This window comes from Sarcophilus harrisii, chromosome 3, assembly GCF_902635505.1.
Source record: "Sarcophilus harrisii chromosome 3, mSarHar1.11, whole genome shotgun sequence".
In the NCBI taxonomy this organism is placed as follows: domain Eukaryota; kingdom Metazoa; phylum Chordata; class Mammalia; order Dasyuromorphia; family Dasyuridae; genus Sarcophilus; species Sarcophilus harrisii.
Genome location: NC_045428.1, coordinates 74,713,641 through 74,923,128, shown reverse-complemented (window position 1 = coordinate 74,923,128; position 209,488 = coordinate 74,713,641). Strand labels below are relative to the sequence as shown.

Here is a 209,488-nt window from a genome sequence, read left to right as displayed (position 1 = left end):
CCTGAAACTCCATCATTACTCTCCTGCTGCCTGACAAGCACTACTTTGGAAGTTCAGAAAGTTCACTGTTCTCATGTTACTATACTCTGTCTCTGTAGCTGTCACTGCAGAAGCCTAGAATTTGACAGTAATTCATCATGATCAGCAAGCTTTTATTTAGCACTTATTCTGTGCCAGACTCTGAACTGGGTTCTGGGAATGGAAAAAAAATATAAAAACAGTCCTTAAGTAGTTTACATTCTAATGAGGGGAAAAACATACAAACAACTATGTATTTACATTATAAATATAGGGTAACTGGAAGTCATCTCCGAGGGAAGGAAAGAGAACTAGAGGAGGAAGGGGAACTGGAAAAGGCAGAAGTTAGTCTGGATAGAAACTGGGGGAAGAGGGAGAGTACTCTAAAAAAGAGTAATAGCCAGAATAAAAATATGGCATCAGGTGATGGAGGGCCTCCTATGAGGAATAGTAATAAGGCTAATGTTATTGAATTAAAGGAAGGGAATGTGGTGTGTAACAAGTGTAGAAAGGGAGGAAGGGACCAGTTGGTGAAGGTCTTTAGAAATAAAAACAAGGTTTTTACACTTGATCCTAGATTTAAGAGGGAACCACTGGAGTTTATTGAATGGGAGTCATACCTGCATTTTAGGAAAATCATTTTGTCAGTCGAGGATAGAGTAGAATGGGGAGAGACTTGCAGTGAAGAGGTCAAGCAAGCTGTTGCAATAGCTTAGGTGTGAGATGATTTGGGTCTCCCACCAGGATGGTAGGTAGGTGAATGGGTAGGACACTTATAAAAGAGATTTTGCAAAGACAGAAATGACAAGAGTCCCCCGACCAAAGCTGTTAACTAGTAAGTTCTTAAGTCCAGGGCTTCACACATACATTAACATAGTGTTTCTTCATTTTACAGCACTAGAGAATTAGTGAAAGCCCAGGAGAGGAAAAAAATAGATGGGAAAATTACTTGAAAATTCATATAATTTTAATAATTTATATCACATTTCACCTCCACCAAATACAAAGCACTTTAGAAAACTTTCAAAATAATCTTTGAACGATCTATTATTCTATTGAACTATCTACATTATTATGTAGCTGGGCTAGCTCATACTACATCCAGGGTCAATCAGTCCGTCAACAAGCTTTTATTAAACACCTACTGTTAACCAGGCTCTGTGCATACAATAGTGTCATATAGTAATATAAACTTACATTTATATAATATTTCACATGTTATTGTTTTTCTTAAACAATCCTGGTAAGGAGATTATGTATATATGATGATCTCCATTTTACAGATGAAGAAACTGAGCCTGAGAGATATGTCACATAGCTAGTAAGTAATAAAGCCAGGCTTCAAACTCAGGTTTTCTGAGATTCTTTCATCTTTAGTATATGGGAAAACATATATTAATATGTTTTTAGTATATATAAATTTTAGTGTATATATATATATGTATATATATTTTTTTAAACATATACTAAATGGGGGCCATTCAGCATCTGGACTAAGCTAAGTTCTCTAGCTTCCAATGAACTATCCATCTTTTAATAATGTACTTTTCTTTTCTTATATGGATGAAGGACTGATTTTAAATTCTTTCCAGCTGTCAGGTGCCTATTTCAATTTTGATATAATATATCAAATATAATAAATAATAAATGTAATAATTTGAAATAATAATAGATGGGGTTAATAGGAAGGTCATATACATGCAAACAGTCCAATTGATGGTTACTTGATTTGTACATGAATGATCTTATATAATCTTGATTCTTGCCTCTTATCAGACAGTCAAAATGATTCTGCCATTGTCTAGATAATGCAAAGGGGAAAAAATACTGCCACTCATTCTTCCTCTCTGAAATCTCTTTATTTTGGAGGACATCTTTAAATGAAAGGTTATGCTCTTGCAATTTTCATCTCCCTAAATATTTGGTCATCACGTGAATGTGATGAAACAATCAGAATCGACCTCATGGATGGAAAATCTGGGAAAAAAGGCCAGGAATAGCAAGAGCAGCACTGGGAGTCAGTTCATCCGCATATACTTTGCAACCTGGAAATTACACCTGGCTGCCGGCAACCTTTTGTGCTTCTTTGTTGTACAGTATTTTCTAGCAGTGGGCTTTCAAGAGTACCTTTATTTCACTGATGACTAAATTAGTGTTGGGTTTAATGAGAGAGATCTGTCCTTTTATTTGTGTCTTTTTTTCTTCTTCCTACTTAAAAAAATAGATCAGCATCACAAAAGCTTTGTACATTTCTAGTTTGCTTTTGATGGTGTGATCATTTGCTTCCATCTATCTCCATGGTAATATGCTTTCCTCCACTTCCCTCCCCCCTAACCCCAATTTTTCCAAGCCTCTGGTACTTATAATGCTATGGAGATACACAGGGGCTACATTCTCAATAATGCAGAGAAACAAATTGGTCTCTGTAAATAGGACCCAGTCTTCAAAGCACTCAGGTTTTCTTCTAATTCTGGTCCATTTGTCTTAGTTTTAAAATGGTGGCACATTTTAGATAAGACATTTGGAAGCAAAAATATAAATCTCATCATAAATTTCTCTCAGTTTACAATATTCGTGTGCAAATAGAGACCACGGTCATGAATGTTAGCACGGGAAAGGACTTGAGGATTCATCTAGTTTACCCCCCCCATTTTAAGGATGTGGAAATTGAAACCCACAGAAGGGAAGCATCTTGCTTTGTACTTATATTTCCTCTTTATAGTTATATAACAACAAACATAATTTGGGGGAGCATATAGAGTACTGAGCCCCTAGTCAGAAAGAATCATCTTCCTAAGTTCAAATTTGACTTCAAACACGGATTAGTTGTATGTCCCTAGACAAATCACTTAAACCAGCTTGCCTCAATTGCTTCATCTGTAAAATGAGCTGGAAAAGGAAATGGCAAAGAAAATTCCAAATGTGGGTGTGAAGAGTCAAATACATGTCTGAAATCACTGAATAACAACAAACAAAAATAATTATCAATTGATAAAGATTACAAAGTGCTTTATAAACTATAAAGCAAACCATATATGTCAAACTTTTTCTCTGTGTTCAATGAGTCATTAATCTAGCTCATATAATTTGAAAGTATTCTAGAAATTATTTTTGAAAAGAAATTTAAACAATTCAATACTTTCCAAATCATGTTCCTCTTTTTGAAATAGACTCAAGTGAGTCAAGGTTCCTTAATGAAAAATAGTTCCTACATCTGTTTACAGAGAACAAAATTGTTCCCACATACCCCATCCCCATCATAATTTTATTACCAGAACTAAAAGACTGATAGTTAAAATGAAAATTAAAACTCTTCTTTAAATTTACCCTGCTGTGGGTAAGGCTTAGAACGCAGAATAGCTACTCCATTTTCAATTTCAAAGTAGCTGACATCCTGATCAGAGTGCAAAACAAGTTAAATGGAAGATTCAGGGTTTCCATATAGAATATGCTCTTTTCAGCATTTTCCTCCTCATATTTTACTTACTGTTTTGCATAAGTTATTAGGATGAAGATAATATTAATTTCTAAGTACTTTTCTACAAAGTACTCAGAACACTTCACATAACTAAAAACCATTACATTGAATTCCCAATCCCTATATTTATGCCCACCTGCATTTTTGATTTCCTTCACAAGCTAATTGTACAATATTTCAGAGTCTGATTCTTTTTGTACAGCAAAATAACGGTTTGGTCATGTATACTTATTGTGTATCTAATTTATATTTTAATGTATTTAACATCTACTGGTCATCCTGCCATCTAGGGGAGGGGGTGGGGGGTAAGAGGTGAAAAATTGGAACAAGAGGTTTGGCAATTGTTAACGCTGTATAGTTATCCATGCATATAACCTGTAAATAAAAGGCTATTAAATAAAAAAAATAAAAATAAAAGAATTTTGAAGCAAAAAAAAAAAAAAGAACACTTCACAAATATTTTTCAACGTTTATTTTCATTAAGGTACACACTTGGCCTTAAAAAAACTTTTGCAGCTTCCCAAACAAAACATAGAGACTCTATTGCTTCCAATCTTCTTTGAATAAATAAGCCCCAAATACTTAAATCTCTAAGGATAATATCAGGCAAATTGATTAACTAATTCTTATTCAAAGCACAACATATAGAGATATTTTCTTGACATATTGAGACAAATAGATGATGTAGCCATTACTAGGCGGCCCCAAATGGAACCAGTTACTGTATTCCAGCCAACATCACCTTTGTTATTAAACAAAGAGTATACTGGAAGCACTATAGAAAATCTCACAAACTCCACTCATTTGCTTCTGATCAACAATATTCTTTCAGAACTATCCAGACTAAGATTGTTTAAATTTTTCACTCATTTTATATTTTAATTAATAAATATATTTTCTCTTCGTCCAATCTCTCCACCCTTTGTTTAAAAAAAGAAAAGCAAAACCTTTGTAAGAAATGTGCATAGTCAAGCAAAATACATTCCAATACTGGCCATATGAGAAAATGTATATCTCATTCTGCATATTTACTTCATCAGCTTGCTGTCAAGAGGTGGTTAATGTTCTTTATCATTTTCCCATTGAAATCATTGTACTTTGTGTCATTGATCTAAGGATCATTATCATTTAATGGTCTACAAATAAAGTAGTAGCATCTTTGGTAAAAGACCTACTCAAGTAATAATAGCACTGGGAAAAAAATTCAGATGTTAACTCTCCATTCCACATTCTTTCTCTTTCTGAAGTTACTCTGGTAAGGAGCCTGAATCCTCTGGGACCAACCCTGAGAGATTGAGAAAAGGAGGCAAAGAAAAAAAGAGATGACAAATGAAAAGGTCTTTTCTGGCTGTATTAAAAATAGATGGCAATAGATCTTTTAAAAAGTTGCCAAAATGATATTTGATCTTAGTTTCCCAATCCAAACACAAATGGTATTTACCATTTGGCACATTTACCTGAAGGCACAATGATGCTGAAATTGTTTGGGAGAGATGACACTCTGTTTTTGTTATAGGGATTTCCAAAAACAGTATTGACCTTGGCAATTGACTTTCATACTTAATAACTTTATTGTTCACAAGTTCTTCCTCTAGATTTCTAAAGGTGCTGTGTTTGCACAAGCAGAACCTACAGTAAGACCAAGGGTTCAGCATTGAGAAATAACAGGAAATATGAGATTTTTCTGCTGATTAGGGGAACAAGAGTTTAGGTCTTGTTGCTGTCTATTGAACTGGATGTGTTGGGTAATAGTTAGGAAATTTCCTTTCAAATCTCAGTGAGATGTGACTGTTCAAGGTTGTGAATGATCTAACAGCAAAGAGATAATAGCCTATGGTAGGCTATTATCAGGACTATAGAATCATGTTAACTGAATGACCTCAGAATATGTCCTTGAGGCAGAAATAATCAGATAGTAATCTGACCTGAACATTCTCCCCATCTGTTCCTCTTGGGAAAATGACCAGATGTTCTCAGAAGGTTTAGAAATAGTCCTTTTAAGGCTAAAACATCATCCTTTATGGTCCTGAGATTACCTTTAATTCTTTTTCAAGCAATCCAACAAACATTTATTAAGTACCTACTGCATGGAATAGAATGATCCTTGGAATTAACCAAATAAAAATCAAACTGGGAGAACATGATGAATATTTCTACATTGCAGTCTATAAGAGCTTTACTGAAAGTTGGGTTATAGAATGGAATTCAGGGAAGCAACCAGCTATTCATCCCATATCCTGATCTTTATTCTTTTTAAAAATTAAAAAAAATCATGTTTTTCAATTGCATGTTTAAAAAAATTTTTTAATATCAATATTTTAAAAACTAACATTTTTTTAAAATTGTAAATTCTAACTTCTCACTCTCCTTGCTTTTCCTTCCCTTTTCTTGAGGCAGGAAGCAATTTAATATAAGTTATATTTGTGATGTGATTTAGGAGAGCAATTCCTAGTCCCAAAAGATGTATTTAGGTTCAGCACCATATGATGTGATTGTAGGCACTAAATGTTGGAATTTGGTCATGTGAAGAATTCAAAATGGTCATTCCCTTTAACAAAAGGTAGGTTTATTTAAAAGAGGCAAAATGAAGAGACACAATAGACAGCCAGAATGGTAAATATGAAATAGAGTTGAGAGAGCATATAGTTAGCAAGGAAAGGATTGTTTCACAATTAACAATAGAAAACACAAGTTCTCTAGTGGAACAAAAGAAAAAAATGCTCCTTGAGGCAGGAGTATAGCATTAACTGCCAGGCTAAATCCTAAAAGAAATTTAGCACCCTAAAAGAGTTTGTTAACTATAAAGGAAAAAGACACCATAAAGCATAGTGGGAGATAAGAAAAGAGACACTACATGGGTGGTATGAGGGAAAAGACACCATGAGGCAGAGTGTCATGGGAGACTGGCTTAAAGGGGTTCAACAAAGATGGAAGGAATCATGGACAGATTTATAGGGGAAATTTAACCTGAAAAGCTTGACATAACTCAGATTTCTGATAGAATATAGCAAGGTGGGGCTACCTGTGACCTCCACAGAAGGTGGGACTATGAGACCAAACTGATCACCTTTCCTTCCTTGTCTCAGGGAACAATTCCATCAATACTTCAATCTTTCTTTGCCAGTTGCATCTCATGTACAATCATGCAAAATATGTTTCTATATTGGTCATGTTGTGGAAAAAATACAGACCAAAAAAAAACATGAAAAAAGGAAGTTAAAAATATTATGGAGTCTGCATTCAGATTCCATCAGTTCTTTTTCAGAGATGGAGAACATTTTTCAACATGAATCCTTTGAAATTATCTTCCATCACTGTATGATAGAATAATTAAATCATTCACAGTTGATTATCACACAATATTGCTGCTATTGTATATAGTGTTCTTTTGGTTCTTCTCACTTTGCGTCAGTTCATGTATATCTTTTCAGGTTTTTCTAAAATCATCTTTCTTGTCATTTTTTTTTATAATACAGTATTTTTATAGCATAGTATTTTATCAAAATTATATGTCACTACAGTTCAGCCATTCCCCAAAGGAATTTCAATTTTTTTGCCACCATAAAAAAAGCAACTATAGATATTTTTGTACAAAACTGGAAACTAAGTGGATGTCCATCAGTTGGAGAATGGCTGAACCAGTTATGGTATATGAATGTTATAGAATGTTACTGTTCAATAATAAATGATCAGCAGGATGATTTCAGAGAGATGAGGTGATTCAGACCAGTTCTGATGAAGAAAGCCATCTGCACCCAGACAGAGGACACTGGGAACTGAATGTGGACCAAACATAGCATTTTCATTCTTTTTGTTGTTATTTGCTTGCATTTTGTTTTCTTTCTCATTTTCTTTCCTTTTTGATCTGATTTTTCTTGTGCAACATGATATTTGTGAAAATATGTATAGAGGAATTGCACATGTTTAACATATTATTGGATCATTTGCCACCTGGGAGAGGGGGTGGTAAGAAGGGAGGGGAAAAAAATTAGAACACAGGGTTTTGTAGGAGTGAGTGTCAAAAATTATCCACATATATATTTTGAAAATAAAAAGCTTTAATTAAAAATATTTTTGTACAAATATGTCCTTTTCCATTTTTTTTTTCTTTTTTGGGATATAGATCTGGTACTGGGTTTTGCTGGGCCAGAGGTTGTGCATAGTTTTATCACCTTTTGGCTACAGTTCTAAATTGCCTTCCAGAATGGTTGATTCAGTTCACAACTCTATCAACAAGGCATTTATGTCTCAATTTTCCTACATTTCCTCCAACAGTTATCATTTTCCTTTTCTGCCCTATGAGGTAAAAAAATCTGATTGGTCACTATTGGATCACATACCATCTGATTGGTGTGAGGTGATATCTCAGATTTGTTTTAATTTGCAAATTAATGATGATTTAGACTTGTTTATTCTTAAAGCAAATCTGATTTGTCAAATTTTCAGATTTGGGTTATTATTGGGGTGGAATCTGGTTTCTCTTTCAATGTTAGGTTAGAGGCAGGGATGTTTAGAACAACCCTGGATCCTCTTAGTCTAAAAAGTCTTTATTAAACAGTTTGGCTCTATTCTAAACTGGTTTTGGATATCCATTCTGGTGTGATCTTTCTGGACACTCTCATTTCTTTCCCCAGACGGATGTGAATACCTCTTTGAGGTCAAGGACTACTTAATTTTTGTTTTTGCATCCCTAGCATCTAATATTGTGTTTTACACATAGTAAATATTTATTGAATAAAAGTTTCCTAAATTGATTGAACTCTTTAGAATGACCCCAGCAAACCAACGTTCTTTGGATTCATTGAACAGAGAAGATTCTATAGCCAAATTAAGTTTCTGTGCTAGAGTTATTGAGTTTTTCCTATTTAGACTCATAAGCCAAGTCTAAATTATACTGCAGCTGGCTCTTGAAGGATGACTCATAGGTTCTCAATGGAACAGTGAATAAAAGAACAGTTTCATTGTCCAAGGACAAGAAGAATCATCATTTCATGGAATATTTGTTCATCTCACTTCATTGTTAGCATAAACAAAAAGTTTATCATGAAGAAAGTTGCATCTTATCTGTATCTTCAGAAGCTGAAGAACTAGAAAAAGTCTAGGGAGAACTTGAGAATTCTTCAAACCAAAGCAACATATATCTAGATGCTATGTGACTTTACTGGGAAGATTAGAACAAGGAAAGATGATTAAAAAAAGAAATCTTTTAACTAGTATGGTTAAAATCCTTTACCAACTGATTCTGACCTACTTTTCTGGATTGGTTTCATATTACTTTCTTATAAATTTCCAGCCAAATTTACTTACTTGTTGTTGAATAGTACATTTCTTCTCTAGCCCTTGTACTGTTCTACAACCTTTCCTCCATATTTGGAATGTTCTCCTCTCTCAAATCAGACTCATGGAATAACTCACACCCTTCAAGATTCAGCTTGAATGCCATCTCCTTCATGAAGTCTTTGGGATCATCTACTTCTTAATTCATCTAGTTCTCTCTCCCCTTTACAATATGTATTTTGTAATATGTATCTTTATAATTCAGTTTCCCCAAAAGTAAGTTCTTTGAGGGTAAGGGCTATTTCATTTATTTTATCTTATAGAGCTTAGCACAGTTCCTTGCATATAGAAATCAAGCAACAAATTCTTATTGAATTGAATTAAATAAATGAAGGAGATCAAATTGCTTGTGGATTATTAATGCAATTGGCTCTTATATACCTTATATATATAATTGATATCAATTTTCCCTTTAGCTAAGAGTTGAGAGGTTGAAACTTTATGTTGTTTCTTCCTAATAGTAGAAGCCACTAACAAGAAAGTTTCACTCTTGGAGATGGGGAAGCAGAATTGTAACAGTTGTCAAATCTGAGATACATGTCTGTTGCTGGCATTTTATTATACTTTTATCTAGAGTTTTTATTGAAAAGACAAAGAGAAAAAGAGTAGAAAGGAAAGACCTATTCACAAAGGGGCATAAGCACTTAGTTAAATGAGTTATTCTCTTGGGTAAAAGAATTTGAGGAGGCTGTATTGCAGTATTACTAGGTGGGAGCATTGGGGTGATTGATAGCATCCCTGTCCATGGTGCTGACTTTATAGACTAACACACATACTACCACACACATGCTATTATACTTAAATCCACCCACACAGAAACACACATATATGATGAAAACTTTCTTCAAAAAGACAGTTATAATTTACTGGACATAGCAAGTACTAAATATTATCCCAAAGATGAAACTATATTTATGATGACTGGATGTGTATGTATATCACACACACATATCATTCATTTTACGTTGTTTTGAAAAATTCTGAATCCCAAATTTTCTCCCTCCTTTCTTACCACCACTAATGAGGAAACAAGCAATATGATATCAATTATTCATGTGAAATCATGAAAGCACATTTCCATATTGGCCACATTACATATTCCACATTCCATATCACACACACACACAAAATCAAGAAACCAAAGTGAGAAAACTATGCTTCAATTTGCACTTAGAGTTTATTGTTTGTTTTTTCCTGGAGATGAATAGTATTTTTCATCATGAGACCTTTGGAATTGTCTTAAATCATTTTATTGATCAGAGTAGCTAAGTCTTTCCCGATTGATCATCATTACAATATTGCTGCTACTATGTACAATGATCTTCTAGTTTTGTTCACTTTACTTGGCATCAGTTTATATAGATCTTCTTATGGTTTTTAGAAACTATCTTCCTCATCATTTCTTATAGCACAATACTGCTCCAACAGAATCATGAGCTACAACTTGTTGTATTACTCAACTGATAGGCATCGCCTTGATTTCCAATTCTTTGCAATTACAAATAAAGAGAGTTGTGGTAAATATTTTTGTAGATAAAGATTCTCTTGATCTCTTTGGGGGTATAGACCTAGTAATAGTGTTACTGGATTAAAGGATCACAATTTTATCACCCTTTAGTCATAATTCCAAATTATTCTCCTAAATGGTTGGACCAGTTCACAACTCCATTAACAATTCATCATTTCTGATATATGTGATGTATGTGATTTCTGATATATGTGATATATGAGATCTCAGAGTTATTTTAATTTGTCTTTTTCTAATCAATAGTAATTTAGAGCATTTTTTCGTATGACTCTAGATATGGTTTTTAATTTTTAGTATATTTGAGAAAAGACCTTTATCAGAGAAACTTGCTATAAATCAGAGTAGATAAAATATATATATTGTACAGATCACAGTAACAATCGGATGAACTAGCTGTTTTACCAAGTTACATGAATCTTGGAGAGGAATCATTAGTGGATAGTAAATTCAGTCCAAAATAGATGGATATATAATCTCATTATTTATTGATGCACTTTGGATCTTAAGGGCAAACTAGTGATGTTGTGGGTAAGGTGGACATTAATAAAGCAAACGAATAAAAATCTTGCATCTTTAAAGAATCTGTAGGCTCTGAATTAGAGGAAGGAATAAAGAAATTGTGAAAGTAGAGACGTTTAGGAAAGTAGACCCCCAAGGCTAAGCACCCAGGAAAGAATGAGGAAATTATCCTCTTCCTCTTTCTCTTCTTATGTAGTATGGTCTTTTGACCTTGTTCCTGGAACTCAGGCTTCTATTCTCTTCCATCTGGGTTCTTGCAATAACTCCCACAAAAAATGTGGCTGAAGTCTTTAATAATATTTCATGCTGTTTATTATGCTGCAGTATGAGTTCTAGTTAAACAAACCTAGTTCTGGTACTATCTTTATCATAATCAGGTGATGTTCCCAGATGTACCATGTAAAGAAATAATATACAGGACAGATTTTGTTTGGCCTAAAAGAATTAATTCTTTCCCATAATGTCCCCTAGTATTTCCTACTTTTTCCCCTATGTGATTAAGATCATAGCACTATTGATAGGGCTATATCTTACATGCTCAGTTATTATAGTTCCTTGCATGTTATCTTGCATAGTACCTTCCATGTTATTATCATCATCATAATAGTGAAAATGTATTATTCTTTATATATAAATATTACATTATTGGGATACTATTAGAAAGCATCAACAAATCAGCAAATATTTCTTGAGTACCTAAAATCGTCAATACTGCCTATGTGAGAGATAAAGTAGTATTAGACATGGTGTTATGTAAGCTCCTTGAGGGCAGGCAGTGACTTGTTTCATTTTTGACTTTATCCACTAGAATTGGCACACTATCTTGTATATAGAAATGCAAAACAAATGTTTGTTGAATTGAATTAAATCCCACTAGGGATCGGATTTCAATTCTTTCAGTATACAAGTATCATGCTATAAGTATAGCATGAAAAAGATAAAAGTGTTGTTACCTGAAGCATATACAAGTGAAGGATAACCCAATCTTTACCTTGCCCTCTTTCTGTAAAAGAGAAATTTCTCTAGATGAATATCAAGAATAAAAATGTTTTGGAACCTGCTGGACTGCCACAAAATAAACAATTTATAAATGATAGAGTAATAAATAATTTCCTTATAATTATTTAGTCATTCAGTCATTTATGACTTTTTGTGACCCCATGAACCATAGTATTTCTATCTTTCCTTTTATCCTGAAGTCATGAAGAACATGTTTGTGGCTTCCAAATCATTGTGTATCCATGTCATCTCTCCTGTCCCCTTCTCCTTGCCAATATCCTATGAAAAGTAGCCAATATATTTTTCAAAAATAACCAGCCAGCAAGTTCCTCTTTTTAACTTAAAAAAATATTTTATTGATGCTTTTTATACTATCATTATCATTCTCAGCTTCTTCCTTCCACCCTACAAGAGAACACTTCCTTGTAACAAACATGAATAGGCAGGCAAAATAAGTCAATATATTGGCCATGTCTGAAAATGCATGTCTCATTCCTCACCTGAAGTCCACCACTTCTTTTTGTCTAGGTAGGAATAAGATGATTTCACCCTTAAGTCACAATTAGCAATGAATAGATTAATCAGCAACTTTCCTCATTCTAAACATTTTGAAAATATTAACAGCAGTCCTATTTCTAGCATCTTACTACAAATTGTAGAGGTTAGCATTTGGAGAAACTCATTTCTAGAAAAATTAATATTAAAGGTTAGGATTCTAGTCTTTAGTATATAAATATTATGAAAGAACTTGGCTGAAATTAAGTAACAAATGACAAGAGGTAGATACAATTGAATCCAACCACTTAATCTCTTTATATCTACTAGATTTGGTTGTGTTATCTGGAGACCAAATTAGATTTCCTCTTGTTTGTTACTTTTATTGCATGGCAAAACAACTGCCAACTCTTTTTCCATTCCTCAGAATAATCTGTGAGCCATATTTTCATTTGGCTGCTATTACATTTTTATTTATGACAACAAATAAAATTTTATTTTTGTTTTTATTTATTTATGACAATAATGTTAATAAGATAGTATTTCAGTTTCTTTTGTAGCCTGTGCCTTCAGTGGTTCTTAGACAAGCCAAGAAAACAAATATTTAAATCAATGTCTGCAGATCGTCTAACTAGTCTGGCACAGTTAAAAGAACACTGCTCCTGAACTCAAAGGACCTGGGTGGAAATCTTGACACTTATGTTTACTTTTTGTGTCACTTTAAGTAAAGTTTTGGCTCTAGTTTTCTTATCCATAAAATGGTAGTATGGAGATGGGTTTTGACTAGTTGGCTTCTCAGATACTTTCCAGTTCTAAATCTATGATTCTTGGTCTTGAATTTTTATTTCAATATCCTTAGCTTTTAATAAATAAATATGAAATCTACCTAAAATGCTTTTCATACATAAGATTTTTTAAATTAATAGGTAAGTCAAATGACACTAAAACATTGCTTTTCCTTGGTATTTTAAAGTATCCTTTTAGTTCATACCTGATGGGTTTTTTTTTAAAAAAACTAAACTGCTAAGCATTCCACTCTACTACAGAGAGCACAACTCTGGGTGGGCTGGCCACAGTGTTCGAATGCCAAAGATACACTTGCCAAAAAAAATTGCTTTATGGAGAACTCTTACATGGCAAGCACTCACAAGATGGTCAGAAAAAGCAATACAAGTACACTCTCCAGGTCTCTCTTAAGAACTTTAGAATTGATAATATGACCTTATTGATATATGTCTCATTTATAATAAGGCACTGGCACAGGACTACCCAGAATGGGCATGCCCTCATCAGAGAAGGTGCTATTCTCTATAAGCAAAGCAGAATTGAATTTTCTCAGAAGAAACACGAGATGAGCAAAGGTAGAGAATCCATCCCAAATGTTCATAGGGACTATTTGTGTTTGACTTATGACAGAGCCTTCCAAGCTTGTTTTGGTCTGATCAGCCACAGTCAGACACACTGTGACTCGATTGTAACATAGTGAGGTTATTTTAGTCCTCTTTGAGAACAAAGGACACCAATCAATCAACTTGATAGCCATAATGTGTATTTACCCATATTATTTCATTATATTTTCACAACTTTACAAGATGGCTGTAGCATCATCTCCATGTTACATATGAGAAAACTAAGTCACAGAGAGATGAAATGATTTGCTCTTAGTCACACAATTGGTAAATATCAGAAGCACAGGATTTGAAACCCAAATTGTCCTCACCCCAAGCTCAGTTCTCCACCCACTATTCCACATTGCCTCTCAGACACAAACATAATCTGGATCTTAGATTTGACTTTATTACTGGGGTGAATTATTTGCCTTCTCTCTGTGCCCTGAACCTCCTTCCCAACAATACATGTTCTGTGTTTACATGCAAAAGATATGGCTTTTTCTCTCAAATTGGCTGTTAACAGAAAGTGCTGATTGCCCTCTTGTGGCCTACTTGTGGTAGTAAAGAACACTTTGAAAAAGAAAACTTGCAAATAAATTTTCAAACACTTGGAAGATCTCATTTGCTTACAGAAAAATTCCATGTACACTTCAACTACATGGCAGAAATTGTTATTCCATGCTTATGAATAATGTTGCTAACAATTGTGAATTCATATAGAAAAATTCTAGACCATTTTAAGGTGTTTCGTTTTGTTTTTACTAAGAAAATAATGTAGAATCTGTTGTAGATAAAGAAGTCATTTAAAATCCTTATATTCAAGTAGTTTTCAGTGGTCTTAAAATTATAACGATAAAGGTTATGATGGTATCAAAATAATGTTATGGCATAATTTCTTTTTCACCTTCCCTACTTTTTGGCAAATAATAAAACTGTGGAAAGAAGGGAGACAATAATATCTAGTATTTAGATAGCTTTTTAAGGTTTGCACAGCACTTTAGAAACAGTATGACAGTTGATACTCACAAGAACTAGTGAAATAAGTGTTATTGTTTTCCCCATTTTGCAGATGAGGAAACTGAGGCAGAAAAAGGTTAAATGATTTGTCCAGTGTCACATAGCTAGTAAGCATCTAAGGTCGAATTTGAACTCAATTCTGCCTGATTCTAGGTTACACACCATCTTGCTAATGTAGAGGAAGGCATATAGATAAAGAGGAAAATTGCCTAAGCAACTTCTCACATTCTCTCAGTTCTACAGAGAACTGAAAGTCAATGACACTGGAAGAAATGTGTTAAAAACCAAAGCAACTTAATTTATACTAGTTCCCTCGGGAAATTTTTGTATTTTCATTAAATATATCTACAATTTGGCATTTGTAAGCAAAATAATTTAAACATTTCAGTCTCATCATTTCTTTATAGCATAATCTTGTTCTCATGCCATATCTCCTATACTATTCTAGAATCCAGAAAAGGGCCATAGACTTATGAACTTGAAGCTTCAGGTCAATCTCCCCTTTTCCCCCATCTTATAAAGGAAAAAACTGAGACCCTTGGAGGCTAAGTATAATTTAGTCATCAGAAATCAATTAATTTATGGATATCAGGTAACACAAGCACGTAGTTTGAATTCCTCTTGTTGGCGTTTGAAGTCCTTTACACCCTTCCAACCTCTTTCCAGACTGACTCTAAATCATTCCTCCCACTACCACTCCTCATTCTCTTGGATCCATCCAAACTAGTCCACTTCTTGTTCTCCATACAAAAATTCTCTTTCCCATCTTCTTCCAAAGTGTAGTTAGTCTGTAAGGTTATAAAGGACTTAATTAAAATACCAAGCAGAGGATTTATAACTACATTAGTACCTCTATAATCAGACACTCTCAAAAAGCCATAATTTGATAGAATTCTGCTGATTAAATTCTTCTCCTTTAATCAAAAATCCATTTTGTAATACTTATGTTCTATCTAGGTTGTTATGGTCTGAATGTCATAGTCAGAGAGACTACATTCTCTAAAAAATTGAAAATCATTCTTATCTAAGAGGTGATGTAAAGGTACACGGTGACTGCAAGGAAGTTACAACATGTTACAAGCCAGGGATTATGAAGAAGAACTTGAGTAAAATATATCAAAGGATTATATGATTGAAAAAAAAAAAGATAGGTCACAGAGTTAGGACAGATAGTAAGGAATGGACATTGTATATGTCAGTGGTATCCTGAAGGGGCAACCAAAGAAGGTTTCAGTGTGTTTGGTGTGGAATTTATGGATTGTAGACAAAAACTGTGTTTGATGTTGTGATTTTTTGGAGGGAACATCCAAATTGATGAGATCCCTGATAAATTTGAATGCATTTTGTATTAACTTATTTGCTTAAAAGTTGTTTTCTCTAAATAAAAGTTTTTTGAAAGCAGACTGCTTCAATTTTGTATGCCCAGTGTAGCATAGGGTCAAACAAAGAAATGATTTGAAAGAATGAATTAGTCCTGATAGTAATCTGGGATGAAATATATGGGGAAAATAGAGAGATTGTACTTATCAATATTACTTAAACTAACTGTGGTCAATCATTTATTGACTAATAAAGAAAATACTAAATTGAATTTGATGTGAAGTGAATATTTTTCGCTTTATCAATTCCTCATTTATCCAGGTCCTTGTATTTTATATTTTATCCATTCATTCAATATTTCTTATATATTGACTAAGTGTAAAATGCTAGGATAATAAAAGAATCTTTCAAAAAATAATTTATTTTATTTGTTTAAAATCCAGTAGGAAACATGATTGATATGGGAAATTGATCTGAAAATTTTAAAGTGCTGAACATATGCATAATTTCTCAAGTGTTTTTTTTTGTAATGTGCACAAAACATTCATTTATTGTTGTTCAGGGTTATCTTACTTTGTGTCATGAACTATTGCTCATATATCAAACTCCCAGCAGAATAAACTCAAACTAATCTAGACAAGCACTGAGCCACTATCACTGCCTGAAATCAATTAAATCAATCTTCTTCACTGTTAACCTTCCCATGAACTATCCAGGATTTCCAAAGTGGGCAAGAGAGAATGTTTGGTACAAAGGTCAGTTTAGTGAAATGATAAACTCTAGGTTGTCAAATAAACATTGTTCATATAGAACTTTAGTTATAATATAGGAGACTATATGGAACAGTCTTTGTGTGATTGAGGCAAAAAGACCAGACCAAAAAATGTTCTATAGCTGATCTATAACAAGACAATTTTTGTTTTTTAAGTGATATTTGAAAGATGTCACAGGTGCTTTTAATGACATCCACAGACTGAGAAAACACATTTTGAAGTCTTGAGTGCCATTATAAAAAAACAATAAAAGACTCCAAAGAAATTCCTACCATCAGCTATTGTTGCACCCAATTCTCCTATATATTTTGATTTCTGGGAGGAAAGTCATCTATTTTTTTAAGTAGTACATTAATAGTAGCTTAATTCACAACAAGTCACCATAGAGTGACTGGAAAATATTGATGGAGCTTTTGGGAATTCTCATTGCTTCATGACTGAATAGGATAGCAGTTACCAAAAGCTCCAGAGTCCCATAGTTCCCAATCCCAGAAATCCATGTTTATGATGACCTTAAATCCAAAGAATTGTTCAGATCAAGGACCCAATGAATCTAGGTTTAATCCATGCTTCCAAAATGTGGCCCTTGGGTCCAATGAGATCTAACTTCAAATGTTTTATCGATTTAAAAAAATCAATTAGCACATGTGAACCAATAATTCAGTTGGAACTAGCCATCTGAAATTTCTAGGTAATATTTGAGCCTGTCTCAAATGATGAAAAAACTTCTCTTTAAAAAATTCTTGGGGCAGATAGATGGCACAGGGCATAGAGCACTGGCTTTGGAATCAGGAAGACCTGAGTTCAAATCTAGATTAACATATTTAGCACTTCCTAGCTATATGACCCCACACAAGTTATTTACCCCCAATTTCCTCACAAAGAAAAAAAAAGAAATTTAAAAATTCTCTTAGGAAATTGCAGCTGAAGATCATTGATGGTGATATAAACTTAGACTTAGATTTTAGATGTACTTACACTTGATATGTTCTACAAAGTGGAATGTTTGATATAATACAAAGAACCTTAACCTTGGAATCAGGAGATATAGATTTGTATTTGGTCTCCTATTTACTTGGCTATGTGTTCTGGGCAAATCAACAAATGGATCCTGTCCTTAGTTTGGGGTTTATTATCTAGAAAATAGGAATTATATAATTTGTACTATGAATTTTCCAAAATTATTATGGGAAAAGCAGCTTTTCAATGTTAAAATGTTACAGAATTGTTTTTGTTGTTCAGTTGTTTTTTTTCATCATGTCTGCCTTTTTGTGACCCCATTTGGGGTTTTCCTGGAAAGACACTGGAATGGTTTGCCATTTCCTTCTCTAACTCATTTTATAGATGAGGAAACAGGCAATTTGGACAGATCTGCATTAAATTATCATCCTTTTTAGTAGTCCAGTTTTAGCCCCATTGCTGAATTTCTGTATTCTGTGCATGTAGTTCAATTACTATAAACAAAATTAAAATGTCTTAAGAGAAAAGTCTGTTTCTGTGGTCAGTACCACACAAAAATCTTACAAGCTCAGTATTCTAGCTCTGTCTGAGGTAATTGGGGTAAAATGGTTTGCCCAGGGTAAAAAGTTCTTGTCAGAGGTTACATTTGAACTCAGATCCTGCTAACTCTAAAGCTGGTACACTATTCATATGCCATCTAGTTGCGTCTATTGGTTTTTCTCTAAAAGTCAAGTCACTTAAGCACATATATGCCTAACAACAAACGCAATCAAGTGGATCACAGGAGTTTAACTAGATCAGAATTCAAATTTCACCTATCTCTTTAAAAAAATTACTCCTTATTTGAGTTATTGTTGGAGCCAGAGTTGCTGAGAGAGAGCTAACATAAATGATATATGGCCACAGAAATAAAAAAGCCCATTATCCACTCTCAGTGTGGCTAGAAATCCATGAACTTTAGAAATGCTCTGGTATTGCTGGAGCCTTGAATTTAATTATGAAGAAGTGAGCAGTAACTTGGAATTAAAATACTCTTATTTCTTCATTTACAAACTCAGCTTCCCAGAGAACAAAGGACAAAAACCTCAGCACAGGTAGAAGGAAGAACAAAGACTACTTTGATGATAGACATACAACTATCCATTATATTCACCAGCTCTGTTAGGGATTTCTGCAGGTCTGTCCTTAACTATACCAGGAAAGTTCAGAAGTCAAGGTCGCAAGTCAACATTCCCAAAGACATGGAGGGTAGCATTTAACTTAATGCTTAAGCTTAACAAAATACTGTTTCAGGAGTAGATGTGGAAACAGGAAAGGAAGCTGAGTTTCAGAGAGATTAAGTGATAGCTATTGCAAAGCTAGGTAGAATACAAGCCCAGGTTATATAACTCAAAGTCAATGGATATTTCCCCTATCTCATTAATGAAAATTTCTTTCCTTCTTTCTCTCTTTCTCTCTCCTTCTCTCCAGAATGAAATTAATGAAAAAGATAGAAGCTCTTTTGATTATAGCTGGTTCCCTCTAAATTACAGAGGATTTTCAAACAGGGACTAAATAACCACTTGTAGATATTGTAAATGAAATTCTTATGTAGATTGGCCTAGATTACCTCTAACAGCTCTTCAAACTTCAAAGCTCTTAATTTTCTGATGCGACTCTATTATTATTATTATTATCATTTTGTAATTTATTTTTTCCAATTACATATAAAGTTTTTGACTCCTTTAGTATTATTATTAAGAATCCATTAATGCTTAAACAATATTAACTTTTAAGAACAATAATCCAAAACTTAATGATAGCTCACTATTCAGAAAGGGCTGTGTTCAAGTTCCAAATGTTTTACATTTTGCCTGTGTGACCTTGAGCAAGTAATTTCATTTCTGAGAACTCTAGGAGTCAATGATTCATAGTACTTCTCAGGAAATAATTTTTAAAAGCACATAGATAACAATAAATGATATAAATGTATAATTTTCTAAGTCAATATGTGGCTTGTATGAATCTTTATGTATAGTTTAGTAATCCATTTCTACTTCAGCTTTACATTACTGCTCTAGTCAATCTAATTTGCAGAGAAAATATAGACCTGAATTGACAGAGTTTCCTCATCTGGGAGATCCTTACATCAAACATGAATGAATAAATTAATTACATGATGAGTCTCTTTCCTCTAATATTTCTGTGCCTATGTCTTTTGAATGTTGTTGAAATCAAAAACCATTCAGTCAATAGATATTTCCCATGTTCAGTATGGGGATGGATACTGTTTTTTTTTTTTTAAAGATCTTTACTAACCATTAAAAAATTACTGGTAATGTCAACAAATAGTTTTCATGGGTGCTAAATAGTTTTCATGGGGCACATCAAACTATCACAAGTAAAGTTGTAGGCAAAGCGGAGCAGGAAAAAAAATTGTGTAGGGTGTGTGTGTGTGTGTGTATAAACATCCCTACCAGGGAGGTCTGAATTTGTTGTATATTGTCATTTAAAACAAGCATTTCTACAAATAATCAATTTGTCTTCATGGATTTTGGGGAAAACTTTAAAATTTTTAAAAAATTAAACTGTATAGTCAGTCCATTTAAGAAACAAGGCATCCTATAGGGTAAAACTGGAGGATTACTAATTAACCCAAATAACGCTTACAGTGAATTGACCATTCAATTAGTGGTTCATTTGCACAAAATTGGGTTTGAATGTTTCCTATTTTCTTGAGATTATTTTTCCTAGTGGAAAATTATTTTAGAGCACATTGATTATTATAATCACTAATCCTAAAATACTAAGGTGGCAAATGGATGACAAGTGAAAAACATATTATTTGCAGATGAACAAAAGCTCAGAGAAGAAAATTATTTTCTCAGGACCATCCAGAACAATCTAGTGCAGAGGAGCCCTCTCTGTAAGCTTCATTCCATAGGCTCAGAACTGGAAAAGTCTAACCTAAAGCAAGAAATTCTTCAATAATATTCTTCCCCTGAGAATGAGAAGAGCAAAAGGAGAAATTTAGCACTCAGTCTCATAAATCATTGAGCATGTGATAGAAATACCAGTCTTTGAACTGGAAGAGCAAGCCAGTTTTGATTTCTTCCTGTATGCTTTTCATTGGACCTATACCACTATGAATCAATCAATCAATCAAGGCTAATTTCTACTAAAATGCCATCTCCTTCACTAGATCTCTCTGCTCTCCTCAAGTGTTAAGGGCCCCTAATGTCACTTTGTATATATTTTGTATTTATCTGTGGACCCATTGTTTTTCTTTCATACAGTGTAAACTTCTTGAGACCAGGAATTGTTTTTGGTTCTGTCTTTGTGTTCCCATCATCTAGCAGAGTGATAGGGCATAATTATTCCTTAATAAAAATATTTTTTTCAAAAAATGAATGAATGAATGACAATTACTCCCTTCTCCACATGAAGGAGCATATTACTTCTAAAGTGACCTGTTCTATTTGCTACAGAATTTTGATTGCAGGACAGATTTTTTTGTGCTTTGCCAACATCTGTTACTTTTCCCCAAATTCTCCTTATTTTTTCAGTAGCAATATTGAACAAGTCTAAACCCTTTGCATTATATTTGAACAAAGTTGAATGAAAAAGTACCACATTGTTGTGAATTATTAAAACTACTAATAGTTTCTAGACTTCTCCCTGATTTCCCTCCTCTGCATACTTCATTTTGTCAGTATTAAAGACAATACCAGATGTGATCTGATTCATGTAGAATTGTTCAGTCTTTTTTTAGTCTTGTTTGATTCCACATGACCCTATGTTGGGTTTTCTTGGCATAGATTCTGGAGTAATTTGCTATTTCCTTCTCCAGTTCATTTTTTACAGATGAGGAAACTGAGGCAAACAGCATTAAGTGACTTGCCCAGAGGCACAGGGGTAGTGTCTGAGGCCAGATTTGAACTCATAAAGATGAGTCTTTCTGACTCTAGGGCCATCATTCTATCCACTCTACCCTGTAGCTGCCCCTATAGAGAATACAGTGGGATTACTACTTTCTTTGATCATAACATTCAATATTTCAAAACTTTGAATACAGAAGTCACATGGCTTTTAATGGATAATTGCATTTGGGGATGGGTAGGATGGGAATAAGAATTTATTGAGCACATAATATGTGCCAGTCATTGTGCTGAGTGCTTTGTAAATATTATCTCATTTGATATTAACTTGGAGTCAGGAAGAACTGGATGCACATCTTGCCTCAGATATCCATTAGCTATATGACCCTGGGTAAGTCATTTGAATTTTTGTGCCTCAGTTTCCTTATGCATAAAATGTAATGATTTCATTCATCTATGAAAGCATTGCTTAATAGCTTCCAAGATCCCTTTCAGCTCTAAATCTATGATTCTATGACCCATAATCATGTTGATATGGTATTTCTTCCAATGGCACAGATTATGTGTCATTACCACAATTTCAACCTGTGAGTCTTACTCATGTCCTTTCATAAATCTATTATGGAGGATCCACCCAATGTGTTGAAACTCTTCTTGAAAATCTTTAAACATCCTTTGGATGCCAGAAGAGTCCTGCAGATGTCAGATAATGGGGAGAGAAAATCTGTTTTGTTGGGTTTCATTATTGTACAAAAGATACACTCTCCCCAAGTCATTGTTCATTAAACCCTTTGAGACTATCTCATATAATAGTCTCAAAAATGCACTGTATTATCAGTTTAATTTTATATCATCAATCTATTTGAGAGGGAATAGTAGATAAAGGTCCAACCTTGGTCTCCAGGAAGATTTGAGTTCAAATTTGCCTGATCATGGACAGGACATTTCATTTTTCAGTGTCCTAGGAAAATCTCTAAGATTATGAGCCATAGACAATTGCCAATTTGCATCCTTAGAGGGAGTTTTTGTCCCTGGAATTCTCCACATTAATCTTAGGTTGGGACCACTCTTTCTTCCTTCCTCATCTACTTGCCTTACTTTACTTAAAGGTTTGCTTCTCTTGTCCAATCCCATATTTCCCTGAATGATGGGGAGTGGAAGAGGGGAAGTGCTGCCCATAGTGACTAAGGTCTGGATTTGAGATCCCTAATCCAGTTCATTCTACATTGCATAATAGTTCCTCAAAACAGTCAATCCTGAATTGTTAGAGACAGTCTGGAATGGGCTAAGTCAGTGCTTTCATTCCTGAGCAGATTTAGCCAAGTTTTCAAAGATAAGTCTCTTAGGAATGAATGGAGTTCACATTTTTAAAATATAAGCTTCTATGGTAAGACATTTGGTTCAGAGATTCTGGGGGACTGGATGAAAATTAAATAATCTTTGCCATCTCAGCCAACATAGAAAAACACGCTTTCAGACAATCCTTGTCCTAGCTAAGCCTTTAAAATGGAACAGGCAGAAACATGAGACCTTATAATTGCAGGGAACACACAGGAAGTATTTTATTAATCTCCAGATTGAGATAGGCAGAGAGTATACATATTTTAGAAATAGTCCATCACTCTCCTCACAGAGCCCACTCTGGTGTTCGTGGCGCCCCAGTCTAAGTATCTCCTGTATTCCCCCGGCCGCAGTAAGTATTGCCTTCCTCTATAATTGGGCAGCTCATAGAGGATCCAGCAGCCCTCCAGGACATTGAAGGAATGCATCTCCTGAAAGTGGAATCGATCTTGGAGAGAAGAGCAATCATCAGTGAGTTCCACCATCTGGCCTCGATAGTCTTCTCTCTCATAGATGCGAAGACGATGTGAGCGGGTCTGTTGAACCAGAGCAAAAGATAGAAAATCATAAAAGATTTGCCTGTTTTGGCAAATAATCAATAATAACCACTCTAAGGGATTGATAAAGGTCTATTCCTTGCATAGCACCATGCTAGATGCTGGAAATATCAATAAAGTGAAAACTGGTATCTGCTCAAATAGGGCTAATTTGGCTAGAAAAAGTTTAGGAAGAGGAGAAATATAAAGTGAGGCTTGAAAATACTGTCCAGAGCCAGATAGTAAAGGGCTTTCTAGGGGCAAATGTTAGGTATACCATTGGTGTGGTAGTTCCTAAGCTCTTGAACAAGGGAGTAACACAGTAAAACCTGGGTTTCAGGAAGATGATGTTCACAATCATTTGGAAGATGGGAAAGGAATATAAATACGGAGAAAGAGATTGGAAGCCTAGAGTTCAATTATAAGGATCAAACACAAACACCCAACTCTTCTTTATCTATCTCAGGTTTAAGGCAGCCAAATTCAAGAGTCATTCAGTATGTGCAAATAATCACATAGTTTTAGAATCTCTTATGTCTATAGTGATCTCTTTATGTGACCCTGGTCACATTTTATCTCTCTGGGCCTCAGTTTACTCACCTGTAAAATGAGAGTTAAACTAGATGATTTCTAAGATCATGTTTCCAACCATAAATCCTATGATCCTAAGATTTTTATTGTATGAGATTGAAATCATCATATTTTATATAGCCTCGTATACTCTAGAGAAGAATCACTCTAATCTCTCTCTTCTTTGATATTCTTTTCAATTATAGGAAACTGAAGGAGAGCAGGGCAAGTTTTTTCCCCATTCCCAGGCCATGAATTATTAATGGCATCAGAAAGATAGGTTGCTCCATTCAATCTCCTTTCTGCTACTTTAAGTCCTATATTCTGTTGCCCCAAAGCAAGTCATCTTGCAACAGTTCCCATTTCATTTCTTGCTCCAGTGCACAATCCTACAAATCTCTTCTAAAGGTTGAGCAAAAATAGAAGCTCAGCCCTCAGGCTAGAGCTGAGGAAGTGTACTGGACTCAAACGGAGTAAAGAGGAGTCCCTGGGGGATGGGGCAGAGGGCTATTTGTTTTTCAAATTTTCCTAAATATTCCTATAACTTTTGGTTTCAGAGTATTATCTCCTTTACACTCCTTAGCCCCAACAGTCGTCTGGTGGTCTCACCACCCTTTTTCCCTATCAAAACTTCTTCTCAGGAAGAGATCTGCTAAGCAGTGGTTCTCAAAGTATGGTCTAGAGAATCCTGGAGATCTCCGAAACCCTTTTAGAGGGTCTACAAATTCAAAAATAGTTTTTATTTCCAATATGATAAATGTATATAAAAATAACCCAGATAAACAAAAACACTTTGGAGAGATCCTCAATAATTTTTAATAGGATAAAGATACTGAAAACAAAAGTTTGAGAACCACTATGCTAATGGATTCACACTGAGGTGTAAATGACTGATAAAGCCCACCTGTCGATCCTTCTAGGGGAATGTACATCTTAATAAATGCCTTTAACAAATGTATATAACTTCCAAAAGATGAAGTTCAAAGGAATGAATCTCCAATTGTTGATTTTCATATGTCAGTAGGCTGACAGATAAAGCACTTGGGGAATAGGGACAACTTCACCACTACAACTGCATCACATAAACAGCTGACTGATGACTTTGTGCTCTTATTTTAGATTCTGGAAGCCACTGATTTTAACATGATTATTTATTCTTTTTCAGGGGGATCATCTGGCCCAGAATACACTATATATATTTATCAGTCAGAGGTTCATTAATTTTAAATAACATCTTCTTGATGGAGATTCTAGGTTCACAATTAAATACTTGTTGAGATTAATACTGGAATTTTGTTGATAAAGATTACTTGATCTACCATTGACTTAATCTTTCCATCTGATGAAATAAAGATAAAATTGAACTCACATGAGGGATGATTCTGCAGGACCTGATGGAATCATTGAAACCCATCCACTCCTGGTAGTCACGATACTCGCCCCTCCGCAGGTAGTACTGGCAGCCTGAATAATTGGGGTGCTCATAGAGCATCCAGTTGCCACTGTCAACCCTCACAGAGTTGCAGCGACTGAAGTAGGACTGGAGGTTGGAGTGGTCACTGCTGCACTCATAGTAACGGCCCTGGAAGTTTCGGTCCTCGTAAAAGGTGATCTGAAATGGAAGAAAGAAGGTTCGATGGCCTGATCTTGTCCCAGCCACAGGGAATTCATTTCCCCCAAAGTCGCTCTAAGAAAGTCCCCGCTTGGCTTACCTTTCCCATGGTTGATCAATGGAGGATGGTACTGAGAGTTCAGTGTTATGGGCTACAGCTGCGGCAGCTCCCATATATATAGCAGGTCTGCTGCTGCATTGACAAAAATAACACAAAAGGGGCCCAGTGGGCCTAGGGAGGGGATTGTCACTTTTTTTCTTTACATATCACGATCATGAGGGTTCATTGTATGTTTTGCTCTCGTTCTCTCTAGAGCCTTCGAATTGCTGCTCGTGGCTAATGCTGTGGATGGCTTCTAATGAAGACTTTAAAATTGATTTGGGGGCACAAGCATTGAATACAACCCAGTTAAATATTGTCAGTGAATATATTTAATCTTCAAATTCAAATTTGAAATGACAGTGTGATTAAATTGGGACAGTGCTGAACTTGGAGTCAGGAAGACCTGGCTTCAATCAATCAGTATCAATGAGCATTTTTTACATGAATTGATGAAAAGCAAAGGGAGCAGAACCAGGAAAGCCCTCCACTCAATACGAAAATGTAGATGGAAAAGACAGCAATCACAAAACAATGAAAAATCAGTGTTGCAAAGAATAAACAAGGCTCTAAAGAAGAGCTATTAGAAGGTGCTACCATCTGCTCCTTCACAGAATGAGGGAGGTCCACAGGTGCTACATATTGCACATGTTTTTGGACTTTTTCCAATATGTTCAATGATTATGCTGATTTTTTTCCTTTATCTTATCTTTTTGTCTTTAAAGAATACTATTTGTTATATTGGATGGTTCTCTAGGAGAGGGAAGAGGAAGGATACTGGGGAAAACTATTATGACATGAAAAAATCAATAAAAATATACTTTAAAATTTGAAGTTACAAAATTTTAAAGAATAAGGTTGGTCCCCAAGAAGATATATGAGAATATATCTCCTCTCCATTCCTTCACAGAAGTGTTTTTTCCTTGAGTCCTTGGTCCTTGTGTCCAAAGGGGCCCTTGGATGTAGAACATTGCACATAAGGTGTATTTTTGATGTATTGATTAGTTTTTAATGATTTTTTTCTCTTCTAATAAAAAAACACTTCTTTATTTTAAAGGATGTCTCTCTAGGAGGGGAAAAGTGAAGGGCTAGGGGTACAAGGGAAAAACTAGACTTTTCAAAAAAAAAGGTTATCACTAGAAATCTGTTTAAAAAATTTTTTTAAAGCATTACTATGTCCTAGGTTTGGGGAATATTGGCAGCCTGAAAAACTGGGATGCTCATAGTTCCACAACAACCAGTGCCAGAACAAAAATGGATCTCTTATTGTCCTTACATTCCATTAGGGAAGTACAATGTGCTCATAAAGAAGTACATACAAGATAGATGCAAAACCTAGACACAATAGGCACTAATTTTTGGGGTTATCACGAAAGGCCTCTTGAAGGCATTTGAATTGAATCTTGCTCTAAGAAGCACAAGTAAAGGAGGCATGTGGTTTGGATTATGCAAAGGTATGGTGGTAAGAGATGAAATATGGGCCGCTTTTCAGCTTTTGGGATAAGAACTTACTGTTTGATAAAAATTGCTGGGAAAATTGGAAACTAATATGGCAGAAACTAGGCATTGATCCATACTTAACGCCGTACACCAAGATAAGGTCAAAATGGGTTCATGACCTAGGCATAAAGAATGAAATCATTAATAAATTAGAGGAACATAGGATAGTTTACCTCTCAGACCTGTGGAAGGGGAAGGTCTTTATGACCAAAGCAGAACTAGAGATCATTACTGATCACAAAATAGAAAATTTCGATTATACCAAACTGAAAAGTTTTGTACAAACAAAACTAATGCAGACAAGATTAGAAGGAAGCAATAAACTGGGAAAATATTTTATAGTCAAAGGTTCTGATAAAGGCCTCATTTCCAAAATATATAGAGAATTAACTCTAATTTATAAAAAATCAAGCCATTCTCCAATTGAAAATGGTCAAAGGATATGAACAGACAATTCTCAGATGAAGAAATTGAAACAATTTCTAGTCATATGAAAAGATGCTCCAAGTCATTATTAATCAGAGAAATGCAAATTAAGACAACTCTAAGATACTACTACACACCTGTCAGATTGGCTAAGATGACAGGAAAAATAATGATGATTGTTGGAGGGGATGCGGAAAACTGGGACATTGATGCATTGTTGGTGGAGTTGTGAACGAATCCAACCATTTTGGAGAGTAGTTTGAACTATGCTCAAAAGTTATCAAGCTGTGCATACCCTTTGATCCAGCAGTGTTACTACTGGATTATATCCCAAAGAGATTATAAAGAAGGAAAGGGACCTGTATGTGCACGAATGTTTGTGGCAGCCCTTTTGTAGTGGCTAAAACTGGAAACTGAATGGATGTCCATCAGTTGGAGAATGGTTGAATAAATTGTGGTATATGAAAATTATGGAATATTACTGTTCTGTAAGAAATGGCCAACAGGATAATTTCAGAAAGGCCTGGAGAGACTTACATGAACTGATGCTGAGTGAAATGAGCAGGACCAGGAGATCATTATATACTTCAACAACAATACTATATGATGACCAGTTCTGATGGACCAGGCCATCCCCAAGCAATGAGATCAACCAAATCATTTCCAATGGAGCAGTAATGAACTGAACCAGCTATGCCCAGAAAAAGAACTCTGGGAGATGACTAAAACCATTACATTGAATTCTAATCCCTATATTTATGCACACCTGCATTTTTGATTTCCTTCACAAGCTAATTGTACAATATTTCAGAGTCTGATTCTTTTTTTACAGCAAAATAACGTTTTGGTCATGTATACTTATTGTGTATCTAATTTATATTTTAATATATTTAACATCTACTGGTCATCCTGCCATCTAGGGGAGGGGGTGGGGGGGTAAGAGTTGAAAAATTGGAACAAGAGGTTTGGCAGTTGTTAATGCTGTAAAGTTACCCATGTATATATCCTGTAAATAAAAGGCTATTAAATAAAAAAAAAAAAAAAAAAGAAAGAAATATGGGCCGCTTTGATTAGATTGTAGAGTTTATAAAGGAGAATAATATATAATCAATCTGAAAAGTTAGAATGGAGAATATTTGTAAAGGGTTTCAAGTACCAAAGAGGAATGTATATTTTAACTTAAAGACAATGGGGAGATATTAACACTTTTTGAGTAGAGAAATAATGTGGTCAAATATGCACTTTGGGAAAGCCAATTTCTTAGCTATGTGAAGGATAGGTTAGAGAGGGAAGAATTGAATGCCAGGAAAGCAATCAGGAGGCATCTAAATAACCCAGAAGAGAAATGATGACAAGTTGAACTAAAGTGATTATGAATAAAAACTAGATAAGAGACATGTTGAGAAGTAATCAACACACCTGGCAACTAATTGGAGGTAGATAGGAAAAATTCAAACTAAAGATTTGAAAATTTGAGACTTGGTTCTTGGATAGGAACTTTGCTAACTGGAAGAATGGAGGTTCCTTGAACAAAAACAGGAAAAGTCAGGAGCAGATGTAGGTTTAGAGGATATGTTAATGAGTTCTCTTTTGGACATGTTGAATTTAAAAATGTATCAAACATCCAGGTGAAGAGGCTCAATGAGCAATTGGAAATTCAGGACTAGAACTCATGAGAGATGGTAATCATCTTCATAGAGGCGATCTTTGAATTCATAGAAACTAATGAGATAATGAGAACATAAAAAACAGAGAAATGAAGTCCCAGGATAGAGTATTGTGGTCACTAAAACACAGGGGACAACTCTCATATTATAATTGTGTGAAAGATCCCAACAAAGGTTAGTCAGATGAGTAGGAAGAGCATTGTCAGAGAAATATCACAAAAATAGGAATAATAGTGAGTGTCCAACAGCAGAGGGTGGTCAACAATGCTAATTTCTGCTGAAGTCATTATTAAATAGAATAATTTCTATCAAATGGTGGGAATTGGAGCTAAATTGCAAGGGTTCAAATCGAGCCTCCTAACATTGACTAATTGTGTAACCCTGATTCTCTAGCAACTTTCTGGGTCTTTCCTAATATGTTACGATAGGTGAACTCATGTGGAATTCACCACACCACTTAAATCAAAGAACCTTTGTGTAATGTCAAATTCAGTTCTTCTTTTCTTTTTTAATTTCTTAATAGTATTTGATTCCCCTCATTACATGTAAAAACAATTTTAAACATTCATTTTTTAAAAATTGAGTTCTGAATTGTCTCCCTTCCTCCTTCTCCTCCTTTTCCCCAAGATAGTAAACAATTTGATATAGATTATATATGTTCAATTATGTAAAACACTTTTATATGAGTCATTGTGAAAGAAGAAACAGATCAAAAGAAAAATATCCATAAAAAATAAAGTGAAAATAGTATGCTTGATCTGCATTTAGACTCCATTAATTCTTTTTCTGGACATGGATGGCATTTTCCATCATGAGTTTTTGGAATTGTCTTAGATAATCGAACAGCTGAAAAGAACTAAACTGTTCATAGTATTGCTGTTACTATGTACAATATTCTTTTTTGCTCACTTCACTTTGCATCAGTTCATGTAAGTCAGCTTTTTTTAAAAATCTGCAAACTCATCTTTTCTTATAGACAATAATGTCCCATTACATTCATATACAGCATTTTGTTTAGTCACTTCTCAGTTTATGGGCATATCCTCATTTTCTAATTCTTTGTTAGCACACATTTAAAAAAATAAGCTCTCCTTTTCTTGAAGGATCAAAGCTTCTTAAATTGTGGGTCATGGCCCCATATGGAATTCTGTAGCTGAATGTAAGGGTACAAAATTACAATTCATTATTAGTAAATGTTTGATTAGTGTACCGATTTTATATTCTTCTATACTTGAGATTTTGTAAAAAAAAAAAAATTTAAGGAAAAAGATGTTGTGAGTAGAAAAAGTTTGAGAAGCTCTTGATTACCCATAAATGTAATGGAGGGCTGATTGGTAAATTTTTACAGTAAGCATTTACACTTTAGAAATCCACAAACACCATTAAACCAGGTCTGAATTTGTTTTTTGTTTGTTTGTCTGGATTTAAGAAAGTGATGGAGAAAAATGTTAATAACGCAGATTAAACATAAAAGTGTGCAATATTGTTAATCACTTATTTGCACCCCTAATTATAGCTACCTCTTTTAGAAGGACCCTGAGAACAGAATGAACTACAGTATGAAGGACATAATTTAGAGAGAATTTGCTGGAAGAAATTGTATGGAGAACATTAGGAACATTCAGTTGAACTAATTTCCTATTAGCCTAGGACAGTATATCTATTCATATGCTAAGCAGATTACCTTTGCATTCAGACTGCCTATATCTTTGCTTCACAAAAATTCTACCTAGCCCCTCAAATATCCACAAACTTCATCTGTTAATGTCCCCCTTTCCCTGACACATCACATTGGAACTAAAAATTTTTTCCAATAGTAAAGTCTGAGTTTCTTCATACACATTCTGTGAAAATCATGAAATATTGGACTAGAAAGTCATGACAGTATATTTGCTATTAAACCCAATTTCTGATTTTCATTACTTACTCTTTGTCTTATATCTATCTGTAGGCAAATCGGTCAATGTATTTGTCGTCTGTAGACTAGATTATATTTCCAGATGTGTTATCATCCTCTAAACCTGTGGTTTCAGTGTTTAACAATCATAAATGGAATGCACAGTAGTTTAGAGTTTGCAAAAGATTTTACTTTTATGATCTTATTTTATCCTTACTACAACCCTGTGAGACATATACAGAAGGTATTTTTATCCCATTTTACAAATGAGGGAATTAAGGCCTAAAGAGGTTAGGTAACTTCTCTGGTCACATAACTTGTAAGTATGAGAGAGAAGAGTAGAATTCAGATCTTTCTTGAAAATAAGACAAATTCTCTTTGTACCATTCCATTCAGCCTCTTCTTTTCATTTTACCTTCCCCTTCTCTCCAGAGCAATAAGGTATGTTCAAAAATCCTTAGATCTGCAGAAATGCTCCCTTTGTTGTAGTACTAACAAATTGTCATTTTGGAATTATGCCCCCTAAGTCACTAAATTGATCTAGTGATATCACAAACAAGCCTAGACTCCAAAGAGATTTAAGAAAGTGGAAAATGTACCCCCAAAACATTCATAATAACTTTTTTTTGATGGAAGAACTGGAAACTAAGGGAATGCTTATCAATTGGGAAGTGGTTGAACAAATTATGGTATGTAAATATAAGAGAATGTTATTGTCATTAAAAACAAAAGGAATCACTTTAGAAAAACTTCAAAAACTCGTATGAATTTATGCAATGAAATGAGTAGGACCAACAGAACAAATCATGTAATAATACCAATGTAAAGAAAAACATCTTTGAGACATTTAAGAACTCTGATTAATGAAATGAACAACCATAATTTCAGATAAAGCATGATAAAGCATGCTTCTTACTAAGAAGTGATGGACGCGATATAGAATAGTCGGTGGAGAAATTTATTTTACTTGATTATGCATATTTGTTACAAGGGTCTTGTTTTTCTTTTCCTTTCTTAATTGGGGGAAAGTGTAAGGAAAGCCTCTCAAAATTATAGAGAAGCAAGCAGAGGGGAGGACAGAAGGAATCAGAAACAAAAATGGAAAGTTTTAAAGATTATATATTGAATTTATTACATACTTTAAAAATAAGGGCAAGCTCCACATAGTAGAAATTCATAGTTTTTTGTATAATTTGCTTGCATTCTTTAATGTATGTGAAAATATTAATTTTTGAGTGTTAAGTTTAGAAAAGAAACAAAAAGATAAATTTTATTAGTGGTGGAAAGGGTTGCAAAGACTGGATTTGGGTGAATGTGGGGGCAGTATGGAGTAAGAGTAATACCATGTTTAGTTTTGTCCAGTGATATATTGGAATTAGCTTATACTACCTTATGGTAGCCAATTGTTAAATTTTTAACGTGAGCATTGGCTCACTATAAATCTGGGCTTAATTTATTGTGTTGTGGATTGTTTAGACTTAAGTAAATGATGGAGAAAATATTAATAAAATAGAATAAACTTAAAGGTGAGTCTTGCTTACATTTTTTTTCAGTGAGTAGTTTGTTAATTTTTAACAGCATACTTCTGGTTTTATTTTAAACATATGTGGGTGGTTTGTCTGATACAACTCTTCCATCTTTCCTCTTCATCATTAATGCATGGCTTTCAACCCTTGTTTCCATGTACACACACACACACACACACACACAAAACAAAACCCATACACACACTACAACAGGTGGTAGAAACAACAACAGGGAGTCCTAAATAAAATCCATTTCTCGTTAAGTCCTTCCTATGGAGATAACTATCAAAATAGCAAGAAAAAGAAGTTAATAAATAGGTAGGGTCAGGAAAAAGAGAGGCATTTGTAATCATGGAGTTGGGGAAGGGGGTTTCTCAGCTGATACTTTTTTATTATAGCTTTTTCTTTACAAATATATAGCATAGGTAATTTTTTAGCATTGACAGTTGCAAATCCTTTTGTTCCAACTTTTTCCCTCCTTCCTCCCACTCCTTCCCCCAGATGGCAGGTTGACCAATACATGCTAAATATGTTAAAGTGTAAGTTAAATACAATATATGTATACATGTCTATACAGTTATTTTGCTGCACAAGAAGAATCGGACTTTGAAATAGTGTACTATTAGTCTGTGAAGGAAATCAAAAATGCAGGCCGACAAAAATAGAGGGATTGGGAATTCTATGTAGTGGTTCATAGTCATCTCCCAGAGTTCTTTCCCTGGGTGTTATCAGCTGATACTTTTTAGGGTAGTGTTGAATTTATAAGATCCAAGAGCAGGAAAACTCTGATACTGGTGATCTGGTTTGGTCATTTGTCTCTACTTTAATAGAGTAAGTTATTATTGAATTCGATGTGCTGTGGATCTAAGCCCATGATTAAAGTGGAAGCATTAAACAAGGTCCCAGAGTAGTCCTGGGTTGCTTACAGGAAGGAACAGGACAAGATGATGCTGAACAAGAATGAAAATCAGGGCCAGTCTGCTGTGTGTGAGACTGAGATAGGAAGAGGATAGCATAATCAGCAGCAACAGACAAAGCTGGATCTGGTACACAAAAAGAATTCACAGATGTCAGAGCAGGGTTCAGTGAAGCTTACAATCAAGTTGTATTGGGTTTTGCTTGTTCAGTGGTTTCTAGACCCACACTAGCTATTACTTATGCTTATTTGTATTTTCTAGTACCTCCTGGAGATCCTTTGTACCAAAACAGTCTAAGTCTGCTTTGTTGCTAAAAAATCTATAGGACTGTATGAACTAAGGAATGCTTCTGCAGCATTGGACTACACACCTCTTGTTAATTTTTTAGCTTATCTCATTAGAACCTGCTTATTTAAGTTTGGGTTTGCAAAGTGAATCCTGTATGTGTGCTCCTGGAAGAAGAGAGATACTGAAGAAAGGGATTTATTTGTCTGTTTGTCAATAAGGAGTAGAAGGGAACTGAGGAATTGCTTTGAACTAATCTGGTAACAAAAAAAGTCACCTATGATAAAAACAAACAAAAAACCCTGTACTCCATATTTGCTCTAATTCATTCTTGTCTAAAGACATAGCTCTGAGGAGCTCCCATGGTTATTTTTTTCTGACAAAGAAGAATCCTCACACTTTTTATATACCTTTTATACCTTCCTTCTCTCCATCTCACCTTTCTGCTTTCTATCCCTTCCCTAGGATAGCTTGCTTTCCTTAAAAAGCTTCTATTTAGCAAATCGCAGAATTTTTTTTCTCTCTCAATGACTAATCCAGTAATTTCTTCAAGTCTAGCCATCAATTCCTGAGGATTGTTTTTGGCCATTAACAATAACTAGTATTTACAACCCCTTTTTAAGATCTGCTGAGAACTTTACAAGTATTATCTCATTTTATCCTCACAATAATCCAGAGAGAAAATAGGCACAATTTTTATATTTTACAGAATAGGAAACTGAGGCAAACAGATTTTTAAGTGATTTTTTCAGAGAAAATCACATAGCTAATCGTTTGCACAGTTACTAGAATATAATATGTACTTAATACATTGTATTAATTAATAATAAGTTTCTAAGGCCAGATATGAACTCAAGTCTTCCAGACTCCAAATCTACTATTCTGTTCACTCTATCTCACAGCATCTTCTAGGTGTAAAAGTCTCAGTTTTGAAAATGTAAAGCTCGGAAGAGAAGTGGGATCCGACTAAATTCACAGAGGAAATCCACAACATAATCTTGAAGTCGAGGGATCATTTTATATAGTTTCTTGATAAATGCAACAACAAAGATAACTCTAATTATTAATGCCTAATAGGTATTAAACAAAAAGATATGCTTGATAAAGGTGTTTCTCATTGTTAGTGAGGTTTTGGTTTTGAGTCATTTCCTTTCTGCCCAACTCTTCATGATCCCTTTCAAGCTTTTCTTGCCATTGCCTTCTCTAAATCATTTTATAAATGATGAACTCAGGCTAAGTAGGATTGTGACTTGTTCAGGGTCACACAGTTAGTAAGTGTCTGAGGCTGAATTTGAACTCAGTTCCTCATTTGCTTTGTGAGCCAGTAACAATGCTATCATTGGATCTCCTGATTTGGGACATTTTCACTGACTGTTTCCATGTCTAGAAGGCTCTCTTTTTTCATCTCTATCTCCTGATTTCTCTGACCTCTTTCAAGTCCCAGATAAATTCTTACCTTCCAGGAAGCCTCTTCCTTTGGTTGATTGTTTTCAATTTATCCTCTATATAGTTTGTGCATAGTTGTATGTGCATTTTCTTATTCATTAGACCGTGAACTTATTGAAACTCAGGGACTATCTTTTGCCTTTCTTTGTATTCTCAGTCCTTAACACAGAGGCTGACTCACAGTAGTTGCTTAATAAGTAGTTATGGTCTGACTGACTAAATATAGAAAAGCAGGACAAGATAAAAACTCATTTGTTAGAGCCCAAGCTCCCAAGGACAGAATTCAAGGTTTCTGTGGTGAGAATAGGGGTGTGATGGTCTAAATGGAGGCAGAAAGGTATGGAGATCTCTCAGAAGCCTTATTCCACATAAGATTGGGTGAAAACTCACCTATCTGCCTAAAAAACTAAACTTGTGCCTGCATAACAGCCTCTAGTCATTTTTATAAACAACTGTGGTCAGCTTAAAAGTACCCAACCATTCTACTCTTAAGACAGCAGAATGAGTCAGATCAGTGTTTAGTCAATCTTGACTTACAGGGTATTATTAAATTGGCCAACATAAAACCATGGGACTATAGATTTTAGGCTGGGAGACACATCGGGCGTTATCTGGTATAATCCCCCTTTTTAATAGTTGAGAAAATGAGGAGCAGCTAGGTGGTGCAGTGGACAGAGCACCAGCCCTGAAGTCAGGAGGACCTGAGTTCAAATTTGATCTCAAACACTTAACACTTCCTAGCTGTGTGACCCTGGGCAAATCACTTAACCAACTGCCTCAGCAGAAAGAAAGAAAGAAAGAAAGAAAGAAAGAAAGAAAGAAAGAAAGAAAGAAAGAAAGAAAGAAAGAAAGGAAGGAAGGAAGGAAGGAAGGAAGGAAGGAAGGAAGGAAGGAAGGAAGGAAGGAAGGAAGGAAGAAAGAAAGGAGGGAAGAGAGGGAGGCAGGGGGGAAGGAAGGAAGGAAGGAAAAGAAAGGAAGAGAGGAAGGAAGGAAGGAAGGAAGGAAGGAAGGAAGGAAGGAAGGAAGGAAGGAAGGAAGGAAGAGAGGAAGGAAGAAGAAAGGAAGGAAGAAAGACAACTCTGTCTCTGTGATCAAGTTGTGGATGCTGAGGAGGCAAAACATACTAATGGAACAGTTAAGTAATGGTACAGTGTCTGCTGCCATCTGTGACAGTCCAGCTGTGGTGCATCACATGGAAAGGGAAGCTAGACTATTGCCTGAAAGAGGAGCAGGGCAGGCTTTAGCTGAGCAATAGTGGAGCAGTATGCTGGACTCCAGCTTCCTGCCTTTGAGCTTGGACTTTCAGATCTCCTCTTTGTGGGTGTTTATCTGGGACTTGTGGTCTAGTTTTCATGCAAGGTATTTTCGGGTATTGCTAATTTTCTTTTCTTTTTCTTTTCTATTATATATTTTTTATTTACAAAACATATGCATGGGTAATTTTTTCAACAATGACCCTTACAAAACCTTCTGTTCCAAATTTTTCCCTCCTTCCCTTCCCCCCCCTCCCCTAGATGGCAGATAGTTCAATACATGTTAAATATGTTAAAGTATATGTTAAATCTAATATATGTATACATATTTATACAGTTTTCTGGCTGCACAAGAAAAATCGGATCTAGAAAGAAAAAAAAACCTGAGAAGGAAAACAAAAATGTGCTGCTAATTTTCTAGAGATTACACTCTCGGATTACTTCTCTCTTGCCCCTGTGAATATTGATTGATCTGGGGCTATTTTGCATCATGGCTCTATGTACAGACAAAGATTTGCTTCTGTAGCCCTGGTGTTGTCCACAAGTTCCCTACACCTTTCCCTTACTCACACCATCACCTGCTGACCACTAAGAAAAGCAGCCAGATTTCTAACGTGAAGATGAAGTGCCTCTCTAAGGCACACAGCTGATAAACTAAAAACTGAAAGTTTCTGACTCCATGTTGTCTAAATAGGAGGAGGAGAAAAGGAAAAAAGAGGAGGAGGAGGAGGAGGAGGAGGAAGAGGAGAGACAGAGACAGAAAGAGACAGAGAGACAGAGAGAGACTCAGAGAGAGACAGAGAGAGACAAAGAGAGAGAGAAATAGAGATAGAGATGGAGACACACAGAGACAGAGAGAGACAGAGAGAGAGAAGAGAAACAGAGGCACAGAGGGAGACAGACACAGAGAGAGGCAGAGCCAGAGAGACAGAGAGAAAAAGAGAAAGAGACAGAGAATCAGAAAGAGACACAGACAGAGTGACAGAAACAGAGAAATACAGAGACAAATACAAAGATAGAGATGGAGAGAAACAAAGAGACAGAGAGACAGAGACAGAAATTATATATGTATTTACCTGCAAAATTGTACTTTTTAGATTTTAATAAATTATTGATTATTTTGGGATAATAGCTGTTAGTAGCACCGGGTTTAAAATAAAAAGACAGGTTCAAATCCACTTACTATCTGCATGACCTCTTTGAACCCCATTTTCTTCATCTGTAAAACGAGGGGATTGAACTAGAGATGATTTCTAAGTCCCCTCCACTTCTAAATCCACCACCTATAATCCTCTGAATGGGCCAAGAATCACTAGCTGGTGGATTTTGGAGGGAGGGAAAGAGGGAGAAGCAAAAAGGAGTAAGAGAAGACTTTGATTGGCAATATAAAGTGACAGGTGAGAGAGGGTAGAAGGGGAGGAGGGGCATAGGTTGTCCAACCAATAACCAGTGGTGCAGAATAGGATGCCTGATGGGCCCGTTGCAAGGGAAGTGGCTGTTACAAAGTGATTTATATCTGATATAGTAGTTATGGATCCTTCAGGGTTGAAGCTCCTCTGTACCTCATTCTGTGACCTATTATGCGACTACTTTGAGAAGTTATTTTCATCCTAACTGAAGCTGTTTAAGCAACTGTTACTTCACCTTTCTTTTTGAAGTAGAGTAAAAATTTACCAGATTAAAAAACTGAATGGGAAGATATAGTTTTATTACCTTATTATTTTTATAGTTTAATAATAAGATTAATAATAAGATTGTAGGAATATCTGATTCCATTTTGTTTTCTGCCTCCATTTTGTGGGCAAGCTGTTTTGAGTCATTTATTTTTCTACAAGTTGTTTTTTGATAATAAAATAAGTGCTTGTGTGATATGATATAGTAAATAACGTGTGTGCTCTTAAACACTGAAAAGCATATGTGAATCCTCTAATAACAGAAATCACCAATGAAAAATATATAAACAACTTTATCAGCAATTTATGTAGTAAACTATCAATCAAATTATATGACAAAGAATTTAGGAACACCCATAGTTAAAAGTATAAAAAAACTAACCTGAGGTTCCATCCTGTCCTTAGCCTGATTAGGGAAGGTTTCCTCCCATTTGAGACTTGAATAGCCTGCATTTACTAGGGAACAGTGCTGACTGACTCATTGATGGAGAATTGCTGATGATTGTATCAGGAGATGGCTGGGCAGAGAATGAACCTTGTGAGTCTCCTATAAAAGAAGCTTATTGGAACCTCCAAAACTCTGTTTTAATTAATGAAGTTTGATTGAATGCATGGAGAAGCTTAATTAGCTGTTCTCTTACACTAAAAGCTTTTGTAATGATGAATCTCCTATGTCTATAATTCAAAATGGAGTCACTACCTTTCTAGCTCATCAGAGTTAGTTTGTATTCAAGCTTTGCCTTTGCTAACCAACTTTTTAATGCTCCCCATGCAACTTTCTACTGCTATTAAGTGTACAACAGTTTTTGACTTGAAAAAAATTGATAGATAAACTTTCATCACGTGGGAGATCTCTGCATTAGTAAAATCCCAGATCTGGAAAAACACAGAAAAAAAAATGAAAGGGGGATATGGGCAATAGTTTAATCAGACCATGGAACTGAAAGTAACTTGGAAGGTACATGTGTGTATGGGTACATATGTATGTGTCACAAATATGGCTCCTTTATTTATATAATAACAAAGTAAGAACCTTTTGGAAGAAAGGGACAGATTCTTCTCTTCAGCACCAGGAGAAGCTTGATCCATCATAGACTTTTTGGAATTGTGAGGTTTTGTCCATTTTTTTCTGGTCAAAGAATTATCACATGATGTAAACAGTGGAGTGGGACTTTGATCAAGCCCAGAAAAACAAAAACAAAACCAAAAAAGAATTAAAAAGGAGAAAGGGAGCCGGAAGAAGAAGGACCATGGAAACTTTGACCTTACATCTTTAGGGCATCTCCCAACAGCTGGAAAGGATGAAGAAGCTGTCAAGGATGTTCTCAACAGTAAGCAATGGCAAAGGAAGAGACTGAGATGTGTTTTTTCCCCCCCTATAGCAAAAAATCACAGGGAGAAGAACTGACGACACTGGAGAGAGTAGACAGAAATAAAGACTATGTTTTATCATTGAAGTTCACCCATATGTTTGGAACTTTGATAAAAAAAAATAGATTTTGGGGGAAGATAATGTGGAGGAATGTCTCCTCCCTCTTCCCTTTCCTTATTTTGACTGGCTATAACTGGTATCCATTTCTAGGATTGTTCCCTTCCTCTGCCAGATTTTTTTTTCTGACCCAGTTTTTCTTCTCATCAACATCTGTAGTCCATCCAGATGTGTATTTCTTTATGCCCACTGATTTATGATAGGTCAACTCTCATAGTTTTAGCCAAACAAAAGGAAATTAATTAGAAAGTTTTCCAGTACCAGGTTTGGTATCAACCCTTGGTCCATTGTTAAAGATATTTTTTAAATGGGATCATATTTTACAAGCCTTTTATACTGTATTTTTGTTATTTTGGTTTTTTTTAATATTTTTGAAAAGTAGAATTGGAATAAAATAAAATTAGTGGAATCTACTTCATTTTACAAAAATCAGTACTCTTTTAGGGAATATAAGGAGTCAGGAACTCTTTCCTTAGACTTCTGCCAAAGGATCAAATATGCCCAACTGAATCAATGAGATATTCTTGCTAAATATCTTTTCCCTACTATAGCTAAGTAACTCTTTTGTGTTAACTGTTGTGATTTGAGTCTCATTTCATTCCACTTCAAACTTGAAGCCTTAGCCCATCCTGATTCAGCCCCTGATTCCATCAGAAGAGTCAAATAAAAAACAGGAACCAGTTAATGCCAGGAACACACAGAAAATATTTTATTAATTTCCAGATTGAGAAACGACGAGGGTAAACATATTTTAGTACAAATCCATGACTCTCCTCAAAGAGCCCACTTTGGCATTCATGGCCCCCCAGTCTTGGAATCTTCTGTATTCTCCGGGTCTCAGCAGATATTGTCTTCCTCTGTAATTAGGCATTTCATAAAGAATCCAGCAACCCTCTAACACATTGAGAGAGTAAACCTCATGGAAATGGAGGCGATCTTGGAGGGAAGAACAGTCTTCACTGAGTTCCGCCATCTGGCCCCTGTAGTCTTCCCTCTCATAGATTCGGATTCTGTGGGACCCAGTCTGCTGGTCCCATCAAAAGAAAAGGTGGAAAAATAAAAAGTGAGAGTTTGTCCACATTTAATTCATAGTCATAGATTAAGTTTGTTAATTTCACCCTTTCAAAAGACCATTTATTATATTTCTCTGTACAAAGTAGAATTTATAAAATAATCATTCCATTGATAGAGAGTTGAAGAAATACAGAAATAGTAACATTCTTCACATGATACAATCTGCCATCAGAAGAACCAAGAGTGTACTCAATTGCCTAAAAAGGTCAGAAAGCTTCTGAGGATGACATGATTACTTGATTACTATGTAGTCTTCAAGCTATTAGTCTCATGGTTGAAAGGACTATTGCCTTTTTAATTTATTAGTTTACAAATATTTTTGATTTTTGGCTTAGTTTGGTAGGAAAACCAAGTAAAAGTAAGTTTAATCTATTAAGGCCATCTCCAAAATGAATGATTCAACATTGATTTGAAACTTAAATCTTAGAAAATATTTAGAATATTTGCATTTATCAAGAGAATAGGATTCTATGGTATTCTGACAGTGTATATCTAAGTCCCTGTCATTCCAATTCAATACTTTGTCATCTTTTATTGGGACATCTCAAACTTAAAATACAGATCTTCTTGAGTTTAAATATATATATTTCCAAGAACGCCAAGGTAAAAAATGCAACATATTTTAATGTACACATTGCCTGAAGGAAAGAGGGTGGACTAGCTTAAGGAAAAACCACTTATATTTGATTTCTCTCTTCCAATTTTCTGTTGTTGACTACCTTCTTTAGCACTTTTTTTTTCTTTCATGTGAATTGCCTCTTGAGTACTTTTAAAATTCCTTGAGAATAAGAATCATGTCATATATTTTGTAACTATTATGGCATCTATTGTGTATAGAGAACATACCATGTTTGTGATCAATACTTGTTAATATATTAGCTGTTTATCACTCTCTTTATTGGTAAACCTTTATTAAATTTGAATAAAATAACTTCTTTTTAAACTTCATCCGAACTCTGCCACATATTCTGAATATTTGCTTGTCAAATCCCCATACACTTTTTACATGGTTTGAAAATTTCAATTGGAAGTCCACTGGCCTTTTCTTGGTATTATAGTGTCCTAGATTTAGAAATGAAAGGGATCTTTGGGTCCACTGAATCTCATTTACAAATGAAAACACTGAGGACTGTGAAGGTAAAATGAATTGCTCAAAATTTAAATTTTGCCCCAAAATGGCAAGTCTATGATTTGAACCTTTTGAGTCCAAATCTATACACTCACATGAGGGATGATGCGGCAGGACCTGATGGAGTCATTGAAACCCATCCACTCCTGGTAGTCAGGATACTCTCCCCTCCTCAGGTAGTACTGGCAGCCTGAATAATTGGGCTGCTCATAGATCATCCAGTTGCCACTGTCAACCCTCACAGAGTTGCAGCGACTGAAGTAGGACTGGAGGTTGGAGTGGTCACTGCTGCACTCATAGTAACGGCCCTGGAAGCCACGGTCTTCGTAGAAGGTGATCTGAAACAGAAGAAAAAGGATCATGGGCCGGATTCCTCACAAATTACACGTGGGCCAATTCCCCAAAGACATTCTGTGGGATCTTCAAGCTTTGCTCACCTTTCCCATGTCTGTGTGATGGCTGATGCTGAATCCCGTGCTAGGGGCAACAGCAGCGACAGCCCCTATATATATAGCAGGTTTGCTGCTGCGTCGGCAAGAACAATACAAAAGAGGCCCAGCGTGGCTAGTAAGGGGATTTTCACGTTCTCTTTTTCCTGTTCTGTATCATCATCTGTAGGGGTTCATTGTATGTTTTGCTCTCATTCTCTCTCGTACATTCGAGTTGTTGTCCTTGGTCAATACAGGGATTCCTATTGAGGTCTTTTAAAGAATTATAATTTGGGACATTGTCTACTTGATAATAGAGGTAGAGCTTCAGCTGTTTCATATAGTCTGTGCTTTTGGAAAATGGCCTTGTGTCAATCACATTATATAGGATAGGAAGAATGGAAAATGTGCAATTAGAAGAGGAATATAAAAAGTTATATAACATGGGAAATGTGTGTTAACCAGGGGAAATTATTCAATTACCTCTGTGTATTAATATTTAATAGTGAATTCCAACAAGAGAAAATGTTAGATTTTGTGAGGGATTTAGGTTAACTATTAAAAAGAGATTCCTGATACAAAAGTATATAAAATATTGCAATGTACTACTAAGGAAATCTGCAGAATTTCCTCCTTTAAAAAGGGTAAGAGAGGCAACTAGGTATCGCAGAAGACAGAGCACTACCCTGTGGGAACAGGAGAATCTGCATTTGAACCCATTCTCATGTCTTTGACACTTATTAGCTATGTGACTCTGGGAAAGTCATTTAACTCTAATTGTCTAGCCAAAAAAAAAAAAGGAAGGAAATTAGGAAGGAAGGAAGGAAGGAAGGAAGGCAGGAAGGAAGGAAGGCAGGAAAGAAGGAAGGAAGGAAAGAAGGAAGGAAGAAAGGAAGGAAGGAAGGAAGGAAGGAAGGAAGGAAGGAAGGAAGGAAGGAAGGAAGACAAAGAAAAAAGGCTAAAGAGTAGAACAAACACCTATGTATCTGCTTGATAATTGGATCATGTTAGTAAGAATCTTATTAAGAATGAGATGGACTTTCCAACGTTCTTTCATCTTTCAACAATCCTAGGATTAAAAAGGAAGATGATTTTAAATCAATGCAGAAATTTTTTTTCTATTTCTATTTCCCCAGAGTGAGCAATAATTTAAGCAGGCCAAGTCAATAACAATGCAGATTTTATTCATTTAACTTTACCATATTTGCCTTAAACTGGTCACCCTTCATATCTGCTATATACTTCCTACTTATGTCAACCTCAGAGAAATCCTCTTACTTCAAAACTCAACTTTAGCATCCATCTTCTACATGAAACCTTCCCTGATTCCTTCAATTACTGTCTTCCTTCTTAAACTACCTTGTATTTATTCTCTCTATATTTATTCTATATATGCTTAGATATGTAGTCATCTGCCTGGTAAAATATAAGTAAGAATAGGGATTGTTTCAGTCTTTATATTTGTTATCTTCAATGCTTACTATTGTGCCCAATATGTAATGGGTGCTTAATCAATACTTATTAATTCATTGATTGACTGACTGAATATAATTTCAATATCATTCCTTGTGCCTGGAACATATTCCCTGTTCATCTCAGTTTCACAGAATCTATATGCTTTTTAATATTGTTATAGAATAGATATATAAAATATAGTTATATATATGTAAATATAATATATCTATATATATAAATTATATAGTTCTGTTAGTTTTGTTTTTTTTTCACTCTGTATCACTTCATACAAGTCTTCCTATGTAATAATAAATAGCTAGGATTTACATAACATCTTATTATTTGCTTTACCAATATTGTCTCATTTTATCACTAGGATGTAGGTGTTATTATAATCCTCATTTTGTAGATTAGGAGACTGAGGCAAATAGGTTAAAAGATTTGTCCAGGGCCACACAAACCAGTAAATGTCTGAAGACAGATTTGATCTTTAATACTAAAGTCCTTGACTCTACATTCAATGCTTTATCCAGTGGGCCAACTAGCAATCTATGTTTCTTTGAATTTCTTACATTCTTTTTTATAAAGCAAAACTATTCTGTTACACTCAGACATTATAATTTGTTAGCCATTCTTCAACCATTAGGCCTCCATTTGGTTTCTACTTTCTTTGATATTGTGAAATAGTGCTACAGTGAATATTTTATTATAAAAATACAAATCTTTAATTCTATCTTACATGAGAGCCATATGGTATGAATACAGCATCTGAACAGTTTGGGATGCATTTTAATCTGACATATGGGGTTTCTAAGTTGATCAAATTATAAAATCAAGATACTTTTATGTAGTGAGCCCAATAAGAAGAATATTCTTGGTTGAATTATATATTTATCACAGTGTTTATGCCTGTAACCCTCAAGGACTTTAAATGAACGTGAAATAAAACTGGGGTTGGCCAATACCAAGAAAGGAAAGAAGCAATAATTAGAAGTTGAGTATCCAATTATACCACAGATTTATTAGGCTGGAATGAAGATTAAGGGACAGAGAACCAGCCTGGAAATCAGTAGATTTGTGTTCTAGAACTGTCTGTATTATCAACAAACTCTATGAATTAGCTTGTGCTTTCCTCGTGTGCAAAATAAAGAACTGAGATCAAAACCTAAGAAACACTTTAGTTCTAAAACATTCTTCTCAACTTGTAAGGTCATTAATACACTGGAGACTGGGGGAGGAAGAAAAGGATAGAGCATTTAATAAACACCTACCATGTACTAAGACTTTAAAAAACATTTCATTTGATCCTTGTATCAACTCTGGTAGGTAGATATTATTATTCTCATTTTTACATTTGAAGAAACTGAGTCAAAGAGATTAAGTGACTTGTCCAGGACCTACATACCTACTAGAAAATGGATTTTACACAGGATTTCCTAACTTCAGGCCCAGTTTCTTTGCCATTTAGTCGTTTTCAGAATATAGATCAATTGGAATCCATGGAAGTTTTTCAGTGTTTTTGTATCTAGTTTTTTATCTTATTAATATACAAGAAACAATTCAATGAGTGTTCATTAAACACCTACTATTTGCAATGCTTATTTCCTTTGTTTCTGTCCATGACAAATAACTATGACAAAAAATGTTCCAGTATATAATGTCCTTAGATATTCCATAGATAGGAGATCACTGATTGTGTATGCTAAGAAAGTATATGGTATAAATATTGTAATGGCTGAATCAATAGTCAGTAGGCTCCTTGGAATAAAATTCAACAATGGATTAAAGACAAATATGGAGGGGAGGGGGAAAAGAAGAACAATGAATAATAGCTAGAGAAAAGGAATAAGAAACATGTGTGTCTAAGTCAGAGGCAGAGTGAGCAGAATTTCTCAGTGGATGTGTACTGGAAAGGTCCCAGGAATTTCTAAGTAGGGATTGGAAGAGGAAAGTGTTTCATGTAGCTAAAATGGTCAGCTACTAAAAGTTTGGGAATCAATTTACCCTGAATCTGAGGATAAATCCTGTAGAGTTGCAAAGATAAGACTTTGCTTCCTTAAGGATCTTAAAAGCTGGTTGACAAGCCTTAGACTATTATTTTGTTGGTGGAATTTAGGAAGAAAAATTAAGCTCCCCAGTGAGTATAGAAACAGAAAAACCAGGCAACTGAACAGAGGAATCTGGTACTGAGAAATCTCTAAGCCATTTAAAAAAGTTTGTTTTCTCAATATTATTTTCCTAATAAATGTAAAGATAGTTTTCAATATTCATTTTTTTCTTCCTGGAATTTAGATTTTGTTTTTTTTGTAAGAGCTTTTTATTTTCAAAATACATACAAAGATAGTTTTCAACATTCACCTTTACAAAACCTTGTGTTCCAACTTTTTCTCCCTCCCTTCCTCCCTCCCCCCTCTCCTACACAGCAAGTAATCTAATATAGGTTAAACATGTGCAATTTTTCTAAACATATTTCCACATTTATCATGCTGCGCAAGAAAAATCAAATTAAAAAGGGGGAAATGAGAAAGAAAAAAGCAAGCAAACAACAACAAAAAGGGTGAAAAGGCTATGTTTTGAACCACATTCATTTCCTACACTCCTCTCTCTGGATGTATAGGACTCTCTTCATCACAAGATCATTGGAACTGGTCTGAATCATTTCATTGTTGAAGACAATTCCATCAGAATTGATCATCATATAATCATATAGTTGTTGTCAGGTATAATGATCTCCTGGTGCTGCTCATTTCACTCAGCATCAGTTCATGTAAGTCTTTCCAGGTCTCTCTGAAATCATCCTGTTGGTTGTTTCTTACAGAACAATAATATTCCATAACATTCATATACCATAACTTATTCAGCCATTCTCCACCTGATGGGGCCATCCACTTAGTTTCCAGTTCTTTGTGACTATAAAAAAACATTTTTGCAGGTGTGGGTCCTTTTCCCTTTTTATGATCTCTTTGGGATATAAGCCCAGTAGAAACACTACTGACTCAAAGAATATGAACAGTTTGATAGCCCTTTGGGCATAGTTCCAAATTGCTCTTCAGAGTGGTTGGATCAGTTCACAACTTCACCAACAATGCAGTAGTGTCCTAGTTTTCACACATCCCCACTAGGATTTATCATTATATTTTCCTGTCATATTAGCCAATCTGAGAGATGTATAGTGGCACCTCAGAGTTGCCTTAATTCGCATTTCTTTAATCAATAGTGATTTAGAACATTTTTTTTCATATTACTAGAAATGATTTTAATTTCCTCATCTGAAAATTATCTATTCATATCCTTTGACCATTTATTAATTAAGGAATGCCTTTCAACCTTCATTTTTATGTTTTCTCCCTCCTTCCCTTACTTCCCCTCTCCCAAAGACTGCAAACAGTTTGATATAGATTATATATGTGCAGTCCTTTTAAACATATTCTCATATTTGTCATGTTTGTGAGAGAAATCCAAAAGGCAAAAAAAAAAAAAAACCACAAGAAAGAAGAAGCAAACAAGCAAAAAAAGTGAAACTATTTTGCTTTGATCCACATTCAGTCTCCATAGTTCTCTCTCTGGTTACAGGTGGCATTTCCCATCACAAACCTATTGGAATTAGCTTGGATCATTGTATTGCTGAGAAGAGCTAAGTCTATCATAGTTGATCATCACACAACCTTGCTGTTACTGTGTACAAAGTTTTCCTGATTCTGCTCACTTTACTGAGTATCAGTTCATGTATTTCCAGGCTTTTCTGAAATCAGCCTATTCATCATTTCTTATAGAACAATAATATTCCATCACTGTTATAATATATAACAGCCATTCCCCAATTGCTGGGAATCCACTCAATTTCCAGTTCCTTGACACTACAAAAAAGTGTTTAAGCCATTCTTAAGTTGAACAAAATTAGACTTTGTGTTTACATTATGTACCTGAGTCATAGTCAAAGTGGTATTTTGGAGTCAACAGTAGTCAGATAGTAAGGATTTATTAAATGCTCACTGTGTGCCAAGATATAGTCTAAGCACTGGGGATACACAGAAAAGGAAAAGCCGGTATCTGACCTCAAAAAGTTTACATTCTAATGGGGGAAAGACAAAATACCTATGTGCATACCACATATATAATAAGTATGTTTATGTGTAGAAAGAGGAGAGAGAGAAACAGGGACAGGAGAGAGACAGAGAAAGAGACAAAGACAGACAGAAAGAGAGAGAGAGAGAGAGAGAGAGAGAGAGAGAGAGAGAGAGAGAGAGAGAGAGAGACAGAGAGAGACAGAGACAGAGAGAGAGAGACAGAGACAGAGACAGAGACAGAGAGAGACAGAGAGACAGAGAGAGAGAGACAGAGAGAGAGAGAGACAGAGAGATAGAGAGAGACAGAGAGACAGAGAGAGAGAGAGAGAGAGAGAGAGAGAGAGAGACAGAGAGAGACAGAGAGATAGAGAGAGACAGAGAGACAGAGAGAAAGAGAGAGAGAGAGAGAGAGAGAGATTGACAGAGAGAGAGAGAGAGAGAGAGAGACAGAGAGACAGAGAGACAGAGACAGAGATAGAGACAGAGAGACAGACAAGAGTATGGATTATCCCCAAAGTTTTGGCACAGTTTTGAGTTACTAAAGCTTAGGGAAAGGCACTAATAGCTAGAAGGATTGGGAAAGTCCCCTCAAAGGTAGGATATGAGGATTTGAATGGAGAAGGGTAAGAATTCTATTCAAAAGTAAGGAACAAATGGAGTCAAGTCATTGCTCTCCCATTTTTGTGTCCCCTTGATTCACTAGATAATTCTATGCTGTGACTAGTAAGCTTTTATAGATTACACCCGGTAAACAAGAATTTATTTGAATTGAAATAAATATCAAATAATAAAGAAATATAATTTACAGATGACAGATCACGAGCTGTTCTAACAAAATAGTAAGAATATCTGGCTTTTCTTTATTCAGCCTTTCTTCCAGAGAAATCCTTTTTTTTTTTTTTTTTTTTTTGCCTAATTTTCAGACTGTTAAGTGTGGCACATTCCTTTAGGACCAATTCAAAGATGACCCAGAAGTTAATCATATATTTGACTGATTGGTTCAGTATTCTCTTAGGTCAGTTTTTCCTCCTTCTGTATAGTTTTAAAAAACTGAAATATGTTCAAGTAACATGGTTGCGGACTAATAAAACCAAGGGAAATATTGAAGTTCAGTTCTATTACTTCTGTTACTGCTTGCTATAAAAATGGTTTTGGAGGCCATATTGCCCCACTACTCTGTTCAGGCACTTTTTGTTGGTGGGAATAAATTGCAGAACACAGCCACAAAGAGTATACAGTGAATTATCAATGATATTCACATGTCTGCTCTTTTTGTCTTATTCTTCTGTCTAGTGAATGGTGATATTTAGTTGTGGGAAAGTGTCACAGCCAATTTGACAATTTATTAATCATACAATAACAATAAATCTCTAATTAAAAAAAAAGTTTGGTGTAGAATCTATCTAATCAGATCTCTTATGGATCCAGCTCCAATATGCTTAGAAAAACTCTACATCTTCACCTCATTATTTTTGGGCTTGGATATATCACTAATTTACCACCTTCAAATATTTCTTTTCCTCTCCTCAGTTAAAAGTTAAAAAAAAAATCTGAGTTAAAAGAGCATTTTGCTCACATGACTGCAGTGACTGAAATTTGATTTCCCATCAACCCGGAGTAAACTTAGATCCCTCTATGAGTCATTTCTAGACTAGCTTGAGAAAGAAGGGCTGTCACTCATGTAGTCAGTCAAAAAGCATTCATTTTCATAATCCTACCCCAGAAAATTTGGACTTTGCCCCTGAGATCCTGGGATAAGTAAATTTTTGTCTTATCTCACCTGGAAGCAGACCTCCATGCCATTTCCCAGTCATTTCTATCCTGGTTTCTCCACATTCAGTCACTATATTGGTAAATAAATGTTTATTAAGTGCCTACTGTTCTGGGATACAAAGTAAAGCAAAAAATACAAAAAAGCTCTCTTATGGGGCGACAATATTTAGATAACTAGGTTCAAATTAGTTAAATATGAGATAAATAGAAAATAATTGACTGAGGAAAGGGACTGAAATTAAAATGAATGAAAGGTTTCCTGAAAAAGATGTGATTTTTGCTGAGACTTGAAGGAAGAGAGAGAGAGAGAGAGAGAGAGAGAGAGATATGAAAAAGGAGAACACTTACAGACAGCAAAAATGCCCAGTTTTGTTGAATGGATATTTAGAAAGTAAATGGTAAAAGGATTCAGCCCAGAAAGGGGACCATCTCTAGTGACAGAAGTGTTAGCATAAGTAGTAACTTGAGATTAAGCCATACAGATGAATTAATTTGTCTTCATATATGTTCATTGCTAGTAAAATCAGTGCTCTGGAGAAGGAACTGGCTAAGCACTCCAATATTTTTGCCAAGAAAACCCCATTTGGGGTCATAAAGAGTCAGACAGGACTGAAATTTATTGAACAACAAAATCAACACTCAAATTCCCATTTGTTCTAGTGAGATTTGTTTCAGCTTCAAGTCAGAGCAGGTAAAATAAGTTAGGAGATCTTGTTTTCTTGAAGGAAACTGAACAAGCTTGATAGCCATTGATCATCTCTTTTCTCTTTCTTTATATAAGAATATTAACCAGTTTACACAGATAAAAAATCTGTCTGGTTTTTAAAGATCTTTCAAATACAGTTGAATGAACCTTCCAGCTATACTTTTCCAATGTATAAAAATTCACAGCATAAGGAAATGTGTCCTAATTTACAATCCAAATTATTCTTGGTTGCAGCTTAAGCACACTTGCTCTTCTGTAGGCTTCAGGGAACATGGATAATTGCCAGCTGTCATCTTTTGTCGACATTCTTTACACATTCAAATAATGTTGCTAAATCAACCGGAAACTTTTGGCCTGTGAGTAAAATAGTATCATTTCCTTTAAGCTCTTTTAATAACTTTTATATCTTTAAATATTTTTTACGATTCTTCTATTGATGTTTTCTCTCATACTACATTGAAAACGATAAAGGTTTCAAAGTTTATGTCTATGACATTTTACTGAAAGTCTGATTGGTTTGGGCTTTTGGTCTTTGGGTAGCTAATTTCTTCAAGTAGAAGAAAGATCTAAAAATAGAGAATAAGATGAGTTTAGAATCTCTTGCTCCTTCATGAAAAAAAGTCGTAACTCTGTTATAGAGATTCAGGGTGGTTGTATGACAAAACTCAGTCATGGTAAAATGCTATTGCAATCAGTTAGTCAACCAGCATTTATTAAGTATCTACTTATGTGCCAGGCATTATGATAAGCTCTGGGGACACAAAGAAAGACAATAGCACCTGACCTCAATGAATTAATAGTTTTATAGTGAAGATAAATTCTACTTGCACCATAAACCACATCTTTGGAGGTTTAACTCCATCATCTCTTCAGAGTCTTGCTATCCTGATTGGTGAGTTTATTTGGCTCACTATTTTTTTTTTGATAGATCTATTTTTCTTTTTTATTTAAATTATAGCTTTTTATTTTCAAAATACATACAAAGATAGTTTTCATCATTTACCCTTGCAAAACCTTATGTTCCAAATTTGTCTCCCTCCCTTCCCTCTACTCTCTCCCATAGACAGCAATATATATATATATATATATATATATATTAAACATGTGCAATTCTTCTATACATATTTCCACATTTATCATGCTGCACAACAAAAATCAGATCAAAAAAGAAAAAATGAGGAAGAAACAAGAATGAGTCATATTCATTCCCCATAATTTCTCTCTAGATGCAGATGACTCTCTCCATCACAAGTCTATTAGAATTGGCCTGAGTCACCTCATTATAGAAAAGAGCCACATCCATCACAGTTGATCATCACATAATCTTGTTGCTGTGCACAATGATCTCCTGGGTTCTGCTCGCTTCATTTAGCATCAGTTCCCTCTCTGAAATCATCTTGCTGATCATTTCTTATAGAGCAATAATATTCTATTACACTCAAACACCATAGCTTATTCAGCCATTCCCCAAATGATGGGCATCCACTCAGTGTCCAATTCTTTGTCTGGATACTATTTCAAACAGGTCCTAGTAATACTTTACTGTATTCTCTACTCTTGAGCCATCTCACCAGCCAACTTAATACCCACTGTATACTTTTAGCTAGTTAGCAGGATGATTCAGTAAATAGAGGACAGGTCACAGAAGCAAGAAAATCTGAATTTAAATTTGACTTCATTCACTTACGAGCTACCTGTGTAAGCTTGGGAAAGTCATTTAACCTAAAGTTCCTCATTTGTAATAGGGTTGTTTTAAAACACTTAGCATAGTATTTGACACATAATAGGTGCTATAGAAATATTTATTCCTTTTTCCCATTTCCCCATTTTTATGTCCTGGATTCAATCAACTCTCTCCTTGTTCATGATGTATCAAACTATACTTCTATAACTGTCCAATTTACCATCTTTGTAAGGAAACATCCCTCCCTCCCTGATCGCCACTCTCCCATGTAGTTTCCCCCACTGGAATATAAGCTCGTTGAAGGTAAGCACTTGATATTTCTTTTTGTAGCACAGAATAATTAAAAATGGATATTTAAAAGATAATTTTTATTCATTCATTTCTTTGTGACTTTTAAAAATGCTCCAGATGTATAAGGCTATAAATCCCATAGGATCTTGATACTCCATAAACTTTTCTACATTAGATAGAGGGAAGAATGAATAAATTGAACAGGAAATATTTCCAAGATCAAATAGATAAAGTAGTTCTTCAACCCAAATATTATATTGCTTTAAAAAAGATTATAATTTTCTTCCATAGTGGAGATGATAATATATTAGAATTTGAAAAATGTGTGGTAGTAAATTTAAAATAAAGTGACCTGAATTTTCACATAACTTTTTGAGTTAAACAAAATAAGATCATGATTGACTATTTAGGCAGACAGTGATTGAATTTCTAAGCTATCAACTCTACTTTCATCTCAACCTGCTCCCTCCTTCAGTGGAAACATTCAGAATTGTAAAGAGAGATTTGGAATTTTAAGTTTCTCCATTTATTTAGAGTTTACCCTGACCTATAAACCCAAACACACTGACTGCTTGCTGGATATTTCCCACAACTGTGGACTATCATTTGAATCCAACAGAAGGTGGAGATAAAGGAGGAAAGGAAAGATAAGAAGCAAAAAAATAGGAATAAGGTCAGGAATGAAAGAAAAGGAAAAGGTGATGGAGTGATGATCTTAGAAAAGTGGTAACAAATTCTCATTTCTCAATCCCTACTCTACTCAAGAAGAAAGTTTCTTGATGGTAACTCACTATTTGTATGCTCTAGCGGACAGAGAGCTAGCTATGAAGTTGGGAAGAAGTGGGTTTGCATCCTGCCTCAGATATTTACTTGCTGTGTGACTCTTAATGTGTCTCAGTTTCCTCATCAGTGAATTGAAGGAGTTGGACTCAATAACTCCTAAGGTCTCTTCCAGCTCTAAATCTATAATCCTGTCATCTGCTTTAGCTTTCCCCTAATAATGGGATAATTTTTAAATGGGGGAGGGGAGAAATAAGATGGCTAGAAGGAGCATATATGTGTCTGAAGATTATTTAGGGAAATATATTAAAACATTTTTATTCTCAAAATATGAAATGAAGAAAAAGCCAGAACAGAAGAAATCAGCAAAATAAATATTATGGTAACAATATTATTTTTTAAAAGCTTTCTGTTAGGAAGAACTAAGAATTTTAATTTCATAGTACTTAATAAATGCAATGTTTCAATATTTTCAATCATGCCCTGGAGCTAAAAGGTAACTTAGAGTTATTTAGTCCAACTCCCTCATTTTAAAAAATTTATAAAAATAAGTTTTATCAATTTTTTTGTCTGTCATCATAGCTATTTGTGGATATGGCATTTCCTCCTCCAAATTGAATTTTCCCTGAAAAAAATGAAGAAAAATTATTAAGTAAAACCAGCTGGTAAAATGACCATTGGTATTGTATGCAACATCTTGCCTATATGATATCCCACATATCTGCCTAGAAAAGATCTGCTCCTTGAAGAAGACACCCAAGTGTTCTAAAAAGATATTTTGTGCACTTATTTAGCTTGTATTTCTGAGTGATTGTGATGAACTGTTTTTTTCAACAATGTCAGCTGATCCCTGGTGAAAAATATTCACCTTTATCCCTGAAGTCTCCCTAAAATTTCAATAAAGCCTTCCTCTGATTTCCACCAATTCTGACCCCCAAATACCTCACATATACTATGGATTCCTTTTAGATAATACATTCATATTAGTTTTTTCTTTTTAGAATATAAGCTTTTTCACAAATAGAGATTTCTTAATTTTTCATACCTATATCTCTAGTATTTAGTACAGTATGAAACTATATCATAATAAAAACAAAGTGATTGATTTATTCTTTGGCTTTCCAGAATCTTACTTGTGAACAAGAAAAATCTAATCTAAAATCAGTTACTTTTTTAAACAAAGCACTAAAGAATAGAGAAAGATTCCTTCCATATGTCTTCAATTTTAGGTCTTACCCTTCAATCTTCCATATTAAGGAATTTCTATATTTGTGATATGTCAGTATATCATAAAGGGGATTGTAGATTTTTCATTAACTTTTCTCATTATATAGCCTATTTATACTGTCATCAAGTGAGAGAAATTATAGTAGATTAGATAGAAGCTTTAACTTGGAGTCAAAAAGACTGGGATTCAAAAACTGCCTCTAATGGTTCACAATTCAATTCAACAAGCATTTATTAAAAGCCTACTGTGTGCCAGGTAGGTGCACAAGGCAAAAATAATAGCAAACCTTGACCTCAAGAAATTTATAATTAATTTTGAAGCTTTTTTTGAAGAATTTATTTACTAACTGCCCATGCATGAGAGAACAATTGAACCTTTCTACACTTCCAGTAAGTCTTAAACATATCTCCTACAAGAAGCTTTTCTGGATCTTTCTGGTTGTTAAAGCTCACTTGTCACCTTCTCCATTTACCATGTTTATATTTACCTATTTACTGTCTTTTATGAAGTCCTTAATTACAAGGATTCTATTTCATTTTTTAAAAAATGCTTAGCCAAGTATCTCAAATGCCACAAATGCTTATCAAATTGGGTTAAGTCTTTGGGCATTTACTAAATTAGAGATGGGTTACAATCTGCAATGTTAGAAGGAGGTCTCCATACCTAGAAAATATTAGATTTTTGATGTAGTTTGTATTATACTATGTTTCAAAGTGAGAGGTGCCATGGTGGAGAGGATAGAGAGCCAGTCTCAAAGCCAGGACAAGCTGAGCTCAAGTCCTATCTCTGACATATATGTTTTCTATATAATCCTGGGTAAATTATTTAAACTCTGTTTTCTTGTCAAGACAAGAAATTGCATCTAGATGCTAAAGTGAAAAGAATGCTGGCCTGGATCAGGAGGATTCATCTTTCTGAATTAAAATCTGACTTCAGATATTCTATGTCACACTATAGCTGTGTGACCTTGGGTAAATTACTTAATCCTGTTTGCCTCAGTTTCCTCATATGTAAAATTATCTGGAGAAGAAAATGGAAAATTACTAAAGTATCTTTGCCAGGAAAACCTCAAATGGGTTCATGAAGAATCACTATGACTTGAAATGGCTCAACAACAGCAACATAAATAGTAGAAAAGAGCTGACCTACATTGATTGGTTTCCCCTTTGAGTATTCCTCACATAAATGAAATCATAGATTCAAACCCTATTCTCTCTCTTTTTTTTTTATTTAATAGCCTTTTATTTACAGGATATATACATGGGTAACTTTACAGTATTAACAATTGCCAAACCTCTTGTTCCAATTTTTCACCTCTTACCCCCCCCTCCCCTAGATGGCAGGATGACCAGTAGATGTTAAATATATTAAAATATAAATTAGATTCACAATAAGTATACATGACCAAAACGTTATTTTGCTGTACAAAAAGAATCAGACTCTGAAATATTGTACAATTAGCTTGTGAAGGAAATCAAAAATGCAGGTGTGCATAAATATAGGGATTGGGAATTCAATGTAATGGTTTTTAGTCATCTCCCAGAGTTCTTTTTCTGGGCATAGCTAGTTCAGTTCATTACTGCTCCATTAGAAATGATTTGCAAACCCTATTCTCAATACTTACAAGTACACTAGACTTGGTCAAGAAAAGCCGAGTTCAAATTCTGCCCTGGACACTTCCTAGCCATGTGACTATGCAAATCTCTTATTCTCTATTTGACCCAGTTCGGTCTTCTGTGAAATGGGAATAAAAATAGTACCAACCTCAAAGGACTCCTGTTAGGGTAAAATGTTTGTAAAGCATTTTGTAAATTCTAAAGTGCTAGCCATTATTTTTATTATTATTCATGTTATTTTAAAAAATAAAATAATCTCTAAAAATTCTCACTACATTGAACTTCTTTTCTTGTTCTGCATCCTGTAACCAAATTTAAAGGATTTTATTAAAATGTGGGCACCTAATATCCCAAACACTTTTAACATCAAAACTAAATTTCCTAGCATATGTTTCAAGGTTAGCCATCTGCTTCTCATCTAACTATCAGCATCTAATTCATTAGCATATTTCAATAAACTATACCTACTTCTTATCTTTTACTCAAAGTCCCTTGATTACAGCCTTCTGCTTTGGCCCGAGATTCGATCTCCTCTTTCTCTTTCTAAACTTTACCCAAGCTTGATGAACCCTCCAAAAGGCAAGTTACCTCCATTCACCCCATAGCTTTTTAGTGCTAAAACATTTACAATTCTATTTTTTTCACAAATGATGTAAAATAAACACCAGAGACATTATATGCCAATAATACAAACTAAATACTTTATTAGGTTCCAAAATGAGAAGATGGTAGCATAGACATATTTTAGTAAAAATCTATAACCCTCCTTAAAGAGCCTGCCTTGGCATTCATGGCTCCCCAGTCCAGGTATCTCCTGTACTCTCCAGGTCTCAACAGGAACTGTCTTCCTCTATAGTTGGGCATCTCATACAGGACCCAGCAGCCTTCTAGCACATTGAAGGAGTGGATTTCATTCAATCGGAAACGGTCATGGATACAAGAGCAGTCATCGGTGAGCTCTGACATCAGACCTTTGTATTCTTCTTTCTCATACAGCCTCATTCTATGGGAGCCAGTCTGCTTGGGCAACAAAGCAGGGAAGGAAACAAAACCCCAACAAATTGAGTCCTTTTTAGAATTCAGTTCATTGATAGTTTAGCATGTTAATATATATTAATGGATGAATAGATAAAAGTTAAAATAGAAATTCCAAAATCAGTCTGTGTATTTCTGATATTCCTTCTTTCTTTTTTTGGCCTGGCAATTGGGGATAAGTGACTTGCTCAGAGTCACAGAGGTAGCAAGTGGTAAGCATCTGAGGCCAGATTTCAACTCAAGTTCTCCTGATTCAAAAGTGAATGTTCTATTCACTATACATTTAGCTTCCTCTTTAATATTTCTTTGATCAATAAATGCTACATCATTAAATATTTCTTCTTATGATTTTCTTTTATTTGTTGTATAAGATAAAGAAGCTTGATAGCGGTCACATTATAACGCAGGAGCAGATAAGAATATATCCTTCTTGAAATTGTGGTTGAAGGTTATCATTTTTAACTTCAACCAATTGACACAGTAGATAAAGTACTGGGCCTGAAGTTAAGAAGACCTAAATTCAAATTTAACCTCAGACACTTACTAGCTGTGAGATGCTGGACAAGTCACTCAACCCATCTTTGCCTCAGCTTATTCAACTGTAAAATGGAAATAATAATAGCACCTATCTCTTGGATTGCTTGTAAAGATCAAATGAGATAACATTTGTATCTGGTACTCAGCAGGCTACTATACAGATATTTATTCCCTCGCCCCGACTTCCAAAATGATCCATAGAGTAATTTGTCTACTTTTTACTTTCTCAATTCCTTTACCTATTTATTTTCTCAATTTCTCACAGTTATTCTATATGTTATTTTTTGTTTTTTTTGCTTTTCATTTCTGAAAAATTCCTAAAAAACTTTTGAAATTATTTCTGGACTACAAAATAATGTTAGCAGATATAACAAAAACAGTTGATTTGGGGGCATTTTTGCTGTATTTATCAGTTTGGGGACCAAAATTTGAAACTCACTAAACATTTATCTTCTTTAAAAAAAAAAAAAAAAAACCTTTCTAGCCCCACAATTTTTAGCTCATGGAAAATATTTCATAACTATCACTGGAGGCAGAACTCACTTGAGGTATCAGACAACAGGACCGAATCATATCATTAAAGCCCATCCATTGCTGGTAATCAGGATATTCTCCCCTTCTCAGATAATATTGATGTCCTGAGTAGTTAGGATGCTCATAAATCATCCAGCAGCCACTGTCCACACGGATGGAGTTACAGCGACTGAAGTAGGCCTGCAGATTGGGGTAATCGCTGGTACATTCATAGCAGCGGCCCTGGAAGCCTCTGTCCTCAAAGAAAGTGATCTGCAAAGGAAGACAAACTCAGTGGTGTTTGTTGTTTCCTCCCATTCTGCCCCTTCAACAGTGGCAACTTTCTCTTTGGGACCCTTCTCTTGCCCCCAACAATACTTTACTCACCTTTCCCATGTTTGGTTGGCGAATGATGCAGTGTCCTAATGACAGCGACAACGGCCGCTCCTATATATAGAGCATTTCTACTGCTGCATTGGCAAGAACAACAAAAAAGGGGCCCAGTTTGGTGTGTAAGGGGATTTTGTGGTCTGCTTTTTTATTCTGCCTTTAGTGGAGAGGGTGCTATGTTTAGCTTTCTCTCTGGTGCATTCTAGTTCTGTTCTATACTTGCTATTAGGGGAGGAACATAATCATTGGGACAAAGACAATTCATTGTTAACTGATTTTATTTGGGTCCTTCTTTGTTCTGAATAATGCAGGTCTGCCCCATAAGACAGCAAATTCCCATTTCTTGTTTTTCCTTGATACTTTGACACAATATATGCAATGTGTCTTCTGGAAATTTTCTCAGGAAAGCAGATATAGTTTGAGTGTTGGAGACCTGAATTAAAATCCTGACTTCTAGCTGTGTAACCCAGTGCAAGTCACGTCATCTGTCTCTGCCTCATTTTCCCATTCTGTAAAATGTAGATATCAAGAGCACCTATTTTCTAGGATTGCTGTGAGGATTGAATGAGATAACATTTGTAAAGCATTTTGTTCTATATAAGTGCTAACAATGATTATTATTATTAGATTAGATCAAAAGAAAAATAAACTTTGTTTTAAATCTAGGTGAAAACATCAAAGAGCTTCTCTGAGAGGCTCCTTATATACTCCAGAGCAATGGGCTCTATTCTCAGAGTTGTTCTGAGTACCAGCTCCCAGTTCTAGTGGACAGAATGTTGGTTTTGGAATCAGAGAACTTGTTTAAATTCGGGTCTGCCACTTAATACTATCTCTGTGACACTGGGCAAAACACTCAAGTCAGCAAGATCTGAGTTCAAATTTGACTATGACAGTTAATAGCTATATAATTCACTGACAAGTCACTTAACTTCTTTCTGCCTCAGTTTTCTCATCTGTAAAAAGAAGATAATAATAAAATCAAAGTTAGTTAATAACAAACTTGTAATGTTCTTCTCCAAATTATAATGTTCTCTGGGAGCAGGTTTCTTGGGGGATTTCTGGAGGCAGCCTTAGTTTCAGTTCAGTGTAATAATCTTTTTTTAATAGCCTTTTATTTACAGGTTATATGTATGGGTAACTTTACAGCATTGACAATTGCCAAACCTTTTGTTCCAATTTTTACCCTCCTTCCCCCGACCCCCTCCCCTAGAGAGCAGGATGACCAGTAGATGTTAAATATATTAAAATATAAATTAGATACTCAGTGTAATAATCACCTCAAATGCAGCCTCAGTGTAATAATCACCTCAAATGCAGCCAGGAGTTAAAGTCCAAATCCTTTATTTTCTCTTACAAAATCTTATCTCCTTCACTTGGGTCTCTGCTAGTTTTCTAGAAGCCTTCTGGATCTTGGTTTCAGTGTTCTCCACAGGATAGCCTGCCACCACTTCTCTGTCTTCCTTCGTTCTGCCCATTTGCCTTCTCTGGCTTGTGAATCTCCCGGAGTCAATCCTGATTGTGGCTCCTAGCTTATATATGCTCTCTTAAAGGTGTGAATCTTGTGGAATTATAGTAAGTGCTAAGTACATCTAGAGAACTGTTAAACACTCTGCTAAACAAGCATTGTCTCTATCAATTCCACTGACAGCACCTTGTAAGAATTCTAACACAAACTGTCTTTGTCCCAATACTCGTGTTCTTTCCCCAATAGCAAATCTAAAAAATGCTATTATTATCACCATCATCATCATTATCTGTTTTCTTTGGGACTCAGTTTCTTCAATTGCAAAATTACCTCTGAAATTCTTTCCAGTCTAAATCTGAGTCTATGAGTTCAGTATTAGAGTGAAATCCAGTTTTGAAGTCCTAGGAACCCCCCAAAAATCAGCTAATAAACTTCTATGGTGGCAGGTGTTACAGGAAGAGGGTTACAAATAATATGAAACCACTGGAGAAATTTCTTAGACCTAGGCTACTAGTCCTATCCTAATTTTTTTCTTTCACAAAGGCCAAGGTTTGAGCTGACTGATCTTTTGGTATCATGGTAACCACACTTTCTTCTAGTTTCTTTCTGCTGAGACCCCCATAGAGAGGAATAAAAATAATAATAGCTAGAATTTGCATTTCACTTTTAGCTTTACAAAGTAAAAGTATAAAATAAGGTATAAAAAAGGTATAAAAAAAGTAACAGGTATAAAATACCTGTTATCTCATATGAACCTACAATATCACTGAGGTGCTGTTATTACTCCCATTTTACAGATGAGAATACTAAAACCAAAAGAAATTAAGTAACTTGTTTAGGGTCACATTGCTAAATGGAATTTGAAACTCAGGTATTCCTTACTCAAGGTCTTGTGCTCCTTCTATTTCCCTACCTACCTACTACAGATTTCTTGCTTCTCTGTTACTCTTCTTTTTATTTATTTATTTTGCTAAGGCAGTTGGGGGTAAGTGAATTGTCCAGGGTCACACAGTTAGGAAATGTTAAGTGTCTGAGACTAGATTTGAACTCAAGTCCTCCTGACTTCACGGCTGGTGCTTTATCCACTGCATATCTAGGGCACCTAGATGCCCTAAAATGTATTCTCAATATAGAAATATAGGAATAGTAATAGGAAAATTAAGAAATGGATGGGATTGGGAAGAAAGATGAGTCCTACTTTTTAAATAGTTTTTTATTTTATTTTCCAATTATATACAAAGTAGTTTTCAATATTCACCTTTGTAAAACCTTGTGTTCCAGATTTTTTTCCCTTTCTATCTTCCCCTTCTCATTACAGCAAGCAATTCAATATAAGTTAAACATGTGCAATTCTTCTAAATTATTTCCATATTCATCATGTGCACAAGAAAAATCAGATCAAAAGGGAAAAAACACAAGTAAGAAAAAAAACCAAGTAAATAAATAAACAATAACAACAACAAAAAAGCGGATGTACTTTCCTTTCATCCATGTTCAAACTCCACAGTTCTTCTGGATATAGACAAGACTTTCCATCACAAATCTGTTGGAATTGCTTTGAATCACCTCATTGTTGAAAAGAACCAAGTCCATCACAGTGATCATCACATAATCTTGTGGTTATAATGTTTTATGAGTTCTCTTTTAGAATGACTGTAGGACATCTAATAGACAGGCAATTGGTGACGTGGGACAGGAGCTTGCAAGAGAATCTAGGGCTGGAAATATAGATCTGGTATTCATCTCTATAGATATTTTCTCTCTGAGGAATGACTCATTATGCCAAGCTTAGTTATGGAGCTCAATAGCAAGGAATTGGAAATTAAGTGAATGCCCATTAGTTGGGAAATGGCTGAATAAGTTAGTATATATGAATGTAATGGAATATTACTATTCTATCAGAAATGATGAGCAGACTGATTTCAGAAAAGCCTGGAAAGACATGTGATGTGATGCTGAGTGAAAGTGAGCAGAAGTAGGAGAATATTGTACACAGTAACAGTAAGATTGTGTGATGATCAACTATGATAGATGACTTTTCTCCACAATACAGTGATCCAAGACAATTCCAATAAAGTTGAATTGAAAAATGCCATCTGCATCCAGAAAGAGAACTATGGAGACTGAATGCGAATTGAAGCACACTATTTTTACTTGTTTTTTCTCATGGTTTTTCCCTTTTGGTCTGATTTTTCTTTCACAATATGACTAATATGGAAATATGTTTAAAATGATTGTATGTCTAAAACCTATTGTTTGCTGTATTGGGGAGAAAGGAGGTAAAGGAAAGAGGGAGAAAAAATATGGAATTCAAAAATCTTATAAAAATGAAGGTTAAAACATCTTTACATGATAATGTAAAAGATACTCATATGAACCTACAATATCACTGAGGAACTGTTATTACTCCCATTTTACAGATGAGAATACTAAAATCGAAAGAAATTAAGTAACTTGTTTAGGGTCACATTGCTAAATGGAATTTGAAACTCGGGTATTCCTTACTCAAGGTCTTGTGCTTCTTCTATTTCCTTTTGGCTTCCTTAGTTACTTTACATGTAACTGGAAAAATAAAACACGTTTAAATGGAAAAAAGAGATATGAATTCCAAGATGATAGTGATATCTGCTGTGAATTCCTGGAAATCCAGAAGAGTGACTGAATCAGAAGCAGATATTGTAGCTTAAACTCACAAATAATAGACTTCAAGTCTAGGTGACAAAAAGGAAGGGCTAAAGTTTGGGGAACCTTGATGAAGTTCCTTGTATTCTGCCTCTTGATTACATTCTTCCCTTTCAATTTGGATGCTTGTATTAGATGCTCAGGATTCTACCCTGCTTTGATATCAAGCACTTTTGATCTGTCTGCACTCCAGAGAAACTGTAGCTCTTCACTGGACCAACTTTTGGCTTTGCTCCTTTGGTTGGTGATTCAGATTTTACCCTTCAATCTGCAAGTAGAGATCTTCCTCTGGTTCTCCTGCCCCATCCCCCAGACTCCAAAGACAGTAAAAGTTGACTCTGGTTAGGGAGATATGACAGTAATAAGTATGGAAAGGAGATACACCTAGCTCAAACTCTTATTTCCACAGTGAGAACAACAGCAGGTTGAAGAGTCAGATTTTGAAGGTCTCATTTTAATTTTATTTTTTCCATCCAGGATGAGACCTTCCAAAAGACCTTTCAGATAGGAAAAGAGAGGGAGCAACAAAAAAAAAAAATGTGAGACATAATTTATTGTAATAAATTTGAAGGATATAAATTAAAGAGCTTTGTAAACTGTAAATTATTTCTTCCTGTGTATATCTTCCTCCTTCCTCTCATCACTCTCAGTCCTCCTATTTATGTTTCCCTGTTTACTCCATAGTAAATCTTTTTGTAGCTGAGAAAGTTGTATAATTTTTTTCTCTGAGGCAATTGTAGTTAAATGACTTGCCCAGAGTCACACTGTTAGGAAGTATTAAGTGGCTGAGCTAGATTTGAATTCAGGTCTTCCTGACTTCAGGGCTAGTGCTCTACCTACTGCATCACCTATTTGCCCCAGTTGTGTATTTCTTTGAGAAGTAACTGGTAAGGAGGTTAGGAAGACAAGGAACTTTCCCCTTGAATATGAATCAGATATTAGGAAACTCAAGAAAAGAAATGAGAGCATTACAGACCTACGGGAGTGAAGCTGAAACAAATTCTGTGGCTTTCTGATGCAAAAGAAAAGTAGTGGTAATGAGAAAGACAATGGTGTCACTTTCCTGCTAAGGTTCTGACTTTCTTCAGGGTACCATCTTTGTTATTCACATTCCAAGAGTCTTTAGAGCTTAGAATATTTTGTCTTGGCAGATTTTTTTGAAGCAAATGGGAATATTTATTTTATTTTATATTTTTTTGTTTTTGTATTTTTCTCAGTAGTATTTAATTTTTCCAAATACACATAAAGATAATTTTCAACATTAATTTTTGTAAGACTTTGTGTTCCAAAGTTTTCTCTCTTCTTTCCTTACCTCCCCCTTCCTCAAGACAGCAAGCAATTTGATATTGATTAAACATGTGCAATCCTTTTAAACATATTTCCTTATTTGTCATGTTGTGTAATAAAAATCAGCCCAAATAGGGGGAAAACATGAAAAAGAAAAAAACAAAAACAAAAAAAGATGAAAATACTGTACTTTGTATTCGGTCTCTGTAGTTCTCTCTCTGGATGTAGAAAGCATTTTCCATTCTAAATCTATTTGAATTGACTTGAATATTGCATTGTTGAGAAGAACCAAGTCTGCTATAGTTGATCATTACATCTTGTTACTGTGTACAAGGTTCTCCTTGTTCTGTTCACTTTACTCAGCATCAGTTTATGTAAGACTTCTAGACTTTTCTGAAATCAGCCTGCTCATAATTTCTTATAGAACAATAAAATTCCATTACATTCACATACCAAAATTTATTCAGCCATTTCCCAATTGATAAGCATCCACTCAATTTCCAGTTCCTTTTGACAGATTTTTTGAGGTCATTACCTTGTTCTGTGTGTGTCTTGAGCTTTCTTGTCACTACAGCAACTCTTCGTGCTTGGATTCTTTTTTGTTTTCTAATTCTTCCAGGTTACTTAATGACTTTAGATTTTGTGTTAATTGGGAGGCTCTGCCCACTTCTGGGAAAGATGTCTGGACTGAACTTCAGTCACTTTCATAGCTCAGTCTGGAAGCCTGCAAATTTTCAGTGTTTCCAAAATGGAGAACAAAGTCTGTTCACAAATCTCCTTATCTGAACTTTGCAAATTACGGACACAGTTTTGGGATTGTTAGCTTATATGTATACGAATTTCAGTAGAATGCTATTGGACTCAGTCACTGTTATTTAACTGTTGGCTTTTGTCCTGTTTTTTCCTATATATATATGCTGGACTAAACATTAAAACGGGGTCACTGCTCTGTCCTTGGGCTCAGAGTCCCATAATTAAGTTTCTAGAATTTGTTTTGTGCTTTGTATCCAGCTAGCCACCATTCCATTCCCAAACGCCCCCCCCCCAAAAAAAAACTTTAGAAAAAAAGATTATTAAAACATTACAACTATTCTTCTCTGTCTTGAGCTGGTGACCCAGAACTGTGTAATGTGTGAAGGAGTTACTAGATGGCACTCAAACATTTCTGCCTCCAGCATGGAACTAATGCTGAACTAGGAGACCTCTAATGTCTAATGTCCTGATGCTTTATTTTGATTCCTTTTCTTTTCTGTCCCCGGGCACTGGAAGGCTTTTGTTCTAACTCCTGCTAAGCTATCATTGGATTGTCCTCCTCTAGTCAGCCTCTACCCTAATGTCTGTAGACCTCTGTCTTCTCGAGCTGCAATAGACTGGAAAATGAATTACTGTGACTTTTTCTTGGCTTTCCTAATCAGATTTTGGTCTGGTACATTATCTGGAAGAAGTATTTGGGAGAGAGGGACAAAAGTGCTAACCCTCCCTCCAGTGTTTTGTTCTTCTCCCCTCCCTGAGCGGTTTTAATGGAAGAAAAGAGCTCCTCTAGGAGACCTAAAGAGATGGAATTAAGAATACAAGAAGAGACATTGGTTTTGGCAAGAAATAAGACCAGTTCATCAGAAATTTTAGCAATAAAGAAAATGGGAAATTATTTTGAGGGATTTTGAAATGTGAAGTAAGAGAAAAGAGAGAATTTGTGATGGATGACCTTCATTTTTTTTTTCCAGTAAAGTAGTAGCTAATGTCCTTGATTGAGAAAGGAAAATGATGTGATATAGAAGTCTGAGGAAAAAGAAGAATTGGAATAGCTGTTATGGAGAGTACAATAGAGAATCAATCAGGAAAGAAATAATAATAATTATGTAGCAGTGAGGGGATTCAACTACAATTAGACAAAATTAATTTGTAGTGAGGCAGTCAGCATAATTATATGATTTTATTTTGTTCTGAGTTTAAGAAATAAAAATGCCTTTCTATAATTTAAAAGAATGGGAAAAAATGATAATTGTACATGATTATGTACAACTTGCTATTCCTTTTAAATATATAATAAAGTTATCATGTAACAATTCTATACATAGTTCTATGTAGCAATTTTTCTCTGGATGGAGATAGTATCTTTCTTCATAGGTTTTTGTAGTTAATTTGGGTTTTTCTAATGGTCAAAATGATTTAGTCACTCAAAGTTGTTCTTAAAATCATTGTTGTTATTGCATACAATATTCTCTTGGTTCTGCTCATTTCAGTCTTCATTATTTTATGCAAATTTATCCATGTTTTTTCTAATATCATCAAATTCATCATTTCTTATAACACAATAGTATTTCAACACAATCATATGCCACAACTCATTCAGCTATACCCCAATTGACAGGCATCCTGAAATTTCCAGTTCTTTGCCATAATAAAGAGAACTGCTATAAATATTTTAGAGCATATATGTTCTTTTCCTTTTCATCTTGGGAAATGGACCTAGTACTGGTTGGTATTTCTGGGTCAAAAGATGTGGGCAGTTTCATAACTCTTTGAGCATAATTCCTGATTGCTCTCCAAAATGGTTGGAACAGTTTATAGTTCTACTAATAGTGAATTAGTGTCACAATTTCTTCCACATTCCCTCCAACATTTGTCACTTTCCCCTTCAATCAGTTTAGCCAGTCTGGTAAATGTCAAAAAATATTTCCAGATTGTTTTAATTTGCTTTCCTCTAATCAATATTGTTTTAGAACATAGAGAAAGATTTTAAAAAACAGAAAAATACAATAATATGGCCTTAGTAACTAAACTTAAATTAAACATTTCTTTAATCAGATATGTTTTTGATATTATGACAGTTCTGGGAACATTATCTCCTAATATCATTCCTTCTACTCAAATACTCATTCCTATCATGTGTGCATATTTTTAATGCTTAACCAAATGTTATTCTTACAAATGAATAATTAATAAGATTGGGAAAAAGACAGGAATCATTTAGTGCTGGAAACACAAACTAAATATTTTATTAGATTTTAAAATGAAAAAAACTGAGAGTAACCATATCTCAGTAAAAATCCATGACCCGTCTAAAAGAACCAACTTTAGCATTCATGGCTCCCCAGTCCAAGTATCTCCTGTACTCCCCAGGTCTCAGAAGGTATTGTCTTCCTCTATAGTTGGGCATCTCATACAGGATCCAGGAGCCCTCTAACACATTGAGAGAGCGTACTTCATTCATATGGAAGCGGTCTTGAATAGACTGACAATCATCCATGAGCTCAATCATTTGGCCTTTGAAGTCATCTCTATCATAGAATCTCAACCTATAGGAGCCAGAGTGCTATAAAAATAGAAACAAGAAATCAATGATGAAACAGAAAGTAATCAAAAATTTCCTACCTCAAATTTTCTTGATTCCAATTTTATTACCAGGACAAACATTTGTGGAAAATTAAATTGTCTCCCCCACTTGCTGAATCTAGAGTCAGGAAGACCTGAGTTCAAATTTGGGCTCAGACACTAGCTGTGTGACTTTGGGCAAGTCATTTAACCCTGATTGCTTCAGTTTCCTCATCTGTAAAATGACCTGGACAAGGAAATGGTAAACCACTCCAGTATCTTTGCCAAGAAAACCTCAATGAAGTCACAAAGAGTAAGACAAGACTGAAAAAGGACTGAACAACAACAATCTTCCATTTGCTTAATGATCCTTAGGCATGGCTAGAAATAGAGTCCAGTAAGCCAATGCATCTCTTATCAATTTGTCTATTATGAAATAGGTTTCTTAAAGTAAGATTTACCACATCATTTTTATCTTCAGTATTAGAGGAAATTGTTATAAATGAGTTACCATAAGTAAAGTGTTTTACAAATCTTAAAGTGCTACATAAATATTAGATGAGGCAAAGTGTGAACTGGAAAGCTAAGCATGATATATTTTCATTTTAAGATGAATCATCTTTAAACTATTTCCCCTAAGTCCAGATTTTATAAATTTTTCCAATCCTGGGATTCTTAAACCTTTATAGTCACAAGGCTTTTTATATATTCCCTTTTCTCTCCATCTTCACAGCCTTGTCCAGACCCAAACCACCTTGAAGGCAGGCTGTTTTATTGATTCCATTTCTAGAATTCTGTGATTTCAACTGGAAAAAGCCTTAGAAATCTTCTCATTCAAAGTGTTCAATTTACAGATGAGAAAATTGAGGCCAAGAGAGAGGAATAATTTGTACAAGGTCATATTAATAGTAAATGAAAGAGTTACAATTTGAATTTAGCTCCTTTGATTTCAAATCCATCTACTACACCAATTTGCTATCTCTGTACAAGCTCTATCACCTGCATCTTATCCTACCCTCAATAGCAAGAGATATTCTTTAAGCATTATTTTTATTATATTACATTATCTTTCCAGCAAAATATTCAATGACTCCCAGATACTTTCCCTAGAATCACAGAATATATCAAACGGAGTTCTGACCATGCCCTCAAAGTGCACTGTACCAGCTTACCTCCTCTTCCTCCCCATTTTTTCCTTCATTCTATCACCACTAAATATTAGTGGTTTTAAGTATTAAATTTTCTGGAATGACTGATTGAATAGTGGGAAAACACAAAATATCTGAATACAATCAGAATTTCTAAATTATATTTATGAAAATTTAAGGTATGGATTTAATTTCAACATGAACCCAGAGCAGCTATTCTTTGATAAAACTTGTAAGGCTAATTTTATAATCCTTCTGATTCCATGTTAGTCATTAACTCAAAAAACTTTGTACCCCTCTAATTTCTTTATTGCTTTTAAAATATTGACCCTGGTATTCTATAACTAAAAGTCCACAGAATAAAGAAAAAAACAATAAATGGAGAGATTTTATCAGTCATCAGACTCCTGAGAGAAACACTTTGTTCTCTGAGTCTAGGCTGCCATCATTCACTCGCTAGATAAATTTGATTTGAGAAAAGAACTAATTAAGGCATTTGACTTTCCCACAAGCCTTCAAATGGAATGATGCTTACTTGAGGGATGATTCGGCAGGACCTGATGGAATCATTGAATCCCATCCACTGTTGGTAGTCTGGATACTCTCCCCTTCGTAGATAATACTGGTGGCCCAAAAAATTGGGGCGCTCATAAACCATCCAGCAGCCGCTTTCTACCCGGATGGAGTTGCAACGGTTGAAGTAGGCCTGCAAATTGGGGTAGTCGGTGCTGCATTCATAGGATCGGCCCTGAAAGCCGCGGTCCTCATAGAAGATGATCTGTAAAATGAAATATTGAGGAGAGTTGAGAAAACCATCCTCTTGTATAAATACACTGGTTGAGCATTGCTTTCCTGCAGTCTTACCTTTCCCATTTTGGAGAGAGATTGAGTCGTTCACACAACGCTGTTTGCCGCTGTGGTGGAAGCTACTGTATATATAGCAACCCTTCCTGCTGCCTCCGCAGGAATAACACAGACGGAGCCCATTTTGGTGAGTAAGGGGATTTTCCGTGTTCTTTTCTTTTCTGTGATCGTGGTCAGGGGGAATCATTGAATGTTTCCCTTTCACTCTTTCTGGCGAGTTCGAATTGTCCTAATTCGCTAACACTGTTGTTGCTTTTGAAGTGAGGGGTTTCCGCTCAGAATAATTAAATTTTGGAGAAGAGAAAGAATGAGATAGTTCTGCCCCATGACTTCCCTCTATGGAATATTCTGTACAACTAAATTTCCAACTGTGACTGAGCTAAACAGATTATTCACCCTGGAGTATGGAGCTTTTAATCATAATTTTTAAATGATCACAGTATAATATCCTGTAGGAGAGAGATTGAATAAGATCTCTGATTTGAAAAGTATGAGATTCTTTAATTCATATAATTGCTATTATAATTACTATGACAATTGTTTGCTATCAGAACTCAATTAGACAAATTTGCCAAGTTGATAAAATTTATCTTTACTCTCTTTCTACCATGTTTTTTGCCCCCATCTCTCACTTCCTTCTTCTCACTGCCTTCTACCAAGTTCCATACTATGCTTTGTTGATTCAAAGCCATTTTGATATTCTGCTCACATCTTACCTCAACTAAAGAAACCTGCATTACATAACTCTTTCTCTTTCTTTCTTCCTTGCATGCACCACAATAAAATTTCCAATTGGATGATGCTTTTAGCTAGATATTAAAACTTAAGACACTAAAAGGCAGTGTGGTGTAATGGAAAGACCACCAGATTTATAAAAGGATGTGGCTTTGAGAACTAGCTCTGTTCCTTACTGTTTATATGAACTTGGACCAGTCCTCTCTGGGCCTCAGTTTCTCCATCTATAATATGATTCCGCTGGATGAGGTGGTACCTAAAGTCATATTCAGTATTAAATCAATAATTCTATGATTTAACTGTATGACCCTTGGCAAGTAACACATGAAGTTCAGTTTCTGCATCTGAAAAATGAGTAAAATAAAACTTGTGTTGCTACTTTACAGAGTCATTACAACCAATTATATAAATGGGTAATGATGACAATGATGCTGAAGATGCTGAAGATAATTAAAATATTTTAACAACCCTCACTACAGTGAGAGTGATTGAAAAGTAAGTATAAAGAAAATAAATGCAAAATTATTAAATATAAGAGAAAGAGGGAATATACCAGCAATTATGAGAATCAGAAAAGAATTCATGTAGACAGTGGTTCATGAGCTTCATGTTGGAGGAAGAAAGGAATTCTATTAGGCAGAATGTGCTCCAGATGTAAACAGCAGGTGTCACTGTGGACAGAAGAGTTTGTCTGAGGACTTTATTTCTTCTGGAAAAAGAAGGAAGAGATTGTCAGATTATTTCTATGGCTATCTTCTTCTTCAAAGTAAGTTTTGGGCAGAGATTTCTCTTTGACCACTGCTTCTTTTTCATTTCATCCCTTCCACTTCTCTGTTCACTTCTAGGTGGTGATGACCATTCCAGAATCAATGTGATTCAGATTGCTACAAACAAAAAGATTAACCCCCTATTTAAACCCAGAAGTAAATTTTGGCCCACAACCTAAATTGATTCTTCATTTTAAAGCTTATTAGATTATTAGTAAAAATTGTAGAAACACAGAACCCTCAAAGCTGGGACTTCTAGATGCTGGTAAAGATATAATCTCTCATCTATTAAATTCTGTGTATTCAAATAGTCATTGACTCCCTTGACCCTCCATCCATGCTTTCTATGCATTACACATATTAAGAAGGTAATTAAGGTTTGATCTTAACTTTTTCCTAAGCAAAAAAAAATGTAAAACTCTATCCAAACTACACGTAAATCATTTAAGAGGACAGAGAACACTTAAGACCATATGTAACAAAGCAGAGGAAGACAGAAAGTGAATTCGCAACTCTCCAGCAGTGAATTGGAGTTGGCACAGTCAGTAAATTTTCAGACAATTTTTTAAGATTAGTGAAAGAGGGAGCAAGTAAAACTTCTGTTACTCAACTCTTAAAGTTGATTTCCATTTATAGAAACCTTCCATTTTTGCATTCTGTGATCATTCCCACATTTATCTTCATTCACTGGTTGCCCAGGTGGTATATAATCCTACCCATTCTGGTCCAAAGTGCATGTGAGTGGCCATCTCTTCCTGAATTGGTAAGAATGTTCCATCTGAGAAATTGAACTACATTTCTCAGGGTGCTAATGCAGCTAAATCCTCAGAGATTTGTTGCCCAAAGGCTCTATACAGACATGGGGAAGATTGGATGCAAAGGTATGGAGATAAGAAATGAAGTTTCATGTGAGGAATGAAGAGAAAGCCATTTGGGATGTATCAAAGAGATCTAGAAGAAAAGTAATGTGTAATAATCCTGGAAAGATATACTGGGGCCAGATTGTATAAGGCTTTAAAAGGCAAACAGAGGAATTTATATTTTATCTTAGAGGAAACAGAAAGAAATTTACTGAAAAGGGGTGAGTTCTGTACTTTTGAAAATCATTTGGCAGCAGTGTGGAAAATAGATTTTATGGGGGAAAACCTTTGAGAAAGGGAGACCAGTTTGGAAGTTACTGAGTTTTCCAGGCAAGAAAGAATCAGGAACTGAATTAATATGATAACTGGGTGAGCACAGAGAAGAGTTTAGATTGCTAGAAACCCACACTTAAAATAGGTAAAAATAGAGAACACTGATCAAAACTAGCCTTTCCTGGTCAAGTAATCTTCAAGCCCAAAAATTTGTCAAGGGTCAGAGGAGTCCAAGGGAATTAGTAAAGGGTACTTTATCTCAAAGGCAACTGAGATTATCTTAGGTTTAGAAAAAAATCATCCAATCCTGAGGTGATAATAGGAGCCTTTGATTCAACAGGAAAGGATATCCTCTCAAAGTTATGATCAAAGCATCTGGAAGACATTATAAGTTGACAATTAAGGACCAGGGTGTATCTTTGGGGCATCCATATCTTTGGAGGAAAAAAATGAGATTTGATAGCTGATTAGATATGTGTGGTAAGAGAGAATGAAAAATCAAGGATAACGCTGATCAGATGAAGAAATTGAAAATATTTCTAGCCATATGAAAAGATGCTCCAAGTCATTATTAATCAGAGAAATGCAAATTAAGGCAACTCTGAGATACCACTACACACCTGTCAGACTAGCTAGAATGATAGGGAAAGATAATGAGGAGTGTTGGAGGGGATGTGGGAAAACAGGGACACTAATACATTGTTGGTGGAATTGTGAACACATCCAGCCATTCTGGAGAGCAATTTGGAACTATGCTCAAAAAGTTATCAAACCGTGCATACCCTTTGATCCAGTAGTGTTTCTACTGGGCTTATATCCCAAAGAGATCTTAAAGAAGGGAAAGGGATCTGTATATGCAAGAATGTTTGTGGCAGCCCTTTTTGTAGTGGCTAGAAACTGGAAACTGAGTGCATGCCCATCAATTGGAGAATGGCTGAATAAATTGTTGTATATGAATATTATGGAATATTATTGTTCGGTAAGAAATGATCAACAGGATGATTTCAGAAAGGCCTGGAGAGACTTACGTGAACTGATGCTGAGTGAAATGAGCAGGACCAGGAGATCATTATATACTTCAACAACAATAGTATATGATGATCAATTCTGATGGATGTGGCCATCTCCAGCAACGAGATGAACCAAATCAGTTTCAATAGAGCAGTAATGAATTGAACCAGCTACACCCAGCGAAAAAACTCTGGGAGATGACTATGAACCACTACATAGAATTCCCAATCTCTATATTTTTGTCCGCCTGCATTTTTGATTTCCTTCACACGCTAATTGTACACTATTTCAAAGTCTGATTCTTTTTGTACAGCAAAATAACTGTTTAGATATGTATGTTTATATTGTATTTAATTTATACTTTAACATATTTAACATGTATTGGCCAACCTGCCATCTGGGGGAGGGGATAGGGAAAGGAAGGGAAAAATTGGAACAAAAGGTTTGACAAGTGTCAATGCTGTAAAATTACCCATGCATATAATTTGTAAATAAAAAATGATAATAAATAATAATAATAATTTTTAAAAAGGATAATGATGAAATTAAAAATCAGGGAAAGTGGGAGAATGTTGGTTCTTTTGATAGAAATTGGAAGATGGTTAGATTTGTGGAAGAAAGAAAGTTTTGTGAGTTCTATTTTGGACTTGTTAAGTTTGATATATGATGTTTTCTTCCTGTCCCACTCACCTCCTAGAGTTATTAGGAGGATCAAATGAGATATTTATTTGTAAGTACAGTGTGCAACACAATAGTAGGAACAGATAAATGTTTGTTTCTTTTCTTCCTTTCCTTTTTGTATTTGACTTCTTTCCCATCCTAGGATATATACCAAGGAGTGGGATCATCACATGAAGGTGTGTATAAAGAACTTAGTGAATTTAAGAAAAAAAAAAAGTTCTATATGAAGACCAGTGGGTTACTTAATCTCTCTGAGTCTTTTCTCCCATTTGTAAAATGGTTACATTATTTCTTTCGCCTTTTACCTCATGGAATTATGGAAAAATCACTTTATTAACTTGTAGAGTTATATGAATGGTCAAGTGAGACTTGGGCACATGATTAGGCAATACAAGTGAGGTATACAATAATCAGGATTCCTCAGCATATTCCTTGTGCATATGTTCACAACATCCAACTGTTTTGTTGTTTTTTGTTGTTTAGTTGTGTCCAACTCTTCATGTCCCCATGGACAATAGAATTCATAGGGTTTTTCCCGGCAGAGATACTATAGTGTGTGCCATTTCCTTCTCCAGTACATTAAGGCAACAGGAGTTAACTGACTTGCCTCCAGGATTAAACAGCTAGAATATGTCTGAGGCTGGATTTAAATGTAGATTATCCTGATTTGCAGCCCAGTGCTCTACCTACTGAACCACTTAGCTGCCTCGATCAATACCCAACATTTAAATATGCCATTAAGGAGTTATAACATCTAGCCCTGAAGTCAGATGATGCTGTGTCCTTGAGGACAAACACTCTGAACTTTTTCCTTTTCCTAAAAATGTGCTTGTATGAGTGCTAGTGCTAGTAGAACTTTTATACCGGAGGCTAGAAGATACTAATGTTCTTTTTATCAGAAAGATGATCATAGGGTCCTGTAGTTTTACATACATGCTATCTAACTACTTTTCTCTTTGAATTTCTGCACCAAGAAAAGAACGGAAAGAGTAGCTCTGAAATAGATGGAAGCTAAAATTGGTGGGTAATGTTTCTTTCCCAACTGATAAGCATCTACTTTTTTACCAATGTTCACAAAAAAATGCTGCTATGAATAATTTGGTAAATGTATAATTTAAAAAACCTTTTAATTAAAGTGTGAATAAGAGCAAAGAATGGGAGAAGTTGAAAACAATAAAATAATTAGTGAAATATAATTTATCTGGTTATCATTCATTGTTTTTTAAAAAATAGATTTAAATGACATTTTCTGTTTTTCATAACATCATAGTTATCTCAAATATATTTCCCCTGCCCTCCTCCCAGAGAGCCATACCATATGACAAATAGTACAGGGCAACAATCACAGGAATTGTACTATTAAGTGATTCTGTGGCCAGAGTTGTCTTGATACTCAGATAACCTGAAGCTCAAAGTTATGCCCATTTTCAGGAAGGATTTTTTTAAACTCTTAGTTAAGAAGTACAATCTAAATTAAGAATAAGTATTTTGGGTTATATAAATTATCTTATTTTTATTGATAGTTCCTGTTTTTGTCTCACCTTCATTTTTGAATGTATTGTCATTTCCTGTAGGAAGCCGTTCTTTATAACAAAAGTTTAAAACAAAATGAAAAAGGCAGTTCAGCAAAATTAAGGCATAAACTATGTCTAACACAGACTCATGGTTCCTTGCTTCTACAAAAAAGGGAATTCTTATCCTAAGCCAAGCTAGGTCATTATAATTGCACAGAATTCACTTTCTTTTATTATTTTTTCTCTTTACATTGTTTTATTTTCTTTCTGTTTACCTTGTTGCAGCACTTATGTACATTCTTTTTCTGGTTCTACTTTCTCCAAGCTGCATCAGTTCATCTAACTCTTCCTGTTTCTCTGATTCTTCATATTTGCCATTATAATGTAGTAATATATCATTCCTTTTCATATGTTGCCATCTGTGTAGCCATTTCCCAATTGATAGGCATCTACTTTGTTTCCAATGCTCACAAAATAAGTACTGCTATGAATAATTTGGTGTATGTATTATTAAAGAAGCATTTTAATTAAAGTTTGAATAAGATCTTTGGGAATAAGAACAAAGAATGGGAGAAGTTAAAAATAGTAAAATAATTAGTGAAACATAATTTATCTGGTTATCATTAATTTCTTTTTTAAAAATAAATTTTAATGACATTTTCTATTTTTTTTATCGCCATAGTTATCTCAAATATCTTTCCCCTCCCCTCCTTCTAGAGAGCCATACCATGCGACGAATAGTAACTTTTAGAGAGAAAAAAAAATTGGCAGAACTGATTGCTATATTGAAAAAAAAAACTGAAAAAAAGTGCAAATGTATAACATTTATGGACCTTCCATAAAGGAAGGGGTTGAGGTTATCTTCTCATAGCTCTTCATTTGAATCCAGCTTAATATTTATAATTTTGTGATATTTATTTTTGATGTTTTGATATAATGTTTTTTTCCATTTATATTGCTGTAGTAGGTGGCACAGTAGATAGCACACTGGACCTGTTATCAGAAAGAATTGAATTCAAATCTTGCCTCAAATACTTACTAGTTGTGTGACCAGGACAAGTTACTTAGCCTTGTTTATCTTAGTTTATTCATCGGTAAAATGAACTAGAGAAGGAAATGACAAATGACTCCAGTATTTTTGGCAGGAAATCCTGAAATGGGATCATAAGAGTCAAACACAACTGAAACAACAACAACAAAGTTACTATATATTCTTTTCTTGCTTCTGCTTGCTTTATGTTGCACTATTTCATATCAATCTTCTCGTGCTTCTCTGAATTAATCACACATTTCTTCCTTTCTTTCAGCAAGGCAATTGGGATTAAGTGATTTGCCCAGCATCATACAGCTAATAAGTGTCATGTCTGAGACCGCATTTGAACTCAGGATCTCCTGAATCCAAGACTGGTATTCTATCTACTGTGCCCACCTTGCTGCCCCCACACATTATTTCTTACAGGACAGTAATATTCCATTATATTTGTATACTACAATCTATTTAACTATTCTCCATTTGATAGGCATCTACTTTATTTCTGATTCTTAACTATCACAAAAAGTGATCCTAGAACTAAGTTGGAATATAGAGGGACTTTTTTCTTATCTATCTCTTCCTTGAGGTATAAGCCAATAATGGAGTTCAAAGAGTATGTATCTTTGAGTCACTTTATTTGTATAATTCAAAATTACTTTCCAAAATTGTTGTGCTGTTTCACAGCTCCACCAACAATGTATTAGTGTATCTATCTTTCTACTCCAAAATTGATTGTTGCCATTTGGGGGTCATTTTTGCTGATTTTCAGTGTGTAAGGTAAAACTGCAATGTTGTGTGTGTTTAATGTGTGTTACATTTTTCTTATTATTAGTGATTAGGAACATCATTATTTCTAAATATTTCTGTGTTTTTAAGTATTACACAGTAATAATAATGATAATAGCATCTACATAGTGATATAAGGTTTGCAAAGCAAAGTATATGTTATCTAATTTGGTCCTGAGACAACTCTGTGAAGTAGGTGTTATTGTTATGTCATTTCTACAAATAATGAAACTGAGGTTAAGAGAGGGTAAGTGACTTTTCCAGGATCACATTGCTAGGAACTATTTGAGGGATATTTTGAACCTGCATCTTCCTGACTCTAAGTTCTCTTGATTTAGAGTTCTATCTTATAAAACATGACTATAGAAAAGAAAGCGATTCTTTCTGAGAGTTAATTATATTTATACTTAAAACCTGAAGGTTTGAACTTTGAGTCCACAACTCACTCAAGGTCAATATATCCTAATTAAATAAATTCAAATACAATGAACATTTGCTGAGGTCCTATTATATTCAAGGGACTAGGCTGGATATCTCTTGACTTCACTCTTCCCTTCCTTTCATTTCTCTAAGCAGTTGATTTTACAAATCAGCTAACCCTAAGTGAGGTCTCATCTCACACTAGTAAACTCCATGAAACTCTGCTTCTTGTTTGGCTGCTCTTAAACCTGTCAGTTTACACATGATTAGGAGTATAAAAGACGTTGCCGAAGACCCATATGATCAGAAAAAGTAGTGGGGAAGCTATGTAGTGAGAATGAATTACAACAGAGAGACATCTCAAATTTCGTATTAATACCTAGCCCTGTGAGATGTTGGGAGAATAACAGGAAGGACTCTAATGCTTTGGATAGATTATATGTGCAGGATTTGTAGGAAATTTTCACCTAAGAGTTACCTAAAATGAGAAGGTATAGACAGATTGATGTTTACATGAATGGAGGGAGTAACTGCACAAATGAAATCACAGATTTACTCAAGGACAATGGGATTTAAATAATTTAGATGCCTAACAAAACTTCTGGGTTACAAAAACAAATATTCATGTAATTCCTTTAGACACTTTGAGAAAGCATTAATCATATGAACAAAACAAAAAAAGGTGAGCTAAGTGCCAGACATGCAAGGTAATTATTTTATTCACTCTGAAATAAATTTAGAGACATTGCATCTCAACAAAAATCCACAACTCTTCTAAATGAGCCCACTCTGGCATTCATGCTTCCCCAGTCTTGGAAGGTCCGGTACTCTCCTGGTCTCAGTAGGTACTGTTTCCCCCGGTAGTTGGACATTTCATAGAGAATCCAGCAGCCCTCTAGCACGTTAAGGGAGTAGATTTCACTGCGATGGAATCGATCCTGGATGCAATGGCAATCATCGGTGAGCTCAGCTATTAGGCCTTTGTAGTTGTCTCTCTCATACAGCCTTATCCTGTGAGAACTAGTTAGCTGGTTTGATACACACAAGAGAAGGGAAAAATAAATTATTAAACATCTTTCAGTTAGAACCATTTTATGCACTTCCTGGCCTTCCCAAATGGATACTGGCTTAATATACAATAAAATCGAGTCCATATTTGGACTTTATATGTCTACATAGCAAGAATCCAATGATCTTACCGAACAATATTACGTGTATTCAAGTTCAATGATAAAAAATCCCTGAAAATATATATATATATATATATATATCATAAAAGCATGACATAACTTAATTGGCCTATAGGCTAGGTGACTAGTTTAAGAACATCAACATTATATAAAGGTCTTCTCTCTATTTCTACAATCCTTTAAGCTCTCTGAGAGATAGTAAGTCACTAATCTCTGTTCTTCATCATCTGCAAAATGAGAGGGTTAGATTTGGTAGATTCTCAGTTACATTTTAGCTTTAAATCTATGATTCTAGAATGATTTCGCATTTGTCTTTGCATTACGTTACATTATCTTTGCCTTGCATATAGCCAGTACTAAATGAATGCTTTTGGGGGTTGAGTTAGATTCTTTCTCATATGGCTTGACTCAGAGGTTGATGTTTGTCTTTCGTTCTTGAAAAGGACCATGATATCAAGGAGGTGATGCTATGACATGCAAGTGAAATGACATTAAATGATAATAGACTGTGCAAGGTGATCTGCCTCACTTTCCTCTCCAGAGTCATCTAGGTCCAGTGGCAAGATATAGATCAGGATGACTGGAGATGGCTCAGATGCAATGGGAGATATTGGCCTTTTTAAGCTAGGACTGCAACAGCTGTGGCTAAGGCCACATCCATTCAGTGATTAAGGCTAGGTAGCAGTTAAGGTAAAAAAAATCTCTTTTTTCCCATAGATAGATAGATAGATCTAGGAGGGGAAGACCCTCAGGGTTTATATATGTGTACATTTTTGTATATGTACACATACACACATATATGTGTATATAAATATATACATATATATCTTCCACATGATTATTGGATTTTGCTATATAAATATACTTCGACAGGATTACTGAAATATGGAATCTCTTTTTTTTGTCAGTTAAGCCTTTGGAAGTCCTCCAGTAAAGGCTAGAAAACTACTTATTAGGAATGAGATAGTAGGAATTATTTTCATATATAAATGGTGTTATTTGGCCAATAGATCCCTTCTAGTTCTGAAATTCTGTGATTCTGTGAATTGAATTCCTTCAAAAAAATGTATTTATTTATTTATTTATTTATTTATTTATTTTGCTTCAGGGTTCCCTACCGAATTATTTTGGTCCCTGAAGTCAGGTCTGGCATAAACATAATTGATAAGTGCTTTCATATATCAGAACATGCTGACCTTGGAATTTGGTCTAATTTGTCAAATTTCTACTGGTTGCTTTACATTTTTGATTACTCAAGCAAATAGCCTATTACATATATTTATCTGTACCAACTGTATCTTTTTCTTTACAAATCAAATTGAGGTAGTACGTACTTGAGGGATACTGCGGCAAGATCTGATGGAGTCATTGAAGCCCATCCACTCTCGATAGTTAGGATAATCGCCCCTTCTCAGGTAGTACTGACAGCCTGAATAATTGGGGTATTCATAGATCATCCAGCTTCCACTGTCGACCCTCACAGAGTTGCAGCGGCTGAAGTAAGATTGAAGATTGGGGTGGTCACTGCTGCACTCATAGTAACGGCCCTGGAAGTTTGGATCCTCGTAGAAGATGATCTGCACCAAGAAAATGTCATTCAATAAAAAGAATCAATCAAATCAAAGAACACCTTTCAACAAAGCAAGTTAACCAACCCATATTCTTCACTCACCTTTCCCATGTTTGATGCCCTGGAGATGCACAAGTCAGTGCAGTAATTGGTTGTGATGGGTCCTCCTATATATATACCCCACAGGGCTTTTGTTAGGTTTGCAGTAGCAGCACAAAAGCCGCTGAATGTGGCCAGTAAGGGGATTTCTTCCCTTTTTTCCCCTCACCCTATATTATCAGTGCCATTCATTGTATGCATTGCTGCCATTCTCTCTGGTGCATTCGAGGCTTATATCATTGCAGACATAAGTGTTTTGGAGGTCATTGGAGGTAGGTGGTATAGAAATGACAGGTTTAGAAAAGGGAATGGGACAAAGGAAATATTGTAGCTCTTATTGTAGTACTTAAGTAAAGAAATGGTGGGAATCAAAATTATTTACTCTAAAAACCCTAAATTATTTTTAATTGTTAATTTTTGAGAGTTTATCAGTCAAGAGGAATTTCTCCTATTTACTCTACAAAGTAGTCAGTTCTTGGTGACCTACCAATGGAAGAAGAGAAAGAAAAGAAGGAAAGAGGCCTACTATGTACCAGGCATAGTGCTTAGTGCTTTACACTAAGCCATTATTATTATCTTCATTTCATAGTTGAGGAAACTGAGGCAGACAGAGGTTAAGTGACTTGCCTTGGATTATATAACTAGTATGTGTTGGAGATAGGATTTGGATGCAGGTCTTCCTTATTCTAGGTTTATCTCTCTAACTGCTATATCATCAAATTGCCGCTTCTGAAGAAATCTATTCCCTAGGATACTTTCTGTGGTAGCAGCAATATCTACTAGGGACCTTACTATGGAAACTAGACTAATTTTTTTTTCTCTTATAAGACAAGGAAGTTAAATACCCAAGATTCAATCCAGGGGACTAAGGCTTGAATTATTGCTATGACTTCATAGTTACTTAAGGATAGAAGAAAGGCCCATCAAACTTAGTAGAGGTCCCACTGCCTCATCATATTCTGATGCATCTTAGATGCATGTATGGAGAAAAGGGAGTTTGCATTCACCTGAATCAGTACTTTATTTGATTATTGATTGTTGTTCATTGATTAGTATGCATTATCATTTTTAAAGCTTTTTATTTTTCAAAATACATGCAAAGATGGTTTTCAACATAAACCCTTGGAAAACCAAGTGTTCCAAATTTTTCTCTCTCCCTCCCCCTTCTCCTAGACAGCAAATAATCCAATGTAGGTTAAACATGTGTAATTCTTCTAAACATATTTTCACATTTATCATGCTAGTATGCTTTATCCTTAAAGAAGTCTCTTTTTATTAACTATTAAATGGCTTGTAATTGTCTCATTTTTTCCCCTCCAGTCTCAAACCTGAACGACCTAGCCTACAACTACCTTCCTAATTCACTCTTTAATCTTCCTCAAACCTACCCAGCTTTTAAGGCCCAACCCAAATTCCTTCTCTTTTATGGTTTCTTCTGTTATTCCAATTTTGCATGAAATGATTATGTTAGTCATAGTCTATATGGCATCATTTAGTGCTTAATTATCAATTGTATTGTATTGTTTGCTATCCTTTCATATGTGTTTTTCTTGTGTCCTCAAATGGATTTTAAGCTACTTGAAGGCATCGGTTACATCAGACTTATTTTGTATTTTCCCATTCTACCTGGCAAAGAGCTGAATATATAACAATTTTTCAATAAGAATTATTGGCTGATTAAATAGAAACTTGGATAATAGCAAAGAGATAAAAAATGGAGAGAGCACATGGAAAAATAAAAGGAAATCCAGGGTGTGAAGGAAGAGTGAAATTTGATCTTAAAGACATCCATCTCATCTAATCTAATTCTGATTTTTCAGATGAGAAACTGGATTTCAGTAGGGAGGAATGACTTGCTCAAGTTCATAGAGTAAAAAGTAATAGAACCATGATCTAGTTCCATCACTAAAATTGCAAATTCAGTTGTTCTTGTCATTGGATTATTCCCATTGGAGATTATTTTGGAAGATTAATTTTTTTTAAAAGGCTAAGTGAAGCAGTGTACAGGGAGCTACATTCAAGGAAAGTGGACTCAATTCCATCTCTGACAAATAAAGATTATGTGACTCTGGGCAAGAAATTTAATCTCTATGCACCAAAAAACTCCCTAGAAATTCCATCAACATCGCGATAGGATTTAAAATGTGTGTGTGTGTGTGTGTGTGTGTGTGTGTGTGTGTGTGTTCTTCAATTAGAAGTATTTTCATACTTAGAGCTTTAAGTAATTATTGTGGATATCTGCTTCTTTGGTATTGACAAGTGAACATTCTATGATTTCTGTTTTGTCACCAGTTTTTCATAAAACATTATTCTATAATATTGTAAATGGTGTGAATACAAATAAGAAATCTACCTGAGTATAATGACAATACAATGAAAACGTTGTCTGTTTATGTATACATATATTGTATTTAACATATACTTTAACATATTTAACATGTATTGGTCAACCTGCCATCTGGGGGAGGGGATGGAGGGAAGGAAGGGAAAATTGGAACAAAAGGTTTTGCAATTGTCAATGCTGAAAGATTACCCATGCATATATCTTGTAAATAAAAAGATATAATAAAAAAGAAAGAAAGAAAAAGTTGTTTGTTCCTGGTTTCCTAGGTGGGGGCAGTAAAGTAAGTCAAAATTCTGTTAAGAGTGACTGGGTCCCTCACATCACAGGTGAATCAATGAAAAAAGGAACACCACTGCAGAATTTCCAGTAAAGTTTTCTTTAAGAGGAAGATTTCTTTAAGTTAAGAATGTTTAAAACCTACTATCACAAACTGTTCCTCTACACTGTTCCAAAGTCCTAGTACTGTCCTCATTGTCAGCAAATCTCCCAAATGTTGGGCTGGTCTTGTGATTTTCATCATCTTTGGTTAATCATTTACAATAGTCCTGCTGAAGCAGCAGGAACCCATGATAGTTTGGAGGGCAGTGTGTAGGATTGAACTCTGGTAACTCCTACAATCTATATTTATGCTTTACTCATATCATTCTGACTTGTTCTCAGAGCCTCCTTGTCTAATGTGTGGATCTTATTTAACTAGAATGAAGAACACTTCTGTCTTATTCTATTTTGTATTTTCTGCCCTTGTTCATAATAATTCTTAACTAGATTTTTGATCTTTTCTGTCTTTTTAGTCTTTTCTGACTCGTTGGGGGTTTTCTTGGCAAAGATGCTGGAATAGTTTGCCATTTCCTTCTCCAACTCATTTTACAGATGAGGAAACTGAGACAAACAGGATTAAGTTAATTAGCCAGAATAAATGTTCTAGGTCACATTTGTACTCAAGAAGATAAGTCTTCCTACTTCAGGCCCAGCAATCTATCCATTGTGCCAGCTAACTGCCGTCTAATAAATACTAGATGATTGATTGATTGCAAGCTAGTATACAACTGTAGTTTCATTCATGTAGTTGTTAGATTGAATGTTTTGATTAACAATTAAAGTAATTTCTGGTTCTTGATTCATCTACTCATGATAGATTTTCCAAGGCAAAGTCATTAATATTTACTAGTTATATTAACAGTCAATATTTAGCCTTGAATCAGAAACATTTTCCATAAGATAACAATTCTTCCACAATCTAGATTTAGAACTGGAAATTACCTTTGACATTTTCCAGGTGAGGAAATGATTATCCAGAGAGATGAACTGACATAGGTAATAAATAGTAGAGCTGGGATTTAAATCCAGGTCTTTGACAACACATTCAGCATTCTTTGTACGTTGATCTCTAATACAGTTTTCTTGTTGCACCTTTAAACATTACTATATGTAATTAAAAGGATGAAATTGGATAGGATTAAAAAAAGGATAAATTTTTTTTTACTTTATGCTATGTTCAGCTTGATAAGATAAAATACAACTTCTCCCTTTTTAGTTTTAAATAATATTTTATTATGAGTTAAAGGAGTGTGTAGAAATATATAATAAGGCTACATTAACTAAAATTATTTATTTTATTTTTAGTGGAAAAAATCTATTCTCTCTCTTTCCCACCTTTCCTTCATTAGAATGAAAAAATTTAAAACACTGGTAGAATCCAAGCAAAACAAATTCCCATGTTGGCCCTGCCCAAAAGATGTATGTATCTAAGGACTGAGTCAATATGGCAGAATAGCAGGCATGAAGTAGAACCACATTCTCCACCACAAATCTTCTATAAAGAGCTAGCAATGGAACTAGATGTACAAATTACTGACTGAGAAATCCAAGAAAAATCAGAAGCAGTCATTTTTCTGGTTCAGGTCAGCATAGGGAGACAGAATACAGTAGGTTGGGACACTAACCATGTCTAACTAGGTGCATATCACAAAGTGTATTCCAAAGTAGGAACCAAAAAAGAACCAAGACTATGAGCCAGGGCAAGAAGAAGTTCCATATCCACATGGATCAGCTCAACCTTGTGCAAGCTGAAGGAAGAGATGCCAACTGGTTGTTCAATTACTCATTTCCCAGTTCCAGATTACAGATCACCGTGGACTGAGAGGGAAATTTATACCTTGGCTGGTGTTTTAGGATGAGGAGTGGTTTTAGGATCTGTACTGAAGAGGGATAAAGTTCATGAGTAAGCAGCAGCTGTGTGGCTAGAAACCTAGAAATTAATTGGGGTTTCAGTTCTATCCCCTAACACAGTCTGAAATCTTCATGGGGAATAATTTAGGACAGAAATCCTGGACTAAAAGGGAGCCCACAATTATAAATCTGCAGAATTTTCTAATTGGTAGCAGTTTTCTGGAACTACAAGAGGCAAACCAAAAGATATGTTGTTCAGACCCAAACCCAAGTCAGGATTCTGCAGAGCACAGTCCAGGAAAGCAATAATCAGACTGTGCTGTGGATCAGATTACTTTGGGAACACTGAAAATTTATAGTTCTCCAATCTGCCCTGCCCTTAAGATCCTGAAAAATATAACACTCAGCAAGCCTGTCCCCTCACGCCTGCCAAAAAAGAAGTAGAAGAACCAAAGAGGTTCATTTATGGCATTTCTTCCAAAATTACACAAGCTTTGAACATTATTGAAAGTCCAAGTCAGGAAGTAGATAGGAAGTATGGTCAAACAAGAAAAGAACTTGATCATACAGAGCTGGTGATGGAGACACTCAAGACACAAACTTGAAGAGAATGACTTTTAAACTTCTACCAATCAAGCTTCAATGAAAAATAAATGGTGGCTTGGACACAAGTTCAACTAGAATTCTTGGAAGAGGTAAAGCAAAAGTATGAGCAAATTTAAAATATTTTTAGAATTAAATGAGAATATAAGAGGGAAAAAATGAGAAATAACAGCAATGGAAGATGACTGGATAGAGAATTAATAGCTTAGAACAAGAGGAACAAAACTTGGCCTAAGAAATAAATTCCCTAAAGATAATAACAGAACAAATAAAAATTACTGACTTCATAAGACATCAAGAAACTTATGCAATATAATTCTTCTCCTTGTCCTCTTGTAAATCTTCCAAAGGAAGCTCATCTAATGTGTAATGTACCTTCTGTACCTTCTGATAGATCTCTTGATAATATATGAATACAACTGAAATATGTGGGCTGTTCAAGGATTATTCAACATACGGTCGATCTGCTTTCTGTTTCATTTTTACAGTCTTCTTTCATTTTATGGTTGAGTTTATCTCATTGATATACATAGCATTTATTGTTAATTATGTGTTTTACTCTATTTTATTTTGTACATTTTCCTCAACTAAATTCCTGCCCCCTTTCTATAAAGAAAAGAATAATGAGAGAGGAAGGTGTACCCTACTCCAGCCCACCATGTTTTTCTCTATTGTCTTTTGGGTGACCCACAACTTTATTCATAGACTGTGGTATTCCATGATTCAAAGAGAGTAAAACGGTATTACCAAAAGTAATAGCATTACTGGAAAAATTTATACCAAGAATTCAGGCCTTTGATTCGGGGAGAAACATAGAGTCATTAAGAGTAGCATACCTTACTTATTGTGAATCTAAATTTTACTTTAATATATTTAACATCTACTGATCATCCTGCCATCTAGGGGAGAGGGTAGGGGGAAGGAGGGGAAAAATTGGAACAAAAGGTTTGGCAATTGTCAATGGTGTAAAATTACCCATACATATAACTTGTAAATAAAAAGCTATTTTAAAAAGAGTAGCATACTTAATAGGTATATACTACAAATAAGTCATTTATAGAAGAAAGTTTCTATAAATACCAAAATATTTTTTTAATTTGGTAGTTTACATTTCCTCACAGTTACATGTAAAAAAAATTGACATTCCTTTTTAAAATTTTGAGTTCCAGATTCTCTCCCTCTTCTCTCTCTACAATGAAGATGCAAGTAATTGAATATAGGTTATATATGTGTAGTCATGCAAAACATTTCCAATATTCATGCTGTAAAAAAACATATACCAAAAAACCCCTCAAGAAAAATAAAGAATTTTATTCTTTATTTGTTATTAAAGAAAATATTTATAAGATAAATATTTATTATTAAATAAAGGAGAAAAACCATGCTTTAATATGTATTGGATATGTGTAGCATTTTTCTCATAAGTCCCTCACAGTTATCTTAGATCATTATATTGCTGACAACAATTATGTCATTCACAACTGATTATCTTGCTATTTCTTTGTATACAGTACATGTCACTTTGCAGCAGTTCATGCAAGTCTTTCCTGGTTCTTCTGAGAGCATCCTGCTCATGATTTCTTATAGCACAATAGTATTCCATCACAATCACATATCACAATTTATACAGCCATTCCCAGTAGATAGGCATCCCCATAATTTCTAATTCTTTGCCTCCAAAAAACGAGCTACTGTAAATATTTTTGTACATTTGGTCTTTTTTCTTTTTGTTTTTTAAATCTCTTTTGGGATATACATCTAGTAGAATTTACCAAAATATTTATTAATACTTTTTATGGTAGCAAAGAACTGGAAATAAAAGAGATTCTTATTGATTTGGATAACTAAACAAATTGTGTTATATGAGTATAATGGGATGTTATTATGCTCTAAGAAATAATGAATATGATGAATACAAAGAAGCATGGAAAGAAATATATTAACAGAGTGAAGTAGAATCAAGAAAACAAAATATACAATGTCTAAAACAACTTACATTGAAGGAACGGTATCCATAAAAATTGAAAGTGAATGTTACATAAGTACAAAGAGAAGAGATGAAAATCCAATCCATCCAATCCAATAAACATATATTAAGCAACTACTATTGCTTGTATTAAGCACTGTGTTAAGGATATAATAAATAAAAAGACAGTCTTTGCCCTCAATGAGCTTACAATCTTGAGTGGGAGACAACATACAAAAAAGCAGGAAAATGAGGTATGGTGGAAAGAAAGAACACCAAGTTAAAAGAAAATGTTACTAAAATTTATTTTTTCAGAAAAGTCTAGTGTACAATTTAATAAAATGGAATCTAACCTTTGCTCATAAAGGGCCCAGAGGTGTGCAAAATGGAAAGACATTAAATGTTCATTGTGGACATCTACAAGTAGATTATCAAGTTCTGGAGTAATCTAAAGCTGACTGATTATGATATTGAATAAAGTTTATTGTGACATTTTACTAACCTGGATTTGATGTTAAAGTCATTGTTGTTTTTTTAATGCTTCCATATTTCATGAAACTTTGAATCTCATGGGATTCTGATAATTCATTAGTATGAGTTTCTAGTTATGATTAGTTATATAGCTGTTTTTATTGTTTTAGTAAAGTATATGTTTCCTTAATATTTTCATTTGTATGAAGTACAGCTGGTGTAGTGTCTAGAATCCTGGGGTTGGAGATAGGAAATTAGCATTTTAGTTATATTTTATAAAAATACTAGTTTTGTGGTCATGAGCAAGTCACAACTTCTCAGTGTCTCACTCTCCTCTTCTATAAAATGAAGATAATAATATTTTTACTATCTACCTCCCAGGTAGCACTTTGCAAATCTTGAAGTGCTATGGAAATGTAAATTGTTATATTTATCTTCTCTTCTTCTATTAAAGTCTATTTTTTTCCTGAAGATGCAGATTTTATCTTCTCCTTCCTCCCTTGTCCCTTCTTTTGCTTGTGGCTTAGGACCACATTTTGTATATTGTGAATGCCCAATCAACACTATTGCCTACTATGTATATTATACAATAAAACAAGGTCTACAATAAATGCCTTTCCCAACTATGTTATCTGCAGCCTGTTTAAGGCTGCATACCAGTGAAGTTTCCATTTATCCATACTTATGTAGTCCACAAAAGTCCTATTCCAATGGCTTGTTGTGACATTGAGAAGACCATAAATTTTTATGTCTATGCTAATGAATTGAGAGCTCTAGGAGACTCTGTGAAGCTGGTGATGCTTCATGTATGATACTGCAGAGCTTGTGCCTGAAGATTAAGAATAATACTACCTGAATTCATTACCAAAAGAATTGCCTTTTAAGTGCTAATTTTCCCCCTTGGAGATGCATGAAATAATGCTATTAACAAAAGGACAAAAGTCAAGTAGTGCCAGAAATACAATCTACACATTTATTTTTTTATATCAGTGATAAGAAGAGACAACTTGATTTAGTATATATCTATGACTCTTCTCAGAGAGCCCACTTTGGCATTCATGGCTCCCCAGTCTAAGTATCTCCTGTACTCTCCAGGTCTCAACAGAAACTGTCTTCCTCTATAGTTGGGCATCTCATAGAGGATCCAGCAGCCATCCAAGACATTAAGAGAGTATATTTCATTCAGATGGAAGCGATCATGGACACAAGAACAGTCATCAGTGAGCTCCATCATTTGACCTTTGTAGTCTTCTCTCTCGTACAACCTCATCCTGTGGGAGCCAGTCTGTTGAAGGGAGAAACAGTAAGAGAAGATGAGAAATAAATTGAAAAGTGTAGTCTGGATTCAGAAAGGAGGCCAATAATTAGCTTGTGCTTGCCTGCACACTCTCTAAACACATTATCTTTCTTGCTCTCTTAGCTTCCCTTCCCATTGTAATGTTTTGCCTGAAGCTAGCATTAAAGATGGCAGTGAAGAGAATACAGGACCTGGAATTAGGGAAACTGACTTCAAATTTGGCCTCAGACTAGTAGCTCTGTGATCCTGGGCAAATCACTAAACTCTGGTTTGCCTCAATTTCCTCATTTGTAAAATGACCTGGAGAAGGAAATGGCAAACCTCTCCAGTATCTTTGCAAGGAAATGGGGTCATGAAGAGTCAGACATGACTGAACAATAGCAATCAAAGATAAGTCTGATTAGGAACCATGATCAATCAGAAGACCTCTGTCTTAAAAGCTTTTGATAAAACAAAAACAAAAACAACCTCCCCCCAAAACACAAAAAACAACCCATGAAATACCTGGGCTAAATGCTTCTTTTTTTGCAATATTGAATGCTGTAACTACATATGCTGAGGATTACAACTCATAGTTCCTTTGATTCAATTTAATATTTATTAAGTCCTTTCTATGTAATAGGCAATGAAGTGTAACAGATAGCAAGCAAGCCTCAAAGCCAGGAAATTCATGTGATTTAGGGCTAGTCATTTAATTTCTCAGTGTTTCCGGAAACTCTCTCTTGCAGAAATAATACCAGCTTCTATTTAAAAAGGACATTCCTCTTGGAAACTCCCTGCATCACAGAAATCACCAATCTTGTCGCTATCCATTACAAGGCATCTGCTAGATTTTTTACATCCTGGGTTTTTTTTACATTAAAATTCATGGTATTTATCTTTCCTATCCAAATGAATTATTTATATTTTTCTCTGGTCAACTTTCACCTATTTATATTAGCCCATTTTCTGACTTGAATTTTAATTTATTTCTCCAGTCTGTTAATATTTTCCATATAATCAGCAAATATAATGAGCATAGGCTTATTCTCATCAAAAAAAATTTTTTTTAAGTAACACTAGGGTGAGGCTCAAAGCCTGTGGAACTCCAAATAAAAATAGATTTTTCTCCAGGATGACACAATTCTTAATAACTATATCTTTAAAATAAACTCTTTACAGACTTAAACTATATTCTCCCATGTCCTTATCAAGCACATCACAGAGGAATAAACCACTAAAGTCCAGACAACTTGCATTTCTACTACTTCATCTGAAATCCTGGTTTTATTTCTCTATCACAAATGGAAATTAGATGAGTCTAGCATAATGTTTTTCACCAAACCATGATGAATTTCACCTGTCACTCAGCTGCCTTCTAGAGGCCTCTAAGTTTAACACCAGATTTTGTCATTGTGTGAGCTTCTAATGTTTTCTAGCCACTTCTTCATCAGTCTCTTCATCAGCAAAATGAGGAGGCCTCTGAGATGTCCCTTCCAGCTCTAGCATGATGTGAAGCTCATATGGGGTGCTAAAAGGCTCTGTTAGCAGCACCCAAACTTCCACAGGCATTCTGAGCTAGAGAGACTTTGAGTAGAGACCTGACAATCTATCAGTATCAGGGTTAGACTAGTCAAGGTCAGGAAGGTTGAATTCCAGATAACTTCCTTTTTTATCATAGTAGTAACATGAAACTATCTAAGACATGATGGAGTATAATATGCAATTATGGGGGAAGCACCCACACCACTGAAACCATATAATTTTTTGAGTATTTGAAATAAGAAGTATCATAATAGAATATTTATACATTTAGTTTAAAAAATATCAGTGTTTAGCTAGCTATTCATAGTTCTCTTTTTCAAACACTCAAGGACCTCAAACAATTCATTTAATCTCTATAAGACTCAGTTTTCCTCTTTGTCAAATGAGGAGGGGACAGATTCAATGCTCTCCAAAGCTTGTCAACTCTAAATCAATAATCCCAAATATTCCCACCCCAGTTATAGCCCCCTATTTTTCAAAGTTGGAATAAAATATATTTAAACATGAATCCTTGACTATTGATATTAATTTATCACCCAACATGAAATGAAACTCACATAAGGGATTATTCGGCAGGACCTGATAGAGTCATTGATGCCCATCCATTCCTGGTAGTCTGGATACTCTCCTCTTCTCAGGTAATACTGGTGCCCAGAATAATTGGTGCGCTCATAAATCATCCAGCAGCCACTATCCACGCGGATGGAGTTGCAACGGCTGAAGTAGGACTGCAGGTTAGCATGGTCACTGCTACATTCATAGCAGTGACCCTGGAAACCTCGGTCCTCAAAGAAGATGATCTACAAATGAACATCAAGGAGGTTATTGAACATTCTCTTGGGAATCGTAGTCTTCATTTAAGAACAACAACTTTATGACATCCTCCCGCTTTGCTCACCTTTCCCATGTTTGGATGGCTAGGATGCAGAGCTCTGTGTAACAGCAGTGACCGCTTGTATATATAGAGCGGGTCTGTTGCTGCATCGGCAAGAACAACACAAAAGAGCCCCAGTGTGGATAGGGAGGGGATTTTCATGTTTTCTTTTTTTTTTTTTTTTTTCCTTCTAGTATCAGGACAGGGGCTTCATTGGACAATTCCCTCTTGCTTTCTCTGGTACTTTCGAGTTGTCCTTGCTCTCCCAGTGAAAGCTATTGAAATCAGCAGAGCCATTATGGTGTTGGGCACAATAGACCAGCTTCTCATCCTATGCAGCCATATAGAAACCCATGTTTTCATGAGTGGATTGACTTCATTTTGAATTCTGTCCCTATAGAAACTGCTGAGGCTGAGCTATGTCTGCATTGAGGCTGAGTCAGGAGCAAAAGCACGTGAATGGACATATTCCTAAATGACTTGGAGGGTTGACAGATGATAGGGAATCCCAGTGAGTTAACTCCTGGATTTGGAAATTGTGATTCCTATGCTAAAGTTGTGTGTTCTGGAGAGCCCAGAAAGTGTCGCCTGAGAATATTAGGAAATATGTAACATGAATTAGTAAGGCCACAAAGAGAGACAAAATGCAAGGAGGAGAATGAATTGTGTAGTTTAAATTTTGAGTAGGATTCTTTGTTCTTTTGGAAGGGAGCTTGATGTAGTAGATAGAAGACAGGAGGAATTGGGTTCAAATTCTGCCAGGCAACTCTCTAAAATCACAAATTATAATACAATCTGTTTTGATAGAAGGAGTGGCCACCCCCCCCCTCACTACAATGAAATCATGGGTCTAAATCTCTTATTCCCCAAACTTATATTTTCAGATATCTAGAGGTTCCAAAGACCAGAGAGCATCGAGTCTAATCCCACTTATTATATACATTAAGAAACTGAGGCATTGAGAGATTATGACATAATCAGCATTAAATATAAGTAAGTCAGGATATATCTTTCTGAATACATGTCTAGTAATCCATTCTACCTTTTCAATATCACCTTTTAAAAATAATTTATCATTTTATCCAAAATCCTAACTGAAATTCTAGATTTAATTTGTCTATATAGGCAATGGAAATTCATTTGTTTGTTTAACAAGGATTTATTAAACACCCATAATATATTGGGCATTGTGCTAGAGTCCAATGGTTCTCAAAGTATGGTCTAGAGAATCCTGGGGATCTCTGAAACCCTTTTAGAAGGTCTACAAATTCAAAAATAGTTTTTATTTCCAATATGGTAAATGTCTATAAATATAATCCAGATAAACAAAAACGCTTTGGAGAGATCCTCAATAATTTTTAATAGGATAAAGATACTGAAAACAAAAGTTCGAGAACCACTGTAGCTAGACACTAGAGATATAAACCCCAAAATAAAATAAATAGTCCCTGACTTCAAGGAACTGGCACATTTTACTGAAAACAACATGTACATAATTAAGCAAATGCAAAATAAATATAAAATGATTTGGGGAGGAGGAGAAAGGTTATTAGCTATAGCATTAGCTATAATATATTAGTATACTAACTATGCAGACATAGTTCAGCCTCAGCAGTTTCTATAGCTATAGCTATATATCATGAGGGAAAGGGTAAGTTTAAACTTTGCATAATAACTCTTTGGTAAGCAGCTGTGTGGCCCAGAGGATGGAACTCTGGGTAAGTATCAGGAAAATCTGAGTTCAAATTTGGCTTCAAATATGTATTAGCTGTATATATCCAAATAATACTATTGGTATAACTTCTGTATGCCTTAATTTCTTTATCTATAAAATAAGGGCTAATAATAATGTCTACTTTCCAGTTGTGAGAATTGTTGTGAGAATCAAATGAGTTAATATTTGTAAAGTGTTTTGCAAACCTTAACATGATATATATATATATAAATGCTAGTTGTTATGACTATTAATATTTGATCTATTTTGACAGCTATCCTTCATAATTCAATTCTCTTCTTGCTATCCAGTCATAAACCAATAGTTTTTTTACAAAAATGCAAGATTTTAAAAATTGAATTATCTAAGTAGATCTGCTCTAAAATGTTCTTTTTTCTAATATACCTGGCTCATCATAGGAACTTAATAAATGCTTATTGATTGGACAAACTCAGTCAGTCTCACTTCCTTTCAGATGCCATTACTTGCCAATGTAAAATATACATTGCCATAAAACATCATTATTCATGTAAAGTTATTCTTGTTTTATAAGATAAAACAAGGAAAAAATTCTCATCAATATATTAATTAAAATGTGTTATATATGTAACCTCTTACAATGATTAAACTTTCACTTACAGCACTCAGCTAATTATATTCATGTTAGGAATTTAACAATCCAACAATTTAAACCTTCTAAGTACTGAGGATATAAAGATGAATTAAGAAAAATCTCAGCCCTCAAGGATCTTAAAATCTAATAGAATTATAATCTGAGATGTTATGTTGTTATAGATTAGGCCTGACTCAGGTTTATCTGGTGATTTAGATTTGAAATAAGGAGAGACCATCTAGTGATTATGGGCCACCTAGAAATTAAAAAAAAAAGATTTACTTAGCCATGATATGAAAAGGATAATCAGCAAGGATATAGCATTGATTTATTTGAATATAGCTTTTTTGTCTCTTTTTTAGTCATATTCGAGTGTTACTCAAGCTTGAAGATGAGGATTATTATTGCTTTTTCATGCACTGGCTTTTGCAATTACACTAATAAGCTATGTGAACAGTTCAAATCTTACACCTTTGAATCAATTATTGTAAGTTTTTAAAAATTAATTAATTATTATTATTATTTGCTAAGGCAATTGGGGTTAAGTGACTTGCCCAGGGTCACACAGCTAGGAAGTGTTAAATGTCTGAGATCAGATTTGAACTCAGGTCCTCCTGACTTCAGGGCTGGTGCTCTATCCACTGCCCTACCTAGCTACCCTTACTGTGTTTTTTTTTGTTTTTTTGTTTTTTTGCACATGGAACTACAAACCTATTGTGTACATCTTTCTTTTCCTTTTAAATATATAATAAAGTTATAAAGTAACTTTCTTTTTTTCATCCCTCTCACTACCCTAGACTTACCATTAGACACAAACACACATTTTACATATATATATATATATATATATATATATATATATATGTAAATCCATACTAAATATACTTCTATTTAGCAATTCTTTTTCTGGCTGCAGATGGCATGTACTTTCATAGATCCTTTATAGTGAATTTGGATAGTTATAACTGTCAAAATGACTTGCTTCAGAAGAACTGAAATTTCTTCTTAAAATAATATTATTGTTACTATATACAATGTTCTATTGGTTCTGCTTATTTTGCTCTTCATGATTCTGTGCAAATCTATTCATATTTTTCTAAGATCACTGAGCTCATTATTTCTTGTAACACAGAAGTATTCCATTATGATTATATACCACAACTTCCATTATATACCAATGGAATTATATGCCATTCCTTAATTAATGGGCATCCCTGCAATTTCCAATTCTTTGCCACTACAAAGAAAACTACTATAAATATTTTAGAATATTTTCTTTTTTTCCCAATCATTTTGAAAAACAAACCTAATAGTAGTATTGCTGGGTCAAAAGGTATGAGCAGTTTTATAATTCTGGGCATAATTCCAAATTATTCTCCAAAATGGTTGGACCAATTCAAGTTTCACCAGCAGTGAATTATTTCCCAAATTTTCCACATCCTCTCCAATATTTGCCACTTTTTCCTTCTATCATTTTATCCAATAGGTATAAAATGATATCTCAAGATAGGTATTAAAAAATAGTTATAAAATTATCTTGAGGTGATTTTAATTTGCATTTCTCTAATCAATAATGATTTATAACATTTTTTACAATTGCTTTGAAATAAATTGTTTTGATTTCCTCATCAGAAAACTGCCTCTTTATAATCTTTGACCATTTATAAATTAAAAAATGATTCATATTCTTGTAGATTCGACAGTTATTTATATATTTGGAACATGAGACCTTTATCTGAGAAACTGTCTATAAAATTTTTCTCTAATTTTCTGCTTTCCTCCTAATTTTGATTGCATTAGTTTTATTGCACAAACCCTTTTTAATTTAATTTTTAAAATTATCCACTTTACCCCTTATAATGCTCCCTATATCTTGTTTCTTCATAAATTATTCACCTATTAATTATTCTAATAAATAAGTTCCATGTTCTTCATATTTTCTTATATTTCTCTTTATAGCTAAGTCATATATCCATCTTGATAAATAATATACTATAAATCTTAATAATAGCTTCAGTACTTTTTTATCTATTTCCCTCCCTCCCCCAATAAACACATTTTATTTTCTATTACTTCTGCCCTATTGGGGAAAAAAAGAAAAAAAACTCTTATAACCAATATGCATGGCCAAGTAAAACAAATTTATGCATTGATCATTTTGGGGAAAATGTATATCTTCTGAATTTTACATCCATTATTTCTTTAAGGAAGTAGGTAGCTTGATTTACCATTGGTTCTTGGAAATCATGATGGATTATTGCATAGGTAAGAGTTCAGAAGTCCTTTAAAGCTATTGTTTCAAAACCTTTTAGAAAAAAATATAATACTAGCCTAGACTATATGTTAAATATAGCTTCTACCACATATGTTCAAAATAATTATGAATGAATAATTATAGGCAGAATAGGATAAGAATAATGAAGAGTTTCAGGCAAAATACTATAAGAAAACTATGGGAGAGAATGATTATTTTTATTTTTAATATTTTTAATATGCTACTGAAGTTTTTCAAGTAGCAAGAAACTGGTGGTCATTCAAGACTAACAGCTGGTGACCTGGATTCATCTCCAGTTTAATTCTTTAGGCATAGCTTTGTAGATGGCAATAAAGAATGCTATTTATCAATTGCAAATGAAGATCCATAAAAAATGACATATTTTTTATAGAATTTAAAATCTTTTAAAATAAAAACAAAAAAGTAAACAAAAATAAATTTAAATAAATTTAAAAATAAAAAATTTAAATCTTTTAGAAAAGCCTCTTTAAAGAATATAATTAAATTTGTAGGGGTAAAAAGTTATTTTAATACTGGGGAACTACTTGATGGAAGGACTCCCTTCATCAATTAAACCAGAATTCACTCTATAGATATGACATGATGTATGAGTCCTAGGCAAAACTGAGAAGCATAGAATTTAGATAACCGACTTCTCCATTGCTTAGCTTAAAAATAACAAAATGAGATATCCTTTGAAAATAAGACATTTTTATCTTTGATTCTATTATCAGTTCATGAGTCATCTTTCTCAGTTTTGCTTCATGACATCCATGTCTCATTCCAAGTCACTGACAAAAAAATGATAATCAGCATAGGGGTAAGCACAGATCCCAAGGATACATCTTTGCAAGTTGATTCTTTGGCCATTTGGCTAGTTTGGTATACCAGCTACATATCTGTTCTCATTTGCTTTCTGAACAAACCTAAAATTGTTCTTTTCTTAATACTAGAACTTTTCCCTTATAAAATGTTCTTGAAAAAACCCAACACTCAAATATGTTGGATATGTACTTTATTATAAACACTCATTAAGTAAATATATCTACATTAAAACACACTAAAAGCAATAAAGGGTTTGTTCTCTTCCTTTTGAAGTTGTAAATTTTACTTAGGAAAATTAAGTATCTTAACATTCAGAGGTTAGCATTTGAAGAATGTGCCAAGGAATTGAAATGTACTGAAACACAAAGCAAAGGGACAGAAGTAAAACCAGCAAGTAATTAGAAGGAAAGCTATTCAAATGTACTTCCTAGCCCCAGAATATCTGCATAGAGCAAACTAGGTCTATGTCTTGCTAACAGTTCTTGGGAAAACACTCATCAGGACCAGATTCACACCTATTTGAATAACCTGAGTCAGAAGAAGAACACTTTTCTAAAAACCAACAAAACAGCAGAAAATACAAGAGTACAGCAAAGGGACAGGGTCAGTGTTACTTGGAGCTGGTATTTATGGGAAGAGGTGAGCACAAGGTTTTGTCTTCTCATATGGTGCTTTTTGATTGTGTCTTGGGTTGTCAATTCTCTCATTGCCTTGATTCCAAGTTTCAACTTCCTTAGAGACCTGCAGAACATAAGGAAGCTTGTCTAGTAAAAAAGCACCAATTTGAGTGGTCAAGATGATTGTTTTAAATTTGCCTCTAGGTTATATGAACATAAGACATCAAACAGAAGATGGAAGGGCATCAAATGTAGAAAAAACATAGAATCGCCCCAACTTGGATTCTTTGTCTAGAAGGGATATTGAGGGTGCCATTTCTTATGACTACCTTTCAGTTCAATTCAACAAATTGGCAGAGGTGGGGAAGTGAATAGAAAATAAGACTTGGAGTCAGGTATATTAGAGTTCAAATCATGCATCTGATATAGGCTGACTGGACCACTTTACAAGTCACTTAACTTCTTTTGATCTCAGTTTTCTCATCTGTAAAATAGGGATAATAGCAACTACTTCATAGGGTTATTGTGCATTTCCAGTGATATAATAAATATATAAAGAACTTTGCAAACCTTAAAGGATAAAAACTAGAAACTGACATAAAAAACTCTCTTTGCCATTGCAGATCAACACCTTCTTGTCAACTTACTTTCTTAGAGAGTTGTCGGTACTGAGATGTTTGTGTGATTTGCCCAGTGCCTCAGTCAGTAGAGATCAGAGGCAAAATTTGAACTTTTCCTACTCCAAGGCTGGATGTCTAACCAGTAAGATCAATTTATAAGTACTAGACAAATATTACAAATTATTATTATTATTAATTATTATTATTATTATTATTATTATTGCTGAGGCAATTGGAGTTAAGTGACTTGTCCAGAGTCAAACAGGTAGTAAGTGTTAAGTGTCTGAGGCCAGATTTGAACTCAAGTCCTCTTGACTTCAGGGCTGGTACTCTATCCCCTGTGCCACATAGTTGCCCCCAATATTACAAGTTATTGCTAACAAATTTAGGTCAAGCCATTTCTAGAGACCTGTATGTGGGAGTAAGGTAATGCAGTTGTGGAAAAATACCTTCAAAAAGACGAAATACAGAAATGTAATGGGGAGATATAGGGACCTGATATGATTTCATTGGTATAGGGAACTCTCAAATAGGGAAACTCCTTCTATGATGCAGATACTTATGCATCTTCTTTTCTATTCTTTTTTTAAAAAATTACAGCTTTTTATTTTCAAAATATAGACATGGATAATTTTCAATACACATCTCTATAAAACCCTATGTTCTAATTTTACCTCTTTTTTTCCCCACCCCTCCCCAAGTCAGTAAGTGATCCAATATATGTTAAGCATATGTAATTCCTCTTTCTATATTTCCACAAATATCATTCTGCACAAGACAAATCAGATTAAAAAGAAAAAAAAAAGAGAAAGAAAACAAAATCCAAGCAAATAACAACAAAAAGAGTGAAAATACTAAGTTGTGGTCCACATTCAGTTCCCACTGTTCTCTCTCTGAGTGTAGATAGCTTTCTTTATCAGTTCATTGGAACCATGAACCTTCTTTTCAATGTATGGTCTGAGAAAGATGCCCAACTCTTTTCAACAAGGAGATGATTCCAGCCAATTCCAATAGACTTGTGATGGAGAGAGCCATTTGCATTGAGAGGAGTATGGGGAGTGAATATGGATCACAGCACAGTATTTTCATCTTTTTTGTTGTTGTTTGCTTGCTTTTTTCTCATTTTTTTCCTTTCTGATCTTTCCTCATGTAGCATGATAAATGTGGAAATATGTATAGAAGAATTATACATGTTTAACCTATATTGGATTACTTGCCATCTAGGAGAGTGAGGGGGGAGGGGGAAAGGAGGAAGAAAAATTTGGAACACTAGCTTTTGTTTTTTTTTTTTTTCTTCCAGAAGAGAAATTTAATCTAACACTAGCTTTTGTAAGAATACATATTAAAAACTATTTTTGCATATATTTTGAAAATAAAAGCTATTGTTTTAAAAAAAGAAAGATGCCCAAGACACTGCAATATTGAGACCTGTCCACAGTAATACATCTGATAGTGAGTATCAAAGAAATTGAATCTAAATCTTTCTGATTTTAAGGTCATGAATTTATCTCTTTTCTGTTCCACACTGACTCTTAGAAATACTTAAAAACTATGGGAATAAGTCTGCTTTTCTTCAACCATTTAGCAACAGCTTAATAACAGTTTCCAATAAATAATAATAGTTTAATAGCTTCCATTTTGGGTTTCTAGACTTACTTTTATTTTTGGCTGTTTTTCTGAGTTTTTTGCTGATTTTGGCTCCATTGCCTTTGTTGTTATTGAGCTATTGATAGCATATCTATGGGCTATTCGCCTTTGTAACTTGATACCTAGGGACACACATAATGACATAATTAATACTTCTAAATCTGTACATTGTACATTAATACATCAAAAACTTGTGACTATATTGATGGGGGTGTTGCCTCCATTGACAAAGAAATATTTCCACATCTAAGGAAACAGTTCCATGAATGATGTACTCATTACTTGGTTGCCAGTCCTTAAAACCTAAGCTGGTCCTATGTTATTAGGCTCAAAATCTTTCTAATTTAGTAGCATCTTTCAGTTGTCTCTTCTGGTGTAGGCTTAGATAATCCAGCCTCATTTCCATGGCACGAGGAGGCATGAGTTCAGAGCTCTTTTGAAAGGCCTATATAGTACCTAACACTATCAGAAAGGGGCTACCTCACTCATCAAGATTGTCTTATTTCCATTTTCAGTAGCTCTGATAAATAATTTTTCTCTGGTATAGGTAATGGGAGAGACAGGTAATATTTGTGAATATGACACCCATAAATCAACTAGGGCTAGTTAATGAAAACCTAATTGCCTACAAACTTTTACTCTAATTAATAAAACTATTATTACCCTATTTTTCTTTTTAAGTAAAGCAAAATAAGGACCTAAATGATAAAAAGAATATCCCCATATTTATCAAAATATTTATACCAATACTTTTTGTGGTAGCAAAGAATGATGTCCATTGATTAGGGAATTCTAATCCTATTGGAATACATGAATATAATGGTATATTACTGTGTAATTACTGTGTAAGAAATGACAAACGTAATGAATTCAGAGAAAAATGAGAAAACCTATATGAACTAATACAAAATTAGGAAATATGCATAATTAATATAACAATGTAGATGGAAAGGACAAAATAGTTAAAACTAAATTATATGAAATGTCAATGCTTGGGCATTGAGATATGAGAAGGCATTTCTTCCTGTAATATCAGATTTTTAAAAATATGTTACTTTCCTTTAATTCTTTTTTTTATTCTAAATGAATGAATTTTTAGAAGGGAGAAATATTATGAAATTTAGATGGTATAAAAACAAAAGGTGGTCAATAAATCCCTTCCTGGCTGCAACTCCACGAAAGATGCCCCTGATAGGTTATACTCATGGCTACTAATCTTATCACCATGCCCAACTAAACCTTGATTAACTCCTTTGGCCTCCTCTCTTCTCTGTCTGAAGAACTGGAGGGTGAACTATCAAACTTTTCTCACTATTTTTTATAAAGAGTAGAAACTGGGCTTTTCAGTTCACTGTACTCTGTATCTACTGTTCTCCCTGTTTTTAACTTCAGAGGACAAAATGCCCCTGCACTAAATACCTCCTATTTCCCCATTTATCCATTGTTTTTCCAACTCCTTTTGTGTGTTGTATCCCTGTATTAAATTGAAAGCTCCCTCAGAGCAGAGACCATCTTTTTATCAATTGTATCTCTAGCACTTAGGAGAGTGCCTGACTCATTATAGGTACTTAATAAATGTTTAATGAATATCAATAAAATCAAATAAACATCAAATAAAATGTTAGAAAATCAATAAAATTGATTTTTAAATTGAGAGTGAGTTGAAAATAAATAAGCTTACTTTGTTTCTGAGCATATTCTACTGCCTTGGAAGCTGTTAGCATGGCAAAAGGATGTGATGAAAGATGAATATTTTGAGCTCTAGGAACCTGGAAGAAAAACAGTACAACTTTAAAATGATGCATGTATTTGTGTCTTGAAGAGAAGTTGCTCATTTGCTTTGACTTATTTAATCAATCAACTAACTAGTATTTTTATTAAGAGTCCACCATGTGGGGCAGCTAGCTGGTACAGTGGATAGAGAGCACCAGCCCTGAAGTCAGGAGGACCTGAGTTCAAATTTGACCTCAGACACTTCCTAGCTGTGTGATTCTGGGCAAGTCACTTAATCCCAATTGCCTCAACAACAACAACAAAAAAGAGTTCACCATGTGCCAGACACTAGGGATACAATCACAAAGAATGAAACAATTTTTGTTTGTATTTCAATCACTCTCTTAGTTATTAGATATAACTAATGTTCCATTTTATATACTACATTTTATATTTCAACTTAAACTTCATTCCTATTCAGATAAATTGTATTCCTCCTCAAGTCTATTTTAATATGGTTGTCTCTCCCCCTCCCCCACTTTTTAAGGCTACTAGAATCTCTTCTTTATGCTTAATAGACTCCCCTATCTGCATCTTTGAATGGTCAATCCTTCCTAACAAAAGCTTGTTTTTTCAGTGAGCATGCCATATTCCTTACAACTTCTCCATTGGATTTCTATCCTGGAACTTCCTGACTTGCATCCTCAGGAAGAGTTGCCATATTCTTTCCAACCCATTGCTACTTAGGGAAAATTCCCTTATTACAGGGGTGGGGAACATGGAGCATGTAAAGCTCATGAAATCATCTGCCAAGGCAACCACAGGCAATGATAAGCTGAAAGCTAGGTATAATAACTTCCCACTGTTTGGGTTCTATAAGTTGATAGTTTGCTATGGTCTTAGAATAATGTTATAAATATCCAAATGGCCCTTGGAAGAAAAAAGGCTCCCATACCTGCTTTATTGCCTCTAAAGTTGATCTGATTCATTTATTTCCAGTTCTTCTGGGTGTTACCTTTCAACCTCCAGGAGAGTTTCCCAATTTACAGACTTATCCATAAGACTAATAATGTTACATTTCCTTTCAACTTCCTTCAATAACTCCCCATTGTCTAACAAATATAGTTCATATTCAAGAGACTCCACATTCTGACACTGAACTATTTATTCTACCCCCAAATGCAGCTTGCGTTTTTTCCACATCAGTTTTTTGCTTATGGTTTTTTTTCTTCATGACTATAAAGACCTCTTCTCTGTCCACACTTAAAATTGGAATTTCTGTCCAATTTTAGAGCTCAAACTCAAAGGGCATCTTCCCTGATCCCTAAGTGATTAAATCTGTGTGGAAAGGTCAAGAACTTATAGATTAAGCACATATTGATCAGGAACTGTTACTTAATGTAGATCAGGTCTATAGGCCCCAGTCAGATAAAGCCTGTTCTGCATTCCATTGTCCAAAGAGGAGATTACACCGAAGAAGCCGTATATCACTTTGTCTACTGCATTCCACTGACCATATAGGGGAATAAAGGTTTATGTGACCAGTCACAACATATAGAGGGTGGGATTTTGGAAGCTCTTTGTCTAAAATGTATAAAAGCTGTGAACATTTTCAAGGGAGTGGCTCTCTCCCGTTATGAATTTGGCTCACAGACCAGGATGGGTTCCACTTCTCGAGATTCTAATAAATAATTCTGCTTTCTATGAGTGATCTTTGTAGTAGTCACTTTGGGTAGGTCTTTTTGTCCCAAACAGATCTTTCTAGGAACTATTCACCTCTCTAACAGCCTTGTGTATCATTTGGAATTACATTTATTTATGTGCAGCATCCCCTTTTAGGCTGTAATTTCAATCTGGGGATTGAACAATATTTTATATTGTTCAATATAAGTAGTATTGAACTTATACTGGGGAGTAATAATATCTTATATAAGTATTGCATTTTATTTAGAGCACTCTGCACCAAACTGGATAAATGTTTTCAGATTGAATTCCTAAGTCTGTGATTTCACTGCCGTTTGGTATTCCCCTCATTTGAAGACTGTCTTCTGCTAAATTGCTAGGACCAAAACTAATTATCTGGGAGCCATCCTTTAAGGGCTGAGCCTCTAGATGAATGTAGGCTAGAGGTCAAATACATAGTCTGTCAAAGTCTTTACTCAAAGCCTTTCCAGTGTGGAAAGCTTTTCCAGCACTTGCATTTTGTTGTTATAATCTTAGACAACTCAGGGCTGCATCTTTGTCACAAACAAACATAAGGACAAAACTTTTGTAGAAAGCTGCATTTTTAAAAATTGCTTTATAATTTTTCATTATCATTTATATCACCTCTTTATATATGCTTTATTCCACTTTAGCCTATGATAGTTTTAGCAGGATCTTGCCTCATCCTACCAGTGAGAAGGAGGTTAATTACCAAAATGAAAATGATTAATAGCTGAAAAAGTTAAAGTATATTTTTGACAGACAATTTTTCTGCTTTCTCAATGTTCAGTCTCTATATTCACAGCATGGATCCTCTCACTCCAAATCTAGATTTCTTTCTACTGAACCATCCAAGGACAATAGGGAGAAAAACATTAATTTAAATTCCTAATCAAGTGCTTGCTCAGCTCTGTTCTTGGCAACATAGGCAAACAACTAATCTTATACCTCCTATGTATATAGTAATTCATCTTATAATGCCTTGTGCAGAAGTCTACATAATAAGCCTTAAAGGTCAGAGACTTTCTTGGGAAGAATTAGAAGTTGTCATGAATTTTAATCCATAGGCAGACTTATTTGCCCCCATATCTGGGCAAGAATTGATCAGTTAACTTTCATTTGTAATGATGGATGACATTTTGTTATTTCTTCCATATCCTATCCTATTACAAATGATGGTTTCCACAGCCTCGTATCACAAGATTGTAGATTCTGAGCTAAAGTAATTTAGGAAGTCTTCTAGTCCATATCTTGCTTCCCCCCCCCCCCATTTTGCAGATGAGAAAATTAATGCTCAGAGAGATTTGGTAGTCAATTTGTTCAAGGTCATACAGGTAAAGAGTTGCAGAATTAGGATTTGAACTTAGATTTTGACTTCATGAATTATATTTTCCTCTGCTCTCTCTCCAGTTTTCTCCCCATTTCCTTCCTATACATATATATATATATAGATATATATATTTATATATATCTATATATATATATATACACACATACACACACAAACACATTTGTGTATATATGTATGTATGTGTATATGTATGTGCATGTATATGTGTAATATGTATACCTATATAGAAGTCTATTTTATATATTTTAACAATCGTTAATACATAATTACTTATATGATTTAATTTTAATTGAAATTAATGGTTAATTATTAAATTCCCAATTATTGCAGCTGATGATTAATTATGTTAATTATTCTATGCTTGGTGACAGCAGAAATTGCAGGCCTCCTCAGAGTATATAAAACAGAGACTCAAGGCCAACAATGTGAAATGTTTGGACTCAATGGGACCAGATTATAAAGCAATTGGTTTCCAATTGCTTCTGCCTGTCCTTTAATAAACATGTTTGATCTTAAAACTATAAGTCTTTTCATATTTTAATTTCCCATATCTTGTTATTCAAATTTAAGCAATGATTGGCTAATACCTAAAACTAAAATGTAATGCAATTCAATTTTTACTGAGTACCTACTATGTGCAAAGCATTATGCTAAGTTATTTGTGGGATATAAAGAAAAAAATTTTCATTCTACCTATAGGAAATTTAAATTATAAACAAGATATTCACAAATATAAAACTTGGTTATTGACAATTAGCAGCATAAGACAAGATAAAAATTGGTAAGGCTTTCAATTTTGTTTCTGTTCTTTTGTATAACTAAACTGGAATTTTTGCTGTCCGTGGTACTGAGAGCAAACTGAGTCCACTAGCTTGATATTAATCTCTGAACCATTAAGCCTAATTTTCAGAAAACCAGGGTGAACCCAAATAAATACTTCTTGTTTGACTGAAAATCATCTCAGTGATCCATCCAATTCCTTTGGCCTAAGATACTGATAAATTTCTGGTCTTTATCAATGGAGAAAGTTTATACATTAGAAGATTCCAATGTTGATGAAATCAGAGGTTTAGCTCACCTCCTTCTGCCCCCCCCCCAAAAAAAAAGCAACTATCACAGTTTATATATTCATACTTTTAAAAAATCTTAACAACAAATTCCTGGGTACCTTAAAAATTAAGTTGTCTCCAATATTAATTTTTTTCTGTATATATTCTGTCAAATCTTGCTGCCTTTTACATTGAGTCACTGATACACCCTCCCAGAATATACAAATGAAGTTTAAAGTCTAAATACGACAGTTCTATTCTCATCACTGATGTAAAAAGATTGGCAGGTCTGTTCCATTTCATCTTTGTTACTTTGTTACTTCCTTTTGGTTTCCTCTTCATATGTTCTTAGAATCAACTGACAAATTTAGATCTGATGTCATGTCCCTTGAAAATTTGTTTTCTTTTCCATTGCTTTTTACTTTTTTTATGCAGTGACATTGCTCATAATCTTCCTTCTTTCTCTTATTGTTTTGTTAATATGTTTGTAGTCTATGTTACGTTGGCTGCCACATTTTAACACTTGCCAACAGTTTAATCTGTCAGCCTCTCTCTTGGAACTATTTTGCCTGAGGAAACTTCTCTAAGAAATAGTCTTTTTCTTTTTTTCCAGTTCTCATTTTTTTCCTAGTCTTGACAGCATATCATGTCGGATGTCCTAACATTCAATGGTGTTGTCCCATTTTTATTTTTTATTCTAGTTACATAGGGATTCCCTTTTCTTCTGAATTGATACAAAGATTTTGAATGTGGGACAATAGAAAGGATTTTAAACAGGATCAAGGTAGGGGTGAAGGCTGCAGAGAGAAAGGTCTGGTAGAAGAATTTGGCATTCTAGATTCATTCTAATTTTTTCCCCTTCTTTACCTAGTATTCTCCATCTCACCCCATCTTTTAGTTATCTTTTTATTTTTTATTTCCCTTTTTATTTCTGTTTTATTCCCCTGAACTATCAGTTTCATTCTCTCTACCTTAAATAACAATATTAGCTTAATTAAAGCTTAAATATGGATATATTTCCCATAGTTCTTAAATTTTAAAGTGAATGAACAGTTTAGCTTTACCTTCACTTTCTTTTTTCAAATAAACCTAAAAGATATCTATTGCATTTATTTTTATTGTTTATTTGAAGTTATCAGTTGCTCAAATTTTTCTTTTTTAATTCTGTGGATGAGTAACCAGTAAAAATTGAGACAGAAAATCCAATTCAGTCTCAAAACATTACTGATACTGAATTGTATTAATGCTATAGTTACACTAGATGGCAGTAAAGGTTAACAATAGGGGCCATAAAGGTTATCCTGTACTTTTTACCAGTATTGATCAAATAAGATATTTATAAAGTACTTTGCAAACCTTAAATTACTATGCAAATGCTAACTATATTACATTCCAAATACTAATTGTGAATTATTTAGAAGAGTATAATTAAAGTTCAGTGAGAGGTAGAGTACAATGGGGTACAATGTTTTGCCACCTAAACTATAATGCCAATCAACAAAATTTGCAAATTTTCCATATTGGAGCTCTCTGCCCTTTGCTAGGTTATGTTTTAAGTTCCCAGAAATCTAAGTAGTGAGAATATTGGTAGTTTGCCATTGATCTTCACTGGATTTCAGTGGTTGGGAAACACTGTTCTAAAAAAATAATTAAAACTTTACATTCTCTAGCATTTCAAGATTTATAGCACATTCTTCACAAGCTGCCTTACCTGGTACATACCTGGTATATCATAGGCAAAGAGGGGTTTCCTAGACACATACTCAGGTTACTTTGACTCTGCCACTTATTATCTGTATATCACTTAATTAATTTCTCTGGCACTCAGTTTCATTATCTGTAAGTTAGCAGAATGGACTAAATGAGCTCTAAGTTCCCTTCTAGATTTAAAATCTCATTTTCAGTCATTGCCCTTTAGCAGTTGGCTGGGTGACTATTTTTAAAAAAAAGAGTCATAGTTATTCATACAAGTAGCTAATGATAAAAGGCTAAATCCAGAGTCACAAAAAGATCTGAGATTAAATCCGGCCTCAGATACTAGCTTTATGACTGTTGGTAGATCACTTCATTTCTACCTGCCTCAATTTCCTCATCTATAAAATGGGAAATGAAAAATGGCACCAACATCACAGGGTTGTTGTGAAGACAGGATGAGATTATATTTGTAAAGTACTACATAAACTTTGAAGAGTTATATAAACTATTTTATTAAATAAAATCAAAGCAAAAACACAGTGGAATTGTCTTTTTAAAAAATAAAAATATTTCCTATATGTAAAAGTATTATAATAAACCTCTAATAAATCCTTTAAGTCAATGGTCATCTAAATCTTTAATAAATGAGAAATTTCAAATGAAATTAAAAAAAATTTTTCATATAGTTTTTCATTTTCCATAAAAGGTATGACACCTAGTCAGTGCTTAATCTAATGAATAACTGCTATAAAAAAGAACTGATCTAGTTTCTGAGATGCTGGGGTCTAGTTAATCAATCAATAAAAAAGAACCTATTTTGTGTCAGGTACTATGCCAAGTCCTGGGGATGTCAAAAAGGCAAAAAATAGCCCCTCAAGGTGTTTACAATTCATGGGGGGAATTATCATTAACTAATGTTTATCTTTTCATCCACTGCAGAAATTTGTTCTACAACACTCTTGATAGCTGATTTTTCAAAAGCTATTTAAATATTTCCACTGGGAAGGTGCTGACTAGTTTTCAAGGAAGTGTATCTCTCATAAGGTCATAGAATCATAGATAGCTTTACAACCCTAAAGGATCTCAGAGATCATTTAAGTCTAATCCCTTTGCTTAATTATTTTACATAATAATCAACCGAGGCTTAGAAAAATTGTCACTAGTCCAATGTTACATGGCTACTAAGTTACAAGAGCCAGAATTCAGATTCCCTCCATGTAATGTTCTGGTTAACTTTCTGGAGATCTCGGGAGGAGCCTTGGTTTCAGCAGAATAATCACTCCAAGAATAGAGAGGGATAAAGTCCAAAGTATTGTCTCCTTTAGTCTCCCATTCTAAATCAGCAGTTTCAGTCAGTCAGCCAGTTCAGCAGTCTGCACATTCAAATGTAATGTCCTGCTTTCTAGAGCCCCCAAGTTGGGGTGACAAAACATACCATTGCTTCCTAGAGCTCCCACACCAGGGTGGATTAAAATATAATGTCTAGACTAGCTCTTTGGAGGATCTCAGGACCAACCCAAGTCCTTGGTCTTAGTGGAGAAGTGATGAAGGCAGGAGAGCCACCATAAGGCTGGTCAAGTCTTCTTTTCTGTGGCTGAGTTTGTCCCCAGTTTATATATTCTATTACAATTAAATCAATTCATCATCGTGAATATAAGCCAATCATTATACCACTACGTAACCATTATTTATCGTAAAATTGAATCAATCATACTGAAGTAGAGAACTATTAATCACCAGCTTAACTAGATAACCATTATATATTATCAATTCCACTGAGTTAACACACCTTGTTGTAAAAATCCTTGTTTCAAGTACATTTCTCCAGAGTTCTGGCCCATTACACCTCCAAATTGAGGAAACTTTTTTCTGAATCACAGATATCAAGGAGAAATATGCTCAATTAACTTACATTTATTCATCTTAATTCTTTCTTCTAGAGCTATATAAAGTAAATCTATTCCATTTATCCACACAGGCCTTCAAATGATTGAAGATATCTTTCATCTCTGGTCTTGTTCTTCTTCATTCCAGCCTAAACATCTCAGTTTCAGAGTTTTCAGACTTATCACCATCCTCATTACAGTGTTCAGGATACCTGCTTCTTTGATACCTAATAAAATAGGTATGTCAGAGCAGCTAGATGGCACAGTAAATAGAGCACCTGTCCTGAAATTAGGAGGACCTGAATTCAAATCTGACCTTAGACATTTAACATGTACTAGCTGTGAGACCCTAAGCAAGTTATTTAACCCCAAATACCTTGCCAAAAAAGGAAGGAAGGGAGGGAGGGAGGGAAAAAGGAAGGAAGGAAGGAAAGAAGGAAGGAAGGAAGGAAGGAAGGAAGGAAGGAAGGAAGGAAGGAAGGAAGGAAGGAAGGAAGGAAAGATTTTTGCCCATCAATTGTGAAATTACTGAATAAGTTATATAGTAAACGAGAGTTATAGAATATTATTGTTCTATAAAAAATGATGGACTGGCTAATTTTAGAAAGTTTTTTTTTTTTTTACATGAACTGATGCTGAGTGAAACAAGCAGAACCAGGAAAACATAGTAGAGAGCAACAGCAAGATTATGTGATGATCAACTGTGACAGACTTGGTTCTTCAATATATAAGGTAATCCCAATAAACTTTAGAAGGGAAACACCATTCATAATCACTGAGAGAATTATGGAGACTGAATGTAACTCATCAATGCTGTATTCATTTTTTCCCCTTTTTCTTCTATTTTTTTTCTCTTGTGGTTTTTCCCTTTTGTTCTGATTTTTCTCTCCCAGCCTGATCTATAAGAAAATATGTTTAAAAAAAAGAATGTACATATATAACCAAAAAATATTGTTTTTACATGTAACTGGGGAAAATAAAAATTAAAAAAGGATAGTTATCTCAAACTGATTGCAAAATTCTAGTTTTAGTCTGGGAACTACTTGGGGATTAATGCAACATAAAATTGCATTAATTTTTTTTTTGAGTAGTTGGATCACACTGTTGGCTTCTAATGTAGTTGGCTTCCAACTACATCTCTAAGTCTTGTTCATACAAATGCTATTAAGCCAATTCTCCCATACTCTGTACTTGTGTAATTGATTTAAAATTTTTTTTTAAAAGGAATATATCTTCTAGTCTGCCCACACTGAAGTACAAGGATTACTCATGGGCCTAATCCCACTGTGATCAGTATTGGAACTTTAATTTATTTTTGATATGGGCTGGTTGCCCCTCTTTAGACAAACTGGTGGCCTCCACCATTGTAGAACCTCATCATACCAAAACTGAAATTAAACCACAAAGCAAACAAATGCTATACATCAAGCTTGAATTGTTTTTATTTATTTGTTTTGGGAAGGCAATTAGGGTTAAGTGACTTGCCTAGGATCACACAGCTAGAAAGTATTAAGTAACTGAGGATAGATTTGAAGTCAAGTCCTCCTGACTTCAGGGCCAGTACTTTGACCACTGCTCCATCTATCAGCTCTTTGATTTATTGTTTTATTGATTGCTCAGACTTAAGAAGTTATTATAGAAATGTGAACAATGCAAAATAAACTTTAAAGTGTATCATGGGTATATTTCCCCCTTCCAGAGAGCCTGTTGTTAAATATTTACCAGCATAACCCTATATAAAAGCCATCCTCAAAAATTAGTATTAGTGGGAAATTATATAGACCAATTGTGTAATGAGGGTGAAGGAGAACAGATAGAGAACTGTGGTGCTGGAGAAAGACTTTTGAGAGTCTCTTGAACAGCAAGGAGATTAAATAAGTCATTACTTAAAAGAATTTAATTCAGTCTACTCATTGGAAAGAAAAAAACTGAAGCTGAAGTTTAAATATTTTGTCTGCATAATGAGAAGATAGGGCTCTTTGGAAACAACCTACATTTCCTACATTTCCCTACATTAGTAGGGAAAGATTGAAGGCAAAAGGAGAAGACAATGTAGAGGATGAAATGGATATATATAGCAACATGGAAGCAGCAAAAATGAGCATGGACAGTCTTTGAGAGAGTAGAAGGTAGTAGAGATAATGGAGAATAGAAGAATCTGGTGTGCTGCGGTCTCTGGAGGGAGGAAGAGTTGGATACAACTGAATGAATAAACAGCAGTCCAATAGAGAGAATGGTCTAGTTCAATGGAGAGAATATCGGGACTGGAGTCAAAGAACAAAGAAAGAACCTTGCTTCAACTCTTGTTTCTGTGAGAACCTGGAAAAGTTATTTGACTTCTCATTAGGATTTAAGCTTTTCTTCTCTTAAAAAATGAGATTTCACTAAGAGAACTCTAAAGTCTCTTTTATCTCTACAACTATCATGCTATGACTGCTACCAAGATGGCTGTATTGTGGGTCCCATCTTTCATGATTGAAATGCATATCTTCCTCAGCTTCAGCTATTGGAATTTTCTTTTTTCTTAGTCTTTAGGAATCCCCTTTCACCATGAGACTTCTTTTGAACCATCATCCCTCCTGAATCTCTCTTGTTCACTATTAACCGAAGACTATCTCTACTTCCTTACACATCTTCGTCAGGCTCTCATTTAGAATACTAGAGACACTAAAATGGAATCCCAGTATCTCATGGGATGGTCTAAATTTCACATCATGGTGAAAGGTAGAGATAAGATGATTCTATATTCACAGGGTTGTAAATAAAGAATTAAGACAATTATCCAATAGCTCAAAAGAAAAAAAAAACACAAACACACTGCTCAATTGTTTGGATAGTTCAAGAGAAATGAGCAGTTTAACAGTTATTTGAATAACTGTCTCAATTTGCCATAATTCATCACTCAATTAATAAGCATTTATTAAATACCTACTGTATATTAGGCACTGTGATAGACAGTAAGCATGCAAAGGCAATAATGAAACAATCCTTGCATTCAAGAAACTTAGACTCCATCAGATAGGGGAAGCAACATGTTCATATATGTTAATAAAAAAATATTTTCAAATAAATCCAAGTATAGAGCTGGAAAGTATGCAGCATTTAATTTATCAAAGCATTCATATCTGTGATGTCAAAAATTTTTTTCACAATAATCCTAAGAGAAAAGTTAATTGATTTGTTCAGTTATACAGCAAATTAGAGAATTGAATCTGGGTCTCTCAGATATGTATCTAATATTCTTTGCACTGTACAGGAACTCCATATATTATATGCAAGGGAGTGTCAAGGAAATTTCACAAATTTCATTTAAGAAAATTTTATTGATCCAATAATGTTTTTGATTTTTTTAAAATATGCTTTGACCAAATGTTACTAATTTATATCTTTGTCTTGGAGTGCAATTTTATTTGTTGAAAATAAAGGCAAAATAGTGAAGAGTGGGGCAAAAGTAAAAGGCACAGAGTTATAAAAAAAAGAAAGAAAAGAGGCTATTGCAGCATTTTCTTTTTAATGCACAGAAGAGAACAAAAATAGTCACAGCTTTGAAAATTATATGCTAAATTTATCACTTTCTGACAAAGAAAACCAAGATGCACATATAGTGATTTTTGTTTTGTATGCAATTTTCTTTATCTATTCTACTATATATAAGGAAAAGCGCATTTTATCTGGAGTCTATTAAGTTCAGAATAAAAATGTTTTTTTAAAAAAAGATGCATAGGCAATTTGTTAATGACTTACCTTTTTAGCACCAGGCCAGTTCTTTACAGAGGAGCGATTATCATAAATTTCAAAGATTTCTTCAACTGGGAGACTGTTCTGTTAAATAAATTCTATGTCAAGTTTGTCTGCATCTCAAACAGATATCATGTCCCTAATTAATATCAAGAGTCCTTTATGTTTCTTAATCATTAGGTTTAAGAGTTATCTCACAATGATACTTCAGCTATGATGTTTTTTACACTTTACCTTTCAAATAAATGTTGCTAAAGTTCCCTATTAATAATACTTAAACAGGTTTCTTAAATAATAGGAAAACAGAACTTAGAATCACTGAATCATGAGATTAAATTAGTAAAGGATCTTGGAGATAATCTAATCCAATTCCTAACCATCGAGTTCCTTTCCTCTCCAATTGTGGATAATAAAACTGGGATCAGAAAGGTTGATTTTCAAGACATTATTTAGCTATAGGAGTGTCTGAATTTGAATCCGGGTCATAAAATCTCCCCAATACAATGCTTTTTACATTATACCAAATTCTTCAACTTTGCTTTTAAAAGTATCGTGTGTGTGTGTGTGTGTGTGTGTGTGTGTGTAAATTAGAAATATTCAACAAACAACAGGGATAAACATTTCATAAAATTTCATTTCCTTCCTTACCATCAGAATCCCAGCATAAAATGATAATATAATAGCTTCTCGTTCAAGGCGGTTAGGAAATACATGCCTGCAACGGAATGGTACCTTCCTGGAAAGAAAAGCATATAAATAAGTTTGTCTATATGATCCCAGATTGAAGATGATCACTTATAAAGTATTTATATGTTGCTTAATTTGCATATTAAGATAATATGACTCATTTGACCCACCATCAGTGAGTAGGTCATATATTAAGCATTGTTCTCCTTCCCATTCTCTGTAGATTTACACTGATTTATCATAGGTTTTCCACTCTGTCTTCACTATGACTAATAATTTACATTTACAAAATGGCCTTCCACAATAAAGTTGCCCAGTTTGAGACCATGAAAGAAATTGGCTAAAGGAACTTTATCTGTGACCAAAATTTTATTAGGGTGATACTCTAACCTAATGATTGCCAAACTGGGGGCTTTCTGATCATATAGAGAACTATGACCTGACCTTAAAGAATGTAGAATCAACCAGTCACAGGTTAGGAAGCTCATTTTCCTCACAACAATCAGTTGTTGGTCTTATCTCCAAAACAAACAAATCCACTCTTATCTCCTAAAACTACATCTTCCCTCCACTGTTCAAGCTTCAACCTCCCCATATTGGGGTATCAGCTCCTCTGGGCAGTTTTAAGCTAAGGACAACCTCAAACTCACAGCAGCTGCTGAGCAGACACATTGGGAAAACTCTCTTCCCTCTAAGGCCCAATATCTGCCTTCTACCAATCTCCCAAACATACCCATCTCCCATCCTCAGCTCACCTTGTGGCTGTAGAATCCTCTGTTTAGAGAGAAAACCATGTGATCTGGTAGTGATAATTAGTAAGACCCCCTCCCCTCATTTTTCCTATTTTGGGTGGGAAAGAATAAGTAGGACAGGAAAAGAAGACAACAATCATAGATTGCAAACCTAGAGCTGGGAAAGGCCTCATAAACCCTCTAGTGCAACTCCATCATTTTCCAAAGTAGAAAATGGAATTCCAGAGAGGATCAAATGAGATACCATATGTGAAAGTTTTGCAAATCTTTAAAAAGCTATTGCTATTATTATTATTGCGCAGATAATTGTTACATTATGGTCTGCATCCCAGATCTTATCACATAATCTTTGTCCCCAAATCTTCCTTTCTTCCACACTTCCCAGTTATTGTCAAGAACATTGCCATTCTTCCAAGTCACCCAATACACAATCTTGGGGTCATACTTGAGTCTTCACATACAATGCTATCATTGTTAAAAAAAGAAAAAAAAAAGTCAAAGTCAGAGAACCTGAAGTAGAGTGATAACTGTCTAAGTAGAGAAAAGGGAAGATACCAAGTCCTTAGAGCCTTTTATTAATGATCTTTAGGAAACGAATGCTATTATTGTAAAAAAGAAGAAGAAGAATAAAAAGAAAAAGAAAAGGAAAAAGACTCATAGCCACTAAAAAACAGGGATTTTTGAATCACAAAAGGTATTCCAAGTTTCATCATATTTTTAAGATAGGGTATTCTAGTTGTTATGATTTGATTTGACTTTTTTCCCCAGTAGAAAATTAATTATTATTGATGTTCAAGGCATAAATGTAGTCATTTCCCAAGTCAATGGCAATATGAATTTCTTCCAGTTTTGTAGAACTTGGAGCTGTAAATGATAATTAGAGCTTACCTAGATCTAACTTCACCATAACGTCTTATAAATAAGGGCTACTTTGTGGGCCCAAAAAGGTTTAAGTGATTTACTGAAGTTCACATAGTATAAGACTATGGGTAGGATTCAAACTCAAGTCTTTTGATTGCCAGCTAGTATTCATTCCACTCCAATCCACTGCTTCTCAAGCATAGTATCATAGAATGATAAGGCCCACATCTAGGTGTGTGGGGAAAATGTGAAGAACTTACAGATCAAGTACATATTGATCAGGGACTGTTATCTAAAGCCTTAAAGGCCTCAGTTTAGGAAGCATGTGATTTTAGATAAGGTCTGGACTACATTCTATTGTTCAAAGAAGGACACTGGTGAGAAAGCTATACATCTGCTACATTCCCCTGACCAAATAGGGGAATAAAGACTTATGTGACCAATCACACCATATAGAGGGTGGGATTTTGGGGTATCTTTGTTTGAAATGTATAAGAGCTGTGAACATTTTCAAGGGAGTGGCCCTATTCTACTGTGAAATTTGGCTCACAGACCAGGAAGGGCTCCGCTTCTCGAGATTCTAATAAATAATTCTGCTTTCTATGAGTGATCTCTGTAGTAGTCAATTTGGGTAGGCCTTTTTGTCCCAAACAGAGGGAAGGGAGTTGGGGGAAGGAGGGGGAAATTTGGAACATAAGGTCAGTGTTGAAAAATTATCCATGCATATATCTTGAAAATAAAAAGATTTCAAAAAAAAAAAAAAAAAAGAGAGAGAAATGCTTTGAATCATTTGATAAGAGAAATATGAATTAAAAAACCACTGATGTACCCCCCCAAAAAAGAAAGAAAGAATTGTTGTGAGAATAAAAGAACAAGTTTAAGGAATTTTAAAACATAAGAAATACCTTGCTCAAAATAAAATGTTATGAAATACACATGCATATATATGTAAAATACACACATATATTTATATGGATGTGTAGAAATAATAACATTGCATACAAAAAAGAGAAAGAATAATAAGGCTCAGAAAAACCCTTAAGATCTACAACAGGAAAGTGATTTTCAAACTCAGGAGTTCTCTTGAACCTCTAAAGCAAAAAGTTTCTCAAGATACTCACACTTTCTCCCAATCCAAATGTATTTGGTCTTCTTTGTAACCAAGCCATTGTAAAGCAACACTGATGGTCAAATCATAATGGGCCTGAAAGCAAAGATATTTTGCATGAAAAGAAAATAACAACAGGGGTCAGAGACTGGCTGTAACACCAATTTAGCAAACTGTCAAGACACATATATTTGTCAAATATTAAATATATTACAAATAACTTATATTGGGCCCTATATTAATTGAACTGATATCTGGAAAGGATCTTAGAGTCCATCTCCTTCATTTTCTAGATAAGGAAATGAAGGCCTAGGGAGTTTAGTGTCACAAGTAGTGTCAAAAAACCTCAAACACAGTATGAAAGAGAGTGAAATTAATTGGCTACATTTAAAAATTTGTTATTTTGTTTTTAGTATGAAAAAAAAACCCCGGTTTTGTTTTGTGAGGCAATGGGGGTTAAGTGACTTGTCCAGGGTGTCACACAGCTAGGAAGTATTAGGTGTCTGAGGTCAAATTTGAACTCAGGTCTTTCTGACTTAGAGCTGATGCTCTATCCACTGTGCCATCTAGCTGCCCCTCAAAAGCCTTTTTTTTTTGAAGCTTTAATCATCATTTGAAAATTTAGAAGCCATAATGAAGAACAGGAAGTGTATATCATAACATTTACAAAATACTTTGAAATGTGCTAAGTGGACTAGGTATAGTAATGTCTTTAAATGTCCTCAGTACTAATATATTCTTAGCCTATTATTCCTTAATGCTTCTTTACATTTTTGAATCATAAATTTTTATCTAAAATGGACAAAAATAAGCATATTTTCTTCAGATCATCTCAAAGGGAGAATTATTTGAAGAAATAACACTGTTATTTACTTAGAATTCCTTTCTACTGGAGGAATTGAGACTGGTGGATTGCTTGGGTTTAGAAATTCTGAATTAAAACAGAGTTAAATGAGTCAGGTATCCACATCAAGTTTAGCACTAATATGGTGAGCCCTCCTGGAGTAGAGACTTCCAAAAGAAGGGTGAATCAGCACAGATTGGGTTGAGGAGGACAGGGGAAGAAAAGAGGAAAGGAATAAGTTAAAGCTTCCAGGTTGATCAATGTCAGAATTGTATCTGTGAGTGGCCACTGTGCTTCTAGCCTGCATGAAATAATGAGATAATTTCAAAGAATCAAATATAGTTTGCAAAGTATTTTTATACATTACTTTGTTTGGTTTGCAACAGTGCTATTAAACTGTTGCATTATTCTCATTTTAGAGCTACGAAAACTGAGGCTAAATGAGACAAAATGATTTATCCACAGTTACTCAACTGCTAAGCATTAAGACTTGGGATTTAAATTCATATCTTCCTGACTCCAATTCCAACACTGATGTTGCCCTTTGACAAACAACTTCCCCCCTTCCATTGTCATTTGGTTCAAAGATTATTTCAACATTTTAAAATCTTCCATTTCCTCCACTATGCAATTAAGAGTTGACTATATTTAAGAGCAAACATAATCAGTATTTTTTCATTGTTTTAGAAAAATAAGAGAAAAAGTATGACAATAGGAAATGAAATGATTTAGGAGTCAGAAGATCTGGATCTTTCAAATCTCAGCTCTTACTATCTGTGGGATCTTCCTCATTCTAGAGCCTTTCTAGGCTTTAGGTTTTCATGTGTAAACTCAGAGGTTTAGACCTGATTTATAAGGCCCTTTTTAACTCTAAATTTATGATCCTATTATCTATTAATATAGTGAAGAGCATGACTATAAATGAATCCTCATATACTTAACCCTGATCCCACAAGAGTTATTCTCCCCTGCCACTAACCCCACGCCAACAAGTTAGTAATGATAATATACTGCTGGCATCTTGGGTAGGTCATTGTCCTAAGATTTGGGAAAACTGAAGTTCTAATCTTGTTTAGACATTCTTGGGTAAGTAACTTAATTTCTCTCAGATTCAGTTTCTCCATCTGTAAATGGAAATAGTAAAGCATTTATCTTACAGATTTATCATGATAATCAACTGAAATACAATATACATAAAATGTTTTTAGCATTTGCTACTTATTATTTTATCATCTTGTTTGCTATCTTTCTTCTGCACAGAGTGTTCACAGTGAATTAAAATGAAGGCTGGTCCTATGATAGGAAAAGAGAAGTTTCTTTAACTGGTAACTAGGATTTACATGTGCAAAGCACTTTACGAATATTATTTTACTTTATTCCCATAATAACCCTAGGAAATAGGTACCATTACTATTTCTATTTACACATGAAGAAACTGAGGCAGACTGGTTAAGTGACTTGCCTAGAGTCCCACAGCTTGTAAGTGTCTATATCTGAGGTCAGATTTGAACTCAGATTTTCCTACCTCTAGCCTCAGTGCTCTTTCCATTGTGTCACCCAACAACTTTAGGATTAAGATTAGGATTTAGATCTAATAGTTTCTTATATGAACTGATGCTAAGTGAAATAGAGCAGAACCTAAAGAACATTGTACACAGTAACAAGATTATGTAATGATCAACTCTGATGAACTTTACTCTTTTCAACAATGAGGTCATTCAAGGAAATTCCAATGGATTTATGATAAAAAGAGCCATTCACAGGCAGAAAGAGAATTATGGAGATTGAATGTGGGTGGATACTATTTTCACTTTTTTTGTTGTTGTTGCTTGTTTGGTAGGTTTTTTCTTTCTTTAGTTGTTTTTCCCTTTTGACAAGATTTTTTTTTGCATGCATGCATGCATGCATGCATGCATGACAAATATGGAAAGGTATTTAGAAGAATTGCACATATTTAACTTATATCAGGTTGCTTGCTCTCTTGGAAAAGAGGGAGGGAAGAAGAAAAGGAGAAAAGTTTGGAATACAAGGTTTGGCAAAGCTGAATGTCTAAAAACTATCTTTGCAAGTATTTGGAAAAATAAAAGACTATTAAAATGAAAAAATCTTAAACAATAAGAAATGTAGTTTACATTGAAAAAAGGGATTAAGATTAGAGCTCTAGCATATCTTTCATAGTCTCATCTACCATGTCCTATTAATAACACATAATGAATAACATAAAAATGATTAGTATAAATGTTTCTTTCTTTACCATTTCATCTAGATAGGTGAGTTGTCTTCTTCCCTTTGGGTCAAATTCATTTTCCCGAAGTCTGATGCCCACATAATCACACCTTAAAAAGAGAGTATTATTAAGCCAGTGTACATGAGTAAATCTTGCTTTCATTCTCCCCTTTCCCTCCAGAATTAAGAGGACTTAATCACAAATATATTTAAATTTTGAATTAGCCCTTGATTTTTATAGGATCACAGGATTATAGATTTAAAGCTGGAAGGAATCTTAGAAGCTATCCAGTCCAACCCTTTTTTTTTTTCATAGAAGCCCAGAGTTTATGTGGCTTGCCTAAGGTCATATACCTAATAAGAGGCAGAGGCAGAATTTGAACCCAGGTCCTCTGAGTCCAAATCTAGCATAATTTCCATTGTACCACAGATCTAAAAGAGTGAATTTTGGTACATTGAAACATACCCCAGGAGGTATTGTGAGATTCTCTGAATCCTGTAAAAATAGGTTCTCTAAATCTTAACTGAAATCCCAAGTTAGCTTAAAGAAAGCTTTCCCCAATTCTTCTGGGGTGTTCTCCCTCTGTTAATTATCTCCTAGATTATCCCTCATATAGCTTATTTGTATATATTTGTTTGTATGTTATCTCTCCCATTAGATTGTGAACTATTTGAGGGTAGGAAATGTCTTTTGCCTCTTTTTGTATCCCGAACACTTAGCAGAATGCCTCATATATAGTAGGCATTTAATAAACATTGAAACATTGATTTTTTTAATTGATCTAAATATATGGCATAGAAACAAATATTGAGAAATCTTAGTAGGGGAGGGAGAGAAGAAAGGAGAAAGACAGTCAGAAGCAAATGAGCAACACTATCATTTACTCCAGTAAAGTTGAGACTCACCAGTCTAAAAATATATCACCTTCTCATCCATTTAAAACTGAAAAATATTAAGAACAGAACTGCCAAAACCTGAACTCCCACAATCCAATATTCATTCCCTTAGCTTCTGGAGAGCAGAAACAAGTGAAGCCTAAGCATACTTACCTGTATTCTTATCAGATCCTTTCTGGAGAGCAGATTTTGGCAGCAGAAAGGTGCCCATGCTGGAGGTGGACCTCTTTAAGTGGGAAAAGATGTCACAGAAATGAATGTCTTGGGACACTGGTGGTGCAGAAAGAGGAAGCTAGGAGCCCCAAAGAAACTATTTGCCTACTTTCATAATTTTGCTTAAGGCTAATCCTGTTTATGAAAATACAAATTGTGCCAACAAAGTTAGGCCAAATAATTCTGTGGGAGTACATTTATTATGAGCTCTAAAAGACTTTGATTTGGGTCATAAGATTTGAAGGCTCAACTAACCATTTCAGATTAATGGGTCTGGAACATTTTTTTTCACACTCTCGGAATCCAGGTTGTTTTATTACAAGTAAAATGGACATTGATCACAAAAACAAACTTATTTGGTGTTTAGGTTCACAAAACATTGATAGATAATGTTATAATCATTCCTATTTTTGTAGATGGGAAAACTGAAGTACAAAGAGATTAAATAAATTGTTTGGGTTCACACAAATGGTATATGTTGAACCCAAGATTCCCAACTTCAATTCTGATATTGTTTCCACTGTATGCTTTAGATTATATAAATAAAATAGCTGACATAAATGCTTACATTTTGCTTCTGATTGCCTGAGTGTAATTTATACAGCTCCTGCTCCTATTTTCATTGCTAGAGGCATACCTACTGCCTAAATGGCCTCTGAAATTCTTGGCAGTACAGTTATTCATTCAATAATCATTACTAGGAGATAAAGACAAAAAACAAATAGTTCTTGTCCTCCAGGAACTTAAGGTCTACTGGAAAGACTAGAAGAGTCCCTTAGAGTACAAGGAAAGGGCATAGTTTGCCTTAAGGTTCATTCCCTACACTATCTTTTCCTGATCTCCCCAACTCCTTGAAGGTTTTTGTGTGCGTGTGTGTGTGTGTGTGTGTGTGTGTGTGTGTGTCCCTAAGATCTAATATAATGTAGGTGTGTTTTAAAAATACTGATTATTTGATAGTGGGCTAGAAAAGAGAACCTTGGCAACTTTGTCACTGATATGCATTGTTAGTTCATGAAATAATAATATTGGCTTCCCTACTCCTCAACCAATACTGCTAAGTCTTTCTCCCTTTACCACCTCCAATCTCTTGGCCAGAAAATTAATCAGAGGAAAAAGTATTTGAAAAAACAAATTATCAGCCAGGGAAAAGCTGATTTTATCCCAGTCATTTTGTTTCCGGCTCTGGAAGGCAGAGACCATGTGGAAATTTTAAAAAATTAATTGATAAAATATAAACGTCTTGAAGAAAGGGACTGTTTCTTTTTTTTATTGTCTCCTCTGTAATTTAGGCATATGATAGACTTGAATAAATTGCTTGTTAACTAATTGTTCAGTCAATAAGTTTGACTAAAAGAAAATCAGTGATTAGAGTTTAACCCTGGATCTTTGGAAATAATCTTCAAAACTGTCTCCTTTATCTTTGGGAATTTCAAACTCAAGATATTCTAAGTAGAGAGAGGTCCCATGATTCCCTGTAAAGAATAAACTGTGCAGGTTTTGTGTCTGGAAGGAGGCTAAAGAATGAGAAAGTTAGGATGGGTTGTCCAGCTGCTAAGTGAACCTTCCTGATAGAAATGTGAAGCCTTCTGACTCTGCAGGAAATGCCAAAACTTTTGATTCTTATCACAGGAAGAGATTTCTTCCCGTAGTGTTTTATAAACAATCAGATTGTTAGCCATAAAACTCACCAAATTCAGAATGAAAATATACATTTTTTTCCAAATTCACACTTACAGAAGTTTTTTAATTTCTCTTTTCAGAAGTCTTCTTTCCATGAGTAAAGATTTATCTGATGGATTAGAAAGATATTGCTTCTACTGGGACACTTTGGGTAGCAAAATAGCAGAGAATTTGGAGTCAGATTTACTCTTCAGAGCAGTCATGGAATTCAGACCTTTTGGATTTGGAAGGGATCTGAAAATATACAGGATTAATGAAGAGTGTTAGAGATTCTAGATAGTATCTTCACCTGAATCAACCAGGGAGGGATATTTTCAGACATTGGTTATTCTATGAAGGTTACATCTTATATTTACATGGCCTTTTGTCAACCCCCTTTTTATGTATTTGATAATTAGATAAAATAAATTAAGGCACATGGGAGATATGCTAGTATTGCATTGTAACTACAAATTCAACATTACAAAGTTCTTGCTTTCTTCCCCTCTTTCCTCCTTCCTCTTCAGAAATGTTTAGTAACTATTCTTGGTAACTTCAGGGAAACTGGAGTATACAAATATCCTCTCCCTGCCTCAGGCTATGAATGACACCTCTAGATTCAGTCCATCTTTGATTGCTGAAGTAGAACTTCTGGTGTGTACTAAAAAAGTACTTTCTCTTCTTTTCCAGCTCCTAAATATGAGGACTATTTTGGATTTGTGCCAGGAAGAGTCAGGTAGGAGGATGGTAAGAATTTTTACTTCCTCCCTTCCTCCCTTCCTCCCTCCCTCTCTTCTTTCTTTCCCTCCCTCCATCCCTCCCTTCTTTCCTTTCTTCCTCTCTCCTTCTCTCCCTCCCTTCCTTCCTTCCTTCCTTCCTTCCTTCCTTCCTTCCTTCCTTCCTTCCTTCCTTCCTTCCTTCCTCCCTCCTTCCCCCCCCTCCTTTCCTCCCTCTGATGAGGTCTAGATATGGGGTACCTAAATGAAATTAGGGTTTAATTGAGGTCTAGTGGCAGGTTTGCGGTATAGGGAGTCAAATAGAGATCCCCTACAAATCCCTTTGGATTTGGCACAAGGATACAGAGTTAAATGAGGTCTAGTAACATCGCAAGAGTTCCCTGTAAAGGAATTTATAGGCCTGAAAAGCTAGATTATAAAAGAGGTTTATTATAGGGTTTGGAAGTAAGGTTAAAGTCTAGTTAAGGAAATAGGTGAGGATAAAGAAGGGGGGCACCAGAAACAGGGTTCCAGTGGACAGAGAGTCCTTGGGATGCCAAGTATGGCATAGCTGGCATGTTTCAACCCTCTGCAAAGAGAGGGCTCCAGTTTGACTCTTTTATAAGGAGAGATTTATCTAAAGGGGCCTGTGGGTGGAGTCCCAAGTTGGTTCCTGGATGGATTTCAGTGGGAACTTGAGTTCGCTTGGGGGGGGTGGGGTGAGAAATCTGAGCAGATCATTAGAATGGGGGCTGGGAGGGCCCAAATTGGCTCAGATCCGGGGGCCTGTCCCCCCTTCTATTGGAATTCAAAGGGGTTACTTTTGACCAGGATTTGTGAATCAAAGGTCCTAGCTTCCTGGATTGATAATGCATCAGCTAGGAGGGGTTGGGAATCAGAAAGAAAGGAATAAATCAGTTCTTAAAGGGACCACAACCGGCATCACCTCCCTCTCTCTCTCTCTCTCTCTCTCCCTCCCTCCCTTCTTCCCTTCCCCCCTCCCTCCCTCCCTCCCTCTTTCCCTTCTCCCCTCTTTCCCTTCTCTTCCCTCCCTCCCTCCCTCCCTCCCTTCCTTCCTTCTTTCCTTCCTTCCTTTCTCTTTCTTTCCCAAAAGAGTTTCTTCTTCATGGAGAAGCATGATAACCAACAAATTCTTTTTTATATAATATTTTTTAATCTTTTAAATACATGCAAAGATAGTTTTCAACATATGCCACTTGTATTCCAGAGTTTTCTTCTTCCCTCTCCCCCCTCTGCAGACTCAAAGTAATCCAACCATAGCTCTCTCTCTGGATGCAGATGGCTCTCTCCATCACAAGTCTGTTAGAATTGGCCTAGCTCACCTCATTGTTAAAAAGAGCCAAGCCTATCACAGTTGATCATCACATATTTTTCTTGTTTCTGTGTATAATGTTCTCTTGATTCTACTCATTTCACTTAGCATCAGTTCATGCAAATTTCTCCAGAGAGATCTTTCTGAAATCATCTTGCTGATTCTTTCTTATAGAACAATAATATTCCATTACATTCATATACCATAACTTATTCAGCCATTCCCCAACTGATGAGCATCTACTCAATTTCCAGTTCCTTGCCCCTACAAAAAGGACTGCCACATTTTTGCACATGTGGATCTTTTCCCCCTTTTAAGGATTTCTTTGGGATATAGAGCTATGGAAACACCACTGAATCAGTGGGTATACACAGTTTGATAGCCCATTGGGACAGTTTCAATTTTTTCTCCAGAATGTTTAGATCAGTTCACAACTCCACCAATAATGCGTTAGTGTTTCAGTTTTCCTACATTCCCTTCAATATTTATAAGTGGTATCTCAGAATTGTCTTAATTTGCATTTCTCTAATTAATAGTGCTTTAAAGCATTTTTCATATAATTAGAAATGGCTTTAATTTCTTCATCTGAAAATTATCTGTTTATATTCTTTGATCATTTATCAATTGGAGAAGGACTTGTATTCTTATAAGTTCGAATCAATTCTCTCTATATTTTAGAAATGAAGTCTTTATCATAGACCTTGGATGTAAAAATTTCACCCAGTTTTTGGAGAAGCTTTATTTTCTACCTGGTTCCATATAGCTATGGTACCTACCTAGGCCAGCCTTGTTATCTGGGATAGAAATACCTTTTTTCCCTCTCCTAACTACATACTTAAGCAACAACCCAGAGAAGAATGAATTCAAGTGATTTTGTAAATTTCAGAAAGAAATAATATTCTGCAATATCCCACAGGTGATCAATTTTAGTTGCTATGGTAGCAGAATGGATTAGTGCCAAGGGAAGAGTCAGCATTAGAGGGAGAAGGCCAAACATAAAGAGCAGGCTTGAGTCACACTTGGAATTTGATCAGACTGTTCTCAATTGAGATGGAAGTTGAGATGTGAAATAGCTAATCAGGAGAATTGCCAAACCATATTAAGTCTTAATGAGGTTTACTGCCAGACTCCTAGAAGACTGTAACCCCATTGTAAACTGATTTTCTGAATTCTGTTTAAATCATTCTGTTAATGTATACTGTGATTCTCTTTTGCTTATTATTGCTTTCTATATGGGAATAAAACAAACTATCCTATACCAATGCTTTGAATATTTTTTTTTACTCCCCCCTTTCTTTTGAGGGGAAATCCTATACTACTGACAAATAAAACTATCCCCAGAATACCTATGTATTCAGTCATTTTTTTAATCATGTCTGACTCTTTGTGACCCCATATTAGTGTTTTCTTGGCAAAGACACTGGAGTGGTTTGCCATTTCATTCTCTAGCTCATTTTACAGATGAGGAAGCTGAGGCAAACATAGTTAAATGACTTGCCCAGAGTCACGTGGCTAATAAGTATCTGAGGCCATTTTTGGACTCAAATCTTCCTGACAGCAGGGCCAACATTCTTATCTACTTCACCACCTAGCTGCCCTAAGAATGATCAGGGTAAAGGTAATAAGCCAAATGAGAATATCAATTAGGGAACCTATTTTTCTGGTTGAGAAGTTTGACTTGCTCAAAGCAAAATTTTGAATAAAATATAATGGCAGGAAAATATAAAATTTGTTATTATATATGTGTATGTGTGTATATATATATATAAAACAAAACCTAATAAATGTAGGTTTCTGTAATTTCATATAAGCTGTGCCTACTAGCCACTGTGATAAATTTATCTATTTGTTTTCAGTTGATCTCAGGCTCAATGTTCATTTTGATAATTGTTCAATGTTCAAACTGATAATCATTGAGAAACCCTTAGTTATGCCATTTTTCAGATGTCTCATGGAAATGTTTGTGTACTGCACCAAGAAATATGTTGACCTCTCTTCTGAATTTGTGTGAACTCTTGTGTGTGCACTCACAATTAATTCAGGAAGAAAACACTATGGTTGTGGTGGTGATAGTAATAGTAGTAGCAGTGGTAGTGGTAGTGGTAGTAACTGCAACGAGAAGCAATATGGCATAAGTGAATAGAGAGCCAGACCCCAGTCAGGAAAACCTAGAATTGCATTTCTTCTCTGTATTTATTTGCCATAAGACCCTGAGGTAAAATGTTTGACCCCTTAAAGCCCAAGGTAACTTTCTAAGGCTATAAGTTGCAGAGAAGATGCTGACCTGCTTTAATAGATGAATGTTTCCTCATTGGTATTTATCTCTACCAATGAAATCCCAAGCCTTGTCTTCTTCCCTACCCTCTCAACCCTCAACAACAACTTTCATTTTTATAATGTTTTAAAGTTTGTAAAATACTTGACCAAATATGTTTTCTTATTTCAGCTTCAAAGTAACCCTTTGAAATAGCTGTTACAATGATTGCTATCATCATCATCAATTAGAGATGGATTGGCAATCTGAGACTCAGAGAGAGAGAATCCAAGAGACTTTACTCATGGTCCTACGCTTATAAATATGGCAGAGGCAAGATATTAATCTGGGTCTTCTTGATTCCAATTCCAGCATTCAACCCTCCATGCTAAAATGTTCTGGGGGAATGATTCATATAGAATCAAAGAATAACCTCTCTGCCTACATACCTGCTGTGACATATACTCTAGTCTAGCACAATAAGATTTCCATCCTTTGGCTGTTGAAGTCAGGTTCCTAAGTCCTTGCTTTGACTGGATACTAGGAGGTCCCTAAAAGAAGACCTAGAGCAGGGTTCTAAACCTGAGACTCATGAACTATTTTCTTTTTTAAAAAATAATTGAAAATGCTATCTCAATACAATTGGTTTCTTTAGTAATCCTATGTATCTTATTTATCTGAAACATTTTTCTAAGAAGGATCCATGTTGTTATTCAGTTATGTCTGATTGTTTGTGGCCCCATTTAGGATTTTCTTGGCACAGATATGGAATGGTTTGCCATTTTTTTCTCCAGAAATGATCATTTTACAAATGAGGAACTAAGACAAACAAGATTATATGACTTGATGAAGGTCACACAGCCAATAAGTGTCTGAGATCAGATATGAACTTATCAAGAAGATGAGCCTTTCTGCCTTCAGACTGAGTGGTGAAATCAAGTGCAGACCACTGTACCACCTAGCTGCTCAAGAGGGCTCCAAAGGCTTTACCAGGCTTTTCCAAGGGTCCACAACAAAAAAAGTTGGAGGACCTCTTGGTCTACAGAGAATATGGAAATCAAAATAAAACCAAGTCTAATGGTACCATTTACAGGAAGGATGCATCTTCCTATCCAAAGAGTCACAAATAATTCCAGTGAGAATGCCCTAATTTCCACAGTTCCCATGCCATAGATACATGCATCTTACATAAGCATGACTACATTTACCTTTCAAGAAACAATTCTCCTCTATTTCTCCCTTTTTACTCATATCCCTCAGTTGTTGAAATGCTTCTTTGTATCTGTTATCTGTGATAGTCAAGCAGGGAAAGGGTCCTTGGGACTGACTTGTCTTGGTAGAGGAAGAATCCTAATATACTAAGGTATTGCCCCACTTCTCTTAAGAGCCAGAATTTTCTCACACTGCCCATCCTTCAATTATCCCCACATCACACCCCCCCCCAAAAAAAAGAAAGAAAAATGGAGAAAAGCAAAAGCCAAAAGGAGCAAGACTATTATTGAGAAGAGTTTGGCAGAGACCACCTCAATACCCAGGAATCATCCTAATGGTGTCCCCCAACCCTAATAGAAGTAGTCTTTTAGAATTTCTCACCAGCTTGATCCTTCACGTCTTGAAGCTTCCCTTCTCTTTTTCTTCTGCAAGCCTGCTTTTCTTCTCTCCTTTCTTCAGCTGCTGCTCACTGACATCAGGGGAAAAGGAAGCATTTCCCTGGTTGCTAAGAAACAACATGATAGAATTAAATGAAATGTTAAAAAAAAAAAAAAGAAAGAAAGAAAGAAAGAAAGAAAAACATCTCCAAATAGTAGTGAAACCAAATCAGAAGTCTGTGCCAGGGTGTTGCTATCCTGACCTTGAGTTTACATCATCATTATTATTTTTTTTTTTTTTTACATATCCAGGCATTGGATTTCTCAGCTAAATGATTAACCTGAAACATTTATGAAGACTGACAAGTGCAAGAAGTCCATCTCCCTGGGACTCCTGAGATTATTTGTATATTGACGGTTGACTAGATTTAGCAAACATAGCTGGGGAAAATCTGTACAGCTTCTAATAGTTTCATTCTGTAATAACAGACCATGTTCTTTTTCACATGACTGAAAATCATTCTGACTCCAAATCATCCCCCACCTCCAGCTGCAATCAGGGTTAAACAACTTGCCTAGGGTCACACAGCTGCTAAGTTTCAAGAATTTGAGGCCATATTTAACTCAGATCTTCCTGACTACAGAACTGATGTTTTATCTACACCACCACTTATCTGTTACCTTTTTTAATAAACCGGACATACAGGAGTAGTAAGTAAAAGAAGTAGAAGTAGAAGAAGAATTTTTTTTAATAATATGATCTTAGGTCCTGTGAGGGAGGTAGAAGACCCTTACCCAAAATGACTACTCAGAGATCACTCAGTAGAAGGCAGAAAAGTTGTTTATTGAAAACTTCCGGAGGATGAGCCGTCCCATCATGAGATAAGAAAGAGAAAGCTCTCGGTAGGAGGGCTAAAGAAGTAGTAAAGATACATATCTTTTATACAAGAAATTACATCACAAGTAAGAGAGCATTGAGAAGGGGAGGGGGAGGCATCTAATTGGTTGTTGCTATTTGGGGAGACTGGAATGGAAGATTTCTATTTCCCTGAAATCTCCTGATTTCAAGGAAATAGAAAGTCAGGCCTTCAGGCTTAATCAAGCAGATAGTGGTCCAGCTAATAGACTAAATATCGATAAATGTCAAATACCAATAAATGTCATCAGTTTAGGTTAAGTAAATGTGTTTCTAGATGGCTAAGGCTCAAGTAGATATGAGCCTGCACATAATATACAGGTCATAGGGGAAACACAGAAATAATAAAATATGGAAAAAGAATTCATACATTCCTGTAAGTTCTTCACTTTATCTATTCCCCACAGTCCCATTTAATCTAAAAAGCAGTTGTTTGATTCTTAGGTGTAATAGTGCACAGCAAATGATATAGAGAAATATTGCAAAACAATAACTTTGTTTCAGGATTACTTTTATCTGAATTCCATTGAAAAAGATGAGACTGTGATGAATAAAAATTACTTGGCATACATCTATGGCATCATTTTATATTATTCCACCAAAAGATGTATTAAATAGTTCCTTCGGTCTTTCTCCAACATACTAAAATATCATTTGGACTTGAGTATAAAATTCTTGATGTATAGCAAATAAAAATAAATACTTAAAGCGCTGACTTTGAATTTGGAAGTCAAGTTGAACCAATGGATAAAGGTTTTATTTCCAAAAAAAGTCTTTTCCAGGGAAGACATATTGAGCCTAAACAAGGAGAGTTTGTCAAGGGATATACAGGGAACCTGAAGTAAAGGAAGATAGGAATTCTGAATATGTTTAAAGTAATTAAGAATCATGAAAGACCAGTCCAAACTTTGGGAATAATAAAGTGAGCATGAGGGTCAGAAAATATCTCAGCAAAACCATAAAATAATAATGAAACTAGCCAATTCAGCTAGAGAGGTGACGTTTCCTCATCAAAAAGCAAGATTTGTAGATGTTCCATGAATACCTGATCAATGTATTAAAAATTTACTGAAATACTTTGGTAATAGATATGATGCTAAAGAACAATTGACTGTTGATTTTTTTAAAATGAAGCTCTATCACTGTGTAATTATAACAGCCAATGTTGATAGGTTGAGGAATTGGAACTTGGAACATGGAGTCACTGTCAGATTTAGCTTAATTCTGCTTTGCTAGCCAACAAGCATTCATTAAGCACTTACTATGTGTCAAGCATTGGGATTAGCCCTGGGTTTACAAAGAAAGTCGAAAAGCAGTCTCAGCTCTCCAGAACTCAACATGTGCACAATTGTATACAAATGGGCAATACAAAGGTATATTGGAGATGATCAACAGAAGGAAGGTACTCAAGAGGAATCATGTTCCTGTAGAGATTCAATAGGGACTTGAAGGAAACCAGACAAGCTTGGAAGTAGAGATGACAAGGGAGAGCATTTTAGGCAAGATATGAATGTTGGGACAGTTAGATGGCACAGTGGATAGAGCACCAGCCCTGAAGTCAGGAGGACCTGAGTTCAAATCTGACCTCGGACATTTAACACTTCCTAGCTGTGTGACCCTGGACAAGTCACTCAATCCCAATTGTCTTGCAAAACAAACAAAAAACAAATGAATGTGATGAAGAGAGAACTATGAAAAGGTTTATATGAATTGATGAAAGATAAAAAAAGCAAAAGAAAACAGTATTTACAGTGACTAATACTGCATAAATGGACAAGATAATAAAACCAGTGAAACTGAATACCACGGAAAGGGACCTGTATGTGCACGAATGTTTGTGGCAGCCCTTTTTGTAGTGGCTAGAAACTGGAAACTGAATGGATGTCCATCAGTTGGAGAATGGCTGAATAAATTGTGGTATATGAAAATTATGGAATATTACTGTTCTGTAAGAAATGACCAACAGGATGATTTCAGAAAGGCCTGGAGAGACTTACACGAACTGATGCTAAGTGAAATGAGCAGGACCAGGAGATCATTATATACTTCAACAACAATACTAGATGATGACCAGTCCTGATGGACCAGGCCATCCTCAGCAACGAGATCAACCAAATCATTTCTAATGGAGCAGTAATGAACTGAACTAGCTATACCCAGAAAAAGAACTCTGGGAGATGACTAAAAACCATTACATTGAATTCCCAATCCCTATATTTATGCACACCTGCATCTTTGATTTCCTTCACAAGCTAATTGTACAATAATTCAGAGTCTGATTCTTTTTGTACAGCAAAATAACGTTTTGGTCATGTATACTTATTGTGTATCTAAGTTATATTTTAATATATTTAACATCTACTGGTCATCCTGCCATTTAGGGTGGGGGGGGGGTAAGAGGTGAAAAATTGGAACAAGAGGTTTGGCAATTGTTAATGCTGTAAAGTTACCCATGTATATATCCTGTAAATTAAAGGCTATTAAATAAAAAAAAAAAAAAAAAAAAAAAGAAACTGAATACCACAAGATCTTAATGACCAAGTTTGTCCCAAGCAAAAATGAGAAAATCTTTCTTCCCCCTTTTTTATATATAAACATATATATACACAATATACATATACACACACACACATAAACATACACATTCATCCACCAGTTTTTGATCATATACTTTTTACATAAGTAAAATGTGTTTTCAGGTAACTCTTCACTGCATCAAGAACATCGTTTATAAGCGTTTATGAAGAATTTACTATGTACCAGGCACTATACTAGGCATATACTCCACCAAGGTTAACATAAAAAGAAAGGTCCCATGTGGACCAAAACACTTATTGCAACACTTTTTGTAGCAGCAAAAAAGCATAAACAAAGAAGATGACCACTGGAATACAAAGACCTTACATTCTATGGGGGAAAACAAGTACAGAAAAATATGTAAAAACTATATACAAAATATAACATATTGTAACATACTTTCATAAGGACAAGGTTAACAGCTGTGACTAGGAAGGATAGAAATAATAATAGCTAGAATTTATATAACACTTTAATGTTTACAAAGTATTTTTTACAAAAATTTCATTTTATCCCACAACAATCCTGTTACGTGGGTGCAATTATTATTTCTATTGTATAGATGAAGAAATTCAGGCAGATTGAGGTTAAGTGACTCAAGCAGGATCATCCAGATTCTCTGAGGTCACATTTGAACTCAGGTCTTCCAGACCCCGACTCCTGTACTCTAGCCATTGTATCATTTACAATGACTTCCCAGGTTATAAATTGTATCATTTACAAGCTGGGAAGTGGTATTTAAAATTAACTTTGAATTGTGGTATATGAAAATTATGGAATATTACTGTTCTGTAAGAAATGACCAACAGGATGATTTCAGAAAGGCCTGGAGAGACTTACACGAACTGATGCTGAGTGAAATGAGCAGGACCAGGAGATCATTATATACTTCTACAACAATACTAGATGATGACCAGTTCTGATGGATCAGGCCATCCTCAGCAACGAGATCAACCAAATCATTTCTAATGGAGCAGTAATGAACTGAACTAGCTATACCCAGAAAAAGAACTCTGGGAGATGACTAAAAACCATTACATTGAATTCCCAATCCCTATAGTTATGCCCACCTGCATTTTTGATTTCCTTCACAAGCTAATTGTACAATAATTCAGAGTCTGATTCTTTTTGTACAGCAAAATAATGTTTTGGTCATGTATACTTATTGTGTATCTAAGTTATATTTTAATATATTTTAACATCTACTGGTCATCCTGACATTTAGGGGAGGGGGGGGGGGGTAAGAGGTGAAAAATTGGAACAAGAGGTTTGGCAGTTGTTAATGCTGTAAAGTTACCTATGTATATATCCTGTAAATAAAAGGCTATTAAATAAAAAAAATTTAAAAAAAAAATTAACTTTGAAGGAAAGTAGGTATTCCTAAGAGGCAGAAGAAACAAAGGAATATATTCCAGGCACCGAAGACAGTTTATGTATGAAGCTCAGTAATTCCCACAAGTATGATCCATAATCTACTCTAAGGGAACTACTTTTCCACCTTATAATCTCTATATCTCTGTATTAGACATCTAGCTAATTAGTCTCTAATTTTTTTTATTATGTATCTCAATGGTAAAAAGAACATCCCCCTTATATATTTAAGTTATATCCATGCACTACTGTGCAAATAATGTGATACATTATAAAACTTCTGTGGGGAATAGAGAGATAAGGTGAAGAATTTATAGGAATGTATGAATTCTTCTTCTGTATTTTATTTTCATTATTTCTGTGTTTCCCCTATGACCTGTATAATATGTGCAGGCTCATAATTACTTGAGCCGTGGCCAGCTAGAAACATATTTACTTAACCTGAGCTGATGACATTTATCAGTATTTGACATTTATCACTATTTACTATTTAGTCTATTAGCTGGACCACTATGTGCTTGATTAAGCCTGAAGGCCTGATTTTCTGTTTCCTAGAAATCAGGAGATTTCAGGGAAACAGAAACCTTCCATTCCAATCTCTCCAAATAGCAACAACCAATTTGATACCTCCCCCTCCCCTTCTCAATGCTCTCTTACTTGTGATGTAATTTCTTGTATAAAAGCTATGTATCTTTACTACTTCTTTAGCCCTCCTACTGCAAGCTTTCTCTTTCTTATCTCACGATGGGACGGCTCATCCTCCGGAAGTTTTCAATAAACAACTTTTCTGCCTTCTACTGAGTGATCTCTGAATAGTCATTTTGGGTAAGGGTCTTCTACATCCCTCACACTTCTATCCAAAAGGAAAATGTAAAATGCCAAGATAAATACATCGATACTATTTTCATCCCTGAGTTAATAAGAGCCCCTGGAGTTTATTGAATAGGAAAACAACATGATCAGACCTGCAGTTTAAGAAAATCACTCTGACAGTTGTATGGACAAGGAATTGGCTTGAGAAAAGACCAGATAGGTAAAGCAATTAGGAGGCTATCATGGTAATTTGGTAAGAGGTGAAGGAAAAATGTTCCAGGTGGTGCTTACGTGATTAGAAAGAAGGGAACAGATGTTGAGGAGATAGATACAGCAAAATTTAGCTACTGATTGTATATCTGGAGTAAGGGAATTTGAGAACTCTTGAGATGATATTATGATAGGGAATCTAGGGGACTGAAATGATGATAGTACCCCTGACAATGTGGTAGATGCCTACTCATCATGTGTGACTGACTTGTTCTGTTCCACCAAAAATTAAAAAGGGTTTATTTACTATCCACTGCCTCAGAGCATAAAGCCAGCTGAGGGGAATCCACTTGAGCTATAAGGTAATCTGGGAGGTAAATTGTAGATATTCTAGGGTTGAGTGGGAGGTGAGGTGAGTTTTCCCAAAGACACTTGTGCCCATTGCAGTGGGTGCTTAGGCTGAGTTTAGATTATTACCACCTTAAAGGGCCTATGCCAGATAAAAAGTGGACAGATTGAAAACTTGCAGAGTTTTGTAGGGGGTAGAATGGAGAAAAATTGGACAGATGGTCAATGATTTTTCCCAATCCCTGATTGATTGATTGATCACCTATCCTTTGGGGTCTTGCTGCAGTCCACAGGAAGCTGTCCTCACTCCTTACTTTGGAGACCAGTGATCTAGGATAATAGGAATCTTATTAAGTTATTTTGAACGTCTCCCAGTATACTATAGGTACTCTTAAGCTCTTAAACTAAAAGCAATAGCACCAAGAAATAAGCTCTATAGTAAGTATAACTAGAATCTTTTAAAATCTGGCTCTCCAAACTGTGCTAGATTTAATGTAATATTTTACAGTGAATGCCAAAGTCGGATTACTATTTACTATAGACAAAAGACCAGCAGACCAAAGATATGACCTATAAACAATGAAGGAAAATACGAATGAGATAATAAAAATCTTATTACCCAGAATGCTTTAAGATAGAGCTTCCTCTATATAGGTAGAAAGTGACATCATTACTGATTACAGGCATCAGTTAATATTAAAAGGCAGGAAGTAACCCAGGTAAGTGAAGTAAATGTAAGTTTTCAAGGCTTCTCATTTTATTTTTTTTTCCTTTACTCTTGTGTACGATCTTCAGCAAGAGGGCAATAACTTTTAACTTCTGAAGATTTTTTTATTCAATCTAAATTGACTCATTGGTAAGTGATTTTCTAGCTTTTAAAAAGGCAATCTCAGAGTTCAAGTGTTAGAATAGACTTAGATTTGTAAACTAATTTTTTTTACCCAGAAGGAAATTTAGGGATCGTCTAACACAGCCTCTTCCTATTTTTCAGAGAGGAAAACTAAGGGCCCTAGAAGTTAACTGAAGTAAGTTAAGATTATATAGCTAGTTAGTGGCAAGGATAGACCTAGATTCTCTAAGGCCTAGTCTATCTTTCTTTCCGTTAGTTTGGTTCCTTTTTTGACTTTACATGATAAAAAAGAAAACTTCATCCTACCATGCTTCTTGAAATATGATTTGGAAGGGGGAAAAGTGACAGTATTGATTAATAAGCATTGTAAGAAATAAATTCATTCTTCCTGCCCCTTCTAACCTTCTTTGAAGCTCAAGGTTTTTGTTTTTGTTTGTTTTCCCCGTCTTCTAAGGCTTTCTCCCAACAACAACAACAAAATTATCTTGAATTAATTTTGTATATACCGATATGTATATATGTTGCTTCTGCTGATAGAATCTAGACTTCTTAAGGTCAGAGACTATCTCATTTTTACCTTTGTCTTCAGCACTTAGCACAGTGCTAGGTGTATAAGAAGTAATTAATATGTGCTTGTTGAGTGACCATATGAATTTCCTTAACTCTCCAAAATGTTATGAAGTTTTAGTTTGATAATTTATTTAATAGATGGTACCATGTGGAAAGAACCATATATATGCACATGTGTATAATTATATATGTGTGTGTGTGTGTTTGAGAATTAGAATGAGACTTAGGATTGGATAGAGGTGTGTTTCTTTTGGGATTTGTTTGTTTGGGTTTGGGTTTTTTTTTTTTTTTTTTTTTCTAATATGTGTGTTTTTCCTACCACATCTAGTTTAGCCACAAGAGGAAACTGACAAACAAAATTACCAGGTTTTCATGTGCATTTTTAAAAAAGCATTTCAAAAAATGAATAGGCACCAAATCCCTAGGTTCTTTTCCCACAGACCTTTTGTTCCTTCTTTAAAGCTTTATTATTATTTGTAGTGAAATATTAGACAACCCAGTTCCTCACAACCATCAAAATGGAAGGCATTCTGACTTAGGCTTCCTAACCTTAAAATAGATTATGTATTAGTTACCCTAAAGAGAAATACATGTATTATTCATCTTTGGAGGTTGCCACACAATCTAGGGAAACCTGATCTTATTTTTTCTTCTAGTGTTCCCAAGCTAGCTTTCCTTAAGAAGGTTCATTCCATAGCAGACCTAAACCTGTCCTTCCTTCATGTGCTACCCATAAGGAAAATATACCAGCTGCTCGGAATTTAGTTTGAGGGTAATTTTGTTTTTCCTCCTCTAAGAGGTTCATGTAACAACAATAAGCAGCTAGGCTTCTTATCTGATTTGGGTACAAATTCGATGCAGAATTCATTAGCTGGGTTTTAGGAGATACTGTTTAAAAGATATCTAAATGACAATTTTAGAAGATAGTTTCTTAGTCCAGGCTAGAAGAATCAATACCAAAAAATATCCAATCTCAGTATTGAAGATTAGTCATTACTTGCTTCTGCTGTTCATGTAGATTTTGATTAGACATATCCAGGACACCTATATTCATTACCTATGGCAGAATGATCAATTACAGCATGGGGTTGGAGGGAAGGGCAGGGCAGGGTGTATTTCTAGACACAGAAACCTAGAGTAGTTTAATACCTTCACATCCTAGCTGAGGATCTCTGGACTTCCTTTCCTACCCTTCTGGCTTCATCTTATTATTCTACATATTTTAGAATATTACACAACTACTCTCCTTCCCTTAACACTTTAATTCCTTTAAAGACCTTATTTTGCTATTCAAGGCCATTTTATCTCATTTTACAGATCCTACCTTCTATCTGAAACCTTTCCTTCTCACTTGCCTCAACAACTGTTTATCTGCCCTCTTCTCTGAAGATATTTTGTAATTTGTTGTTATTTTCATGTAATCTAGTTCCGTGAGGACTGAAAATGTTTTTGCCTTAAAATTCAATGATTTACTTGTGGTCATGATCACGGTCTTCAATCTCAGAGGAAGCCAAGTCCTTCTAGATTATAGGTCTAGTGTTCTGTCTACCTTAACATGTAGTAGTGAAGGAAAAACAAATATTACAGAAATGGGAAAAGGAGTGGAGGAGAAATTAGATGTAAAGGAAAGAAATAGCACTCTTCTAAAGTCAATATCTAAAGGGAGGTCTTGTAGGACAATCTCTCAATCTCTGATTTTCTGTTGCAAAACATTCTTTAAGAACTAGAACAGCAATGCAGAGTAGGTTTGGCCATAGACTTGACTCTAGACGTCAAAGCAGGCCATACCTTTAACAATCTAAGGATAAATATATTCACATTAAGAAACATTGATATGAATGTTTAAGATACACTAATAATTCAATTCATCAAATGAATGTTTAAGATCCACCAGTCCATTCAGCTCATCATTTTATAATCATAAGAAGCAGGATCTGAAACTGGAAGGGACCTTCAAGATCAAGTCCTTCATTTTATGGATAAGAAAATTGACGCTGAGAAGGAGAAAATGATTTACTCATTGTTGATGAGTGGAATGAGATCACTGAACTGCCCCCTCTATGATACTTGTTTTGAATGATTTTTGGAAGGAGAATGATGAATTTTTACTGACTTCACTCTGTTCTCTTCATATTCATTTTATAATCACTGTTGTTTGAGTCTTATTTCTCCCTGTCCCGCCTTCACTCCCAATTAGATTGAAAATTCAAAGACTAGATCATAGCTGATTTTGTATTTGTAATGCTTAGCAAATGGATAATTAATCAGAAAGCTTTCTCTCACCTGGTCTCCCTTGTAATCAAGGGTATATATTCAAAAGGAAGAAGCTGATTAAGCTTAAGTGAGGCTATTTGGGTGGTCTAGATCTCTGGTGGTCTAGAGGTTACTGGCTATAAGAGAGTTATCAAGAATCCCCATTAAATTGGCCGCAGGTTCTAGGAGTGAAAGAATTCACTCATTCCCGAATATTAGTTGCAAAATGAAAGTTTATTGTTAGATAGAAATCAGTTTAACCAGAGACTGACTTCTATATGGCAGATCTATGGAAAATGGAGTTTTGCACTGAGAATGCAGGTCTCAGAGGACAGAAAGTCCTGGCAGTTGAGTGAGCTGCCGAGGTCCATCTGCAAAGACTTTAGTTGATGGAAGCTCATTATATTGTCTTGGTGAGGGTTGGGAAACTCGAGCAGATCAGAACTAGTAGGGGCTGGGCAACCCAAGCAAGTTAGAATGGGGGCTGGGACAACTGGAACATATCAGAACCAGTGGGGGCTGGAAGAGCCCAAGTTGGCTCAGATCCGGTGGGGGCTTGGACAAGCCTGGATCTCCTATTGGAATTCAAAAGGATGCTTTTAAAAGATGAGGATTTGTGAATCAAAGGCTCTGGCATCCTGGACTGGGGAGGATATGCCTCAGCCAGGAGGGGCTGGGAATCTGACAGGAATCACAGATCAATAGGAAATACAGTTTCTTATGGGGACTCAACCCGCTTCATAAGAATTTTGCCTTGTGTACATGAAATAGAGCAAAACTGATTCATTTAAATAGAGAAATAAGAGCTTGGCTTTGTATAGTGTTCTAACCAGTTAGACTGGATGTTTTGGTATTGAGCAGTTCATTAAACTGTTGATCAACTAGACTGATCTAAATGGGCTGAGATCTTATGGTCACAATACATGAATGCAGTTAAATATGAACTTTTAGCCTGATTATTTCACATACCACCTCCTGCTGCTGTGATTCTACATTTATTGACTTTGTATCCATGAAAAACAATGGTTCCATATATTCTATAGATCAAATATAAGCTCCCCTTACTGTATTTCATTGGTTGAGAGAATTCTCAGATTAGAAAATTCCCTTTATTAATATAGGTCAGGCAGTACCTTTTCTGCAATTTATAATTTTTGAGATCACCTATAACACTGAGAAGTTAAGTGAATTGTCTGAGGTCAAACAACCTATATATATGTCAGAGGTGAGATCTAGACCGCCTTTAAGGTGCTTTTAACACTGGCTCTCTATTCACTGTGTCACACTACCTCCTATATCCTTTTTTTTTTTTTTTTTTTTAATCATTTTGGTGAGGTACAAGTCACAAAAGGTAGGCAATCATATGTAATGAATTCACAGACTCAAATCATCTCCAGGTCCAAGGATATAGTAGATTTATTATGATGTTTACCAAGTGAGGCTGTCTAACATAAACCTGACCTATACTATGATAATCTGTAACCTTGCTAACTCATATAACTAGCATAATTAGCATGTCTTGTTTAGGATTCTTTCTCATAAAAGGTCCTACCTTCTTCCTTGTTAATTGTGAGTTAATTAGAAAATTTTCTGACTCGCTAAGGGTATAATAAAGCTATTCTCCTTGGCCAGGAGATGGTTTGGATCTGTAAATTCATTCTGGACAACTCCTCATCTTTCATGACTTGTATCTCATCAATTTATTTGACCTCTCATTTATATCTTCTTAAACATCTGTAATTCTCATTAATTTCTTGCCCAGAAACTGGATCAGGAAAGAGGTATTTGAAAGGACACATTAAAGTTGTACCTTCCATATTATAACCTTCCCCCATTGGGCTTTTGCTATAATGTGGATCAGCATAAGACACTAAATGGGAACTTATGAGGAGTGTGGAAACTGCAGATGATAGAAAAAGTTTAGAAACTCAAAAATGCATAAAATACGTGTGTAGCACCATATACATATCAGTATATTTTATTGTTTAATGACAATAATTTGGATTTCTATGGACAAAGGAAGGAAGAGCAAAAAAAATTTTATGTGGATTTTCTAGATGCTCTAAGTTGTGGGAGAGATAGTTACATCATTAAGGGAAAGTTCAATTTCATTTTAGTCAGTTTGTTTCAGTGCCTTAAAAGTAGAGAGTATGTGGAAATAAGTTGAAGGCAAGGATTTGTATATTGATATCCCCAGCAGCAGGAGGAAGTTAAAGGTTTGTGGATTGATGTGTCCTTCAGGACTTTCAGGAAGGTTCTTAAAAGATTTATTGGGTAAAACCAGTAAACTACAAGGAAAGGTTTTATTTATTTAAATTGTAGACAGTTAAGTTTAGAAGTAGAGGAAAAGGCAAAGAATTTTTGAAAGCAGTAACAATTCAAAAGATCTGACTCTGGCAGTTAGTTAATGCTTAGAAAAGAGGGAAGAAACTCCCTTTAGACTATAATTCGGACCAATATAGTTAGGATTAGAAATAAACTGTCTGGACAGCTTTCCAGGATGCATTGTACAATGAAGTGCAACAAGGACCCTTTTTAACACAGATTTTTTTTAAAGCTTAAAATAACACTAAGACTTTTGGGAAACCCTGATTTACTTTATTGCTGTATGTATTTAAAATGCTAGAAAAATCTACAATTTCATTCTATAGTGATATATAGACATTTTTGTAGTGTCCATTTGCCTATATTATAGAGACCCAACTTAATCACTATCTAAGGAATACAATTTTCAAAAATGGGGGTAGTGTAGGATTTTCTAAAGACCTCGGACTCATAGATGCCTTGTTTAGGCTCTGGACCAAGGCAACCAATCTGAGCACCCAGAATTCAGTGTTTTGCTTTCCTCCTCCTTCAGTGCTTCAGCAAAAAGTTCCTAAAAGAATATGACTGTGGACTTGGTATACTTGAAATTTCCAATGACCCTCCAAGTGTCCTTAAAATTTTTCTAATGTTCTGCCTTTGCCATACATATAAAATTGCTAAGCAAACCTTTAAGAAAAACAATGAAAATTGTTTCCTGAGATTAGAGTTGCCATATCTGATTTTGAAGAACATGGGATACTGATGGAAAAATGAGTGGAAGGAATTGATTGTGTGCCACAAATAGTTATTTGGAACCCCTTTCTGGTTAGTGTGGGTCCTTCATAAATGAATTTAAGAACCAGAAAAGTTAAACTAGCAAAAGAAATTTATTATTAGAACTGAGAAGTTGGCTTTTGGAGGCTGAGTTCCTTAGTGGCAAGGCCTGACAGAGAAATAAAGATCTACCAGAGAAATCCCAACAGAGAAGTAAATAAGGTCCTGTTGGGGAAATAGGTGAGAGAGATAAAGAGGGAGTAATTCTCAAAAGAGAATGTCTTTTCAGTGGGCAGAAGGTTTCAGCTATGCCAAGGAGAGAGGGAGAGGGAGAGGGAGGGGGAGGTTCTTTGGCATGATTCCTGCTTTTGGCCCTCTGCAAGGAAATGAGCTGAAGGAAGTTTGTTATATGGATAGCTCTTGGTGGGGGCTGAGAGCAGTTTGAGTTGAAATCAGAATAGAAAATCTTCCAATTGAATGAGTGTCCCTGGACTAATCTCCAACTCAACACAGTTGGATAGAAATCTAGATCTCTAGCTGGGGCTAAATAGGAGTGATCCTGGACTCAACTAGTCCCACCCAGATAACAGAATGAAACCATTTTATCTTGATTCCCTGGGGCAGGTCTCTCAGGGGAGAGCTTCACTGAGGGAGTTTCTCAAGCATTCCCGCAAAGTCAGAGAGAGAGAGACAGAGGCAGAGAGATGGAGACGAAGAGTGAGTGATTGTGAGAGAGAGAGAGAGTGTTTCGGGCTCCCCTTGTCAGTGATGTCTAGGCTAATTATATGACTTGACATAGTTGAAAATCAGTCAATGTAAATAAAACAGCAACCACACAATTAAAAGTGAATGTTGCAAAATTACAAAGAATAAGCAAGGCTCCACTGAAGAGATATGAGAAGAGAATGCCTTTTACTCCTTTGTAGAAATGAGAGTCCTTAATTATGAAACATTATGTGGAGAGACCTGGAATCGAGAATGCAGTCACTTAATAGTTTTGTGATCCTGGACAAGTCCCTTAACTTCTATCTACCTTATTTTTCTCAGTGTAAATATGATGATGATGATGATGATGATGATAAAAGCATCAACCTTCCAGGGTTATTGTGAGAATTAAATGAAATAATATTTGTTAAGAACTTGGCACAGTGCCTGCCACATAGTAGAAGCTTAATAAATATTTATTTCCTTCCTTGGAATATGGGTTGGGTTTCTGGGAAGGAACAGAAAAAGGGATAGAAAAATTTACAGAGGTCAATAAAATTTTTTAAAAAGTCATTTGGTGAAACATGTATTCATGCTTTTTGTGTATGAGATATCTGGTAATCTTAGACATTAACTGATTCTTATCTCTAACCTATGAAACATCACCAAAAAGCTTTATCCAATATAGAATAGAAGACCTTTAGGTCTTCTAATGTTTAAAGGGATGGCAGTGAAAAATTCTAACTGTTCTCTCTCATTGTTGCTCTTTGAGCAGCCCACTTCCTTTAATAGTTTGACATGTCTTTGATCATGCCTTTTAAGCTACTTCTTGCCCATAAGATGCCCTGGCAGCATCTTGCAACACAAAGTCACCATGTAATTCTTCATTGCTCTTTGTGTCATCTGTGATTTTGATTATTTGGAAATAGGGTGTTCAATGATTTCTATCCAGAGAACTACTGAGAAGCTACTGATGGCAAAAAGAATTCTTTGGCAAGCACTTTGAAATCAGTGAAAGTGCTGAGCCAAATATAATACCAAATATAAACTTTTTTTTTCTTTTGGCATCATTACTTTGCAAATGTTAAGGGTGTCTAATGATACCAGATTAGCTGTATATTACATCAAGGAAAATTTCTTCATTTGCTTGCTGCTGCTGAATGTGCGTGTGTACACACACACACATATATGCAGGAATGATAGTGTAATAACATTTGACCACTTGGTTAGTCTTGGGTTTAGGGTTATCAATCTGTCAAAATTACTAATGAATGTTCCTTCCTCTCCCTTAACCCCATATCCATTCTCTAGAACTACTCCCAACTAATTCCTGCTTAGATGTTAGCTGGTTAGGGTAAATCTTAAGGTTTCCAGGTCTCAAGAGTGTTTTCATTATAGACCTCTCCTTTTCAGCCTCAAATAATCCCTAATGGCACTAGAAAAACTGTCAGTTTTTTTTTTTTTTTTAAAGGAGTGGTAGGAAACTTCCAGTCTCCCTCAAATACCTGCAGAAAAGTATCTCTGAGCACCAAAGTTTAGGAAGGATACTGTTGAGCTGGAGAAAAGGGAAGGAAGAGAACTTTGTATAACTATGATATGTGAGGATCAGTCGAAGGACTTGGGACATTCAATCTAGAAAAGAGAAGTTTCAGGGAGAAATAATAAATGTCTTTTAAGTAGTTGAAAATTTGGCATCTAGAAAGTGGATTTAATCTGTTCTTATTACCCTGAGGGCAGGATTAGTATAAATTGATAGAAATTGAAGAGAAGCAAAATGAGACGAGATAAAGAAAGAACTTTCTAACAATTAAAGCTACCCCAAAGTGAAATAGGGCATCTTCAGACATCCATTTATTAGATTTTCAAGCAAAAATTAGGTGACTACTTGTTGAGTGTATTGTAAAAGGGATTTTTTGGGGGTTGGCCCCTGAGGGGTTTTCCAATTCAGATGTTCTGTGATTTGTGTAATTCTAACTTCCTTATGATCCAGACAATGTTATTATTTTTTTTTTTTTATAAAGGTGTTTAAATCACTATGTTTCTTTCCAGAGGTAGGTGATTTAACAACAACTGTGGGGAGGGGAGCAATACAGAGGACAAGTGGTTTTTTGTCTGATAATTGAATAGCACCTGCCTGTGCTGAAATGATGAAACTTATAATTCTAGTTTAGAAAGTTGTTTTTAAATGACTTTAAATGTGAGTCTTGGTTCAGTGACTGTCACTTTTTGTCCTGACCCAGCTTGCCCCACTGAAAAGTTAATAGCTTTATTTTTTAGGATATGATTCATGTTGACTTCATATCTAATGAACAACAAATATCCTTTAGTCAAATTGATTGTTATTATTTGGATTAGAGTAATAAGGGGTGGCATAGAAATTGAATGTTAGTTGCCTGATAACCTATAAGTAAAAATCAAAAGTGTTTATGTTCTATTATTTTTAAACATTTTCATTTTTGCTAGAATAAGAATTATGGACATCCAAGTAGCTACTGATACGACCTCCAAGCTATGTATTATTAGAGAGAAGATGAAGGAAAAAAGAAATGGATCTTTGAAAATTGCAAAACAGAATGCTTCTCTTGCATCCAAAATAAAAAATAAAATAATAAGTAAGTTTCATTTCATGTAAATAGTGCTATTATTCTTTGTCTTAAGAATAGATCTGTGGGTGGGAGAGGGGAAATATATTGGGAAATGAAGGTTTTGTAAAAAAGATATCAGCAAAAAACTTCAGATAGAATAGTTGGTAAACCTTGACAGCTACCTATGTTCTTCTAACATTTAAGATAAGAGAAATTCTAAAGTGCAAAATACCTATAAAGAAAAATTTACATTGTATTTCCACAACAGTTTTATGATTTTCAAATTCTATTTGGTTATCTCCAAGTAAAATGACGTTGTTGTTCAAATAAATTTTGACTAATTCATTCAACTGAAAGAACTGAACTTGTTGATCTCTGAGGTCTGTTCCAATATTAAATCTATTTTAAGATTAGGTCTCTATTCTACATTAGAATATTGCCATTGCTCAAATTCATTTTTTTCTTCAAAATTCATCTTTTGGATTTGCTTTCAGAACCTATCAAATATTCTTATTAATATCCTGTATAGCAGTCAATCTTCATGTTCCAAGGGTGGATTTCCACTAAAGAGAGAAAAGTTAGATGGGACCAAGTGTGATCAGTGAGGGTGGTGATCAAGTCAAGTAATATTATTTTGAGTTAAAAACTGAGACATGCTGAATAAAATAACAAAGTTGATGACTTCTTTCTTATAAGGCCTGAAACTGTCTTTTAGCACAAAACTTCTTAAACTGTGAATTATGTAACTGAATGTGGATTTCACAAAATTATAATTTATCATCAGTAAATGTTTGATTTGTATACCTATTTTATATGCCTATACACCCATGGTTGCATTTAAATTAAAATTCAGATGAAAAGGAGTCAGTCACAAGTGAAAAAAGGTTCAGCCCTGTTTTAGGGCAACTCCAGAAATATCTGGAGGTGGAATAGTATATAGGTGTTCAGGGAAGATTAGCACTTCTGGTGGAAGTGCTTGCTGAACCCTTTTCAGGGCTGTTCATCTTCCTTTAATATCCACTTATCACGCAATTCTCACCTGTGGTTCCAAGAAATTGTAGCAGCCATACCCCAGTAAAATAAGGCAGCTGGGTTAACCCAGATTAAGGGTACTGACAGGCCTCAAACCTGTTGATGAATTAGGAAGATGTCTACCTAAGAATGTGAAGACTTTCCCTAGTGGAATGGGTGAATGAGAACAGTTTATTCCAACCACACAGAAAGCAGCTGAAGCCAGGATTATGGAGTACTTAGACCTTGGTCAGATAATGAAGATGCCAGGGTCATTTACTGGTTCCAAGGTTATCACCAGTTGATTTGAATTTTGTTCTAATATTAAATTTCAATGATTCTGGAAGCGAGAGTGAGAGGGTGATAACTTTGTGCAACTTTTTCTCAAATCCAATTGAAGCAGGAGTCAAGATATCATGTCATTGGTCCCCTTTGAAAACAAAGACCAAACAACAGCAGAAAGAATGAAGATGGAGATGTTTATAAAGTAGTGCAGCTGATTTAAAATAAAATTCCTGTTTCAGACTTCTTAGAGTGAATTGCTATATATATATTTTTTTATTATGTCTGTAGCCCTATTTTTTGCAAAGCTGTACAGACTGTTTCCAAGGAGGTATAAATCCCTAAAAACCCTATGGGTTGAATTTTTTCCAAGACAAGAAGAAAGGATAGATTAGCATCTTGTGATCCTCTGATGATTAACATGTGGTTGGATCATTAGTGGAGGAAAAAAGTTTCAGTGCCTGGAGGATGACCAGAACTTGGAAATGGAAACCAGGCAGTCTACTATCACCTACCAGAGTGTGTGTTTCTATTTTCCTGTGTTTGCAGAATTATAATCTATCATCAATAAATTTTTTGATTTTTTATTTATATACTTATATATCCAGGTTTGTATAAAAATTCCTTGGGTTGAAAAGGAATTATGAGTGAAAAAAGTTTAAGAAGCCCTGTTTTAGGGGAGCTCCAGAAATATCTTGAGGTAGGGAAGTATAGGGAGTGTTCTAATAGGGATCTTAGAAGAAACATGGATAGAGTAGTAGAACCCAGTCAGGAAGATATGATTCAAATCTAACCTTAGACACCGATGTGACCCTAGACAAATCATTTCACCTCTGCTTGCCAAAATTTCCTCCTTTGTATGATAATAACACCTATGTCTAAGGGATGCTGTGAGGATCAGTTGAGATAATATTTGTAAAGTGCTTTCTTTGCAAACCTTAAAACACTATGTAAATGGTGTCTGTCATTATCATTTTAAGGAGATCGGGAAGTACATTATTGGTTGCATGAGGTATACATATATGTGTTTGTGCCATCTCTGGGTTAAATATCAAATGGAATTATGTCTACATAGTTTTTTGCAAAGCAAAGCCTAATCATTTAGGATAATAATTATCCTTTTAAGCCAATAATCCTGAAACTGACAGTATTCTGATTATAGAAAGTAAAGATTTCATTAATTTGTTTTTTAAAAAGGTCCCCAGTTGATGAAACAAATTAAGTCCATACTCTTATTGATAACAGGTGATTAATCTTTGAAGCCAATAGTCTCTTTAGACTATTTGTAATTATTTCTTTGAGTATTCAGAGAAAATGTTTTTGATGATAAAAAGCAACTTGCTTTAAAATTATTATGGCTTTCATTCTTTCTTGAAGCACTATCATTAGAAAATTTAACCTTCTCTGGTACTTCATTCTCTCCTCTATAATTTCTCCTAGTCTTTATAATTAAGCCAGCAAGCCAAAATTACTAAGGGCCTTGTTCCTAAAGATTGGTAGTATGAAAAAAGTTATTCAGAAAGAACAGACAAATGTTCTACTGTGAGTCCCATGGACTTTTGTATAGACGAATTTAGAATGAATGAACTCACTATTCTACTGAGTGTATGCGCACTCGTGTGTGTGTGTGTGTGTTTGTGTATGTGTTTGGTGGGAGAAGAGGTTCTAAACCTGTTATTTCATCTATGTGGGGAACATCCAGTATGGAAATATTCTCCATGTATAGATCAGCAAATTGTCTGTAACTTAGAACAAGAAGCTGATGCAGAAAGAAGTTAAATGAAAAAGAGGCAGATGGCTCTTGGAAACATTCTTTAACCTTCAGCTTTCAGAAATATGGGTTTACACTAAAAACCGTGTATTTTAGCTAGGGCCAGCAATTCTAGCCTAACCTGTGTCTAGCTTTTTTATCTAGAGGAGCATAGTAGGAAAAATCTCTAAAGAGAAGAAGCAGAAGTAGAAATCCCTTGGCTAAAATATTTTGTTTTTGTGTGTATTTGTCACTTGGTCTACAGACAATTCTTCTATCATTAAGGTATCTTTGAAACAAAACAACAAAGCTTTGGCCCTTGCCCTCAATTCTGAGAAGTTGATTGGTCAGAGGCTTACAGAAGACAAGAAGGTTCTGATAAAAGAAATTGAGGCGGAGATGTTTATGAACGCCAGGCTCCGGAGAACCATTTCTTATGTGGTAAGAAGTCAAGGAATTTTTCTCATTATGTTTTGCTTGATTCCTAGAACTTAAGCAATTTATAATATTGGGTCATCCAATTTTTCTGTTTAGAAAATAATAATAAGTAGGGTATAGAGCAGGACTCGAGGGTCAGTTTTAGCCTCAGGAAGACCTGGATTCAAGTCTTTACCAATAGGTAAATCAGTGCTTCAGTGTCCTAACCATCTGTATATTTGTATGTATGTACACATATAAACATACATATACAAATACAGATATACACACGAGTGTATATATACATACAACTCATAAGGTAATATGTATATAAACTATTGCATACACAAATGTGCATGTTAATATATACACATAACACAAAACCCTATCTAAACATGCATGTACAATACAATGTGTGTGTGTATATATATATATATATCCAAATGTAGATATAGATATATATCCACTCATGCACATATACATGGATAACATAATGTGAATTTACACAAATATATATGTGTATATCTACTTGTGCATGCATATACATCTGTTTGATTTTGAGAACTGATTTTCCTATCTGGTATAGACTATAAATATGCAGTCACTCATAAACCCGATCCTAGTGCTGATGGTTCAGAAGCTTTGCCTTGCTCCATTTTCAACTTGAGCCAACTCATTCTTCCTTAGGAAGTCTGGTGGTCTCTGAACTCCTCATATGAGTGCCAGATTGACTGTGGACACCCAATGGGCTTTAGCTGACTACACCTCAGAACTTCCAGTTTAAAAAAATCTGTCAGCCTTTTCTTCCACTTCCCCAGATTGCAAAAGTGGTCAATCTCCTTGTACTTCTATCCCCTTCCCCAGGCTCTATAAAACACAAAATTATACAGGGGTCACCAGACATGAATTCCTACACTGATAAAACCCCAATGAAACCCCATATCTACACTAAACTTCTCCTGTTCAAGCCCCTGCCTTCAATGCCTTCATATCTATATGGTAGCTTCAGGTATAAAAACTTATTCTTGATTTTTGTGGTTGGGAACACTCATGCCATGGTTTGATTCTTTTGGTTAAATTCACCACAAGAATTCATATGGCAAATCAATAAAGCTACTTAGGAAGATTTTTCTGGGTATAACATATTGAGAAACATACAAATTAAGGCTATTTCCTATATAACTCACTGAGTATCCACTGTAATACTAAATGCTGCATGAGCTTTGGCTTTGAAGTCAGAGAACTTGGAAAAAAGCAAAGAGCATATAGTAAATTTAAGTAACATTGCAATCCTGGATCAGTTTCAGAATCTCATAGAAGGATATGGTCAGCGGTAAGAACATCAGCTCTTCTGACTCAGCAGCCAATCAGGGAAACTCCTTATCATTTGCTCCTATGTGGTCTCCAAGAGTGGCACTGAGCATGTTCCACAGGGGGTAAGGGGAAAGAAAACAAGTTTTTTTTAAGGATTAAGAACTCTGGTCTGGAAGTTCTGAATTTATGGCAGTTGCTATATTGGCTTGGTCCCTCTTTTACTTAGCTTTCCTGATGAGCCTTGTAGCATCTATTGTATATTTGTAGTATGTCTATGTGTGTGAATAAAAATATAACCAGTTGTTTTTCAGTGGGATTAACGTTTTTTCTTTTCTTTTATGCAGAATAAGATCCTCAGAGAATTGGAAACCCATATAAGTGCTAAACTTCTGTGTGCAATCAGAGAGAGTGATCCCTTTATAGTAAGTGCCTATTGCCTGAGGACCATCCAGGGGAACTGTACTTGGAAATCTGTTACTTAATATACTCTAGTGCAAAACTTCTTAAACTGTGGGTTGCCATCTCCTAGGGGGTCACATATAGGGATTGTGAGATTATGATTTATTATCAGCAAATGTTTGATTTATATACCTATTTCATATATCTATATTCCCGGGCTTGTGTAAAAATTTCTCAGACAAAAAGATGTCACAAGTGGAAAAAGGTTATTGTTAACCTTGCTCTACTGTGTGGTGTTCTGCTGTGTGGGACATTAGATTGTATTGTGGGCCAAATCAAGTCTCTTTCTTCAGGGAATACAGGGCATCTTTCTACTGCAGCATACCTCTTTCAGGTATATTATCCTTGCCCATACTCATCCTGCTGTCTTTTTTCACAGTGATTTTGGTTATAATAGCCCTATGCCTGATTTGGACCCCTTTCTTCTATCTGACCAACTCCTTTCTTTGAAGGCTCCCCATTTTTTTCAAGGTCCAGCTCAGCTACTTTCTTCTCCATGAAGGCTTTCCTGATTCATAGGATCATAACTTTAGAACCAGACAGGACCTTGTCTAGCTCAATTTCTTCTTTATGGATGAAGAGCTGGGTCCCAGAGAAGTTGTGATTTGCCTGAAATCATACAGCAGATTGGCAGTTCAATCTTAGGTCCTATGACTCCAAATTTTTTACCTGAAATCATTTCTTCTTCCTTAAATGACTCATTGGATGAGTCATTTCTATTTATTTCATAATCCTTTGTATGATAGTCATTTGAATATCTATCCTCTAGCCCTCACCCCCATGAAATCATAAATTACTTGAGAAGAGAACCTGTCATTTGATTATAGAACCTTTTGGGAAAATTAGAGCACAGGCCTGGAATCAGGATGACCTGTGTATTCAAATCCAACCTCAGACCCTTACAGCAGTAGAACCCAGGATAGGTCATTTCACCCTGTGTGCCTCAGTTTCCTCATCTGTAAAATGAACTGGAGAAGGAAATAGCAAACCACTCCAGTATCTCTGCCAAGAAAACCCACAAACAGAGTTATTAAGAGCTAGAAACAACTGAAACAGAACTTTATATATCATAGGGACTTAAGGATTTAAGGTCTATTTAGTTGTTTTGTTCCAATTGCTATGTACCCAGTGGCTATATCATGGACCCCTTTGGCACTCGGTCTTGATGAAAGCACAGACCCCTTCTCAGAATAATATTTTTGAGGACAAAATACAACTATTATATTGAAGTACAGCTATTAAAGTTATTTAAAAAATAAGTCTCTGGATCCTAGGTTAGGAGCTCTATTTTAGAGGGTGACAGAAATGAGATGAGTCCAAGAACTTGGGGAATCTAAAAACAGGATATTCAGATCCCCCTCTGAAATCCCTGATCCATTAGGAAGAGGTGTCTCTGTTGGAAAATGCTTCCTGAGACTGTTCTACCCAAGACCACTGAAGGCCCTTTTTGGAAGTATAGCAGGCAGAAGAGGGCTGACAAGTGGGACCACTTGGCATAACTGCCCCAGTTTAGGCGCCTGACCTTGGAGAAATGATGCCTTAAAGACTACAGGTACTGACACAATCTCTAGGCCTTGTTTGTGGTCTTTTCCTCAGCTCCTCCCACTAAAGATTATGACTTTTTATCTTTACCCTTTGCCAAGATTCCCAATGACTAGCCAAGCCTACAAGATATTATATTGTCTTGTTCAAAATGTTTCATCCCCTCATAAGCCAGGCTTACAATCTAGAGTTAACTGCTTTGTTGGTCATCTGGCTCAGGTGTGACTGGAAAAATAGGTCTTTTTGTAATTTTCTTGCTGCTTTTAGAATTCACTAAGGTTCTCTGTCAATCAATAAGCATATATTAAGCACTTAGTAGTTTCAAAGAACTGTGAAGTGAAGATGGAAAGAGATAAAAAATACATTCCCAGATCTCAAAAATACAAGATGGGTAGGGGGGGTACTCTAAAAAGGGAAATTCTTTGAGGAATAGAGGAGGGAGTAAGATTCTTGGATAAACCCATTTAGAAGTGATTAAGAAAATGAGAATTGGATTTGAATTTCTGGACTATAGTCTAAATTATAGGAAGGGTTGGGAATTAGTGTACCTAAGAATAGCTAGTAAAAATGATATTTCTCTGGAATATTGCAAATCTGATGACACAGACTTCGAACTAAAAAGAAAGGGAGAGGAAGAAATTTGTTTATGTATATTCATTAAGCTATTCCCCATGGAGAGTAACCACAAGAATAATAGTATTGGAGATAGCCAGAAATACACAGGAGACAAAATCCAAGGGAAAAAAACCAGTAACAAAATCCATGGCAACGGATTTCTATAATCTTTTGGAAAGTGTGGGTAACAAGAAAAATGAACTAGAGGGCTTAATCCAAGGAAGCAAATCTGACCTCAAAAGATATTACTGAGACTTTGGTGGGATGAGATTCATGACTGAATAGGGTGCTTGATGAGTATTTAAATCAATCAATAAGCAGTTATTAAGTACTTATTATGTTCCCTAAACTGTTAGGTTCTGATAGTACAAAGGAAAATGAAACTGTCTTTTCCCCCCAAGATGCCTGAAGTTTCTCTAGCAATTGATGAGGCATTCTCTAACTTATAATTAATGCCTATATACAAATACAAAGGCGTGGAAGATGGAGTATCATGTATTAAAAGAAAATAAGAGGACTAATCTGTCTGGATTGTAGAGTGTATAAAAGTGATGTACAATATAAAACCAGAAAATTAAATTAGCACCAGGTTATAAAGTGCTTAATCAAAAGAAGACAGATAGGTTTGAAGGTTAAAGTAGCATTGTATACTGAGAAGATATTCCAGAAAATTTTATAACCAGAGACAATAAGCACATGAAAAGCCTATCAGTAAAGATCAATAGAGGCAGAAACAGAAGGCTTTATTGTCAGGAGTATATCTAGACTATCTGGGCAGAAGAAGGAAATAGAGAAAAGGTCTAGAGACAGATCATAAGCCAGGCACAGAGGTATACTAGGGTAGTGAAGGAGGCCTATAATTATCTATTACCTTCTAAAAGTTTCTCTAGCAAAAGCAGAGCAGCTAATAATTTACTTACGTCTTAATAATAATTTCATTTTTTCTTAATCAAAAAACCTGAAAAGCAGACTTTTTTTTTTTTCTTCTGGATGTGATTCTTACTAATACAAAAGGACTAGTTGCTAGCATAGAAATTATGGGATTCATGGATGGGTAAGTAAGTAGTGAGCAAGAAGCGTCCATTATTTTTTAGAATTAGGACCAAAAAAGACATGAAATCTGGGAATAATCTGACAAGTATCCTAGATTTGGAGAGTGTAGATTTCAAAAGGTTCAGAGAAAGTATGGTTAGGATTCTGTTGATTAAAATTTTATAGGGAAAGTTATCCCAGGAAGAATGGATAAATCTCAAATTCTGAAGATGCAAAAATTAAACAAAAACCCAATTCTAATAATACCTCTTCCATTGAATCATTAAAGAAAGCTAAAGTAATCTCAAGACATCATGAAGAGAGTCATATCCCCTTCTTCCTCCCACCCCAGTCCAGCAATAAGAAAGTGATCTCTTCATTGTACTCTGTTCTCATCAGTCCTCATTTAGAATATGATATTCAGTTCTAAGAACCATATTTTCAGAGCTTTGCTAAACTGAAGAATATCTTGAGAACAACAACTCAGATAATCAAAAGTCTTGACTCCCTTCTAAAGAATTCATTGAAGGAGCTAGGAGTATTTAGACTGGAGAAGAAAAAACTTCGGAAAAAAAAAAGATGCTATGAGATGGCACTTTTAAAGTATTTGAAGATCTCTTGTGCAGATTTGTTCAGTTTGGCCCCAGAAATAGAACAAAGTGGTAGTTACAATGAAGCAAATTAATATTTGATATAAAGAAAAACTACATACAACTAAAACTATCCAAAAATAGGATCAGTTGCTTTAGGAGGTAGTGGGTTCCTTTTTTTTTTTTTTTTTTTTTAATTTAATAGCCTTTAATTTACAGGATATATACATGGGTAACTTTACAGCATTAACAATTGCCAAACCTCTTGTTCCAATTTTTCACCTCTTACCCCCCCCCCACCCCCTCCCCTAAATGGCAGGATGACCAGTAGATGTTAAATATATTAAAATATAACTTAGATACACAATAAGTATACATGACCAAAACATTATTTTGCTGTACAAAAAGAATCAGACTCTGAATTATTGTACAATTAGCTTGTGAAGGAGATCAAAGATGCAGGTGTGCATAAATATAGGGACTGGGAATTCAATGTAATGGTTTTTAGTCATCTCCCAGAGTTCTTTTTCTGGGTATAGTTAGTTCAATTCATTACTGCTCCATTAGAAATGATTTGGTTGATCTTGTTGCTGAGGATGGCCTGATCCATCAGGACTAGTCATCATCTAGTATTGTTGTTGAAGTATATAATGATCTCCTGGTCCTGCTCATTTCACTTAGCATCAGTTCGTGTAAGTCTCTCCAGGCCTTTCTGAAATCATCCTGTTGGTCATTTCTTACAGAACAGTAATATTCCATAATTTTCATATACCACAATTTATTCAGCCATTCTCCAACTGATGGACATCCATTCAGTTTCCAGTTTCTAGCCACTACAAAAGGGCTGCCACAAACATTCGTGCACATACAGGTCCCTTTCCCTTCTTTATAATCTCTTTGGGATATAATCCCAGTAGTAACACTGCTGGATCAAAGGGTATGCACAGTTTGATAACTTTTTGAGCATAGTTCCAAACTATTCTCCAAAATGGTTGGATTCGTTCACAACTCCACCAACAATGAATCAATGTCCCAGTTTTCCCACATCCCCTCCAACAATCATCATTATTTTTTCCTGTCATCTTAGCCAATCTGACAGGTGTGTAGTGGTATCTTAGAGTTGTCTTAATTTGCATTTCTCTGATTAATAATGACTTGGAGCATCTTTTCATATGACTAGAAATAGTTTCAATTTCTTCATCTGAGAATTGTCTGTTCATATCCTTTGACCATTTTTCAATTGGAGAATGGCTTGATTTTTTATAAATTAGAGTTAATTCTCTATATATTTTGGAAATGAGGCCTTTATCAGAACCTTTGACTGTAAAAATATTTTCCCAGTTTATTGCTTCCCTTCTAATCTTGTCTGCATTAGTTTTGTTTGTACAAAAACTTTTCAGTTTGGTATAATCGAAATTTTCTATTTTGTGATCAGTAATGATCTCTAGTTCTGCTTTGGTCATAAAGACCTTCCAGTGGGTTCCTTTTAAAAGAAGTTCTTTAAATAGACTAGATGAACACTTGACAGTGATCCTAATTCTGGTATGGATTAGACTAGATGTTCATTTCTTTCTAACAATTCAATGATTCTGTAAAGACATTTATATATGGCAAATGCTTAATTCAATATATTGTGTTATTCCATCATATATGACACTTATTTCATTAGCTTTGACATATATTCCATAAATTTGATCATGTTAGTGAATAAACATAGCTTTTAGCATGTTCTTATTGATCATTGCTTCTCAATTTTCTTCTCCAGACCTTTGCCATAGTGTGTGAACAACTCCATGACATTAGTAATTGGAGTTTGTAACTTAAATGGGAATCATCTTAACTCTTGGAATAATGTTCTACTGATCTCCAACCTCCTTTTCTTATGTTTATCAACTATGTTTTTGTTATCTTTAAGTTCCCTCCTATTCCTTTTTATAGATTTCAGAGGATATCAAGATAGAAAATTTGTTCATTGATGATAACACAGATAAGCACAGGACCAGCTCACCATATGGGTAGGTATAAAATGTTAGATCTGTTATATCTTTGGGGAGTCTAATCTTTATACTTTTAGGATATTATTATATATCCTATTTAATGGCCTTTTCTCTATTTTTATCTAACTTTATTCTTCTCTTCCTTGCAAGTCTTTCCACCTTAGGTTTTGTAACATTGTCTCATTCTAACTCTTTCTGTCTCATACATTGTTTATCGTCTTCTCCAACTCTGCTTTTCTCTCCTTTATACTCAGATGTATGCATATCCTGAGACCCAGTCTCTAGTTCTCTCTATTCTTATTCTAGTTTCTTTGTATCTTTTGGGGTGTCTTTATAAATCTATGTAGATAACTCAGATCTACTCATCCAGATCTGAACTTTCTCCATGATTCCATTTCAACCTTCTAGTTGCTTTCTGGGCATCTTCACTTATATGATCTCCTATTACCACCAATAATTCTATTATATTCTAAATCTGTTACCAAACCATTTTCATCATTTTTCCTCTAACTCTGGCTTCTTCTCTGGACTTACCTATTTATTGTTGTTTGACTTATCCAGATTCAAACTTTGGAGCAAACCTCTGCTTCTGCCTCCTAATTAGTCATAGAAACATATTGATTCCTCAACAGTTTGCTTCTGTCTCTTGTGGTACTAGTATCACTATCTCACCATCTTGCTATCCATTATCCCTTATCACCATGGACATCATCTACTGCAATATCATAACTGATCTTCCTGCTCTCACTTCCTGGCCCTTCAGCTACTTCTGTGCACTGCTATCTAATTTTCCTAAAATATTTGTGCACAGAAACCTTCAATGGCTTTTGATAATAGTTGGGTATTCAAGGCTTCAACAATTTAGTCCCTATCTAACTTTTCAACCTTACCTTTTACTCTCTCCCAAATAAAACTTTCATTCTAGTCTGACAGGTCTATTTATTTTTCTTCAAAATAACTCTGACCCTTCCTTACCCTTTACCCCCTGGAGTCTTTGTTGAAGCCATATTTTTGCTTGCAATGCATTATCCAGCCTTGATGCTCCCCTAAGTCTTTTTCTACTTCTACAACTAAAATTTTATTGCTCATTTCTCTGGCCCATGATGATCTCTCTTCTTAATTTCCATATAACTTGTTTATATCATGTATTTAGATCTTAACATATTCTCCTTCAAAATATGTAATTCACCTTCCTATTGTGACTATGAACCTTTTAGGTGTAGGAACCATGTATTATGCTATTTTGCAACCCCACACCGCCTAAAAAATTTTCTTATGCATACTTAGGGGTTCAGTGTTAGCAATGATAGTTTTATAATAGTCTGCAACAGAATTTAGAGTTTCTTGATAAGGTCTAGATATGGGGTACCTAAATGAAATTAGGGTTTAGTTGAGGTCTAGTGGCAGGTTTGGGCTACAGGGAATCAAACAGAGCTCCTCTGCAACCCCATTGGATTCAGCACAAGGATATGGTGATAAATGGAGTCTAGTAGCGGTGTGAGTCCCCAATAAAAGCATTTATCAGCCCGAAAAGCTAGATTGATAAAAGTAGTTTATTATTGGGTTTGGAAGCAAGGTTAAAGCATAGTTAAGGAAATAGGCGAAGGTTGAGATGAGGAGGGCACCAGACAGAGGGTACAGTGGACAGAAAGTCCTGATATGCCAAGCGTAAGGCTGGCATGTTTGGGACCTCTACAAAGAGGGGGTCCCAGCTTGGCCCCTTTTATAATGGGAGATTTAGTTAGAGGGGTCTGTGGGTGTATCCCCAAGTTGGCTCAGATCCAGATGGGGGCTGGGACAGGCCCAGATTTTCTATTGGAATTCAAAGGGATCAGGATTTGTGAATCAAAAGGTCCTGGATTGATAATGCTTCAACTAGAAGGGGTTGGGAGTCAGAAAGAAAGGAATCTTAAAGGGACCACACCCGCATCATTTCTTAGCTACTGATCAGGATCATTCAGCCATAGGTCCCTTTGGAGAGGTTCCTTCTTTGACCTTATCCAGGTAGGTTTATAATTGGAAGAACAAAAAGGTTGTAACCGTCATATTCTGACATTAATATGATTACTAGATACTTCTCTATTTGGTGATTAGGGATACAAGTAGAAAATGATATAAATCAAGTTCTCTAGCCTATCCTTATTTAGTTTTCAGGAATATGTTGGAACCAGCTTAAAACTTGAGGGAGAACAGTTAAATTTCTGGCATGAGCATTTACATCTTAGATATCAGCAAACACCATAAATCAGGACTTGGTGTTGTTTTGTTGATTGTCTGAATAAAGAAAATATAAAATAGCTTACCCTAATTTAAAAAAAAAAACTCAAATGCTGAAAATTGAAAAGGCTTATGATCTTGTGACTTGACAATTGTGTTTTCTTGGTATATCTAGAATAAGTTTTGTTCTTTTGCTGATTGAGTTCCAGTCAGTAACCTATTCTAAAGCTTGGTTTCTATTCAGCAGTGATAGAGAAATCAAGTTAGGTATTTATTTCTCTGCCCATTTCTAGAACCATTGCAGAATGGTGTTACATTTAAAATTATGTTCCCTATTATTATTCTATAAGAAATGATAAGCAGGCTGATTTCAGAGAAGCTTGGAAAGACTTACATAAACTGATGCTGAGTGAAGTGAGCAGAACCAAGAGAACATTGTACATAGTAACATCAAAATTATGAGATGATCAACTTATGATAGACTTAGCTCTTCTCAGAAATGTGGTGATCTAAGATAATTCCAATAGACTTGAGATGGAAAATGACATCTACATCCAGAGAGAACTATGGAGACCAAATATAAATCAAAGCACAGTATTTTCACCTTTTTTGTTGTTTGCTTGCTTGTGTCTTTATCATGGTTGCCCCCCTTTTGTTCTGATTTTTCTTGCACAATATGACAAATATGGAAATATTTTTAAAATTATTATACATGTATAACCTATGTCAGATTGCTTTCTGTTGTGAGGAGAGGAGAGGTAAAAAAGTTGGAACATAAAATCTTGCAAAATGAATGATGAGAACTATCTTTACATATAATTGGAAAAATAAAATACTATTGAGAAAAATATATTTTGTGTATATAATATAATAAATAATAAAACAAATTATATTCCTGACTATTTTCTTATTTCAGGTTAACCAAGTCATCACTGAAAGATCCAACTACTGATGTGGAAAAGAAGAAACAACCAGGTACTGATCTCAAAGATCTCTTCCTTCAATACACAAAAAGCTTCCAAACACAATAACACATGGGGTTCAAGAAACTTTCAAATTCTAATGGAGGTTAAATGAATTGAAAACAAAACAAACAACTCCCTTCTACCCCCACAACATCCTTGTTGAACTCCAATGTATTATTTGTTTCCTTTGTTCTTTTATTTCTCTTCCCTTATCATGTTTACATTAACCTATGGCATAATATACACATGCCCAAAATATATAATAGGCATCCATTATCAGGAAGATTATATATATCTCTAATAGCTCTAAACTTAAGAATTTATGTACCTGTGTTGACTTACTTTACAATTTTTAAAATATACCATATATATTTGACATATGGAACAGAGTGTCAAAAAAGGTGGATTATCTGAGCAATGGATGTTTGGGAGATTTTTGTTTGCACTGGATAAGGAAAGGACAACTAGCAGCAATCAATCAGTGGGTTGAAGAGAATCCAATTTCTATACTCCCAATGGCCAGTTCGACCCTGGACTCACCTCTGCAGAAAAGGTATAATTCAGTCTGTAGTAAAGGATCCTATTGCCACATGTACAACAAAATCATTCCTATCATTAAAATAATGATCACAGAACAGATAGTGGGACCAGCTTTGGAGTCAGGAAGTTGTACATTCAAATCTTGATTCTGGGACATAGGATCATGGATTCAAAAGTACCAAGTAATCTCAGAGGGCATCACATCCAACTCCTTCATTATACAAATGAAGAAATTGAAATCTAGAATGGAGGAAAAACTCAGACACTATCTAGATAAAGATATTATTTAATACTTACCAATGAGGATACTAAGGCCTAAGGGGATTTATTCAAGATTATGAAGGTGATAAGGGAAGCTAGGTACTATAGATAAGAGTGCTGGGTGGGGAATCAAGAAGACCTGCATCAAATCTAGCTTCAGGCAGTAGCTGTGTGACCCTCACAACTCACTTACCCTGTTTGACTCAGTTTCTTCATCTGTAAAATGAGCTGGAGAAGGAAATGGCAAACCACTCTATTATCTTTGCCAAGAAAACCTCAGTTGGAGTCACAAAGAGTCAGAATGACTGAAAAATGACCAAGACAGAGGAAGAATTCAAATTCAGGCCTCTAACTCTAACTCTAAGCTAGAACCATAAGGTACAGGCAAGTTATTGCTTTAGGCACAGAAGGTATGTCAACACTGAGAGTTCCCTACACTTATGATATCAAAGCTCCAATTCTCTCTGCCCTCTACCAAATTAAAATATATTTATGTTTAACATATTAAAGGCTTTTGCTCTGTGAGAAAGAAGATACACTACTCTTTTGCCAGTTAAGATGAATTCCAGTAAATGAAATGTGTTCTGTTTTTCTTTTTATAGAAAGGATGCAGGTGAATGCCATACAGATCTTGGAATCTGGAGTGGCTGATGTTTTATCTGTAAGGAAGGACCACGAGTCTGGGGGTCCCTGTTATGAAAATCAGTCACCGTTTTGGGGAAACATCACTCGGAGGAAGAAGTGGGCCTCTTCCTCTTACCTAAACTGTCAGACTACAGCTGTGAACTTTGAGACATACATGTGTTCAAATCGTTTTTCCCAGTGGACCACTGATCCTGGAAGTCCTGCGGGAGAGATGAATAGACAAGAAGCTTCCACCTTCTCTTGGCTCTCTGATCCCCATTGTGATTCCAACAATAATACCTCTCTACTAGAAGAAGCAATTCTTTCTGGGCGTGTCTCAGAGGAAATAACCTGTAATAAAGAAAGGTCTTTTAATACTAATGAGCAGGACAGATCAGTCGCAACCTTGACAAAGAACCAAAACAAAATCAATGATGGTGCTGATAAAGATATAGCTTCACCTTTGAGATCGGTGAAGTGTGTTTTTATGGAACAGGAGGTCCAAGACACAGTTGGAATACATCCTATTAAGGATTTAGACAATAATAGCAAAAGACTATCCCAGAATCTTATAACACTGAGATCCTCAAGTAAATTAGCACTTGTATCACCTATGTTTCCATTGGAGATGGATTCTTTGGGAGAAAACTCAATCCTTACAAATATTGGACCTCCTGAGGACCAGCTTTACCAAGTAAGTGACAGAATTAGAAAATGTAAGCAAACCTATCAGGGTAATAAGGTGTGTTCAAAAAAACAAGAAAAAGTAGCAATCCCTTCTTCTGGGAAAAGAAGGAAAACTCTTTCAGAAAAACGAATCAAGGGAGAAAACCAGCACAGAAATTCAAACTGTGATCTAACTTATAAATCTTCGCGATCTGTTGTAAAGCAATTATCTCAAAAGAATAAGGTCACAGATAAGATGTTTTCAAATGAGATAAATAAGGAAATAAAACAGATAGGAAACAGGATATCTGCTGACTTACACAACACTCCAAGCAAAATAAATAACTACAAAGAAATAAAAGAGTCAGAAAAGATAGTGATAAATGTGGATCAGGAGATCCCAAATACACTGAGAACACTCAGTATGAAAGTTCTGCAGAAAATGACCCACAGACCTTTAAAACAGGAAGGAAGAAGGATTTATGACACTAAAGCCAGTGACCTCAGAAAGTTAAATCAGATTCCATTGGAAAGCAACTTGAAGCCTGATTCTCAAGAATATATGCCTATGTACAAAACTAAAGAAAGACAAGTAAAATGTAGTAACATCCACCCAAAAAAGGCAAGCTCACTGAATAGTAAAATGGAAACTTTTAACTCAGACAGCAAACAAAGCAATATAGGGGATTCACTGGGCAGAAAGAAGCAAGGTCTGAAAAGCCACATAGGCAATTCTAGAATTCCTATCTTGGCTTCCTACTCTGTAAAACCAAGTTTAAATAACATGTGTCATGCTTCTGTTAAGAGTAAGAAGGACATCCAAAATAACGTAAATAAAAAACAGATACCATCAACTGTTCAGGTCAGTGCAACTAGGAATGGGACAGGATCAATGACTAAAGCAAAACAAATAGTTGAAAATGTTCTTTCAACCAAAGACCAATCTGATTTTGGAAAGAAAGTTGTTTCTGAGACTGTTTCAGGAGAACATGAATCCACAGAAGTTGTACAGGTGGTACAGAATGAAGTACATAATCGCCTTTCTAAAACGGGAAGAAACTTCTCCCAGAAGGCCACCAAAAAATTGGTCCTGAATAGTTCTAGATCTTTGGAACTTTCCTGTGTGACCTTAACCCGAAAGCAACCTGTCAGGACTTCTTTAGTAGATTTCCAAGTTCTGGAACCTCATCTGATCAATGGCAGAGTTTTAACAACCCCTCCTCCTGGGCTGGAGAGTTGCCAAATCACAAAAGGAGGGAACTCTCCTTCTGATCCAAAAGATAGTTGGAGTATGGCAGTTCTTCCTAGAGATTCTTCTCTCAGTAAAAAAACTCCAAAGAAAGGTAAGAAATGAGGGTGGGTGACCTTGGACAAATCTTGTTGCCACCCAGTAGACTCAAGATCTTTTTCTCACAAAATTACCCAAAAGTTCACAACATCAAATTTGAAGACTTCCCAGTTGGGTTACAACCAGAATTTTGCCCTTAATACACCATCCACTGATTTTTCTTGTGCAGCATATTTGTGGAAATATGTATAGAAGAATTGCACATCCAACATCTTGCCATCTAGGGGCAGGGGTGGAGGAAAAGGAGGGAAAAAAATTTTAAACACAAGGTTTTGCAAGGGTGAATGCTGAAAATTATGCATGTATATATTTTGAAAATAAAAGCTTTAATTAAAAAAAAAATACACCATCCGTTCACTTAATATAACCCTTGATCTCTGGCATCTGGACTTCTACTGGGAACTTAGTTTTGCCAAGGACTTGTATGCAATCTTATACTTTCTTATTGCTCTTCTCTGCCATTGGTTCATCTTATTGCTACCCTTTAAGAATAGATGTTATCCAAGATTCTATTCTAAGCTTTCTCTTTTATGAAAAAAGGATTGATGGGGGAGGGGGGTGTTTAAACTGTTCAATAAGCTAAAAACTAAATTCAAGGACATGAATAGAGGAATTGGCTGTGACAGAAAGGATGGTTTCCCTTTCTTCTGATATGGGCACAAAAAAGGAATGATAAGTAATGAATTTGGAGGGTATAGAGTAAGGAAAGTGAAAAATAGCCATTTTCACTTAGCTATTGAGATAGTCAGGGTTTTTTACGCCAAGTAGCCTTTGCTTGCAGGTGAGAGTTTTACTGCATCTTAATCCCACTCTGCATCCTTTATCCTTTTCATCCCCTGTACTGTCAGTTGGGTTATTATCTTTACTTAAGTTGATTGTTTATATTCATACATGAATATTTATGTGCATAATTTTCCATATAAGTTGTAAGCTTACAGGAACTGTCTTATATTTTGGTATCTGCTACAGTAACTAGCATGTTGCCACAAAAATGGGTACATAATGTGTGATCAACAAACTGCTTGATCTGACAGTTATAATTCTATTCTTTAGCAGATTCCATAATTAGTTTTGATTTATTTTGGAAACATTGTAAATGTCACTTATGTGTTTGTGTGCACCCAGAAAACCAAGAGTCACACAACCTGGAAAACACCAGCTTTTCTTCCCCTATTCCCACATCAAAATGCTTGGAAGAATCTAGAACTACCTTGAGACGTTCAGCAAGAAACAAAGAAAATCTTGTTAGCTACCGAGAGCCCCGACTCAATTGGTGAGTATTATTTTTATTATTTTCTCCCTGAACTTTTGCTAAATGTTGTTATTTTGGTTTGGAAGTATCTGGCATCATCACCTGCTTTTGAATGTACCAACTTTTTCTACTGAAGGTCTAGATTTTTCAGATCCTCGATTTTGAAGCAACTTTCAGCACTATCAATCACCTGCTTTTTTTCAATAGTTTCCTCGATTTTCATGACAATGCTACTTCCTGATTATCCTCCTACTTATCTTGTTTGCTCTTCTCAGAAATAAACTGCATCTTCTGTTTTATTGCATGTTTATGCCTTCTGAGATTTGTTTCTTCCCTTCACAATGCTGTCTAACATCAGATTTTTCACTGCAGATTGAGACCATAACATAAACCAAGTTTTCATTATGATAATTTTATTACCTTCCAAGAAGTAAATGTAGAAGCAGCTAGGTGGCATAGTGAATAGAACACTGGTCCTGGAGAGAGGAACATCTGAATTCAAATTTGACCACATATATTTACTAGTTGTATGATTCTGGACAAGTCACTTAACCCTCATTGCTTCAAAAAATAAAAGTAAATCAATGTAGCCAGTTTCTTAGCAAGGCAGCATATTATAGATGAGGCTGAATATATGAGCCACTTTTCAATGTCTCTGAATAATTTCCCATCATAGAGTTTCATGGGAAGCAGCATGCCATGAGGATAGAGAAGTAGCCTCTGAATTGGGACCAAATGATGTCAAGTCAAGCCTGGGCCACAGACTAGCTATGTTGGTGCTGCAGCCAGCTCAACCTGGCTTAAGAATCTATTAAATTTTTAATGAGAATATTTTCATCTTGGAAATGGGTCAGCACTAAAAACCAGAGCTTGATGTATATTGTTTGATAAATGTTTAGATTTAAATGATGGGAAAAATAGTAATTCAGATTAAAAATTTTCTGAGGAAAATGGGTTATGAAAACATTTAAGAACATTACCCCTATGTGTAATTCTAATCATTTGTTAATCTTTTAATATTCTAGGCAACTCTCTTTTAAGACTTTAAGGAACAGTTGTGATCTGCATTGAGAGAGGAAGTTTTCTCACTGGGTACATCATTGAAATCGCAGATCTAGTCCAAGATATTTCATAGTATTTTAAGACTGAGTCCTGGAAGGAGCCTGATAAATCATTTAACCCAACACTAATACTTCTTAGATAAGGAATATGAAGCCCAGAAAGGAGAAGTAATTACTCATGGTCATGCAGCTAGTAAGTAGAAGATGCAAGATTTGAGCCTAGCTCTAGTATTATTTGGCAGGTATACCACCTACCAAAAAAAGTTATTCACATCTGGGCCACATTTACAAAATGCCTGAATCTTAGTCAATAATTTCCAGGTTTGAGTTTTCCAGATTTAGGTTGGAATCTCAGGTTGGGTTCAAATGAATTTTTAAATAAAGGCCAAAAAGAACAGAAAATCATTCAAAAATCATTCAAAAATAAAACTCCTGTTCACAAAATCTTACTGAATCAGGACTTTCTAAGTCAGTTACATCTTTCTGCATTAAAATAACTTTATGCCAGGCAAGGAAGAAAAATGATGGTCTTTTTCCTGTTCTGCAGCAAATTGAGGCGTGGAGACCCATTCACAGATGCGGTGTCTCTTCATTCTCCAATAAACAGAAAAGAAGAAATAATGAAAAATAGTAAAAACACCAAGTAGAGGAAGAGCTATAAATATGACAAAATTTAGAGTTTAAAAGGTTTCAATTTATTTTAAAGATTATTTTGACAGATAACATTTTGAACCAGTGGCATTTTAAGGGTTTGATGGTATCCTGTGGCTTATTTCTTCACTTTATGCTTTTAAAATATATGTAAATTAAAACTAAAATTTAAAATAAAGACAAATATTTTAATTCCCAATTTTATGTCAAAGGGTTTGACTTTTTTGTTTGAAGCTTTTTTTAGACATGGATGAATAGTAAGGAAATAGATTCACAGAATAGATTCTAAAAATAGTTATATTAGGGAAAACATATTTTATTGCCATCAATCAATTTAAATTTGCTCATTAAATTTAAAAAAATTATCCATTATCCAAATTTTAAAAACTATCCATAATAATTCAGACAATCCCCGAGTCCTGGAAGTCGCATTCATTCTAAAGGTTCACCAACACTAAGAATGTCCCAATGGAATGCAAGTCTTTTCAAAATCAAGACTCTCATTTATTATAACTCTGGCACCTAAGATGATGTCTAGAATACTGTAGGTACTTAATAAATGCCTAATGATTGATGGATGTTGTACAGCCAACCATTTTTTAAACTGTTGTTACCAATAGGAATAGATCATTCTTCAATGATCTGAAACATACTTTTGAAGATGGCTCCCAGAAAGTCAGATTTTCCATTCTTTGTGTCATCTGCTAAGTTTTGACGTCTTTAGTAGGGGATATTTGCACAGCAGTTATTTTTTAAGATCAAAAGAATATTTTTTTTAAAAAAGGATATAATCTATGAATTTATAAATTGCTGAACAAACAAATGGGTAAATGACAAAGAATTTATTAAGCATTTCCTATGAGCAAAGAGGACTGCATTAAATTGTAGGGCTTAGGTTTAACCTGTATCAGATTGCCTGCTGTCTTGGAGAGGAGGGAGAGAGAGGGAGAAAAATTTGAAACACAAGGTTTTGTGAAGTGAATGTTGAAAACCATCTTTGCATGTATTTAGAAAAATGCTATTTAAAAAGCTATGGCTACAATTAGAAAAGCAAAGATGGGTTCCTGCCAGGGGTTTACATTTCAAGAGAGGGAGACAATGAATATAGGGGAGAGGTGGACAGGGAGGACTGCCTTCTGAAAAGTTAGAGAGATGGCTTGTAGGACCATAGAGAATTACATCAACATATTCCATCCAGACACAAGTTGATTTGATCATGGTTTATCATTCCAGAACATGGGTCTTATGAAGGGTCAAGATGGCTTGTGATACTACAGGGAATAAAGCCAGAGAATAGGAAGATAGTTTCAATAGACATAAATATTAAGATAAAGATAATTTATTAGTACTTACTATGTGGCAGGCACTGTGCTAATTGCTGAAGATAGAAATGCAAACTACTCCCAAGAAATGTATATTCTAATGAAGACAACACTTAAAGGGAAACTAGAAGGGAAAATAGGATTGGAATTATGCATATCCTGGCATAGTTTGAGGCTGGTGGCTGAGAAATCAATGAAAGCCTGATTTTCAGCAAGAGAAGGTAAAAGCTCACTTATCAGAAACTAGGGTAGTTACAGAAAATGGTCTAGGAAAGGCAGCTGCCAATCTAGACAGCAATACGAAATAGATAACTAATTTAAATAACATCTGCTGTTGAACAGATATTTGGGATAAATTTCCATATTTTGTTTTATCTCTTTCTTCGATCCAAGGATGGATAGCTGGTATGGTATAGTAGAAAAAAAAAAAAAAAAAACACTAGATTAACAAAAGACCCAAGATCTAATTTTAATTACCAACTAGTCATCTGCTTTCTGGTAATTAGCCTTTTATGTTTCTTTAAAATATTAGAAATAACAGGTAGAAATTTCTACCTATCACCAAAGGCTCTTGTGGGGATCAAAAGAAAATGAAAACACAAAAGTCACTTTGAAATGCATAAACATTATTTCATTGGGAGAAGAGAGGGGAAAAGGATACCATAACAAATTTTGGGCAACGAGGTGGTATAGTGGATCAGGAGTGCCTGATCTGAAGTCAGGAAGCCTCATCTTCCTGGGTTCTATCTAACCCAGCCTCAGACATTTACTACCTCTGTGACTGGACAAGTCTCTTCATCTTTAAAATGAGCTAAAAAAGAAAATGACAAACCATTCTAGTATCTTTGCTAAGAAGATCCCAATTAAGTTCATGAAGGGTTGGATATGACTGAAATTTTATAAAAGCATTAAGTCTGAATGAGATAAAAGTGTGGGGAAAGTTCATTAAAATCATCTTTGAAAAGATAATTTGAGACTAATGAAAATGCTAATTGATAAAATTTTAGGGAGTATATCATTTAACCAGAACTGTTGAGAAAGTAATTTTTCCAGATAATTGAAACTTGTTTAGCACTTAACACAGTGCTTGAGAAATAATAGATGCCAGGTAACTGCTGATTGGTACCTTTTAAGAAATCTTTTTAAAGTTCATTATTTTAAATGGCAATTGTCCAAAACGCAGATTATACATCTTCCACATTTCTTGAAAAGAGCACAGCTTTTTAAAGGAGAGCTGGATAGAATCATAGGGACGTACTATAATGAAATAAAAAACTTAAGGCCTAGGAAGAGAGAAACTTGGCCCATGATTTAATAGATAATAAAATGCAGAACCAAAGGCAAATCCAGGTCCTCTGACTCCATGTAGAAATCTTTCCAATGAGCTCATGACTGGGGTTCTTCTTTTGATGAAATCAACTCATGAGAGATCCCTTTAGAACTGTCTTGAGAGCAATACAGTGATCTAAGATAATTCCAATAGATTTATAATGAAAAGTACCATCCACATAGAAAGCAAGAACGATGGAAAACTGAATGGAAATTAAAGCACCATTTATGATTTTTCTTTCACAACATAATTAGTATGGAAATATGTTTAAAATGATTATACATATATAATCTAAATCAGGATTTCTTGCTCTCTTGGAGAGTGGGGAGGGGAGAAGAAATCTAGGAACTCAAAATCTTACAAAAATGAATGCTGAAAACTGTCTTTATATGTATTTGGAAAAAGAAAGTAATATTAAGTAAATAAAAAAAGGAACTGGCTGAAAGACAAAAGATCAGGGAAAACAACTTTACTGGTGTATTCTCAACATGATGACAAACACATTTTTTTAAAAAAGCACTTCTATTTCTGGGACTCTTGAGATTCAGAACAATAAGGACTATGGTTAACTAGTTAGCACTTAATTTTAATTCAAAATTACATTACAGTTCAGACAAAGACCAGCATGAAATTAGTGTTTAACAATAATTCTAAAATATCACAGTTATACAAAAGAAATAAACAGGCCTGCAGAGGTCCAAAAAAACCAGCTTGTTTTATTGCACCTGGGTGAAATATGCCATTTTTGGTAGCATAATACTTATTGCACCACATAAGAAAAGGAAGGCAACCTGCAGGTCACCATTGTTCTAATAGCCTAACTCATGTGGGTTCTTTTAAAAAAAGCATCTCTAAACATTCAAGAAAAGCTCTTTTCTAAGGCTTTAAAAAAAGCTTTCTTTCTTACAGTCATGCTTTAATTCCTGATTTATATAGAAATTCACTTTGACAAGTCTACTTTTCACATGATGCAATAACTGCTAAAACCAGACATCCAGTGACCTAATCCTGAAATGGGCCAGGAAGGAAGGAAAGCTCGATCTTATTTACAGCTGATTTTACAACACAGTACCATGGCTGCCGTTTCTCCTTTCGTATTAAATACTCTTGATTTTGGTCATCTACTTTTGGAGATAAGGAAAAGTAACAGTGAGGATAACAACAACAACAACAACAACAACAACAAAATCAGTAAGAAAGTAATCCTTTGACTGCTATGTAAAAAAGGTCTTTTGTCATATTAAATGTGGTAGGCAAACTGAAAATAACAGGAGCCATATAAAAAAGATTGTAAACTCATAGAAAAGATAATTTGTTGCCTAGAGAAATTGGAAACTGATTTCATTTAAATTTTGAGTGTCATACAGGAAAACTGTAAACCAAAGAAACTAGTTACCCCATGGGGCAGCTTCTTTGTTGAGTAGAAATGTGATATTAAAGTTTAGCCTGAGATAGTTTGGCCTTCAGGTTTTCTCCAAGTTTGTCCATGAATTCAAATGTATTCAGGTAGTCAGATCGCTGCACACTAAAGGAGGAAGAAAAAACACAAAACAAAGCCCAAAACATTTGGTAAGTCTAAGTCATAATGTAGTCAGTCCTACAACTGAAGGAGGCAGAGAAAAAAACAAAACCACCGAAAAATATCTCCAATTTATTCTTCATGTATGTTGTTTATACATCCTTATTTTCATGTTGCTTCCCATATTAGACTTTTGGCTTTGTTTGTATCCCAGAATTTAGCATAGTGCCTGATATATAGCAGGTGCTTAATAAATGTTTGTGACAACCCAAATGATGTTGGATAAGCAGACCAAATGCCTAGTCACTAAACTATTCATGGTTCTATCAAGTCAGGTCCCTACCAGCACCTTGAGATTGATTTATTTCCACCTTAATGCTGGACTTCTTTGCTCTTTTAGGTCAAAGCATTGCCTAGCTAGTTCAGCAAGATAATGGTCACAGTCTTGGAGAATTTTGGCTATCATACTTTAAAGCTCACTCACTACTACCCCTTTCATTCATGTGCCAGGAAGCTCTTCCATGTCCCTGAAATCATTGCAGGGCTGACATTTCTATCACAAGAGATAAGACTAGCTCCAACAATGAAATATACCTGTGTCTACCCTCACAAGCCAAATAGGTATTTTTTGCAATAAGTCGTTTTGTACCTCAATAAAGGAATGATAAAGTGATTTAAAAAATTCAATATTGCTACTGTAATGTAAGATATATTTTTTAAATTAGAGATTCAGTGGTTAGCTATTCCCCTATTGTTGGTGGCATTCATACAATTTCAGACTAGGTCTGTTATAGAATAGGGTTCTAGTTATATTTCTGTTAATTTCTTGAGGAATCCTTTGGGGATGAGGAGTGGAGATGTTTTGTATCAGGGGAGGAATATGGGACATCAACAAGCAAATCTTTACTAGAGTGCTATGTACTATATACTACTGTAAGCATAATCAACTTCTACATAATAGGTATTAAGACCTTAATGAGAAGGCAATGTCCTGTACCTATGTTGCTTAGAAAAATCTAGCAGTTTCCTCATCTGCTAAATTATGATTTAGAGATTTTGCCAAGATCCTTCTCGATGAAATTAAATAGAATTTGGCCACCAGATGATTTTCAAATAAATAAAATATCTGAAACATATGATTGGTATTTTTCTTTTCTGGTCCTGTGACTTCATGAATTTCCAAACCATATTGCTATTACCATCTCATCTTGGAATTTCCCTCAGGGCCTATGGTTGCCTCCTCCCACAACTTCCTACTGTCCCTAAAGCTTTCTCACCATGGAATAGCCCCTTTATAAGGCCTGCCTCCACATTGGTGAGTTCTTCCTGGACTTTCCATTTGTGAAAGGACCCTCTTGGATAATCTGTCTATTCCTCTTCCAGACCTGTTCATGAATTTATGAACTTAAATCATGTCCCCATCAGATCCCTTCCTTCCCCTATTCCTTGTCCCCTGCCCCCACATTTTTCAATTGTGTGTGTGTGTGTGTGTGTGTGTGTGTGTGTGTGCGTGCGTGCATTCTTTTAGTATTAACATCTTATACTCCAGGGCACCTGAGTTTACTGAGGTGGGTGTGCCCTTCAACAATACCAGTTGCACTCCATTCCATGCTTGCCTATCCCATGCAATTCTTATCTATGAATTTTCATAATTCTTCCACAAGGAGTCCACTGGGTTCTTTCTTCCCTGTCCAGTACCTTACAGTTTAGAGAGCATTTTATATTCATTTTCTCATTGGATATATATAACCATAAAAAAGGGCAGGAATTACTCCCAATACCTCCAATCTGCTGATTAAGAAACTAAGACTTATTATTAAGAAATTAAATGACTTATCTACAGTCACAAAGGTGTGGGTGAGTCAGGATTTGGAACCATTCTGCCTTTTTATCTTATAGCAATAAATAGAATTCCAATAAACATAGTGTTCTGGATCAAGTTTTGTTTCAGGCAAGGCAGCACTTCCAACAGAGAAGAGAAGAAGAGCTTATACTTACTTGGGTAAACCTTTAATACAGGCAGCTAAGTCCTTGGTCATGAAACCAGATTCGATGGTCTCAATACAAACTTCTTCCAAAATTGTTGCAAATTTACTGAGCTCTGCGTTGTTATCTAGTTTAGCTCGGTGAGCCAATCCTCTGGTCCAGGCAAAAATGGAGGCTGGAGAAAAAAAGAATAAGGCTTGGTAATAGAAAGACCTAGATATGGCATAGGTCATGGAAGTCTGAAATACTTGCCTAAGAAAATTTGGACAGCAACCTTTAAAAAGACTCAGAGATAAAAACACACACATAATAAAACTTAAAATTTTCAAATACATTATTATAAATGACATTTCTTTTTAAGGGAGGTTTAAGATTCAACTAAAATATGATATCAATAAGTTTGTTTGCCTCTATAGGGTAGTAAATGCTGGACATTTAGGGTATATAAGGAGCTGGCAAGTTTGTTTCTCTCTCTCTCTCTCTACACACACACACACACACACACACACTATCTATATCTGTCCCTTCTCTTCAGGTTACAATCTCTTTTCAGAGAGCTACCCTTGAAACTTGAATGGCATTTAGAGTTAACTTCATGTTATCTTATGCTGAATAGGAGAAGCATGATCATTAATTATCCTTTGTGTACCTATACATGCACTTATTCATTCACTCATTTATATGCAGTAACAGAAATTCTGTGCCACAGAGACATGCACAAATGAGTCAATGTCAAGAGAACAGCTAAAAGTGTTCTTATGATCTGGGACAAACTCCAAAGGTTAGCATAAAGTAACACTTAAATGAGGGACATGCTAACAACTTGGTTCAAAGAATCTAGCAAGAACAGGGAACCATTTTAAGATCAGCATTCTCTCTGGTCAAAAATAGAGCAGAAGGCATCTTACCAATTGGATTAGTGGATGTCTCTTGACCTTTCTGATGCATGCGGTAGTGACGTGTTACGGTACCATGGGCAGCCTCTGATTCCACTGTCTTGCCATCTGGGCAGATCAGTACACTAGTCATCATTCCCAGAGATCCATAGCCTGTAAGTAATAAAGCACAGGGTGTCAAGTTCATCTGAAAATAGCATCATTGAGCTCTTGGTGGAAGAGGGGTAGGAAGGTGAGGAGCATTGGGATAAGGATATAAAAAGACCAAAGCAAATAATTTCCCTTTCTATGAACAATGACTATTCTGCTAATGAGCATTGGGATAAGGATATAAAAAGACCAAAGCAAATAATTTCCCTTTCCATGAACAATGATTATTCTGCTAATGATATTCATAGACATGCCATGGCTTATAGGATCAAAACTGGGTTGAGCCACTTAGGTACAGAAAAAGATGACTCAAGAATTGTACTTGTTTTGTGAACTGACACAGCCTTTTGGAGAGCAATTTGGAACTATGCCTAAAGAGCTATAAAACTGTACATAACCTTTGATCCAGCAATACTAACATTAAGTCTGTATCCCAAAGAGATTTTTTAAAAGGGGTTGGGAAATATATTTGTACAAAAATATTTATAGCAGCTCTTTTTGTTTGCTAAAAATTAGAAATTAAGGAGATGCCCATCAGTATGGAAATAGCTAAACAAGTTTATCATGGTGTAAGATATTTGTCTAAACATAGTTTTTCTGTCAAATTGCTTTTTGTAGCAGCCCTTTTTGTAGTGAAAAGGAACTGGAAGTTGAATGGATGTCAATCACTTGGGGAATAGCTGAAAAAGTTATGATGTATGAATGTAACGGAATATTAGTGTTCTATAAGAAATGACAAGCAGGCTGATTTCAGAAAAGCCTGGAAAGACTTACATGAACTGATGCTAAGCAAATGAGTAGAACTCAAGACAACATTGTACAAAGAAAGAACAAAGATTATGTGATGATCAACAGACTTGGTTCTTTTCAACACTGAGGTGATTCAAGGCAATTCCAAAAGATTTGTGATGGAAAGAGCCATCTGCATTCAGAAAGAGAACTATGGAGACTGAAGGTAGATCAAAGCAAATTTTCACCTTTTTGTTGTTGTGTTTGTTTTATTTCTTGTATTTTTTTTCCTTTTGACCTGATTTTTCTTGGGCAGCATGATGAATATGGAAATATGTTTAAAAGAATTGCACATGTTTAGCCTATATTGGATTCCTTGCTATCTAAGGGAGGGGGAAGAGGAGAAAAATTTGGAAAAGTTTTTGCAAGAGTGAATGTTGAAAACTATTTTTGCATGTATTTTGAAAATAAAAAACTATTAAAAAAAAAAGAATATTCTTTTCTCATTTAAATCTATTACTATATGGTTATGGTACTAACTCAGTAGTAAAGTAGCTAACCAAAACGATATAGCTATCTGTTAAAACCAATCACTGACCTGAAATGATGCTGTTTGAAGGCTTAGCCTAGCACATTGAGGATAAAGGAATGGTCTCCTCCTTTCAGTCCATGATTGGACTTTTGAGAGCCCGTTAATACAAAATCTCTTCACGAGCTCTTATTTACTTATTTCTGTATAAGTCATTTATCCTATGCACTTCTGAGATTTGCCCATGCTATTCAGAGGCTCTTTACCTTGTGCAATGGAGTCAGACTGCACATCACCATCATAATTCTTACAGGCCCAGACAAAGCCTCCCTCTGATTTCAGAGCTTGGGCTACCATGTCATCAATGAGTCTGTGTTCATACCATATCTTCTTGGCTTCAAACTGGGATTTGTATTGCCTAGGAAACGAGAAGAACAATAATAAGTGGAAGATGGAGTTACAAAAGATCATATGAGGGAAAACTGGAGGAAATCAATGAATTTAACAAAAAAGTCTTAAGCATTACTGTCTAATATTTCAGTTATAAAACTGAGAATGACATTTCTGAGTTGGACCGTACTGAGAACAGTTTTATTCCTTTATTCTATCTACCAGGGTATTATATTTTGGCAACAAGTCAATACTGAAAGGGAGAAAGTAGTCAAAATACCACTTTATAGGTAGTTCCCTTCTAAAGCTTATTTTCAATGACAAAAGGAAAGATTTCAAGTCACTATAAAATGTTAACACAGTTTCTCTAAGTTCTATGCACAAAAACCAATGACTTTTACAGTTAAGGAAGGCCTGTGATTCTAGCTCACTGTGCAATAAACACTCTCCTTCTCAATAAAGTAGGAATAATAAATTGCATTCTGCCAACATCATGGGGTAATTGAAAGGATCAAACGATATATTCACTCATTCATTTGACAAGCATTTACTAAGGCCTGCTATATATTAGGTATTCTGGAGGTGGAGATAAAAATGAAATGGTTCTTGCTCTTGAGGAAAAGTGTACCTTCTATTAAGAGAAAGAACATGCACTCATATAAAGCAAATATAATACCACATATTGGATTACTTGACATCTAGGGGAGGAAGTGGGGAAGAAGGGGAGAAATTGAAACACAAGGTTTTAAAAGGATTAATGTTGAAAAATTATCCCTGCATATATTTTGAAAATAAAAAGCTTTAATTAAATTTTTAAAAAAAGAAAAAAGAAAAAAAGGAAAAAGAAAGAAAAAAGAAACTAGGTTCTGAAAAAGATATTGAATGTTTGTAGAGGATCACAGTCAGTGGGGAAACTCTGGGTAAGATATAAGATCCTTAAGCCCAGAGGGAATCTGCCAGCAACATCTGGTTCTGCTCTCCATCTCCCCTAAGGGCTCTCAGCATTCCTGAGAAGTCAGGGGGCGGTGACAACCTGTGTTGAGTTGAAGCAGAGTGATACCACGTGGCAAACTATGTACAATAGCAAGTTGTTTTATGTGGTCCCACATGCACAGTGTTGTTTTTGTTACATTTTATAAAGGAAAAAGTCCTTGAAATTAATAGACTCCATTTTCCCATCATCCTCAGGAGTCCTGCCTCATCACTTCTCCACTAGGAAGATATATTTTAATCACCCTGGTGTGGGGGCGCTAGAAAGCAATGGTACATTTTGTCACCCCAACTTGGGGGCTCTAGAAAGCAGGACACAAGAAATGTTTTGATTTTAAGGTTGTTTTTCATCAAAATTGATTTTTACCTCTGAAAAATGTCTTCTTCCTAATCTTTCTTCTCTCTTCCTATGAGAGCCATGCTCATTCAGGGGCTCATTACCTGCTGGACGACTTCTATAGCTTCCTATTGGGCTTTACCATTCTAATTCATCTTGTAAACTGCTGAATAATTTTTTTAAATGAATGGGTCTATTTAAAAATTTCAATGTTTCCTTACCACTTGAAGCAACCCCCTTTATCTGATGTTTTAAGAACCTCCATAATCTAGTACCATTCCATATTCTAGTCTTCCTATTGTTTCATTCTACTTACTCCAAGGTTTATCCAAAGTGGCCTACTTTGTGCCTTCTCTTCCTCAAATACACTTATATAGCCTTTTCACCTATGCCCAGAATATTCTTCAACCCCTGATTTAGTCTACTGAAATCCTACCCAATCTTTTAAAATTATATTAAAAAAATATCTTAAATATTTAATTATATATAATATTAATTATATAATTACTAATTATATTTATTTTAAACTTAAATACAAATATTAAAAGAAAAAAAAATTGCCATGAGCATAGCAGAACATAAGAGAGGATTCAAAATATAAAGCAAAAAGTCTGTTTCAAGAAAGCCTATTAACTTGCTCAATCTTTAAGGCTTAGCTCAAAAAACTAACTAGAGTACTAGACTAGACTGCAAGATCTTAATTATAATCCTTCTGGGATACTAGTTGAGTGACACTAGATAAGTCACTTAACCTCTCAGCCTCAGTTTCCTCATCTGTAATAATACTGACCACAGGATATTTTGATGATCAAATGAGTTAATATATGTAAAATGCTTTACAAATCTTAAAGCACTATATAAATGTTCGCTGTTTTCATTATTATTATTACCACATAAAACTCTTATTGAAACTCCATCTTCTTTTTAAACCTCAGATAGCTCTGTTTTTCAATTCTCTAATGAATTTATCTGTCTGTTTGTTTCTTATCTCCCTACTAGACAGAGCTGAAAAATGGCAGGGATTGTGTTTTAACAAAATTTGGTAACATCTTGACAGCAAACAAGTTGTTACTTCATAAACATTTGATAAATGTTGTTACTGTTGAATCTTGATAGTGGAAGATGTTACTATCTTTTTCCCAAGGCAACAAAGTATAAAGATATATCTTTGCAAAAATTACTGGCTTATAAAGGCAAAAAGAAAGGATTACTCTTATTACTTGTCATATATTTCCTGAAAGATGTCTTTAAAACGCCCATCGTATTTCTTCAGGATAGTGTTTTTGGTACTCATGTACAGAGGCCAGCCTTTAGATAGAGCCATCTGGAAGGAACTGTGTGCAAAGTCCTTGATTGAATGGTCAAGATTGTACATTCCCATGGCAACACCACCACAATCTGTGAAGAGAAAGAATATGGGAGACAGAGGTGAACAAGAGCACTATAATGGGGTCTGGCTGTAAACAGATTCCATTACTTTTAAGAACTTGCTAGTTCTGGTCATTTGTCCACTCAATTTCTCCAGCCAGGCTTATAAGATGAAGCTTTTTGGCTATACCACAAGCTTATTAAAGTAACCAGCAGGAAGAAAGCTAATTTTGCACCAAAAATAATTCTCATTTCAGCTCTCAAAGAGCACCATTCTTAACAACTTAGAAGACTTGGGCTACCATTTCCTAGTGACATTGGGATAGACAAAATTATCATGCAGAAATGCAAATATATTCTATGTCAAAGGATAAGTTAAATTTTTAGCTTGTCATTATGCTAATGACTAACTTGGTTTCCTGTAGGGAACTTGTTAGTAGAAATTATAGTTAGTGGAAAAAAATGGGCTGTTTCATGAAGAGACAAAGAGTATTTTAAATCATTTTATTTCATTAAACTTTTAAATTCGGGTTCAAATTCATTAAGTTTTTAGGCACAGAAGGGGAAGTATCAAATTTAGATACGCATGACCCCTGATATTTCATAGAACTTACATTCCAGTTAAAAGAGAATAGAACATTTAATTATAATAGGCAATATTGTATGACAAAAGAATAAAATAAAATCTAGAAATGTAAGATGAATTGCAGAGTTTTAAATGCCAGATAAAAGAATCTGAAATTTAGGCAATGGGGAACCACTGAATATTTTTGAAAAGGAATGACACAAAAATTATTCTTAAGTAGCTTGAAAGACTTAGGCCAGCTATTTGGCACAGTGGATAGAGTACTGACACTGGAGTCAGAAAGACCCGAGTTCAAATCCAGCCTCAGGCACTTAACACTTAGATATGTAAACCTGAGCAAGTCCTTTAATGCCAACTGCCTTGCAAAAAAAAAAAAAAAAAGAAAAAAAAAAGAAAAATAAAAGAAAAAAAAAAAGAAGAAAAAGAAAGGCAATCACTTAAAAAAAAAAGACTGACTAAAGCAGGGAGGGCACTGAGACAGATTTATTTAAAGTCTAATGTAATAGTCCAACCTGGTGGTAATAAGGTTCTAAACTATAAAAATAGCAATAGGAAGAGTGATGTTGCCTACTTATTACCTCTTGGATAAGAAAAAAGGAAAGGGAAGAGTCAAAAATACTAATAGCTAGGATTTACATAGTACTTTTAGGTTTGCAAATATCTCATTTTATCCCTCAAATATACTTTAAAATAGCACTTTACAAATATTATTTCAATATATCCTCACAATAATGCTGTACCTCACAGCAATAAACATTTATTAGGTACCTACTATATGCCAAGTGAGGCAGCTATGTGGCTCAGTGGATAAACAGGTCTAACAAGACCTGGAGTTAGGAAGATCTTAAATCAAAACTGACCTCAGACACTTACTGTGTCTGTGTGACCCTGACAATCATTTCTGTTCATCATATCTGTCATATCATATCATATCAATCATATCTGTTGTCTTAATCCATCAGGGATGGAAATGGTTCCAGTATCTTTGCCAAGAAAACCTCATGGACAGTACTGGTGTGCTATGGTCCATGGGGGAGTCACACACACAGAGTTAGACAGAATTGAATGACTGAATGAATGAACAACAATGTGCCAAGGACTGTACTAAGGGTTGGGGATATAAAGAAATTTAAAAGACATGCCTCACAATCTAACAGGAGAGTCTAATAGATCAGATATATATATTTTTGTATGAGAACAACACAGAAATTGCTTTTTTCTTGACTATGCATAATTATAATAAGGGTTTTGCTTTTCTTTTCTCTTTTTTTCAATGGGGGCATCAAGGAAAGAAAATATATACTTGTTAATAGAAAAGATTGATCAGCATGCATTTATTAAAGACTTAATATGTGCCAATCTAGATGCCATTGATACAAAGATAAAAACAAAAATCTCTCTTTTCTTCAAGAAGCTTATATTCTATTATGCAACATGACATACAAATATAAGTACTGGAAAATAATATACAAACTCAAAGTTTTTACTTCATATATATGTGATGCATAGGAAGTCACAGAAGTTACAAAATAATCTTTTCCTGCTGGAGCAGGAAAGTTTCCTACTACTACAGAATCAAAGTTTGCCCTACAATCTATATTACATACATTAACTTGTTTATGTAAACCTACAAGGTTTATGAGTTGTATCACATAATAATTCTTACATAAATAATGATACAATTAAAACTAACCTTAATTTTTTTTTCTTAAAAAGCATTAATTTCTCATTGAGGTATTATACCTACCTTCAAAATCATGGACCATGTATGTCATAGGTTCACCCCCATCACTTGGTGTATAGGTTATTTCCACTTTTCCAGGTCCGGGAACTACAAAATCAGTTGCTCTATACTATTTAAGAGAGATTACAAAGTCTGAGAGAATTTAATTCAACAAGCCCCAAATGAAAATACTATAATTTGATTTCTTGAGAAATTACATTAGAATTACAATAGAATATTGGATGTTCATGTTTCTTAAATGTCATCATTTTATATAGAATAAACTGAGGCCCAGAAAAGTGACATGGTCAAAAGCTAGTTGGTGGCACCATTACATTGCCACAAACATTTCCTGACCACTTATTATGGACAAAGCACTATCCAGTCCTGTGAAGGGTATGGGAGAAGCATCAGATGTGGTCTCTGCCCTCAAGAAACTTACACTCCATTAAGGGATAACATATAACTAACAAAATAGGTAGTGTATGAGTACAAGTGAATGGTATCAAAAAGAGGCACTCACAGGCATTCAGAGAAAGAAGAATAGTCTACATCATAAAAGATGAAGCAGTATAGAAATGTCCTGGCAATACCAGAAGGCAAATAGGATTATCTTTTTATTTTTTATTTTTACATGGAGAAACCAAAACTCAGAAAGCTTAAGTGATTTATTTAGTCATGTAATCAGTGGTAGAACTGCCTTGAATGTGGACATTCTGACTCTTAAGTAATAATAATGATAGCTAGCTTTGTACAATTGCTCGTTCTAAGTGATTCTTAATTTAATCTGTGATTAGCCCGGGGTGGGGAGGCCGGAGCACTATGGATAGACTCATCTTATTATGTTCAAATTCAGCCTTGGAAACTTATTAGCTGAGTGATCCTTGGTAAGTGATTTTACCCTGTTTGCCTCAATTTTCTCATCTGTAAAATGAGCTGAGAGGGAAATGGTAAACCCCTCCTGCATTTTTGCCAAAGAAAACCCTAAATGGTCTCATGAAGAGTCAGACTAAACAAGAAAGTAAAATGATCTCCCACATAATTAGGATGGAAGAATGTCTTTCATAAAAAAAAAAAAAAAAAAAAAAAAAAAAAGATGGCTTCATTTGTTTTGATCTGTGTTTTCTGTGTAGAAAATATTCTGTATGGATCCATCCATATCTCTTATCTGATGTCTCTTGTGAGCTACAGCCTATAGCTGACTGGCCTGGGTTAAAGAGGCAAGCTGTGGTCATGGAACAGAGGGATCCTTGAACTGACGTAAAGAAGCAGGTCCCTTTGGCACAACTCTCCACCTAGCCAACGGCTAACTAAGAAATATTTTACTGGCTGATCTTTAAACCTAAGTCAACAACTTGCCCTATATCAAAGTCTAAAACTAGAGTTTTGTCACAAGACTTGGATTTTGCTTAGTGTACACTTTGTGTTTAATTTGGCAATGGATCCATTTTTGCAGAAAAGGCAACAATGAAAATATTTCTAAGCAGGAAGCAACAACTTAGTGCTTTTAAAAATGATGCATTGGGTAATTTTGTAGGCAAGAGGTGGAGCATTTAAAGTAAAATTTGTGGAAAATCAAGTTGAAAAGTTAAAATTAGGTAAGTGTATATTTACATCTAGCTCTGAGACCCCAATTCTCTCTTCTATTCCTGTTTAGGAAATTAAAGTGGGTAAAAGGAAAAACTGGAAAAAAGAAAGAAAGGAGGCATTTAGTGGTGCAATGGACAGAACACTCTTAGAATAAGGATGACCTGAGTTCAAATTCAGCCTCAGATTCTAAGGTGAGTCACTTAATCCCTACTGCCTCTCCTGCAAAAAAGAAAGAGATAAAGAGTGGGAAGGGCCATATATGCCATGACTGGATTTTTTTTTCTGTGCTTCTAAAAATAGAGACTTGATAAAATGAGATTATACCAAACCACTTACTTGATCCCCGTAGGCATGACGGCCGATAATGATTGGTTTAACCCAGCCATTCACAAGCCTGGGGATGTTTTTGCAGATGATTGCTTCCCTGAAAACGGTCCCACCCAGGATATTTCGGATAGTCCCGTTTGGTGATTTCCACATTTTCTTCAATTTAAACTCCTCAACTCTCTTCTCGTCAGGGGTGATGGTAGCACATTTGATACCCACGTTATATTTCTTAATAGCTTCTGCAGCTTCAATAGTGACCTTGTCATCAGTTGCATCACGATTCTCCATTCCTAAGTCATAGCTTGGGAGAAAAGTGGGGGCAGGGAGAAAATATAGGACAGAAATTTCAGATAAATTATTGATGGTAATTTAATTCAAGAATCATTTATTAAAGCACATACATAGTACTTAACACTAGGTATTACACTAGGAGCTGAACAAAACAAACAAACAAACAAACAAATAGTACCAGCCCTTAAGGACCTTATGTGTTAGGAGGCAGTCTTACTTAAAATAAAAGAAAGGTATATTTTTACTCTTTAGATGAAGAAAGCATGAGACCTATTAGGCTGTAATGTCAGGATAATTTAAATGTGATAAACTGAGAAAGCATTGGACTTTGAGTAAGCTTTGTGTAATGGGAAACAATAGAATTTTAAAATTATTGATTTGGTTTTACAAAGTCTTATAAAAACGAATGGTGAAAACTATTTTTACATGTATTTGGAAAATAAAATACTGTTAAAAAATTTTTAAAAAATTAAATATGCTAAATATTTCCGAAAGAATACTTGTAAGATGGTGTTTTACTAAAATTTCTTTAGATAAGAGAAAAATTAATGGATAGGATGTTTTCAAGCTTCTATGGTTATTATTATGTAATGTGATATATTTTACTATAAAATGTATTAGTATTTGTTTTTATAACTAAATCTTAAGGCATCTAATCCTTTTAAGTTTTATTTTTTTAACCTCTAATATTATGATAGTCAACAGAGAACTAATCCAAATGTATTAAAGATAGTTTTGTGTTGATGTTAGTATAACATTAGAAGTGAAAAAAATAAAACTTAAAAGGATTAGATGCCTCAAGATTTATGTTAATACTACCATAATATTAGAGATGTTAAATAATAATGTTAATAATAATAAATAATAATATAATAATAATAATAAAATGTTAAATAAATAATAATAAGTAATAAAGCTAAAATCTTAATAAAAACATTTTTTTTGCTTTCTCTCTAAATGGATACCCAAAACAAAACAGAACCATAATTATAATTACTAAATACCTTTAATAGTATTTTAGCTAAAAAAAAAATAGTGGGGAAAAGGTAAGCCAAGTTGGCATTTTATCTTTCAAGTAGTGAAAACTTTCCATGAGGCAGTTATTGCACAAACTCAGAAATCTGTCAGTCAACTGAAGTCCATGACCCTTTTCCGAATTCTTGAGTAATTTCCTTTTGTTCTGGGAGCTATGAAGCTTTACTACTGCCAAGGCTTCTGCATATATTTGGAGTGGCACAGTCTATAATATGCCCACCCACTAAGTCTTGGGGCTCATTCATCATTTAAAAGTGGTTTTCTGCTCAAAGTTCTAAAAGTTGGCTAGACCAGGCAATACTTAAGGACAAAGCTTGTCAGCTACAGGGGAGCTGTCTAAAGTGAAGGAAATCAATAATGAAAACAGATAGCCATTCACTTTTCCCTTTAAGGAAATAGTTTGGAATTATTTCTTTGGCCTGTAGCATACCATTCCAGCTTTCATACATTCCTGTTCTTAGAGGCCTCCACTGGCCACCCATGCACACAGAAACATTTTTGAGCCACTTTTCAAAAGAAAATATTTTCAAAACCTTTCAAGGTCCCTCCCAGCTCTAAATCTATGATTTAATTAATGTTGGACAAGAGGGACAGACAACACATCCTCTTTATCTTCTGGAGCTGGAAGTAGCATATTTACAATTTTATCTTATGAATCAATGAAATATATTCATTTTCATTTAGTTATGAATTAAAATCGTTTAAATTTAAACAATAAATCTCAGCTGGTAAAGCTCAGCTGGTTTTGACACTAAATCTAGTATCAATATGGTGAGTCCCTAAAAAAACAGAAAGCAACCAGGATACCCAAGGAAGAGCAATCTGATTAGAAAGGTCAAAGGTCCTCTGTGAACCAGGGAGGGATTGGGCTCCTAAGAGCCTGCCTGATACATTTTCAGTCCACATAATATGGGATTGTTGTTCAGTCAGATCTGACTTTTCCTTACATCCATGGACATGTCATTACCTTGCAAAGATACTGGAGTGGCTTATGATTCCCTTCTCCAATGGACTAAGGCAAACAGAGATTAAGTTACTTGCCCAGAGTCAAAGAACTAGTAAATATATCTGAGGGCAGATTTGAGTTCAGATCTTCAGACTCCAGGCCCAATATGCTCTATCCATTGAACCATCTAGCTGCCTAAGGTGGGGAAACAGCCTCAAATGATAAGTAAAAAAAGAAAAATAAATTATTTGAAAAAAAGTCAATAGAGTAAAAATATTTCTATGTAGCAAATATATTAAGGCATTTCCTCAAAAATTTCACATGAAAGAGAGTTTACTCAATATCTTCTAAAGTTATTAGAAGGTTGAGCAAAGCCAGAACTTTGTACAGAATAACAGCAAAATTGTGTGATCAACTATCATAGACTTGTCTCTTTTTAGCAATACGGTAATCCAAGACAATTCCAAAAGACTTGGGGTGGAAAATGCCATCCACATCCAGAGAAAGAACTATGGAAACTGAATGCAGATCAAAGTTTTCTATCTTCACTTTTTTGTTTGCTTATTCTTTTTTGTAATTCTCCCCTTTTGTTCTGATTTTTCTTTCACTATATTACTAATATGGGAATATGTTTAAAATGATTGTAAATGTATAACCCATTTCAGACTGCTTATTGACTTGGGAGGGGTAAGTAAGGGAAGAAGGGAGGAAAAATTTGGAACATAAAATCTTACAAAAATGAATGTTGAAAACTATCTTTACATGTAATTGGAAAAAAATAAAATACTATTAAGTGAAAAAAATAATAAGACATAACAAAAACAAAAGAGCAGATAAATAAAGCTATTAAAAGGTTTTTTTTTAACAGCTTGATGCACTTTATGATTAGTTTGGATATGTAGGTATTTGCTTATTTTTATGTTTACAAACATAAAATTGTCCAATTTGCAAAACCATAGATATTATAACAGTATCTATTTGCAGAATGAATCTCACCCCCCCCCCCCCCCCCAAATAGATCCCCTACGAGCTTTTTGGATTAGTAACTAGACTAAAAAAATTTTTAATTAATAATCACTTTACTGAAATAACATTGTTCAATTCTGATAGTATTAACTAAGCTTTCAGGATGTATGTTGCTCAACAAGTATTTATAAAATGTCTGCCTCATACTGCGTTGGGGAGATACAGTTTAGATAAGCCTTGATATTTGCCTTCATGGTGCTTATTGTTTAGTAGGAAGATTAAATAACCACAATACATTAACACAAAAGACAAAGATAAACCAAGTACCACATGAAGTCCAAAGATGTCATTATGTTGGGGGGAAGAGGAGGCAAAATTGACAGAGCAGATTTTTTTTTAAAGAAATGTAGAAGGATATAATGTGAGTGTGAAGCAGAATAGGGCATTCCATGAGGGGTGGGAAAGTAAAAGATTTGATCTTATTTCTTCATGAGTTGTCTGAAGTGAGGATAGTTGATATTATGACCCTGTTCAGGGTCACTTTTAACTACAAGATGGTATAATAGTCAGAAACGGCAAGAAAGGTCAAAATAGAATATTAACAATTCAGTGACCAAGATGCAACCAGTGGTGACAAAATATTTTACAAAAATACATTTGACTTCACTGTTTCATTTGCCATGCTATTGTCCTCTAAGAGAGTACAAGAAGGAAACGTTCCAAAACATGTCATTGTTCCTTAAAAAGAGATAAATCAATCTAGCTATAACTTGTGTGTGAGGATATCTCAAATCAACAGTTTTAGAAAGAGCTAATTTTCATTTTAGTGACCTATTATCCCCATTTTATAACACAAACAGGAACTCTAAAGAGTTTCCTATTATTATGTCAAGGTGACCTTTCCAGTGAAGCTTGATATTTGTCTGCTCCCCCAGAAAATAACACCCACAAAAACTTTCCAACAGAATTCTAGATAGCAATACTAGAACAGAAACTCTGTCCTAATAATGGAAACATTTAGTTGTGCATCCCATTGGAAAAGATAGTCAATTACCTGTGTAAATCCAAATTCACATACGGGAAAATGAGTTTGTCCTTAATCAGTTCCCAAATTACTCTAGTCATTTCATCTCCTTGCATTTCCACCACAGAACCGCCATTGATTTTTTTGGACATGTTGCTTTCAATATATCTTTCAAAAAAGGGAAAAAAAAAAAAACAATTTTCAAGGATAAATTTCATTACAAAATGTAAAAATGACAAAAACACATATTTTTAAATTATGGAGACCAACTCAAAATGAAAGGTTATAGGAAACATAGCATTAAATTGGCACAGCATGTACAATGAATTGAGTACTAGATTTGAAGTAAAATCTGGATTCAAATCTTGCCTTCAATAAATATTGATTACATATATTTATATATATATATATACACATATGTCTATGTGATATATATATATATATATATATATATATATATATATATATATAACACATATATACATATTGCCTCTTAGTCTCATGTGTATAAAGTTCTTCAAGCAGATGAAATTATAGGTTCAAATCACAAAAACAAAATCATCAGGCTGAAGCAGTAGATAGCTATCTCTTAAAACATCTGGGCCTGAAAAAAGTCTTTAAACCCAGGTCTTCATGGTTTGTTTATGGGATCACAGATTTAGAGATTTAGAGGCCTTTAGGTTATCTATTTCATCATTTCCCATATGTAGAAGCCAACTATAGTCCAAAGACAAATTCTGACTTGCCTATTTACAAGGAATTTAGGGTTAGGGTTAGGGTTAGGAAGTGGACCTATCTCTGATTCCAAAACTAGTACGGATTCACTGTTACCTTTTTAAAAAAAGAAATTAAACCCAACTCCTAAATATTAAAGAACATATTCCTTTGCTCATCTATACATCTATATTCAGATGACAAGGAAGAGATCCTAATAATTCTGAAAAGGTTTGCGATCAGGATAAAAAGAATAAACTAAACAAAAAAGAAATGGTCACATTACCAGTATAAGTTAGAGAGGTAGTAGAGCGGGAGGGAGAAAAGAGGATAGTGTTAAACTCCAAAGCTGGAGTTTTTTCGACCTATGAATTGGTTGGTTCTAATGGGCAATTATTAACATGGAATCATCTTCTAAAAATTATTTCTAATATTACAATAAGTACTAGCAGTATTTTTAAAAAATAATTTAAATTTTCATTTTGTATTCCACTTTTACATCTGTCCTGACTTAAAAAAAAAAAAAATTAGCACAAAGGACCCAATACCTATTGCATAATAGTAATGACTAGGCAAGCTAGAGTTTCTAGGTATTTGGAGTACTTTAAATTCATTGTTTCCTTCACAAGAAAAATAGTAAAGTCTCTCTGTCTTCTTTCTCCAATCCACTAATACCAGATTGAGACATTTCTAATTTTCTTTTACTTAGCTCAGAGTACAGAAAGCCAGCCTCAGTCAGGAAGAACCGAGTTTAAATTCTGTCTCTAAAACATACTGATAGAAACTTCAGGCAACTAGCTTCTCCACATTCAGTTAAGGCAAATCTCTAACTAAAGTAAGGTGCCCCACCCACTTGCAGTGATAGGGAAGAGCTTCCTATTTGGAAATTACTTTTCGCAAATATCCAGCTTCTATGCTACATTTTGCATGGCTTTTTTTCTCAAACTTTTTTCTGCCTTTACTATTTTAACTATGAAGAATATATATAGTCCTGATGCAAATCATCATATAATATGTACATTACTAGGATTATTATGCTCACATTCATTGACATTTCAAGTGCTTCTCAAGTGATTATTTTTTGTGCCAACCACAGCTTCCATTATTCATTTAACATTTAAATAAATGTCCCCAGTTTCTCCTTATACCCCTAATGTGCAAATGACCACTAGTAATATTTAATTTAATCATCCCCAAACTACTTGCTATCTTCAGACTAGTTTACTTCTAGTCAGAGGAATAAGAAACTTCAGAGCAGCCCCTTTCAAGAGCCTTTCCTTTTCATTTCTTATCTCCTCCTAAGACCTGGGCAACAAAGGTCTCCCTTCCAAGCCCCACAAACCCTAAAGCAGATAACTTCCAATCTTCTGGCACACTCCTGCAGTTTCAGGGAAAAAAAATCAACCTGGAATTACTAAGTAGTTCCCGGAGAAGACCTGCTATACATTATTATTCCCCCCCTCCCCCAACCCCCGCCAAAAACCCATCAAAACCATAGTTGCAGTACAGAATTACTTCCAAGTCACCACTGCCCTGCCCTTCGGCAGTTCACTCCACAGGGCAGACAAATTACAGTATTAAAGAATTCAGCGCCAGAGGATTAACCTCGGAGGGTTTATTTATTTATTTATTTTTGATCCCAGCACCTCAAGGAGGTTCTCTAGTAAAAGCATGGGGAAAGGTCCATTCCTATTATTTGGGATAACAGACAATAATAGCATCACCAGTTTGGAGGTGCAGCAACGAGAAACGAGGACTAATAATTGGAGACGACTGATTTCAAACCTCCGTCGGTCTCTTAAGTTATACTCTCCTGTTCTCAGTTTCCTCATTTGTAAGATAGGGAGAGCGCTGATCCTCAGAGTTGAGAGGATCAAATGGGATAAAGCCCCTTGCAAACCTTGGAGGTTTATAGTCAACATTATCCCAACCTTCCTTCTCACATTCCCCACCGCCCTATCCCCGCCAACATAAGAGCAAAAACAAACAAAAAGAAAAATCACTTACTCCTGGGAGAACAAAATTAGCACAATCTTCCCTTCCCCCAAATAAAACAGTAAAGAAAAGATCACAGACCAGTTCAAAAGACCCTCGTGAATTTCAAATCAGGCTTCTTAGAGTGGGGACTTCTAGCTTTGGTTGGCTTAGGGTCAAGTTTCATCTGGAGCGGGCAAAGGGTACCTCAGAGTTCCCGAAGCCTTTTTCAGTTAAAGGTTAAGGGAACACGATAGTCTCTTTGTGCATACGGGTGTCCACGGGCGTGTCCCCGTGCACATCCGTAAGCAGGGAACGTTCGCGCTCCTCAGTAAGTACGGGGGTGTGGGTCAGTGTGGTCTAGTGAACCCAAGCGTCATCTGTCTCCATCTGGCTGTCCCTCGCTTATCTTTGTATCCCCAGCCATTACCACCAGGTTTCCGCTCGTAGTAGGCGACAGATACAATTGACACAGTGCCTCGTACATAGTAGGGGCTTAACAACTATTTATTGCGTGCCTGACAGTTGCAAAGAGGACCTAGGCAAGCTCTGGATCACTTCCTCATTCCCGGGCGCGCGCCCCACTCTTTTTTCTGGGAGCACAGCCTCCCCACCCGCTCCGGTGCACTAAAGCCATAAAACTGGAGAAGCTCTGAGGGGGAGGGGCGGGACTCAGGGTATTGGCTTCTGGGCTCCTCCCAGTCATCCAGCCAGCCCCCCACTCCCCGCCCGCAAGGAGCCGGTGCCCAGCCGATCGTTCAGTTACCTGCAGCCAGGAAAATCCGCAGGCGAAGCGAGGGCCAGAAGGTGGAAGCTCGCAGAGTATCTAGTTCACGTTCACACTCCGCTCCGGGGATGCAGGTTCCAAAGCCTAGCCGACGCCAGCAGGAAAGCCGAGGTGGAAACTGCAAGCAGCTTTCTGGGCCCCTCCTCCTCCTTCTCTCTGGCTTTGTCCCCTCCTTCCCCCCCCCTCCCAACCCGCCCAGCTCAGCCCACCTCCCGAGTCCCCGCCCCTCCGCCCAATCCGGCTTCCCAGTCCGGGGGTGTGGCGCGGCCAGTGCCTGACCTACAGTCTTGAAGAGCGGGAGGCGGGAACCTGGGAGGAGAAAGGGGAGGAAGATCTACCCACCGGCCTGCGGGGGCTGGTCCTAAGCAATCGGACCACAGGAGCTTTCTCCGAGAAACCAATGAACACTGACTGCTAAACCAGCTGGGAGTCCGGCCTCTAGCTCCCAGGATTTCGGGGTACTAGGGACCTTAGAGAGCCTTATTTCACTAAAGTGGAGCAAAACACAGTAAACCCTAGGCAAATCAGGTCTAACCAACCAACATTAATGAGCGCCTAAGATGTGTCAGGCCCTGTGCTAAACGCTGGGGATAGATACACCCAGAGGCAAAAATGCAAGTCCTTTCCCTTAAGTAGCCCACAATTCGAAGTTTCTTTACTTACCTCTCCTACATAAATAAAGCCTTTTCTGATCTTCATCTCTAGTTCCCCTCCCCCCGCATCTGTATTCATTTCTATAAGCTTATAAGTGTATAACAGAATGTAAGGCCCCTGGGGGAGGAGGAGGGGACAGGACTCTGATGAAGGGTGATTTCATGGAGTTTCAACAGCTAGAAACCGGGTTTGTATTGGAGCCAATTCCTATGGACTAGTGAGAGCTACTGCTAAATTTTCAGTGTATCAGCAAATGCTAATTGACTTGATTTGTTATTTTGCCGATTGTCCAAACTTAAAAAAAATACGAAAAATATTAATGCAGAAAATGTCTCTTTCTTTCTTTGTTGTTGGAATCCTAGTATTAACTCAACTTGAAACAAAGTGATAGATAACTCAAGGGAGAGAGAGTGGGCAGATGAGGGAGATCTATACAGTAAATGGTTTTATTTTACAGATGACTGTCAGTTTAGAGTCTCTTCCCCGCACCCCTGCTGCTCCAGCCCAAAGAGAGCAAACCAAGGGAAAAGAGGAGAAGAGGAATATCATCGTGGTGCATGCAGGGTCCGAAGCAGCAGGCTGGGCTTGCTCAAATAAATCCTCGTCGTTTCTTATAATCTTCTAAATTCAGAGACCTTCTTGGAGCACCATCCTTGGCTGGGGGAGCCTTTGAGGTGATGGCCAGTGTCTTTGATTCTGAACTGGGAACTTGGAAGTCGATCTTCACATCAAAATCATGCACTTTGAACAGGTCCTCTGAGAGATCACTGGCTGACTTAGAGTTGGCGTCTTTGTCTCTTCCTTGACCCTTGTTCATCTCCTTTGGAGCATCTGGTAATGCCCCAGAGCCATATTTTGCATTCAGCTGAGCCAGCCTGGCAGCTTGAACAGCAGGGTTTCTGGAATTGGAGACAATAGTTGGTTTGCAATGCCGCCTAATGAAGGGATCCATCTTTTGATTTTTCATGTTGTGATTTTCAGCCACAAGGGCTTTCTGAGACTCAACTATGTTCCATTCCCGATTTCGTTGGTTGATGTAATTGATGGCAGAAATATTCTTTGTTCGTTGCCGATCTAGGGCCTCTGCCCTTTCCTCCAACTCATTCAGTTGATGTTGGATTTGTTTAGCCTTGTCTTGGTCTCCCACATCTTCTGCCATGGCCTTCTCCTTCAGAAGCTGCATTTTTTTCATGGCATAGTTGGGTGGAGCTTTTCTGAATCTCTCTTTCTCTTTTACAATCTTTTCAATATCCTGATCATTGAATTTATAATTCAAAGCTTCTTTAATGGATACTTCCTTCTTGTTGATTTCATCCAAGGTAGGTAGCTGCATGCCGGCAGAAAACATCACTTCTTTCCATTTCATAAATTCACTTTTTGTGAACTCTTGGTTTGAGACAAACTCCAAGCGGAATACTAGCTGGTCATTGCCATACCTCAACTGCAATCCTTTATTTGTCCTTGTGCCACCCAACTGATAAACCTTGGCTGTTTCCACCACACTAGTGATTTCAGCCACCTGATAGACAGGCTTACTGTTGTAGTTCCCAATGCCAATTCGTACAAAACATCCTATGACTGTCTTAGCAAAGAAAGGCATGTGACACCACCGTTCCAGCTTGTGCCGAGATAACCGCACTCGGTTCAAATCTTCAGGCAGAGAAACTGGCTGTGATTTTGGAGGAACCTCTTCCTTTTCCTCCTCTTCATCAGATGATGTCGTACTAGATGAATAATCTGTCTTCTCACTGGACTTATCGTCCTCCTCTTCATCATCAGAGTAAACTTCACTTGTTTTTAATGGTTGTTTTTTGGCAAGCAGCTCAGCTGTTCTATTCTTCCGTTTTTCTCTCTCTGCTTTCAGTTCTTCCATGGCCTGAGATTTTTTGTCTAGTTTTTCATCCCACTTGCAATGTCGCTCCTTATTATGGGACATGACCTGGGACTCTTGAATTTGTGTAAATTTTTTCTTCTCTTGTTCTTCTTGTTTTTTCTTTTTTTCTTTCTTCTTGGCTGTTTTTAATTTCTTCTTAATTTCATACCTTCTTTGCAGCATCTCTCTCTTTTCTATCCTGTTAAACAGTTCCTGTTCTCTCTCCTTCTCTGTCATTTGTTCTAAACGGGCCCTATTTTCTTCATCTCCCATGAGGTCTTCTCCATATCCATCATGGAATTCCTCATCCTCAGAAGAAGAATCTGAATCTGAGCTGGAGAAGGAACTGTGACTGTCGGAGTCAGATACTTCACCTTCTTCAGGGGCTGAACTCTCAGCTGAGCTGTCTTTGTCAGAGCTATCTGAGGAAGCAGCTTTGTTTGTCTGTTTTTTCATGGTTCCCTTCTGCTCTATCTTCCCAGTTTTTCCTTTTTTCTTATTTTTTGAGCCTCCAACTGTCCAGTCATCATCACCGTCTGATGTTTCAGAGTCTGAAGAAGCTGCAGGCTGACTAACAGGTTGCTCCTTCTCCTCAGAGTCACTCCGTTTCCGTTTGGCTAGGGACAAGAGCTCCTGATCCAGGTTCTCCTCACTGCTGCTGTCCTCCATGTCCAAGTCAATCGCAACGTGGCCTTTCCACTTCTTGACCACGGTGGCACCCCTGCTCCCGATGCCACCGCCTGGACTCCCCTCTTGTCTGCCAGCCAGTGCCACCGCCACTGACAATGTTCCAAAGTAACTAACCTGCTCTAAGAGCAGTCTATATATATGATCTCCCAAAGGTTAACTCTGCCCCTCCAAGGGAGGGATTAAGGGAGGTGTGAATTTGGATATCTCAAACGTCTGAACTCCAATAAATACTTAAATACTTCTTGCTTATATGAGCTCTCTAAAGGTGTGAACACAAGCATTGTATCAATTCCATTGAGTTAACACTAGGATTCTAACATCTCCCTCCCTTGAATTATCACCTTGTTTCAAGCTGAGTTAACACTAGGATTCCAACACTTTCTTTTCTTTTCTTTCTTTCTTTCTTTCTTTTTTTTTTTTTTTTTTTTTTTGAGAGAAAACTACCAGTACACCCCTGATTCTAATTTATAGTATTAGAAAATTTCCAGGAAGATTGAGAAGTTAAATGACTTTTCAGGATCCTGCAGCCTCACCATACTGCCTTTCAATAGTTAGGTTGGGTATATACTAAATGTAGTCTGTCTGTCTCTGTCTCTGTCTCTGTCTCTCTCTCTCTCTCACACACACTCACCAGCTTTTTCTTTCTGTGTGTATAACAGGAGGAGGAGCTGCTTGTTTTGATTGATATATATTTGGTGTCTCAAAACTCTAGTGTGATTTTAAACTACTAAAGCTTTTAAGACATCTCGTGTGTGTATACATACATATATATATAATGTATATGCATTACATAGAAATAAATGCATAAGTATGTATGTGTATGTATATGTATGTGTGTTGAATATATGCATATACATCTAGGTGACATAATATATGAAAAGAGTTCTGGACCTGGAGTAAGAGATACTTGAGTTCACACCCAGTTTAGAAAGTTAATAGCGCTTTGACTGTGGGCAAGTCATTTAACCCTTTTTGCTTCATATTCCTTATCTGTGAATTGAGCTGGAGAAGGAAATGGCAAACCACTCTAATATCTCTGCCAAAAAACCCCAAATGGGGTCCCAGAGAATTAGAAATATCTCAGAGGGCATCTGGGTGGCACAGTAGATAGACTGCCAGGCCTGAAGTCAAGAAGGCTTATATTTTAGAGTTCAAATCTGGCTTCAGACACTAGCTATGTGACCTGGGCAACTCACTTAACTCTCTGTTTCCTCATCTATAAAATGAACTGGAGAAGGAAATGGCAAACCACTTCAGTATCTTTGTGAAGAAAATCCCAAATGGTATTACAAAGAGTCGGGCTAGACTTAAAATGACTGAATAATAACAAAAAATATTTATAAAACTCTTTTCAGGCCTTAAAACACTATATGAATGTTATTTATTATATTTATATGCTATTTATTATGAACCATACAGATGAACATATGTGATATAAACACATATATGTGTTTTTATATGTATATATCTATACAAACATATCTATATCTATGTATGCACACACATACAATGTACACTAACCATATACATGCATGAGTGAGCTTGGTGCAGGGGCATGTAGGCATACACATGCATGCACGCACACACACACACATACACATACACAAACACACACACACACACACAACTTCAGTGGATCCCATTATTTAGCTCTCTTCCCTGGTGCTGATTGAAAATCAAATCTCTCTATGATTCTTGCCTGTGGGCTTTCATAATCTTTCACTAGGTCTACTGGATGGAGGCCTTCTTTTTTGTCTTTTAATATTTTCCAGCTGTCAGTGCCACACTACTAGACAACTGGTTGTCTGGTCTTATTTCTGACTCTTTGTAGATGATAACTTTTTCTCTCTTCCTAAATGTATACTTTAAAAACTCAGCTACCCTTTGTCTTTGAAGACAATGCCCTCAAAGGAAATTGTTCTCTGTTTTTAAGTGTGTCTGAAATAGAAGTATAAAAAAAGTTTTAGGAGATTGGGATGGGAAAAAGATAAAAGGGAAAATGTGGAGTTGAACAAATTGTAGGAGAAACTGCAGTTTAAAAAAAAACATGAAAATATGGCATCCTCTAAATGGGACTGCAAAAAATATAAATATTTTTCAGTACTGCCTGGAATTATTACAAAATTGATCCTGTACTAGGATACAGAAATAATTGTTTAAAATGCTATACTTTTTCAGACCATAATGATGTAATAAAAATAGTCATTGGTTCTGAGAACTGCAAACAAAAGAGAATGTCCTAAAAAGAGATTTAGCAATGAAATTTTAAGTGAGTGTATCAAAGAACAAATCATTTAAACAATAATTATGTGAAAGAAAACAATTTTATTAAACAAAATGCCAAAATTTCTGGTATGCAGCTAAAGCATTCCTCAGGGAAAAAATATTACAAAAAATTCATTTTTAAAAACTAGAAAGCTAACAAATGAACAAAACTAAAATAAGCATAAAATGGGAGATATTAATAATTAGAAAAGAAAGAGATAGATTGGAAACACCCTCCCCATAGAAATGACAACTAAAACTAAAAACTAAGTCTCTGAAAAGACTAATAAAATTGATAAATCCTTAGATAATCTGATTAGAAAGGGTAGAAAAATCACATCAATAAAACAGCAAGAGAGCAAGATGAAATTACAATAAAACCAAAACAAATAAAAAGAATAAACTAAAAGCAGAAATTAAAGGCATAAAGTTATAGCTAAAGGCATAAAGAGGAGATATTTCAATTTGCTAATGATGATATGGTATACTTGGAATCAGCAAAAATACTAATTGAGATAGTAGCTCCAGCAAGGTTGAAGCTACAAAATAAATCATGATAAGAAAGAAAATGGTCAGATTAGAAAAAAAAATCTATATATCAATTTTCTCTGATAAGAGTTTGATACCTGAGATATAAATAATTAATAAATATAAAAATAATAGCCATTCCCCAATAGAAGTGGTCAAAGGATATGAACAAATAATTTTCAAAAGAAAAATTGCAAAGTATTCACAACATGAAAAAATGCTCCAAATCACTAGTAATAACTGTAAATATAAATCAAAACAACCTTGAGGTTTCACTTACTACAAATTACTACACATTGGCAAAAATGGCAATAGTAAATGTTGATAGGGTTGTGAAGTGATATATTTGCTAATATATTGTTGGTGGAACTGTGAAATGGTATAACCATTTTGGAAAATTATTTGGAATTATTGTAAAGTAACAAATGCCCTTTGAACCAAAGACATTTTTTTGTTTACTAAGTTTATACTTCATGGAAACCATCAATACAAACAAAGTCCCCATGTGCACCAAAATATTTTTAGGAGACTTTTTTTGTGATATTAGTGAATTAGAAACAAAGTAACTGGCTGTCAACTGGGGAATGGTTAAATAAATTGTATATTGATGTAATGAAATATTGCTATGCTTTAAGGAATGATATAATGAATATGAGAAACATGGAAAGAACTATATGAACTGATAACATAGTGAAGCAGAGTCAAGAATACAATATATATATATACACAGTAAATATAACAATGTAAATGAAAAGAATAACTATACACCAAAAAATCAACAATGAATGAAACAAAATTATAAAGATTAAGAAAAGATCTGAGTTCAAATCTAGTTTCAGACAGTTAACACTTAGTAACTGTATGATCCCGGGCAAGTCACTTAACTCCAATTGCCTTGCAAAGGAAAAAAAAATGAAAAAGAAGCACTAGTATCTTATGTAGGGATCCAAGGAGAAAAGAAATGTAGATGGCATCAATGCTCAGATGCCTCCTAGGGGCATTATCTGGAATAGCTACTTAAGGTAGAATTTCTTGATTAAATATAAATTAGCTTTTAGAAAGAAAGGGATATTTCAACATAGAAAACATAGAAAGTGGGCAGGTAGATGGTGAAGTGGACAGAGCACTGGTCCTGAAGTCAGGAGCACCTGAGTTCAAATTCGGCCTTAGACACTTAATACTTCTTAGCTGAGTGACCCTGGGCAAAGTCACAACCCCAATTGCCTCAGAAAAAAAAAAAAGAAGGAAAGAAAGAAAAAGAAAAGGAAAGAACCAATGTAGGGGGGAAAAATCACTCCCTCTCCCCTTATTCCATTTTCTCACCAAATAGATCTTATATTCCATCTATTGAGTGATACATAGGCATGTGCATTTGAACAAGTAATAAATAATACAGCCATGGTTATATAGGTGTGTGTTTCTACTGTTACCCAGAAGTCTGACTTTGACTAAATGAAACAAAATAAAACTTGTTTCTCCACCTTTAGTTAGTTCTCCATCAGTTAAGTGCTGGATTATTTTTTTGGCTGGTTTAAAACAACCAATGTCCCTTCCAAATTAGCGAACTGTTTGTGGCCATTAGCAACTATAGACAGGACAGATTCACATCTGTTCTGTGTCTTTAAAAATTGCCTGAGAATAACTACATTAAACATTGCAGTTTGTTGGATTTTTCAGAATATTTTGTTTGAGGAGGTGACATAGTCTTTTGCCTGGTGGGTCTCAGGATCCACTTTTGTGATCAGTTGTAGGGGAATAAATTGCTTCTAGAGGGATAAAATAGGGAATGGGTTTTTTCTAGGAGTTTAGCTGGGAACGGAAGTAAGGAAATAGGGTAGTAAGTAGTAGCTTTAAAGCATGAGAAAATCAAATGAAGAAAGTTTTTTTTTTTTTTTTTTTTTTTTTTTTTTTAAGATTTGGGGAATGCTGGCAGAGTTTGTAGGCAGGCAGGAGCCAATAGATAAAAACAGACTAGGGAGAGGGGATGGTCCAGGAAGAAAGCTGCTTTTTAGTTCTTGCTGCTAAAATAAAATTCTTTGGAGAGAGAACACTTATTTAGGCAAGTTTGTCTTTTTCTTTTTGGTCTTATTTTTTTTTTTTTTCAAGAGGGACAGGTCAAAATAGAACATTTGGAGAGTCAAGGAGTGAAATGCCAGAAACCATTATTTAAGTAAACTGTCAAAAAGTCATCATTTAGTTTATTGGGGTATTTAAACTTTAGGGGATAGATTTTTAATAAGCAGCATACTAAAATGCCACCCAAAGACATGCATGCAGGAAAGAATAGAATCTTCAGAACTTAACAGCTAACAGATTTGGACAGCCTTTATCAGTTGGGTAGCGTACTTCTTCCACCTCTTCCTTCTTGGATGGAGAGAGGTCATGGTTCCCTGAACACAAGAGATACCAGTGAGTCTTGCAAGATCTTACCTGGGAAGTTGACAGCTCAATACAATGTAAAATGCATTACTTTTAGTGTCAAAAATTGGAGTTTAAATCCTTCCTCTGATGGGTAACAATGAGCAAATTTTTTACCTTCACCGGGTCTCAGTTTCTTTATCTCCAAATTAAAGTGTTGGCCTAAATGGCTTCTGAGGTCCCTTTTAGCTCCAGTGTCTAGATTCTAAGGATGTGGAAATATTTCATCAAAGTAGGATGGGGGTGGGAGGTGGGGTGGAATGTAATTGACTGCGAATGGGCAAAGATCTAGGTGGCTACTGATTTGGATTCCTATGATTTGCTCACTTAAAAAGTCCCTCTCTACCATTGACTTGGAAGGAATAGCATCAGAATTAGCTTCCTTAAAAGTTTTCTTGAGAATACTTGCCAATGAATTTTGAGTGACTTCTGATTTCCTATTTCATTCATTTAAATATAATACAAGTTGTTTTCCTTTGAGTCACCAGAATTTGGAAAGGAGATGAAAATCTTAATGAGCTTGGGAACAAGTATGAGCAATAAACTTATGAATTATCATACAGTGGTGAATTTACATGTTAGACCCTAGATGGACCAGGGAGTAACCCAGAAGGAGCCTGAGAGAGCTACCCAGAGCATGCGCAGAGATCCAGACGTGACCTTGCTTGCCCTGATTGTTTTTTGTCCATCACTGAAGAGGACCATGACATGCAGGTGAGTTGGATTTAAATGAGGAAAGTCTATATAAAGAAAGTCACCTGCCTCACTCTCTTCTTCGGAGTCATCTGGATCCAGTGGCCAGATATAGATCAGGGTGTCTGGATATGTCTCTGCAAGTAGTGGGGGGCCCTGATCTTTCTAAGTAAAGGTATTTAACAGGTCTCAGTTTGACTGAGGCAATGCCCATGCAGTAATTAAGGCATACAGTAACTGAGGCAAAGAATGGTATCTTTTACCTATATTAAAAAAAAAAAAAATCCAATCTTGTCCAAGAGACTTACTGGAAGAGGACTAGGATAGTTTAGCTAAATTGAATTCAGGTGCCACTTGGTGGTTTATGTAGAAATTGCACTTTAAGTAACTTCCAGATTATGCCCCTAGGAGGTATCTGGGCATTGGTATCACCTACATTTCTTTTCTCTTTGGGTCCCTATATAAGGGACAAGTGTTTCTTTTCCTTTTTTGCAAGACAGTTGGTGTTAAATGACTTGTCCAGGGTCACACAGATAGTAAGTGTTAAGTGTCTGAGACTGGATTTGAACCCAGATCCTCCTGACTCCAGTTTGGGTAATCTATCTATTAAGCCATCTAGTTGCCCTGAGTGTTTCTTAACAATGGAAAACTACCTATTTTTTAAGGAGAGGGTGTTATTGAAGGGGCATGCTCCATGAGGAAAACCATTACTGAAATAAAATATTTTGAAGAAGTAATACTTGCTTAGGCAGACTCATCTCTTTCTTCATAGTCCTCCTGTATTTTTTCAAGATGGACATTATACCTAAATAGAACTTTTAGAAGGTCAAGAAATGCAATGCCAGGAACTATTTTTTTCCCTTGCTGAGGCAATTGGGGTTAAGTGACTTGTTCAGGGTCACATAGCTTGGAAGTAATAAGTGTCTAAGACCAGATTTGAACTCAGGTTCTCCTGATTTCAGGGATGGTGCTCTATCCACTATGCCACCTAGCTGCCCTAATGCCAGGAACTATTAACTAAGAGAATTCTCAAAATGCCATTAATTATATTGTGAAGCCACCTTGCATATGGGGAAGAAGGTACCCTTCATTTTACAAAGATATCTAAATTCACTTAGTTTTTGTATATGTCAGTCTTGTTAACCAAATTTGTGTCAGGACAAAGAAATAGATTTAAGCAAGTGTCAAAGAAACAGCAATGATTAACTTTAATGATAATGACTTTTTCAATTGTGAGGATTTATTTGAATTGAGGATTCCTAGATCAATTCAATTCAACAATAGTTTCTGTATCTAACTTTAGTTACAGTTATCAGCAAAAGCCAGATAATGTGGTGGAAAGTCCTATATTCAGCATGATGTGGGTATGGGGGCAGAGCTGAGCTAGAATGGCCGACTAAAGTGAGCATTTTTTTTCTGAGCTTTCCCAATTCAACTGTCTAAACAGCTTCTAAAATCCTGTCACACTGAATTTTGATTAGGATAACCACTACCAACAAAAATCACAGTGCATCATATTTCAAGTCGAGAGAGAGATCTTCAGATACATGATTGGGGGCTGATTGGGAATCTGGCACAGTGAAAGTGTAAGTAGAAGTCGCAGCTATGAGTGGCTAGAGGAGAGGGACAAGAAAGGAATCTAACACCTGGTGAGAAAGCTTTCAGGGTATCCTTGTGCTACCACTGGGTGTAGGACTGGGTGATATTTGGCAGCTCCTTCACCCATTACTCAGTTTCTAGACATAGTTCCAAAGTGAAGAGAAGCAGTTGTGATCATGAGGGAGCAAGAGCCCTATCTGGGGAAGAACTACAGCAGAGACAAGAAAGGCAGGAAAAGAGTAAAGTTCAGACAGTTAATTCACCCATCCCACTTGGTGAGCAAAGCTTAGTTCCAAAAGTTCTAAAGTCAAGAAATAGGGAAAACAAACTAATAACAACAACAAAAAAAGAAGCAGATTATAAAAGCTACAATGATGATAAGTAAGTTCAAGACACAAACTCAGAAGACAACAATGGCTCATAAATATCTATAAACAAATACTCAAAGAAAAATGAAAAATGGAAAGATCAACATGAATTCCTTTTTTTTTTTTCTTTAATAGCCTTTTATTTACAGGTTATATGCATGGGTAACTTTACAGCATTAACAACTGGCAAACCTCTTGTTCCAATTTTTCACCTCTTACCCCCCACCCCCTCCCTCAGATGGCAGGATGACCAGTAGATGTTAAATATATTAAAATAAAAATTAGATACACAAGTATACATGACCAAACCATTATTTTGCTGTACAAAAAGAATCAGACTCTGAAATATTGTACAATTAGCTTGTGAAGGAAATAAAAAATGCAGGTGGGCATGAATATAGGGATTGGGAGTTCAATGTAATGGTTTTTAGTCATCACCCAGAGTTCTTTCTCTGGGCGTAGCTGGTTCAGTTCATTATGCTCCATTGGAAATGATTTGGTTGATCTCCTTGCTGAGGATGGCCTGGTCCATCAGAACTGGTCATCATATAGTATTGTTGTTGAAGTATATAATGATCTCCTGGTCCTGCTCATTTCACTCAGCATCAGTTCGTTTAAGTCTCTCCAGGCCTTTCTGAAATCATCCTGTTGGTCATTTCTTACAGAACAATAATATTCCATAATATTCATATACCACAATTTATTCAGCCATTCTCCAACTGATGGGCATCCATTCAGTTTCCAGTTTCTAGCCACTACAAAGAGGGCTGCCACAAACATTCGTGCACATACAGGTCCCTTTCCCTTCTTTATAATCTCTTTGGGATATAAGCCCAGTAGTAACACTACTGGATCAAAGGATATGCACAATTTGATAACTTTTTGAGCATAGTTCCAAACTACTCTCCAAAGTGGTTGGATTCGTTCACAACTCCACCAACAATGCATCAATGTCCCATCAACATGAATTCCTATAAGAGTCAAGGAAAGAGTCTTTTTTTTAAGAGCAAAAATTATTTTAAATATCAAAGAAAAGTGGTAGAGGGAAAATTGGGAAAGGAAATGAGAGCTGTGGAAGAAAATTATGAAAAGAGAATTAACAGCTTGGGAAAAGAGGCATTGAATAGTAGAAAAAGTACAAAAATACTGAAGAAAATAGCTTCTTAAAAATTAGAATTGGCCAGATGTAAAAGAAGCACAAAATCTCATTGGAGAAAATAACTCATTAAAAATTAGAATTGGCTAACTATGGAGACAGTATAAGGAGATGAGAGTCAGGATGATTTCTGCTGATTATTAAGGTGATCTTGTGTGATGTGGTATAGCTTCTAGGGAAACACAGTGGTAATTTTGAGGTCTTCAAGACCCCAAAACCTTGGGGGGGTCTTATGTTCTGGCAATCTATCTGATTCCAAAGTGATGAGGTAGGACTCCATTTTTCCACAATCCTCAACAGTCCCGCCTCATCACTTCTCCACTAGGAAGTGATAATTTTATCACTCCAGTGTGGGGACTCTAGAAAGCAATGGTACATTTTGTCACCCCAGCTTGGGAGCTCTAGAAAGCAGGACACAACACTCCCCAAACTAGGGGAGTTTCTGTTCTGATATTTTTTGACAAATTATTCTGACAATTTGCCGATTCTGGAAACCATTAGCATATCAATGCTTCTGTTTCTCTGCTAATTTCTTTTGGAAATTCAGCCTGCTATTCATTACAATTACAATAAACTTTGCCCCTTGACTAGGAAATGGGTTCAAGCCTGCAAATTCTTTTTGAATTTTTTGAATGATACACCTCACAACACTGGACTATGACCCCAAACTTTTGGGGTCCCCCTTTCCAACCTCAACATTGGCAAATCATCTTGATAGGATTCTAATTGTTGCCCCTCAACCCACCCTAACCCAAAACTGCCCCCAATCTTGAGTCCCTCAGAAATAATTAATTATGGGTCTCACTAGAACGATGAGGAGGCACCAGCCCTGAAATCAGGAGGACCAGAGTTCAAATATGACCTCAGTCACTTAACACTTCCTAGCTATGTGACCCTGGGCAAGTCACTTAACCCCAATTGCCTCAGCAAAAAAAAAAAAAAAAAAAAAAAAAAAAAGAACAATGAGGAGGCCAGCATATTCTGTAACCCATATTACCAGGTTATTATGTAATAGTTACTAGAAAACATAACACAGAAATCTGCAAACCTCAATAAATCTTTCCTCTGACATTGTGTCTTTACAATTGCTCCTTTTGCTGTCCTTGGCTGAACCTATGATAGTTATAATATCATTACCATAAATTAATACTCCCCTAAAGTGAGCTTTTCTGAATGCATTCTGAGAAACCACATTTATAGTTCCACCAAAGCTTTCCCCATGTTAGCAAATTCCTCCTATCCCCTTACAATTCGCATATTTTGTGATGCAATCAGCACTATTTACTCTATAAAAATCCTTGTCTTGCTTTGCTAGGCTGCTGACTCCTCCAGTGAGTTTGGCCCACCAATAGAATGTGTAAATCTCATTAAAATACTTTTGCTTGGGTTGGAGACTAGCTGAACCTAAATTCTTTTGACACCATGACACATACCTCAACATTTTCATCTTTTGAGTTTCTATTTCTTATTAGTGGTTGGACTAAATAAATTACATGGATACTTCTAACTGTAAAATTCTAGTTGCACATATTTTAAAGTTCTCACCAAAGTTAAGCCTTTCTTACTTAAAACCAAAACAAAACATTCAAACCCCTGATTGGTTTTTTTTTTTTTTTTTTTAATGTCCACTAGGACAGTTTTTGCCCTAGGAATCCATACATTCTAGGAGCACCTTGTTCTCCTGAATTCTTTAGAGATCAACACTGCCATTTTAGCAATGACATTTGTCTATATTTTAATCCAGTAGGAGAGTCTCAACAAAGCAGTCTTTATTTTCCTCCCTGTCTTCCTTCCTTCCTTTTGACTATGCTAGGTAATTGGGCTAAAACACACACAAAAAAGTCTTTACTCTTATGGAGGTTACTTTTGGGGGGCCTGAACAGCTTGTACAAAGATAATTAATTACAAAATGGTATAATTTTGGTGGTAGCTAGGGAAGAGGAGAACATTATTAGGCCTATGATAAACATTATTTTAATTAACTTTACTGATTTCACAAATCCCAAATGGCAGACCAGATTTAAAGTTGACTTTTTATTACTAAAATAAAAATTAATTGTGACTTGTAATGGAATGGAAAAACTTTTGAATTAAATGTTTCATTAAGCGGAGCTTTAGAGGCATACCACATTTTCTTCTTGATCTCTGGTCCACTTCTGTTTTTTTTACTATTTCTGTTGTCTTATCAAGATAGCTACAGGGTGTCCAGACGCTGAGGCTTTCAAGGTAATCTATATAGCAGATTAGTCAAAAGAGAAAATGCTTGTGGTAGAATATTGTGTTATATCTTTCCCAGAAGGCAAGGAACACGAGAATTTAGATGTAAACTATTGTCCCTTTTCACCTTTAATATACAAACTGGTTGTTAGAAAGGACATGTGTGGGACAGTATCAAGGAAAAACAAAAAGGGATTTATTCTGATTTCATGAGAAAGGGCATCTTCCATCTGACAAGATGTTTTTTAGTGAAGGAAGTACAAAGCAAAAATTGCAAAACAATAAATTAAATAGCTTGAATAGCAGAAGTCCCCAAAGATCTCCTCTCCCCCCCCCTTCTCTCCCATTGTTTGGGGGAGACCAGGCTTACATTCTAATTGTGGAAATCAAACCCAGAAATGAAAGAATACAAGTCAATAATAATAAACTTTACTCTAGAGAATTGACATACTATCAGATATAGAAACCAAAGCCATCATCATCTTTAAAAGAAGTACTTAAATGCAAATTAAGAAGTGGTGGGAAATCACCTACAATTTTTAGCTATAACTCTATCTGTTGTTATACAGTCTCATGTCACAATTAAAGTATAGTTTAAGACTATATTCCTTGTGAGAGCGTCTTCACTCAGGCAGAAAAAAGTATTTACACAGAAAGAAGTAATAAACCAATTTGGGAAGAAAATTAGAGAAGAATGTAATTGATTTATTTCTCCTTTTGTTTATTAAAAACTACCAGTATTTGTCTAGTAAGAGAATGGTAGGGGAAAGCAGGAAAGCAATTGTAATGCTAGAGAAACTAAGACAAGGCAGAGATTGGTTTTTAATATTTTAATTGTGGAGAATTTAGACTAGCCAAGTTTGGGGCTAGCCAGCTGTAATGGGACTCTTCTTCAAAGGATTCAGCCATGAGCAACTAAGCCAAGAGACTTTTATAACTACAATCTTATAGGGGAAACAAAGGCAGATAAGGCAGGGGCGAGGATACTGGATGAGTAGACAAGCCATAGTTCCAGGAAGGGATCTGTAATATTCTCTCTAAAATGTAATGTTCTCTGTTGAGGTTTTCTTGGGCTCTGTGGAGGCAGCCTTCGTTTCAGTTCAATCACCACAGGAATAGCCAGGGGTTAAAGTCCAAATCCTTTATTGGCTCCTTCAAAGTCTTATCTCCTTCACTTGGGGCTCAGCTAATTTTCTGGAGGCTTTCTGGATCTTGGTTTCAGGGGAGAAGCAAAGAAGGAGAGCCTGCTACCACTGTCTTTGTCTTCCCTCATTCTGATTCTGGCTGACTATGTCCTAGCTTTTATGTTCTCTTATCATAGCTGTTATGAGCCAGCACTTGAAACAAAGTGATAACTCAATGGAATTGATAGAAACAATGCTTAAGTTAACACCTTTGAGAGTTCACACATTAGCTCATACAGTTCACACATTTGGGAGATTTCAGGGTTCAGTATGAGATATCCAAATTCACACCTCCTGTAATCCCACTCTCAGAGGAGGAGTCAACTTTTGAGTTTACACCTCTAAAAGAGCACAAAAACACCTGAGCTCAGTCAGGAGAGTTCAATTGAAAGGATTGAGAGGGGAGTGTCAGTTGGAGATTGAGAAGTCACGAATCGGAGTTGAGCTAGAGGCAGAAGTTGGAAGAGCTAAAAGACAAGCTGCAAGAGCTCTTGGAACCAAAGAGGGAGAGAGACCTCTAAGAAAGTTAATCGGGCCCAAGGAAGGAGATAAGACTTGGAAAGAGAAAATAAACTTTTGGATTTTATCAGTTGGCTGCATTTGGGGTGATTATTACTTTAAACTGAAACTAAGGCTGCCTCCAGAAAACCTCCCTAAGAAACCTGCTCCCAGAGAATGATCATATTTTAGAAAATAAGAGAACACCACACATAGGTGTGAATCTTGTGGAACTATAGTAAGTACTAAATAAATGTACTGAATTAGAGAACTGTTAAGCACCATGCTAAATAAACATTGTCTTTATCAATTCCACTGACTTGGAACTTTGTTTCAAGTTCTGGCCCATAACAAGGATCATAATTTAATCCTGACAGGATAAGAGTCAAGATAAGAAGGTTGAGGGCAGGAGACAGCAAGGCAAGGGGTAATACTCAAATGGAGGAAAATTCCTAGCAAGGAATGAAATAATGCACCTGGAGTTTATGACTTAATGGTATGCCAAGGATTTTCTTTTCTGACTCAATTCTCCCAGCACTAATGGCAAGGAAAAGGGTGGTGGTGGTGGTAATAACGTTATTTAGGGCATTACACAATTAGTAGAGAAGCCTCTTTGTGTGTTATAGATTTTCCTGAATGGGACCAATATCTCCAGGCAAGTAGTTGTGAGTTGTGAGTTACCCTGAGCACATGTATTTCCTTTCTCATATCCTTTGCTGTCACATTTCTATAATGGTCAGCCCATTGTACATCTCTCCAGATACCAAGTACATTTGTGGGAGAGTGTGATCTCCACAAGGACAGTGATGAGAAATGTTCATTTGTGTTCTATAATGTATGACTTATTCCTGCATGTGCTTTGCTATAATGTTTATGTTTGCCTTTATTGTTAAATAAATGCTTATATTTAATTGTCATCATAGTGAGTAGGTTATTTATGTAAGTAAGAATTACACTGAAGTGGATGGGGAAGACAGACCTCCCAATGTGAGGGTAGATTGAGGTGAACAAGTAAAGGCAGAGATTCATAAATAATTACAAAATCTTAAAGTTGGTGATAATTTATATGTCATTTTATACAACCTGTATCTGAACAAGATTCACCTCTTCAGATTCCCAATAAATACTCATCCATTCTTTCCTTGAAAAGTTTTGATGAGAGGAAATCCACTACCTTTTATTGTAGCCAATTCTACTTTTCAACAGCTTCAATTGTTAGAAAGTTTAGTTTTTTTTAGCTGCCTCCCTCAGATGTCTATTCATTGCTATTATGCTTTTCTTTTGGAGCACAGAAGACCAAATCTAATCCCTCTTCTATCATGACACACCTTCACATACTTGAAAATAATTATCACATTTCCCATAAAATTCTCTTTTCTAGACTCAAAAAACTCAAAAATAAGACTGTGCTATACATTTTCCAGAAGCAGAGGATCATGAGTTTAAATGTAACCTATTGCCCCTAACCTCCTTTAATATACAATTTGATTGTTGAAAAGGAAAGAAAAAAAAGTATTTTTTTTTTTTAGGATTCTGTTTTTTAATCCATTCTGCTATTTGCTTCTGTTTTATGGGAGAGTTCATCCCATTCACATTAACAGTTATGATTAGCAGTTCTGTATTTCCCTCTTTCCACCATGTCCTTAGTCATGTTTTTTTACCCACCCACTTTATCTTCTATCAACCCTTCCCCTTTTTTCTTACCTTTTCCCCTAGTATTTCTGCTCTCCCTTCTATCCTGTCCTCTTTTCTTTTCCTCTTTCTCCTCCTACTTCTTTATAGGGTTAAATAAATTTCTTATACTCAATTGAAAGATTATGTTATTCCCTCTTAGAGTCAAAATTGATGAAATCAAGCTTCATACAATGTTTATCTCCTTCCCTTCTTTCCCTTAGTTGTAATAGGTCTTTTGCACTCCTTCATGTAAACTAATTGTCCCATTTTACCTTCCCTTTCCTCTTTTTTTTTCTAATAGAGTATTTCCCACATATTAATTTTTTTTTAATATCATCACATCATGGACCATTCACAACTACACCCTCAGTCTATTTGATGTCCCCCCCGCCCCCCAGTCTGCCCCAGTGACAATAGTTTTCAAGAGTAATAGACTGTTTTCCTATATAGGGATGTAAACATCTTAATATATCTATATCTATCTATCTATCCATATATTCCCCCCTCCATTTACTGTTTTATGCTTCTTTTGAACCCTGTGTTTGTAGATTAAATTTTCTTTTTAGTTCTGATTTTTTTTCAATAGGAATGATTGAAAGTCTCCATATCCTCTCCTGAAAGATGATGCTGAATCTTGAGTAATTACTTCTTGGTTGTAACCCCAGGTCCTTTGCCTTCCAGAATGTTATTCCAGACCCTCTAATCCTCTTTTATAGAAGCTGCCAGATCCTGGATAATCCCTGATTGTAGCTTCTTACTATTTGAACTTTTTTTGTTTGACAGCTTGCAGTATTTTTTCTTTGAGATTATAGTTTTGGAGTTATGCAACAATGTTCCTTGGAGTTTCCCTGATGGGATCTCTTTGCAGAGGTGATTGATGGATTCTTCCAATGAGCATTTCCCCCTGTTTCTAGAATATTGAGGAAGTTTTCCTTAATGACCTATTATAGAATGCTATGCAGGTTCTTTTTTTGATCATCTTTTTTTGATGGTTTGATCAAAAAACCATCTTTTTTTGATGGTTTTTAGATAAGCCACTAATTTTAAAATTGTTTCTTCGGGTTCTATTTTCCAGGTCAGCTGTTTTGCTAGAGGTACTTCACATATTCTTCCATTTTTTTTTTTTTTCATTCATTTTAGTTAGTTTGATTAATTCTGTGTTACAAAGTCATGAGCTTCCATTTACCCTGTTCTAGTTTTTAATGTGTGATTTTCTTCAATTTTTTGTATGTTTTTCCATTTGATTCATTCTATTTTTTGAGTTGTTTTCTTCAGTTAATTTTTTTTCTTTCCTTTTCCAAACTGTTGACTCTCATACATACTTCTCATTTGTTTTCTCATTTTTTTCATCTACCTCTCTCATTTGCCTTTTGAAGTTTTTTATGAGTATTTCCAAGAAGCCTCTTTGGGCTTGAGACCAATTTATTTCACTCTTTAAGATTTCTTCTGTGGACATTTTGTCCTCATCTGAGGTTGTATTTTGGCCTGCTCTATAATAATTTTCTGTGGTCAAAGTTCTTTTCTGTTTCTTTTTCATTTTCTTTCCTTTTCTTGGTATTTCCTCTTTTTTATTTTTAGGGTAGATCTCTGCAAGTGTGGTAAAGGGGGCACTGTCTCAAGCTTCCTGTGCAACTTGGAGCCTTGGTTTTGAGCACAGAAGCCCCATGTGTTTGCAGAGATTAGCTTTGCCTGTTCTTTTCAGGAAACAGCTAGGTTTTCCAGAGTTTGCCTTCTGAGCTGCCCCACTGATGTGCTCTTCTACTGAGCCAGGAATCAGGGTCTTTGCTGATTTGTTGGATTAAAAGCCTCTCACTGGCTTTCCCAGAGTCTATCTGATCTGGGCTGAACACCCTTTTTACTCCAATGAGACTGACCTTTCTTGAAGTTTTTCCATTCTGTCTTGAGCTGGAGAGTGGTTCCATTCCATTCTGTTCAGAGACTTAGTTTCATATGGTTTTCCAGAAAAACTGGAAGAGCTTGAGCAGCTTCCTTTCTTTACTCTGCCATCTTGACTTCATCCCCAGAACCAGAAAAAAAGTATTTTCATATCCATAACTAATAAAACAATTTGGAAAGAATATTAGGTAGATAAGAAGGATCTCCAATCCACCCAGCATCTATCTTTTTCATCCTTCAACTTGACACTCCTCTTAAAACATGGTGCCAGAATTAAACTAGATACTTCAGATGTAGTCTGACAAGGGCAGAGTAAAGCGTAAGTATCACTTAACCACATATTATTAATAATTAAACAATCAAATATATGCTTGATGATAAAAAGATGCTTGATAAATGGAATTTAATTATAAAGAAGGAGGAATTTACAACGTAGGAATAAGGAATAATAGACACTCAATCTAGCTGTTTAAATGACATAATTTATTGCAACTGTTCAGCCAACGGAAAGAGGCTGTTCTGACCAACATGATGGGATAATATAATAAGTCTTTTCCTAGAAAGTAGTCCCAGGTGTCTCCCGTGTAACTGTCTCCATACTTCATGACCTGAGATGAATAAAACATAGCTTAGTCCTACTTCAGTTTGTTTTTTGTCTTTCCCCAAAAATGGTTCCCTTTCATATATATATATAAAACCTATATACATATAAACACATGCATATCTAAGTTTGCACTGTGAATTTATATTTATATATAGGTTTTTTTTGTGTATATACCTATATCTAAGTATATAATATAGATTTATATATGCCTCTACATAGGTATATAGACCTATATGTAGGTTTTTATGTAGCCATATAGGATACATACAAATAAATTTTGGGAATATATATATATATATATTTTAAATTTTCAATTAAGTTAAATTTTAATTGCTTAATAAATGCTTATTAACTCATCATTGAAGGAAGGATTGAATGAAAGTGAATCTCTTTTTTCAGATAGAGCTTTCTCACTCAGAGCAGACTTCCATCTTCAAGGGGGGAAATTTCTGGGATTGCATTCTCTACTCTCATAAGACAAAGAGGTGGAAAGTGTTTTATAATTACTGAAAGTACTATATAAACTTATTACTTTTGTGACTATTAGATAAGATAGCATCTCAGCCCGTAGGCTCATTTGGGAAATAGGAAAACTTGAATACATATTTGACATAGAGATAGG

The 209,488-nt window shown here is 35.3% G+C and overlaps 8 protein-coding genes and 1 pseudogene across 26 annotated transcripts; 1 reads left to right on the top strand and 8 right to left on the bottom strand.

Annotated features, from left to right (window-relative positions):
* Positions 1-23,237: 23,237 nt before the first annotated feature.
* LOC100934514 (gamma-crystallin E-like) lies at positions 23,238-25,860 on the bottom strand. Its single transcript, XM_003765975.2, has 3 exons — positions 25,852-25,860; positions 25,509-25,751; positions 23,238-23,569 (listed from the first exon to the last, which is right to left on the bottom strand). The coding sequence occupies exons 1-3, from the start codon at positions 25,858-25,860 to the stop codon at positions 23,297-23,299; spliced, it is 525 nt and encodes a 174-aa protein (XP_003766023.1). The 3' UTR covers positions 23,238-23,296.
* A 14,821-nt stretch (positions 25,861-40,681) lies between these two features.
* LOC100934777 (gamma-crystallin D) lies at positions 40,682-42,579 on the bottom strand. 2 transcript variants are annotated; one of them, XM_003765976.1, is made up of 3 exons: positions 42,571-42,579; positions 42,229-42,471; positions 40,682-40,957 (listed from the first exon to the last, which is right to left on the bottom strand). In XM_003765976.1, the coding sequence occupies exons 1-3, from the start codon at positions 42,577-42,579 to the stop codon at positions 40,682-40,684; spliced, it is 528 nt and encodes a 175-aa protein (XP_003766024.1). The 2 variants fall into 2 exon arrangements, with proteins under 2 accessions (XP_003766024.1, XP_012401870.1); XM_012546416.1 differs by having other exon boundaries at positions 40,682-40,954.
* A 14,266-nt stretch (positions 42,580-56,845) lies between these two features.
* Positions 56,846-58,718, bottom strand: LOC100934257 (gamma-crystallin D-like). Its single transcript, XM_012546415.3, has 3 exons — positions 58,634-58,718; positions 58,277-58,519; positions 56,846-57,178 (listed from the first exon to the last, which is right to left on the bottom strand). Exons 1-3 carry the CDS (start codon positions 58,640-58,642, stop codon positions 56,906-56,908), a joined length of 525 nt encoding a protein of 174 aa, XP_012401869.1. The 5' UTR covers positions 58,643-58,718; the 3' UTR covers positions 56,846-56,905.
* An 8,392-nt stretch (positions 58,719-67,110) lies between these two features.
* Positions 67,111-69,406, bottom strand: LOC100933995 (gamma-crystallin B). The gene is made up of 3 exons (XM_003765973.1): positions 69,398-69,406; positions 69,069-69,311; positions 67,111-67,386 (listed from the first exon to the last, which is right to left on the bottom strand). The coding sequence occupies exons 1-3, from the start codon at positions 69,404-69,406 to the stop codon at positions 67,111-67,113; spliced, it is 528 nt and encodes a 175-aa protein (XP_003766021.1).
* An 8,823-nt stretch (positions 69,407-78,229) lies between these two features.
* LOC100916376 (gamma-crystallin D-like) lies at positions 78,230-80,464 on the bottom strand. Its single transcript, XM_003765986.2, has 3 exons — positions 80,340-80,464; positions 80,002-80,244; positions 78,230-78,505 (listed from the first exon to the last, which is right to left on the bottom strand). The coding sequence occupies exons 1-3, from the start codon at positions 80,346-80,348 to the stop codon at positions 78,230-78,232; spliced, it is 528 nt and encodes a 175-aa protein (XP_003766034.1). The 5' UTR covers positions 80,349-80,464.
* Positions 80,465-88,839: 8,375 nt separating this feature from the next.
* On the bottom strand, positions 88,840-128,995 carry LOC100916112 (gamma-crystallin D). 14 transcript variants are annotated; one of them, XM_031958182.1, is made up of 11 exons: positions 128,966-128,995; positions 128,175-128,298; positions 122,354-122,533; positions 119,538-119,619; positions 116,453-116,535; positions 113,680-113,767; positions 113,038-113,115; positions 101,577-101,664; positions 99,905-100,017; positions 97,626-97,752; positions 91,422-91,510 (listed from the first exon to the last, which is right to left on the bottom strand). In XM_031958182.1, exons 3-10 carry the CDS (start codon positions 122,392-122,394, stop codon positions 97,639-97,641), a joined length of 687 nt encoding a protein of 228 aa, XP_031814042.1. In that variant the 5' UTR covers positions 122,395-122,533; positions 128,175-128,298; positions 128,966-128,995; the 3' UTR covers positions 91,422-91,510; positions 97,626-97,638. The 14 variants fall into 14 exon arrangements, with proteins under 14 accessions (XP_012401883.1, XP_012401885.1, XP_012401884.1 ...); XM_031958183.1 differs by lacking the exon at positions 91,422-91,510 and adding an exon at positions 91,753-91,915; XM_031958187.1 differs by lacking the exons at positions 97,626-97,752; positions 99,905-100,017 and having other exon boundaries at positions 91,408-91,510.
* Positions 128,996-134,437: 5,442 nt separating this feature from the next.
* LOC105750035 (shugoshin 2-like) lies at positions 134,438-165,152 on the top strand. Of its 2 annotated transcripts, XM_031958180.1 has the most exons (9): positions 134,438-135,124; positions 144,325-144,473; positions 147,755-147,930; positions 149,565-149,642; positions 155,397-155,473; positions 158,589-158,647; positions 160,041-162,071; positions 163,202-163,349; positions 164,937-165,152. In XM_031958180.1, the coding sequence occupies exons 2-9, from the start codon at positions 144,335-144,337 to the stop codon at positions 165,034-165,036; spliced, it is 2,808 nt and encodes a 935-aa protein (XP_031814040.1). In that variant the 5' UTR covers positions 134,438-135,124; positions 144,325-144,334; the 3' UTR covers positions 165,037-165,152. The 2 variants fall into 2 exon arrangements, with proteins under 2 accessions (XP_031814040.1, XP_031814041.1); XM_031958181.1 differs by lacking the exon at positions 160,041-162,071.
* A 2,994-nt stretch (positions 165,153-168,146) lies between these two features.
* Positions 168,147-188,730, bottom strand: IDH1 (isocitrate dehydrogenase (NADP(+)) 1). 4 transcript variants are annotated; one of them, XM_003765971.4, is made up of 9 exons: positions 188,529-188,730; positions 185,105-185,242; positions 180,822-181,113; positions 178,920-179,025; positions 176,439-176,616; positions 173,768-173,919; positions 172,106-172,246; positions 171,210-171,372; positions 169,127-169,217 (listed from the first exon to the last, which is right to left on the bottom strand). In XM_003765971.4, exons 2-9 carry the CDS (start codon positions 185,224-185,226, stop codon positions 169,127-169,129), a joined length of 1,245 nt encoding a protein of 414 aa, XP_003766019.1. In that variant the 5' UTR covers positions 185,227-185,242; positions 188,529-188,730. The 4 variants fall into 4 exon arrangements, with proteins under 4 accessions (XP_023356422.1, XP_003766019.1, XP_012401888.1 ...); XM_012546434.3 differs by lacking the exon at positions 188,529-188,730 and adding an exon at positions 187,796-188,211; XM_023500653.2 differs by lacking the exon at positions 188,529-188,730 and adding an exon at positions 187,865-188,076.
* Positions 188,731-189,580: 850 nt separating this feature from the next.
* Positions 189,581-193,341, bottom strand: LOC100915855 (annotated as a pseudogene).
* Positions 193,342-209,488: the final 16,147 nt, after the last annotated feature.

Excerpts from the sequence above, each read along its gene's own strand:
- LOC100934514 (XM_003765975.2), bottom strand. Across the intron at positions 23,570-25,508 it reads CCTGCAGAATCATCCCTCAT|ACCCGCTCACATCGTCTTCG; the intron begins GTGAGTTCAATT and ends CTGGTTCAACAG.
- LOC100934777 (XM_003765976.1), bottom strand. Across the intron at positions 40,958-42,228 it reads CCTGCCGCATCATCCCTCAT|CAGACTGGGTCCCACAGAAT; the intron begins GTGAGTGTATAG and ends TGATGGGACCAG.
- LOC100934257 (XM_012546415.3), bottom strand. Across the intron at positions 57,179-58,276 it reads CCTGTTGTCTGATACCTCAA|ACTGGCTCCCATAGAATGAG; the intron begins GTGAGTTCTGCC and ends TTGCCCAAGCAG.
- LOC100933995 (XM_003765973.1), bottom strand. Across the intron at positions 67,387-69,068 it reads CCTGCCGAATCATCCCTCAA|CACTCTGGCTCCTATAGGTT; the intron begins GTAAGCATCATT and ends CTATTTTTATAG.
- LOC100916376 (XM_003765986.2), bottom strand. Across the intron at positions 78,506-80,001 it reads CTTGCCGCAGTATCCCTCAA|CTAACTAGTTCTCACAGGAT; the intron begins GTACGTACTACC and ends GTATCAAACCAG.
- LOC100916112 (XM_031958182.1), bottom strand. The coding sequence starts at position 122,394 with ATGGAAAGAAGACTTCTGAAAAGAGAAATTAAAAAACTTCT. Across the intron at positions 101,665-113,037 it reads ACTGGCCTGGTGCTAAAAAG|GTTCCTAGAGCTCAAAATAT; the intron begins GTAAGTCATTAA and ends TTTTTCTTCCAG. Across the intron at positions 100,018-101,576 it reads AGAATATGCTCAGAAACAAA|GTATCAAGTTACAAAGGCGA; the intron begins GTAAGCTTATTT and ends GTGTGTCCCTAG.
- LOC105750035 (XM_031958180.1), top strand. The coding sequence starts at position 144,335 with ATGGACATCCAAGTAGCTACTGATACGACCTCCAAGCTATGTATTATT. Across the intron at positions 144,474-147,754 it reads AATAAAAAATAAAATAATAA|ACAATTCTTCTATCATTAAG; the intron begins GTAAGTTTCATT and ends CTTGGTCTACAG. Across the intron at positions 158,648-160,040 it reads GGAAAAGAAGAAACAACCAG|AAAGGATGCAGGTGAATGCC; the intron begins GTACTGATCTCA and ends TTCTTTTTATAG.
- IDH1 (XM_003765971.4), bottom strand. The coding sequence starts at position 185,226 with ATGTCCAAAAAAATCAATGGCGGTTCTGTGGTGGAAATGCAAGGAGAT. Across the intron at positions 179,026-180,821 it reads GTCATGCCTACGGGGATCAA|TATAGAGCAACTGATTTTGT; the intron begins GTAAGTGGTTTG and ends TCTCTTAAATAG. Across the intron at positions 171,373-172,105 it reads GACATCCACTAATCCAATTG|CCTCCATTTTTGCCTGGACC; the intron begins GTAAGATGCCTT and ends TTTTTTCTCCAG.